Source organism: Opisthocomus hoazin, chromosome 2 (assembly GCF_030867145.1).
Source record: "Opisthocomus hoazin isolate bOpiHoa1 chromosome 2, bOpiHoa1.hap1, whole genome shotgun sequence".
NCBI classification, from domain to species: Eukaryota; Metazoa; Chordata; class Aves; order Opisthocomiformes; family Opisthocomidae; genus Opisthocomus; species Opisthocomus hoazin.
The window spans coordinates 52,788,461-53,042,225 of record NC_134415.1 but is presented as its reverse complement, the minus strand read 5'-3'; the positions used below and the strand labels follow the sequence as shown (position 1 = coordinate 53,042,225).

Below are 253,765 nucleotides of genomic sequence, written 5' to 3'. Positions count from 1 at the left end.
TTTTTTTGGTGTGTGTGTTTCATAAAGGCTACTGTATATCTCTCCATAAGCTTACGTACTCTGTAAGTATAAATTGCTCTGCTCCGACTCATCCGCAACATACTACTGCACTGTTTACATCTTTTTTTTCTTTTTTTCTTTTCTCATCTTTGTACTGCAATTAGTCAGTGGCTGCTGAGAAAACACCTGCCTCCACTACGTTACGTTATGTCTGGGCAAGAACTGAAACCACTTACAGACAATTTAAATAATTGGGCATTCGTTTGTGTTTCCTTCATCTCTGCTACGATGCCTTATGTATTTCCCTAGAGCACTGAACTTGGAGCGTGGCTGGTTCCATATTTGTTCTGGGCAAGCCAGGCACTTAATTTTTCGTAAAACAGGTGGAGTTACTCCAATAAAAGCAGCCAGAGGTTGAATGATTACTACTAGAAAATCAGCCAGAGCCAAGCCGTTGGACTCTGCTTATTCTGAAGTTTCAAATTTGGTCTTATTCCGTGGGACTTGTGGTGATCCTTGTCCCCTTTTCTTCCAAACCCTCAGGCAGGAGAGCCAGAGGATTTTAGGGAGGGCACAAATGGATAGAGGAAGAGAAGAGGGATTGTGAAGAAAGCAGAAGTAAAAAAGCTTACCATCCTTCTAACTGTTATTAAAAAGGATATGTTTGACGTGTATTAACCAAGGTTTTCAGTGCCTTAATATGTCCTGAAGGAAGGACCTGAGCATCAACCGTGTGGAGCCCACAACAAATCCCACCCCGCTTCCCTTTTTTTAAGCTGTTCAGAAGCTGATCAGATTTCCACACGGGAAGTCAGTGTTTTGTTTCAGGAGGTGAAGTCTTTAACCAGCAGGATGGACAAAGAGCTCACAGGAGCTGCTTTGGAGCCACAGCTTGGACACCGGCCACCTGAGCTATGCTGTTTGTGGGTTGCACAGCTGCCCGCGTTGGCGAGGGGAAGCGAGCGGCTGGGTTTTCTCTGCATGCGGGAGCTGCAGCGAGTGACCTGGGAGCGATGGTCCCCTGCATCCTGCTGCTGCCTCCGGGTCAGGACAGGGGCTGCAAAAAAAGCATGAGCCCCACACAACACCCGGGTGGGTGGAGCAGTGAGGGGAAGAGGAAATCAGATGTGTCCTGAGGGAAGGTCCTGCGCAGGGTGCACAGGGTTTGCATTTGAAATTTTGGAAAGGAGAGGTCGAGCACCTTGCAGTGCCTCTCTTGACAGCTGGAACCCACAGATAGTGGGATTTAGGTGTTTGGGGTTTTTTTAAACAAAAAACACAACTACTCCCACCTTCTTTGTAATGCAAATTAAATAAAACCATTAACAAGCACGGAAACCCCCACTGCTGCCAGTGGAAGCCATGAGGTCCTGAGACAGCGGTTTGGGCCGGGCTCGGGGGCGTGCGTGCCTCCTCCCTTGGTGCAGCTTGGGGAAGTTGTTTCTTCCTTCAAAGCTGGGGAAACGTGAAGCATTAAATACTCACTTCCCAAAACGAGTTAAACTGTCCTTTCCCCAGCTCTCCACCCCTGATTTTTCGAAGGAGGAATGTTTTTTAGCCTCCTAAAGCCTCTACCGCGAGCACAGAACGAATTGCCCGGGTTTAGGTAGCTCTGTTACTATTTTTGCCCTGTGTGTGCTGCAGGAGGACAAGAGCAACCAGCACGAATGCTGGATGTTGAGTGAAAAGCTGAGAAACCCCAACTGGAGCAGTGCTTATGCGTCTCGCGCTCCTGCTGGATAAAAGAAGTTGTGTCCTCCTTCAGAGGAGGTTCGGACAACAGTCCAGTGCACGAGGCCCGTGGTCCTGGCTCCAGCATGGGCCTGATGCTGCCTGGTGGCTTGGCAAGCTGGAAGGTGGAGATGCATTTGACCGCAAACAAAACGAAAAAGCAAGCAGGCTCTAAGCAAGCTCCTGCAAGGAGCTGCGAAGCGCAGCCTCCCTGGGGCTGGAGGAAGCACCTCCCCGTGCAGCTGAGGTTGGGGTGCTCCCGGGTCCAGCCCGATGCCGGAGGCACAGCGTGCCCAGGGCCCGGCTCAGCCACCTGGGCAGCGCCCTGCCCGCCGTTGCTTCAGCCTGAGGGGTAGGAAGGAGCGCGTGTGGGTGCGCGTGTGCGAGCCTCTCGAGCTGCGTGAAGTCAAGAGCCGAGAGGCTTCCTGTTTCCTTTTTAAGGTTTAACAGAATTTGAAAGCAGCCGCCACCGCGACCTGGACCAATGATCTGGGCAGAGCGGCGGGGGAGTTTCGGCTCGGGGTGCTTGGCGCCCGTTACGAATGCCAGCCTCGCTCTCCGGCCCCACGTGGAGCCCCCCGCATTCCCTCCGGCCCCGGGGGGCTGCCTCGGCCCCGGGCTCCCCCGGCCTGTCAGGGTAAGGTGCTATTTGCTGCTGCGGGTGACGCTTCGCGAGCGGTTTACAACACTGGTTACTTTAGCTGTTGGCTGTGAGTTGCGAAAAATATATACACGCAACAGATCTTGCAGTGCCTAACGGCTCCTCGCGCTGCTGTGCGGTGCTTCGGCCGCGCGCTCTGCCTGCGGCGCGGGGTGAAGGTTTTAAATCGCGCCTGTTTGAGCTGCGAGGGGTGTCTGCTGGTCGGGTTTCGGGCTTTGCCTCATCCCCCTGCGGGTCCCTGGGCACCTTGGAGCATGCGCTGCCCCCGGGCAGGGGGAACTCTGCCTGGGGAGCCCTGGCTGCTGTGTGGTGCTGGGAGGACTTTGGGGGTGCCGTGGGAGGTGCGGGGGGCAAGGCAGGGGCAGTCTCAGCACACGGGGACCTCCGCTCTGCTTGGCTAAGGGGGTTTCCCTGCACCCCCTCTGCCTCTCCCGGCACATCGAGGCCTCCCCCAGGTCCCTCACAGGCTCCTGCTTGCCCCTGCCACAGGCAGGTGAGCCCCCCGCTGCCAAGGGACCCCGTCCAGCCCCCTGGCAAGTCCCCAGCTGGGGGGTCCTTGGGGCTGCCCAGAGACCTGCTCCGGTGGCAGTGGGGACCCAAGCTGCTCGGCCCCTTGGGGATCTTTGCAGAGGGCGGCAGCTCCACTCAGGAATGGCACAGAGACGGGGGGGAGACAGGACATGGAGCGTCTCGGCCACCCACAAACAGCACCCCTGGGGGTCCTCCTCCCACACCGGGGTCCTGTGCCCGGGTATCTGCCGGCGGCAGCTCCCAGCGGGAGGCTGGCACAGCCGGGGCCAGAGGCTGGGCTTCTCTGGCGTCATGCCTCGGTACCCAGAGTGCTTAGTCACCTTTCTGGGGTTTTATTTTTATGCCACGCTCTCAAGCTGTTTGCATGCTCTCCCTCGGTCTTTGGGCAAGGAAAGGCAGCAGCGAGGTGTCCTCCTGCCACTCCCAGGGTCCCACCATGCAGGACTTGCCATGGGAAGCGAACGCATGCATCCAGCGCATCCCAAACCACAGGGTAGCTTTGCGGTCTGCTCAGGTTTCCCTATGGCTGTCCTTGGAACCAAGGGGCTCTGTCAGAGGTTTGGCAGCCCGAGGGATGCCCGCGGGAGCCCAGGGTCCCCCCTCCACCCCTTCCCTTCCTCAGCTTTCGGCCTCAGGGACATCCTGTGGCAGCGCGCTCCCCCTCCAGCCCCACGCAGAGACTGTTTCCTTTCCTTGTCATTATTTTTTTGCTTTTAATCTCAATTGGTGGGTGCCCTCGGAGGTCCCCACTGTGGCCATGGGGAGAGCACGGCTTCCCCATCCCATCCCACAGACCACGATGCCGGCTCAGCCTCCCCGTGCGTCACCCCGGGGCTTTGCCAGCAGCACTGGGCACAGAGGTCTGTGGTGCGGTGGCCTTATGGCCGCTGGAGCGTGGCGCCTGTTCAAAACCGGGCCTGCCCCATCGCTGCCGAGTTCCCTTTTTCAGCTGGGACGCGCAGTGTTTTGGCAACAGTGACCTCTGTCGGCACCGCCGCGGGGCCCAGTGCCACCAGCTTGGCCCCCCACCATCACCCAGCTGCAGCCCACCCGTCCATCACCCCCCTGTTGCCTGCCGCCTCGCTCCCTCTTCCCATCTTCAACACAAACAGGGAAATTATTCGGTTCGCGGGGGCAAATCCTGCCCTCCAAGCATCGCCTCCAGCCCCACCTGCTGCATAATCGCATGGCAAAGCCCTTGCAGCCGGTGTTTCGGTAAGCACGCATGCTGGGAGGCAGCTGCCAGCCCCGCTCAGAACCGGAGAAATGTTACCGAAAGGTCTCCTGAGGACAGCCCAAAAACCGAAAAGCAGCGGGGATTTAATTTGAGAGCCGCACGGCCAACCTCCGTGACTCATGTAAATAGAGATATTACAACCGGTGACTAATCCCGGTAGCACTTTCTGTGAATGTTTCATCTTCATTCACGTTTCAAACGAGCATTTTTCACAATTTAAAATAATAATAACAAAAAAAACACGAGCGATTTTACAGGAAAGAGGGGAAGGAAGTGTTTTGGCTGCGAAGCGGTGGAGCTGCCGGGTCAGTTTTGGCTCGGCAGAGGCTGCTGAGCTGGCGCGACCGGTCACTGCCGCTCTGCTCTGCCCTCTGCTCCTCCGCCTGTGAGTTGGCGGTTACTGCTCGTGCCCCTGCCTGCATGGGCAGGGGGTCTTTGCCTCTTGGATGATGCTGCCAGCACCCGTATGGCAGCCTGATGCGTGCCGTGCCGTGCCGTGCCACGCCGACAGGCCAAGCGTGGCTCAGCAGTTTGGGACTGGCTGCAGGTGGCGGCGAGTTTTGGAGGGCTGTGGGGCCGCGGTGGCGGCCGGGGGAGTGACTCAGAGGCGCTTTGGGGCTCTGTGGTTTTGCTTTCATGGTTTTGCTGTGACTTAGCAACTTGTTTTTTTGCTCCATGGGAAGGCAGGTGCCAGCATGCCCAGCAGATCGGCCGTCCCGCGGGATCCCGGCCATCCCATGGGATCCCGGCCGGCTGCTGGGATGGTTCGAGGTCGTTGCTTTTGCCCTTACTGATTTCTGCAGCTGAACCCCACAGGCGATGCAGGCGGTGGCATCTCACAGCACATGGTCCCTTGGGACCCACGTCTCTCCTGGTTCGGCAGCAGGAAGGACCGAGCGTCCCCTGGAGCACTGCCGGGCACTCGGTCCCACCGGAAAAATCCGACTGAAAAGGATTTCTCTGTGGGGCTTTGTGCTCCAAAAACACATGCCACCAGTGCCAAAAAAAAGCGATAAGCCAAACCTTCTTGCTGCTGCTTCCTCAAAGGTGCCTTCACCCCAGGCTCCCGCAGCACCCTGCTCCCTTGCAGTGGGGTCTGGCAGAAAAATGAAGCCAGGGTGGCATTTCTACGTTTGTCATCTTTTTTTTTTTTTTTTTGCAAATTTTCTTCTCTAGCTATTATTTTTCTGTGCTGACCCACGGTGCTGGGAGGGCTGAAGCTCTGCAAAGCCAGAGGTTTGCCTAAGCAGCTGGCGCTGCTGATGCTACTCCCCGCCACCCCCCCCCCCCGCCCTGAGCCCAGCTGGTACGGTTTCCATCCCTTCAGGGCTTTTTTGTTTTCAAGAAGGAAAACTGGATTTTTGACAATGACAAAAATTTACAAAAAAAAACCCCTTCCTGCAGAAAACTGCTTTCCATAACGCTCTCAGCCACGTGCTGGAGGGGTCTGAGGGTTTCTGGTAAACTGGATCTGGAAGCTAGGCCAGCAAACCGGCTTTTTCCAGGGGGATGTTGATGACTGCCAGCACATTTTCCGTTTTTGTTGCAATGTTTGGGGGGGAAGGAGGTGGGAGGGGAGCGGGACGAGTGTTTTCCAACCACATGCGCGTGTACCACCCCTCCTCCTCCTCCTCCTGTCTGTGGGAAGCTCATGGGGTGACTTCTTCCACTGTCCCTCCAGGTAGGACATTTGCCACCGGTTTGCGCTCTGCTGGGACAAGCTCCAGAGATGTCCCCTGGGACCGCTGGATAAAGAGGATCACCCAGGCCCTTGATTTTTGGGGCAACATCCAAGCGTTAGGGGCCATGGCGCAGCGAGCGGCTGATGCTGCTGCCAGGTAGCCAGTGTTGGGCTCCAACGCCTCCAGACCTCAGCAGCTCCTGGGTTCGTTTGGGGGCTTGTGATCCCTCGAGTCCCAGCCAAGTTGGCCATGAAACCACACGCCGCTTCCAGCGCCAGGCTCCGACAGCCGCAGACTGAAATAATTAGGGAGGCGGGATCGCGTGCTGGTCCCTCGCCCTGCTTTCCTCTCTGCTTGCGCAGTGCCTGCCGGCTGCCCCAGCCCTTCGGGGCAGGGGAAAGGCAAAAGCTCCCGGTGAGAGCGGGAGCCGGCGGCATCGGTGCTTTAGTGCGGATAAATGCACCTATAAACAGTGCGAGGCTCGGTGAAGGGATGTGAGACAGCCCAAGAGGTCTGCAGGGATAGCGCAATTCAAAACACTGTGGGGCAATCCATAGAAATATATAATTAACCCTTGGGTTCCCTCTGCGTATTACAATAAGCATCATCACCGCAGCCAGCCTCTCTTACGGGCTGTCGCTGCAAGGGACCAGCTGCCGACACCTCAGCGCGGGTGACTTTTGCTTCTCGTATGAGAAACCGGTGAAAGCCGCAGATGAGAACACGAAAGGGCTGGGTGTCGTGGTGTTTTTCCCTGGCCCGTGGGCACTCGCACTCATCAGATAAGCCGGAGCATCGGCTGGCAGCCATCCCCGCGGCAGCTCCCTCGGGCACGGCTGGCGGCGAGCAGGCGGCGGGTTCGCCCTGGTGCCCTGGTGCTGCGGCTGCACAGGTTGCCACCGAAGTGACCACGGCGAAGCTGAGGTTGGGAGCTGACGGTGACGGCACTGGAAGGGTTAAAGCCACCAGCGAGTGGTGGGGATGCTGGGGGGCGCCTGGATGTGCTGGCATCGAGGGACCGAAGTCGTGGATGGTCCCTAGGATGCTTGGACAGAGCCCCGGCGAGGCTGCTGTGGCGGTGGGGAGCCAACGCCACAGGGCACCCAGCGTTGCCAAATGCCACCGTGGGCTGAGCCGCTGCCGCAGCCACTCCTGTGTCGTAAACCCGTTTTTTTAAATAGCGTGAATTTGCGAAAGGCTGATTAAAGCAGCCTCCGCGTCAACCCCCTCGTGGGGCTGTTCGCCACCGCCTGACTCATCTCTGAACTCCAGCTGAATCAGGGAGTACAAACCTGCCGGTAAGCCATTTTCAGGTCGGTTCATTTTCTTGAAACACATAAGAACCGTACTCCTGGCCACGCCGAAATCATGCAAAACAGAAATTGAGTGTGAAAAAACACGTGGGGGGGACACAAGCAGGGTGACAGCCACCACCCCACAGCAGGAGAGAGGGAAAAGATCCCTTAGCTGGTGAGAGAAAGGGCTTGGAGCAGGAGAGGATCTTGGATAGGTGCTTGCTGGAGCTGTTCCCTAGGGAAACGGGGACGGCTTCCATCACCCACGTGGCAGCTGACAGCCTTTCCCACGAGGTTTGCAGAGAGGTCACAGCTTTTTTTAGCCCAGCTGATGGAAATAGGGGAAAAAATAGAGCGCTTCCCAGCAGATAGACTGGAAGAGAATCCAGGTGCCTGAGAGCTTGCGGATGCATCACCTGGCTAAAAGACCAGAGGGTCGGGGGCCACTCGGCAGAGCCACTCAGGACAGTGGATTTTCATGCCTCCATCTCATCCCCTCCCCAGTCCCCTGCTGCTGCCGTGGTCCTCGTGGGTTTGGCTGCAAGCCCTGGGAAATGAGACCTTTCCCAGCAAAGGCCCTTTCCAATGGGAAAAACCCCCGAGCCTTTCCCGATGGCTGTAGCCGGCCGCTTCAGGGGAAGTGGGAGTGGCTGCCAGCCATGGGAAAGTGTCCCTTCCCCATGTCTCGGCAGCGGGTAATGGGGCCCTATAACCCCCCGGCACGTCCCGGGCTGGGAGCTGCAGCCGGGTGGGATGCCCAGTGGATTTGTATGGTCCGCGGGGTGCGGGGGATCCGCGCACGTCTCGGTGCTGGCGTCGGAAACTGGTGTGTGTGGGATTTGGTACGGGAGGATACACTCGTGCCCGGGGAGCGGGGGGCTCTGCGCCGAGAGGGGAGCAGGGTGAAGTGGAGACTCCGTGCCTGAAGGGGCTACAGTTTGTCCTGGCTGATGGACTTTTTTCCTGCCCTGAGGACACGTGCTGTGTGTCCTTTACCTGGTGTGGACTGCTCTCGCAGCCCAGGGAACGGTGCCAAAGCCCAGCTTTCCTCTGTTCCCTCGGCATTCCCCCCATTATTTCCACTAACGCTTAATATTTAAGCATTAATACCAATCATGCAGATACTGTGCAAGTTTGGGCTGCAGCCTTTCCCCAGAGAAGCTGATATTAAATTTGGTCAGACCTCTTGGGTTCTTGTGAAAATTAACCCTATCCCAGCTGAACCCAGGACACCTTATCATTAAATGCTCATAAAGAGGGAGCACGGGAAGTGAAAAGCCCCCGTGGCTGAGCATCCTGCCCTGGGCACACACCGCTGGCACCCAAGGCAGCACAAAGCCCTGGCCGATTTTCACCCTGCGGCACGGAACCACGCTGGCATAAACCTGGAGGCAAGGGGGTGAAGCATCCACGCACGGGGTCCCACGTTGGGTGTTCCTGTTACCGCTAACGAAGCTCTCGTTCCTTTGCAGGTGTTCCCCTGGCCCTTCGCTGAAACAGAAGCAGCAGAAGAGGTCTTTCAACAAGAATAAATGAAAAAAAAAGGCTGTTTTCCCCTGGGGTGTCATTAAGCTGGGCTGGCCAGCACCGGCGCTGGAGGAGGCAGCAGCGGGTGAGTCAGCAGGAGCACGGCTGTCCCACTGGGAGCAGAGACCGAGGGAGAGTTTGGGGTGGGTTTTTTTTTCCCCTTCCAATTATTTTGGTCCTCATCAGTTAATGGTGGGAAATGAGTGACATCTGCGCCCGTGCAGCCAACACTTTTGGTTTTTTTTAACCCGTTCCCATGAAAACATATCCAGCTCTGATGTTTTCTCTCCCCATCGCAGGCACTGGCTCCGGAGGATGTGGGGAAGGAGCCTCGGTTGGGGTGAGTGTCTCTGTGGGACGGGTGGCACGGCTTTGGGATGGGTGGTTTGAGGTGCCTGGTACAGCCCGCAAGGCACCGAGCCGGGGGGACTGGTCGGAGGGGGAACCCACCCGCGCAGGAGCTCCTTACCTTCGAAGGCCTGGGTGCCTGGTCCGAGCCCTGGTGCTGGGGAGGGGGCTGTGGGTGCCGCCAGGACCCCGCAGCCCCAGGGCCCTCTGAGAGCACCGGCAGCTCGGCTCGTCTGCTGGAAACTTGTGTTTTTTTGAGGCTGGGCAGTTCCAGTAAACGAAAGCGGGGCTGCCGTATCGCAGGCCACGTGATGAGGGTTTTTGGTAATTTGGCGCCTGTTTGACGAAAAAGAAGAAAGGAAAAACCCCACGGAGTGGCGGGGTGGCGGGAGGTGCCGCACCTCGCGTGGGCTCGCTGGCCAAAAATGAGTCAGCAGCAAGCACGGCTGCTGCAGGAGGGGGGAGAGCAGCACCCTGGGATGCTCTTCCCCTGCTGCCATCATCCCTCCTCGTGCTGGTGCTGCTGGTGCTGCTGGTGCTGGTGGTGCTGGTGCTGCTGGTGCTGGTGGTGCTGGTGCTGCTGTGCGGGGCCGTGCAGGGATGCAACATCTCACCTGGGTACCAGCTTTCACCTCTGCCCTGCTCTCCTCTGGTTCTCCTGCTGAGAAGCAGCCCGGGGCTGGAGGCACGGTGGGGGTGCCCATCCCTGTGGCCTTTGGCTGGCCCCGGTTTTCTCTCTGTGGGAAGTGCCCGGGTGTTCCCATGCCTGAGAGGCAAGGGAAGAAAAATGATTTTTTGAACCCAGGTGCATGTTAATCACAGCATCCTTAAAGCAACCACGAAACCCACTTTTAAGCCTGAGCGCGCGGTTGCATTGTGCTGACAAAAGGGGTTAATGGTGTCTGCAGGACTAAAGCTCCGTGTCCGGCGTTCAGCTTCCCCATCCCTCGGCTCTGGGGTGGCAGGGGGTGAGAGCGGGCGTGCGGCTCCGGCCGGGGTCTCCATTGCCCAAGCCACGCTGCGGCCCCAGGGCTGGGCATGGGTCGGTGATGTCAGCTTTCCAAACCCAACATTTCCTGGGAATTTCAGTTCACAGGGAATGAAAAAAAAAAAGAAAAAGCTCTGAATTAGAGCAAAGCTGAGTATTTTTTGAATCCGTGGGTTTCCCGTGGCGCGGTAGGGGAGGCGCCTGGGGGAGCTGCGGGACAAGGGCTGTGCCCAAGGCTGGGCATGAAAAAGCATGGTCATGGCTGAGAGTGAGAAACAGGAACTGTTCCTTCGTGAGAACTTACAGGGAAATTGGTTTAAAGAACTGAGACGAACCAGAGGATTAAACCCAGGCAGGGTATCGAGTCTTGAGATGAAGACACGGGCAGCCCTGGCTGTGGCTGCCTCCCTGCCCGCTCCGAGCAGAGCCGAGGCCTCAGGGCCACATCCATCCCGCGTTTGGATACCCCCAGCAACATCCGTATGTTGTACGCCCGGATTCGGATTGCCATTCCCCCGCTGGGCGATGGCTCGCCCTGCTCCCCTCTCGGCTGGGGCTGTAAAGGCACCAGCACGGCTTTGCCTCACTGTGCTGGAGAGCGATGTCGGGAACCGTGCGGGGATGCGGGGAGCTGACTCCGGCTCCGAACCGCCTGCCCGTGCTGCCGTGCACCCCCGGCATGGTGGCTGCCCGCCTCTGCCCGGTGCCCGTCCCCTCCCCTGCTGCCCCGCAGCCCGGCGGCGGCGGCGGAGGAAAGAGTTTGTACCGCACCGTTTGCCGCGCCTCGAAACCGAAACCGATGCTCGCCGTAGGTGGGGGTTTCTCTCTGGGCGTCGAAGCGGCGCTCCAGCCTGGCCTCCGCCAACACGCTGCCCGCTCCCCTGCCCGCAAGCCAGACGGCAGGCGGGGGCGGCCGGCCGGGAAGGAGGGCGGCTGCTGCCCGGCCGCCCACCCAGCCGCTCTCCCCCCACCGGGCTGGCCTTCCTGGGGGGCTACGGCCGGAAAGGGGGGCAGTGTACGGCTTTCCAGCCATCTTCCAGATTTTAGCGGTTGGGTTTTTTTAAAAAAAATACTCACCCTTTGGGACCAAATCCTGGCGTGAAGGCACCCCTGCCCACACGCGCTGGGCAGCTCAGCTGCATTGAAACAAGGCAGATCCAGTCCCTAACTGTTGCACCGCTTTGAACGATGCCTAAATATTTTTTTTCTACCCATACAGAAAATTGACCATATTTTTGTAACGTTATTTCGTTCCATCTTTTCAAAACTCACATTTATCAACCACGTATGCAGCAGATCTGATGGTCTGGTATCTAGGGACATCAGAGATTTCATTCCTACCCAGAGTATTAGTTTTTAAAAGCAATAAAATTCACATTTGTAGCAACGACTGTCGGCAGCAGCAGGCAGCTGCCGTCTCCTCTTGTGCACATCAGAAATTTGCTTACTAGGAGAATCAGGACATCCAAGTCACACCGGCTTGTTTGAAAAGCGTGGGTCCAAGCAAAACTAAACTACTTTTGAAGCACATCGTCTTCAGCGACGGGAGAAGTCGCTGTTTGCAAGCAGGGCTGGGGATTTTCGAAGAGTCCTGGTAAAGCAAAGCACAAAAGACGCTGGTTTTCTTGCGCCGGGTGCTGCTCGCAGGTTTAGGCAGGGGAAGACGTGCGCTTTCCCACGCCAGCTGTGCTGCCCCGCTCCCCCTTCGCTCCCCCCACATAGAGAGGCATTCCCAAAGCATCCCAGCAAGTCAGCGGCAGAGCTTTGCAAAACCCCCAAAGCACTTTTCTTACTTTCGTTATCACTAGTGAGATAAAACCAGGCGCATGATGCACATGATTCAGCAAAGCCCGTCCAGCTCCGGCTGCTCGTCCTCCTGCCAACCCGAGACGGGTCCTGCCCCTCCGCGCTCCATAATCCCGAAACAGGGAACGGCGGAGGGACTCAGAGCATCAAATCGGGGCGGTTTGTACGGGCGATGTCTTGCTCTTGTACGGATTTACACCGGCTGTGAAACGTGGCTGAAATGGTGCACCCTGCCAAGTTGTTCCTTTCATTTTCTGATGGATATCTGGATTATTTTCTGACATATATATATATATATATGATCCAATAGAAACATTTTCTGATACATGTAATTTCTGATATATGTATTTTTTTATTATTATTTTTTTTAAATAGTGGGGGAGTGCAGTGAGTCTTCTTTGGCTGCATTTTCCTGGTTCACCTCACTTGTACGAGACTGTCAGGTTTTAATTTTCTTCTCCACCCCCCCCCATTAGTTTTGATTACGCACAGCTACTCTAACTATTTTCTCCTGATGCGAGCCTTGAAACCAGGGGCTTTGGGCAGCGTGGTGGTGTGCCTGCAAAAAATGTGCAGCAGCAGCTTAGACATGAGAAAGCTTCAGTCATTCCTCTTTAAAGCTGTGCTTTGTTAGTCCTGGCTGATGTATGGAACTTCTGCTCCAAACACTGACACTAATTAGAAAAATTAGGCTTGTTTCATGTACAAAGGTAGCATATGTCCTTATAAATAGGTGTATAAATTGCGGTTTTAATTTTTAAAAAAAACATTGTTTTGACAGAGGAAAAAAAATAAATGATTTTGACAGTGGGAAAAAAAAAAAAGGATTATTTTGGCAACGGAAAAAAAAGGAGGAAAAGCCGCTTTGGGTTAATTCGGTAGCGTTTGGGGTCTGGTTTTTGAAAAACTCCGTTTTCCAGCACTTTCTGCGCGGGGCAGTTCCCGCCGAGGGCTGCAGGGGGGGTTGCTAAGAAGGAAATGGCCCGGCCCGCAGCCGCGACGGGGAGATGCTCCGCGCCCCTCCGCGCCCCTCCGCGCCCCTCCGCGCCGCCCCCCGCCCGCGGGGACCGCGACCGACCCACTCCCTGCGCGGCAGCTGAGCCGTGCACCGGCGTCCCCCCCCCCAAACCCCTCCCCATCGTCTTCAGTATTTTCACCATTTTCGACATTTTCCTCATTCAAAATATTGTAAATATTTTCGATATTTTAAATATTTTCCATATTTTCAACATTTTCACAATTTAAAATATGTTTAATATTGCCAACATTTTAGACATTTTAAACCTTTCTAAATATTTACACCATTTTAGCGTAACTTGAAATATTTTAAGTATTCTTAAATTTTTTTGATATTTTCAATATTTTCAGCATTTTCATAATTTAAAATATTTCTAAATATTTTCAACATTTCCAACGTTTTCAACATTTCAAGCATTTCTAAATATTTTCACCATTTTCAGCATCATTTGAAATATTTTCAACATTTTAATTTCAACATCTTCATGATTCTCAACATTTTAAAAGTTTTCAGCATTTTCAGCCTTTAAAATTTTTTGCAACATTTTCGACATATCTTTAACGTTTTCAACACATCTCTAATATTTTCAACGTATCTTTAACATTTTCAGTACTCTCCATATTTTTGCTCTTTTCCACACTTTCCCGCTGCAGCGGCAGGAAGGTGCCGCCCGCTCCGCGACTTCAGGGGCAGAGCCCCCAAAACCTCGCCTGGGCCTGTCCCAGCGCCCTGCCTTGCGCCGGGCTGAGTCGAACCTCAGCTTCACCACCGTGGCTGTCGAAACCGGAGTAAAACTGGGAAACGGGAGGGCCAGCCGGCAGCGCCGCGTGTCTCCCCCGCCCCGACACCTTCCCGTGTCGCGGGTGCCCACCGAGCGCTCCTCTCGTTAGCAGCTTTCCCCGGTTCCTCTCTCACTCATTGGCAAGGGTGCTGCAAAGGCGTCGGCGCCAGCGGTTCTTCAGGGCTGGGTGGGTGCCGGGCGCAGGCAGCGCGGCGGGGAGGGTTGGCGCTCGGCGGTCCCGTTGCGTTGCTTTCAGGTGCTGATGTTGCTCCAGCCCCGACACCTTTTCAAAGCCCTGCGAGAGACGGAGGGGGGGTGGGGTGTTGCCCACTGGCTTGGCACCCTGGTGACGTGAAGTGGGTGCTTTCGAGGTAGTTGCCATCCACCCTCCGCGTGTAAAGATTTTCTCCACTCGAGCTTTCTTTGTTAGCAGTCAAGCTGACGGCTCACAACTCCTCGGGTCCAGATTCCCAGCTGGTATCCCAAAATACTTGCCCCTTTCTTGCCCCCGCATGCTTCCGGGGCTGTCTGTTGGTGTCTGTCCCCGTGCCCTGAATAAAAGCCCGCTATTAAGTGTGGGTGCCCAGAGGGTCACCAGCGCTGCTGGGTTTTGCAGGAGGTGGGAGCCCTGGAGATGGAAACCTGGGCTGCTTGCTCAGCCTGCGCGTTTCGTTTGCATGCCGAAGCGATGGTCCGCTGGGAAACGTGGTGCCAGCCCGGCTTGGGGGTGAAAGCAGGGGGCTGGGGGCTCAGCACCTGCTTGGGGTGGTTTGCTGGGGCGGGGGGGGGGGGGGGCTGTTCTCCAGCAAGGGTGTTATCCTGCGAGAATAATAAATAGCGGAGGAAAGAGGTTGGTGAGCCCCATTCCTCAGCTGCCAGCCATGATTTGTAGCTTCCAGCAGCTCTGCCGGGGCAGTAGAAGTGCTGAGCAAGCGCTTTTTGGCAGGGGCTGAAGCAAAAGGGGGGCTCCAGACCAGTGCTGGCACCGGGGGCTTTGGGCGGGACAACCTTGCCCCTCTCTCCTTGGGCTCAAGGCAGCCCCTGCGCCGGGTACCGGCTGCGGAAGGTGGGGGTGCAGGAGGGATGCTGAGGAGGCAGGAGGGACGCCGGGGGTGCAGGAGGGATGCTGGGGGTGTGGGAGGGATGCTGGGGTTGCAGAAGAAATACTGGGGGTGCAGGAGAGATGCCGCTGAGCACAAAGCTGCAGCTGCACCTCTCTCAGGTTTTGGTGCTTTGGGACCCCCGAGGAGCCGCTCGACGGGAGAGTGTCAAAGCTGACTTTGTGTTTCCTTGAGCTCGGAGCTGTTTGTGAGGGCTGGCTGGCAGTGCCACTGTTCAGCAGGCATTTGTGGGGACACGGGGGGACCCGAGCACCTTCTTGCCGGGGAGCGGGTGCTGGCAGACGGCAAGGCGCACCCGGTGCGTGCTGCTACATGGCCCGACTCTGCCAATTTGTGCTCTAGAAGCGTATTTTCACTGCCTGTGTGCTAGCGATGTCGAGTGATCTCAGAATGACTCAGAAAAGAGGGAATGGGCTTGCCGAAAGAAACCACCGGGCTGTGCGGCCAGGGAGGGAGCTCGCTGGCGGCTCCCCGCGATTCGAGGGCCAGCCGGCAGCAGGCACGGCACGGGCAGCGGCCCCGGCCATGGGGCTCCTCCGGTTGCCATCACCTTCTCACCCTCTTTTTTTTTTTTTTGGCAAGCAAAGAATTTGGTGCTGGCAAGCAAATACACGCATTGCAAATAAATACAAGTACTGCAAATCAACAGAATAACCAATTTGGTTATTTTGCAAACAAACACAAGCCTTGCAAATAAATGCGATTACGCTTGTATTTGGCACGTACCATCACGGTACCACTGCGGTGCCGAGCAAATGGACAAAGCGTCACGGCCGGCAGCAGGGGAGCAGCCAAAAGAGCAGCTTTGGGTTGGTTTTCTGGGGTTGTTTTTCCTTCAGCTGTGCCCGGCTTTTTGGGCTGCAATGTAAGGAAATGGCTGCAGCTCCCTTAATATTCTGCATGCCCAGGAGTGAATTCCTTGCTCCTCCTGATGATTTGCTGCGTGCGGGCTGAGGGATGCGACGGGGAGATAGTAAAAAGCCTCTCTAAATTGAAGCTGGGCCTGAGGAGGAGCTTTGGCGGCGGCTCCCATGTGGGGCTCGGCGTGGGTAACACGTGAGGCTGCCACGCTCGGTGAGCCTCGCTTAAATGTCAGGGACCTCACAAACACCGCGAGCGCCTTCTCTCACCATCCCCAAAGGTTTTTTTTAAAATACATATTTTTATGTAAATACAGTCTTGTCAAACCACAAGCTGTTTCTCAGTTTTGTTTTCAGTGAGCTTTGATGAAAAATTTGGCACCTCCTGGTTCGGGCGGCGGTGAGCGGCTAAGCCGGGCGATGAGCCGGGGATGCCGGCAGCGCCTGGGCGAGACCCAGCCCAAAAGGGAATCCGTGCTTCCCATCATCCTGCCGGAGCGGGGATGGGATTTCCCTCGGGAGCCCTCCTTGCTGGGAGACAGGGCACAGAAATTCCCATTTTCTGCTCTCCAGGCTTAGGTTTCACCCAGCACATCACAGTGACCAGCCCCAAAAATTCCTCCTGGGGCTTGTTTATTAATATTTTTTTCCAGTTTAATAGAGAGACAAATTGCCAAACCCACCTGAAAGTCCCTGTATGATTTTCCAGGTGGGTTTCATTTTCAAGCCAGATGTTACCATTTTACCGGCTTCAGGTAAAACCCATCTCTCGCCAAGGCAGGAGGCAACCCCCCGCCAAACAGATCGAGCATCATTCGAAAAATTATGATGGAGCAAAATCAGATCAACCACAAATTCATTCTTCCCCCCCCTTCTCTCGCCCAGCTGCCCGAAGGACGCTCAAACGGCAGCAAAACCTTGTGCGTTTGCAGAGGGGGAAGCCTGCAGCCCACAGCTGCCTAGAAATGCTGTAAATTCATGGCTGAAATCGTCCAATATTCTGGTTTCTTCACTTGTGGTAGATGGTGTAGTAAAAGCCTGGTGCGTAGCCCAATTTCAGGGCACTCTCTGTGTTTCACTCTTTCCACATGAGTCAAACTAAAATGATTTTTTCTCAGTCTTACAAGTAGGGTTAATGCTCCTCTTCACTGAGTGGCAAATATTACTGCGACCGATGGGGTGTTTAATCATGCCGCAGAGAAATGGATGAGTCAAAATATGACTTTATTGAACCCTACCTATTTTAGCTGCTTTTTGACTCCGGTTTTAAAATGATGACGTGGAGGAGGGGAGCATTTGACTTGAACAACAGCGGGACGAAAATAGTGAAGTGGAAATTCACCTTCAGCTTGACATCCAGCCCTCCACGGGCGAGATTTTGAATTAAATACCTTGAGAAGCGATTCTTTGCCTGGCTGATGCCATTTGAGCTCAGCAGCCCAGTTCCATCCTCTCCCCGGGGGGCAAAGGTGTGGGGAGGGGGCAGCGGCTGCAGGGGATGACTGGGCTGCAGGGTGGGTTTTTCTGGGGTGCTTTTGGTCATCATTTCTCGGCGCTAAATAGAGGAAGAATAAGTTTCAAACGGAGCGTGTTTTGTTTTGTCACAGGAAGTGGAGAGAGCATTGGGAGAGCCCTGAGAGATCGACTTTAAAAAAATATATATATATGTATATATTCTGGCCAAAAAATATGATGTATTTTTGTCTGGCGTAAATAGGGGGTGAATATGGATGGCGGGGGAGCAGGGTGGCAGGACCCCCTCACCCAGCGTCCCAGGGGCAGAGGCTCGGGGCTGCGGTGGTCCGGCAGAGGAAGGCAGCCCTTCCTGGGGGGGCAGCTGGCAGCCGTGCCCCGTGCCGGGGAGGCCAAAATTGTGGCTGGCTCCCGGCGAGGGGCAAGCGGCCCTTCGGTGCCTCTGCTTTGGGAAACCGTTTGAGCTTTTTTTCGGGCAGGGCTCAGGCTCTGGCGCTGACGGCAGCGGCAACCTCAGGAAAAGGAGCTGGGTTTCACAATGTCTCATTCCTCCCCCAGCCGGGCTGCCCCGCCGGGCGTGCTAATTCTTTGAAAAACCCCAAAATTGGTTATTTCAAAGCCGGGGGTTAGTCGGGGATGGAGCGCACCACTTCCCTCTCCGGCAGCCCGGGAGAGCATCGCTCTGCCCCAGCCTTAAACCCTGCCGAGCCGGGGTGGGGGACGGCTGTGAGCCTTTCCTTTCAGTTTAACCACCCCCCAAAAAATGCCAGATTTAAGCCCCCCTGGTCCACGAGGACCGGCAGTGGCCAAAATCAACTCCCACCATTGGGCTTTGCTCTCTGGCACTTAGATGACTTTCATTTTATTTTTTAAATTATGCCTTCATCCTGCGGTATTAATTTGCTTTTTTGGTTTCGCTATTAATATTGAATAGGTGCTAGATTGGCGGCATTTGTTTTCGGTGGTAAATAACAGCTCAACTGATTTAATCCACACTGTGCTTAGAAAAGGAGGGCTCGACCGGGACGGCTGGGGTGGCTTCATGCCGATCGCTGGGAAAATACAGCGGAAAACGCTGTTCAGGAGCGGGAAATATCCAGCGAGTTATGTAGGGATGGGTTTGGTTTCGCCTGGGATGGGGAAATGAAAAGAATCCAAATTAAAATGAGGATGCTCAGGCAGGGTAGGGGGTGTGGGCTGGGGCTGGCTCAGAGCTGCCCAGTGCTGCCCTGGGGCTCTTCACTACTGTTGGGACAAAAATTTGGCCAGGTGATCATTCTGGGGTTAAATCTGCCCTTTTTCTCGTTGCGTTGTGGCTTTTCTCTGCCAGTATTTGAGGCTGTACCGTCACTGAAAGGTTGCAAACAGTTTTGGGAACAAGATGTCTGCCTAAAGCATGACAGAATTGGCCACAAATTGCAGATGAGACTGATAACAAAAGCCAACAACATAAAATATGTAGAAAAACAACACGTTAAAGGCTACAAGACCACTGAAGGGCTTTTTTGTGTGTTTTTTAACCAGTTCTCTTGCGATGGAAGTGAGAACACATGAAAAGAGAAATGCCTTTTTCTGTCTCTCTCGAATCAGATCCTCCCTCACCAAACCATGGCTGAACCCAGTGGCCGGGCTGCTGCTGGGCAGGGCAGCGTTGCCGGCACCTCCTGGGTGCTGGCAGCCTCTGCCTCCACCTGCCCCGGGTGCCTGCACCGTCCCACCCCAGCCCGGTGACTTTTAAAACCTTTGTTTTTGCAGCCAACAAGGACAGTTGAATGGGTTTGGGTTTTTCTTAACTTGAAGTCTATTTCACATGCAGCATGTCAGTAACCCAGGTTTTTTTCTCAAAGCGAAGGGGAAAACAGCCTGCAGCTACCTGCTGGGGGGGGAAATTCTTTGTTTGAATAAATTAGGCTTAGCTCAGAAATTGGGATGAGGTTTTTGTTTTTGTTCTACTTATTTAATCTTTGTTTTTATAAATAAATACAAATAACTCAAACTGAAACTCGATGGCTTTGGTGATAATAAAAGAGCAGCCCTGGGGAAATTTTCTTCATTAACATGTTCTTTCACAGCCCACACTCGGGGTTTCGGTAGGAAAACTGCTTAACCTTTTCAGCAGCAGCAGCAAACGCTTTTTGAAGTCCAGGCATGCTAAAACACGGGGTTCACATCACGAAGCTCACTGCGCATCACAGGGCTTTGCCTTTATTTTAGGGGCCACGAGTGGAGGAGAAATTATCTCATCCCCCAGCAGCATGGGGTTCCCCTGCCCTTTCTATCCTCAGTTCTCCCCTGTTCCCCATGCCAGGCAAGAAAATATGAAAATAACTCCACTGCTTCTTTTTGTTGTTGTTGTTTTTTTGATTTTTGCGGGGCAGCTCTGTGCTCGACCAGTTCCCTTACAGCGTACGAGTTTTTAGTATTTGCAGCTCACTTCCTGTATGAGGTTAGTTTGTTTATCATAAAAAACCTATTTTTAAACCCATTTCTGCCAATAAGTAATTTGAATGTTAATGTCAGGCACTCGTGGCTGTTCCCCCGTGTCCCGGCTGACAGGAGGGCTCTGCCGCTGCTGCTCCCAGGAGGGGTGGCCACTGGGATGCTGAGCCACCAGAACAGGTAAGGGCTGGAGGCCCCAGCACCCTCATGGCCCCAGCCCCACGTCTCCTCCTCCAGTGCTCAGGTGATTTATTTGTGTGTTTCAGGGAAGAAAAAAAAAAGGATTTCAGAAAAATGCTATTTTTTTTTTTTTTAACATGGGGCCATGTGCATCCATCCCACGGTGTCAGTGACGGCGTGGGGATGTGCAGCAATGCAGTGAGGCAGAGATGCAGCTCTCATTGCACTTTGCCTTTGCTCTTGCTCCTATGCTCTTTGCATCCTTCCTCGCATGCCATCCTCCAGCCTGCGCCCTTACAGAGATGCCAGTTAGAGCCAATTAGTGCCAGAGCCACGTGTCAGTGTGGGCAGTGGAGGGGATGCTCGGGGAACCCATGGTCTGCTGCTGTGTACATCCTCCCCCTCGGGGAAGGGCTAGTGTGCTGTCTTCCAGCCTTATTTCCCCTAATTAATATCCAAGATAATGATGTCTGTCAAAAAACTTTTCGCTTGGCACACAATGTCCCTAATTGGGCTGAGATGAAGCATGTGTTAATTAGCAGCAGCCCACCATGCTGGAAAGCAAAGGCTCCCCGCGTGCCCTCCTGGGAAAATTAACATACGAGCCTGTCAAAAGGCCGGCGAGGAGAAATTCATCAAAATGGGGGAGAAACGGCCCCGTATCCCCGCGAGAGTCTCTGACCTCTCCCAGCCCCAATGAGCAATGCAGCACAAAGCAAGCCATTGCCGCAACATCTGAGGTCTTCTTGGCTCCGTAGGACCAACCTTTGTAGGTACGGTGGTATCACCAACAGAAATAACCCAGTAGTCTCGCTTTTATAGTGTAGCTTAAGCTTTGCAGGTCTGAATTTTTACAACTCCCGAGAAAAGATCCAGAATAGGTTTTGGATGCTGGGGAAGTGGCTTGCAGGCACCATGCAGAGCCCTTGCTGGTGGACAGTGGAAAGGTCCCCTTGGTCCTGCCATCCTTGGGCTTGTCTTACACCAAATAAATGCATGCCCAGCCCCGTTACAGTGTTTATAACGTTATTGCTTCTATGGACCTCCCCAGCCATGTGCCAGGGCAGCCTGAGCAACCCTGACTGCAGCTAGATGTCTCCCATCCCTGTCTATGCTGGGTTTGACCAGAGGAGAGGGCTACCATCCTAGAACCTGCCAGAAACACAAGAAAACCCGCTGGAAACAGTGAGCTTTGTTGCAATATGAAAATCAGATGCAAAGCTCTGTGGGTATTTTTAGCTGTTTAAGGCCGAACAGGTGTTTGAAAGGTCAGATGCGAGTCATTGGAAAAAAAAATTACATATATATATTGAGAGCCTGGCAGCATGGCGGCGTCACTCCCGTGGCACTGGATGGCTGTGGTGTGGCAGCCATCAGCCATTCGGCTCTGCCGAAGCCGCAGTGTTCAGCCCACGTCTGATGGGTGCTTTGTGTGTACCCTCAACCCCCACCCCCCTGGTAAGTGCAACACGCAACGTTAGCACCCAGCCGGGCACCTCACCGTTGGCTTCAGCTGCTCGCCATTCCTGAGGCAGGCAGGGGGTAAGGACACAGGAATGCCCTGGGCTGGTTTGGAGCTGGTCTGGACGGGCTGAGGTCGTGTCTGTCCTTAACAGTGTGCACACAAGGCGATCATGAGTGCTTGGGGAGGGGGCGAGTGTAGAAAGGCTTCCTTCTGATGGTGGCGGGGCTCCGTGGCAGTGAGGCTTTCGGGTGGCTTTTTCCACGAGCAATTTTTTTTCCTTTTCAAGGAATAAAGGAAGTTTGTCATCCTTCAAACAAAATTGCATGTGGCTTTAATTAGTTACTAAGGCAAAAATTTAAGACCACAGAAAGAAAGGGCCTGTCTCTTGGGGAGGACCCAGATGATGTGTTTTTCGTGGACCCAGGCCACGGCCAGCCTGGGCCATGACCACCTTTGATCTTGGCCATGGCTGCCAACCTGAGCCGTGACCACCTGTCATCCTGGCCACAGTCAACCTGCGCCGTGACCTTTGACTTGGCCCTGGCCAATCGAGACCTGGTGATGGGCAAGTGCGTGCCCAGAGGCAAGATCCCGCCACTGCTTCGTGTTGCCAGCAGGGCAGCGTTTCTCTTCCCTATTGTCTCACCAAGGTCACCAGGTTCAGGCAGGCAGTGAGCTCCTTCCAACATGAGTCACGGCAAAGACAAATGGAGAGCATGAGGGGTGACAATTTGCCAGCACAGGTTGGTGGGCTTCCAAACGCCAACAGGACCGAAGAGCCACAGGCAGAGTAGGTCCAGCAGCTGCCAGAGCCCTGGCTGGGCAATAGAGCCTTTTTTTTTTTTTTTTTTTTTTTTTTTTTGAGTTAAAGAAGCCCCCAAAATAGCACCTGAAACCAATAAACTTCCCTTTCAGGAACTTCTGTAATTTGAAACACACACAAGAACAAAAAAAAAAAAAAATCCAGAATTTTTTGAAGTTGTTTGTCAAGTAGGACTTTTGGGTTTGTTTTTAAATACATTGCAGCTGGTGAGCACTGGGGTGCAGGAGCACTCAGCACAGCACCAGTCAGCTTGACCTGCAGCTTCCCAGGGACTTCTCAGTCTGCTTTTCCTCCCAGTTTCTTCCTGCCTTTCAGCCTCTCCAGCTGACGCACGGTCCCACATTGCGTCACACAACCCAAAACCCAGCCGCCCAGCTGATATTTCGGAACAAAGCAGCTAAAAATATCCACGCCCCTGCACTCGGGATGGACCAGCAGCTCGTCACTTTTGAGCAAAATGAAAAAAAATCACACACCGAGCCCACGACCATGCTTACCAGCTTGACAGCTGTGCTTAATAACATCACTGCAGCCCCTAGAAACGGGAGTTGAAGGGGATGCCAGGCAACTGCGGGTCCCCTCTTTCCCCCCTGCCTCCTTTTCGGCATGCAGTGCTCTCCCTCCCTCCACAACCATCGTTATCAATCCTCTTATTTTACTTATTAGCCTTTAAAACAATTTATTAGGGTCTTCCAAAAGAAGTATAAAAAAGGGAAAAAAAACCCCAAAACCCCTCAAGGCAACATCTTATAAACCAGCTTCATTTAACAGGCACATTTCAGTGTCCCGGGAACTTCAAAGCGCCTTGGAGCAGAAGGAAACCTCGGATACGCACCCACATCCTGGATCTGGGCGAGAACTGGTGACAAACAGGGAGAACCAGTGCTAAAGCAGCAAATATCCCCTCCCCAGCCCTTCCTCAGGTGATCCTCAAGCCCCCAAAGAAAACAACACTCATGACTAATAGTTGAAAGTTTTTATTCATATAAAACTCATTAAGAACATAAAAGATTGCATCTTAAAAAAAATCTGCAATTATTTACAGCAGTATTGCACAAGTAAAGTGGCAATTACCCTGTCCAAAATTCATCAGTGCAAAACACAAGTAAGCCAGGGAAATCGCAGTAAAAATGCTACATACGCTGGGTCCTGTGAAACAAGTTAGTGATTCATCAGCACATCCGTGTGCACTGGGGTGGTTGTACCTGATGTTAAAGCTGGCCCAGGGAAAGTGGCCGAGGTGGAGGAAAATGTGGCTTTAAAAAGGGGGTGGCAAAAGTCACGGGGATGTAGAAGCCAAATTCCCACGGAATTTCACTAATGCTGAAGTCTGACGTGCCTAAATCACTACTGGAAAGTGGGACTTAGGCACTTCGAGAAAAAAAAAAAAAAAATAAATCTCATTATCCAAACCATGCTGGCTGTGGTGCCAGGAGAAGACAGTGCTTTGGAAGGTGATCCATCACTTACTGCAGGGGCAGGGAGGAGAGGAGGGGAAACAAAATCTTTACATGAACTTAAATAAGCAGAAAATAAATATACAACATTTCTACAAGTTACAGCATTATGGAACAGTAGAGTGCATTAATTACACAGGGGGGGAAAAAAAGAATCTACAGTATTTATCAAGTTCAACTAATAAAAAAGTTTAGAAAAAAACAGTAATTTTTTTTACTTATTATAAGCTGTACAAAACTTACAAGTGAGAAAGGAAAGGAAATACATTGCACAGATACTTGGCTCAGATGATGAAAATAATATGGTGCTCTACTCTAATAAATATTCAGGTATTTACAGTTATGGAAGAGAGGAGAAGCATTAACCCATTGTGTGAGATTGCCCGGGAGTAAATCTGGTTTCCTCACAACCAAGGAAAACTCTTCATCACATCCTTTTGGCAGAACAGAGACCACAGGTTACACTTAAAATGACCGAGTGCAGGTCAGCCAATGCGGCCAAAGCAAGCACAATCCCTATTTAAAAACATCATTCTTCCGTTTAGAGACATATTGGGTTTTTTTCCCCCCTAAACTTCACAACTCTACGGGGGTGAAACCTGTTTTTTGGGGGGCTATTTTGCCTACGTCTGCCTTCTGGCCAGGAACACTTCCTATGGAGAAGTCCCAGGCAGACGGTGCCAATACCTCAGGGCTTTTTTCCCCTCCTTTAAAATTAATGTAATTTTTATCTCCATCGTTGGCTGGGGCAGCCCTGCAGGAAGGACGGGGTAAAGTGCTTGGCGTTTCTTTGGTGTACTCCAAGGGACACATTCTGGGCGGCATGGTGCCGGGATGCTGTAAGGCTGCGAGACCCAAAAGCACCATTTCATCCACTGACAAGGGATGAAACACAACTGAGGGGAAAAAAGCTTGTTTGGTTTCCTCCTCTGCTGCCGAATTTTTTTTATTTTTTTTTTCCTCCTTTCATCAACAGCCATGCAAGTCCATGTAGGTTCCCAGGGGGAACCTGCGGCAGCAGCCTCCCTGCTGGGGTTTCCTACATAAACCCTACTGAAAAAAAGTGACGGCTCAAGCACGGCTAAGGCAGCACGGCTACGGTGAGCCAAAACCAAGGGGACAAGGAGCAGGAACCTGTCCTGGCCAAGCTCACCAGATATTTTAACCGCTCACTCTCTACCAGTGCAAACACGCCCCTCCCCATCTCTAAAATACCCTTCCCAAAACATCCCCTGCTCCTGCAGCTGAGGCCAACTCCTGCAACCAATGCTCATCTTGCAGGTCCAAACAAAGATAACTAAAAATTTAAAATAAAAATTAAAAATTGCTCTGTAATCCTCCAAAGGAGTGCAATCAGAGGCACACAGCCCTGCACTGACACCACAGCTCTCCACCTACCTGACAGGCACAGGCAGCCAGCGCATAGAGGTCAGATTGTACAGTTTGTCCATCATTAAAAACATTAATAATCATACATGGCACTCAACAGCTTCTCCCTGCATGCATATTGCAGGAAAAACCGCTATGGAGGGTTGGGTTTGGTTTTTTCCCTGTTTTTTTTTTTTTTTTTTTTCTTTTTTCCTATTGTGCTGGTGAAACCAGAAATAAAACCGCGGCATTTGGAAGTGGGTTTGAGGACCACCCGCACCAGCCAGAGGAAAGGGGCAGCTCCGGAGGCAGAGAGGGGTACCTTTGTGCATAGATACAAGGGTGGCTGGAGCAGCCGCCCCCCAAAAGCACCCACCCGTGAGATGAACCAGAGACCACGGGGGAGCCCGAGGCAACAGACCTGCTTCTTCCAACAAGCCCCTGGGGCGCTTCCAGCAAGGCTGCATGATCGCCACGTGGAAGGGGAGATGGCCTGCGACAGCATCAAGCACCCGGTCAGGTCTTCCCAGGGGAAGGAGGGCAGTTTGGGAGGAGACGTGGCAGTGGATGGGGAGCAGACCCCACGCAGCAAGTCCCCAGGTGGATCCATACCAGGTCGGCATCCCTCAGGCTCCTCTTCCAGCGGCATCCCTGCACACGAGCATCCGGGGCCTTCACACTGCTGGTCCTGTCCCACTCATTCCCTTGGCTCCAGGCTGTCCTGTCCAAACACAGGAGGATCCCAGGGGGGGGAAAAAGAAAAAAAAAAAAAATCCAACACCTGAAAAACCCTCCTGGGTCCAACAGCAAGGTACAAGCCACAACTTAAAGCAGTTCCTGAAGGTGTGCAGCAGGAGTTGTTGTCTCCGGGTGCAAAGCTGCGGTGTGCTGGGAACTGTTTTTACCTGCCTCCGAGAACGTTTTATTGCTGAATTACTCAGTCACCAACACCATATATTATATATAACATTATACAATACATAAGCGTTTTCACATGTTTTATAGAAAGAATTTCTAAAAAAGGCAACCTGGTGGATTGGTTTTTTGTTTGGTTGGTTGTGATATTTTGGACCCTGGAAGTCTGACAGCTAAGTCTTGAAATTCAGAGTGTAAAAGAAAAAAAACATATATATAAAAAAAAAAAAAATCAGTCAGCAGGAAATAGGCTATTTGCATGATGCAAATGGAGTTGAATTTGGGGTAGCATTAGGTATTTACAGGTAAAAGAAGTGCTGATTTAAATCCCTCTGCCCTTCTCCATCCCATCGCAGTCATCCTTTTTTGTGAGCAAATGCCCAGGAGGCAAAGGGAGAGGCGAGGGCTCCATGAGTCTCTGTGGTAAGGTCTGCAAGGCAAACTAAGGCGGCTCTGCCCACCAGCTGGCTCAGGCTTTCCTTTCCCCTGCTGCAGGGCTTATCCCAGGCAAGCCGACAGGTTTCCAGAAATGACGACAAAAAAGAATATCCCATTGCCATCGAACATTTTCTGAGACTCTTCTGGAAAAATTAAAAAAAAAAAAAAAAAAAAGAGTTGAGAGAAATGCAGTAAACACCACTCTCTGACAAAATCCTGCATCAGAGAGCCCCAGCAGGTTGGTGTGGGATGTCCACCCTCATCTGACGGTCCCTGCTGTGTGTCCTGGGGGAGAGGCAGGGTGGGAGCCCCGTGTCTGTCCGTCCTCCCCAGGCTTTCTCAACGAGTAAACAAGTCCTTGCACCTCGGGATGTGCCCAGTGCTCACTGCATCCTCCAGATGAGGCGGATGATGTAACGCAGGAGGCGCAAAATGACGATCTGGGGGTTTCCTGCTTGGTTATCCAAGAAACCCTAAAAAGAAAGAGGAGGAAAAAAAACCCCAAACAATAAGAGAAAACCAAACAAGACAGTGACTTCAATTTCCAGCACGAAGGCCCTGTGCTACAAACACCTTCTGTGGTGCCATGCAGATATTTCAGATGCGCGAAATCAAGCATTTTATGAAGAATGAAAATAAACCCTGCGACCTTTCATGTTTTCCTTCAATAAAAAGCTTTATAATACTCCAAGGGTCGAAGCTGCCCACTCCCAGCCGTGTTTGCCTTGAAAGCGGCTGCCCCGCTGCCGCTCCACAGCGATGTCACATGCAAGTCCCTGCACGTGGGCACAGCCAGCACACAATGCTGCCAGGAGGTCTGAAACATGGCAGACGAGCAGTAAGCCCCACTAGCAGAGTCAGGGGCTTTTAAAAGCCACAGTGTGGGAAGGCTGAGAGGAGAAAAATTAGAAAATAAAAAAAACTAGCCCCTCAGCAGGCAGAGCAGCATCAGTCTCTGCACAGTCAGGCCCCCGCCTGCGGTGACAGTGTGCGGATTTTAGTTCAGAGCGCTCCAGGCGTAACCACCACCTCATTCACAAAACACGGCGAGCCGGACATGGCAGCAAAACGCTCCTCCCTGGAGCGAGGGATCTTTTATCACAACAGCACGCAACGAAAAGAAAAAGGAGTAATCGCCAAACAAGCATTTATTTTTCAAACCCTTTTTTAGGGCAAAAGAACAACACAAACATCCCCCCCTCTCCCTCTCTAACACCCCAAAGCAATCCGATTCAGGCTATATTTAGTGCAGTAAAATCATGCCCATGCATGCCCCAGAGAGAAAAATTACACTGTTTACACCGATATGCAAACTGCCCTCCCCACTACGGGGGCGTAGCACAGGCGGTCCTGCAGCGGGGAGCTGTTGCCATGGAGAGACGATGCTCGAGCATCCCCTGGCTAGGTGGGCATCAGGTCCCTGCACGAGTGAGATTTACCCACCTGGGAGCTGTCCCCCCACTATCACCACGCTAAGCCCACCGCGCTGGCTGACTGTCAACTCAGCAGAGAGCAAGGAAAAAAAACCGAACCAAAACCCCCCAACAGACTTAAGAGAAGGATGCAAGAGAAACAACCAAAATTAGGTTTTCTTTAACAAAGAGGTATAAAAACCAAAGTTAGTGAGTTGAAACAAGACATTTTCCACCTCTGCAGGCAGCTCAGCTGTGGGCAGCAAATCTTGGGGCACACAATGGTGGCCAAGCAATGCACCCTCTGCCGGCAATAGCCTCAGCGCAGAGTTGGTCTCCACGGCCAGAGAGGCCCATGGCCATCTCCACTTGCTGGACCCATGAGCTTTGTCAGGGCAAAGAGGGGCTGGATGGCAAGTTGTCCAAATTCCTGTTGTCTTGCCCAAGAGACTGTCCCCAGGGGGGATGATGCGCAGAACACACCAATGGGAAACATGATGGGGAACATGTGGCCCCAACCAGTCCGACAGCTCCGACCTGCCCAGCAAGTGCCGTTTTGGCAGGGCTCTTAGTTCCCCATTTCTAACCTCATGCTTAAAGGGCAAACCCCAGTGAGCAGCAGAGCTAGGCATGCTGGTAAGGTGTCCTACCTGCCCTTCCCGACGAAGGGCTACAGCTCTGCAGAGACCACCTTTTCTCCAAAGCAGCCAGACCGCTTGTGGAAGGAAAAGACACCTTTCCATGAAGCAACAACCAAGTGCTTCAATAATTCTACAGCAATTGCTTAAATGCTCTGAAACCCCCTCCTTTCTGTGCGCAAGAAGTGAGAATTCGTCCGATGCTAAATAAGCCAGGTACAAAGTGTTTTTAGGGTCATGCATGACAGCCTCTGCTTGTGTCATCTAGCAAGCAGGACATGGTCCTCTGCATTTCACTTCTCTCCCTGGGGCAGCAGGTTGGAAGCTTGGCCACAGCACTGGGAACCACCTTGTGCAAACCTGTGCAATGCTCCATGGCCCAGCACCTGCACCCCATCCCACTGCCAGCTTCACTCCCACCCTCTCAGACCTGCGAGGAAAACCCTTTCCCACCCCTCCTTGGTCTCCAGTTAAATTCACGCCCTCTTATACACCAGGCAGCACAGACTGCGGTTCAGTATGGAGCAGCACGATATGCACAGCACAGGTTTCCAGTGCGCAAAGTCCCACACACAGCAGCAGTGAGGGAGCCGGTCCCCACAAGATAACGCAGGGAGGACATTCCTGCTCATCACAGGCCTCTTCCCAGAAGGCTCTCACAGGACCCGAGAAGGGATGGCATGGCTCTCTGCATTTCTGCCAGCCCTTCTGGGTCAGCTTGCCACTAACAAGGCACCTTCAGCTTTCTGAATGCCAGTAGGATTGGCTCCATACCTACCTTTCATAGAAAAGATGTCCTTTAAACAAACAAACAAAAAAAGCAGGTATTCTGCATCACGAGGGATCAGCCTGGATGGGGGAGGCTGGAAGACGTATGTTCTGGATTTGGGATAAAATGCAGCTTATTGCCAATTTCTTGCGGGTCAGGAAAGCCAAAGCATTTGGAAAGAAAATGGAGCCAGCGGGTAAGTCTCCAGCAAGGCGAGGCAGAGAGGCCATGCAGAAGGAGACAGACTGTGGCATCCTGGCACTCGTTTTGGGAGAGAGCCCCTGCCTACAGGCATCTGCCATCCAGACCCTGGGAGCGGTGAGGAAACACGCTGCAGGAGTGACTCACAAGACAGGAAGGATGGATAAAGATCCAGGCAGTCAGCATTTCGTCACCAACGTTGCTACCTAACGTGCTTCTGACTCCTCTTTCCACAGACGAGCACAAGGGCGAGTTGATGGACCAGAAACCACATGTATGAACATGCAGCCGTCAATAATAATCAGCAGGCAAGTTACTGGCTAACGTCGCTCTTCTGAAAACTACTGTTACTTCATCTCTCTGGGTTTGTTTGTTTTGGGATTGTTTGGTTTTTTTTTTTTTTACATTAGTGCCACCTATTTTTGTTGCAACACTCAAAGGTGAGAGAGTTTACAGTCTTATAAATACACATTTCAAAACAGCTCTGGCAGATTCTTTGTAAAAAAAATACATTATCAGACCAAGTCCATCCCTGTTTCATATTTGCAACTATGCTTTCCACACACACAATCCTCGGCAGCAGGAATTTGGGAGCCGGGCACAGAAACTTGCCACATTCGCTCCCTGCTTGTTTTCCTAAAAACACCAGAGTCGGCACCCGACTGCTCCCCAGCTCCCAGCTGGGCACCGCTTCCAGAGGGGCTCTTCCCAACACCACCCCAAAAATACCCCAACACACCCAAACTTTCTCAGTCTTTTAGAAGTTTCTTCCTCATTATCGTCAGGTCCCGTCCCAATCCAGCAACATGCTTTATTGGCCCTGGGTGCTATGAAATATACCGCGAACTTCGTACTCGAAAACCTCAAGTCCCAGTTTAAAGGTTATTTTTAATTGACTTAATGACGCTGCAGCAGCAGACAACTCGCTGGCGCAGGCAGCACACCCCTGCGTCCAGGCGAACACAACCACCCGCGCATCCTTTTCTACATTTGAGTGAACGAAACATTCACCGCAGAACTAGTTTCCAGAGATGATTAAGCTTTTCCCTTTTAGAGACCGTGCGTAAAGAAATGGAAAGTAAAAAGGTGAAAGTTACCCTTCTCGGACAATAGGAGGCATTGAATTCGTCTCCGATGCGCCGCAGCTCCTGTGCAATCCAGATTTCGGGCTGTACGTCTTCTGCTAGCGAGTGGGACTGCCACTGGGAAGCTGCAGGGAACAAAACCGGAGCGTTTGAAACCGATGAACAACAGAAGAATAAATACTCTATTCAACTTTGGCAAGAGTCGATGGACTACTACGATTTCTTTGTTATTATTGCTATTTTAAATTTTTTTTAAATACAGTTCCTAGGAGTTGTGCAGGTGCCAGGCTGCTAGGGCCTGCCAATTGCATGCAGTGCAAATGGCACTCATTGCATAAGACGTGCATCACAGGACAGGCTTTTATTCATTATTATTATTATTAGGCTATTATCCATTATTTTTTTAACTACAGGCTTCACTTAGGAGCATCTCCTCTGGCACATCCAAGCATCAGTCCCCTCTTAAATAGGCAGGAAAGCAGAGATGCCGCTCTCCAATTTCTTTCCCTAGCGAAACCTTCTCTTCCCCCTCTTTCTAAATCGTTTTCTTTTCTTGCAGGCACAGCAGCAACTTCTCCTCTAACCTTAAAAAACCTCTGTCTGGATAGTTTAATTGAATTCTCACATTTCCTCCCCAAACAGTTCTGAAGTGCTCAACAAGAAAAGGAAAATGATTGGTTTTGTCATACTGAGAAGAAAGCCACAATTGGATTTGTACACCAAGAAACCACGCTTCCAGCAAACTGAAGGACTTTCTATCTGCAGGAGGGAATCGGGACACTCGCCTCTCAAACTGCACCTTCCTGCACTTTAGTAGAAAATAAATTCGACACGAGAAAACAGTGCTGGCTTATAAAAGAAGAAAACAAAGAACTAATGCTTCAATCATACTGTACTATACATAGCTATTGTAGTCTCCATTTTAAGAAGTTATTAGACACGTGATAAAGCCACCGCACAATCCCCCAAATAGCTGGGGCAGAATGAAGCAGCCTGTGACCAAGGCAGGACCCTGTACAGTACCTGCGCTGCCTCTTCCCCCTCCCAGAAACACAAGCTCAGGATCCCAGCAAGAATCACAGCCTTAAAGAAAACAAACAAACAAAAAAACCCAACCCCGCACAATTCAGGAAAAAAAAAAAAAACAGCACCGTGCAAAACAAAACAGAATGTTTTGGCACAATGGCTCAGAAGGAATCACAAGGGAATAGAAAAAGCTTCCAATCTCAAAATATTCAAAGGATTAGTGGGCCAGTAAAAAAAAAAAATTAAATAAAAGCCTGGCTCCAACCTGACTGGAAAATGTACTCCCAAGCCAAACTAGCACTGCTTGGCTCGGGATCTGTTTTGTTTTCACGCTGTAGTAGCACAGGAGTAGTACCCGCCGCCTGCCCAGGGACGGCCCCAGCGTATTTATTTTCCTCGCTGGTGAATGAAACGCGGTGCAGCCCTCGCGATACTCCACCCCGGTGCTCCGGGAACGCAAACAGGATTTCGGCCGGGGCGGGGCAATCATCCGAAATCCCACCACCGTCACCAGAGCCAGCCCCGGGCTGCCTTTCCCAGCAAGAGCTAAGCTAGGAGAAAAAAAGGAGATGGGACAAAAAGATGCAAAGAGACCCAGGGATGGAGAGAAAACTGCATGGGGGAGAGAGGTACTGCTCCCTCTCTATGCTTTCTCCCTTCTCCATCCTTCCCCCCCGTCCCAGCATTGTACCCAAGAGCTCACCCGCTCGCGCGATCAAGGCTGGGGTTGGTGGCTGAGAGCGAAATCGGGCTGAGGTTTTCAGAAAGGACTTTCTGTGGTACTGCCAAACGGCGGCGTCAAAAGGGTCCAGTCATAACTGGTCCCAAAACCCGTCAGAGGTGCTTTCGGGGGGGCCCCCAGTCATATTGCGAGCCAGCGCCCGCTGCCAAAGGCAAGATGGCTGCCGCGGGGATGGGGCCAAACCAAGAGGCCACCAGCACCCCTGAGACGCCTGCATCTCGCTCCAGCCCACGGGATGCTCCAGCCAGGGACCGGTACAGCAATGCTGCAGTCCCTGCTCAGAAGGAAAAAAAAAACCCAAACCAACCCCAAATCGCACCTCCACCTCCCAGTCTTGGTTACCCAACCCCCCCTGGGGAAAACCTCGGAGAACGGCTTCAGATGAACCGTGCATGAAGTCCAGAGAGAAAACGGCAGCAGCTCTGAAGCGAGAGCAACGGGAACGACACTGCAACACAGCTCACGGTTTCCCCCTTAAATTCAGCTATTACACCCAGAGGATCTTCTTCACAGGCAAGAAGAGGTTCATGCTGCTTCTTTCCCCTCTTCCACAGTGCAGGAAAACACACCAGGATCCAAAGAGCACCGACAAACCCCATTTACAGAGCACTTGCATGTGCCTGCTCCAAACACATCCCAAAAACCCATGTGCAAACCCTGCACTCCCATGCCTTCAGACCAAGCTGCTCTTTGAACACAAAAAAAACAACAAAATGAAACTATCAGCTCCTGTTAAGAGCCAAAAACTTGAAATATTAGTGTAGAATTTGACACAGCCTTGAAATATTAGTGTAGAATTTGACACAGCCCCACTGAAAGGTGGGTTTCTCATCTCATGTGACTATGGCGAGCGCTCCCACAGACACACCATCCCCATGCACAATGAACTCATCCCTGCTCCTCTTACTCACCCCCAAAAGCATCTTCCCACATACGCTGAGCCAGCACTGCACCACTTCCCACCTCCCATCCAACAACACCCCTCGCTGCTTTCCTCTCATTTCCCCCCAAAAATGGCTTTGGAGGCAGTCAGCTGTACCCCCTCACACTGTCAGAGAAGCTAGGCAGCCCAACGCATCACTGCCCATCAACTCCCATGCCACAACACCTCTTCCTCCAGTAACCAGTGCTTGCTCACACATCCACATGCAACCGAAGGTGTCCTGTAATTCCCCAGGGCTGCCTCCACCTTTTTCGTCTGGCAGAGGCACTTTCAGCACTTAATTATTATTTGGGTCATCATCACTGAAAACGCTGGGGAAGCTTTTACGAGGTTTAGAAGAGGCAGCTTCAAGGCAGAGCACGCTCTTGCTTTGCTCGACCAGCCTTGGAAACCGTCCATGGGAGAGGCCGAGAGCACCTATCACACACAAACTGCTCTTGCTTACAGGAAACGCCTGTTTATTATTATTATTATTATTAAAGGCCACTTGCTGACGCTTCCTAGAGCAGCTCTCCATCCCTCAGTCCACAGTCAGTGCCTTACAACAGATAAAAATCAGCATGTAAAAACACAACAAAAAGTTATACTCTCTGCTTCCTTGCAGAGGGACTGACCCGTTTCCGCACGGAAAACTTAACGGCACACATCCGGCAGGACACCGAGGAAGAGGTGTGCAAGGAAAACTCACAGCCCTTTCTCAAGGCGAGCTGCGCAGTAAGTCACAGCCTGGGAGCTGCAGTCCCTGCCCGGGGATAAAACAGCTCCACAGATCCACACTCCCAGCTTAATCGTGTTTGAGAGTAGCCAAGGGTCCCATTTAAACAGCTCAAGTATTTTCCATTTGCTTATAGTTGTTTAGGATGATGCCCCTAGCAACAATAACAGAACAAAAGCTCCAGTAAAATCAGCATTTCAACAGCTTTCCTACAGCAATGAAAAAGCAGGAGCTCAGAAAAATCAGGGAAAACTTCAGTTTCATCCCGGAGCGCACACACCCCCTTCGCCCTCCCCAAAACAAAAAAAGTCCCTCGCTACTAAAACATTGGCTGCAGCTCTCCCTGCTGAGGAACTCCAGCATCCTTGCCTGGCTGTGCCACGTGTGTTTGTGCTACATGATATTGTGAAACTTGCATTAAGCTGTAATTACTGCAATAATGTCAGAAAATCTTTCCTAAGGGCATATTACAGTAAGCCCTCTGCAGCTGTAACCACAGCCATTAACCAGGGGGGGAGAAAAAAAAACCAAAACACAACAAAAAAAGAACATGTTTTGATCATGTAAAGCTTGGAGTTGGTGCTTGTTATCCCTGGAGAAGCGCTACCAACACAGTACCTGCCTTGCTTCCACCTTACCCCTGTTTCTCCCAGCGGAAGTTAAAAGGTTTCCTCTAATTAAGGGAATTAATTACGAGAGGGGAAAGGCATCGCTGGATGGGTCAAGCGGCTCCGGCAGGCATGTTTTCCCCACCACTAGAGGCTTCAACCCAGCCTTACCTGCTGAGCCACATGTAAACACATGCCCGCCCGCTACCACGCTGCTTTCAAGTACCAATTTCGGGTTTCACCAAAACAAGCAGGACTTTCATGACCCTAGCACCTATGACACATGTGGCTTCTCAAGAAAGAAACAGGAGCAGAAAAATGAGCGAGAAGTCACTTACCTCACAGCAGCGTGCAAACCCTGGCGAAGAGCAACACGTAAAGCCTTGCGAGAAGCAAGCCCGGACTAGGAAGCTGGATTTAAACAACTTTGTCCCCTCCTCCCCAGGCAGGGACTGACCCACTCCGGAAAAGAATAAAAATAATAATTAAAAAAAAAAAAGCGCCGAGCGAGCCGGTGTTCCCCAGCAGCACGTTTGCTCGGCGGGCCTGGCCAGCTTGCAAAAATCCCACACCTCTGGCTTGCCCGGGCAGGCATCCAGCCCACCGCCAGCCCCAAATCAGCCGGGCCGCCCGCTGCCAGCCCCCCATGCGCCCCACGGCTTGCCCCGGCACGGGGTCAAGGCCCCGGCGAGGCCTTTCGCAACTGCCCCGCAGGGGCACGGCGGGTGCCCGGGCAGGGTGCCGCAGGGCGTCGGGCGCAGCGAGATGGCGGGACATGGCGGGTGCTGCCGCAGGTGCCCAGCAGCACGGGGCATCGCTGCGAAAAGCTGCGCGTCGCACCTTTGAGCGGAGAAACCAACAGGGTGAGGAGCGGGAGGTGCTGCTGGCGGGCGGCGGGGAGTGCGAAGACGGCGAGGGGAGCCCGGTGGGCTGGTTTTGCGTGCTCCCACCGGCGCAGCCCCTGGTCCCGTCCCGTTCCCCCCCCCACCCCCCTAGACGCCTTACCCATGGCGCTGAGGCAGTGGCTGAGGGCCTGGCAGGGAGGGCTGGGGGTCTGCGTGGCCTTGTCGCAGCTGAGGGGCGCGGGGCTGCGCTCGGCGTCGAAGGAGAAGTACCCGCTGGAGGAGCGCGACAGCAGCGGCGACCTCCGCACGAAGATGAAGAGGGGCGAGCGGGTGGCGAAGGGCCCGGGGCTGGCGGGCGGGCCCCGCGGCGGAGGCCCCGCCGCGGCGGTGGCGGCGGAGCCGGGCAGGGCGGCGGGAGCGCCGGGGCGCAGCTGCGCGGCCGGGCCCGGCCCCTCCGCCGGCGGCAGCCGCCCGCCCTCGCCGTCGCGTTGCGCCTTCACCTCGGGGGGCTGCTTGGCCATCGGGGCTGCCTGCGGGCGGAGCGGGACGGCGTGAGCCGAGCGGCGGCGTGAGGCGGGCGGGAGCGCAGCCGCCGCCGCCGCTGGCCCCGTCCCGGCCCCTCCCGGCCCCCCCGCCCGGCCCCATTGTTCTGCCGAAAGTGCTGAGGCGGCAGCTCCGCGCCGCGCCGCCTCCCGCCGTCCCGCCGCCGCCACCGCCCCCCGCCTCGCCCGCCCCCCGCCTCGCCTCTCCCCCGTCCCCCGCTCACGGTGCTCCCCGCCGGCTGCGGCGGAGCGGGGCGCCGGGCCGCGGGCTGGCGGCGGTGTGCGCGGCGGCCCTGCCCCTGCGCCTGCCCCGGGCCCGGCACCGCCTCCCCCGCCGCGCCCCGCCCCGTGTTTACAGCACCGCCGCGCCCCGCCCCGCCCGCGGGCAGCGCCGCCGCTCTCCGGCGGCGCGGGACGGTGCGGAGCGGTGCGGCGCCTCCCGGCCCTGCGCCCACCTCTGCGCTCTGCGGGCGGCCCCGCTCCTGCTGGGTCTGACCGCTGGCGTCCGCCGGCACCGCCCCCCCCCGGCCCCCCGCGCTCCCGCCTTCACGCGCTGCCCTCACGCGCGGTGCGGGCCCGGCGCGTGCACCCCTCGTGGCACACCGCCTGCACGAGCCCTGCCCCGCTCCCCGCGGCGGCGCGAGGCGAGGGTGACGGCGATCCCCGGCGCCCGGTTTTACCGTGGAGGAAACACCACGGGAGCGAGCCGAGCTCCGACCCGCCAGGGCCGAGCCCGGCGCCCTGCCTGCCACAGGTTTTGCGTGAACGAGCACCGCACCGTTCTGCGGCAACTGGCTCAAACCTGCGCCCCGGCACCCGCCCACCGCAGCGTCCTCCGGCCCTGCCGCCCCCGCGCTGGCCCAGGGCTGCAGCCTCCTGCCCCCGCGGGGCCCGCGAGCTGTGGGGAGCAGCCGGGAGCCGGCTGTGGCCCCGCGGCCGGGGCTGGAGCACTGGGGGCACTGCTGGGGCCGGTTCCGCGGCCGGGATGGCGCAGGGAGGTGACCAGGGCTGCGCCACTCCGTCGCCTGCCTCTCGTCCCGTGGGTCCCTCGTGTTGGTGGGCGGGGCGGGGCGGGGGACGAGGCTCCCAATAAAGGCAGCGGCTGGAGAGGGGGACGGTGCGGTGGGAGCACCCCAGGGCAGCCCAGCATGGCGTGGGGACAGGAGCTGGCGCGTCCTTCGGCCACCATTGCCCACCACGGTGCAGAGAGGAAGGACCCGGCTCAGCCACCCCGGGGGGGGCTCAGCTCTGCTGACGGAGCAGATGCTGGGGTGGCACAGGGGCCCCCCCATCCCGCCCAGCATCCCCCCACCCCAGCTGCAGGGGGACTCCTCTCTCCGGCCAGCGCCTCACCTTGCAACACCTCGCCCCCAGCTGCCGCGCGAACGTTGACTCGCGCGCGGAGCCCGAGGCCGGCGCTGGCTCTGCTTCGACACCCAGCCCTTGCGCGAGTCAGTAACACCCTTGCGAAAACACAGGCGGCTGAACTTCTGCTGACGCCAGGGGAGGCTGGTGTCGCCCGCCTTCCTCCACCACGAGGGAGGGAATTTTATCGGGGAAATGAAAATCAGCCCCAGCAAAACCCTGAGGAGCTCCAGCGAAGCAGCCGGGCTTGGGGCGGGCGAGCTGCGCTGGCCGAGATCTTGGCGAGCAGCCCACGGCACCTGGGGACATCTTGTCCCCCAGCTGCCACCACGAGGGTGTGCCTTTATCAGCCGAGGCCGGGGCTCCCCTGCCCTGCCGCCGCCACCGAGGCCACCGGCACCAAGTCGGGCTGCAGGGATGGCCCCGCTGCAAACCTGCGGGGAACCGGTTCCAGGTCCCCTCCAGCCTCGGTGGGGCTCATTAGCCCGACGCCTCCTCGTCGCCGCTGATGGGGTCGCACGCCGCCAACACGCCCCGATGATGAATGCGCTGCAGGATCTGGAGGTGACCCTGCGCTCCGTGATGAATGCCGCCCCGGACGCACTGGCGCTGGCACCTCTGCCACCCGCGGGAGATGGGGACGGCGCCGAGGTTTCTCGAGACTGATCACAAAACCGGTTCGGAAAGAGGCGGGAAGGCGGTCCTGGCTCCCAAAAGCTTGCACTGGGGTTGTGAACCCTCCTGTGCAGGAGGTCCCAGGGCTGAAATCCCCTCGGCCAGCCCCAAAAGCAGCCCTGCGTGTGGCTGACGCGCAAGGGCCCGGGATGGTCCCACACGCTGATCTTGCCCGCTGCCGGAGCATCCCTGTCTGCCCCCCCAGCAGCCGCCCCAGCTCTGGCGGCTCTGTCCCCATCGCCTTCGTGCCGGTCCGACGCGATGGGAAGGAAAAGGGCCTGCGGCTGTTTGTGCGGGAAAAAGTGACTTGGGAAATTCACTAGGAAAACGCCTTAGGGAAAAATTTGGAGGCAGGGACCAGCAGCAGAAGGGAAAGGCCTCGAGGGTCCCGCCTGTCGGCTTGGGAGCACCATCACCTTCCCACACTGGGGTCCCGCCGGCGAGGCAGAAGCAGGGCTGAAAATCACGCTTGCGACTCCTTTCCCGGCCCCCCGGCAGCAGTACCCGCGGCACAGGGCCGGCGGGACTCCGAGACGGACCACCCGCTTCCAGCACTTCCCCCGGGCTCCGGGAGCCACCCGAGGCTTTGCCCCTCCATGGGTGACCACGGAGCATTCCGGGGGGCCCAGGCGCTGTGGAAGAGCAAGGGGGGGTCTCTTGCAGAGGCACGAGGGCTGCCGGGGGGCACGGGGCCGTCAGGCAGATGCTGCATCTATTTTCTCCTCCTCGTTCATTTTGGTTTCTGTGTGGGTGGCTCATGTGAACAGAAAGGTGATGGGGAAGGCACTGTGCGAGAACAGCCCGTCCTTTCAAACACCAAAATTTAAGCCGGCAATTTGGGTGCGTTTGCAGGGCTCCCGCGTACCCGTGATTTTTCAGAGAGCCGTGTCGGCCGCCGGCTTCACCCCCTATTTCTCTGAGCACATTTTTGCCCCGTGAATCACGGCACCAGCCTCCTGGAACAGATCTGTTTCGACTTTGTCCTCGTTCCCATTGTTGTGAACCATCTAAGAGGTATTTGCACCGAAGCCACCTCCCAAAGGTCATCCAATTTTTGGCAGTCTGGTGCGGCACTCGCTGGTGGACGTGGATGGAGAGAGGTGCAGTCTGCAAACCCTCCTCTCGGTCCCCGCAGCATCCGTCCCCCAGCCCCTCGGGCATGCCACATCTCAGCCCCCGTCCTGCGGCACCGACATGCACTAACGGCCGATTCAGTAAGGCTCCCCTCGGACACGCCAGCGGCCGCGTCGCAGAGATGCCACCAGTTGCAGAGGTGCCGCCAGCCACACGGCACTTTGTCCCCCAGGTGGAAGTCGGAAGGGAGGAACTGGAGGGGAGGCAGAGAGGGGTGAGTAACGAGGATGGTGGGGATCCCATGCCGCGGCAGCACCGTGGTCCCCCAGCGATGGCCAGCAGTGGCCAGCCGCGTCTCCCACCCGGCGCTGCCTCTGCGCTGCCCGGGCAGGCTGCCACAGGGGGGATGGAGGGAAGGAGACGGTGCCCGGCTGGGGAGGAAGGACCCCTGATGCTGCCAGCACCACCCCAGCGAGCTGAAAACCCCCAGAACCACAGAGAAAACCCGCTCCATAAACACCCCCTGGCAAGCAGCTGCTCCCCAAACCTGGTTTTAACTACACAACTACACCGGGGGAAAAAAACCAACTTCTCCTCCTCCTCCTCCTCCAGCCCATTGTGACAGATGTTATTTCACTCCGCGCGGGCAGATAAAATCAAATCTAAGCCACATGCCTTCAGCGCGAGGGTTTATCTGCACCAGGTGTCGCAGCCTGACCTTTGCCGCCACGCGGGGCCACGTGCCCTGCTGCCCAGCTGCGGTGGGAGCGGCCGCGGGATGCGCACTGGGCAGCCACCGGGCTCGGGCACCCGCGGGTGCTGCCGCCAGCACCAGAGAGCCCCAGAGCCTGCCCATCCCAGCCCCTCTCCCGCCCGAGGGGTGACTGCTGGAGCAACCGGGCATCCCCTTCCCTGCGCCTCAAGTCCGCGCCCCCTGTACCTGGCAGGGACCAAACCCGGCTCCTCCGCGTCCCAGCTGAGCGCTGGGCCACTGAATTCAAAAAAAGACCAAAACACAACAGAGCCGTTACTCCTCCACCAGCTCACTCCGTGTCTGTATCGGCTACTGTGAATATGCAAAGGTTAGATACACATAAATAGGTGGGTTTACATATATGTATGAAACCTCCAAACCATCTCCGTGCAGGATGTCATTATTCTTCACCCATCCACAGTGGTGATGGTGACGTGGTGATGGACCAAGGGACAGTCCCTCAGCAGCGGCAGCCTCTTTGGGAGGCAGTGGTGGCTGAGAACAGTCCCGTCACAACCTGAGTGATCCAGGGGCTGGGCTGGACATCCCCCGTAGCCATCGCTTTGATTCACCGCTGGCCTGAGTTAATCTGTTACCCGGTTAATGGGCATTTCAAGCTGGGTGAAGTTATTTGTTGTCCCTAATGGGGCTGAGTGACATTGCCTTGGGTGACATTAATGCCTCACCTGTACAGGAACCAGGACCACAGCTTCATTAGTGTGTGTCTAGCTAACTAGTGAGGAGCCTGCAACTTTTAACAACCTCGGACTTTTTTTTTTAATGCCTTAAAAAAATGCAATTAAGGAATTTGGCCTCTGCCGAGTGATGGTAAGGAGATGCTGCCAGCAGCAAAGGCTCGGCCAGGGTTACCTGGTGATGGGATGCCACCAGCAAGCAATGGAGGACCGGGGAGAGAGCAAGCCCCAGACCCTGGCTGGGGGCCCCAGCTCACCACCGAGGCACGGCACGGTGGCAAAGGGTAAAAAGTGAGTAAACTCGGGTTTTCTGCAGAGAAAAAGCAAGCCACCCACGCGCCAGGAAATCTCTCCTCTCTGTGTGGGTGGTGGAGGCCCCAAGATGAGTTATCTCTAAAGGGCGACTCTGGGGATACCTAGAGATCTTCATCAGCGTGGATTCGGCGCACGCCGAGGAGGAAATATCAGCATCGCCAGCTGGGGCTTTGGGTTTTGGTGGTGTTGTTTTTTTCAAAGCTCTTTTTTAGCAGCTCATTTTAAAATCGGTTAAAAAATAGGAACCTCCACCCTCCCAGGAGGTCTCTCCGTGGGCCCATTCCCACAGCTGTTGTGCCACCTGGCCCCTCCTGGGATGGCTTTACCCTTTATCCCTCCTGCTTCTCTATGGGACGCTCATGTGAGGGGATGGCAGGAGCAGGTGCCCGGCTTGGGGACTTCTCTTTAAGGCTGTTTCATTGAAGATGGGCACGGACAGACAGCATCCCATTAGCCATCCCCACCATTTTCCCCACCTCAGACCTCCGCTCCTCACCCGGGCTCAGTTATAATCATTCACAGCAAAATTGAGAGCCCAGGATGGTAAAATCAAGGCTATCGCAAGCAAAAATCCCACCCGGCACATCCCTGCAGGCGTCCTCGGAGCTCACACGCGTGCCCGACTTCCCTGGGACGCTCTTAGCCGTTGAGCAGGAGCAGTGCTCGCAGGCAGACAGGACGCTTGCCGAGCAAGGAGGGATGCACAGCGATTTATAGCTAACACCTATCTACCATATATAACGATGTGAAACTCCTACACCCACGCAAACTCCTTCTCAGCTCGCAGGGGGGCTGACATTTAAACTGTAGAGGCTCCCAACCGGCTGGCAGCACAGCTGGCAGGGACACACCTGTACTGCAGCCGAAAAAAAACCCCACTACCCCAAAAATTAGCATTAATTAGGGGCAAACATGCTGGTGAAAACTCTGTCGTGCTCATAATGCAGCATCATACACTGCTGCGAGAAGTGCAGAGTGGTGTATGATGCTGCATTACGAGATAAGGAATTAAACATATATATATATATATATATATATATATGTATTTACTGTACATGTAAAAACTTGAGCCTAGCAGATTTTTGCCTGGGCAGAGAACAGCTGGTTCCAGCTCAGTTCCTAAGAAAATTAAATGGAGGAGGAAGGGGAAAAGTAGCACAACCCCAGCACTGAGTGTTTATATTTCCACCAGCTACAAGGAGGTTTCTCCAGCTGATCTGCCTCACAGCACAACTTGCTACAGCTGACTTGTTAACCAGCTGCTTCATGTCAAACCTGAAGGCTTTTCCATATGCCGCAGAAAGTCTAACAAGAAGTAAAGCAGGCTGCATTACAAGGTAATCTGAGAGTTATTTGCCGTAAAGGCAGGCAGAGCAGCCCCAGCCACAGGGAGATGCTCCCTGCTGCTGGAAGGAAACGTCGTGTGTTGCTCCGTGACATGAAAAAGGTTTTCCCAAAGCAGGGAAGGAGCGGTGCTGCTGGGTCTCCCGGCACTGCAGGCAGCTGGACAGGCAGCTGCGGGGCCCCGAGCACGCAGCACCGCATCCTATGGGGAGGCATGGGTCCGGGGCAGGCTTGCTGCTGACAGCAGGGAGAAGAGCAAGAGCCCAGTGCGAGACCCAGGAGGAGCAGATAAACACACAGGGTAACAGTGAATTACCCAAAATGACACACTTGCTGGGGTCAGCGCCCCTCCTGCTGATACAGGGCTTTTCTACGGTACAACTGGATTTATAAAAATGACAGGACAAGCATTTCCAGGAGCCTATGGTTCCAGCTTGTGTCACGCCTGCCTTTCCCTTTGTGGTCCACCGGCCAGAACAGCAAACCCTATGAAAACCAACTCATCCATCCCCGTTTGTGGCGAGCCCAGCATCCCTGCCCTTCCTCAGCATCCAGGGCTGTATCAGCTGGCCTTAGCCCACCTACCCAGCTGCTGGATGGTTTTCAAGTCGAGCAATTTAAGTAGAGAAAAATGCCCCTTAAACACAGTGAGAGAGGCAGGGAGACTTACAAAAGTCTGCCGTCTGTCTCCCTCCTGTGGATAGACGCACAACTAAAATTAGTGCCCTCGCCTCGCCCTGGGGCTCTGCCGGTAAAACATCGGGTTTTTCATCCGTTTCACAGGATTATAAACCAGGGCACGGCATGAACGCAACTGTGAGCAGCATCAGGACAACCGCTCCCTGGAGCCCCTCTGACACGTGCTGCCACCAGAGCGGTCTCCAGCTTCTCAGCAGACTAAGCCCACACACCACGCATATGCAGTTTGAGCGAGGAGAACGTGCAGGCAGCAAAGCCAGGCTAACAAAGTCCAAAGGCCAGATTTTCACATGCTGCACACATGTCAAGCACGAATTTTCCCATGCAGTGCTGCTGGCGCTCCTCTCCCCCATCCGTTATCTTCACAGAATCACAGAAGGTTAGGGGTTGGAAGGGACCTCTGTGGGTCATCTAGTCCAACACCCCTGCTGAAGCAGGGTCACCTACAGCAGGCTGCACAGGACCTCGTCCAGGCGGGTCTTGAATATCTCCAGAGAAGGAGACTCCACAACCTCCCTGGGCAGCCTGTTCCAGTGCTCCGTCACCCTCAGAGGGAAGAAGTTCTTCCTCATGTTCAAATGGAACTTCCTATACTTCAGTTTGTGCCCGTTGCCCCTTGTCCTGTTGCTGGGCACCACTGAAAAGAGTCTGGCCCCATCCTCCTGACACCCACCCTTCAGATATTTATAGGCATTTATAAGGTCCCCTTCTCAGCCTTCTCTTCCTCAGGCTGAACAAGCCCAGCTCCCTCAGCCTTTCCTCACAGGAGAGATGCTCCAGTCCCCTCATCATCCTCATAGCCCTCTGCTGGACTCTCTCCAGCAGCTCCTCGTCTTTCTTGAACTGGGGAGCCCAGAACTGGATGCAGGACTCCAGATGGGGCCTCACCAGGGTTAGAGGAGAGGGGAAGGAGAACCTCCCTCAACCTGCTGGCCACACTCCTCTTGATGCACCCCAGGATGCCATTGGCCTTCTTGGCAGCCAGGGCACACTGCTGGCTCATGGTCAACCTGTCGTCCACCAGCACACCCAGGTCCCTCTCCACAGAGCTGCTCCCCAGCAGGTCCACCCTGAGCCTGTACTGCTGCATGGGGTTATTCGTCCCCAGGTGCAGGACCCTGCACTTGCCCTTGTTGAACTTCATCAGGTTCCTGTGCGCCCAGCTCTCCAGCCTGTCCAGGTCTCGCTGAATGGCAGCACAGCCTTCTGGTGTATCCACCACTCCTCCCAGTTTTGTGTCATCAGCAAACTTGCTGAGGGTACACTCCAACTCTTCATCCAGGTCATTGGTGAAGAAGTTGAACAAGACTGGGCCCAGTACTGACCCCTGGGGGACACCACTAGTTACAGGCTTCCAACCAGACTCAGCGCCGCTGATGACAACCCTCTGAGCTCTGCCATTCAGACATTTCTCAATCCACTTCACCAACCACTCATCCAGCCCACACTTCCTGAGCTTCCCTAGGAGGATGTTATGGGAGACTGTGTCGAAAGCCTTGCTGAAGTCGAGGTAGACAACACCCACTGCTCTCCCCTCATCTACCCAGCCAGTCATGCCATTGTAGAAAGCTATCAGATTGGTCAGGCATGATTTCCCCTTGCTGAATCCATGTTGACTACTCCTAATGACCTTCTTTTCCTCCACTTGCTTGATGATGACCTGTAGAATGAGCTCCTCCATCACCTTTCCCGGGATGGAGATGAGGCTGACCAAACAAACTTCCTGACAAATCACACCAGGTCCCCTAATGACTCCTGGTTACAGCTCCCCCTCTTATCCACAGATGGGAAGAAAGTCCTCAGCAAGAAGTATCTTGGTGCCGGAATTATCCCAAAAATCCTGAAAGCCAAGGCATCAATGCAGAGCACTGCCAGCCTGTGAGGAGCAAAGCCCCGTATGTTTTTGTTCCCTGAGATCGATCAGCGGACATAGACGCTCGAGTGAAGGCAGCAATAAGCCGCATGCAGCTTTCGCACGGGCAGCGCAGCTTGCCCGAAGATGGGGCAGCTGGGGAGTTGGCAGATATACTGCTCCAAAGAAGCAGTGTCTGTTGTCACCCAAGAGCACAGCCTCTACTCCCAAGGCAAGGACAACAGCCCAGCATGGATGCTGCTGTGGAGATGGTGTGTTTGAGGTGCCTGCCAGATTTATTTGGAGTTTGTGTAATTCAGGTAACTGAAGTTATTTTGACATTTAACATTTGATAAAATCGCTATAAAGTCCAGCCAGCCTCACCCAAACTCAAGTGAGCGACTTGTGTAGGCAGCAACGATTCAGTGCATTAGTGTACAGCCACTATAATGAAGAAACATAAAAAAATAGATAAAAAGGAATAGGGAGCACTTTTAAAGCAATGCTTTCCTGGCCTTTTCCCAGAGTATTTCCACAACATTCTGCCACAGTAAGGGAAAAAAGAAATCTCATAGCAAGTAGAAAATAACCCTTTCTATTCCAGTATGGAGAGGTATTTGTCTCTTGGTTCCCCCCTTCCCCATTCTCTAATTACTGTGTTGTGGCTGGTCAGATGTGAATTTAACAAAAGCTGCAAGAGTGATTTCAGTCCTGTCTAATCTAATCTGCAAACCTCAGTTTATTCCAACCTAGAAACTCCTGAGAGAAAGGGTAGAGCAGGAGGTCTGTGGATGTAGGAGCACCAAACATCAAAGAATTGCACTACCAGCACTCGGAGCGCTGTTGTTCATCTCGTCACCAACTCAAAACAGCATTTCTTCATATTCATTGATTATCTGCAGTGGCTCTTTTGAGAGAAGAGAGACCTACAGAAAACCTGTCCTCCTTACAGGTACCGACTGTGGATTTTCCCCCATTAGGTATAAAAAGCTACAGGAGTTCACACTCTCATAGCCCATGCTACACGCTACTTCACTTCCAGTTGCTGTCTTCACTTCTCTTAGAAGAGATGCTGGAGTCTTCCATGACAGTAGGGTCTCAGTCTGGAATTACATTCCCGATAACTCACTCTTCCCTAGAGGCCTCACTGTTCTTCATCACCTTGAAGACCTCACAGACACTTCACATTTCAGAGACCAGCCTGCCCTTCACCTGGCTGGACTGCATTTATCACCCGGGCACTTCCTCGCCTCCCTACGAGAGCGTAGTTGGTCTCAACTCAGCACTGACCTTGCTTTCAGGTCAGAGCAGCTGGCTACCCAAGGTCCCTTCAGCATGAAGCATTTGAGAGCCTTGGTTAAAAATCCCGGGGTGGATGCTGAAAGCAATTACTTCATCTGCACACTACCTTTTCACCAGCTTCCCCTGCCCCCCCCTTAGAAACACACAATGTTATGACAAGTGTCTACAGTTTCCAGCCTGCCCATGCCTCCTAAACTGGACAACTTTAACAAGATATTTTAGCATAATTTTTTTCCACAAAAGCACAGAAAGATGCGATTTACCATTCCTGAAATTAACCTCAAGAACATTTATTTTTAAAACAAGTTATCACATAAAGGTGTCACATCAAAAAAAATGCCAGCCCTCACTAACTGTGTAAACTAAATGCTTATTTTCTTGACCGTTTGTGTTCTATAAGCAACACAACAAGTCTGTTCCGAAGGAACTTTATTTCCTTTGCGTATGACTTGCAAAATAAGTCCTTCAGCCTTTTGCGCAAAACTCCTAGAGAAGGCAGGCTGTGGCAACTGGGGATGTTTAGCATGCTCTCAAAGAACTCTTTCCACAGTTCAGCATTGGCAAGCCTGCAAAGGAACAAAAATGCATCAAAAAAAATTTCTGAAGTCAAGTTGTTAAATATTAAATATAAATATAAAAAATATAAATATAAAAAATAAATATAAAATTATTAAATATTTCCCATATTTACCCCGCTCCCTCCCCAATTAGAGGCTGGAGCAACCTCAGACATCGCCGTAACACAACGCAGCTTCTGCTGTGGCATGCTGCTTAGCGAACCGGTGGGATTTTTCCTCGTTTGTTGTCCTTTCCTGCTTCCAGGCAGCAAGCGGCTGAGGATGCCGTGCAATTTGCCACGCGCACTGCTGAAACGCTTCCTGTGTGCATGGCAGCGAATTCTATGAAGCCGTTCCCAGGCAAAGAATCCAGTTTTGAGGGCATCAAAAAGCATGTACAAGCAAGACTGAAAGTTGTGACAGAAACTAACCTCAGACAAACCTGGTACTAATGACACATCTTTCTAGGCATGGGAAGGTTTTGAAAAGACTTTTGACACCAACCTTCTGAAGGCTCCCTCAGGCTTCCAGATACCGTTTTCATTCTTCACTTGCATGTAGGTACCAAAGAGCATGCAGTAGACTGTTGCTGCAATGCCAAAGTAGTCGGTCTAAACAAAGTATAAACAAGTTTTATATTAAACATGTATTGAGACCACTAAAAATTAGCTGAATAACACTGTGGAGCCAGCACGGTAAGCTCTGTAAGAGGAGGGCTCAGGACGGGGTTTTTAAAACAAAAAGTTGAAGCTACAACTCTAGTACCGAAGTCTAGTATTTCTATACTCCATTTATTCAGGCCAGATGCACGCACTAAGCTCCAAACATTCAGGTGTCTATGCAATCTCATACCTGGTAGTTCCATGGTTTCTGCGTCAGCATTTCAATACACTGAAACCCAGAAGTTTCGCACTTCCCAGTAAATGCTGTTCCTTCAGGAAAGAGTTTCATGTCTATACTCTGGCCCAAGTCAATGAGCGTCAAGCCGTGAGAGAGACCATCTATGTCACATGTATCATTGTCCAGAAACCTTCGATCATGACAACATGAAGTGATCATGTAAATATCAAGGCTATGATATCATTACATGCTGGCATCTCAGCTAGCAAAGGGAAATACTTGCCTTTCTCCAAGTATGAAATTGTCGGGCTTAATGTCACCATGAATGATTTTGCAGCTGTGGAGCTCTTCCACCATATAAAGAATTTTTACAGCAAAGTAGATTACAAGTGCTTGAGGCATCACCTTCTCAGGAAGCTTTTTGTAAATGTTTATGGCATTCTGTAAACAGACAGCAAAGAACCATCAGCTACACAGAAGCAACTTGTTATGGATTACAGGTCCATGTTGATAAACACAGAAAATGTTCAAAATGAAGGTCCATAAAGTGGACAGTAGAGGAGACATCTGAATATTGTAATATATCAGCACTCCAAAAAGGATACAGATGTTCCAGAGTGTAACCTGATTACACTTACTAGCAATGTTCCATAGTTGTAGAGCTCGCCAACCAAAATGCTTCCATTTTGAAAGAAGTGAGCAGAATAAAAGTGGATGTAGAGATGGTGTATACTTGGATCGAGCCTTTCTACCAGTTGCGTTGCTATATAGAACTCCCAAGGATTGGCAGGTTTCTGGATCTGTAACAAAAAAGTTGATGTTCTAGGAAAATCTATTAGCATTAAAAGCTAATATTTAAAATGTCAGTCTTTCTGCAACATTGACATGCCTGCTGGCAACAGACATTTTGTAAAAGAGCTTTTCAAGTCAAAACAGGAAAACCCTTCTGATTCCTTCCCCTACTATTTCCTCTGCTACAATGAATACCTGAGGCTCAAAAAAAAAAAAAAAAGCTTAAGTCACCTTTACGTACTAAAAAGCTCTCAGTGAAGGTGTTGCACTAGAAAGGTTTTTGCTGAAAGATTAAATGTTTCAGAAGAGATCCACAAAAGATTCCAAAGGTAGGAAAAAAGGATCTGGAGAGGCTAAAGGGGTGTGTGTGTGCCATTTTAAACACATACCCACGTTTCAGCCAGACTGTAGTAACTGTACACATGCCCTCAGCCAGCAGCAGACGCAGGGATGCGTGACCTGGTGCAACCCTCTTGGGCTACGCTGACCTCACCACTGCACAGACTTTCCTTTTGGCAGCAGTTCTGATGCAACCATATGCTTTCATTTGTTGCTCATTCCTGCACTGAAGCAGCCTGGAAGAAGCCAGGGCAGAGCAGAGAGGTAGCTACACCATCTACAATTGCCATCAAGATGAATATGTGTGTTAATAAAACTGCACCAGGGAGGTATCACCCAGCAAAGCCAGCTGCCACCAAACAGGCTGGATACACACAGTGCAAAAATGCTTGTGGAAAGCTAGGGGGCACGTATCTGGAACAAAAAGTGGCCCCAATTTTATCATCCATCCACACACATTTTCATTTTCTGTGGACTAAGCACTCGCACACACAGCTGCCTTTTTTCCGTTGAGAAAGATAGCCTGGCTGCAATTACTCCTTAGGGTACTTGTGACTACTTTATAAAGAAAAGATGCAGCGGCAAGGCAAGAGACTAAAGAACTTCCCATGTAGAATGAATCAGACATCACAGCACTCAAACTGAACAAGGCTTTGAGGACAGACAAATATGCTTTACTTCATACTCAAAGATAAGAAAACTCAGCAGAATCCACGCAGGGTAGGTGTCATTACTGTAAGACTCCAGAATTTTCCAGCAGAGCTATTCGGAATCAAGACTACTTACCTTGAATGTTACTTTCTGATTGTTTCTTGGGTTACTTGCGTCCAGAATGGAAGCCTGATAGACTTGAGCAAAAGCTCCCTCTCCAACCAAGCAGTCCACATGGAAAGAGCTGGAACCTTTAAGAGATTAACAACTTTAAGTCCCGCTTACAAACTTCACAAGAGACCTCGCTACTCAGAGAAGAAAAAAAAAAAAAAAAAGAAAAATAAAAAGCACCAGCCTTAATAACAAGTTATTGCTTTAACCCTAATGTTAGTCATTCTCTGCAGGTCTCTCCTTGCTAGCCAGCCTTTTCATAGAAGAGAGCCCGTACTCACGCTTTAAAACAAGAGTGCTGCAAAGTGCCACATACTAAAAAAATCACTGTTTCTATTTTAGTCTGACTCCCTGGAAGTAATCAAATTCCAAAGTGCATTCCTTAAAAAGTAAACACTAATGTTCAAGTCACACAAGTATGTTGCAATTACTGTCGTACAGATTTTGTTGACACAGGGCTGTTGCTCCATACAAAGTTTGAGAGTTGTATCACAGATTACTAGGAAAGGAAAACTAGGAAAATTCGCTCCTCAGAATGCCTAATCAAAAATGCTTATGCTACAGAAGACAAAGAAAAAAAAAGCAAAACAGGTCTAATTTAAAATCTCAGGTTTAGATAACCTGGAAGCTATCTGGACATACACGCAAGTAAACTGAATTAGAAAAATACTTCAGAGGTTCCCAGAAAAACTTCAAGAAATGCTTTGAAGTGAAATCTTTGAAGTAGGTCTTACCCAGTGGCAGTTCAGCCTTCAGTGTGATGGACGGAAGAGTAGATTTCCATTCAAAGTAGTTGGCATAGGTGTGGAGTGGTTTAGGAAGCTCTGATAAGAATTTACAAATCAATTCCTTATCCCAAGGGTTCTCAACAAGGACTTCATGGAAAGAAGAAAAATATTTAAGCTACAAGAAAAGTGTCATTTCAAAGAGGTAACACAAGCTCATACTTGATCACCAATTTAAAAACAAACAAACAAAAACCACAAAAAGCAAAGATGGATAAGTTAAGTATTCCTCAATTTTGCCAATCCAGCTCTAATATCTATGTCTTCCCTTTTAAAGTTGCCCAGAAAGACAGATGTTTCTAAAGTATTTGAGCGTCAAATAGTAAAGAACCCTTAGGTACTCCCAAGTACTCCTGCACTTCAGAATAGCTTTGGCATCACGTAACACAGGTACAACCTGCATTTATCCTTCCTTGCATCACTTGCACACAGACAGTGATGACCTTGCAGGAGCCACAAGACAGCTCAGTGCAGTGACCACTTTCACGTTGGAACAAAGCACTGCTGCAAGAATGTGACACTGCTCTGGCCTCGGACTTTACGGAAGAAAACTGTAGGCAATGCTCTGTACCTGCAGCTTTAACACTCTGAGCTGTCCTGTCCTGCCCAGTTCCAGACAGCCTTTCATGGGAAATTTTGTCCACCGCAATAGATGAGAAATATTCAGTTCTGCTCGTGGAAGTCTGCTCATGTAATCTTTGAGAATCAGCTGTAGCAATTCCTTGAATTCCATTTCCTTGTTTCAAGACACTTCCTTGAAGCTCTCCTTGTTCTGCAATATGTTCAAGAGCAGGGCTACATATTTAAAACACAGTATTATTAATTGACAGCACCACCATGGTATTTTTACATCTTCAGTAAGCAAAAATTTGTCAGATGTCCCCTCTTGCAACCTTGGCCATAACCAACATTAAGAGGAATAAAACGGACATTTCTCAAGAAAATAAGATCTGGACATATAATGCTACCCATAGTCTAGTAACTTTCTAGTTTGTCAGCCAACAACTTCAGCCAATATTGAAAAGAAAGCAGTAGTTCTACATACACAGCTATTAAAAATTTTTTGGACAGTTAACTTTAAATTTAAACGTGTCAGAAAACATAAATCATAGGAGCATTATCACCAGATCCAGGTTCATTTAACTCCACAAAATGCTGAGATGTATGCTAATCAGAGTCAGTCTGACACAAATATGCCAGCTCTAGATTACTTGGAAAACCTGAAACAAGATCAGCATAGCAGACTTTCCTGCTCTGGCCTAGATTTGCCTAGCACTCTCAAGTCTTGAAAAAATCTCAGCAAATCGTGACATACCTTAGCTTCTTAGGTTTTGTCTGCTTGTGCAGTTCTTCAGAAAACTCCAAATCCATTTGCAGCAAGTCATCCCCACAGGCTGAACACAGGGAACAGCAACAATAGAAAATGTTTTCCCAACAGGCAAGCACATTTAGAGTATTCTTACCAAGACAAGAAGGTTAAGTCACACTGCAGCTGTGAAAGCCGCTCAGGTATCACAAAAGCTGGAACTAACAAGCCTATTTTAAAATATATAAGGAAAGACAATAGCTTGATTGCTTTAGGGAGTGTATTCCAAGATGAAAGAGGGCCAGACAAGCATAAAGGTGCTGGGACTTCAGTCAATTTTTCAACTATTTACAGCCCCTTGGAACAGTTCAGAACAGCAGTTCAACAGCACAGTCAAAGCCGCTCTTGTCCCTCACCACCTTCTCTTATTCCCCCAATTAAAAATTCTTGGAAAGCTTATGTGCTGGGCTAGCCCACGCTTCCAGCTGCTGTTCTGTAAGGAACACACACTCGGAAGCGGCAACAGTGGGAGCCATACCTATGCGGTATGGCCTGCGAGGTAACCAGGGCACAGAAACAGAGTTACGCAGTATTGAAATAGACGCTCTCAACCTGAAGTAAGCATTATTTCACCTTTGTTCTCCAAAGCTTGTCGTGAATGTGCCGACAGGTAATTAAACGGTGTTGATACAAGCTGGGCAGCTCGTGCAAAGTCTCTTGTGTTGTTTGGACTGGGAGCTAACGTTTTATTACTACTGGGTACATTCCACACCGTATAATCATCCCTCAAAAACTCCAGTGTCCTTGTTTCTTCCTAAACAGGAAAAAAAAAATATATAAAGATTTAAAACTAAGCCATCAGAACTATCCTGCCAGAGCTGCACTGTAACCTACCAGCAGCCTCTACAGGCAGTTTCCATAATGTTGAGTCTGCATGTGTCAACTTACAATGTTAGAAAAATAAAGGAATGGCAATATAACCTAAACCACAGATTTATACAGTTTTGTATCAGACCTGAATGTTGGCAATAATCAATACTACAGCAAAATTCTAGACAACAAAAAAATTGCCATAAGAGTCAGAAAAAGTCCATCTCATTACTTAGAGATCACTTATATCCAAGCAGCCTGAAGATTTATGCATCTTTTTGGCTATGAAAACTGTTACGTGGTTATTAAAACATTAAGCATCTCTGGCTCCCTGTCCTTCCTCCCTCAAACAGATGCCAAATTCACACATCAACTGCAGTCAGATTTGTTCTAGGGATAGAGGCCTCCACTATCAAGCTCCTTCCTAGCAGTTTTGTGAAAACTAACAACTGATAAAGTTCATCCTATTGGCAGGAAATGGGAAAAGGTACCTAGACTTTAGCTAGGTATCATAAGAATATTGCAGAATTGGGACAGAACAAAAGTAAATACAGACACTCCCAATATCCCCTGTAACTACATAACCCATTTTCAAGGCTAATTCTTGCAATAAGACCAAACACTCACTTCTGTACCCGCTGTACAGTCAGTCAAGGGACGTTCTCCAATAGTTCTGGGCTCTTCTGGCTTGTTTTTGTGCTGTGGGATCCTGACAAAACAGGCAGTTTAGAATAGCTTTTCCTCCAGAACTTTCCCAGGAGGACTGATCATAACAAAGACTTTACAGAATCACAGAATGGCAGGGGTTGGAAGGGACCTCTGTGGGTCATCTAGTCCAACACCCCTGCCGAAGGAGGGTCACCTACAGCAGGCTGCACAGGACCTCGTCCAGGTGGGTCTTAAATATCTCCAGAGAAGGAGACTCCACAACCTCCCTGGGCAGCCTGTTCCAGTGCTCCGTCACCCTCAGAGGGAAGAAGTTCTTCCTCATGTTCAGATGGAACTTCCTATGCTTCAGTTTGTGCCCGTTGCCCCTTGTCCTGTCGCTGTAAAGAGTCTGGCCCCCTCCTCTTGACACCCACCCTTAAGATATTTATAGGCATTTATAAGGTACCCCCTCAGCCTTCTCTTCCTCAGGTGAAATAAGCCCAGCTCCCTCAGCTTTTCCTCATAGGAGAGATGCTCCAGTCCCCTCACCATCCTCGTAGCCCTCCTCCGGACTCTCTCCAGTAGCTCCTCATCTTTCTTGAACTGGGGAGCCCAGAACTGGACACAGTACTCCAGATGGGGCCTCACCAGGGCAGAGTAGAGGGGGAGGAGAACCTCCCTCGACCTATTGGCCACACTCTTCTTAATGTACCCCAGGACTTTTTTTGTTTGTATTTATTTTTTTTTAAGGAATCCCATTTGCAGATACTTTGAGAAGTTGCAGTAGCTCAAAGAAACAAGCTGTCCACAGTCATCCATAAAATTAAGCATCTCAAACACACTGTCCAAACAGGAAAGTTGCGTAATTCCAGAGAAGCAAGTACATCTTTCTCATGCCACTTCCACACAGCTGCTAGTGATTGTATTCAAGCCAATCCTGACACTGCAAATACAGTCACAGCAAAATTATACGGAATAGAATCAGTTCGATACGTAATTCTTAATAAACTGAACTCTGCTGTTACTTTTCTCCTTCTTACCCTCTGTTCTCTTTTTCATTCTCATCTTCAAAGATAGAAAATGCAGGCATGACAGGGGCAAAAACATTAGTTTTCTGACTTCCATCAGGCTCTTCAAAATAAAAGATAACCAATATTATTTTCATCCAGTGAAGATTATATAAACAGTCACATTTTCACCCCTAACCAGGCAACTCACAGTCATGGCTACATTCAGCTAGAGCAGGAGCATCCCCAGAATCGCCACTCAAATCATCTTTCCTATAAGCTCTTGGAGATGAGGAAGATTTTTCCATCTCAAAACCAACACTAGCCAGGAGTACAGGTGCCTTCTTGGCTCCATCTGACCAGCTGTGGAAAAAAATCTCTGTGCTCTCTGTTGTAAGCCACTGCTACTGCCTGGTTTTCACACAATTTTAACTGTTACGATAACATGACAATTCAGATATTAACACCCAACCTGCAAAATGTTTTACAAAACAAGCGTTAGTCATATGAAGTACCAGCTATGCCTTTTCCAAAGTTAGGTTTTAAATACCAGAGAAGTCTCTGCAGAGAAGCAACATGTTTAATACACACATTAATAGGCTTGCTAACAGTAAAGTGCTTCTGCTGTTCTCAGACCACGCATAAAAATTTAGAACCTGTCAGTAAATTAAATTCATTATTGGGGAAGAAGTGCCTTCTTCACTCAACATGTAATCAAACAACTACTTATCTCAAAATTATGAGGACTGGTGGGAGGGGTAAACAGGCAATAAGGGAGTGAAATACCAGGGACTGAAAAAATAAGTAGTACTTGCCACTTTTTCTGCAATAGACTTCAAATTGCTCCTCACTTTCTTCAAGAGGAGATGGTTCAGGTATGATGGGTGTTTGAAACATATCCATTAGAAATCCTAAAAAAATAAATAAAAACCATAAGAATATCACCCCCATTAAAGAAATTTTCAGAGGTTCTTCCACTGTATAGTAGTCAAATTAAATGCCAATTCTAATATTTTTATCATTTATCAAATGCCGATAACAAATTACTCCTTCATATCGTTTTAAACACTCGACAACTGAACAAACACAGAAAGGTACAACTTGACTAACACATACTTGTTGGCACCATAGCCTTTTTTCTTCTCCTCTCCAAGATGAGATTTCAAGTTCTCCTAAAGAAGCAAATTCTCCTTTATCTTCTTAGATATTTGGAAAACTAATGAATATCACAAGCTCCTTGGTTTTTTTTCTTTTTACAGATATATATTCATCTGCAGCAGTTTGCAACATGTTAGTGGCTAACAGGTTTACCATCAAAACGGAAGAACACAGCATAAGAGTACAAAAGGGATAAAGCAGCATCAGGATATTATTACTCCACATCCGACATCAGAAGTACAATTGCAATTTCGCTTTTAGCATTTTGAAAAAGCAATGGTTAGAATTTACAAAGTTCATTAAATAATCAAAGCCCTTTTGCACAAGTCACCCTTGTTGCAGCTTTGGGGGAAGCTCCTCGTCAACCAGAGCTGACTTACTAGCTTCCTAACAGTCTTCCACATTAGTCTGTTGCAGGTCTCCACTTCAGAAACAGGAGCCCCTGACAGTACTGACAAGGGCAGCTCAGAGAACACGCTGCCCAAAGCAGCCTGGCGCATGTATCACCAGTGACTTCTCCAGGAGTTCACAGGATGTGGCTGCTGGGATGTTATTGAAGCATCTGTTTCTGGTCAAAAGCTTTGCAACTGTCTGGATGACCCAAAAGAAGAGTACCAATTTAATTTCATCTTTGATTGAATGGTGCAGAGGCCCACTACATAGCCTCCTTGTATATTCGGCTTCACTAAAATTACCAGGCAAGATCCCGTTAACTCCAGTGAAACTCGCATGTTATCCCAGATGCTTACCCAATGCTTCCTTTGTATGAACTGTAGGTGAAGGCTGCACTTTGAACGGTGTTGCCTGCATTGCTCCTCCCAGTGAGGTGTTTGGGGTAGCTTGAGAAGCATTTCCAGAAGCAAAGGAAGAATTTCCAACTCTAGATGCTAGAAATAAGAACAGCGAGATCATTGCTGAAGAAGCCTGGGTTTGTTTATTGGCATTTCAGGAGCTAGCAAAATGTTAGGAAGAGGAGTAAACAACATGAGTAGCAGAATGACAACCCAGAATTTTGGGAGACAGTTTGGCTTGTTCAGTGATCTGCTTGGCAGATTCCCAAAGGAGGGTGCCCTGAAGGGCAAGAGGGACCTTGGGCAGCTGGGTGGCCTCTGAGGACCAGTCTTCAATTCACAGGAACAATCCATTCTGACACAGGAAGTCAAGCAGGCAGGAAACCAGCAAGGACAAACAGCGAACTCCCAACGGAGCTCAAAGAAAAAGGAATTGCACAGAAGGTGTAAACAGGGACTGGCTCCACGGAAGGGATATGGAGACGTTGCCCAAACATGAAGGGTTGGGGTTCGGAAAGTCAAAAAACTTAGCTAGAGTTGGAACTAGTAGCCACATGCTATTTATACCCAGCCAATAACAGTCATACCAATAGCATCAGTCTTTATCAAAACTGGGCTTATTACCTTCTTTCACATCCACAGAAGTAGCTAGTCCAGTGGATCTCTCGTTAGGGTGCCTTCAAAGGAAAGATTAAGAACACCAGCTTGAAATAAAAGCTATTATTTAGATTCCAGCTTCAGTTCAGCACTTAGCGGTGCTGCACTCTAAGCAGTAGGGCAGCCTTTCCCAGTCTAGAACAAAGGAAACATTCCAGACAGACAGCAACTAGTGATCCTATTTTTTTTCTCCTATGAATGACTTTTAGTCACACAAATGAAGCAAGTGAATATTATTAGACTGCCCCCAGAAAGTTTCTCGTACAGTTGCCAGTAGGTATAAGACCTGAAAGGCAGCAGAGTCCTTTAAAAAGGTTAAAATGCAGGCATTAAATACACTTCTTGGATACAGTCTGCCTCCAAGTAATTCCATAATATGAGTGAATGACAACTGGTTCCATTTCCTCCTGTTGGCCAAGCCTACTCAGCCATGCTTGCTTTGCCAGTCACACAAGCAAGAGTGCTGAAGATGAAAACAAGCACTTTTTTCCTTCTCTGGAGACCTTCATGGCCAAGATGTAATGTATGGGATCTGCATGAACTAAGCATATCCTGTTGTTTATTTCAGGTATGCCAGAGGCATGCTGAATAATTACTTCGGTTGCACACTGCATTTCCTCTTCGTTATTACAATTAAAACATAGGGCTAAAGAAATCAAAAACTGAAGTGAGGACTGTAAGTTATATAAATTTGATCTATGTCTAAATATTGGTTTCTGCAGGCTACTTCAGATTTTTTTTCAGAAGAGGAAGACTTTTTTTTTTTTTTAAATTAATTCTCAGCTGAAGTGTAGATACAGAAGACTGCACAATTTGGTGAATAAGAATTAGCCTGTTTATACGTACTGTTCTCCAGTGCTCCAATTATGGGATGAGGCAGGATGTGCCTGCTCTCGAGATGAAACATTATTGAATGGAGGGTGTAACAAACTGTTCTGGAGTTCTCCAAGCTCTAGATGAGTTTTGACTGCATCTTGCTTATATGTTGCTTCCCACAGGGAGGTTGATGTCAGCTGGTGACCAACGGGTTTCACTGCTTGCAGCGTAAGAGCAGTGGATGATAAAGTACTTGACTGAGGCTGGTCTGGCAGCAGACCTCGGGCATTTTGCAGATCTGAATTTTTATAAGATGTCATCCAGTTCTGCTGCAGAGCTGCACTGGGTGTAACATGTAGATTCACCTTTAGAGATGAAAAATGTTGTTTTACATTCAAAAAAAACCCCATAAGTATAGCCATTGCCATTTTCCTTTTTATTTCTGCATAACTAGAACAGTTTTTCATGCATAAGAGAACTTTCGTATGCAACCAAAACTCAATCATGGAGAAGCAAACCTGAACTTACGGGTTTAACAATTAAAACGTATTTCATAAAGTACTTAAAAAGTTATGCCAGGTATCTATACTAATCAGGTATTGCAGCCTTGACTTCCAGACTTGGTTAGCAAACTATTCTGGTTACCGTCTAAATCATGGTTAAATTTTACAAGGTAAGTTCATGAAGACTGCTTCTATTGATCATAGCACATACTTACCACTGGTTTATTTGGTTCAGCTGATGTTGTAGATGCTGGTTCCAGTCTAGTTTCCTCCAGGCTTTTGGTGAGCTGGGTAAGCTGTTCCAGCTTCTGCTGCAGGGCTTGCAGTTCAAGCACAGCTGACTCTTTTTTCCTTATGGTGTCTCTCTCTTCTTCTTCTAAGGATTAAACAATGGTATTAAGGGAAACAGCTAATCAGTATCCAAATGAGTTGCTCAACACAGATATTACAAGCTGCTTGAATTTAAAATTTAGACGTACAGTCTGTACAACAACAGGATGACACTTGGCTCTAGAGGCAGAAGTTTGGGAGAAGTAGATATTGCCCATGTGATGCACTGTGTCTAACGTCTCGGTCCCAGATCCCCCAGGGGAGGGCTGCACAACACTATCTTGGCACTGGCCTGGCAACCAGTGGCAGCCCTAATAATGCTTTTTAGCGGACTTCACAGGCGAGCCTACCTCTTGTCTGGTGCATGCTTGTGCTGCCAGGCTCCATGCTGCTGCGGGCATGCTAGCGGCACCCACCCTCAGCACAAAAGGAAACCAGCTCTGAAAGAGTCTACCAACATGACCCTTTGGTAAAATTTGGGTGGTGATGGAGCCTGCTGTCCCCAAGGGAAGAGCTATCCCTGCTGGGAATTATCATACATAACTACTGGATTAGAAAAAATAAAAATAATCCAGACTCAAACACTCTTTTCAAAAATGCGTTAACATCTTTCCTCCCACTGAATCTCTCCCTTTTCCACTGACTATAGTTTATCCATTTCTTCCTTTACCAAATGAGGTGACGACTTCTTTCATCCAGCAATATCCCCCAGCAACCTTTTTTTCCCCTTCCTATAAATGGTCAGATACACAACTAACTCATTCTGAGCAGCTGCTCTTTATTTGCCCCCAGTTTTGGTTTTGCTTCTCTAAGACCCGATTTGCCTATTTGAAAGCCCGCCTACTTTTCCTCCAAAATTTCATCGTTCAGCAAGCACAGGTTTTACCTCCAACTACAAACTTTGCCTTGAGACCACCCCAGCTACAAGCGTGCCATTGCTAACTATACAAGGGGGTCCCACAGCTACATTTGCCAAGAAGGCGAAGCAAAGACAGAGTGCTGCTCTCTTTTCTGCAGCGTGCCTTTGACTGGCTTGGGCCAAGGACAAAGCGTGGCATCATACAGAACCATATGACACTTTAAAGCATACTCTGGGGTCTCCCGATTACAGCCTACTGATAGGAACCCAAGACACTCTCGGTCTTGAATTGCAGGTGGCAGAAAGCCACAGCTAGAGCTCACATCAGGGTAACTAGCACTGCTAAGAGCTGCTCACGCTTTCCTCTTGTTTCCTCAGAAGAAACACCACTCTCTGTGAAAATCTAGGTTTAGAAAAGACAAATCCAAGGGATGAGCTTATACAGTAAACATGTATGTCAGTCGTTTGGCATGTTACGTGATGTTTCCAAGCTCACCCCACCCTGTTTCTGTACAGGGATACTAACTTGGGCTTTGAGAAAGATTTCAGGTTTCAGTAGAGAGGCTGAAATGAAATGAATGCAGCCAAGTACTAGTTTTCCAAGAATATGAGAACATTTCTGAAATAGCTAGATAGAAAGAGAAGAATACCCCATTCTTGCTGTCTTCTGAGGCACTCATATTTCTTGAGGTATCTCTTGGCTCTTAGCTCCTCAAATGAAAGCTCAGATCCTTCACATATGAGCAGGTTTTTATCATACATTGCAACCTGCTCACATTCGACAACAGCAGACGATGACTTAGGAAGAACTTCAGATTTGGAGATGTACGTAACATACTTTCTGTGAGGAAAAATAAGAAAAAACTCTGTTTAAGTTTATTGGATTTATTCTGGGAGCGTGTTAATTTTCCCACTTTAAAAAAACCCAAGCACTTACACTTCTTCTCTTCCACCAGAAGAGCAGGACTGAGCACCAGCAGAATCAGGACCCTAAAGCAGGGCAGGGGAAATAAAAAAATAGAATTCCAATATTATAGTTAACCATCCATTTTGACAAGACCAACAACCACAAAGCCCCTGACTTAATTCTGATTGAAGAGATGACAATTCAGATGATGAGCATGGCAAGAACAGATCAGAAAGAGAGCTCTACTAGTCATCAGAGCCTAAGGAAGTTCATCCTGAAGAATGAGCCACTTAACAGTTTGCTGTAGTCTCTAACAGCTTTTGGAAAACAAAAAAGACTCCAGAGACTGAAGAGAGATGCAGTTCTGGAAACTGCAGTACAGAAACACGTAGTTTCTATTCCAGAAAAACAGGAATGTAAGCTAGAGACCACCTGGGTTTGTTTAAAACAAACTGGGCAGCCTCATCCAATTTCTTTCATTGACAAACTAACCAACCTCAGAGCTAAGGAACAGGCAGCAGACATAAGTTTTGAGCTCTACCCCATCATCCAAGCTATCTTTCAGTATTTGCAGGCAATACCAAACTGAGAGAGTCATAAGCATTTTAGAAAACAGGACCAAGTTGAGAAATGTTACATCAGTTTCTTAGCCACAGTCTTTCAGTCTTTAATTTCACACCCCGTTCACCTTTTGTCTGACTGTGCCAGAAAAACAGTGAAAAATTGTAACTAGCTTTGACAGACCTAAGCACAAGAGTGCTGCATTCTGGTACTTAGCTAAAATGAGTTACAAGTAGTATAATTTCTTTTTTAAATGTTTTATGATGCGGAAGGGGGTGAAGGATACAGCCTCTTTAGGAAGGACAAGCAGGGGAGACGAGGAGGGGGCGTCGCCCTCTATGACCATGGCCAGCTGGAGTGCATGGAGCTCCACCTGGGGATGGATGAGGAGCCTATCCCAGAGTTTAAGGTCGGGATTAAAGGCAGGGCAGGGACAGGTGACATTATAGTGGGGGACTGCTACAGGCCACCTGACCAGGAAGACTGAGCAGATGCGGCCCTCTGTAGGCAGACAGGAGCAGTCTCATGTTCACAAGCCCTGGTCCTCATGGGAGACTTCAACCACCCCAATATCTGTTGGAGAGACAACACAGCAGGGCATAAGCAATCCAGGAGGTTCCTGGAATGCGTCGATCATAACTTCCTTCTCCGAGTGACAGAGGAGCCCACGAGGAGAGGTGCTATGCTGGACCTTGTTCTCACCAACAAGGAGGGGCTGGTGGGGAATGTGAAGCTCAAGGGCCTTGTCTGCAGTGACCATGAAATGGTGGAGTTCAAGATCCTCAGTGCAGCAAGGAGGGCACAGCAAGCTCACTGCCCTGGACTTCAGAGGAGCATACTTTGGCCTCCTTCAGGGATCTGTTCGGTAGAGTACCCTGGGATAAACCCCTGGAAGGAAGAGGGGCACAAGAAAGCTGGTTAATTTTCAAGGATCACCTCCTCCAAGACCAGGAGCAATGTATCCCAGCAAAGAGGAAGTCAGGCAAAAATTCCAGGAGGCCTGCATGGATGAACAGGGAGCTCCCGAACAAACTCAGGCACAAAAAGGAAGTCTACAGAGGGTGGAAGCAAGGACAGGTAGCCTGGGAGGAATACAGAGAAATTGTCTGAGCAGCCAAGGATCAGGTTAGGAAAGCTAAAGCCATGATAGAACTAAATCTGGCCAGGGATGTCAAGGGCAACAAGAAAAGCTTCTACAGGTACATTAGTGATAAAAGAAAGATGATGGAAAAGGTGGGCCCTCTCCAGAAGGAAACAGGAGATCTGGTTATCCGGGGCATGGAGAAGGCTGAGGTATTAAATGACTTTTTTGCCTCGGTCTTCACCAGCAAATACTCCAGCCACACAGCCCAAGTCATAGCAGGCCCAGGCAGGGACTGGGAGAATGAAGAACTGCCTGCTGAAGGAGATCAGGTTTGAGACCATCTAAGGAACCTGAAGGTGCACAAGTCCACGGGATCTGAGGAGGTGCATCTGTGGGTCCTGAGGGAACTGGCAGATGAGGTTGCTAAGCCACTAGCCATCATATTTGAGAAGTCGTGGCAGTCCAGTGGAGTTCCCAGTGACTGGAAAAGAGGAAACATAACTCCCATTTTTAAAAAGGGTAAAAAGGAAGACCCGGGGAACTACAGGCCAGTCAGTCTCACCTCTGTGCCTGGCAAGATCATGGAGCAGGTGCTCCTGGAAACTATGCCAAGGCACATGGAATATAAGGAGGTGACTGGTGACAGCCAACAGGGCTTCACTAAAGGCAAATCTTGCCTGACAAATTTGGTGGCCTTCTATGATGGGGTTACTGCATTGGTGGGCAAGAAAAAAAGCAACTGATGTCATCTACCTGGACTTGAGCAAAGCATCTGACACTGTCCTATGTGGAACTGGTAGGGTGGAATTGGCTGGATGGTCACACTCAAAGAGTTGCAGTCAATGGCTCAATGTCCCAAGTGGAAACCAGCGATGAGTGGCGTTCCTCAGGTGTCAGTATCGGGACTGGCACTGCTTAACATCTTTGTCAGCAACATAGACAGTGGGATTGAGTGCACCCTCAGCAAGTTTGCTGATGACACCAAGCTGTGTGGTGTGGTTGACACACTGGAGGGAAGGGATGCCATCCAGAGGGACCTTGACAGGCTTGAGAGGTGCGCCTGTGCGAACCTCATGAAGTTCAGCAAGGCCCAGAGCAAGGTCCTGCACACAGGTCAGGGCAATGCCAAGCACAAATACAAGCTGGGCGGAGAATGGATTGAGAGCAGACCTGAGGAGGATGTGGAGGTGCTGGCTGACGAGAAGCTCAACATAAGCCGGCAGTGTGCGCTCGCAGCCCAGAAGGCCAACCATATCCTGGGCTGCATCAAGAGAAGCATGGCAAGCAGGTCGAGGGAGGTGATTCTGCCCCTCTACTCTGCTCTGGTGAGACCCCACCTGGAGTCCTGCGTCCAGCTCTGTAGCCCTCAGCACAAGAAGGACATGGACCTGTTGGAGTGGGTCCGGAGGAGGGCCACGAAGATGATCAGAGGGCTGGAGCACCTCTCCTGAGAGGAAAGGCCGAGACAGTTGGGGCTGTCCACCCTGGAGAAGAGAAAGTTGCGGGGAGACCTTATAGCAGTCTTCTAGTACCTGAAGGCGGCCTACAAGAAAGCTGGAGGGGGACCTTTTACAAGGGCATGTGGTGCTAGGAGAAAGGGTAATGGCTTCAAACCGAAAGAGGGTAGATTTACAGAATCACAGAATGGTAGAGGTTGGAAGGGACCTCTGTGGGTCATCTAGTCCAACCCTCCTGCCGAAGCAGGGTCACCTACAGTAGGCTGTAGAGGACCTTGTCCAGGCGGGTCTTGAATATCTCCAGAGAAGGAGACTCCACAACCTCCCTGGGCAGCCTGTTCCAGTGCTCCGTCACCCTCAGAGGGAAGAAATTTAGGTTAGATAGAAGGCAGAAATTCTTTACTGTGAGGTTGGTGAGGCACTGGAACAGGCTGCCCAGAGAAGTTGCGGCTGCCCACTCCCTGGCAGTGTTCAAGGCCAGGTTGGATGGGCCTTTGAGAACCTGGTCTAGTGGAAGGTGTCCCTGCCCGTAGCGTGGTGGTTGGAACCAGACGATCCAGGTTCCTTCCAACCCAAATCATTCTATGATTCTATGAAAGAACACAACTACAGGACAACAGAACTTGGACTGTAAAGTTAACTCAAGATCTGTACAAGGTATGAACAGAACCTTAACTGGAATTTGTTAGAGACTGATCTGGCATGTTACAGAGGGGCTTGTGAACTGTGATAAAGTCATCTCCTAGTCTTTTCCTAGCTCAGCAGACTGACTTTTACCAGAAGCCACCATCCCACTGAGGACCAGCCCAGAAACATTATTATTTTATTTGTTCTTAAAAAAGAGTATTTAAAGAAGTAACTTGAATTTCATGAAAACTTAGTGTAGGCAATTTCCAAGAAGCATGACCAGCACAGACTCTTTTGATAATGTTATTCCTCCAAAGAACGCTAACCAGCTGCATCGATCACACTTTGTCTGTGATTCTAGAAATGTGTCAAGTGACTAAAAACTGTGTCCCAGTGCTTCCTGAGATATTTCTATGAAGATGTGATGTTTACAGCATAAAAACACCAGTAACATTTTTGAGAGATGCCAGATACTGTTAGGCATTGTTGTGTCTTTCTTATTAATTTAAGCTCATCAATCTAAACCTTATGTGAGGGCTCCACATTTTTTCCACAATGTCTAAGTTGCTCATTAATAGTCATTTACCTGATTTTTGCAAGCATACGCTGGGTCATTAAGATTTAAAACACCTTTTTGAGGAGCCATTTGATTTGCCACATGCGAAGTTTGAAGTGGTTTTATAACAGCAGTGCCTGGGACAGATAACACAGGTTTGCATTAATGAGTAGAAATAATTTTATCATTTATGAATTTCTATTAACTTTAAGCATTGGAAAACTAATACCTCATTTTGAAAAACTCCCCTCAAGTATTTTAAATACGGCCAGAAAAACAGGAAAAAAAAAATCAGTTTCTACAGGAAACATATTTTCTTCAGTGACAAGACTCACTGATTGAGGTAGAAGACTCATCTAGTAGAGCTACAGCTCACAGGCAGATATCTTTAGCCTCACCTTGCAAAGGAGGATTCCGAGGATCATAATTCTGCAGCCAACTAAATTGCAAGAAACATCAGTTATTATCATTAAGTCACCTGTCCCCCATTCCTCCACACCGCCCAGGAACCTTTGATTTCCTTATACAGTCATCACGCCATGAAATGTAATACCAAAAAACTCGGGTTAGTTACAGGATGCTTATTACTGCATATGGACATATGTTGTTAGCTTCCCATTTTCAGAAACAAAAAAGCCTGCAACAGACAGCAGTATATGGAAATTGAATTCTTGTTCCATCATCACCAGCGGGAGCACATACCAACTCTAGCACTTCCAACAGCTACATGCTAAACAGGCACCCCCTCTCCACCGAGTGCTGTACAATAAGCACAAGAAACTAGACAGATGTATTATTGTCAACATCTCCCCAAGGCGGACTTACAAATCCAGCTCAGATCAGGGATTTGGCATCTGATCTCACTGCAGTTCCAGCTACGGCCACCAACCAAAACCAGAGAGGGTCCAAGTCAAGCAGCAGCTGAAGCATGCATTCAACTGGTGGCAACAACAGAAGCACAGGCAGCTACAGGGGGAGTTCCAGCCAATTTATACACTCTGGAAAGCATTCCAATGCCCCTAACTTGAAAATCCAAGCATCATTACCATGGCCAACCTGCTTGAGCTTCCAAGTAATGAAGCTCACACACAGGATTTCCAAGGAAGGCTGCCTGAAGCAGGCCAAGCTATGCATCTTTATAGTCTTGATCAACAGAGAATAGACAGGAAATGAATCAATTAAGGGGTTTTCTTTGTGGGCCCTGCTTCACTGAAGACACGCTGGTACAGTTTTTCTCAAAACACCCAACAAATACTGAACAGTAAAGAAGTACTGTCAAGTACTGTACTGCCTTTAACAACAACAATCATTAGTCTACCCCGGTACAGCACAGGACACATGCAAACAAGAAAAATAAATTAGCCGTATGCTATCCGAATAGCTCAACAAGTAAAAGATGCTTCAGAATTACCAATACAGCTGCTGCAAGTTCTCTCGTGGCTGTGCCTGGTTGTGAAGTCCTTTCTGAAGGACAGCTCCTGCACACTGCACATTGCCTTCAGTTGCAAGCTGCTGAGCCCAAGCAACATAGAAGTTGGATGCCTTTGCACCAACTCCCTGGCCATACAGGTAGTCAAAGTACTGGCAAGGAGAAGTGATGAACTCCGCCTGCGTAACGTAAAGATACATAAGCACTTTCAAAATCATCCAAGGAATTTGCAGGCAAAAAAACAATAATAATTTCTTAGTTACCATCATAGGGAAAGCATTATTGTCTAAAGATAAAAAACAGCCGGTAGATAAGATACCTCTCACAAGCCGAACAGCTTAATAACGCAGCTTTAAAAAGCCGGACCCCTTCAGCAGGACTGAGAAGTTCTCAGCGCTCCTGCAGAGAGCGGCACATCTGAGCTCCACACGCCACAGCCCCGAGGGCGCCTTTTCCCCCGCAGCTGTTTGCAGCCACCGAGCTGCAGAACCGCGGGACAACTTTAACTTCTCAGGGTAGCTTAATTCCCCCCAAAAGCATGTACCTACCAGCTTAACGCAGTAGTTCACAAATCTCGGATCTTGGTGGTACCTCTTGTCGCTCAGGAACGCCTTCACAAGCCGCTCCAGGAGGCCGGGCAAGCGGGCTTGTCTTTCGCGGAGGGGAAGGCATTCTTCCACCCACTGCGCGTACCTGCAACGCGCCCAAGCGAGTTACGGCCCCGCCGCGCAGCAGCGGGGCCACGCGAACACGCGGGCCGCGGGCGCGCTGACCTGTCCCACGGCTCCAGCGGGTCGGTCCCTTGGTAGTTCCGGATCCCTGCCTCGTAGCTCCTGCAAGGCAAACGGCAGCTCGGGCCGGCCCAAGGGGAGAGGGCCGCGGCCCTGCCCGGGGCGGGGGGGAGAACGCCCGGGGCCCGTGCCGCCCAAGGCCTGCACCCCTCCGTCTCCCCACGCACCCCCGGCCCCCGCCCCGACAGACCCCAGCACGGGCCCGACCCCCAACGCAGGCAGCGGCCCCCGGAGCCGCCCGGCCCCCTCCTCTCACCGCACGGCCGCCTCCATGCCCCACCCGGCCCCAACCGCCGCCGGCCGATTCAAACCCGCCGCGCAGGCGCGCCACCGCCCTGCGCCGCCTCCCTCATTGGCCGCCCCGCTCCGCCAATCCAGCTCGTTTCTTTCGGGAGACCCCGCCTCCCTTGCCATCCCATTGGTTGAGCGCAGCCCTCGCCAAGGGGGCGGGAGGCGCCGCCGAGCCCGGGCCGGAGTGGAGGCGGCCGGGCGGAGGGGAACAGGGGCGTGCGCGAAACAACGCCCGCAGGCGGCGTAGGGCGGGCCCGGACAGCGCTGCCCACCTGGGGGTCGGGAACGGCCCCCAGCTGTGCTCGGGCCGCGCAGGAGCCCGCAGCCCTCGGCCCGGGTTCGGCTGGGACCGCACGCCTGTACTAGGCCGCGAGGGGAGGCTGTGACCCCCTCCCAGCGCTTCCTCCGCCGTAACTGGTGAGGCTGTGACCCCCTCCCAGCGCGAACTGTGGTAACCGGTTGTTTTTTTCAGACTGGCGCAGCGAGTGCAGTGAAGAGCTGTTTAATCCCACTCATGTTCCCCACGCAGGCAGACAAGAGTGCTGTAACACCCCGTTCCTGTTACAAGGAGGAGGTATTCCGTAACACGCTGCATGCAGCACCGTTACGTGACTGGCCCAGCCAGGTACACCAACTCACCCTCTGCTTTCCTGCGAGGAGAGTTCCAGTTTCAACATTTACACGAGACTTTACACAAGACAGAGCTCCTTTACATGGCAAAGCTGCTTCCCGCCTCAGCTGCCCCTTCCACTGCCTAATGTGGCACCCCAACGCGTGGCAGCCAGCCAGGGAACACACTGCAGGCCAGGGCAGCTGAGGGTTAGCTCCTTCTGTCAGCTGCCATGGGTCGCCCCCGTTATGCAGCACCCTCTGAGGTCACATGACTGGGTACAGCAGCAGTAGGGGACAAGTTTAAGATCTCCTCAAACGAAGGGCCTTCGTCCTCAAGGGGTATTTCTGCCTCAAACATACGCTGGAGCAGAGCATCAACTGTCCTGTACCCTGCAGGTGGACAAAAAAAGAAAAAAGGTCACTGTAAGCATCCATTCCTGCTCCTCAGCAGAAGTTAGGCAGTGGCTTCCTTAAGGCAGCTCCTGCTCAAAGGCTGCTCCCCATATTTTACATGAAATGGGCAAGAAAGCAAATGCCCCAGATTATGTTCCCTGGTATTCTACCCCATATACTTTTAAACACTGTGAGTGCTTGTAAAGGGTTTAAGCACTTCTATTCCCATGTGCCCTTCAACAGGTTTGTGACCCCCATTGGCTGCCATGCTGAGAAGCATGAGCTTGGGGAACGGCTAAGGTACAGCAAGAAAGCCAGAAGAAAATGTACGCATTAAGCCAGAGGAAAGGAGCATACAGTCACCCTGTGATCCAAGCCAGGAGGAAGGCAGAGTGCATACAGGAAAGAGAAAAGCAGACAGCAGGTATCTGGGCAACAGCAGGACCTCAGCCACCAAGGCAGTGTCTTCATAGACTGGCTACTGAAGACAAGCATGTCCAGGAGGGTCTAAGTAGGAAAGAGCTGCTATAAAAATAGAAAACCAGCAAACATTAGGATGTCCACAATTCTCTGAAAGTCTCCAGCTGGTTTTTAGCTGCTTTTATAGCCCAAAGGAAGCAGAAGTGCTTGGGAGCTTCCCCAGAGAGAGGGCTACAGGCAGGGACAGTTCAGAGCCTCGGCCTCTTAAACAAAAGACGGGCAGACTGTAGGGCTCCACTTACGTTTGGAGGCAATTTTAAACACCAGCCCTTTAGACTGTGGCTTTGTTCCTCCTTCCCCCTCGAGGTTGTGCTCAGCACTCTCCATGTTATCAAGGAGCTGCTCACCCTGTAGCTCATCCCTACACAAGAAGGACCAGAAGTTACCTCGGGGGGGAGGCATGTCCTACCCCAGGCACCCACACGTACCCAGCAGCAGTGGACTCTCTGGGGCAGGGCGAGCACCAGTCATGCTGTCAGTCTCCAGCATCACCCTGTCCTCTGGGCAACAGCCCCAGAGTGGAAGAGCTCAGCGAGGCAGACACAAGGCTGATGCGAGTAGCCTTCTGCTAACATCTAGACCAAGCCTACGTGGTCTTTGACAGACTAGCAAGAACTCCATGACGAGTCTCAGCTCACACCTCAGGACAGAGGGAGGCATTTTGCTGCAGCCCCACAGCCCTCACTGGATGTGCCAAGCCAGCCACATTCAGCACGACCCTTCTGAGGGGGCTTACTCTTGAACTCCCATTCCCAGCTCCTGGATTTTCTGTTCAATGGCTGTTTCTACTTCACTCTTCTCTAGCGAGTACTCCACAAAGAAAGCTTCCAAAATGAACGACACAAAGATACTGAAAGAAATGATGAGCAGAATTACACAGCAGCATTTCCTTACTAGCATCCCCCGTGCTTTTGGGCATCAACTAGTGTGTCAGTATCCCCAGGCTCATTCCGCAGCACTCCATCCCTTCTTCTGCTGGAGATGGGGAGCTCTAAGTTAGAGCATCACTCAGTGGAGATAAGCATAGATGCAGCAGATTTGTCTATAACATGTCCTGCCTGTCTCCAAGAGTTACACCATGTGTAACCCTGGGACGGACAGCGGCGCCCTGGCAAAGAGCAGAGGCCCTCTTCCCTCCAAAATGGATGAGAGCAACCCAAAACTTACTTGACAATGATTATCACCATCACAATGTGGAAGGCGATGAAATACAGCTTCGCAGGCTGAACTGTCACGTTGGCAAATCCATTAGCAAAGAGTACAATGGGAGTTAAGGGTGAAAGTGCTAAAGGAGAACATTGTCTTGCTGTGGAGCAGCACTAAGGGCGGAACCAGATAACACTGCCCAGCAGTGACCTTCAGCACAAAGCCCTCTGCAGGGACCATCTCCCAGCTGTCTGGCATCACGGGCAGGGGTGCGTGCAATACAAGGGGACGAGCAGAGTCGGCAAAGAGCATGGATCACCAAGATCTGGTTTGGACCTTCCACCACAAAGGATATCATGCCACTGATTGACTACAGTGAGCTCCATCAGGACGATGAAGGATGATGCAAAGTTGTTGAAGTTGTTCTTGCAGTATTTCCCACGGGCAAACAGAGAATCCTTGAGAGCTGGGTTTCCGCATTCCAGGGCATGAGGAGCATTCGAGTTTACAGGGAAGAACTGGATTTTCCCATGGAATAACTCCATGCCAATGATAGCAAATACACAGTAGACAACCTGGGAAGAGAAACCCCATCGCCTGCTTCTCCAGCAAGCAGCAAGTTCCATGGCAAGTTTAGAGTTCCAGCGGGTTTTCCAGTTTTTACAGACATGGCAAGCTGCTGAGGAGCAGCACAGGGTCCAAGAGACCCAAGCCACTCAAAAGCAACTACCAGGCAGGAATAATAAGCCAAGAACTACAGCCCAAATACATGGGAATGAAGTATTCTCAAATATTCATCAATAGCAGAAGCTATTTTTAAGAAATTATTTGAGAAACAGGTTTCTCATTCAGCTTCTTGCCCACATCACAGTTTTACTGCTTACAGTGTGAAGCCCATGCTGCACAGAACATCCCGACTGCCCCACAGAGCAAAGAAAACTGTCCTGACCTGGCAACCAGCAGGAACCCAACCCCTCTGCACACATTTACATGTGTAATGACGAAGAATCAAATGGACACTTACAGTTTAAGGCCCATCCAGAGATTTGCATTTATCCTCTTGGAAACAGCATGAGACTTAAGACACATTCCTGTAAAACTGGAATGCTTTGAGCTAAGATACCAGAATTTCTTACCAGAGTCAGCCCACCAAATGTCAACATTGTCGGTACGATGTTTATCAGTGTGTTCATGATGACCCGGAACCTACAGCAAATGATTCATGATAACACCTGCTGTGGGAAGGCTCTTATAAAGTCCATGCTTGCTTATTGTCACATCCCATCCAGCACATGCTCCCCACATGCCCTTATTTATAAGCCTCCAGACAGGCTGCAGCAACTGGGCTCATCCCAATTACGCTGGGACAAGGCCTTGGGATGCTTTGTTGAGCAGCCACAGTCAATCTAATACAGCAAGGCAGAACAACTCAAGGCACTGTCTCAGACAGCCTCTGACACAGCTTGCCCCAAAACACATATCCCTGTCCCACTCTCTTCATTACCTTTGAATGCTGTCAACAATCCTTATTAGCCTGAGGACCCTTAAGATGAAGACAATGTCCAGGATCTGTTGGCTGTTGTACTTTGTGGCTGAGAAAGCAAAGAAGTTATTTTTGTTACAAAAAACAGCAGGAAAGCATAGAGATAAAGCATGTTCTTACATTTGTTATGATAATGTTCTTGTTAAGCACTGTTTATAACAGGTATTTATTAAAAAAAAAAAAAAAAAAAAAGACTGGGTTAGTTCTTAGAAATACTATAGGAAATTCATCGTCCTGTCAAAAAGCCTCCCAAGCCCAAGGTAATGGCAAAAAAACGACTCAAGACTGCTGAGTTTCCCAGATGCATGCAGACTGCTTAAGCTGCACTTACTCGATTTCAGGGTGGTATTGAGTACCGTTGCAATCAAGGCAGCAAAGATGATGAGGGTATCAAACCTAGCACGAGGGAAGGCAGTGCTGTTAGATTTGTGGCAACAGAGAGTGGGCGCTTGAGCTGCCACACAACACATGAAAGTAATAATGCCTCTTCCTCACATCTGTGCCAGGAAGCCCTGCATCATATCAAACTATTTGCAGGGTGGGAAGACGGGAAAGCTTTCTTTAGCAAAACGCTTTCCCCTGCCCAGCCACTGTCTTCACATGCTGCAGAGTCACCTTTGACTGCGCTAGCAGAGCAGGGCAGAGAATAGTAGTCTCTGTCAGAGCCACATTAGAGGCAGGATAGATCACAATGTCCTCTGATGCATACAGTCATTTTAATTACTTCTTGGCACATGAGTTAGGCAGCCCCTCTCTCCAAGAGACTTTCAGTTGCTGAGGGGCTGAACACAAAGATCTCATAACACTTCACACCACCTTTAACACAAATGCTCATCACACTCACCAGTTCCAGAACTGATTTTTGCCAAAGAACGCCCTCGGTTCATAAGTGTACACCTTCAGGAGTATCTCTATTATATACAAAGCAAGGAAGACCCACTCTGCGTAAGAAATATAGGGGCTTTCCTCATCCAGAGCAATGAAGATAGCATTTATCAGAATGATCACATCGTAAGTCCAAATAAATCCCCTGCAAGAAGAAAAAGAGAAACCAGTTTGCCACTCCCAAGAAGGTAAAAGTTACACAGTTATTTCAGGAGTTCTTTGCCTCTTCTCTCAAACATTGGCATTTAAGTAACTACCTCCACCCACCAGTTCTCCCAAATACTAAGAGTTTAGGGAAATTACTACAGAGTTTAGTTTTGCCCTTGAAGCCGAACACAAGGCAGAGAGCACAAGCCTTCAAGGTACACCACTGCCAGTGCTCTGGGTGTTAAATCAACTCTTAGAGACTGACTGCAACTGTGTTTCCAACAAGTCAAGCAGCACTTCCCAAGCAGAAAGACTGGATGAGTAGAACAGAGGATTATACAGAATTGGGAGGGGTGGCCAGTACACCAGATGGGTGTGCTGGAGTCTGAGGGACCTGGACAGGTTGCGAAGTGGGCAGAGAGGAATCCCATCATGTTCAAAAGGAAATGCAAAGTCCTGCTCCTAGCGAGGAACAACCTCAGGCACCAGTGCAGGCTGGGGGTCAGCCATCTGAAAAGCTGTACTGCAAAGGATCTGGGAGGGGGCGGTTCTCGGTTGTCAAGTTGAACCTGGGCCAGAAATGCACCTTGGTGGCAAAGGCAGCCAACCACCAACATTAGGAAGAGTGTTCTGAACAGGTGGAAGGTAGTGGTTCCCTGACCCTCCCCCCTCCATCCAGTCAGTATTGGTGATGCCACATTTGGAGCTCTGTCCACAACTGGGCTCCCCCATACTAAAGGGACATGAACATCCTAGCGCAAGTGCAGCAAAGGGTCAGAAAAACAATTAAAGGATAGAATAGTTTGATACGTTCCACACAGAGAGCTGGGACCGTTCAGCCTGAAGGAGAGAAGGGTCAGTGGGATCTGAGTATGTATAAATACCTGATGGGAAGGTGTAGAGAAGATGGAGCCAGACTCTTCTCAGTTGTATCCCGTGAAAGCACAAGAGGCAAGGGGCACAAGTTGAAATGCAGGATTTTCCATTTAAGCAAAAAAGGCTTGCCTTTTTTTTTTTTTTTTTTTTTTTTTTTAAATCAAGGGTGGTCAAGCACTAGGAAAAGTTGCAGAGAGGTTATGGAGTCTCCACTCTTGGAGATACTCGAAACTCAACTGGACATAGTCCTGAGTAGCCTACTCTACTGCTTTGAGTGAGGGGGTTACACTAGACCATCTCTAGTTGTTCCTTCCAACCTCCATGATTCTGCAATTCTGGAAAGAGTCAGATGTGAAAAAGAGCACTAATAGCTCATAGTATCAACTTGGTAAGAGCTGACAAAACAGCACAATGCAGCTTCGCAGCAGAGACTGCTGACGTAAGGTCACCTTTAAGTGAAGCATTTAGTCTGGTCATTCAAGGCAGGTCATAAAGCACTTCTTTTCTTTCAGTAAAAGCTATTTACACTCAGCACCTACAGAAGATCTGAACAAGTGGGACTGGAAGAGATATGGACTCGCCAATACCCAAGTCTAGTTTCCCTGCACCACTGAAGGTAGGCTAAGAGCAGAGCTGGTCCACAAAACATTTAAAAACAGAACCCCCAATGTTTGCCTAAATGCAGTTTGCATTTTCCAGCATGACATCCAGACGAGCATTTGCTTGCAACACCACTGCTCCGCAGCCCTTTGAATGTTAAGAGCTGCTTGCTCCACCAGAAGAGGCTTACCTGTGCCTAACCATGCTGCGCAGGAACTGACTCACTGCTGATTTGTATATGCGAGGCACCCATTGCCCCAGTGGATGGCTGCGTATTTTCAGAGTAATCACCTGGATGTTGAGGAGATCTGCCAGTTGTAGAAATGACTTCTTGTCTGCGGTAGGAGAAAGCACTACACATCAGTCTGCTGTCATCAAGAAAAAAAAAAAAAAAAAAAGACAGCTTCTGGCAAACACAATCCTGTACGCACATGAGTTGCGGCAATCTGGGCTCAATGTCTGTTCACAGCAGCAGGCAATGCGTGTGCCTAAAGTGGTATCCACCACAGAACAGGCTGAACTCAGTACTTGAGCAGCTCCTCTGCCCCATTCCTGAGGCACTGGTTCAAGCCACAGGCCAACGAGTACAGACCTTTAATGATCAAGATGGGCACCATCTAGCATGAGGAGACTGACCCATCTCTCCTGATATCCTGTCTCCAGCAGGAGCAGAGCGAGAGGCTCCAGAGGAATGTGTGGGAAGCCACGTTGCTTGGAGGAATCTGATAAAAAGGGAGGCTTTCCTTGTCCTGTGCTGAGAACAGGAGGTGTCACTCTACATGGTGAGCTTGGCCTGATGTCAAATGGCGATGAAGAGCTGCCCACAGTGTACATGACATGGGCTACAGCACAGGCAGAAAGAACAGCCTTTCAGGACTCAAGCAGTCTGGAGGGAAGCAAGAAGGGCCTGGAGTCCCTCTGGGTCCATTACAGACCACAAATCCCAATGCCAAAACTCCTGAAGCATCAGGCTTCTGACCCTGGGCTCCTCCCCAATCCCTTGAGCATAATAGTGCCCCACTGCTCACCTATGAAACCCTTCTGCTCATCATCCGAGATGTGTAGCAGCAGCTCTCGGTGGGAGTTGCTGATATCAGGAGCCACCAGCTTGACAAGCTGCTTCCACCGGGCTTCTCTAACCACAAACTGTGCTCCTTCCTCTTCCTTCAGGAGGTTGAAGGCCTCTATCATCTTGCGGTGCTTCATGTAAGCCAGCTTACGGATCTCATTCTAGAGAGAGTGTTGCGATTCAGGCAACTTCAGTCACCCTTCCCCCTCCTTTTTTTAAGAAAAAAAAATCATCTTATTTTCATGACACAGAGATGCAAGAAGAGACTTGGAGGAACACACCTGGAGTGGTATTAGACAAAGCACAGTACAGTCAGTAGGGGTGATGAGAAATGCTATTTAACATGCCACCATGGGCTCTCTCCACAGCGCTCTGGAAGGATCAATAGATTGCTTGCTGCTGGGAGATGCACTGAAAAACCGGAAGAGGAGATAAAGCATAGTGTCTAACAGGAAGGAGATGACAAAGGTCACAGGATCTGCACGTCCACAGGTCACAGAAGCAAAGAGGACGTGCCCATGCATGCTTCCGATCCGTAAGTGAATACTGCTGAGATCAGGGGTGGAGATGCTCTTCTGCACACGATTACAAGCAGGCTAAAGAACCTTATATCCTTGGAAGACCAGCCTCTGGGAAGACCTAGCAGACCACTTACTGAGAAAGAGCCAACTCCCTCATGGGAGCACCCAGCTCTCACCCTATGATCACAAGTACCAAACTGCAGCTATTCAGTTTGGGTAGAAGAAGGAAGAGTTCCAATTTACTTAGACCTCCCTTTACATTTCATTTGCTTTAAGAGCACATATAGTGGCAGAAAAAGCGTGCTGTGTGCTTACAGCCAACTGAAAACAGTCTCCTGCATAGAGACATTGTCTTTGAGCTAGGACTAAGCCTCTAACAGCAATAATGCAGAGATATGCTTCCTATCTGTTGCAACTTCTTGGATCAACAGCACCATAGAATATTTCATCGTTACATGCTAAAAGCAGAACTCACAACAATCCTCATGATATGAAAGTGGACCTGTGCTTGTTATTTGCAGAGCAAAGGCAAGAAGCTATACCCTCTTCTCCATGCTTCCCAGAAGTGGAAGCTTTCCAAGGGAAAGCCAGATATTTCCTTACAAGGTTATATAAAACAGCAGGCAGTCACCGATCGCAATTCACCCCTCCAAACATTACCTTCAGGTGTTTTTTGTAGTTGTTGTACACAACAGCCAGGAAGAGAGACATGAAGATATAAGTGTTGACGATGACAAAGGCAATGAAAAACAGGGCATACCATGAGCTAAAGTCAAATGCCGGCATCCTAGAGAAGGGCAGAGAGATTGCTACTTGCAAGTAGCACAAACAGGGAAACATGAGAAATCACAATAAAATAGTCTTCCAGATGGATTTCTAAGTACAGCTTTGGATAGCCAAGATCAAACTTGCCAGATAATACCCAAGCTAAAAACTATGCCGTAGTTCAGTTAGAGAACAGTTTTCTTCCGCTAGGTTTTCATCCTAGTTTATAAGGCCCTGATTCAAGGGATGCAGAAGAGAAAGCACAGAGATTAAGCTTCTGTCAGCATGGCTAAGTTCAAGTGCAGTGCCTTGAGGTGATGTCTCATTCATAAGCTGGTTATTGGCTTCACAGACCCTCACTGCACTCAGACCTCCTCCTCTATTTACTCTAGGAGGACTAGTGGCACTTCTCAGTCTGAATGCCCAGGGTCCCTGTAACATCCCAGTTCTGTTCAGTACACAGGTGAGCATGCCATTCCTCCCTGCCCCTCTCTTTGATGGCACCTTCACAGTACAAACTGAAATGGGAACCCAGTTAGAACAAATGAGGATGGAAAGCCCAACCCTCGCATAAGTTTAACACAGCTGTGCAAATTAAAAAGTCTGCATAAAGCCCTGCAAATATCATGAGAGAAAGAGACATGCGATCGCTACAGCACACCCTTCCTTTTCAGGAAAGGGTTTTAATCAAAGAGGGTATGTGTTTGTCCCTCCAGTTTAAGCCTTCATCAGCTACTAAGTCATTTGGGATGCAGTATTTTTAATACAACTTTTCTAAAAGTCTTCCTAACCTCAGATTCTGGTTAAGAGCCCATTTATCAAACAAATGCCTGAGAATTCATGAAAACGCTGCAGAGTGGAAAAGTGAAAACCCTGCTGCCGCTCTGAAAAACCTTGTTGTGCCAAACACAGTATTGTTCTAACCGAAGATCCTGCCACTAGGAGCAGGACACCAGCATTCACAACACAAAGACTGCAAGCTCAGCATACATACATGACATCCGGGCTGTTTGCTGTTGTCACCAGCACATAGAGGTCAAACACAATTTCTAGGTAGTTTTTGAAATACGGCAAGCCTTCTGCTGTCTGGAGATTCCTAGGAGGAACAGGACAATCTGAAGCTAAGCACAGAAATCACATGTTCCACCAAAGGAACTGCGCGTATCAGCAGTGTTTGTATTCACTAGTAACCATCTGGAGTTGCCACATTCCCTCCCACCTAAAAGTATCACACACATTCTTCCCACACAGATATGAGCAAAATAACTATTCACACCTCTCGCCAAACAGTTTCAAGGCCATGAGGGAGAACATGAGAAGACTAAACATGAAGAGCAAGAAGACGTAGGTGATCTCAGGCAGCGTGTTGCGGATGCTGCGGAAGGCTCTCCGAATCTGCCAGGGAGAAGGGAAGCATTTAGAGGCAAGGTGGTACCTGGTTTTCCCCTCACCCCCCCATCTGGATCAAACACCTACACAGGGACAGGAAAGCAAGGTGGGACACAAGTACTCTTCTGTCATCCAGCAGGAGACATTCTCACCCAGATGTGCCAGCTCAGTTCTGCTAAAACCTGTGCAAGAGCACCAGGCCTTTCCACCTCATTCCCCAGAGGAGATGCTAGGAGGAGAGGTCCTATCTACATATTACCATGAACTCAGCTAGCCACGGGCAGAGGGCCCCGTGGCACTGCTGAGATGCTCTTGCTGCAGGGGACTGGTCACGGACAGAAGTCCAAGGCTCCAGGCCACAAAACACATGCTCTGGGCCCAAGAGTTCAACTGCTCCCCCTCCAGACCTCCACACCACAGTAGTTTATTCATTTGTAAGTCAGGACCAGAATGGTCTTGAGCAGCAGGGCAAAGATCTTCCCGTGACAAGAGGAATCAGAGTCCAAATCACCCATCTGGACTGCAAATTCAGTTTCTGAGAAGAGCATGATACTTGTGCTTGTTTGTCTAGGACACTTCCAGAAATAAGTAACCTGGCCCCTGACCCAGGGAGAAACAGTTTTCTTGTCTACGGTGCTGCTCTTGTTCACGCCCCCAGAGGACAGCATCTGACTCTGCTTGCAAGCAGAGGCTGCACTTCCATGCGGGCTGGACTAAGCACAGCCCATGGGCTGACCTTAAAAGAAACATTCTTCCTTCTCCACACAGTCTTACAGTTTCAGCCCCAAGTACACTCAGGGCTCTGGACAGCAACAACCCAGCCCACAGGTACAGGGAGAAGCCTTTTGCTGCCCTGCACAGCACCAAAGCAGCACCGGTGAGGACGCACCCCTCTCTCCATCTCAGATTATTGCTTCAGGCCACCTCCGAGAGAAACCTTCACTCACAGAAGCTTAAATTCTGCCATTTCTGCACAAAAAATGTTTCTACTAAATCCCCTGTATCTCAGAAAGCAGCAGGCTGTCCAAAAACAGAACCCTGCACCAGCAGTACATTCCACCAGACCTGTTCCTTACCTGGCGACTCTCTGCAAAGTTGATCAGGAAGATGGGCCGCACAATTCTTGACCACCGAATGCTCTTCACATTGTATATCCTGAGGACCCCATATATGGCCAAGTCTGTTAGGGATAACTGTAGAAGGAAGAAGGAAAATTCACAGAAGCAATGTTGGAAATGCATCTAGATGGTGAAGACAATAGGGTTAACTGATACAAGACAGATGCACACATGACAGGTTTGTGAGAACAGGCCCAATTCTTGGGTGATCTGGCCATGGCTCTTCTAAAGCCCTTGTGCATCAGACGTATGTTACCAGGAAAGCCACAGCAGGAAAAAAAAAAAGACACCTCCACACTGGCCTCTTCAAGCTTGGAGGTTCCCCTAGGTCTAACTCACCAAGATTGCAACCATGATGCAGATGTTCTTTGTATCCTTCCAAAATACGTTGCGAAGGGTGACTTTTGCAAAGTGTGCCAGTCGGCCAAAGAACACCAGAAGGCACACCACCTCGACCAGAGAAGTGGCCTGCGGAGAGAGAAGGGGGTCAAATCAGTGCAACCGAGACCAGAGTGAGCCCTCTTTGCACAGATGAGGATGCTCAGGCTGGGGTACAGGCAAAGGAAAAACTTGCAGAGTTTTTCCAGTGGGTTTTTGCTTCCAGCTGTTTTACAGACTCATGTATTTGGCACTAAGCAATAGTTTTAAGCTTCCCTTTGTGCAATTCCCTGCCATGGGCAGGTTAAAGCCAGTAAATTTGTATTTGCTCAGGATTCAAGGAGTACATCTCTCACAAACACACTAGTGCAGAACAAATAAAGGCTGCAGAAAAATCAATCCTAAGGGCAATGCTCCACTTCTGCTTTGAGACATGAGGGATGGACTTGGGTCACAAAAAAGGCCGGAATCGTTCTCCAATATGCTGAAAAGCAACACAACTTTGTCCACAGTCACATGAGCCATTGCTCACAGCCACAATGGCTCCCATAGTCCCTGTCTAGCTCCTATGCACCGTTTTTGTCCCCATTTCAGTAGACCAAAGATATCAACAGAAATATCAGCATCAATTATCTCTTGACACCTTTGACAACTAGTTTCAAGCAAGAAACCTGTGCTTGCTCTACCAAGCAATGTAATACTAGTTGCATTGCTGCTTCTACACTGAAAACTTACCAAGAAGGGGAGCGGATACACAGCAGGTTCTTCAAACACTGCAAGGGACAGGATGAGAAAGATGAAGAAGTAGGTAGTTGTTCGCATAATCCAGTGGTTATAGAGATAATAAAGCCTGCAGAAAGAAGGCAGTGGCACCATGAATAGAGGCTTCAGTGCACATTCCCATGGGCTTGCCAAATATGTCTTGGAAGAACAGCACATGCTGTCCCAAGCAGTCATGGAGGAAGAATGGCAAGAGTAACACAATTTTCATCAGCCAGGGATTTGGCAGTTTGTTTGCTGGCCCTTCCTCATAGTCTCATAGATGATAAACACTATGCTCCCTTTCACGGAGCAAAAAACCCAGGAAGGTGGAACACAGGCATTCTTCAGTTCAGTTTAAGACTGCAACATACAGATTCAGTAAAGTTGCTTCCTTTTTGTAATTACCTTGTTCCTTAATTTGAGCGCAAACTTCTGCTACGCTCAGGTATCCACATGACACACAAACGAAGTCTGATTAGTTACCTAACACCCTTTCTTTGCATGTTAAAAAGCAAAGAGATAAGAAAAGCCACCAGAGAGAAGTATGGAGTTGCACAGCAAACTGGTTTTTATACAGAGCTTATGCATTATTCTGTCCGCTATGGCAGCAAAACCTGTGGTGAGTGCTAGCGATAACCATGCACGCATCCAGCTCTAAGCCTCCCAAAGGAGGATTCACACAATGGCATGAAACAATGGCTCCTCTGGGGAGATATGGAGCAGATCTGCAGAGCATACCATTTCTCTGCCAATAAAAAAACTGCCAACATTGCCAGTCATCTCATCCTCCCAATAACCATAAAGGCTACAGAGCAGGTGATTGTACAGATGACATGACATCACGCCCTTAATAACACCATCAAGACACGACTGCAAAAACTGCTGATTTCTACTAAGCATACATGGGTAGGACAAAACTATATGCACAGAGTCTGTTTTCCAAAAGCAGAGAGATATTGCAGCTACACAACAGCACACGCCTGCTCAAAGCCTTTGTAACAAACATACTTGTGTCTCCAAGATGCCCAAGAAACTTCACTGGCTAAGACATGAGCACTAAATAAAAGGAAAGGGTTTTGTGGGGAGGGCTACAGGAGTCATTAATGCTCACACGCTGCTTTGCTGGCAGTCTGTTGTATTGCCTTTCCCTTCCATGCTAGCCACCTTCTCTCAAGCTTTACAGGTGGAAATAGTTAGCCTAAAGCAGTCCAAGCCCGAGGGAAAAGTCATCTCACTGAATGAAGCTGCTCGGCCTCTTACAAGCAGCTAAAAGGGAAGAGACTCACTGTTGCAAGCAAAACAGTCTTGACTTGGGGAATTTCTCTTAACTTATTGCCAATTAACATAAGCTTTTAATTACTTCTGCCCCTAGCAGCAACCACCCTTTCTGAAGTACACCTGGAAAGAGGTGCCATACGCTCCTTTGATTAGCTGAAGCGTTGGTGTGCAGTGGCTTGGTGTCACACACTGCCAAACCAACTGGTAACAGCTACGACCGCCTGGCACAGGGCTGCTCTCCCACACAGGCCAACCGTGCAGCCTCCTGCTATCAGCCTTCTGCTATCAAAACCCTGATGCTTACACCCAGTATGGTCACACTCCAGCACTCTTTTCCAGACAGGCGGGGGCTGACCAAGCTTCCCACACTTTTTATCCCCACAGAGTGCTGCAGCTTTGGCCTTGAAAGATTTTTTTTTTTTTTCTCCAGCACAAAGCAAGTCTTATTTCCTTTCCCATCCTCAATATACAGATGCAGCAAGTCCCATTCAACATACACATTTCAGCTTAAAACCAGTCCATTGCATTCCACCCAGCCAGCCTTCTTAGCATCCAGCTGGTGAACCTGAGGTCCCCAGACTTTGTCTACTGTTGCTCTTCGGACAACCACTGTGGCTGGCTCTCCCTACCCCAGCCCAAGCATCCCACAGCACCACATGCTGCCCTGTGAGACCCAGCTCTGGCGCGATGGTGTGGGTGCTCACAGGGATGCAGACCTCCTTACCTGACTGCCTCCGGCGAGGTCTTAAAAGGAATATTTCTGTTGTACTGCGCATCGGAGACAAACGCTGCTGCCAGCAGGAGATCCTGTGGAAAGGGGAAAAAAAACCAGGAGACCTGCTCAGTTGGTGCTGGAGCGCGAAATAAACCGAGGGCAGATACTCGAAGATACTCGCCCCTTCCACCCCAGGGCGCGGTACGGAGCTGAGGAGCGGTACGGGAAGCTTCGCGCATCCCCCCCCCCCGTTCTCCCGGTTGCGGGGAACCCCCCCGGGCCGCTCCGCTACCTGCGAGGCCGCCTCCGCCATGGCGCGGGCAGACACGGCACCTCCCCGCCCCCGCCGCCTTTAACGGGCGCCCGCCCCCGCCCCGGCGGAAGCGAGCGGGCGGGCGGCGCCGGGCCCGAGCGGGGCCGGGGATGGGGCCGGAGGCGCTGCGGCCGCGGGCCGTGCGCTGGGCGCTGCTGGCCGCCTTCGCGGCCGGGGTGCTGGTGGGCTGGCAGGCCGCCCGCGCCCGCCGCCGCTTCCTCCGCTGGCGCCAGCGCCGCCTCCAGCGCCGCCTCGACGCCGCCCGGGAGCAGCTGGAGGCGGCCTGAGGCCCCGGGGAGGCCCGGCCCGGCGGTTGTCTCCTCCGGCGGCCTCGCCTCGGTGGGCGCAGCCGGAGCAGAAGCGGGTTCGCCCCGCCGTCGGAACCGGCTGGAGAGATGACGGCGGGAACCGCGCTGAAGCCGCTGCTGGAGAAGGACGGCGTCCGCGGGACGGCAGGGCCTCGCTTCGGGCCTTCGGAGGGCGAGATCCCGAACCGCCCCGTGGTGGCCTAGCAAAGCGCTGCGGGTACGGGGACGCCAACGCCGACAACGCCGCCGCCGCCGAACGCGCTCCCGTGTCTCACGGCGTCGCCTGGGGTTGCCTTGCTTCCAGCCCGCGCCCAGGAGCCCCGCTGATGCATTAAACTAGCAAAACCCATGACGTGACGTTCCCCGGTGTGCTCTTGTCTCTCTGATAAGGGAAAACGTACCCCGCGGGCGCTTGCAACGAGTGGCGAATCTCACTGTGAAAGCACGCGTGGGAAAAAACCTGCGGGGACGAGAGGGTGGGGGGATGGCTGCGTGTGTCGTGTTAATGGGAAAATTAACGGGAGGATGCTCGTGCTCTGGACTCTGGGTTCCTCCTCGGGGTTTGGACAAGGAGCTGTGCAGGCAGCCGTAGCGTGTTCCTTCTTCCCCTCCCCTCGCCCGCGGATTTAATTCCTTCGGTCTGAGAGAAAGGGGTGCTCCTGCTGTGCGCCGGAGGGTTCACTGCACGCTGCACGGGCTGCTGGTTTTCAGCTGCATTACTGAACTGTAATTACTGAACTGTATTACTCAACTGTAAAAGTTTTAAAACTGTTCCGGGAAAAAAAGATAACTGGCCAGCGCCCCTTAAGACTATGAAATGCTCATTTGTAGCCCTATGAGTAGTCCCGTGGCTTTTTGGTAGAAACAAGGTTTCAGGCCGTTGGAAGTTCCTCGGACGCCAAGGCCGGGGTGCGCGGCACCGCGCGGGACCCAGCGCTCGTCTCTGGCAGAGCTGCCGTTCGCGGGAGCGCGTGGCTCAGACCGCATCTGCCCAGCCCGGGTTGCGCCTGCTTGACCGTCGTGCCTTTCCGCGGCGCGCCTTTTGGTGTGTGTAGCCTGGAGGCCGGCGGACTGCTGCAAAGGGGGGCTTCTGTGCCGCTGTCAGGTCGTGGCCTCGGCTGCGCCCGGCTGCCATTTTGTCAGGCGAGGGGAGCGATGACCAGCACGGGCTCGTGCGCGCCTGCCAGCACCAGCTGGGAGCCGGCATGCCGCAGCCCCTCGGGCCGCCCTCACCGGATTTACCGGCGGGACGGCTGTCCGTCCCCAGGCCAGGCCTGCCCGGGCCGGGTGAGGCCCTCCCGGCTCCGACCCGCAGCCCAAGGCGGGGTGCGGCGGGCCGGCCCGGCCCGGCCTCGGCTATCCCCGGCGGGCGGAGGCCGCGCGGCCCCCGCTTCCACCTCGGGCCCGCTGCGCCCACAGCTCCCGGCGTGCCGCGCGCCCCGGAAGTGACGGCATGGCGCCGCGCCGCCCGTTGCCTAGCGACCATGCCGGGACGGCGGGCGCGCGGCCCGCTGCAGCGGCTGCAGCGGCGGAGCCGGGAGCTGCAGTCCCAGGTAACCGGGGCGGGCGGCCCGGCCCGGGGCGCGGCTCGGCTCGGCTCGGCTCCGCCCCGCCCCGCCGGCGGCTGACGGCGCTTGTCCTGTGTTGCAGGTGGAGGCCCTGCGGGCGGAGAGCGCGGCTGCGGCCCCCGGGCAGCGGGAGGCCCTTTCGCAGAGGTGAGGCGCCGCCCGAGGGGTCCCCGGCCCCTGCCCACAGCCTGCCCCCCGCTTTTAGCCGTAGCGACGCTCCGAGACCCGGAGCTGCGTGGCGGGAAGAACCGTCTCGTGACTGCCCGGAGCGAAGCCCCGGGCAGACTGGTTCCGTTCCCCGTCGCCTTCGCGTCGGAGGAAGGAGCAGGCGATACCCTGCCCAACGTCCCGGTTTTCTCCCAACCGTACGGATCTCGTCCCTGCCCCTTCCCACTCGCCCGTTTCCCGGGCAGAAGCAACAGGGTAGCCGCTTCCCAGTCCACAAGGGCTGAGGCAGTTTTAAGCGGGAAGTTGCACATCGCAGGTAACGATCAGCTAAGCTGCAGTGTGGGCTTGTGGTGGTGTTTGCCGAGCTGTAGCACGCAGAGCGTCTGAGTTTGCGCGTTTCAGTAAGCGTGCAGTGATTTGGGTCACCCCCCCATCGGTCAGAATCTTAAGAAAATGCTGTCTGTCTTGCTTTCAATGCAGATGTATGCAGCTGAAGAAATTGGTGGATGAGAATACAAACGCTCTTCATGATTTGAAAAAAGTAAGCATGGGGACAAATTTGTTAATGGTTTTCTCCAAAATGCATCAGAGCGAGTGTTTCGAGAACACCAGCCTCCTTGGATTTTAGATGCCTCGGGAGCACTGCACAACCCCCGGATGGCACCTCTGAGATCCGGTCATATTATTTAAAAGCATGTTTTTAATGCTTTTTCGTGTACAAGTTCTGCACTTGAAATATTATCAACCCAACACTTTATATTGCAAGTGGAGAGTGCAGATTTCAAATTCAACAAGAAATTTCATCTTGGCAGGGTAAAAGGGCAAGAAAGATGTCACTGAACAGGGAGTGGCAGCAGCCTAGGAAGGTGAAAGCTCACAAGATATGTGGAAAATGAACTTTATAGGGAAACTTTAACTTTGTTTTGATTCTTTGAGCAATTTGTTGTGTTATTCTTTCTCAGGCTGATGAGCCTGCGCCTGTGGGGAATTATAATCAGAGGAAAGAAGAAGAAGAAAAGCTATTGCTAAAACTCTCTCAGCAGCTGCAGAAACTTGTTCTTGTCTTGGATAAGGATAACGCGACTACAAATTACGCAGTGTAAGTAGCTCAAACAAATAAATACAATCTGCACTTCCATGGAATTGTACATGCAGGGCTGGAAGGGACCCTGAAGAATTGGTAGCTCATCCCCTTTCTTATCTTAACACACAGTTAAAAAAGAAGTGCTGATGAGCCACCTCTTATGGGGCTTGTTTTCTTGATGCAGTCGAGAAGAGGACTCGCTGGAATTTTCTGAGAGTGTTCGTTAATGGCTGAAATATAATGTGGCTCTTGAGAGGATGCAGTGTGGTGTGTACGCTTAGGGAGGAAACACCACTGGGATTTTGATTTTTTTTCAGATCACAATAGAGAGTAAAACACAGGAGTAAAAATTCTGTGTCTGGATAATGACCCTGCAGAGAAGCCCATATTGCAAGGCTTTACAACAATTTCAAGAAGTTTTTTAACATAATAATAATTTAAAAGTTTTATTTATTTCGGGTAGAGATGAGGAACATCAGAAAGATCCTCAAACAGAAGATGAAAATGGAGAAGAGAGTGAGAGTGAAGATGAAGAAAGTAGCGAGGAAGAAGACAGTGAAGAAGCAGATGATGATGAGGAGGATAAATTGTTGGATGATCCAAATGTCAAAGAATGTATTGCAGTTGGAAACTTTAATGCACAGCAGGAAGGGGATCTCACATTTACGGTAAATATGTCTCTCTAAAAGTTTTTTGGGTGCAGATCATTCTGTATTAAGCAATAACTGTAAATCCTATGCTTCTGGGATTCAGCTGGTTGCTTGTGGGATTCAGGGATAAATGGCTTTTCCCACTGTACTTGGTGGAATCCAGTGTCCTTTTGACACCTTCTGTAGTGGCAGAGTCTGCCATGGTAGTCTGTGATCTCTGTTGTGGGAAAAATTAAGCTTTTGTGTTTTTTCAGTTGTGCCTGGAGCCATTTTGAAATATTTTGTTGTCTTTTGTCTCTGTCTCTCCTTCTAATGGCAAAGAAAGGTGAAGTCCTACTTATACACGATAAGAAGGCGGATGGCTGGTGGGTAGCGGAAAACTCAAAAGGGGAGAGAGGCCTCGTTCCTAGAACCTACCTTGTGGTTAGTGTGCTGCAACCTTCTTGTGTTCTAGTCTCACCTCTGTTATTTTATATACATTAATGATAATATAGCTGCATAAAATTGATCACAGTGCTTGCATGGGGACACACAGCAGTGTTTTTGCCAGTCATTTGGAAATAACACCATGTTTGTATACATGTGTATGGAGATAATTAGCGAAAGCAGTATTTTTGTGCCTTGTGAAGATGTGACATATACATGCAGAGAAGTTTCTTGAATATGAAAGTCATAATCTTCTCCCCTAAACTTCAGCTCTGAAGCTGCTGTAGACTAATTCAGGCTTTTCATAGTTGATGTGAAATGTGAGTCTGTGTAAATGTTGGGAGTATTTTCTAACTCAACATGGAAGAACCTTTTGAAAAATGGATTTTAAAGCTTTGTAACTCTTTTGGTTTTAATTTTTAGAGTTGCTTACACATGTTGATGTACTTATGCACATATATATCCCGTGTACAATTGGGGTGAACATTTAAACGTGGGTACACAGTTTGGATCGAGTGATTGGATCGAGCAGAGCTTTTCACAATGCAACTAACGAGCGTGTTGAGTAGCTAGCTTTTTACTTCATGATGCTGCTGTATTTCTCTTTAAAGAATCCGCTTTGTAAATGCATTCCTCTGCTTACTTGTAGGAATACTCCAGTCCCTTGCTGTAGCTGCAGAACTAAGGGCAGTGTTCTGCAGTTACAGTGCTCTGGAGTGATGCATCACAGACAAAAAATCTCCTCCCCTAAACTATTAATATGTGTTGTGGTTGGAGAAAGCATTTTTCAGAACAGAACGGTGAAGAAATCGAGCACTTTGCCATTTCATATCTGAATTACAGGTCCTTAATGAAGATGGCGAAAGCCAAGAGCAAAGCGAAGAACACATAGAAGTGGTGGATGAAACAGCAGATGGAACTGAAATTAAAAAAAGGTAAATGGAGTGATGTGAAAGCAAATAAGTATAAAATTATTATTCCTCCTCCTTAAATCTGACAGTACGTTTCTCACAGTGAGTGCACCTAACAAGGGTATTTGGTTCTTTGCATTTTTCTTTTCAGTACAGCAGTCACTTGCATTTTTTTTTTCCAGTTTGCACACTTTTACTTGAGTGGTTTGTTGGGGAGTTTTGCTTTGGTTTGCCACCTTTTTTTCTCCGCATCCCCCCTCCCTCATAAAGTCGAACAATGACTGGGTCATGTATCGAGTTATGTTCCAACTCATGAGACAGTCTAGCAATTAGTCTTAGTGGCTGTAAATATGTCATTATTAGTATCTCAGATAGATGTGGTTGTTAAGCTGTTGCTATTTGAAAACAAACCAATATTTGGTGTTTAAATATTTTGTCCACACGAGAATGATATAATATAAAAAATACATTGTTTTTCTTCCAGGACAGATTCTCACTGGAGGGCTGTAAGAAGAGCTGTCACAGAGGTAGGTGTATTTCTTACATAGCGACTTCATCGACCATAATGTTAATTATTTTGTACACGAGGTTTGCCTTTGTACAAACCGATGGTACAGACCATTGTTTTTAGTTAACATCTCTATTTTGTTCTTTGTAGTAAGAAATGCTACAAAAATGTTCTCTAATGCATTAGAAATAGGCTATAGCCCAGCCCATGTGTCTGAATAAAGACACAAATAAGATTTCTTTTGTTGTTTCGCCACAGTAGTACTATACCATTTCTTTTTCAAGGGTGTGATTTTGTTCTGTAACTGGCTGCTCTGCTGCTGCTTTGAAATGGAAGGGGGATTTAACAAAATGGGAGTCTGGCTGGGTTCATACATGAAGTGAAGTAAAAGTTCCTGAGGATGGGCCAAGCTAGCTTCAGATGAGAAGAGGCAACTCATGCCCCAGGTCTCTGATACTGGTTGTGTGGGACTTCTAAACTAGGATAGAAATAGCTGTTAAATAGCAGGAATGCTAATATCCTTTTTATCCTTTTTTTTTTTTTTGCAATAGAATGACACAGTAGAGGTACTAGCAACCATAGGAGTGGTTCCTGCGGGATTCCGCCTGTCCACACTGTTCCAGCTCTTAGAGGAAGGTAAGGTTTTCTCATAATAATTACAGTGCAGCATTCTCAAGTGTCTGTGGTGAGTTTCTTGTCCTGGTTACTAGCTTATTGGACTAAAGTCAATATTGCTTGATTATAATTAGGTAATCTGTAGAGGCTATTATTGACCCATCAAATAATGTATAAAAGGTTTTTTCTTCTTCTTCTATTAAGTTTTAATTTATCTGTGTGAAATCCTGTCTACATGGAGGCAATGACAAATTTCCTAATGATTTTAGAGATTTTTCTCTTCGGAAGACACCTATTGTTGACGCTGCAGAAAATGATGATTTTTTTTAATCCTGCCTTTTTCTCGGACATCTTTTGGAGTCTCTTCGCCAAGTATATTACACATTTCATATTTTCTTGGTCTTTTTGTTTAAAACTGTTTCAAGTCAATGGCTCTTTTTGTTCTGTGCTTCTGGGATGAAATACTGCAGAACAGTTACACATAGTAAAAGTACCCTTTTTAAAGGATGCTTGTAGAAGATACCTCCATAGTTTTGTTTGGACCTGTCAAAAATTTGAATGGACTTTAGCCATGTCTGAATTTTGGCTGTTGTTCCTTTTGTGCCAATAAAGATCATAAAACATAAATAAGAATTTAAAAAATTACTCTTGTTGTAGGCAATCAGTTTCGAGCAAGTTACTTTTTGAAGCCTGAACTTACTCCTTCACAGCTGGCTTTTAAAGACTTGGTGTGGAACTCTGAAAAAAATACTGTGAGTATTACTGGTAAGGAAGCTATGATGCTTTCGGTTTAAGAGAAGTGACAGGATCTGTAGATGTGAATTGCTAGCAGTATGTCATATCATTGGGTAAATATTGCTGTGAAACAGATGTTGGATTTTGATGTCAATCTAGACTCCTTAGGCAGTAGATGTTATCACATCCTACTCTCTAATATGCAAAAAATCAGTACAAGGTGTCATGTTGGTTGTCTTTGAAGAGTCATGTTTCATCTTAAGTTTGTGGGTTCCTTCCCTGCCTGGGTGAAGCAGATCTGTGTGGGTGACTAGTCTGAATTTTTAAACCATGAACTTCAGCTAGGCACTGTGAAATCGCCAGTTTCATTTGTCTTCTTTCATTTTGGCTGATGATTATGTCTTGATTTGCGCCATTTTTAGAGTATTTCTTTCTTCTCAAACTTTGATAGCACCTTCTATCTGTCATGCTGAAATATTTGTAGCAGTCTCCTTAGAAGAGAGCTAAAAGCTTATGAAGAAATTTTGCTGCTGCTGCTAATACTACACGAGCTTTGTGGTTAGAAGAATCCAATCTAGTGAACGCTACACTTGATCATCTCAGTAAATAAACACAAACTGGTACCACATGCAGGAGCCTGTAGATTTAATCCTTCTTCTGTTGTCTGTATTTCAGATCTATGCTAGACCAACTCGAGTATCCCTGGTTGTAACTTTATGTAGCTGTAAAATGATTCCTCTCCCGGGAGTCAGTATACAGGTTCTCAGTAGACATGTTCGACTCTGTCTATTTGATGGCAATCGGGTAAGTTTTTTTTGACTATCAAAAAAAGTCTTGATGAGGTGTGGATCTTTCAGGATCTTTTGCGCTCTGGTCCCTCTAGTAGCCAGATCCTCCAGTTCTCTCACTCAGAGAGAGAGAGAGACACACATATCTGCCTCCCATGCCGCTTAACTTACTCTCCGATTAGTCTGGCTTGATACTCGCCTGCGATCGCACGCTGACATACCCTTACTCTCTCACTTGCAGTCACCACAGACATGTAGGCCCCCAGTGACCTGTGTTCTGTCCGGTTGTTGGCACCTAGACATACACACATGTCTTCAGAATAGAGAGCCCATTCACCCAGAAAAATGGCTATAAATAGAGCTTAATGAGAAAACAGGACAGACAGCATTGATCAGGTCCTGGGCATGGCCAGACATGCGTACTTATCCCTCTGGTTTTCCACCCTTGTTACTCCAAAAAGCACCTTGATCCCTCCCTTTTTCTGCCTTTGGTTTCTTCCCTGAGCATCCCATAGTAAGTCACGTGCAGTCCCAAAACACTCCTCCCCTGCACACCAGTGTCTCGTACCCCAAAGCAGTAACCCCTTTCAGTCTGTAAGGCAATCCGGCCAGCCGCTCCTTTGACTCATTATGATGGGAGTCGCCCCTGGCCCCTGGGGCTGACAGCTTTCCTGGGCAGCCCTGGGAGGGGCTGGGGCAAGAGCTCCATTTCTCAGAGTCCATAATTTTGGTTCCCCCACCTGTCATTGTGCCTCTTTGCTCCTTTATGTTTGTGGAGATGAGCCTTTTCTGGGCTGATCTCTCTCCTGCGATGGGCCTGGGAATAGCTGGGTCAGGGTCTTACTGTATATATCGTCATATTTGTAGAGCAGCCTTTTATAACAGAATCTAACGCTGATGATCTGGCGGTTTTCTCCCTGCTGCACTGACCGCTCTTGGGGGCAAAGGGTCTATTACTGGTGTATACAAAACAAGGGTGGTTGTAAAGTGCTCTGTGGCTTCAGAGAAAACTTCTCTGTAGTCTTTAAACTGAAACCATCTGATAGAGTTGAAAAGCAAGTGTAATTTTATCTTTGTTGCGTGCAGAGTGTTGGGTTAATCTGGGATAATACTGCATTTTCTTAAAGCTGTATAGCTTTCCGGAAAAACTTGTCTTAGCTTTTTTCATCACTTATAATATTTTAGGTGCTGAGTAACATTCACACAGTGAGAGCTACGTGGCAACCTAAAAATCCTCAAACATGGACCTTTTCTCCAAGTGTAGGTATCTTGCTCAGGGAGTGACCAAGCCAGTAACTATCTGTTTACAGCATCTATTATTCTGGTATTTGTGTTGAAATAAAACGTACTGCAACAAAAATGAACAAGCAGAAGACAAAAGACTTGCTGAAGTGCATGAATTCAAACTTAACCAAGTGTTTTAGCAAAAACACTTTGGAGAAAAAAGTTGGGGGGAAGGAGAAGTAGCAGGGGCGACTGATGATCCACCAGTGGCACTGGTTACCTTGGAATCAGTATCAGGCACATGCTACATGGTGTTCACAGAGAAGGGAAGAGATGAGCTACTTTGCATGTGAGCTTTTGCTTTGATTTAATTAAAAAAAGAGCATATGCTTTGTCCCATGTTTCAAGTGCCATACAGGGCCACATTGGCAACAGTAGCGTTGTCATGTTTTACCCCAGCTGTTGCTGTGTTCTTGGAAGGAATTAAGTGCTTGTTGACATCTCAAGTTCTTTAGTAGCTTGTCCTCACACAAAAGATGTACTTGGGTAACACAGCTGTGTTTCATGTCAAGATAAAGAATAAGGGGAGCAAGGTTTCAACTGAAATTGGTTCTCCACTCATCATTTTCTTTTATATGCAGTGGGATTGGGTCTGAGCTCTTACATGAATGAGTGATATGTTCAATGGCCTTTAAATTTCAGATGTTTTTTTAATAGGTACATTTAATTTCACCCCCCCACACACCTCTCTCCGTATTAGGTAACGGGCATTTTACCCAGCTTGCTGGATGGTGACTGCTTCGTCAGGTCCAACTCTCTGTCTTCAGACATTGGTATATTATTTGAACTTGGCATCACGTATATTCGCAATGTAAGTGTGTAAAGTTGCAGTATAAATTGTTACCAGCACAGGTTGATAAAGTGAACTAGTTGTTCCATACTTGATGTTAAGCTGCAGTGCCCCAGCAGCTGTGAGATCCAAATGGAAATTAACTGAACTTTTTCTAGCTTATAGCTTATAAGATTGTCTTCCTTTTGGCTTCTGGGAGAGAGAAGAGAGATGTTGGCGTTTGGAACTTTTAGTTCTAGTCAATATTTAGAGAATAAAAGACTTTCTCACTAGTGGACATGAATGTACCTTTACTTACACTGCAATAATTTCTGTTAGTCTGCCAGAGATCCTATGTTATGTGACTGCAGAAGACCAATTCTCTCTTTGCTCCTGCATTGTTTTTCTATCTTTGTGATTTGTTTCAGACTACTGTGCTACATAGTTTGAAAACTAAAATTTTAACTGTTTAAATAGTATGGACACTGGTTTCTAGCTGTGATTGATACAGATATATGCTATCTATCTAGGATATGCTTCTGAAAAGTACAATGAGTAGTGACACAACAGATGGTAAAGCCTGAAAGAACTACAGTAATAGAAGGCGGATGCATGCAGGAGCATAACAAACACTAATATCTGGAGCATACCGTGGCTTTTCAGAACAGGTCGCCGTTCTGAAAGATCTCAGCCATTTTGTCTACAAGACTGACTTGAGTCTTGCTGCCTCTTTCTGAACACTTACATTATCATTATGGTTGCAGTCTTCCCCAGGTGAATCTTTGCAATCAAGTACAGCATGGCTGAAACATGGAAAGTGGGGTAATGACAACAGTTAGCAAGCAGGGTATTAAATGGTGGGCAACAGAATTTTGAAGACATGGATAGAAAAGTTACAAAGGAGACTGTTTTCTCTTACACTAACACCTGTATGAACTTCAGGTGCGAGAGCGCAGTGCCTGTGGAGATGTGGAGGAGAGTCAGGCTGATAGTGTGGTGGGGATGCAGAACTGTTGTGCAAGGAGAGAAGTAGAGTGTATGTCTGTAGGGAACTGGACTATGTGAGTCCTGGTAATGAACAGCACGTTCATAAGTGATGGTTCACAGAGACCTGGTGGAGCAGAACAGCCCTCCTCATGCTAACTGGAGAAGTCAAGATGATGCAAAGTTGTCTGCTGCTGCTTACAGAGTAAGTTTAAACGAAGGCTGGAGTGTTTACAAGCTCCTGCCTGTTATTAGTGCTTTTGGGGTCTCGAAACGAATGGCCTGGCACACAGGATCAGTTCCCTTTCCCAGGTACTGTCTCTGGTATTGTGAATAAAGCCTTCCCATGCACAGGGTCGCTGCCTTGGGAACTGTTGACTCTGGAATCAGATGGGTGAATCCTCTGGGTAGTTTTTTTTCCCTCCTCCTTTCTGTCCTGCATTCTTTAGAGCATCAGTGCAGCTTTGGGTTTTTTTTACCTTTATCTGTGAATTTCTTCTTTTTCAGGAGCTTGATATGCTTAGGTTTCCCTTAAATGTGTATGTCTTGGCTTAATAAATCCTCGTCTCTTAAATATGTTAATGGGCGATCATCTTCAGCGTAACTGTGTGTTCTGCTTGGTAAAACATCTTTAAACACCTGCAAATATGGCATAGTCAGTATTTGTGTAGCACAAACATGGGGCTTTTACCATTCTTATGTGATTATTTTAAATAATTGTAGTTCAGTTACTCATTCGGGTTTAGCTGCTGAAGTTATTTATGTTTCTCTTTTTTTCTAGTCAACAGGAGAAAGAGGGGAGCTAAGCTGTGGCTGGGCATTTTTGAAACTTTTTACTTCTAATGGAATGCCTGTTCCTTCCAAGTAAGCTTATTATGTTTTCCTTCTCTCTCCCTCTTTTTCTGTATTTATATATCTATGTATATACATGTGTTTTAGGCTAGCAGTAAAGTTTATATTTCATACTTACACACTGATAGGGGCAGGTGTAATCCAGACTAAAGTGCAGGTTGTACCGGGTCTTTCAGTGAGAATGCTGGTCCTGCTTCTGCACCCAGGGTATGGTCTACTGCGTTTGTGTGGGAAAAGTGCTTCCTGGACCCAGCGTTCAGGTTTGAAATGTTGCAAGTGAATATGTGTTTAAAAATATTCTTCAGTGGAGTTTTAAAACTATGGAAACGTCTGAGTTAATAGGGAGTTATTTAGAGTTCTGTTTGTACAAAATAGAATCACTACATAAACTGAAGGTGATAATGTACTTTTTAATTCCGGCCTCTTCTTTATGTGCACTTTGCTGTATATCCCGTTGCCATATGAAAATTAGGAGATTGGTTTCTAAGACTTGGAAGCAGGTAAGAGTTGATGTGAATGAATCTCTTGCCGTTCACTTGGAGAGTGTAAATAAGCTTGTATTTTGCAGCTGATTTATGATCAGTTGATGGGCCAAGCAATCCTAAAGAATAATAAAATGTACACAATTCTATTTTATTAAATGTAGGAAAGCTTTCTGTTGATTTACAGAAATGATTGGAGACTTGCAGTTGTTGATTTTTACCAAAATACATATAGATATACATGTGTATTCCGAATATATTCGGATTACAGTGGGGAAAAAAAAAACCCACAGGAGACTTCTACTGTTGTATAAGCCTCTGACTTTCTTCTAAATCTCATCTGTAACATTGTTTTTCTATTCTGTTAAGTTAAACATGGTACCCGGAGAGTGAAATTGCATGCTTGCTTCAACAGTGACTTACTCTTGACAGAACCGGGATTGTATTATTCTTCAACATTTTAAATCTTCCATATCTAAGAATCTTTGATACTTAAGCCATGACTCCTCAAAAATTAAAAAATTAAAACTCATTTTAATGACACAATTGCTAAATTTCATATAAGAAAAATATTGGAGTCGTGGAAAAGAATCAGTGTTGCTAATTACTTTTAAAATAACTAACTAGTTTTCTCATATAATACAAGTTTCAGATTTATCATTTGAGTTTTGGTTACTTAGTAGTTAGGTGTAGTCATTTCATATAAAATACGAGTCATAACCTCAAGCACCATGTCAGTTTTTCAGTTGAGACAGCAGGTTTGTTTCTTTTGCAGAGAGCGATTTTGCTGTTCTCGCATATCCTTACATCTTTTAACTATGCTGCTCTGCTTTCACAGGATGTATGAGCTGCTATTAAATGGTGGTACTCCCTGTGAGAGAGGCATTGAGGTTGACCCATCAATGTCAAGAAGAGGTGTGGTTTCTCATAAACATTATATAAATAACATGATACAACAAATGCTATACCTATTTCACAACATGCAGTGCTCAGCCGGGACGCTCATTAGAGTGCAGTCACCACAGCCTGGTTTTGGGTTGTGTGTTCTCATTTTGCATAAGAGAGGGTTGATTGTTAGGGCTGGTGGGATTCAGAACTATCTGGCAGTGCTAATGTTTCTGTGACTTCCAGTGTTCGCAGGTTGGGAATTATTTCTGATAAATGTATTCAATTATTTCTTTTAACTGCACTTAACACTTCTTGGCTATGGGGTAATGGTACAAGGCTCAGCAGTAACGCTGGTCTGAAGAGTTCCCAGGCCAGGCTGTTAATTCCTGTATCATTGATACCATGTCACTTATGTACAAGTTGCACATGTGCGTAAATATGCTACAGAACATCTGTACTGGTTCTTCCCTGTGGGGTTGAACAACGCCTCACTGAGAGTTGGTTCAGACAATGGACCACTTGTGTTTTAAATAAGGGCAGCCATGGTTTTCCTCTGGAAGCTGTAATAATATCCATTTGCCAGTGACACATGCTGCAAGCTATAGAAGGTCTTCACCTTTTGGCTTTGGATACATCCTCCACTCCACACACATTATGAATCCGCTGTCCTAGAGAGAGGTAATAGCTTATGTTAGACCAAATGTTGATGTAGCTGATATGTTGATATCTTTTCAGACATTCAGTTCTTCCTGGGTTTTAGACCATCCTTAAACCATTATAGTTTTAGCAAAACATCTCTTGCCAAATTTAAATGTCCATTATTTTAATATAATCCTTAATGTTCTTTCAAAATGATGGATTTCACATTGGGTGTTTACTTCTTATGCAGGCAGTGGTGTTTTTCATCAGTTTATAACACTCAAGAAGCAGCCTGTGCTTGTAGTGAAACTGAGGTCATTAAGTACACAGTCAAAAGACGTCCTGAAGTAAGTATTTGTGTGTGCTGCCGTAAAATGAAAAAGTATTTCAGATATCCTAGAAAGGTCCCAGAGATCTAAAGTGTACCCCTTCCCTGGAACACCAGCTATGCAAAAATCTGAGGGTCACGTCACCCGCATGTTTGGCACTTAGAGCTATTTTGTTGAAAACAAACAAAAAGTCTTTACATTTAGGTAAGATTGAAAACTGCAACAGCAGGAGTCTGGCTGTTACAGATGCAGCAATGTGCACCTTCAAAAGTTGTGACAGAGTCAGGGAGATGCCAATATGAGCTAATAATAATCTCCATGAAACTGACTGCTCTCATGTTTTGGTGAACAATACTTTGTAGGTGCAGTTTTTAATAAAAATCTCAACTGCATGTTCTTTCTTTTCCCAATAGTTTGCTACCAGAAACGTTAATTGGTAGTATGTGCTACATCCATCTCTTGATATTTTATCGACAAATACTTGGTGATGCACTCCTGAAAGACAGAATAAGCATGCAAAGCACAGGTAAGAATTGCTGTTGTGGAGAAGAGCTCAGTAATGGAGAGCGTGTTGGAGAAAGATCAGGTTCATAAAGAGAATTACTCTCTCCAAAGTCTCCCTTTGGCAAGAGAAAGCAGGGGTCTGCGGGAACAACTCTCACTGATACGGGGCACTCATAGAATTTTGTTCCCTGGTAGCGCTGGCATTGACTGACCATCGCACAAGGTTAGGAAGTCACGCTCCCTGTGTAGAGGGTTTCAGGGTTTGAACTTTCAGTTGGCAGAAGTGGTTGGGACAAACAGAAAGCTGTTGTCCCTGTTTATAAAAGAGAACAGCCTCTTGCTGTGAATACCACCGATCGGTGTGTTTGCATTTCAAACTAGTAATATTTCAGCTTGCTTCTAATGTGTTGCACTGTTTGACATTGGTTCGCATCGCAGTGCAAAAATCACAAGACTAGTTTTGTTTTCTGTGAAGTATGAATTAAGCGCTTTCAGTGAAATTCTCATTTAAGAAAAAAGCCTGTGTGGAGAGGCAAAGGGTTATTTATAAATAAATAAATAAACAAAAGCAAATAAAGGTAAAGGATTACTGGGAAGAGAAATGTTTCCTTTTCACCACCCATGCGATGAGAGATTACACATGCATACAGGTTTACTCACTCATTTCTAGTGTATGCATGTTCTTGTGAGTTATAGAAGAGATTAGACAGATGTTTTTATCATTGAGGCTAGGTCATCCTCTCTTTTTTTTTTTTTTTTAATTATTATTTACTTATTGGCCAATGCGGCAGGGAGAGACAGAAGTGGAAGAGTTCTGGTTTTAGAACTCAGTGTCTTGGTATGGTTGGAACTCTGTATCTTATTCCTTCCACATCTTTCCTTCAACAGAACTGTAATAGTTTATAGTCTCCATTTTAAAATCACATTTGAAATATGCAAAACTTACATTTCTTAACTGTAATACAGATGAATTTATATTGGTACTGGAAAGTGGAGTTTTTGTGCTTTCTCCTCTGTCTCTTCTCCAGACTGAATTATGTATCCTGTGTTCCTATGGCAAATAAATCTGCTTGTGCACTTGCTAACATTTTTGACTTACAATCTTTAGCCATACTCGGGCATCTGAATTACAGGTTCATCTTTCAAAGGTGCTCAGCACTTAACTCTCTTTCTGATTTTCTTGAACTTTAATTCTATTCTGAGCATACTGATTTCAGTATCTGAAAGTCAGACCCTTTAATAAATTAATGCTTTGTTAAATAAACTTATCAGAAGCTGAAATGCTTAGTTTTTAAAGGCCAGTTGAGTACTGCCACACTTACTTGATTTGATCTTTGTAATTTAGGACAATAGATCAGGCTGATGACCTTTCCTGGAGGTTAAACTGCAACCATTTGGATTCAGACTTCATTTGAAATTGTTTAAAGGCTTTACCCTGGCATTTCAGCAGTTGTTCTGGTAGCTATTTTCTTCTTTTTTTCTGATGTAGCAAAAGAAGATTTCTCTTATTTCAAAATCAACTATCACTTCAGAAATACGCAACTTAAAATGTGTGTTATATCACAAAAGTAATCAGTTCTGGCTTGCTTCCGTGGAATGTTTTGTTATTAGTAAGTGGTTAGTGTCTACTAAACTTTCCATTAACTTCAGCATGAAGAAACAACAGCGTACATTAAATATTTAAAATCACAAGAGAAAGAAAACAGTGCAGCCAAACTTCCTCTGTATGTCACTTGTTGCACTCCTGTAATCTTATCCACAATCTCATTAACTGAAATAATGACAGGACCCCTGCGCTCCTGGGGCTCAAGATTTGCTGTGCTTTGTAACAGAGACCTTTGATGCCTGCCAGTGACGGGGAGGCAGCTCTGCCCTGCCTGGTTTTGATACAGCTGGCCTGTTCAGAGATAACAGGAGACCCAGCTATTACCCAGTAGCTAACCTGAAAGGCACAGGGGAGACCGATGCAGTTTGATGATGTGCCCCACATGGTAATTTTACTGTGCCACTTGTTACCCGGTTACCTTAAAATCGCACACAACATAAACCATATTAAGGTAGAACAGAAGTGTGTTTATTCATAACATCCAAACCAGGCAGCACAATTTCAGATGTTTACAAAAAAGGCAGGTGCAGAAATGGGCAAAACCACCTGAATCTACGCCTAGGTTAAATCAGTGATGTTTTTTGCTTGCTGACTTCTCCTAATAAACCAGCAATTATGTTTTGTGTGTCTCTCAGGTTGTCTCAGTCATGCAGAGTTTGCTACAGTCAGAGAATGCAGTTGTTAGAGAGCTCTTCTACTTTCCCTGCTGCTCTGGAGTACTATTACATCTAATTTTCCCTTTCAAATATTCTGAAGGGAGGGAATACGTTGAATACCTTGATAACCGTCCTGTTTCTCCCTTAGCCTTGAATGTGTGTGTTTTTCTGTTTCAGAATTAATCTGTAATCCTATTTTAGCAACTTTCCCTCAAGTCATGGATCAACCAGATCTGATGGATGCACTTAGGGTATGTTATCTACATAGCGTTCGATTACATCTGATGTGTCAGGATTTCCAGATAGTTTGCAAAATTTGAGCTTTTTTAATCCTGTGAAAAGAGAAATGGAAAAGTCAAACAGAGAAGTTATAACAGTTTCAAGTACGTGCAGATCTCTTGTGTCTTAGTGCCTTCAAAACTGCAAGAGAACTCTTGAGTACATGCAGAAGGGATGCAAAGACATAAATGGTCTAGTCTGAGTGCTGCTAGCCATGTAGCCACAGCAAGAGTGCGCTCAGGTGGATTAGCTGCCTGGATGTTTGTCTGGCTTCTAGGACAGCGCTGCCTTCATGACAGGTGGGAGCTGACTTCGCTTGTGACTGGCAGGACAGTGCCTACCGTATTTACACTGCAGTCCCTCGCAGGTGTCCTAGTACCAGACAACAACAGTTGAGTTATTTCTGCCTGAAGGACACTACTGTTAGAAGCTGTCAGCCTTTGGGGTTGGGCTGTATTTCTCCACGCACAAGGGAGGAATGGGGAGTGTGAGAAAAGTGGGACTGCAACAGGAGCTTAAACTACTGCGGGATTGCTGCGAGATTTTTGTAGCTAAAAATGGAATTGCTTTAGATCTCCACGATTGCAGTCTGATTTTACATTTCATTTCGTTTTAGAGTGCTTGGGCAGATAGAGAAAGAACACTGAAGAGGTCTGAGAAGGTAATAAATTACAGGGTTTTTTCCGACATATATTCCATCTAATTCAAACTAGAAGCTTTCTGTCAGTGTTATTGATAGTTGACTTTTCCTCTGACCATACATTTATTTAGAAAATGTAGATACACTAAATGCAGTTCTTAACATTTCTTAGCTGTGTTTATAACAGTAGACTAGGAGAAGGAGTATGAAATTAACTTGTAACTTTTTATCTCAATGGTTGTAAATGGTTGTTAGTGGGAAAGCTGTTATAGGTTCATACCCAACGTGTGGCTCCCTTTCATGATGTGCTTGCAATATTTGACCAGTAAAAGCTTTCCACTGGTACAAAAGGGGCTGTGTACATCCACAAAATAATCTTTCCTCCTCCAGCCTCTGAGTTTTAGCCTTCCCACAGTCTGCCTGGAAAAATGCCCTTCTGCACATCTCCCTACCTCAGACAGTTGTAATCTCCCATTTTGGCATGTAGACAGCTGGAGAACTGAATTGGCCATGTCACCAGGCTTACCTGTGCTTTGTCCTACCTCCTGTCCTCTGGACAGAGAGAAGCTGTAGGTAACTGAATGAGAAAGGCACTGGCTCTTGATCCAAGACACTTCACTTGGGAGCAGTAGAAGGATATTTCATTCACGGTGCGTGCTACAGAAGGAGATCTCCCCGTTTACGCAAACAAAACAAAATGCTGTTGAGTCAGAACTGCTTTTTCAAGGCCTTTCATCCAAAATGAAAGCCGATCTGCTCGAAGAATTAGTAACTCCTTGGTGTCCCAGAACTATCCAGTTTTACCTGATTTGTCATGTGCCCCTCCCATGGTAGGATTGCTGCCTGGTGAATTCTTACTCCTTCTTGCATGGTTATACAATGCTTAGATGCTAAATCTCCTGCAGAGACGTGAGCTGTTCAATGCCAGTCATGGCACTCACGTTTCCGGAACATTTCTGGAAGAGTCTCAGTGATAGGAGTTTCCCAGGAGGCAGCGCCCTGCGTGTGTCCTTCCTGCAGGAAGGGGTTTTCTAGTGTGCGTGTGAAAAATGAGGCACACAAATCTCATCAAGTGGTCGGGATCTTTCAGTGTTTGATAATTGACCAGGCTGATTCTTAGTCTCTGGGTGTTGCAGACTGGTCTTTACAGGGGAGGGCATAATTCTTGCCACATGAAGAATGTCCTGTCAAAGTGTGAAATAACAGTACGTACGGTGTGGCCTTGCCTCCTGCTTGGAGCCACGTGCTGCGAGGAGCGTGGGATTGTTGCACCTCTCCACCTAGGGCAGTAGAGAAACGAGGGGAGTTTGGCCTTCTAACGCAGGGAGGATGTGGCTCTCCCCTGGCAGCCATGGCAGTCTCAGTCTGTACCTGCAGAGGCTGGGGGGAACGGTTGTCACACACCGGTGTTTTTAGGAAGAAATATAAATACCCCATGAGCAAAGGGCTCTCAGTGACTGTTGTGCAGATTGCTGTTGTGTGGTAACACTGGCAGGGTTTGGCTGTGTATGGCTGCTTTCTGTCGTTTGGAGTTTCTGCGGGTTGGAGAGCAGATTTGTTGATCTATAGTTCATACAGTGCATAGTTCTTGGTGGAGAGTTTGAGGCTTATCCGAGCTAACTGATGTTTGTTTAGGAAGGTGGAATCTCTTCCCGTTGTTAACCTGGCAACTGGGCATTAGCTGAATGTTTTCTTGTCTGTTTCTCTCCTGTGTACAATACTTCTGGAGAAGTGCTTGGCAACACCGTGTATTTGCATTGAAGTATTTTCAAATACTCTTCTCTGCAGAGAGATCAAGAATTTCTGAAGTCTCTGTTTGTCCTGGTGTACCACGACTCTGTCTTCCCTCTCCTCCAGTCCACTTTGCTCCCTGACTACAAGTGGGCTGAGGAAGAGTCTGAAGCATCTCGCTGGAAGGTGATTGCTGACTTTTTGAAAAAAAGCCGAGAGAATGATGGTGCACTTCAGTATCTGCTGTCATCAGAAAATACTCACAAAGCCTTTGATATCTCAGAGCTGGCTTACGATTTCTTAGGAGAAGTGAGGAAAAACAATCCTGGAGTATGAATGGATTGTAGAAGAACAACACGGGCTATGTAAGAACAGGGTATCAATATAAATAAATTTTTAAAGAAAGAAACTGTGTACTATCTGAATGGTAATGAGCATTTTAACATATTTAACATTTTGAGAGACTAAAATTATTTATCAGTTTAACTAATAGAAATATATGTTAAATTTTCCCCTTTGCAATGTTAGTCAAGACTATGATTGTCTGTACATGTACTTGTTGTAGCCATGTCGAGTGTCGTATTTTGCCTAAGCTGAGCAAATGCTGAGGCAGCAATTTTCTCCTCTCATGCAGCTTCCAATTAATTTCCAGTTTTGTTTTAATCAGGGTGAACAAAAGACTCTTTTTCCCAGTACACCCCCCCCCCCCCCCCCCCCCCCCCCCCCCCCCCCCCCCCCCGGTAGACTGGTAACAGACAAGGAAGAGAGCAATGATCTTTAAGAATGCTGCTGAGCAAGGTCAGCCAGGTTAGGAAAAAAAAACATCATCTCTTGTCCAATCAGTGGACAGCAGGTTGCTCTGAATTTAGACTGTTTTACTGTCTCTTCCACACAGGAAAAGGTTGGGTCATTCATAGGAATGTTCTTGACCCACCTAATACAAATAAAAGCTGATGAGAATTCAGGGAATGCTGCATTTCCCGTGCATGGCTGTGCTGAACGGTAGCTGCCCTCTGTGCTGATTTTCTAGGGCAGGCTAGTGAGCTGCGGGGTATTCCTTGGGTGGACCAGGGTGTTCTTTTCCCTGAGCCGTGTGTAACCACAGGCTGTACGTGCTGCCCACTCCCAGTGGGAAGTTTTTAATCCAGCTTCTCTTTCGTGCTGGAGTGTCTGGATGCTTTCTGCATGGTGATAGGTACGTTGCCACCGGGTCCAAAGAGGTAGGCGGGTACCGAGTCGCATGTGGATTTAAGTCCAGGCCAGGCACTGATGTTGTCTGGTGTGACGTGCTTTAAAACAAGGTCTTTCACAGACCACAGCACACTGCATGGAGCCCGAAGCCAGCTCCCACTGAAAGCATGCGTAAACTGGAGCCTTCAGAAATGCTGCAAAGCACTTCCCCCGACCCTCAGCCTAGGAGGCACTCGGACAATAAGAAGCATCATGGATTTGATCTTTGCTCCGTATTGCACAAGAGCTTGGCACAGAAGCCAGATTCCTAGGGCATCACTTGGCTCTTCAAATGGAGAGATATGATATCTTACTAAGATATCCTCCTCCTCCTGCTGCCAAGTGTTGTTTGAGTTAGTGGAGTTCTTCTGTCCTCTCTAGGCCACAAGGCAGAGATGCCACCTTCAGCCTTTCGTCCCACCAGTTATCGGTGAGTTATGGGGTGAGGCAGAGTCCTCTGGAAAAAACAGTGTGTGCTTGTTGAATCCATAGCACATCTGCCAGGAGGTAGAAATCAAAGCTCTCCTGGTAGCTGTCCTTCAGACCTTTCCAGGCACTTAGGAGCATGTGGGCAAACCCTCCCATCTTTTACCAGGGTGTTGCGTTGGCTGTAAACAATGTTTGGCTGCAAGTTTTCAAAGGCTGGATGTGCCCAGTAGGTGTGGGGAAGTCTGACGTGAACACAGAGCAGAAACCTGAACAGAACAGGGAGGAGACAAAAACAGTGGCAGCAAAAATATTTCAGGCTTGAAAGTGTGCCAAGGACAAAAATTGATTGCAGGAAACATTTCTGGCCCATTGTGGTGCAGAATTTTCTTTTTCTTTCCCCTCTGGTTAAACACCTTGAATTGATCGTGTGGCAGTGGCGGGGCTGGGGTCCCATTGCTCTCCTGTCCCAGTGTTGGTGGCAGGGTGTGTGAAGCCAGCTGCAATAACCGGAGGGCTGCTGAGGGCTCCTTCAGCCGGAGGAAGTGGCGCAGTGCCAGCCTGGGCTGGTTTCTTGTGATTACGTCCCTGCGGGTGTGTCCGTTAAAACCCTGCACGGGAGCGGCACAGGCAAATGCAAGTGGAGCGAAGCCAGAGCGGTTGCAGCGTCAGCTGAGGAGACATGGCCTTGTCGTGTCCCCCCGCGGCCGCCACGCAGCCTGCCTTGCCCTCCGGAGTCGCCGTCTTCAAAACTGTCCCCTACCTGTTCATCCTACCGGAGATAGTGAGTATGCTGAGCTTTGCTGCGTTACAGCACCCCGCTGGTGGCTTGAGCAAATCTAAAAATCAGGGAGCAGCCCCCAAAACGACACCGAAGACAGCATTAATGGGACTTGTCTTTTCTTTTAGCTTATACTGAATGCATAAAGGTGGTTTTTGGAAGAGCTTGAGGATGAGATACACTCCAGCTCCATCCCAGAGCCCGCACGGGGGTTGTCGGCTGCCGTAGGGCGGGGAGGGGCTGATGGACTGCCGGTGCCTTTGGGGCAGAAGCAGCTCCAGTTACTGCATAGAAATTGCTTGAAAATCACAGGAATTTTGTTCTCTGAAGTCTTTCCAAGAACTTGAAGGAAACTGGGTGCCTTCTAAAGTGTGACATTCCATGCATCTTTCCATTGCTTCTGGGTCCAGAGGGCATCTGGTGGGCCTGGCTGAGATAACTGCTGGTGTACTTTGACACATGCCACAGCACGGGCGACCCACACCACCTACGCGCTCCATGGGCACAGTCGCTGTGGCTGGGCTGTGCTGTGAGCTGCCCGTGCCGACGGGCTCAGCTCCCCACTGCAAATCTGGGGGGTTTTCATCCACCAGAGCTGGAACGGCACAGGGCGGCGTGAGCTTGTCCAGATAACCCCGTGTGCTATTTGTACATGGTAAATATTTTAGGGGGATCCAGAGCGAGCGACTCACTCTGGGCTGGTGTGTGGAGTCAGGAGACTTCCTTGTGCCCTGATTTCAAGCCCAGGAGGTTAATGAGCGGGCAGGGCTGGGCTGACACGGCTGTTCACCTTTCCCAGATAAAAGCACGTGTTCTGGCTTCTCTGCCAGAGCCCTCCGGGTGAGATGTTTCCTCGCGTCGCACACAGCAGCAAACCTTTCCTTTTTGTAGGGAACGTTTTGAGGTATTTCCCAAGAGCGTTCAGGGAAATTTGTGCCAGGCTGTGGTGCTGCTGTCGTGCCGGGATGCTCCAGGAGGCTGGTCCATGCTGCCCAAAAATGTGGGGCTTCCAGCAGCTGCTGGGGCTGGCCAGGGAGGCAAGGAGGGACTCAAGGAGCAGGAGGAGCTTCCCTATCCCACGCTTATCAGAGGCACCTGTGTTTGGCAGTTTTGCGGGACCTGGGTGTGGATCCTCATCGCTGCTACCTCTGTCTCCTTCCCGCTGCTGCAGGGATGGGTGATGTATGTGTCCCTCAGCTCCTCCCTCATCTCCCTGCTGCTCCTCTTAAGCTACCTCTTCGGCTTTCACAAAAACAGCGAGAACTGGAAAGTGCTGGTAAGGAGGGGCGGGGACACTGGCAGATGTTGGCAGCAGCAGTGTGGGCACTGTGGCTGGTGATGGATTAGCCGGCCAGCTGCGGGCCTTCTGCAAACAACCGGCCCTTTCCTCCTGTTGCCTTGACTGGAAAGGCCGAGGGAGGCTGTGCGATGCTATGGGTGCTGTGTGGGCACAGGGGAGGGTTCGGTATGGTACAGGGGTTTGGTCCCAGCCTCTGTCTGGGCTGGTGTGTCCCATTAAAGCACTTGCACATGCAGAGGATGGACCTTGTCCTCGGGGTGAATCAGACAAGGACGGTCTTGGGCAGGCTTTGATCCTTGCCGCTCCCTTGCTTTGCAGGACAGTTTGTACCATGGCGCCACATCCATTCTGTACATGAGCGCTGCTGTCTTGCAGGCCAATGCAACCATCAGATCTGAGTCTGGCCCCAACTCGCCACTTTACTACCAGCTCAACAGCGCTGCATCGGTGAGTTGGTCCAGAAAACCCCAGGCAGGCCAGAGCCCCTGCAATTCCGCTCGGGGAGACGCAGGAGCAAATATTAAAGACACAGCAGAGCCGTCCCAAGACCATCAGTGTCACACTGGTCAGAGCTTCAGTTCATCTCTGTTGCATTGTGCAGCCAGTGTGGGCTTCTCAGGGTCCAGCAGCTCATGGACAGCCTTGCGTGGCTGCCTCCTGGGAAATGTGGGGGCTTTGTCCCTTCTATGAGACTGGAGAGAGCTCTGGGCTGGGAGGGTTCCCCAGGTGAAGAACACGCAGAGGAGATGGGGTTAGGATCTCCCAGATGACCCCAGCTTTTGCTCTTCTTCCTCTTGTGCAGTTCTTCGCCTTCGTCACGACCTTCCTGTATATCCTCCACGCCTTTAGCATCTACTACCAGTGAGCCCAGCAGTGACGGCTTTGCTTCTGGAGGATGAGGGCTTTCCCAGTGTGAGGGATGCAGCTGTCTTCCACCAAAGTGTCCCTGCCCTGTCCCTATCACCAACCTCACGAGGATGGCAGTTGCTTTTTCACTTCATTGAAGGAGGGATTTTTGTACGGCGGTGTTGTGTCGGTGTGCTTGTGGGGACATGTCACGCCTTGCCCATGCGCTATGCAAGGGAGGGACTGAGTGCAGGCTCCCACTCCAACGTTCTGCCAAATACAGACAACCAAGCAAACAAACAAACAAAAAAATCACTGTTCCTTCAGCAAACAATTTCCTTTCATATATTATTTTCCTATCTCTGGTACAGCTAGATAACTCCCCGACATGTAAATTCATAACAATAATACAATACTGGGTTCCTTTACTTTCAGATAATTTCATTTGGTATATGCAGTACTCGGAATAAAGCGTCTACTAACAGTGTCTGACCAAATAGATTTTGACCACTATATAAGCTATGTTCATTGAACAAGCTAATTTTACTCCGTAAGAGTTAAAAATTTCCTTTCAAAAACCAGAAAGTGCTTATAAAGCTACAACAGACTTTTTAAACAAGTCACAGAGCTTCTAACAAACTGCTAGATATAGTATAAGACTACAGCATGAAAAGACTTATTACTACACTTATTTACAGTAGTTCTTCTCTGGTGTCTGCTAATTGCCATTACAAAATCTGCAGCCACGGAGTTCATTCACTGGCAGCGCCATCACCTAGCACCAGCATTGCAGATGTCCCTCCTCTCTGCGTCTTCAGCGCTGGAGTGACTGGCAGAGGGAGCTCCCTCCTCTCTCTGCCGCAGATAATCCTCCGCTTCTGGGATAGCGTTGGCTCGCAGTATATCTAAGTAGAGAAGGTAATCCTGGAGACAAGCTGGCAATGGCAATTCCCGGATAAATCGGTTCGATCGCAGGCGTTCACTCGTTAAAATGGACCGGATCTCAAGACGACAAAGATGAGACAGGGAAGGAATGAAGGCTGAAAAATTAAAAGCCAAGTCAAACAGTCAACAGGACACCATGCGATTACATCGTTTGTCTACAGCTACCTGGTTTAGCTGTATCCCATCCGAACCCCAGCCCCCAGTCTCTCTGGCAGACAATGATGAGGTAGAGTTCTCAGCGGTGAAGGGTTGTTGTCTGCTAGAGTTAGCATTTTTGGCATTCCCCTGTAGGGGCTCAAAAAGTTACCTCAAGCTTGTAGAAACAAAGTATCAAAGAATCATTTTATCCTTAATCAGAAAGTTTCACCTAACCAGCCTAGAACAGCTACCTGCTTGGAGGGAGAGAGGCTGATACCACCTTACAAGAAATGAAAAATTGTCTAGAAGTAAATCCAGCAACAAAATAACAGAAGGGAAAACACTTTTAGTATAAGTATGAAATGACAGCAAGACTCGGTTGCCATACAATGCCAAATGTTCTAACATGTTGCTAAATGACTTCGGACAACCACTGTGCCAAAAGATACACAAACATGTCTGTAAATGTGCACTTGCTCAAACACAAACTTTCACCTTATAGATCAACTTATCCTGATACGGAACTCTGGTGCCTCCAAACTCTCGAGTGGCTTCTCCATTTATTTTATTCACAAGGAATCTGCAATAGTAACTGCAATCGTTTCTGTATTTCAGTACAGAAGGGTAAGTACAGCAGGCTGCAAGCCTTCAGCTGGAGGTGTGGACACCCGTTCTTGAACTTTTCCACATGAACCCTTCATTTTTAGTTTCCCATGCTCACTCACATGACCAGCTTATGTCAGTTTGAGTGCCTGGTACCTCTCAAGCAGGGAAGCCTGCCTCTCAGCACAGCAGCTGGCCTGCTTGCCCTCACTCTCTTCACTGAAAGAGTGAAAAAGTGAAAACTTTTCAAACCTCGCCTCCTGCTTTTCCCTCTGCTTTCTCTCTTCAGCCTTAGTTACTGTAGTAAGTCCCACTTACAGCCTTACAACACAAATATATTTACTAACTGCAAAGGAAACAAAGAACTTCATCTAAATTTCCCCAAATAAAACCTTTTTTTTTTAAACTCCAAAAAGATATGATAATTAGCTTCAAATATTCTGAAGGAAGTATTATTTAATAAAACTATCACTTAGACATTTTAAAAATTATTACAGACCCTTTTAAAGAAGAATTTGCTTTTAAATGCATCATTAACAGAGACACCTGAGCGCAGTTTTTCAGTGACAGGTCATACAGCATGACCCATATATTAAAGCTGCTTTTCTGAACAGTGAACACAGTGAGCACACGTGTTTTCCTTGACAATCAATTTTGAATCTTTTTGGCTGACCGCATTTTGATTACAGGAGCAACAATGAACAGCTAGATTTGTAGGTATTTAATATTATATTTTATGTGGATTATATTTTAATTACTGTCAAATGCTTACAGAACTAGACAGACACTTCACTAGAAATACAAATCAAATTAAAAAAAAATAAGTGAGATATTGTCTAGAAAACACAACCAAGTAATATTGATCATCTTCCCTTAAATCTTCCAAGAAGCTGAACAAATAATTCCAGGAAGGTGCAATACTAATTTGCAGTCATTACCTCTATCTTATAGCACATGCATTAATTTGAAATGGACAAGACAGCCTAAACTGAGCATACCTACTGAAACAAGCCAACTCTGAACTGAACACTGTAATGGGTAAAATTCATTCAAATATTTTTTCTTGTTTGTTTGTATAGGGTAACCTGCTATTTCTGCTCCCAGTTTCTATACAAGCAATGTCTATTGACTATTGAACTTTCTTTGCCATTGTGCACTAGGACGCTGTTTCCCACTTACAGCCTGAAAGCTGGCATACAGAAACTTTTTTTTCCCAATTGTACTGCTTACCAAAATGGCTCTTGGGAGTCCAAGTGAACTTTTCTCTGTCTGAAAGGTCTTGCTCTACAGCTAGAGGAAGTCTCTTCCAGTTCGTGAACTCCAGGATGAAATTAAGGGCATTCTCACTCACAGAGAAAATCCTGCATAAAAAAAACTCCCATAAAATATCCTTTTACACAACAGCACAAATGTAATAATGGAAATGACACATAGAAAGCTTTATTATTTTCTAACAAATCCTGAACAACTTAAATCCTAAGCCCAGAAACAGAAAACCATTAAAGAGAAATCCAAATTCATTGTGACAGCACAAGCCTTTACTAATGTAATTTTATCTTCCTCCATTTCTTTTTAAAGGTAAGTTAGACAGTAAGAGAATAATATCTGCTCTGAAATTTAAATGCCTCAGTAACAGACAACATTCTCCTCTGCACTGATTTCTATTCCATTTCCCCCTAAATTTTAATAAGGGTTCAAGACACCAAAGCATTATAAGCATTACCATCACTTTTGGGGAAAAAATGCACATATATTCAGCTACTTTTTTATTAAAACAAAATAACACAACCTCAAAATTTGCAAGTGTTTCCAATTCTCATTCTACCAGAGACTGCATTTATATGTATGATTTACATTTCAGATTTTTAGTATGTGTGAAGAGCTTTAACAAGAGCTTAACTGAATAAAGTGTATACGGAGGTTTAAGTAACAGCAGGTAAACCAACTTCTTTAGTATTACACACAATGAAGAGCCGTGCAATTTCGCAGAACAGCCTCTCCGTTAGATGTATACAATCCTGAATTTTCATCTGAATAGCAATCTAAATGCTCTAAAGACACAAAAATACCACACTAAAAGGTTTTAATACACTTGATTTATACAAGAGATTCATGTCAAAATTATTTTATGTCCTTTCTAGTTTTTATTATTTAATTTTTCATATTTCACTGAACTTTCATACAATCACTGAAAACCATACAGGAGAGAGATCTGGTTGCCTAGTTTTCTTTAAGAGAATGGTGATTTTACTTTTCCCACTGGTAATTAAAATTGTTAGTGCTCTAGACTGAACAGTTTATGACTGATTATACAGTTGTTTTGCACAAGGAGCCAGAGACAGTTAATGAACCATATGCATAAATGTAATTTGCTGTCTACTGTCCTCCTGTTATCTTCCAGGACAGAACAGTTAATACTGAAGTCAAACTTACAAAAACATTAGTTTTGTAGATTATGATGTGATAAGTGTTATTTTTAAAAGTGGATATTTAAATAAAGGAAGTAACTGGTATAAAAGTATTTGTGGATTATGTAACAAAATATAAAAAAGCATCATATATGATATAAATGGTCAGAGAGATTTGTTTATTCACTGAATTGCAATATTGTAGCGTGTTTACTTTTGCAATCACTTAGTCTTCCATGAATAAATATGATCTACAGAAGCACAGATATACCATGCTTTATATATGCTCCTCTAATTACTGTTCAGAAAGCCATGGATGCTACTGATCAACAGAATCTCAAAGTCCTAAATGAATGTATTTAAGACTACCAATGATATGTTAACAGTATCTGAAATAGACAGCAGTATTTAAGTAATCCTTAAAATCCTACTCCTTTCATACAGTTCAGTAATGCATGTAACGAGTTTATACATCTCACATGTTGTTAACAGCCGAGACATACGGTACTGAAGTCTAAGCGTCATCTTCACAGACAAGAAAAAACAGTAGTAGCTACAGATACTTTATTTAAATATAATTAGTTATAATTTTAATTATAACTTTAATTCTGTATGCCTAATTAAATATGAAACATCATCAAGCAGCTATTTGTACGTGGAAGGATTAAAAAAAACAACAAAAAAATACTAGAATTTTTGCCACATAATTTTGTTTAACACAGTCTCTAACTGCATCCGTTTCCTCTCCTCCTAGCCTTGGCCCAGCTTCACCTTACATTCGTTTCCCATCCGTCCTGACCTCTTTCTCGGTATTTGAAATTCTTCTTACCATTACCATATTATACATACATACACAATTTGCAGCTAAATTTGGGGACTAACAAGAGACGTTTGATATAAAAATTGCAAAATGATACCTTTCTCCAGAGTAGTGATAAAGCAATCTCCATTCTGGCTTTCTTCCTGAAAGAAATTTGTTTTACTGTGTCCAGCTATTACCCGTGAATGATTTATTTCAGACTTTCTTTCCTTAAGCCTCACCATTCCGATCATGACAACTAATTAGCAAGTACTATCCTCTGAAAGCATACGTTTAATAGCATTGCCAACAGCTTTTCAGATTAGCATAAAATATTTAAGTAAACAAGATAACGCTATCTTCTTACCAGAATCTTTGCATTAAATTCACTGGATTAAAACCAGCCAAGAGCAGGTAAGGCAGCCATTCCTTGTACTCCTCATGCGCTTTAATTGTGTAACTTATGAATTCTGGTAACTGGTCCTCAGAAGGCAGTGAACAGCCCAGTTTCAAGAAGCGTTGAAATAATGTAAACTTTTCATGGAACAGGCAATATCCCAAATTAATCCCAAGTAAGGTGATCCCGTATTTCAGGAAAATATCAATGAAATAAAAAAACCTATGAACAGCACACAAGGAACAGGACATCCTGTTAGTTCTTCCCCAGAAAGCATCTACCATTTCACTTCTTACCTCCAAGAACGCAAATTTCTTCTACCAAAAATTCCCCCAAACCAGAGAATAACCCAGCATGCCATTCTGACTGCAGTTCTTTCCGGGAAGTGCCAGTTTAAAATGTAGAACTAGTTCAGCAGACTCCAGTCCTTACATTTAACACATTTGTTCTTTTTGTCCTGAAAAAACCTATGGTTGCAACCAGCTTCAAAGCAAGCCTTTTGATCCCAAACAGAAACTGCCCAAAGTCTTCAATTACTGGTATCTGTAACCCAGAGGTATCACCATGCTGCTGATCCGCCGCACGCTTGCTCTAAGCAGAAAGCACTGTGCCCACTTGATCAGGTTTCACCTTAAAAATATACCACATGCAATACATGGACAAGTGTGCGAAAATATCAGACGACTGCACCCTAGAACTCAGGCACCAGCCTCATGTTCAAACTTGTTAAGGATTTGATTTACATCCAGCTGTATTTGCAGGAAGCTCTGCAATCCACTGAACTACTGTAAACATTTTAGAATGTTTTTACTAAAGTAATTTTATCATTATCAATTATAATATGGTAATCTGATCATGAATGAGATTATGACTGGTAATTAGTATTGCTTTTTAGTTAGCAATTAGATTGCACATTACTTCACAGAAGTGGTTTTGAAGTGGTGAGATATGTTACCTGCCTCCTTTACAGTATGTTTTTGTAGTGACCTGGTCTGCGTCCCTTCCTAAATTATTTATTATATACCAAGAATAGGACAGAAGGGGAAAAATGATGTCCAAGGATTTTTAAAAACAACTTCCTAGGAGTCTGCAATGAAAATTAGTAATAACCCTATGCACTGCTTCACTGCACACCTTATACGTCATGTGTGGTGATACGGAAAAGCACATTCTGCGTCGTACCCTGATGCGTGATTTCACATGCGTTGTTTTGGATCTGGATGAGTTCCTGCCTCAAGCAAAATCACCTGCAGCCTGACCAGAGACACAAGAGGCTGTAACAGGCGGTCACTGGGATGTACTTTCACTATTAAAGTAATTCTGTCCTTGACTTCCCTCTTTGAAATAAGCCCTTTTAGTTCAAGTAGGATAAACTCAATCAGAATATTACTGTATTTTCACTTCAGAAACATTATGAATGACTGGCAAGTTATTTATTATTTAGAGCACTGTAGATTTTTAAAAAAATTTTCCTAAGCCAACTGTAAGAATGTGTGATCCTATTAATTAACAACATCCAACAAGCACACACTTTACAAACACCTACGTTTAAAAATACTAAGCGAAGAATATCCCAGCAAAGTTAGTTCTTTCAACAGCTTTATCGGGGGGAGGGACGGGGAGGGCGAGAAGTAGGTCACCTCAAGACCACCATTTTTAATTATAACAAGATTTCTGTTAAAAAAATAATTTCTCAAATAGCTTCTACACATCTGTGTACAAGCCTCAATTGTTTATAGGATTCAGGGCACCAAGGCACATACTCTAAATATTAGTATTTTGGCTAAAAATGTTTGCAGGTTACAAACTTCTGGAATCTAAGAACTGTTAAAAAATTGCATATTTAGATTTTTCTTTCTTAAATAAATAAAAGAAACCAGAGCAGGTCCCATGTGGAAGACAAGAGGCAAGAATGAGAAACCAAAATCATGATTCCTGAATGTAAGCCAGACCCAAAAGCTATGTTTTTGCATCTGCTGGATAAACCACTTTTTAATGAGGGTGAACTAAATTCACTACTACTAAAACTTCATTATTTAAATGGCAGCACATAAGCAATAAATTTTGATCCATGTACATGAAACATTCTGTTAGAATCTGAGTTTTAAGAAGATTTAAAAGCCTTCATTGAAGATATTTTCCTCAATGCAGCACACTAGCCACGTAACATTACTTTGCATTAATATTCCCAAGGAGGACTATCTACAAAGGGTGAACTAATTAAAATTCTGGCAAAATATGAAATGATGGACAGCAACTAGCCAAAGGAAAAAAAAGAAAGTTTTCAAAAGTATTCTCTGCCACATGAAATTTCTCCGTTGTTCTAAAGCATAAAGCAGTATCAGGTAACTGCTCTCAAGCCTCAATTAAAATGTAAAACACAATGACATTACAGCTCTACACAAAGCTTAGATCTGCCAAGAGGTGACTAAAATCTGATTCGCCATCTTGATTTGAGCTGTGCCAATATTCAATCCTTTGAATGTTATTTGATATATTGAATTAGTTTGGGAGGAGAACAGCGCGAGCTTGGGGACAGCAACATCTAGATCTTTTAAGTAAATGGCCCACTCCTCCATGAATTAATTTCCCACAGAAAAACAGAAGCTTCTGTACTAAAGGAAAAAAAAAAAAAAAAAAAAAATCAACAATAAGAACATGAAGAGCACCTCATTGACATACCATATATATACACCTAGGAATAAGGTTTTTATACCTTATTATTTTTCCTCCAAAACTACAGCCTTTGCATTACAAAGTAAGCACTGCTATATTTCCTTTTGAATGTCAGGGGCGTGCATCACTCACCAGGCATAAAAAGAAATGGGTCATGATCTAAAAGAATGTATTATTCAGTTTCCCAGTCCTCCTTACAGCCATAGTGTTGAGCTGATTAATTCTGCTTGTCTTATGCACGAGACTGGTATGCAGAAAAGGAAGCCACTATTTTCCAGTAACTCTTCCTTACTGAAAAGAATCTGGCTACTTAAGAGTCCTTTTGATCCAATTACAGCACCGGGTCATGTTCCCAGAAGACAGAGACATGTTGATAAGGCTTTCAGAAAGCATGAAAACAGTAATTATGTTCTACAAGGCTTTTCTTCAAAGAGCCGAGCTTCCCCTTAGAGAGTTCAGTGAGGTTCTTCAGCTCGTGCACACAATCCAAACCCATACACCGTTCAGATACTCACAGTTTAACTCCAGCAGCTCAAGAATTGAGTTTCAAAATGTAAGAGGTATACTTACTCTTTTTGGAATACCATACACATGGGTGATCTGCAGTCAAAGTTAAGGCACTCTTGAGCATCTGGACTGTAGCCTTCTCTAAGTAACATTTCCAGACATTCTTTATTACCACCATACACTGCAGAATACACAGGGCTCACTTTGCCTTTGCCTTTGTCACAAATCCGATCAGTAATTGGTATTAACAACTCTAATATCCTGCAAATATTTAAAAACATTATTTATTTTGTGATCTTACGCTATAATTAATTTTAAATGTAGGGTCATTTTTCATATGGTCATTAGAACTTAAGAAGAAAATCCTACCTGTTTTCTCACTACTGAGCTTCCTTAGAAGAACAACCTTTAGCATTTCATACACAGATCCATAAGAAACATTGCGCTTTGGCATAGACCTGTATTAGCATTAAGTATTTTAATCCAAACTAGGGACAGATACTGCCTATTATCCAACAAACCTTTTTACAGCAATAGAGTATCACTACATGTTAAATCCATTAAATCAAACTGAAAATATGAATTGCAAATAAAATGAATATTTACTTCTCTTCAGCAACGCTCACCGAGATACTGAAACAGAAAAATCATTCTGTTTCATAGCTCGCAACTCTGGTCCACATCCTTTCCAACTAACAATGATTAGTGTCAAACACCAATTTGATTTTAAAACACCAGCATTTGATTTTAAAGACATTTCTAGTACTGACAACTTTGCTAACCCATCTTCTGTTTCTGAGAAAGTGAACAAAACCCAGCTTCCTCAGTATCTACTACAGTGTGCCTTCCTCATCAGTATGAGAAGAGGCATCAACGTGATGCACAAACTTTAACGACAGCTCAGCTGATGATCTCCTTTAGCTAGTGGTTAAGATCAAGCATCTACTAACAGTTTTGCAGTTAGTACCCATCATTAATGTAGTTGATTTTAAATGCTGCCACATATGTGCAAATCATGGGGTTTCTGAGAGATACTTCTCCACAATGGCCTGCTACTCTGGGAACTCGCACTCCTGGCTTTCTGATGTGAAAGTGACTTGTATCATTGGGACTGGACAAAGCTACAAATGCAGCTCTGCAAGGATTAAAGGACCTGCTTTGTGGCTTTGTTTTTCTGGCTGGTTCAGTTAATTAATTATTTGCATATGACTACTTCTGCTACTTAACGGTTAGGAGTACAATTCGAATTAGCAGCTGTTCAAGTCATGTATAAAGCATATGTTATTGTTATTTATATTTTAAAATAATGTAAAAAGTAATATGGCTATTGAGTGAACTGATATCTGGTTCAGCACTGTGGAAAAACCTCATTAGGATATGGATCAGACCCAGTTTAGATGCTGAATTAAAAACGGCTGGTCACTTTACTGGGACTACTAACAGATATTTAAAATATGAAAATAACTAGTAATTCTAAACTACAAATTAGCTTGAGAACTCGATTTTCTTCCTTTTAGAGCTGCACTTCCTCTTTGCCAATTAGGTTTTTACTATCAGAATCCTCTGTCTGAATGTCTTTTTAATCACCTACTTTTTATGGCCCATTTCAGCTGCTGCGTGAATAGGTAGCTGCCAGTTATCCTCGTTGCAGTAGAGATTTGGATCTGCCCCTTTTGATAACAGCAGTTCCACACATTCTGTGTGGCCCTCCTGCGCAGCAATCAGCAGGGGAGTGGCTCTGTCCTTGGCCTGACAGTTTACATCTGCACCTGGCAAAAAAAGCCAACACTCTACATCACCACTATGCCATGCTAAACAAACAACAAACTCAAGTTAATCAGTAGTTGGTTTTCACAGAGTGACTTCACAACACTACAGGTTTTCCACAGTGGTAAGAAAACATTTACTAGCTTGCTGCTAACTTTTTAAACAGTCATTGCTTAACATTAACTCTGTCAAAGATCAGCCCCACACAAGATAAACATGCTAGAGAAAAGGCAATGGGCTAGGCAATCTTTCGATTGTAATTATTTCTTGAGATTCTACCCCTGGTATTGGTAGGTCAGTTAGTATGATTTCTCTGGTCGCGTTGTGGCACCCTCAGGCTTAATAGTTATGGACTTCATTTTGGGTGTAAGGACACATGCACTTAGACACATAAAGCTTGTTCTTATGTGAACGAAACCATTGCTATCACTTTATGATCAGAGAGAGACATCTTCACTTAGCCTGAACACAAACCTATTACAAGAGCAATGTCATCAAAATCAGACCACTGATACAGTACTGTCCAGGGCTCCTAAAAGACCCTGATGATCCTCAATCTTTTTGTAGTTTTGATTTATTATTTCCTACCATCACTTGCTGAAAACTACATTAAATTTCTGAAACAAGATTTAAGCAATTAAGATGGTTTTGCATACCCATTTGCAACTAAAATTACATTAAAAAATACTAAAATTTGAAGTTACAAAGTGCAAGAGTAGAATTAAAATTGAATCTAGCGACAGGTTGATACAAGTATAAAGCAATGAAGCTGAATGAACAATCACCATTACCATGAGATACAAGCAGTCTTAAACTCTCCAGCTTTCCATATTGAGCAGCAACAAACAAAGGTGTAATTCCAAAGTCATCCTTACATTCCTTGTTTGCCCCTTTCTCCAGGAGCATTTGCATTATCTCCGTGCATCCCTGCAATACATATTTTTATTCTTAAACAATTAAAAAGTGGGGAATTGACATGATCTATTTTTCCTGCACATTCCAAACAGAAATAAGAAAAAACACAATATATTCAATATTCCAAAGATGTACCGAAAAATTAATGGCAGAAAAAATACACAAGTTGAATTTAATTTTCCACATTTGCTCATTTACACGATACATACAAATGGAAATTAAATTAGTTTATAAGAACCATTAAGCTAACATATTTCTATTCTCGAAATAGGTCATAAGCTCTCTGATCACTAAGCAGAACTCTTTCTCAAAAAACCTTGTAAGAGATTCACTTCCCAAATACAATACGTGAGCTTGTGAGTACATGCAATACTTATAATACCTTAATAATTATTGCTTCCCAACATCAACATCTCATTTAGTTTCAGACATGCCTCACTGCATTGCAAGTCCTTCAGCATTTACACAACGTCTCATGACTGCTAGGGTCGGTTAGTAAAAAACTACCAATAAAAAGGCCAAGAAATAGGTAAATTATCACTCAGAATACAACAGTTACATGGAAATTATATGATACACTTACAGGTTACCTGAAAAGAAGCTTGGTGCAAAGAATTCCATCCAGACCAAGAATGAGGTCCTTGAACATTTGCTCCATGTTGGAGCAGAAACTTTACAATGTCTGCATGTCCATTTTCAACAGCTTCAAACAGAACAGTTTAAAAAAAAAAAAAAAAAAAAAAAAATATCTGATGAACTGGATTTAAAGAACTCATTGAAAAACTCAAATGGTCTCACCACTAGCTTCCCGACAGAATAATCTTAATTCTTTTAACTGTTTAAAACTTGCCTGATATATGTTTGCTTTCCTTTTACATTTACACCTCCAAAACAGTGTTGGAGAATGGAAATTTATCCACAAAGAAGCAAGTTTCTCTCCTCCCTCTTTGCCATGGAACACAGAGACAATTCTGCAGCAAGTACCTAACTGCATGACAGTTGCAATGGCCTCCTGAACCTGGGAAGCCCAGTGGCTGTCTTACAAAGTCTTCCAAACTTAAACTTTTTTTAAAAAGTTTAAAACTGCTTTAAACACTTACATAAAACGTGTATGTGCATTCACTGACAAAGCCTCCTTTAGCATCCTGATTCATCCTCAAGTTTTTGCCAACAACAATTCTACCAAGGCACATTTCCTGTGTAATCATAAAAGCTTCATAAGGTGATAAATGACCTGCAAATAGTTGCTACTGTTTGAATAATTTTTAGAGTATTAACCCATGAGTTGGCCAAAAGAGTGCCTCTGGCTTGCAGTACTTGAAGTCCAACACAGCGCTGTGCCATAACCCCATTACATAGCCTGGACTAACCTGACCATAAACTTTTTCTGTTTTAAAAATCTTTTGGATATGCAGCCCCAGGACTGTTCCTTGGTCCCGTCTAATCTATGTAAGCACTTATACATAGTGTTAATTACCATTATCCAGTGTGCTTTTAATGCTGATTTCCCCACAGGTGCTGCCTGTTACTATTTTAAGCAAATAAGATACTTAGTTGTTTAAAAATAACACGTGAATAGACTCGTAAAAAAAGGTAATGTGGCAGCTATGATGTTTGCCTGGGTATGGAGGTGAGTAAAACAATAAGCATATTTAATCAGATAATTTAGACTCTTAGGACTCATTATCACAGAATTTTCAAACATTTAATTATGTCACACAAAAATCGTAGAAAAAATACTAAGATAATGAACCTTAATTGCTGAACTAGCAAATTTCATTTTACGATTTTGTTTTAAAACACAATCTGAAGCAGATTTATCCGTAAACAAAAAGTAATCTCTAGACCCACTCCATCTCTGAGTCCAAATGCTACAAAAATATGAAACACAGCAGGCAGTGAATGAACTCTGGTGAACTCAGCGAATAAGCTTTTCCTCGCTTATCGCTTGTTCTGAGATTTCAAGAAAGCTTGTGTCACCTAGGAACAGTGCGGTGGTTGCTTCGGTGGTCACTTCATTGGGGTCAGTCCCAGCTTCCAAAAGAACATGAACACTTTCCAAAGACCCATGGCGTGCTGAAAGGTGCAGCGCACCCATGCCTTCAAACGTCTTTGAATTTATGTAGTCATCAGACGGAGCTACAAGTGAGAATAATAGAGAGAAAAAAGTATATTTAGCAATGAATTACAAGGCAGTTATTTTCTTAAAATAACTGGGTTATTTGAGATGCATGGCCTACATCGTATCCACAAACATGCAGTTATCAGCTCTTTCAAACAGCAGTGTCAGTTATTGTTGGCCCTACGCAGACACCCACCTTGGACAGAAAAGGTAACGTGAAATCAAATGTCATTCACAGACTACAACATGCCAATTTCTATTTATCATAGCTAGGCGGTACATATGAAACCACACAGAAATTTACAAAACAAGTAGGACTATGATAGGAGAAATTATTTAATTCATGTTTTATATGACAGGGTAATTTAGCAGAAAAATCACGCTGTTCCACATTGAATTTTACTTACCTGCATGAACCAAGAGCCTCAGACACTCACTCGAATTGTGAGCTGCCGCTTCGTGGATTGGCACCCAGCCCCTGTTATCTGGAACATCGATGCTATATCCCTGCTTAATTAGTTTCCTCAGCATTTTCACATTTCCTTCTCTGGCTGCAAGCCCCACAGCAGAACACCGATCGGAATAGGCCTCCGTGAAATCCATCCTTGTGTATGGCAAACTCTGCAGGAGGAAGAAAGGGAAGGAAAAGAGGGGACTGGAGAAAAAAAACAACAAACAAGCCTGTTAGCACAAAATATGCATACAAGGGTTTGGTTTGGTTTGTGTTTTTGGAGGGAGCGTGTCTGTTTGTTTGTGGGGTTGGCGGGGGGGGGCGGGTAATAGCTCCTTTGCTTTTGCCCAGTGTCTCCCTGCGGGGCACAGTTACAGACGGCAGGCGTAACTCCTCCCGGGCCCGCCGACCCGGCCGCGAAGGCGAACCTCTGCGCGCAGGAGGAGCTCACACCGACACCTCGCAGAGCCAGGGCCCCAAGACCGGTGCCACCTCAGGCACAGGACCCCCCGCCACCGCGTCTGCCGCGGAGGAAGCTCGCCGGCCTTCCCCCGGGGCCGCCCCGCCGCCACTGCGCAGGCCCGCGGCGGCCGGGCCGGGCCGCGCCGTGCCGGTGGGGCGGGCCGGGCGGCAGTTGGGCAGGCGGCCAGCCATGTGGGTGTTCGGCTACGGCTCCCTCATCTGGAAGGTGGATTTCCCCTACGAGGAGAAGATGGTGGGACGCATCCTGGGCTACAGCCGCCGCTTCTGGCAGGGCAGCACGGACCACCGCGGCGTGCCGGGCAAGGTGAGGCGGGGCGGCCGCGGGCCCGGCGGGGGAGCCGGGCGGGCAAGGCAGCGCAGCCCCTCGCCGCGGCGGCGGGGCGTGAGGGCGGGCCTCGGCCTCCCGGCCGGGGAACCTCCATCCCCGCTGCCCCGACGGCTGCCGGCGGGGAGCGGGCCGAGCCCCCGCCCCGCGGCCGAAGCGAACCGGCCTCCCTCCGGGGCGCCGAAGCCGCTCCCCCGTGCGGGGCCGGCGGACCGGGCCGGCGGTGCACACCCCCCCCCCCCCTCCTCCGACTGCCGGGGCCCTCGGCCGTGACCCCGCAGCCCCGGCGATCGCTGCTTCCTTGCTAGGCTGGAAAGCGCACCTTAACGGCAAGCCGCGCCAGGTCGTCGTCTTCTCCTGCCGAGTACCGGGTTAGCGAGTTCCACTTTGACTTCCAGTTTATATCACTGTGGCAAGAAGTATTTCCTAAAGTTCAAGAATTAATTTTCTTCTGTGCGGTCAACTGAGAAACAATAACATAATGAACTTCAAAGAGGAGAAGAACGGTAACAGAAATAACCATCAGTCCATTTTAATAGCTCAAAAATAACTGAGTTGTTGTAGACATTAAGTAACTAAGGGAAAGTGCCTCAGTGTGGGTGTCAGGCTTTGAAGAGAAAAGCTGGTTAGTAACTAAAGGCTAGAAGTGTTGGTCTGAGTAACTACCTCACTGTTTTTCAGCTTTTTTTACTTTCAGATGAAAACTCAGGGAGGAGGAAATATTTACTGTTTGGGGGAAAAAAAAAAAAGCCAGCAAGAGAAAGAAACAAAAATTCCAGAAGCAAGCATTCCCAATTTCATGCAAACTTACGTATTTTTAAGCCACAGGAATGAGAATAATAGAGTCTTGCTCTGCTTTGAAAGCCTGTTCCACCCTCCCCATAGAAGGGCTATCACCCCTATATAATTCTAAATAGCTCAACAAATGTTAAAGAAACAATAGGTTACAGAAGCACCCAGCAAGTTAGATGAATGACTTTGATGTGGCAGGACTGTTATTTACAGCTGCAGATGCTGCTCACGATTTAGTCATCAGAAATGCAAACTAATCATAAATATATAGAAACTGATACTTGCGTACAGCTCTCTAACAATTTACCTACTTTGAATACTGGTTTTGTATCATGAAAGTATGTTTCCCTGATGCTCCCTACAGCAGTCGTCTAACCTACACCCTGGTAATTCCCCTCTAAAACTGGAATACAGCTTTAAAAGAGCTCCTCCAGAAAAGGCTGGATGCTTTTTGAAAATACAACACAGCATACTACATGTGGCAGGGAAGAAATTTTCATCTAGTTCTAAACAGCACTAGTTAGAACATCGAACACCATAAAATGACTTGCATAGTACTTAAAGATAATACAAAACCCCCTTGCATTCAGTTTCCTGCAAGGCAAATCACCATGCTTCAGGTACTAGCAGAAGTTGGGCATCTAGTCTTTAAAAAAACCCCAAAACGTTTCCTGCAAAGAAACAAGTTACATGCAAGCGGACTGAGGCTCGGCACACGCGTTTCCCAGGCTGGAGCAGTGCTGTGCAAATGCAGCTGTCCCGGTTCTGAACTCCAGCCCCAAACGCGTTGCCACGTTGCTTTCAAGGTCAAGCCGAAAGCCTCGCTCTGTCACCCGGCTGACATGCTGCGTCATACACGCAATTCCTGCCTCCAAGCCTGCCCGGCTCCCAGCCGCCGCCTCACCTGGCTGGGGAGATGCAGCACGCCCTGTGGCTGGCTCGGTTCTGTCTGCTGACTGGACAGCTGTCATTCGCTTTCTCATCTACCAGTCATCCCTTTTCAAAGATTATATTTGTATGAGCATTGGGAAATTCTTATTCTTCTCTCGAATTTGGGTGAATTGAAAAGCATGTGCAACAGTTGTTAGGGTGGGGGATAAAAGAGCGTGACCCCATCACGCTGCCCTACTTAGGAAACCAGGCTTAAAAAAAAAAGGAATTTAAAAAAACCTAATCAGTCAACAAAGAAGGTATTACTCTTGGGGCTTCAGAAACGAATAAACCCCGCACAAGCCAGTTTTTCTTCCTTTTTGCAAGTATGCTTGGTAGCCTCACTGCATTATGCATTTCTGCTGGGCTAGCTGAAATTCAGGGGAATACTCGAGAGTAACTGTCTTTGTGCAGATACTGGAAATCTTGCAAAATGGCAACGCCAGGCTACCACCCACTAGCACGCACTTGGTTCCAAGAAGCTTAGATGTTTGTATTTCTGCCCCAGTCAAGATCATACCCAGAACCGTCATCTGCAGGCATACAGAGCCCTAAAACAACAAAAAAGCATCACACAAGCCCATGCTTTGTTCTGTTTCTATTTAGATGCTTGTTTGGACAGACTGAGAGCACAGGTCATTATGTAAACTGGTTAATGCATTTATTTTATATTATGTATAAACACTTAGCATTAACAAAATGCACTTTTTCTCAGCAACAACAAGCTAATGCCTTTTTGTATTCCTGCAGTCCATGAGTTGTTACTCCTACTTGCAAAGCAAAAAGCCTCCCTCAGCATACACTGAGAACACACACAGCTGGGACCTCCCATTTCACCAGGCCAAGCTGTCTCTGCTACAAAATCTTTACAATCCTTGACATCAGAGACAAAATACATCTCTTGTGGGCGAGCGACAAGTGAAACTGGTCCTTCAGTACTAAAACATTTTAAAGAACAGCAATAAAATAGTAGCCAATGAGTTAAAAAACCCTATCCTGAAAACACTCATTGCTCCAACATTGCTCCAACATTCCACGGTCAGCACAACAAAAACATACAGAGCACTTTCACATACAATGGCCGCAAGCTTTTAGTACAAAACTTGGTTGACCTTGCAACCGTACTTTGAACTGCTCAACTGATACTGTAATAAGACAGTTAACTAATTAAAAAGTGATGTTTAATCATGGGACCATATTTTATGGTTCACAGGATGTTAAATTGCAAAAAGTTTCATTAGAACGGATTAAGAATGTAAAAAAGGGAATAAACATTTATTGAAAAATATATGGCAAGTTATAAATTAGCTGTATTTAAAAACAACATTTTTCAGAGGATTATTCCAAATGGTACATTAAAGCAGCTGAATTTTACCAGGCAATAAGTGTTCCCTGAAAAAAGTGCTAGTGACTTAGAAAGACCTGAATCGGTAACCAAAATGTCTGCATAAATGGCAAATTCAAGTTTCTTAGTGCAAGCTTCAGAAAAAATGGCATCAGAAATGCAAACGTCAATGATTCCTGTAAACCTTCTCAAACATTAAAGTCTGGGGGTTTGGTTTTGCACACAACAGCACTGAAGTATAGATGCACTCAAGGGTTGAGGCCATTATTATCACAATATAGTTTGAACCAAAGTAATAGCTTGCTGCTGCCAAAATGGTGAAGTCTGGCTTCCTCTCCTCACAACCCTCTTCCCTCCCAGCTTCAGACCGCTTGCTTTAGCTGCTCTCCTTGATGCAGTGCTGGCACTCACTTGACTGCACAGCACACCGACAGGCCTGACATTTGAGGAATCTCCATTCTGGCTCTGCCAGAGACTGTCTTTGTTCCTAGCCTGCTGATGTGCTCAGAGGAAAACCTGGGGAAACTCGATGACGTGGTTAATCTAGCTCCAGCTGTCTGCTGGCACTGTCCAAATAGTGTCCAAATGGAAAACTCCGAGTTCTTGCATGCATAGAATTACTGGGTTAGCTTAAGGTTGAATTGTTTTAAGATAATGAAGGGCTTTTAGTTTGTTAAAGGTGAAATGGAGAAAAAAGGAGGTTGGGCTAGAGGATCTCCAGAGGTGCCTTCCCACCTCTGCAACTCCCCAGTTTACCCTGGCAGCTTCTTCCCATTGGATGGCTGCCAGCGAGCGGGGGAGAGGATGGATAGATAGGCTCCTGCTATGCCATAATGAGCCACAGGAAAAGGAAGTAGGAAAGGCTGCGCTTTGTTTAAATAAACTTGTGCTTTTAAGGAAACCATTAGAATTATCACATTCCTACTTATTAGCAAACTTAGACCTCCCTTTCTGAAAAAATTTAAGACGTAATCAAGCTAAAATTATTTCCAAGGTCATATTTCCTTTTATTCCATCTTACTTTCATACCCAGATGCAAAAATTGATTCCTCTATCAGTAAATTCATAGCTGAGCAGTTTGTGGCAGCACTGAAAACAATCTAAAAGAGGAAGACCTTATTTCAGTTTACTCCACTATTTCACAGCACGCATCAGCTAGACCTCAGGACTGTCCTGACGAACATTATGCAGATGGACAACGCCCCCATGCCAGGAAAATGTCATAGACTCTAGAGCAGACTCTGCACCATGCTATTTTCCAATTTTTACTGAACCCAGGTTGATAAAGCCTACAAGAATCTCCTGTCACAAGCAGTCCAAGATAGGTGTATGTTCGGGAGCTCTAGTGTACAGTATGATTGAGGGCCTGAAGTGAAATACAATGCTGAGAGCTGAAATAACGTATATTTGATTTTCTGCAATGAGTTCCCTTCTGTTCAGAGGAGTGACAGCCCTTAGCACTACAGATGCCTTAGAAAATTCCCGTGCGGCCGCAGACCACACTACTGCTGCAGCGTGACCCAATGCAAGGTTGCCTTTGTCAGCCTTCCTGGCGGCAGGCTGCCTAGAACTGACACAAATCCCTCAAAGGCATCTGATTTAGGAGATCAGTCGAGTTTGCCCTTGCCCGTACTTGGGCATGACAAAAATGGGTTTGGTTTATATCATATAGCCAGTCATTGATAGATGTGTTATTTTCTTCACTTAGCTAGCAGAGGTAATAACCATGGTTCCTTCATGGTGTTTGGTTTAGGTAGTTCCATGCAAGACAAGGACTCTGCAAACCAATACAATAAATGTCCTGTCCTTCCCTAGATCATTCTCTCATCACACAACCAATCTGAAATTTAAGTACTCTTCAGTACTTCACTTTCATTTAATATTTAGGCTTCAGATACAGATATTCCTGGTAATAAAGGGGAAGTTGTTTCCCACCACACAATGTCTCTCTAATCCATAATTTACAAAATCTTAGTGAGCAGTATTGAGTACACAAGTCAGGGAAGTATTAATGGCTGTGGAAAAAATTTCGCAAAATGAACACCTGAGTTATCTTGATTAATCATGGTAACAGACCTGTTTCCTCTAAGTACTCAAATAGTAATAATTTAGCGTTCATTTAGTTTCATTGCCTTATTTTATCAATTGGATCAGGAATAGATGGCTGATGTTGGGAGAGAACTCGCATGAAAATGAAAAAACGCAGTACCTCAGGGCTTATAAACAAACAGCCTTTATGGTTATAAAAGACCTGACACTGAATAAACCATATCTACGGTTGATGGTATTTATCACATGCTCTGCAAGAACTAGATTTTGTATTTGGCTTGTTACCAAAAGAATGCATTGCTTGCCATTGATTTGGTGTAGGAGAAAACCCTACACTGTTACTGTGCGAGAGACACAAACACAGGCACAGACTTACCAAACAGAAAAGCATGGACATGTCGACGAAACAGTGATGAGTCATAAACTGAAATGTCCAGGACTGAAATGACCAAGACTGAAAGTTAGCTAAGACTAAATGAAAGGCATGCATCCAAGTACATCAAGTTCAGATTATCACTGCAACTCCGAAGAGAATGAATTTCTATCCTACACTAAAACTGAATGAATGCTAGTACCTCTGCTTGCCCTTTCCTCTAATCAAAGACATTTGTACGCTAATTTAATGCCAAAATTAGCAATTTTAAACTACAGATGTAGTTCTCCATAGGGTTTTATGTTTTAAAATTTTATTCTCCAGGTTGTACAACAAGTTTCAACAGTTTTCAGTATTTACAAACTGTAAGGGAGAAAGAGCTGGGAGGGAGAAAAGAAGGAGAAAAATAGTCTTTTGCACAATAAACTTCTTTTTTCAACTTCAAATAACATGATGCTAACATGGTGCTTACTGAAAATTATAGCAGATTTCTTTGTTATATGTTTTCCAAAACATCTGATTAGCTAGGAGCTTTTAAACCTAAGAGTTGCCATGTGTCATAGTGTGTAATTAACATTTTCTAAAATCCAGTAAGTGCAAACCAAGCCAGAAGTGGTAATGTCTTGCTTAGTTCTATGCAAGCTAGATTTCTAGCTTATGTTATTTTCCATGCCTGTGTATTAACTGTTTGAATACAAGTGAGAAGGTTCACCTCATTGTCTCTCCGGAGATTAAAAAAAATCGCATAGTAGAAGCAATGTGACTGAGGAAGGTGTGCTCCTCATGGATAGTTTTACATTAATGAATTATTGTCACCATTTTAAACAGGAAGAGAATTGAGTCTGGACAGCACATACAAAACCTCCCTGTTTATGACTGCCCTTTATTTAACTTTTATGTTGCAGGTATTTTTTACTCAGAATTTAACATTTTGTTTATCACAGCTTTAATACAGATCAAAAGCCATTCTCAGAAAATACTTGCACTGGATCTCAAAGAAATAGACCTTACTGAGATTGTCCTGGATTAGTTCTCTGACGCTTTCATTACTTTTCATTGTTGGTTTGTTTTTTTTTTTTTCCTTGTTTTGCTTTTGCTCATGATTTAGGGTAAAAGCCTTCAAATGAACTATGATTTTTTTTAAATTTTAGCCTGGAAGAGTTGTGACTCTGGTTGAAGATCCTGAGGTATAGTACTCCTGTTCTGTCTCTGTAGTGTACAGAATGTCCTGTTGCATTCCCAGCCTGCGTAGTAAGTCTCTATTACTTTTTGCTTCTCTACAAGCAAATAATTATCTTTCGTGCAATGAAAAGTTCTTTCAGAATTTCTTGGAGTTACACCAGTGAGTCTTGATTATTTCAAATAAATCAATCAATCTAAACTAAGAAACTGGCAGTTGTTTGGATCTGCTATTACTGAAGGTATATTTTAAAGTATTTGCTGGAATAGTCACTTCAGCTATCCAGTTACAAGACGCAGAATTTTACTTTCAGCATGTGTATAGCGCTGACAGTATGCCAACAGTAGACCCGAGATATTGTGTCAGAACTGTAATCTTGCCCTCCCAAAATAAAAACTGAAACAAATTCAGATTACATTGCAACGATAAAAAAAGGAGATGCCGTTGCTGTATTTTTTGCTACACGGATAAAATGCTTAAGGAATTAAATGCCACAACGGTGCTCTTGTTTTTTATGTAATATTGTGAAATTAGCTCCTGTTTAGAGAAAACAGTCGTTGGCCCAAGTCTACCGTTCTTGCTTATCTTTTGACCTTTTCCGTCTCACTTAGTGCAATGGCAGTGTTTGCAAGGGGAGTGCCTGGTCTGGAGAGGGAGAGGACATGAAACAAGGCCTAGGTTTACAGTCATGTAAGCTGTAGGAAAATCAAGATTTAGAAGTACTTAGACTTACACTCTGCCTGTTTCTAATTCTGTTTGGTAGTAAAGAAGCTATTTTACAACTACCCACAATTTTTTTTAGTGACCTTAGCCACTAGAGAGCTCTTGGCTGGACTGCTCACTAGCTCAGACAAGAGCACTGAGCTAGGCTGGGGAAGCCCAGGGGCAGCTACTGCAGGACACACCTTGGGTGCGATTGCTTTCCCACTCCCCACGGATCCTCCAGGCACTCCCACCCAGCAGCTATGCTGGCACGTTGCTGGGGATGGCTGCGATGGTCATGTCCATCCAGCTTCACACTGCTCCAGGAGAGGGAATCCCTGCAGGTACCAGTGCCTCCAGAGGGCTGTGAGTGAAGGAAGGATGGCGTGGAAGCAGAGGGAGAGCAAGGCCACAGGACACCAGGCTGTAAGACATGGAGGATGGGTATTTTGGTAGTAGTTATTTTTTCTTTGCAGTTGCTTATCTATACAGTTACGATACTGCTGTCCTACCTATCTGTTTCCCTGAAATAGCCACAAAGAAACGTAAGTTTAGCAGTAAATCAAAAACTTCAACTGTTTTTTGCAGTTAGCAAAACCAGCAAAATGCAATGCACTGTCTCTCATTGTGATTTTCTGTACCTTTCTAGTAAGGGGTTTTTTTCACATTACTGTACTGCAGGGTACCATTATGTTACACAGACACCTATATAGACAAAGAATGCTTATGTTTGTTGTCACTCAGTTTGTATTGTTAAGCAAACTTATTTGTTACCATAGAAACTTTTTTCCCCTTAGCAAACCAGTTTTGTTTGGTTGATTTTGTTCCCTTTTCTCCAGAATCTGGTGCAGCCAGATAATCACCCTTTACACATAAACATCAAATGATATGACAAGTCACTTGCTTTAATTTCAGTTACTTTTTCTGCAGTTTAAAAAGGTAACCTTATTTTGAAGTTATCTTAGCAGACTACAGCCATTATTCACCTGCACGCAGACACCAAATACTGTGGTACAACAGCAGTGGTACTTTTATCGGCAGTGCCAGCTCTCAATTCTGTGCTAGCCGGTGTGTCTTTCTTCACTAGTGATACACATAAGGCAGCTTGGAAACAAGTTTAGAGAGTTATTTTAACTTGCCCCATCTGAATTTCTTTGCCAGTTAAGAGAAAACCACACAGAGAAAGAATATCACACTCCTGGTCAAATTTTCTGGATTATGATTTTCCATAATCTGAAATGGGAATCCTCTATACTGAAAACTAAATCAATGAACTAGCAGTAACATTTAAAGTGTCTGCTTGAAAACCCTATCTCTACCACACTCATACATATTTTCCTGTCAACACCAAAGTAGATCTGAATTGCAGATTTAACTCAAGAGAAACATGTGCAGAAGAGGCTGTTTTTAAAATTAACACATTTCCTGCGGACAGCTGGAGTGAAGCAGCATCCCAGAGGGCTGAGGGAAAGCAAGGAGCCCATTTTTGTACCCGTTAGTGCTGTTCCTGGCCACAGCACATCAAATGCCATAACCATCTACAAAGAATGCAATAGAAAATTACTCCTGGTGTTTTGGGTTTTTTTTTTAATAAAATGCCTTTGACCAGCATATAGTCTGACTGCAAAATTCAGCGCTCGTAAATTAACACCACCGCCCCAGCACTGTCTGATATTGTGACTAAATACTAAGATCCAGTTTCAGGGGAAAAACACCAAAATGTTCACTGTTTTGTCATCATTACTGTAGCACTGATATGCATACCTGCTTAGCTACAGGAAGAATCGACATTCGATGTTGCCAGCAGACAAAACAGACTACCACTTATTTTAAAACAGCACTCCCAAGAAACACTTTAGTGGGTAACAGACCATCACCATTTTTCTGTGCTACTTCAAAACAAAAAACCCATGCAAATCTATCCCTACACAGATCTCGCTGATTTGTTTACATAAAACTTGGTAGGAAAGTATAACTAATTCACATCACTGTTAAATACTTTCTCAGACATCGTATCCGTGAAGAGGATGAAGAGATATTCAGATTCTCAAAGATGGTAATGAAATTTAACCTAATTGTTTGCTGAGGTGCTGGATATGCCACATTTAATTGTGCAGAATGAAGGTTCATCTCTCAACTTTTTCTTCTCCGATTCAGTTTCAGTGCAGTAACTTTACCACACTCATCACTCCAAGTACGTGTAACAGATGTAGGTGACACTCGGGTCCTTAGAAATGAAACTCCAACTAAACAGAAAAAGGACCTGATCAAAGTTACTTTGAATTTGGCACTATTTACAATTTTAATTTTCACATGCAAATTTTATAAGGTCAGGAAGATACTCTGTATCCTTTTTTGCCAGCTCTGTAGTAGCCCATGCCAAGGCTACTTACTACTTCAAATTTGACTGTAACAAGAAATTGTTTTATAAGAAAGGCCTCAGCATTAGCAAGAAAGTGGATGATCAATCTGCATAACTACCATTTTGACTGAAAATTTCCTAAATAAAACAGCCCTTTTAATTTGGGACACCTTCTGCAAATAGCATAATAGCTACAAAAGACTGAAAATGGAAGAAATTATTTTTTCAAGAGAGTTTTACCTACATACAACAGAAATACATCAATTGTTGAGTATCCTTTTAAACAATGCTTGGATTTTCTTTTCTTATGTCCTTCAACAGGGGTGTGTATGGGGTGTTGCTTACAGATTGCCAGCTGGACAAGAATGTGAAGTAAAGGCATACCTGGACTTCAGAGAGAAAGGAGGCTACAGGACCACAACTGTCATTTTCTATCCAAAAGACTCGTCAGTAAAACCATTTGATGTATTGTTATACATTGGAACTTGTGACAACCCTAACTACCTTGGTCCAGCACCTCTAGAAGAAATTGCTGAACAGATTTTTAATGCAGTTGGTCCTAGTGGGAGAAACACAGAATACCTGTTTGAACTCGCTAATGCTATGAGAAATCTTGTACCAGAAGATGTAGACGAGCATCTCTTCTCTTTAGAGAAACTAGTAAAGGAACTCTTGGAAAAGCATCAAAACCTAAATTGTCTATAAAACAACTTACTTTTAATGATCTTGCTCCATCTTCAGAGGAATGGTTTCGTTGCACAGTGGGTATATGACTTGGAGGCATGTTTCTCTGTACTGTGCTATCTTATTTATTTTAATATTGCTTTCAAAGTAGTAGTTGGTCATTAAAACATACTGTCACAAAAATAATTCTTTCAGGAGTCTACAGAAAGGGGAGCAGGGAAAGTGTTTTAGTTTTGAATTTGATAGATTGGGTTTTTATCCAAAGACTACATCTTTACGAAAATCTCAAGAGAACCACTTAAGCTTCTCTTTGTTTGAAGATTTTTTTAATTGTTATTATTTTTGCTTTAAAATAAATCTTTAGAATATTCTTAAGATCAAAAATCTGCATTCAGATACAACTCCCACTAATTTAAGTGATAGTTCTTTCTGGTTCAAGACCGCAGGCCTGGAGCTCAGTGCAGCTAAAGAAATAAACATTAAGTAGCTGTAAATTACATAGTAAATGCACAGTAGAACATTTATATCATCAATGTTCAACTTCATTGAAATTAAGTTATTCCACTGAATTAGTCATCTTACCCTTTATATATTAGTTTGTCCTTAAACGCAGAGGATAAACCATTTCATTGTCACGGAAATAATTCTTTCCCTTGGCTCATTATGCCAAGCCCCTGAAAACCAAAGCACAGTGTACTTTGACACAAACAAGCCATAATGCATCAGTGCCTCATTTTCTTTTTTAGGATTAATGTAAAGAATAAAGCCAAAATGTTTTAATTAACTAAGAGTATGACTTGAAGTCACAATGCAGCAAGAATGTTCAGAAACTCTCATCTGTTATTTGCCTTTAGATGCTGTTGTAACCCCATCTCTTAAAAAAATCACCAATCTCTGAGGATAGATTTTAAGCCAGTAATTTTCAACCACTGTTTCAGGGATACATGGACAAAAGGTAATTAAGAAAGGAACCCTCTTTTCAGTAACCGCACATGTGTTGTATGGACATCGAAACAAAGAGGGTTGGAAAGTCACCAGTTTAGGCTAGTAGGCTTACTTTATGCAAAACATAAGCAAACAGAATTTCCGTCCCAACAAGGACTTGTCTTGCTTCTCAAAAACTTATGTTATTTTTATTAACTTTTAACAAAGTATATTTTTGTATGTTAATATAGGAAAGGTCCTATTCCAAACACCATGTAACATCACATTTTCTCATACAGAGAATGTGTAAGTGTTTAGTAGTAGCTTGGAAGCCTGTATTGTGCACCAGTAATTGCAAAAACCATATGCTTCTACTATACAGGCTGTCCCTTTCTCTTCTTTACATTTCCTGGTTTATATTTGTAATTGCTTGAAAATATCAAGGTTATAAAAATAACAAGCTGCTATTATTTCACTTGGCCACCTACAAAAGTCGACAAGAACATAAATGAAAGTTACTAGGAAACATTTGAGAAAGGCAGCTAGATGAGTAGAAAATAGGGTATTAAAATTCAAACCTAAATTTGAAATAATTAGACCACTTAAAATATTTGACCAGGAAAGGTGTATTTTTTACATACCAGATTATAATTTTAGTCTGCCTCTGGCATCTCTCAAGCATTGATTCATTGAGGAAAAAAAAAAAGTGTGTTAGCTTTCTACAAGCTACTGTTTACTATTAATCATTGAATGCCACTATTTTAAGAGTACATGATGGGGTGTCACTTGATGGACAACTCTAAATGGCAGGAGCAAGTCCTCTGATCATATTAGCAAAATAATCATACATATCGAGACCCCATTCTTCCACTGGTACATGAGTTGCTTGCAAACTGAAAAAATATCCTTCAAAGGTCTCAATTCTCCACTGCACTGTGCTGGTTTAAGATTGACCGGAAAAGCCACCCCAACTAATTCAGCTGTACAGCAGGAGAGAAGTCTGATCAGAACTTCCAGGTGTCTGTACGTAATCACAGTCATTAAGATGCCCAGAGCTGGAGCTGAGTGACTTCACACACCAAGGATGGATAGTGATAACCATCACCCAAATCAGCTTTAAGAACATGCTCCATTACGCATGCATTTATTCACCTTTACTTAAAGAGTAACTCGTGTTACTGCATGCTTAACCATTACTAAAAATGTTATGTATGATTTATTTCAACATTTAAGTGTTGAAAAGAATAGTACCCTCAAAAAAACCCGATCAACAACAGCACTTCCTTTCTTCTGCTTAATTCAGATTTAAGCAAGCTGTAGTACAGTTAAAATATATACAATGACACATCACTTATGGATTTTTTAAAATTCTTGCCTCAAAGACTTATCCTTGTTCCTTAAAACAGGGCAAGGGATGCTTACACTCACTAATGATCCAAAAACATCAGTGATGATTCCCTCTTTAAAACTCTTAATTATTTAAGCACTGTGCTGGGGCATCGTGATTATGTACGGCTCTACGTTTTGTATCTTTAATTATATTCACGACATTGTCAGTTCATTTACTTTCCAGATTCATAAGACTTGCAATAATATCTGTAACAATACGTTCCAGTTTGTGCATACAACTTCGGTACAATAAAAGTGCATCACATTTACTAGTGGTGTTGGAGAAAGAAGTTTCCAGATGGTATGTTTATTTGAAGTGTATCCATATTAGGATGGACATCAATATGTGTCGTAATCACATCTTGTTATAAAATGCTGTTATATCTAAAGATGAAAAGCAATATACAACAGCTAACTACTATTCCGCAGTCTTAAACTGTGCTGACAATAGGAATTAAAGCACTGGAAATGTACATTTGCTCTTGCTGTATGGGATTTGAGCCATGACTTCCTACAGCTTCAATCATCAACAGTCCAGTATGCTTTCAGACCTGTTGCATACACTTTTTATATGCCATATATGCGTAAATTTTTGAATTTTTTTTTTACTGGTTAGAACTAAATCTAAATTTGTGACAAATTATAGATGTTTCGGATATGGTTTCATTATACAACCACACACATGAAACTACCTCTAAACTTGTTTCCAAACAGTGTTTGAGGAAACGACAGTCATATCCACATGGTCAGATTTTACTCCCTGGGATCCACAGACTCAAATCACAGAGCATGGACCTCTTCCTTCCATGCATGAAGGAAGCAGTACGTAGTAGTGTGCAGTGATGGTCTTCCCTAGTGTGACTGCATAGTAAAATTGCTCAGGCCGTTTGTAGGAAAAGTAACTTGCCCAACAGTTTTTCAAGATACACCCTCCCTATGACGCTGAAAGGGATTACCATTGAGCAGCACACAAACTGATATATCTGTAAATTATTTTGGAATCTCCCAAATAAAGGCCCTATATTACTTTAAGTTACAGGAAAAAAAGAAAAGTAAGGTTTGCACAAAGACTGCAATAAGACAGTTTAATTTGATTGTGCTATAATGTGAATTAAAATTAAAAAGCAGATACTAAAAAGTAGCGTAGGTAATATCTGATATTCCCTAGTATGATCAATTAACCATTTGATAGCAACAGTCATTAAATATGTAATCATCTTCTGTGAGTATACAAATCCAGAACCTGAATATGCAACATTTTACTTATTTTTTTTGTCTAGCTATTGATAATAAGTGCACTTCATACTCATTTTGACTGCCATCTGACTTAATCATAAAACTTCTGTAAAAAGATTTACATTTCTTAATGCAAGAATAATCATGGACAAGGGAAATCAAAACATTCTGTAATTACCAGATTCTTCGTAGCATCCCCAATAATGATTTCTGTCTGTCTTTCTTCAACCATTTATCTGCTCTGTATTTCCCACAGATGAGCAAACAACACTGATCAGGTGGGACTGGCCTAACCTGTTCTAATTTGGAAACTGTGCTGGACCATTCAGGTATAGGTGTATATATCTAGATATACACACAGAGAGAGAACCCGTAAGAGGAGTTCTTTTATACACATAAACCTATATTTTCTTTTATTCATTGGTTATGTTTAACAGCTTAGTGCATAAACTAATCACCAAAGTTTGGAGGGTCACAGACTTATCAAAACAAAACAAAGCTAACTGTCATGCCTTCACCACACAAAAAGAGGAATTGTTAATGATTACTTTTGTATCGCTACATCTTTATTCCCTCTTTCATGCTCTCAAATTTCTTTTTTCACCAGGGTACATAAAGACCAGACTCTTTCTAGAAACTAAAATTTGATTTAAATCCTTCACAAAGATAACTAAAGTGCAGTTCAGTCACACACAAGAATGGAATGTTTGGTTATTTTAAAATCACTGTTATATATTCAGTAAAACAATTTCCACCACAAAATGCAGAATAACGTTGTATCATACAGCAGCGCCTTAACAACTGACAAAGAAAGGAAAACATACAGTCTTAACAGAAGCTCTACAAGTTTGAACATTTCAGGCAATCTTGCTAAGAAGCATAAGAAAAAAACCGTACTTGCTCGCTCAAAATACCACAGATAACTTACCGCTTACAAGCAGAAAAAAACCCCAGCATTTTGAACACCACTTGCCCTTCAAAGCTAGAGCAACACAGTTACAAAATTGATTGCAGCATCCCCCATCAGTATTATATCGCTATTTTGTATCATTATTTCCTGAAGTTTATCATGTTTAACACTGATTTGTACTTCCTCCCATCCCTTCTTTCTGGTATGCATATGGATACAGGCTTTACTCAAACTAAGGAGTTGAGGATGATGAAAAACCACAATACTACAGCTCCCCCATCAGATCTATTTCTGTATGTCTGTTCCGTGTAACAAAAGAAGTTCTTAGAAGGTGATTTTCCACTCTGTTCAGCCAAGCTACCGACTGGCAGAGGGGATGCAAACAGACACCAGGATAGTAAGCTCTGTTATCTTAACTTTCCACCATGCAAGTATATAACTGTCACAAGATTAGAGAGAGACTGTTTTTCAAATAATTATTCTTCTTTAACAGTCTTCTACAGAAGCTGGACATTCACTTTGTTTACCAACAGCCCCAATTGTTCCAACTTCATACTCCCTCAGCATTCTTACACTCAAGTGATTTCCTTGCTCCTCTGCCTTCTTATTCAAGCAGCTTCCCTTCAGTAGTTCCCCTCCTTTATCTCAAACAAACATCTTGCCTGCGTCTTTCTGGCCTTTTGCAACTTGGGTCTCTTCTCTGCAGGCATTCACCCGCCTGGCACTTTCCTCTCTTTGTGCAGGCACTTGAACTGGAAGAAGAATTCTTCTCCCAGCACAGCCATATCTGCTTCGGCATCGGTTTAACAAGAAAAAAAATTACACTTTTAACAAGAAAATTACGGTAGCAAAGCTTGAAAGTATTGACTAGAACTGAGGCAGCCGTTTAGTAAAGTTTTAAGCTATCTCGCCTGTATTATTACAAACCATTCACTCAAACAACTCAGCCCAGGCCAGTTTTGCCCCACGTAAACGCGCCAGCGCGCACACGCATCCCTGCTGCCAAAACGGCGAAGCGTGACCCGAAACACAGCGTCTGCAACCAAACCGCGCGGGCTCGCAACCCACAGCTCCCTTCACCCGCCACCGCCGGAACCTCTCCTGGCACCCTCCGCCTCCCGCACCGTCACGCACCTCTCTCGCTAAGCACTTCGGTGCCCGCCCCGCGGTACGGAACACCGGCGGCGGGCTTCGCCGCCTCAGAGCAAGGCCCCTTCTTCGGGATGAGTTCCACCAGCTCGGGTCCAGAGCAGCTGCGGCAGAGGCGCGAACTCCCCCAGAGCTCGTCCTCCTTCGCGCCCGACAGACGACGCTCGGAAAAGAGGGACTACAGAGGCCGGCAGCTGCCCGCAGAGCCTGCGCTACGGCGCTTTTAAACGAGTTACAGAAGTAGCGCGACTGCAGCCATCACCGCCCGGAGACTGCTCTTCCTCAGCCCGCCAAGCGCGAACGCACAACACCTCAGGGCGGCGGGGAGGGGTTCCCTCGAGGCGCCCCCCGACCCCACCGCCGCCAGGAACGGGCCCCGCACCGCCGCAGCCCCGCCCGCTTTGCGGGGTTTCCACCCAGAAACGGCGGCTCCCGCCGCCCCCGTACCCCCCCCCGCCTCACTCACCGACCGCCTCCCGCCCACGGCCCTGGCGGCTGCCCCGGATGTGGATGCGCGGCGGCCCGCCGGAAGCAGACGTGGCGGCGGCGCTGCCTGCCGCTGCCCGCCGCTGCCCGCCGGCCGGCATGAGGGGTTGCCGGCACCGGGCGCTGCTCTGCGGCCTCCTGGCGACGGTGGCGGCGGTGACGGCCGAGGGCGGCCGCGCCCTCCCTCAGCTCAGCGACGACATTCCCTTCAGGGTGAACTGGCCCGGCACCGAGTTCAGCCTGGTCGGTACCGTGGTGCCGGGGGGGTGTGAGGGGTCTCTCGCTCCTGCCAGGAGCCGGGCGGTTGGAGCTGTTCGCGGGCAGCTCGGGCCCAGCGGCCGGAGCCCCCTCACGCTCGGCGCACCGCGGCATGGAGCGGGTGTTTGGGAGCGGGGTGTGCCCAGCACGGCCTTGACTGGGCGGCGGTGGCGAGCAGCGAGCGCCCAGGCGCGGGCGCTTGGGCCGCGGCCCGGGTCCGGCAGCTGAGGGGTTCCCAGGGAAGCCTGCCCTGGAAGTCAGCCTGGGGTTGGCGGGTTGCGGGTTGTCGGGGCGGGGGGGCTTTCTCTAGTAAAGGTCTTTCACGAGAACTGGAAACGTGTCAGCAGGAGTTAAGATGAGCGCGGAGGAGAGCGGGAGTGCGGCTGGAGGGAGAAGGATCGAAGCAGAGGAGAAGACAAGCAAACACTAGCAAGCTTAAATGCCGGTCTCGTGATGCCATTAAGACCTAGGAAATACTCTGGACCACCGGCCCGATGAATTAGCTGTGCCGCTTATAAATTCAGGAACATTGCTGACAAGTAGCGTTAAAAAACCCCACGCGATTAATCCATAGGTTGGCTGGTTTTTTTAGCCTACAACTGGTGTCCTGTACAAAGAGGATAACTACATTATAATGACGACTGTGGATAAAGAAAAATATAAATGTATACTTCCACTCATAGCAAGTGGCAATGAGGTAAGTTCAGTCAAATCTTTTTTGTAATTATAAACTGTAGGCAAGCTTTTACAGTATCTTTTCAGTTACTTTTTTTTTTCGCCCCAAATGAAGACCTTCCCCCCTGTAAAAGAAAACTCATCTGTATAATGCTTCACAATTTCACAGTTTGTAGATGTCTTTACTTGTATTGCATACTAGCTCAATACTAAGCAGGGCCAGTCTGAACCTGAAGTCCTTATATGGCAACAAACAATTGGTTTAATGTTCTGTTTATTGGTAGGTCTGTCCTTGATTGGGAATTCTTGTATTTGAAGTAGTGTTGTCAAATTCTAGGCCAGTAAGCATCTATAAAGGTTGTTAACATTGCTATTGTAACTGCCATATCTGAAAATACTATCCCAGTAGTGCCTCTGCCACTGGTAGTATAAGCTTTTTTCTGTCATCTCTTCCTTAATTGGAAATCTGAATGTGCAATGTGGGGTTTAAATTAAAAAAAAAAGTATGTAAGTACATTGGTTTGTACAAGAGAAGGTAGATTGAGGAGGCCTTTTGTGAGGTTTATCATCTGTCATTTTTTCACTCCATGAGAGCTTGCACAGACAAGCTGTACTCCCGTGTTAGAGATCTCCATTTTGATACAGCACTCATCCCTGAAGTGATTGACAGTACGGAATACTTCACTGTAGGTGAGAAATCTTTACCACTGAAGAACTGCGCAGTGGAAATCTCTCCAATAGCATACACATTTATAGAGCAAAAAGTACACAGAAATAAACTTCCACAGTACTAAGTATGCTGTTTTGATCCATTTTTTTACATTACGTAAAATCTGGGTGATGTTCCAATTATACTGCATCAGTACAGCATCAGTATTGACTAACAAATGAATGTTCACACCCTAAGCTGCCACTCTGGACACGAGCAAGTTGAAAGCTCCTACTCTTTTGCCACGTGTATATTTTTTGAAACCACAAAACTTTTCTGGTTTGACTACTTTATTTGTGACTTTTATTTGTCCCTTCTTACTAAGCAAAATTATCTTTTTCTTCTAATGACCACACAGTTGCTTCAGGGTAGGAATTAATGAGGTTTTGTATCTTTTAGTTTTCAATAAGATTTTTTTTTTAAACTATTGCAGATTAATATTAACTAACCAAACTAGTTTTTACTTTTATGTAATGAAATATCCTTCTATTCTAGGAAGAAGAAAAGGACTATAAAGGTCCTACTCCAGGAGAATTGCTGGAACCTCTTTTTAAGCAAAGTAGCTGTTCATATAGAGTATGTTACTTCCGTGCTGATAATTTAAATGCTAATCAAAAGTTTACAGCCCTGTCCATTTCAAGGTTTAGTGTAGCAAACTGTTTAGATAAATAAGTCTCAGACTTCAGGTTCTAATTTAATCCAAAATAAGTTCTCTATGACTTTATGACTATTATCTTAATATTGTTGATAAAATTCTATATAATTGAACATCTCAGGATTCAAATAAATTGGGTTGTTATAGTAGCAATTAAAAAATGTGGATTTAAAATATTTACTTCCAGGAGTCAAGCCATAGTGTGTGAAAGTCTAATGAAAAGCATTTCTCAGAAAGTGTTAGAAGACCAAACGAACATACTTCCAGATATTCTGAAAATTTTCCAGCTTTTCAGCTGTCGGTTCAAAGACTCATGTCTTACATTACAAGAACAAGCCTCATACAAAACAAGCTGGTACTGAGAACCAGAGAGAGAGAAGGTGGCCAAGTATTATACCTACACAACTACACAACATCACACACGAGTCTTTGAGGAAGGAAGAGTGGGTCAAGCACCATTGGTAAACAGCCCTTATCTACGGCAGTTGCCAAAACCATTCTGTGCTGAGTCACTACAGCTTAGCCCCGGTGATTTAGGGGCAGGTTTAGTCTTTATATCTTATTTAGATTTTTTTCCTTTGTTTTATCTGTGTGAAATTTAAGGAAACTTTGCCTGTTGTGTTTATTTGGAATGTCATCAAAATGCTCGGGGTACACTGAGACCATTCACTGTACTATTGTTTCTGAGGGTGCCCAAGCTCACCTCCTTGGGCTGCATTTCATTGCTGCAAAAGCCAAAATTCTAGGCAAATTTTTGGGGGGGGAGGTGTAATGTATCTAAACAGATTTTTTTCCCCAATTTCTTTTTTTAAGATTGAATCTTACTGGACTTACGAGGTCTGCCATGGAAAACACATCCGTCAGTATCACGAGGAGAAGGAAACGGGACAGGTAGGCTTCGTACAATTCGGTAGTCTCAACCCCCTTTTCCACTGGCATGTTCAAGCACTTGAAAAAGTATGGAAAATGGTAACTGAAATTTGTTTTAACTTCTTTTGGTTGTAGAAAGTAAACATCCAAGAATACTATCTGGGGAATATGATGATAAAGAACCCATTATCAGAACCAGGTTTGTCTTAAGATTATTTTATTTTGCTGATGCTAATTAATTGTTTAGTTTTTAATTATTACTGTCTGAGAAATATGCTGTAGAAAGCTGATTCCCAGTGCAATAGAATAGAATTTTGTAGATCACTCTTTCTTTCTTTTTTGTTTAACCTATTGGTTTCAATTCCTTTTCAGAACCTTACATTGCATCCATCTTGTCAGTTCTGCCATGCTGTCTAGTTAATTAGATTAACTAATCTGCAATAATTAATTAGTGTCAGGGAAAGAAAATACATAGTATAAGAAACAGAACCAATATATGCCTGACCAGACTGATAATGTAGCCTGTTGCCACTCTCTTTTTGGATGGGAATAAGTGTCTTTCAGACTGTGAGCAGAGGGCAGAGTGTGTAGCACATCTTGTAGTAAAACATAGTATGCCAACCCAAACACTTAGAGCCTTTGCAGGTAGATTTGATCCTTGGAACTGTTTGAGTCTTTTTTTTTTTTTTTTAGGCACAGACCTTCAGAAATACTGAAGTGCCTAAAGTCGGACTTTGGAAATGAGGTAGCTGAGCCCCAAACTCAAACTGTAGTTCAGAATAACTAGTTTTCTGAGCCCTCATGTTTTTTGCCCATAAATTATGGTAGATGCTGGAAGTTCTGTGGTCACACCTGCCAATATCTGCTTCCCTGGGTGAGCACTTTGGCAGTGTATTAGTCCAAAGAACTCTAAAAGTCTACGAACTTAAGTGCTAATTCATCAGAGTTGATAGAAACAGTAGAAAAGCCATCACTTAGGTTTTTTTAATTCTAGACTAGTGTGCAAAAGGTGAGCACCACTATTTTTCTCTTCCTATAAGTGATTAACATGAACACCTCAGTGTTGGAGGGGGTTTAGCACTATTAATCCCATTAATTTGAATTCCTGCCTGCAACCTTCTGTTAGGTATCTTACTCCTGAAAAGAAACACGGCTTCAGAAACTGCATTGTTTGACATTTCTTTATTAGTGAAATACAGTGCTTGTTTGCTGTGCAGCGATGCCTAATTCTCCCTAGATGCTGCTGTACAGAAAACAAAACATTTAATTTTAGTTACCAATTCTTTTGTGGGGCTAGGTGCTGTTGTAAAGCATTGGAACAGGCTGCCAGGGAAGTGGTTGAGGCACCATCCCTGGAGGTATTTAAAAGACGTGTAGATGCGGAGCTTAGGGACATGGTTTAGTGGTAGAATTGGCAGTGTTAGGTTAACAGTTGGGCTCGATGACCTTGAAGGTCTCCTCCACCTAAACGATTCTATAATACTTCAAGCCATCATATCTGATTCTTTTTGGATGTTGACCCTCTGTCCTCTCTGCTTAGGTGGCAGACTGTATTCTTTCTATGCTTCCTATGCAGCAAATTCATGCTGCTTCTCTTAAAAAAATAACACAGTTTCTCAAACCACGATGATCTGAATCCACAAGTGTTATACAGTCAACTTCGGACAGCTGAATGGGTGACAGCAAAACAGAGTGGCCTTTTGCTCACCTAATTCTGAATGGAGTCCAGACTATCTCCTGTAGCAGTTCAGAAGCCTAAGGATAGCTCTCACCTGTGACAGCTTGCAAACCCTGCCCCGTAATGATGTTTACTCTGTGATCATTAGTGTGGCATGCAGTCTGGCCTCACTTCTTCCTACGAGTGAACCCTCTGAGGCTGGCTAGTGGGTGGGCTGAAGTCTTTGCCTGTTTACTGTCCCAGTCTGTAATTCACTCACTTTGAGAAGAGTAGTCAGCTACCACTGGAAGAACAGCAGTAGTGACATCTTCTTCTGCCCTGACTGGCCTTCCTGCGGTTCTAGGGCTGGATTTGACCCATCCTGAAAACACAAAATTGTTTTAAGACGATGCCAACTCATATTTTGTTATGTTTGCTCTGGACATAGGATCACTGTTTATTTCCTTTTTTTCCTCTTTTGCACCTGCAAGCTCATGAAATTGTCTCTTGGCAGTGCATACACAAAGTACTAGCAAACACAAAAAACATTCTCTGTATATAATTTCATTTTCTTTCAACTTCACAGACTTTATGCTTACCTCATTCTTAATTATTCCCTAGATCAAGAAGAGAAGGAAAATCCAAAAGAGAGTGCAAAAGAGGCAAGTGAAAAACATCTGTTTTAACTTTTGCCGTCAATAGTGGAGGCAATTTATATATTATGAGACTATGTAATTAATTCCCTGCCAAAATGAGCATCAAGAAATGAAACTGTTCCTGAGCTGCACTCACTTTTGATTATCAGTACCAGCTCAGAAAGCTAATTTAGGGTAGCTAGTCAAATTTCTTGCCCTTCTACTTACATTAAAGTTACACTAATCTTAAATGAGATGAATTGCATACTCTTCTTCTATGAAGACAATACACATAACCACAAAGTCACAATATGGTCTAGCGACAGGTATTTTTCCAGCTCCATCAGAGATCCCAGCTCCCTTAATGACACTGTCATGCATTTTGGGTAGGGAAAAATGCTTAACAAAATCCTACAATACAGAATCCCTGAAAGATTTCTTATCTGACTTGATGACCCATCCCATAAAACTCTTGTGCTTCCCTTTTCTATTAGAGAACTTTAGTATTTGTTTAGGCCCCAAAACTCAATTCTGAGTTACCAACTTTATAGCAAAACAGTGGAAGTACCTGAAGCACGTTGGGAGTTTGGAATTAGCAATGGGAAATCTGGCCTGTGGACGGACATGCGCCTACCTTATTTCCAGTTACCCTTAATTTAGTTCTGAAATGAAGTATTTGTCTAGATGTTCTTTGTAATGCCGATTTACATAGAACAGGGTGGTTCTTCTGCAGTGGATCTCAGAAACTATACATGCCTGGTAAGCATTTTGGAGGTAGCTGGGGGAGCAGACCAAAGTCGGAATGTGGCCCCTTCTATTGGCAGTGGCAGTTATGCCTCTTTGGAATTACAGAAAACAAGGTTTTTTGTAGTGTAAATTTTTTTTTCCTTTTTTTTTAACGAGGAAGTTAAGTCTTTTACTGACTTTGTGTGTCAGTATTTATGATGTACATACACTGCCTTGGTTTCAGTCCATAAAGAATTTAGACTTGCAATTTGTGTGGAATCTCTAGTCATGAAAGGGAAAGAATGCATAACACAGCTGGGTGGTGCTTAAAGTAACCAAAAACTGCTGTGGCTAGAGATTTATCTGACGTCCTACTGGGGCGCCTTTCAGTTGTGTGCAAACAACAGCTATCTCCATTTAGATTTGTTGAATAGTTAACTTCAATGAAATGCGTAGGCTTAATTTTTCAATTTTTAAGGAAAAATCAGTTGTTTCATTCAGAAAGACAGGAAGGGAAGGCACTGGTACCCTTTTTGTCAGCTCTTTTGTCCACAACCAGACTATAACTTCATTTCCCACCTTTGACTGAGTATCGACATATAGAGTAGGTAAGTGACTGGAAGCTAAGGAGAGCCAGAGCAATTAAGCTGCTGGCATGTTCATTCTTTAACTTCATGAATGTTCCATCACTTCATTCCTGATGGAGCAGTTTTCAGAAGAGGGTCAGTGGCCTGTGATAGGGCAACACGGTTTGACAGCCAAAGTAGGTGAGATGTAGAAGGGTCTCAGGTCACTGGGTTAGTGTTCTGACCACAGAAGGCACTTTTAGCACAGAGTCTTATCTGTTGTGCACCAAAAACCTTTAGTAGCTTAAGCAACACAGGTAGAAAAAGGTCTAATTTGTGGGTTCCAGCATGGTTTTTGCATAAACAGAACTTCTGGTACCCAGGAACTTTAGCTGCTTCCAAGATAGGAACCAGGAGAGGGACTTCTACCAGTCTGGGGAATTAATTTCTTAAAGTGGAAGCTGGATGTAACATATGAAGGAACAAGTCTGGAGAGAGCTTACTTAATGTCTGTACAAAAACGGGATTTACTTCGTAAATGTCATGAACTTTGTTAGCCACAGTAAGAGGTGGTGTGGGATGCTCTGGATAAGGAGCAACCTGGGCTGGGTATGCTGAGAGGTGTAGTGCAGGTGTCGGGATGACTTCACTGGGGTGTCTTTAGATTCCTCATGGCCTGGCACTGAAGTGAAGGGAATGTGTCTGGCCCGACCTGAGCTGAGTAGGCAGAGCTACTCACATCTCCCTGTCTCCTAGACTACAGGGTGAACACAGCTGGTTTGGTGCTCTTCCCAAACATCGCACCCAGCTGGCAAGCTTTCTCAGAACAGCAGGCAGCCTGTGCAGAGAAGACAGCTGCTCTTGCAGTCAGAGCTCGTGTGGCTCGCTTCATTTGTGCAGTGCTGTGCTGCAGGTAATAAAGCAGAACATGTTTGGATGTTGCAGAAACACCACGTAACTACACAGGGGCTGGTTTCAATCCAGCAATGCTGGCTCTGCACAATGTAATAGTGTTTTTCGTTTCAGAAGAGTCAAAGGAGCATTACTGTGATTCTTAAGTTTTACTTTCTTTCACCTAGATACCTACAAAAAATATAGAAGGGCAGATGACTCCATACTATCCTGTAGAAATGGGAAACGGCACACCTTGTAGCTTGAGGCAAAACCTGCCCAGATCGAGTACAGTGATGTACATCTGTCATCCAGAAGCTAAACATGAGATTCTGTCAGTAGCAGAAGTTACAACCTGTGAATATGAAGTGGTTATATTGACGCCTCTGTTATGCAACCATCCTAAATATAGGTACGGTACTCAAATTTTGGCTAACTTGTCACTTCAGATTTCCATCAGTTTCCATGCATGTGTGTGTTTATATAAGGCATATATCCAGCTGTGGTTTCTGGTACAGAGCTGTGACATTTGTATGTACTTCCTTTGGCAAGCGCAGTTTTGCCAAGGCTAAAGTTTTCATGTTAAATTGCACAGTATTTGTGTTTTGTAAGTCTCTACTCATTGATCCCATACGAGAAGCAGATGGGAAGTACCATTTTATTTTCAACAGGTAGGTTTCTAGCTCTGTCATTCTGGAGAAACACAAACTAGGGCATTAAGGCTGCAGACAGATTAAGAACACCCTGTCTCATCTTAGTTTATGATTTCAGGGTCTTGGGGGATCATCTTCATGGTATTCAAAGACTGCAGATTGCATATGTGCATTATATGTGTGCATAGACTTCAACTAATTGAATTTCAGAAAACAAAAAGTATGGTCTTCAGCCATAACCTTACTATTTATTTTAGCAGTACTCCCAACTTAAGGTGCTCCCATCTGTCTTTGTCCTGCTTTATTGCTTTAACTTCAGCTGTATAAGTCATTTTCATACGAAGAATTCACAATTGCGGTGTTACCTTCCAAAAAAGAAGTTTAGGATTCTTTCCCCCCGCCACCGCCCCCCTCCCTAATTACCTTGTATCTAAGGGATACCCTTAGTCTCAATAGCACAGATTTTTGACCTGTCAAGGGGTGTAAACAGAATTGCAAAGTGCATGACATGCAAATTAATGGGGAAATAATGGACAGGAATTCTGAATTTCCAGTAAATGTACATCAGAACAAGTGAGTAAACACTTGCTGGTTGGAGTAAAGAAGTTATGCTATTGTTAAATATTTAGTATCAATCATAAATTTTCTCATGTGGATGGGTTTGGTAATACTATGTTATCTGTTGCACTGATCTGCTGCACTATTACCTGTTTACTATATGAGTCTTTTAAGCGTCTGTATCAGCAGAAGAGTAGAAAGTGCACAGGCAAATTGTTCTACCATTTGATAAGAATAAAAACAAGGAGCTGCTACCTCTTTCCAGAGGGAAGGCATGGAAGGATTCCTGGCCACTAGTAGGAAATACTCAAAATAAACATACAAGATCTTTATTCTCCCACTTACATCATCTTAGTAAATAAAGATAGGTGGAGATAGTAGGCTGGAAACGCAGCTCAGTGTCAGCAGAGGTAACGACAAACCAACCTTATTTTAAGTGCAGTTTTCCTCTCATGTGTTCCCTGAAACAGCACTGAGCAGTACTTTAGCCACCAGCTCTTTTCCTCTACACTCATTATCTTAGCCAATAATGCACTTGCATTAGCTTAGCAAAAGTATATCCATTAGTTCTGATAGTTGTTCCTGTTGGGTACAATTTGACTTTTTTTTAAATGGTGGGAATTGGGGACAGGGAGGAAGGCAGTGCAAAGTAATATTTGTCTACTGCAACTATTAATCTTAACTTTGTTTAAGTAAAATTCAGATAAAACTAGGCTTCTTTGGTACAGGGCTTATTTAATCTAGAGTGCCATTACTATTTAAGAAGTCTTTTCAGATTCTTTTAACTACAGTGGTGATTATTATACAACTGTGATGTGTACTGCAGAGTACATCACAAAAAGCCACCTTGCCTCTGAAGCAGTATCTGCATATTTGTCTTGTAAATAAGCTTTCTCTAAAGAGGAACTTTTCAGTGAGATGAGCAATGAAAACTGAACAAATGCTTCATTTGTCAGTGTGGTTTTTCACTTTGATTCGCTTTCCTTTACTATTTTCTGTTAAGGCTTATTTGGTGTTTTAATGAGGCCTTTGTTCAAGTAAACTAAGGAGAAAGCTGTGTGTTGTGGTTTAACCCCAGTTGGCCGCTCAGCACCACAGCCGCTTGCTCACTCCCCGCCGGTGGGATGGGCGAGGAATCGGAAGGGTAAACGTGAGAAAACTCGTGGGTTGGGATAAAGACAGTCTCATAGATACAGCAAGAGCTGCGCACAGAAGCGAAACAAACCAAGGAATTCATTCCCTGCTTCCCATCGGCTGGCAGGTGTTCAGCCATCTCCAGGAAAGCCAGGCTCCATCACGTGTAATGGTGACTTGGGAAGACAAACGCCGTCACTCTGAATGTCCCCTTTCCTCCTCCTTCCTCCAGCTTTATATGCTGCGCATGACGTCATACGGCATGGAATAGCCCTTTGGCCAGCTGGAGTCAACTGTCCCAGCTGTGTCCCCTCCCAGCTTCCCGTGCACCTGGCAGCCCAGCGTGAGAAGCTGAAAAGTTCTTGATTACTTAGCAACAACTAAACCATCGGTGTACTGTCAACATTCTTCTCCTACTAAATGCAAGTCACAGCACTATACCAGCTACTAGGAAGAAAATTAACCCCGTCCCAGCCAAAACCAGCACACTGTGTTACTCTGCTTTTTCTTTCCTGAAATAAGGTGCTTTTTGCAGACATGGCTCATGAAGAGAGTGATAAAGGAATGACTTGTATATATGCAGTATGAAAAGCCATACATGTCAGATAATATAAAAATGTATTACTTTAATTCTGTAGGAACTGCATCTATCAAGTCTTACCTTTGCCATTTCCTAGATTCTGAGAGGGTTTTGTGGAGCCTTGACACGACGTTTGTGGTACACGTACAGTGCAGTTTGCCTTTTAATACGCAACTTTCTCCTTTTGAGGAAGAGGGGTTAGATTGTGTTGCCAGTTGTCTGGCAGCATTTGGAGTGAGACTACGCTGGGCAAAACGTGTTATTTACATCAATTGGAAGAAGAGTGTAACTTTGGCTGAGATGGGGCAGGTACAAGAAGAAAAATACACACGTCAGGCCAGCTCAGTCAGAAATGTACAGCAATAACAAAGTGTGTCATTGAGGCGTAATAAGTGATGTGTTGCTAACTTGTTTGGACAGGTTCAGGGCTTCCCCTGTGAATGACATCTTTTGCCAGTCTCTACCAGGATCCCCACTTAAACCCCATAATCTGGAACAGCTGGAGAAACAGCAAGAAATGATGAAGATGCCTTTTAGAAGGGTTAAGGAGGTAGGACTTGCTTAATTTTAAATAGAAAAATATTTATTTTCTGTGCTGTAATACATACAGCTTGCAGTTCCATGGACTAAGTTGTCTTACCCAGCTTTGCAAGACCATGTCAGTCTTTCAGGCGGTCTTTAAGCTTGTTGAAGTCATCTGTAACTGACCTCATTTGGAAGGAAAACAAAGCAAGTATGTTTGGGCTACTAATTTAAAATTTTTGTAGCCTTTGCAGCCTACAGTTTACAAACGTGTGAAGTTTTTGACTTTTGGTTGGTTTTGTTCTGTTTTTTTTCCCCAGCTAGGCTGAAGACAGTGAAAACAATGATGAAATGCTTTCATACTTTTTTTTTCCTCAGAGCCTACTTCACTTAGTATTAAATAACTTCATATAATTTATAAGACTTTGGAAGGAACATGTAAAATCTAAATGGGTGTATTTGTGTATACTTTAACTTCAGGAAGAAATGCATTCAACAAAAGAAGAGAAATTTTCTTCTATTCATAAGCCTGTTGCTGTTGGAAGCCATCAACTGTTAACGGTGGGAACAACCCACATCTCCAAATTGACCGATGACCAACTTATAAAGGAATTTCTTAGTGGTTCCTACTGCTTCCATGGGGTGAGAAATAAAGCTATGCATCATAAAATAGCTACTCTGTAATTTCACACACTGGTTTATGTATTTGTTTAGCTTTTCCATGAACTCTGATAGTTGCATTCGTATACACATAATAATTGCCTTTCCCTGCACTGACGTGGGGAAGGCTTATCCACCAAAGTCTATGCTGGAAACATATCTTCAACCTTTCTGTTGAAATTCAATTTATTTGAGCAGTGAAATGAAAGTAGATCATGAGCATTGTTCAGTGCTAATTTTGTCAATAAGAACAAAAAAACCCCAAACATACTGAGAGAACAGCCAGCAGAGAAAAGGCATCTGAAGCTTTCCCTGTCTTTGAAAGAGGAAAGTATTTCTTTAAAAGATGAGTAGGGGTTATACGAATAGTTGAAGGAGTTTGGTCCTGTGTGGCTCTTCCAAGAGTCTTTGCTTAAACTCATTTATTCCAGTCCTTGCCTATGTCAATTTGTCTAATAAGAGATTCTCTCTCAGTGCAAACCTCGAAGCAACATGTCTAATTAATAGGTATGGAGTTTTACAGCTAAACTAGCCAGCGGTTTAGGGCCTGGAGGGAAATGGATGGGGTTGTTTGGGGGCATTTTGTTTTGTTTGGGGGTTTTGTTTTGTTTTAACACTAAGATGACACCTCTCCCTAGGGTGTTGGCTGGTGGAAGTACGAATTCTGCTATGGCAAATATGTTCACCAGTATCATGAGGTACGTTTAGTCTTACGTTCTGCCACTAGATGGCTGTGGAGGGAAAAAGGGTTAGAGAATTCTGTCTCTGATTTGGGAAGAAAAAAAAAGCAGCATCCTTTTCTTGGCTGATGAACATCTTGGGATTAAGAAGTTGGATTTCAGAAAAGAAATCCTCCATGTGTTGCCCAGGTTTATGCAGGGGGATGTAGGTACCGTGTCAGGTAGAGCACAGTGATAACCAAAGCTGAAAAATGTGGGGTTTTTAGTGGGAATGCTCTTCTGGTCATTGAAATGCTTTTCTCAGCTCCCAGAGCCTGGGTGACTGTTCTGAAGAGACCATCAACTTGACTCTAATACACGATCGATCACAGTTTGTCCCAGATGCAAGAACATGTTATGCTGACAGTAGCAGACTTGCTCTAGAAATGACATTCTACTCATCATTAAAATATCCTCACTGCTAATCGTATAATACAAGGTGTAATTATCCGCTTTTCCTTTTTTAGGATAAGGAAAGCGGCAAGACTTCTGTGGTTGTGGGTACCTGGAGCAAGGAGGAACACATTGAATGGTCCAGGAAGAATGCTGCTAGAACCTACTATCTTAGAGACGACGGCACGCAGACCATTAGGTACGGTTATCGTCACCACGATTACTGCTCTGGCTCTCTGTTCCTGAAGTGGTCTCATACCTGAGATGCAGAAGAATCAATGCCAGGGCTCACTTCTGCAGTGTGTGAATGTTCCGCTTACGAATAGATACACTAAACTGTCCCGAGCAGGGTGTATAGATTCTCCCCCCATCGACGTGCAACATCAGAAAAGGTAATTCAACACCTTGGATATGATGCAGAGAAAAATCTTCCAATAGCGAACAACTATTTGCTTCTGCAGTAACTGAAATACAGCCTGTTGCTTCTTTGTTTTGTATATTGGAGTTAAATATTTGAAGAGTGATGAGATACTGCATCACACAAGTCAGCTGTGTCCTTAAGAATTGCATTTAATATTTCCAAACGTTTTCATTCCAATCTTTTGTGGCAGGATGGTGTCTCATTTCTATGGAAATGGAGATGTTTGTGACTTAACAGACAAGCCAAGGCAGGTGACTGTGAAATTGAAGTAAGTTAACTTTTTTTAGTAAACTAGTGGTTTGTGTGTCTGCTTCCTGTGTCAGAGGGGAAAGCCTCTGTTGTCTCCATACAGCTCAGAAAGCAATGACTGTTAGCTTAGTAAAAATGCTGCAGATACTAGGGAAATACATGTTCTAGTTTTGTGCTTTCTACGTGCTGAACACTACAAAATTTCTCTTCTGTTTTCAGATGTAAAGAATCCGATTCCCCTCATGCTGTGACCATATACATGTTAGAGCCTCATTCTTGCCAATACATCCTCGGGGTATGTAAAGACGTGCTTGAATTCCCTCAGAGCAAGGGCCGCCTAGGAGAGGGTGTCTCCAGGTGCACCTTCAAAACAGCCCCTTCCTTCCAGTGACTCTTCACAAAGGATTCCTGCGGTGTCCTTTAGCCCAAATACGCAGCTGCCAACCCGCTGCCGCTTTTTGTTCAGTTGTGTTTGCTGGGAGAAAGGAGGGTCGTTATGAATTACACTGGTTACGTTGTTCCTGTGCTGTAGCGGTCATAACTGAAAGTAAAAAGCACTTACTGCGTTTTACAAAGTGATGTTCCGGTACTGTGCCTCTTGCGATCTGTTGTCATTAGTCTCACTGTCTCTGCTGCCATCTCTTGTAAGAGTTTATCAGTGATTTCGTAGCCTTTAATGTTTGGTTCTCTTGTGTTCAAGGTGGAGTCTCCAGTCATCTGTAAAATTCTGGACACGGCAGATGAGTATGGGCTCCTTTCGGTGCCCAGCTGAAGCCCGTGAAGCAAGCCATACCTGCCAGCAGCCCCGCGGCCTTGTCCACGTTAACGTCCCCTCTGTGAGATGACAGGCAGAGAGGGGTTTTCAGCCAATGAACCTCACCAGCAGAATTCTATAAGTTGAGGGACTCATGAACCACTTTGTGTATAACTATGTGTATATAAGAGGTTATAGATAAACTTTTAATGATTAAAATCTTGTCTTGCACTTCCTGTCCGACTTGTGTATGACACATTCTACAGCCATCGTCATCATAAGGTATAAATGATCAACTTTAAAAAGGCAAGATAAACAAGGTCCAGCTTCAAGTGAGGAGTTCAGCTGCCAACAGAATGAAAAAGTGAAACCAGCACTTCTTGCTCGGGAGCCTTCAGCAGCCACTATAACACCAATAATTGTCTACTGCCATAATTTACGTTGTCCCCACACAAATGTGTTTGACAGCTTGGAACTGTACTAATAGCACAGTCCTCATCTCACCTCCCCCCTCTTTAGCTGGTATTTCTTCCCCCAGCGCAGGCTGCTTCCCATGGCTTTTTTTTTTTAATATTGACACTGTAGGGTTCATCTTCCTGCATTTATTTTGCTGAACATTCTTGCTGACATCAGTCAGATTTGCTGTTTTGCTTCTAAGGTATGATACTAGCGATCTACAATCATTTTCTGTGGCGGAGTTGTCAATATTAGCTACACCTCCAGTATTGTATTGCTTGCCTGTATTCAGCCGTGCGTGTTGGACGTGTGCCCCAGTTGTGTCCTTTGCAGCGACAGAGGCTTGGTACATCCCCCTGCCTGGACAATACCAGGGTGGGGGGGCCATTTTCTGGTAGCATGCCTTACCTTGCAGATACGAGTTTTGGTGCAGGCAACGTGAAGTTTTAATCTGCTGACAGTATACATTCCTAGAAGATAATTGAAATATTACTTAACAGCAATATCTGAAATAGATTTCCATTATAATTCTAAAATCGTAGTTTTTGAATAGGCAAGAAAAAAAAGTTTGCAAATCGCTGGTTTGCAGCCAACAGCCACCCTACCCTCACCGATTTCCTTCCCTCAGAACCTTGAGTAGGTTCAGCATGCTCATCGTGTATGTAAGCCCACTACATTTCCTCTTTTCTGAGGCTATTGTGCAAGGTAGAGGAATTTCGTAACTCATGTCAGACGGAAATCCACCACCCATTTGGCATATGACTAGTTGAATGCTACCCAAAATACCAAGTTAAACTGCTAGACTGTTGCAATAGAACCAATTTTGTTGTCTCATATAGTAGAAAATGAAAACAGCAGCAGCATGATGATCGAGCATTTAAATTCATTGTTCCTGATCATATCCTTATTTCTGATGGCTTGTCAATGTGACAGGGGAAATGGGAAAAGGGAAAAGAGCCTTCTACACAGAATTTTTTTTTTTTGCCTGGAAGAGTCTTCTGCCCAGATTCCTCCCCCTCCCCTCCGTTACTTAAGTTTTAATCATATATTTAGCCAGTAGCTTTTAGAAAAGAGAAGCATTAAAAGCAGCATTCTCTGAACTTCAGCTCTCTAACTTAGTTTCCCTGAAGTTCTTCTACTCACCTGAACAGTCAGCCGGACCGATCTTCCCATGAAGCATCTCGCAACAGATGGCATGAATCTGGGCCCCGTTCTGACCAGCGTTTGTCCACACAGGAGCAACTTGCAGCGTGCTCTGCAAAGCCTTCAGGAGGGCTCCCCACCTCGCTGCCTACCCAGCCTCAGACGAGCATTTCAGCAGCAGCTCCTCCAGCTGCACCGCCACCCCTTCGCTGCCCTCATCCCAGCTCAGGACTGCCACCAGTGTCCCTCGCTCAGGTCCACAGCAGGGAAGATGCAGCCCCAGTCGGCACGCAGTGAGAAAAAATAGACACGTTTAGCCTTAGCTTCTCTAAGCTGTCTTTGCAACGGGCGGGATGAATCCTCTTCATTAAGGCTCTGGCCATAGGTCGAAGTTAATTAGATTTGTGCAGTCGCTTGCGATGATAGTTTTATTTTAGTTTTACGTTGCCCCATGTCTACTTGGCTGCTCTTAGGAAAGGCAGCATAGACACAGTCTGAGTGCTGTGCTGAGCGCTCAGGCCCCAGGTTTGATGCGAACGTCTGTGCCACGGTGCCTCACTGCAGAACGCAGACATGTGGCAGGGGCTGGGACGGTGTCGGACTTCCTCCGCATCCATTGGGCTGGGTCATGTGAAAGGGAAGAGAGACCACAAGGCGCTAAACCCCTCAGTTGTCATAATTAGATCAGAGGAAAAGATTAGGAATAGTTATTTTTCAGAATGTAAATGATTCCACTTCCCCGCACAGGAGGGAAGTCCCCAGCGCGTGGGGAAGTGCAACTCCTTTGACTAAGCAGCCACAGCACCTCAGTGCACCGCTAATGCCAACTTTTGCTGGTTTAAGAGCAAATAACGCTCTTGCCAAACTCATGAAGTCTGTGCCCGGTTCTCCGTATTCCTCAGCCTCTACTTCCCTTTGGACAGGAAGCAACACGCTCACAGATGTTCCTACCCTGTGTCCCAACTACCCGCAGGCACACAAGACCAGAAGGACAAAGAACATGCTTTTCTCTGCCACTCTCTCCCCAGCCAACAGCTGATCTGGGGGAGAACCACTGAGGCGGGGGTGAGGCCAGCAGGGAAGATGCACATAAAAACCCCACAGGGCGTGACAGACCGTGAGTGGATACTGCTAGCAATAATTAATTCCACCATAAGTTTATGTTCTAATACACTTGAATCTAAAAGAAATGTACAACTTGCATATTTGCACCTTGTGCAGCTTGCTGCTTCGACCCTCTCCCAGACAAGCCCTGAGGTGCAGGAATCTGTCAGTACCAAAACCCGGGAAAACCAAGCCTCTTCTGCACAAAGCAGAACTGGAGGGCCACAGGTTTCTGTGCTCGTCTGCTTAGATTTCTGCCTGCAATACCAAGCAGGTTTGCTTCTCAGCCTGACACCTATAGTTGTTTCCATGCTCATGAAAGAATCAGCAACGTGGAAAATAATTTGAATGTCAGACAGCAAATTTGCAGCAATGGTACTGATATGATCTGCCATTAGTCAAAGGGAGTTACATCAAAGGAAAGTAGATAAGATACTTACTTCTAGGAGCAGAGTTCAAAGAATGAGCTGGATTAGGTCCCAAAGCACAAGATTTATCTGCACAGAAAGAACAAACACCTGTAACAAGCACTGAACAACCCCTCCAACTTACCCGCACAGGAACGCTTACAACTCACTTCTGGGAGCCTCCTACACAACCCAGACCAGCGTAAGAATGGCAGTGCTCACTTCTTGCCAAGACCTGCCGACTGAGTATCAGAAAATGAAAGAGGAATCTTCTATAGGAGATAGAGTCATGTCATTATTGCTATGTCTTTATTTGCATTTCCACTCAAAGATACTGCTCAAATGCTGCAGCCGTTAGACATCTGACAATAGGGATTAATTCTAGAGCTCATTTTCAATTGTCATTTAAACTCACAAATTCTTAATTACCTACAAGACCAGATCAAAAAACAGAGAGAATAATTCTGTAAGACACTGCACAGCTGATAGACACGGCTGAGAGGAGTCGGTGGCTCAATGTGCAAGGCGAGACAGTCCCTGGGAAGTTTCACTTAGCTGAAGTGAATAAAACCATCAGTCTCAGAAAGATTTTCTCAAGGGGTAAAGAAATGCAGGGTATTATGCCCTCTCCCTTAACAGACAGGTGCATTTCCTGGTCATAATTATCTTCTTTGTATAGCTATACAGATGTGACTTACAGTTTTCTTCCAGCACCCAAATCTCAGTCCACCTCAGTAAAAAAAGCTCCTTTGCGGTCCGGTCTCCGGAAGGCTGGTGCTCACGCTCTCTGGATTTAAGCAGGTCTTGCACAGGTTTACCTCTCCTCCCTTAAATTACATTTCCAGCGCAAAAAAATATCCCCTGCAGAGAGACAGTGAACAAGCGGAAGACAACCTGTTTCAGGAATGAAATCTCTTTACTGAGTCCTTCTGAGGAACCACAACCCTGTCTCGATTCTGCTCGCAGCCGCGTTGTGTGTACTTTCCCTGCTCACTCGCACAGACCTTTCTCACGTGCTGCTCTTCCTCCACAGTCCCCAAAATAAGAGGCTGCCTTCAAAAAAAAAAAGAGAATAAGTGAATACACAGAATGCATGCTGGATGAAATAAATGTTAGAATAATGCCAGCACAGCATGTCGATAGAATAACCATGCTTCTACCGAAAAATATTATTTTTAACTTTGCTACTTCCAACCGTGATTTACTCTCACGGCCAGCCGAAGAGACGTGGTTTGATGGGCCCTGTGCTGGAATACAGCTGCTCCATCTTCCCAAACACTCCTAGGGGACAAATGGCTCTCTACAGCGGGGCCTCTCAAGTTGAAAGCAGGAGCAAGAATCTTTCCTGGCATGTCCAAAACGCTCTTAATTTCCTGTCTCTTCCACTAAAGCAAGTTAGGATCTGTCTGAAGAATGGCTGACTTCAGGGCAATTCTCAGAACCTGCTGAGGCAGGAAAGTGCCCAGTCAGACTAGAACAAACAACTTCGGGGTTTTCCAGCCCCCCAGGCCTGGACAGGGGAGCCTCTGGGCTGTGGCGAGAGTTTCCAGTCACCGGCAGTTGCAAAAGAGTGGAAAAAAAAGTCAATAGCAGAAAAAGTGGAGCAGATGACAGAGCTCTACCCCTTGTGCAATCCGTTGCCTCCCCTTCTGTTGGCACCCCAAATCGAACCAGCTGCAAACAAAGAGTGCATCTTTCAAGGCAGCACTACAAAGACTGAGAAAATCTCCTGTTATTTTTTTCCCCTAGTTCAAGTGCACAAAAGGTGCAATTGCTCACTTCGCAGGAGAACTTCTGGCATGCAAGACCTCGCATTCACACATAAGCGAGCCCAATACAAAAACCTCCCCATCTTAGCAAACACACCCCACAGCGTGTCACATTACAGGAGTAAATCAGTTTTACAACCCTGTGGTCACGCTTGGTGCTTCCAGACCTTCCCTGCGACGCTCAGGTAGCAGCGAAGCCAGCAGGCGCCTTGGGACGACACCGTCCACAGCACCTAAGAGTTAGAACAAGCAGCTTCCACCTTCAGTTCTCCCCTCAGCAACGGGCTGAGCAGCTGGCTGGCAGCAGCACGATGAGGAAAACTTCGCAGATCTCACCGCGGGGAAGCACCTCCGGCGCCAGCCCCCTCGCCCAGCCTCGCAAAGGGCAGCGGGGCCGCAGAAGCCGCTGGGGCTGGGCAGTCCCGGGGGCGTCCCTGCCCGCCCCGCTCCGCTCCCGGCCCTACAAAAGGCAAAGGCGGCAGCGACAGCAGGTACTGGCGAGGGAGCAGCGCCGAGGAGAGCGGGTAAAAGCGGGGTCAGAGGGCTGGGGAGGGTTGCTGGAAGCAAGAGGGAGCTGTCGGCTGTCTTCCAGCCTTAAATCTGCAATGCTTTTCAAGCCCCGGGGGCTTAGCTTACCCCTGCGGTGCATCGGCTCCCGGCTGCAGGTTGCTCCTGCTCGTGAGCGAGGGATGCGGGGTGCTCTGGTGGGGTCCTGCCGGCAGTGGAGGGTCCAGGCGACAGCTGGGGAGTCTTTGGGGTCCTTTCTCGTCAGTTAAACTTGATGGTCCAAGTCTGGTGAGTGGCAAAGGGCACTGCGGTAACCCCAGGCTGCTCACCTGAAGGTCTGCACCTGGGTTTTTGGGTAATAAATACAAGACATGGGCCTGAGGTGTTGGAAAACTAGTGACAGAGAGAGCCGGGCAGGAGAGGAGCTGGACAGTGACACTACCAGGCAATGGGAAGTCTCCAAAGATGAACGCCGCACGGGCAGTGACCTCTCCTGGTGCAGGCTGCCTCAGACAAACCTCTGACACCCTCTTCAAAGCAAACTTACCCTTTTCCTTACTCTGACAGGTAAGGCTAAATAAGCTGTCACTGGTAAATTCGTGGCAGAGAGGAAATCACCGAGGGAATGGAATCAGAAGACGACAGGTGATCACACAGTTACATGGAGCTCCCTGCCAGGTTACTCCTGAATACGCAGCTTCAGTGGTCAAACAGGTTTCAAGACAGGTCAGACTTACTGGGCTGTTGTGCAGCAGGATGAGAGATGTAAAACCCGAGTCGCAAGCAGCGGTTACGAAAGTGCATTTCAGATCACACAATGGGAAGATGCTATTGCAAAGGCTGCTCACTACCTGTCTGGGGTGGGGGGGAAGGGGGGGAAAAAATAAATCACTCAGACTTTATCTGCAATGATCTGAAACGAATAGCACTCTCCTTCAAATTGCTCTCCGACACCATCTTTTAGCATTGCTTCTTGAAAATAATAATGAAGCAAGATGTTTTTTTATGTAGATAGAAAGGGATTCATAGATACAACTATTGAAACAATTTCTGGCCTTGCAAGTAAACTAGGATTTTTTTTTTTTAAGGACACTCATTAACACAGAACATATTATAATGATGGATTTTACATTTCTTTTTTCCAGGATGAGGATCCTTATTGGAAGCCTTCATTTCTACTTCATTTCTTTCTTCTTCAGTAGAGCAAATGGATTCCTAACTCTGAGAACACCTGCAGCCTATGCCTTCCCATTTTATAACTACTCCTATTTAAACCTCTCTTCTGTATCAGAAGCACAAGCTCCAAAAACGGCAAGAGCTCTCAATTTCTCACATAACATAATTGAAAAAATAAGCAAGAGAGACTTGGAAGGTTTTGATGCGCTGGAAGTTTTAGACCTTTCCCACAATCGGATTAAGAACATCGAACCCGGTGCGTTTGAGAGTCTGCTCAGCCTTGTTTCTGTGAATTTATCATTCAACCATAAGGAACTTCTTGCATCGGGTCTTCCACCCTACCTGAAGCTCTTACCCACCAGCAAAGCCTCAGGGTCTTTGCAGCTTTATAAGTATTTTGACAAATCCTCAGAGGGTGCTCTGGAGCCTCCTGCATCCGCCGAGGAGCTGCCGCATTCGGGAGGTCCATCCGTCCTGCAAAATGTTAATCCGAGGCTCAGGCGAAGTACAGAGCATCTTCTTCGAAGAGCAGAGAAAAATGTAACGGTCTCTCCAGAAGCCACATCAAGGTCTAATTTCTGCGGAGCACCAATAAACGGGACACTCGATCTGTCAAACAGCAAACTCTCCGAGGAAGAGCTGACGTTAAAACTGGATCCAGATCTCTGCCAAGCTCAGCTGGAGGGTATTCTGGAGCTTGACATTAGTCACAGTGACCTGGAAATGGATCTTCTGTCGCTGTTTGTCCTGGTTCTGCCAATGAAAAATGTGCAGTCCATTGATGCCAGTTACAACAAATTAACAATTAACATTCTAGATGTTGAGGCAATCTGTAACTTCCCATTCAGCAAGCTTTTGTTTTTAAATATCAGCAACAATCCGATAAACAGCTTGGATACACTGTGTCTCCCTTCAACCATCAAGGTAATTGATTTGTCCTTCACCAACTTAAGTCAAATACCCCAAAATTTTGCTAAAAAAATGATTAACTTAGAAAACATGTACGTTCAAGGAAATCACTTCATATATACTGTACGTCCAGAAATCGGTAATGGAGTTTCAAAATTTCCCCCTGGAACTGTGCATATTAATGCCATCTCCTTTGTCAGAAACGAGGCTGGTACACCCATCCAAAGCCTTCCGCAGAAAGTAAGACACCTGAAAATGTCCAACTGCTCCATCGTGGAACTGCCAGAGTGGTTTGCTGGCACAATGGAAGAATTATTGTTTTTGGATCTCAGCAGCAACCGGATTTCTGTGCTTCCTGACTTACCCACCTCCCTGCAGCATCTCGACATAAGCAACAGTGATATTAAAATAATACCCCCTAGTTTTAAATCCGTCTCCAACTTAACAGTATTTAATATTCAAAATAATAAAATTATGGATATGCATCCTGAGTATTTTCCGTTGACTTTAACAAAATGTGATATTAGTAAAAATAAGTTGAACATGTTGTCATTAACTGATGCCCTGGAGAAACTCGAATATCTTAATGTTTCGGGAAACCTCATCACCAGACTGGAACCCGCCAGCCACCTTTCTGCGCTTGCTAATCTGGACAGTAGCCACAACCTAATTTCAGAACTCCCTGATCACTTTGGGAAATCCCTTCCAATGCTGAAGTATTTTAATTTATCAGGGAATAAGATCTCCTTTCTACAGCGTGGCGCTCTCCCAGCTTCTTTGATTGAGTTAGACATTAGCGACAACGCCATTACTACCATAGTGGAGGACACTTTCGGCCAGTTAACGAGCTTGAGTGTTTTGACCGTTCAAGGTAAACATTTTTTTTGTAACTGTGACTTGTACTGGTTCGTGAATGTGTACATCCGCAACCCACATCTGCAGATAAATGGCAAAGGAAATCTCAGGTGCAGCTTTCCACCAGACAGAAGGGGCTCGCTGGTGGAGAGCAGCAACCTCACGCTTCTGCACTGCTCCCTGGGCATCCAGATGGCTATCACAGCTTGCGTGGCCATCCTGGTTGTTTTGGTGTTAACAGGCTTATGCTGGCGGTTTGATGGGCTGTGGTATATGAGAATGGGTTGGTACTGGTGCATGGCGAAGAGGAAGCAGTATGAGAAGAGGCCAGAAAACAAGCCCTTTGATGCCTTCATTTCATACAGTGAACAAGATGCAAAATGGACGAAAGAGAATCTGCTGGAAAAACTGGAAACTGATGGATTCAAGATAAGTTACCACGAGAGGGATTTCAAACCGGGACATCCTGTACTTGGTAACATTTTTTACTGCATAGAGAACAGTCATAAGGTCCTTTTTGTTCTCTCTCCCAGTTTCGTAAACAGCTGCTGGTGTCAGTATGAACTGTATTTTGCCGAACACCGAGTCCTGAACGAAAATCAGGATTCCCTCATCATGATCGTGCTGGAAGACCTCCCGCCCAACAGTGTGCCGCAGAAGTTCAGCAAACTCAGGAAACTGCTGAAAAGAAAAACCTACTTAAAGTGGAGCCCTGAGGAACACAAACAGAAAATGTTCTGGCATCAGCTAGCCGCTGTCTTAAAAACAACTAATGAACCACTTGTGAGAGCAGAAAATGGATCGGCTCAGGATATGTATGAGATGGAATGAAATACCAGAATGCGTAAACGTTGTGCCTGAAAACTCTGTGGTCAAATAAAAGCGTTTCTGTGTTTACCTCCTGCAAAGGCTGCCGTGTTGCAAGGGGGGTTTGTCTCAGACCAGTCCCCAGGAGAGGCTACTGATGGGTTTGTAGCACGCGTGTTATTCTGTCTGATAAGAGAAACCCTTATCCAAAGGGCTGAGACCTGAGCACTGATAAACAGCCTTTTCCTCTGGGTGCTTGATTTTCTTCAGCTATTTCCAGCATTTCTTAAAATGCTGAGGATGTCACCTGAAAGGAAGAGCAGCTTGAGTCACGCTGCATGTCCCAACTGTCTTTTTGAGATTATTGCAGTGGAAAGCGACGTCATTCAAAGGTAAGGCTGCAGTTCAGATTCTCAGTTCTAGTACAGCTTAAGAGGGGAACACACACTGCGTACACATAGGAAAAACGCAGACCATGACAGTACACAGGTAGCAGTTTCTTTCTGTGGTTTAGCGAGAAAAGATTAAAGATTTACTTAATGCAGCCACCTGAGATGCAACTGCAAGTCCAAACTGCTACATCATTTTGTTTAAGTAACTGGTGGAAGAGATCAGACTTTAAAGTCTTTTATAATTCCAGACTAACATATACAAGCAGACAATAAAAAACGAGCCAGCTGAGCATGTCAGTCTCTACTGTTAAATAATTGGTGTACCATTTATTAAAATATTGTTATTATAAACCTCTGAAAAACAAGCAAGAAAATTCTCCATAACATTATTTAGATTTAGGGAAGTTACATTTGACACAATCAGCCTTACCCATTTCAAATGAATCCAGTACTACCTCTGCATAGCCCCTGTAATCACCTAGTGCCACTTAAGAATTTTATTTATTGTATTTGAAACAAAAAGATCAGCTGATCTAACTTCCACATTCAAGGAAAATCAGACTGTGACGGAAAATAAATACTAGGTGAGAACAAATCATTTAGCATAGCACAATCTGGACTTGCTCATAAAATGAGCAAATCCAAACGACTCGCCAGCAGAAGACCAGGATATATCAATCTATTGATATATCAATCAGGAAATATCAATCTATTTGATGGCAAAAGGGGAAACGTGAAATAAACATGAAGAGCAAGTACAACTCTTCTGCAATGTATTTTGAAAAGGAAATGATCCAGCCAGAGCAGTACATGGTTTTCACCCTTCCTGTGCTGCTTTCTCGTAAACAAGAAAAAACCCCCACACTGCAGCATGTCACATGTTTGACTCTCGGAACCAAGGTTCAGGGACAGCTTTTGTAATGAATGAAAGTATTTTTGTAATACTAAACATAAACCCCTTTGAAATAGGAATTGACAACGACATAATAAACGACATTTTAAAGTCAATTTGCCAGTACTGATTAAACTTAAGGATACTGTACTTGGTATATCCATGAAGAACAGTGTTTGAAGTTGACAATAACCAAAGAGCTATTCAAATCAAAGAAACCCGCATTAATTGCACCAGAGGACAGAACCAGTGCTCGCAAACCCCAGGAGCGCTTTGAAATTGCCTCTTCCCACTTTGTCCCCTGGTGCTGACCCTCCAGTTTTCCACCAGTGCAAATGAGGAGAAGCAGCGTAGGACTTACCCTCCTCTACCATCTCCATTCACAGAGAGATCTCTCTGCAACCTCTGCAAACCCACTGCTCCTCAGCAAGCATGAGGAGTCATGTACACTGACTGTTGTGAAAACAGAATTATTTTCCTGGTCTTTAAATCACTGGCAGCCTGGCAGCCAGATGACTTGTGAAATCGAGTGCCGGGACCTTCTTTACTGCTGTGTGCAGCATGAGCAGAATTGCTTACCAGTGCTCAGTGGCAGGACCAATGTAATCCTCCATTCACCCGTGGCATCAGTGCAAATACACTCCTCTTAAATACTTAAAAAAAAAATCAAAAACCCCATTCAAAGCGGACAGAAGACAAACCTAGAAAACACCCATAGGACTCCACCTTAACCCCTGCAAGACTATTCTACTATTTTAAGATATTACACCACCTGCCTTCTCTCAGTTTTCATCGTGAACATGTCACGTTGCTCTCTGCAGCCCTGCTTCGCTACCTCGTGGAAGGTGAAGAGATAATGGTGCAGGTAAGCACAGCCCTGCGGTTCAGAAGTCCCTTTACTTTTTATTCCCTGTGCTGCAGGTGGAGGGGTACGGAAGACTATATGGGGGATAATTTTCACAGCTTTCCTAACAAGTGACAAATTATATACCTAAACCATACATACCATAAAATACCACAAAGTTATTAGGCACTGAACCTTTTTAACTACTGCCTGTCCAATTTTTGCATCTTGCCCTCCTCAGCTTGCTGCAGCCTTACCGCTCAGGGAGACCGGCTCTGCGACTTTAGAAAAAAAAAAATGTATGCCGCCTTACAGAAAGCTCTCTAATCTGTAGTCTAAAAAGATCTAACTGCTGAACAATATTTAGCAACTTTTTGAGGTTGTGTAGATATTGTTCAAAGTTATTTGGCATTACCAGCTTTTAGGTTTACAGATAAAGGACAAAAAATACATTACTGCAGGCTAACAGCTGAAAAAGTCAACTCGTATCACCATAAAGCAAGATGTATGACTTAAAAAGACTGCGAATTATAAAATCTTTCAAATATTTTTGTTCATGTAAACAACTAGAAGTCACTTGTTAGTGAGATCAGCCCCAAACAATTAATCAGCTGTTTTTCTAATAAGCTGCTTTATGCTTTCTTTGAGGCCGCTCCGCATAAATAGTCCTCAGGCCAAATACCGTGACAGCGGCCAACACCAGCAATTTCAAAAGAAGCTGAAAAGCACGCTGAAAACATACGTTAGGTAACATGTTCCACCAAGATGGGTTCATCCTAACCCCACAAATCAAAGATTGCTTTAATTTCTGGAGTATAAAATTTTACGTATATTCCAAAATGTGTTGACACTAACTGTCAGGCCCCTGATATTCATCCTACTCACGTGAAGCACCTGTTAAACCTCCTGTTTTTTTCTAAACAGTTCTGCAGCGATGAGGTCCACAGCGTACATACAGGCAGTAAGGAAAGTACAGCAGTTTCTGAGTCTTGTATTTGCCACCTTTCATATTCATGAGATGCTTTCTTGTTCTTGTTTTACAGACTGCACTAACTACAGACCTGCTTTTTCTAACTGTTCAGTATTCACATCCTTCTATTGCTTACTGTCTCACCCATCTCCTCTCTTCACATGCATTTTCCATCTCCTTCATCCAGCACCCTGTTGCTTCCCCTCTGCATTAGACTGCTGCTTTTTTAACCTCGCAGTCACACTTTATTGGTTCTGTGCTCAGCAGAAGAGGGTTCTGATACAACAGGTAGGCTAAAGGAAAAGAGAAAAGTTATACTCCAGAAGAGTCCAACACATTCATTTTATCATATGACAATTGAGTACTTCAGTTTATGATTCACTTCAAGGAAATTGTACTTACACATTTTCAAAATCCAGGCTCTATTTTCTACACTCACAAACCTCCCCCAAAACACAGTTATTTAATACAACTGACCACTTAAATCAGATTTTGTTCCTACTGCAGATTAAAAGGTGTTGCACTTTCCTATCTGTCACTATACGCATATTAACACAGTGGTTGTATTACGAATACAACTGGCACCAGGAGTTAACAGAAGAGCAGTATTACAAAGTGCTGTAAAGGCACTTCAGTCCTTTTGTCTTAATAACACGTCACGTAAAGGCAATAAAACCTCCTTCTATCTTAAAGCTGTACCCTTCTTCCTTTACTCCCACATGAATACTCACTGCAAATTACTTTAATTAATAAGGTGCGAGGGATTTAATCTTCTGCCATGTGATGAAGTTCATGTGATCCAAAACAAAAGCACAGCAGGAGTCATGCACACATGCAGCAAACCCCAAAACTGCTTGGTGTTAAAACCAGCCCTAATGGGTATCTTCAAGTCCCTTAAAGTACCTACAGGAATCCATCTGGCAGCCAGTTTTGGGTTCCTGCCCTACACTCCTTACAATCCGAAACTGTAATTGCTGCTAAGAACATAGATTGAGACAAAATTACAGGATCCCACATATTTTTTTCCTCCAAATTAGTATGCTTTGTACTGAAGAGAAATGCAAAGACAGAAAAAACAAACAAGACAGATATTTTAGTCATCTTTCATAATTACTTTAGAAAGAACCATATTATTCATTTATAGACAAAAATATCTCGGCAGAGAGAAAAGACTTACAGAAATAATTTCAATTTTACATTTGTATTAGAAAGTTTTTCACATCCATTTTATTGCAAGAAAGCTGTCTTGAATTATTCAAAATTAATTAAAATTCAGAGTGTAAACAAAGAACAGTGTTCATAATGTAATAGTCTTCCAGGAAAATATTGAAAATAGTTTAGTTAACAAACAGCCGAAACCAACAACTCACACACGGCAACGATGTGAATGTTTTTTGTTTCTAAAATAACAAATCGACTTTCCACCACTGTAATTTTGCTAAAGATGTGACATTTTCCTACAATGAGGCACCAAAAGTCTGTGGCATGATTGTTTCAGAGATACTAAGGCTCTGCTGAAGTCCACAGAAGTTGAAAGGTGATTGCTTGTTTCAAAAAGATCTGGCCAAAGTCGTAATTGTCAGGAATTTAAATGCCTCCAGATCATCGTTTCATAAGGAATTCCCAGAACATGTGACACAACGCGAACAGTCAGATTCATAAAAACATATATAACTTCTGTTATTTGCTCACTGTGTAGACCAACGGATAAAGTTTGTAAGTAGATAGATTATTGACTTTTAAATCAAACGGGCGTTAGACTTCTTAGGAAAACCTCAAAAGCTTGTAGTCATCTTGTTATGTGGTCATTCTGTTTTTAAAAAATGTTAATAGCTGTCAGTTCTACCTCTGAGGAATATCACAGCTGAATCCCCCCCATTCCTGCTATTATACAAAGTCATAGACAAAAACAGCAAGCAGCAACACTACTCTTTGCATAACAGTATACAAATTAGAAAACTCCAGAGGTAACTGCACTACTAATAGTGTATCAATACCATAATATTGCAATATTCATCTCCATCCTCAAGTAAAATCTGTAATTAGGTATTGCACAGTTATTTCCTTCCATCAGACGTAAAATACCTCTCCAAATATGTCATTTTGGGATACATAATGCCACCAATCCTTAAAATCAATGTTCAGTGGAAATTAATACATATATACTTCAGAGGTTTATTGCAGTGCCACAACACTTCTCAAAAGACCTTCCCCAGCGGCAATACGACGCTGGTTGCAAAATGCCCTGTCCTGCTTTAGGCAGCCGAAACTGAAATCCTGAACTTCAGCTGAAGTTCATGGAAATTTTGCCATTTACCTCAATGGAACCAGGATTTCACCTCACAAATAGAAAGAACTTTTGTTATTACTGACGCTTGTTACAACAAAATACCACCGACTCTTTCAACCTGCTGCAATGGGAAGAGTTTAAACCTAAGCATCACAACACCAAACATCCTCCCAATTCTTCCTTCTTGAAAATATGGCAAGTACGCAATTTAACAAGTAATACTTCTGGCGCAGCCTCAGATCGTTCTTTGAGATATTCTGCCTCGTGACGTAACGAATCACGCGGTTATAGCACTTACTTTTTTTGACTTGTCCAGCAGTAAAATTTAGTAACAAAACCTCCTTCATGTAACAATTCCAAATACAGACTGAAAATACCCACCCCCTTTTTGACTTGCTGCAGAAATTCAAGAAAGCGTCACAGAAGTAATATCCTAGTATTCACTTCAAATGCAAATAGCTGGATATTAACATTAGTGGCATTTTTCTTAATTGACAGCAGTACTGTACTGAGTTCAGAATAACGATTAACAGAAGCAAAGAAGGGGACGCACTGGATCAGCCAGATCAGAACCCTTTCCTAAGGTTACACCGAGGGCACTGGTATCTGCTTAGTCGAAGCACTGTCGTGGTCTCGCACCAAGTCGTTAGTGGTGTGATAATGCATGGCAATGTAGGATTTGGCAAACCCGAAAGTCGAGTTCACTGGCTGCAAGCTATTCGGGGTGCTTGCTTCCTGGGAAGGGCTGCTGTTGTAGATACTGTAATAGGGCTCGATTCGGGTGTTCATGGGGGTTGAGCTGCTCTGTGCATAGTGCTGATGCCCGACAGAAGCCTTGGGACTCAGCACGCTTTCCTTGGAGTGACTAGGGCCACAGGCTTGGTCCACAAACTTTTTCTGAGGTTTTGGAGACAACATGTACGCTGAATTGGTCTCGTGATGGGATGACTTGTTCCTGTTGACTTCCAGGCTGCCTTTGCCCATGGCCTGAAGCCTCGTCTTCTGCTTGCAGCAGAAAAAGACAAGGGCTACGTACTGCAGGCACCAGAGGACTCGTCTCCGAAGTCCTGCACTGTTGCGGGAATATATAAAAGGATTTAATCCAGATTTGAAAAAAATGAGGGTAAACCCACACAATTCAAACTGGTAGAGAACAAAGCCACCGCTGCTGGACAGCATGTCCTGCACCAAAGAGATGCCCAGGGGCAGGCAGCAAACCAAGACGGAGAGCACGATGACAACGCACGTCACCACTGCCCTGGAGTCCTTGGCCGTGGACAGGTTGACCGCCGACACCAGCTGGAGCCGGCTGGCAGTGGTGGCCGGCGGCTGGCCAAGGTGCGTGGCGTAGCCGTGCGTCTGGACGTGCTGCGGCTTGCTGTAGCTCTGGTTCCTGTACAAGGCGGGCACGGCGCTCTGCACGCCCTCCCTGGCCCCGGTGGCCGGGGGCCCCGCGAAGGGCTGCGGTCTGGAGGTGTCCACGGCCACCATGGGCGGGCATTTCCTCACCTGGGCGTTCCTCCGCAGGGCCTGGGCGATCATGACGTAGGAGACGGACACCACAGCCACGCAGCAAATGAAGTCGGTGACGTAAAGGTAGAGGATGATCTTCCCCTCGCCGCTGGCGAAGCTGGACATGGGCAGGCAGAGGCGAGAGCCGCGGGTTTTCAGGGTGGCCAGGGTGGCCAGGGTGAAGCTGGTGGCCCACAGCAGCAGGGTGAGGAGGAGGGTGCAGGGGAAGGAGGCGGCGCGGTGCGGCTGCTTCCCCAGCACCATGCGCAGCCGGTGCAGGGCGATGACCGCCACCGTCTTGAGCGACATGATGATGAAGCCCGAGCTGGTGAGGTGGAAGGCGAAGCAGAAGGCGCCGGGGACACCTCGGGCCGAGTCAAAGAAGAGGACGAAGGCAAACATGGGGGCGGCCACCCCGCAGATGAACAGGTCGCAGAAGGAGAGGTTGAGGATCATGAAGTCGAAGTTGGTCCTGAATTTCCTGAGGGCCGGGTCGAAGAAGGACAGGAGGACGATGAGGTTGCCGTAGGAGCCCAGGCAGAAGACCAGGGCCAGCAGGGAGGCACAGGCCGCCAGGGTGGCGGCGTGGGTCCCCTCCCGCAGCTCCCCGGCGCCGCCGCCCGCGCTGCCGTTCCCGCCCAGCGGCAGCAGCGGCGCCAGCGAGGCCCCGGGGGACTCCTCCTCGCCCCCCGCCGGCAGCCGCCCCGACGCGTTCATCTCTGCCCGCCGCCTCACCGCGGCCGCGGCCGAGGCGGGCCCGCGGCGGGGGCGGCCCGACCGCCCGCCCGCCGCCCCGCAGCACGCACGCCGCCGCCGCCGCTCCCTCAGGGCTGCCCCCGATATGGCGCCGCTCGCCCCGCCATGGCGCCCGCCCGCCAACCCCGGGTCCGGCCGCGGCCCCTTCCCCGCTCGGCGCGGGCGCCGGAGCCCCGCAGGCGCCTCCCGCCCCGCTACCTCAGCCGTGGCGCTGGCGGTCGGCGGCTGAAGTCACGGCCGAGGCGCGGCTGCGGGGACAGGGCCCGGCGCGCACGCAGCCCGGCCCTGCCAGCCCGGCAGCCGCACTCCTGCCCGTCTGCTCCCGCGGCCCGGCGGCCCCGGGGAAGGGCCGGCGCAGCCCCCAGGCAGCAGCAGCCGCGGGAGCAGGCGGGGGCAGAGCGGACCGGCTCCTGCACTCCCTCGCTCGGCTCCGGAGCCGCGCCTGCCTCTCCAGCTCGCCAAGAAGCAGCGGCGCAGACCCCGACTTGCCCTCTGCTTTGGTGCAAGGCGCTGTAGCCACATCCACCTTGGTTTGGATCCGTTCCTTCCGAGAGACCAAGTCTCTCCCCGTTACTTTCCATCAGCTGTCAAAGGGACGTGGGTCATGTCCCGGCGACATGGGCCAGGCAGGGCAAGGCTGGCTGCGTGGCCAGGGACACGCCTGAAGCTTTCATGAGGCAGAGAAGAGGCAGCGGGTGGTGTTGCTGCAAGTCCTGCAACAGCCCTGCCCTTACCCTGATACCAGGTCAACGGCTGGGTAGCCAAGCCTTTGAGATCCCTCCACGTTAGCACCAAACACCTGCCCCAACCCAAAACCTGCTGGTCACCAAAATTTCAGGCAGTGTTCTGCACACTGCATCCGCCCTTGCCGGCAATTCTGCACTGCTTTCCCGAGCAAACTTCAGCAGGGTAGTGATGCCCTGGTTGTCTGCATGTCTGAGCTCCAAAGCACGGGATCTAGGGCAAAAGATCTCTGTAGTGCTAGGGGTAGGACATCAGTATTATCTGTTTACTGCCAACTACTATCTCAGATGCAGTAGTTGTCATTTTCTCCATGATGGAGAGTATTGGATGTCTGAGCACTTCAAGGGATCATTTTGAAATAACTTACATGGGCTTGATGATTGGGAAACGCTCAGCACATGTTCTCCGAGCCAGCATAGGCTATCACAGGCAGACAAAACCAAGTGACCTCAATGTCAGGCACTGCAAATGCAGTTGGAAGAGATGAAAGTCGAGCCAGACAAGGCAAAAAAGTACCATGAAAATACAGCAGACCCAGTATTTCTGACTTACACGTGGACACTTGTCTTACACTGTACATTTCTACATGTTATATATATACACACACATTAATCTGTACAGCATCTTAATAATCTACCCCCAGCAACCATGTGGAAGCATAGTGGTGCTTTGTAGAAGCATCAAGACAGGGACAAGAGTGCTAGGTTGACATCTGAAAGCTTGTCAGCGCTACTTGCTTGTTTATTTTTCAATGCATTTCTTTCTGAAACTAAGAGCAATTTTTTTAGTAAACCCATGACTCACCACAGCAGCCCAGGCTATGAGCTTTGCATGCTAAGCACCCTTCCAGCTGGCAATCAGTCCAGATTTGGCATCAGGGTCTGTGGCAAGGAAATGCCAGCCGCCATCAGAGCAGGCTGCAACAGTGCCTTGCAACCTGGGCACGTAGGTCAGGTGTGTTTGCCCTTTTTTCTGTTCTTAAACTAGTTGCACACAGGAAGGAGAAGGTCAAAAAAACAAAATATGTCGTCCATGGCTTCCCTGTGGCTTGAAGTTATGTTCTCTCTCAGCTTGGCTATCACTTACTTTTACTTCCACTCTTGCTTACATTTTTGTTCTCCAAGTCACCGTTAATTTGAATTCCGTGGGTGAATCCCGGCCCCATTAACTATGTGTTATTATTTCATTGACAAGGTGGGATCTCCCTCCTTCAATTTTCTTATTTATAAACATCAGAGCATGCTGGACTGCGTGATGAAACAAGACTGACAAAATACCAGACTAATGCAAAAAGTGAATTACTTCAAAGGGATTAACACTCAGGAAACAGTGATGATTGTTCTCTTCACATGAAACTAATGAGCAGACAACATCCATGCTCTTTCAGAGCAGGTAACGCACTACACTTCACTGCATAAAAACTTTAGTTGTACGCTATGTCTAATCCCTGAGTCCACATTAGGCTATGACAATTTTTGTGGTGTTACTTGCCAAACACAGGAGTAGTAACACATTTTGCAAAACAGGAGTCCTTTAGAGAGCTGGGAGGTGTATGTGAAGGTCTATGTAATTCCAGGTGTTATTTGGCCAAATGTTCAGCCTTGGATGACCACAGTTAAGACTTCTTAATTTCCCAGTTACTTGATTAGCAGGTGGAAGCACACATACAGAAATAAGGCTGCACAGGCCTAATGGGATTGTTTTTAGCAAGCCTCTGGGATTTAAAGGAGTTAGTAAGACTGAGACTCTGATTTCTTATATGCTTTTGAAAACCTTACCCGAGATGCTGAGAAATGGATTTAGGAGTCAAAATGGTAAGACTTGGACCTTACAGAAAGGTAGCTATTTTAGAACTAGTTCTGTGCAAAATAGCAAAAGTCTGCATTTTTCTATTAGTAATAGGTCTAGATTGTCACTTATTTCATTAACGCAGTGTTTAGCAGGCCCATAAGAGGCAAAGGTGGTTATTAACTGTAGTTTGAAATGAAGGAAAATGTGTTCCTCGTTACAGCCTGTGAGCCTCAAACACTTCAGCAGAAAAGCGCAAGCTGGATAGCATTTTGGTGCTGCACACTGAGAAACGCTGCGGATGGCCGTGGGCATTCAGCAGAGAGCCCGTCAACGCGGCAGGAGGCAGCGAGCTCCAGCGCAGGTCATTGAACACAGGGCTTGTACTTGGGGAGTGAGGGGACAAGCCAAGGCAAAAAGGATCTCCATGGGAACACGAAACACTGCACAGTCCCTCTGGCACAGCAAAGCATCTCACCGGCCTGTCCCTTTTTAAAAGAACTGCCAAAATCTGGGGCAGTGAAGAAGAGCAGTGGAAGAAATCAGTCTGTTTTGCAAGGCAGGAAGTACAAGAGCAACAAACTTGTGCAGCACCTTGCACAAGATACTAGGATATTAACTCTTTCTTTCTTTACAGCACTCTTACACCTTTCCTTAAACTAATAAAAAACCCCAGCGCTTTCTAGTACTATCAAGCTCCTCAAATATTTTTCAGCCTTGGAGTTCCTACAGCATAAGGAGAAATTGTGTTCCTGAGACATTTTTTTACAGCAGTGTCAAGTTTTGCAGATATTTACCACAAGAAACTGGAAATTACTTTTAATTGTGGAAACCTGCCCCCCTCTCAGCCTAAGAGCAGTACCTTACAATTTTCACAACACAGTTGTAGGGGAAAGATGCTGGAATAATAAAAGGCAGAAATTAATCCAGAAAAATAGAAATAAAAGCCACAAGAGAAGAGTATCAGTTAAAAGCTTTAATTTCTTCACAGAATCCTGAGTGAAGTCATCTAGGCTTCTACCTAGATTTATTGCTAATCTCGCTAGATTTATTGCTAACACACATTTACCAGGTTTACTGCTGTTTTTCCAAAGTACGCTAATCAGAAATGATAATGTACGCAAAATACCTGCAGCAGTGAGGGTACTATGAGCCCAAGCAGGGAAAGTAGGCTGAACTTCCACAAGTGTTTTGAGGAAAAAGACAACCTAGAATTGGAAAAGGATCACAGCCAGCAAGGCTCCCTCTCCTTTTCACTCTTTGAGTAAGCCTGCCTTGTTAGTATGCAGCTAATTCCTCTAAGCACTGCACTCTCATCCATCAGAAATCAAAGATAAAAGCTTCCACTATTGCCTACAAAGTTTATTAGCAAAATTATCTGTGCTGAGAGAACTCTTGATTCCAGACTGCTTTACTAAGAGTCACCCTCCTTCCCAGGGAGGGAATACTAACCTTTTTTTCCTCTCAGCTCATGGAATTTCCCTTCTAAATCTCTCTTAATAGCTCTGAGAAGCACCTGTTGACCAAGAGAGAAAAAACCCTCAGTGCAAGCCAACTACAACATGCTTGTGATTTGTGTGCATTGGCTTAAACAGCTTAACAACATTCTACATCTTCCACACCGTTTAGTTTTCTTCTGTAATCAAGCCTCCAATTCCTTGCAGTAGACTGTGAAATTACTGCTGCGCTAGAGCCCTGGGTACATCGTTGGATTAGCCATCACAAACCTCTTGCCTGGAGCATGATTAGCTCTAGCCTGCAGACAACCAGGAAGTCTAGATCAGGTTCAGGTGAAATTTCCAAACCCCCCCCTTACTGGAAATCCCGTCCTCCAGAGCCTGTGCAGCAACGTGACTGTACAGCGAATACTTTGTAATTGGAAAATCCACAGAAGTTGCCTTCCAGCTACTGCACAACGCCAGTGAGAATGCAAAACAAATTAGCTGGTAATTCACAGCAGGGTTAAAGTCTTGCAAGGACAATGGCCAGCAAAACTTTTTATTGGTAAATTGGCTTTTTTTTTTTTTTTTTTCCCCCTTTTACATTTTTCCAGATTATTGTGTTTTCCACAGCACAGGGGAATAGGAAGCTGGAGCCTCTCCTGCAGGATTCTAGGAAGTCTGAACCTGTGGAAGAAAGTGCAAGACTGAATGGAGTGTGGGATGCTGGGGATGCCCAACTGTGAAAAACTGACAGGAGACATCATCCATGTGTACCAAGCACAGGACTCCCAGCAGCCTGGTAAAAAAAAAAGCAAAAAGGATGAGAGCATAGATACACAGACATAAAAGGAACACAGTCATAATATACCTCATCAGAAATAATGACCTTCATACCTTTTCCTGTTGGTTTTTTTTTTTTTTTAAAAAAAAATCCATGTACAGATTAGCTGAACTCATTAATAACACAATCCACGAATGTTGAGTCTGTGGTGTCACCCAAAAGCACAAATTAAAGTCTTATTCGCCTACTTGATAATTTTCTTATGCATTTTTATCAAAATACGCATCATGTCTCTGCTGTGATTTCAGCAGGTTTTGACATGCACACATATACCTACTCGGTTACAGAAATATGAGAGATGAGTCCACTTAATAATCAAGCAAGACAGTCACTAAACACTAAATCACTACAACCCAAGGGGAAAAAAAACCCCAAAACAACACAACAAAAACCCAGCAAATTAATTCCACCTTATATCATTGCTATTCTTTGGTGCTTCAAACAGTGGTGGTCACCGAGATTGTTTATGCAGACTGACACACGGTCACTACAGTTATCAAGGCTACCAGACCATCTCTGAGATATTTTTCCATCTCCCTTACTGTTCAAGGGGAAAAATTCTCTCTTCTCATGCTAGCAATGTCTCCTTCTCCAAACTGAGATATTAGAGTAGTTTCATCTCTAAGGCTTTAGGGAAGAGACAGTGTAAGACATAAAAGTGATTGAAAGCTCAGAACTCCAGACATGTATATTGCTTGGGGAAAGTCAGGCAATAAAAGTGGCATGGAGTCGTGTTACTTGAACTCAAAATTGTTTCTACATTCTCAAAGTAGGAGACTAACAATTTTTCACCCTCAAAAAGTCAATTAGTACAAGTTTGTTCACACTACAATAGGGTTATTTTATCCTATAGAACTGTACCTTGAATAGTTCTGGGTGATATGTTTGGATCAAGTAATTTATTGATGATTTATAAACAGCTATTGTGAATTAATACCACCTACTTATTTGCCATCATAGCTCTGACGACAGAATGATTCTTTACAGAGTGCTGGATCCTCAACATTGCAACCAATTCCAGCTACTCTTTGACCATAGATACGTAAGAAAAGAAACTCCCAACTGCAGTAAAAAGCAGCAGAGCTGGTCCAGATAAAAAAAAAAAAAAAAAAGCAGCAGAGCCTATAGTTGGCTGCTCTTGGTGTAGACAAAACAGCACATATCACAATCTGTTCCATCAGTTAATCAGCCAACACATACTCTAAAGACGATCCTCTGCAGCAAATACTTCAAAGTTTTTTTTTCAATTCTATCAGCAAAACCCCCTCCACTTCAAACTAGTTGCTCAAATTTTAAGTGTGCTTCTCAGAAGTTAGTAAGTTCTTTGGCAAGCCTCACCAGGCGCAAGATATTTTTACATAAATACAAAAGTTAGTTTCCCAACTGTCAGAGAACTAGATTTCTAATTAATCCTTAATGCTGCCTTAACTCACTGCCAAATTCCACAATAAACACATGCCTCATACAAAAAGCTCAAGAGCACAGTAAACAACATTAAGTTATATTCTCAAAATCAGAGATTTCAGCTTTAGGAATAGAAAAAAAAATGCAGATGTTACAAACAATCCATTTATTGGGTCTTAAACTACACACACAATTGAAATAATAATTTTGGCACTACACTATACAGTGGTTACATCTGTGTGCTGACACTCACTAAATACTGCACCGGGAACACTGCTGTGCTTTGAAGTTTGGAATGAGTCACACACTCAGCAGGTAGATCACTCAAAACGTATCAGTGCTCCTGTAGGGTTGCATGAAAGTTGAAACACACACCAGTTTGTGAATTATTTCAATGTACCTCACATTCCATGAACTTATCACACCAGAATATGTGATGTCAGCATTTAGAGATGGCCACAAGTATTGTATTAAAATCTGAATGAGACATAGTAATAATGAGATACAAGAAACCCAAAACAAAACCTCTGCCTTTCAGACACAAAAGAGATATTCTGTTAAAGAAAATAATTTAAAAAACTAATAATGGCATTTGATTTGATACAAAAGCCAGAACTACTACCGTATTAACATCTAAGTATGAATCTTTACAAAATAATCTCACAATGGTGTTATGTAAAAGGTTGCAAACTGTACAATGTTTTGTCAATGCAATGCCTCTACAATTTATACAGTCTTTTACAACTATGTAACACATATTAAACATGTTGTTAAATAGCCAATAGATACCAGTCTCTGAACAAAGCTGCAGGCAAAAAATACAGAGCTTCCACAATCTTCTAACAAGATATACTTGCTCAAACAGTGACAATCTTTATGAGAACACGCTGTTAAAAATAGTCAGCCATTCAGTGCCTTTTCAGACTGTGCATACATTTAATTCTGTGAATTCAACCATCACTTGATAGTCCATAAATTCTTATCTGTGGGCTCTAATTATATGGAAATACCCAGTCTTTCGCCCTTAAAAATACGCTGATAATCACAGATTTTTATTCCACACGTGGTCAAGCTACGTATGAAGACCTGGCCAGGCAGTAAGAGCTTTCACTCCCCACACTTTGTCCTGCCATCATCTATACTGCACAGAGAAGATCAGCTATTTACATTTCGACAAGGAAGATACAAAAAGGCAATCCTGCCCTGAGGTGGACTGAATGATACCGAGGCTGTCACCTGATGGGCACTCAAATCCAAGTAGTGAAAAATAAACTCTGAGAAAGATAGGTTCCTGGCATTGTATGCTGACTAGGTAAGAAGTTGCATCAACAGAACTGGAGAATTTCACTGAGAATATTCTGGTTTGCAGCACTCTCTGGTTCTGCATTGTCTTTGATGTCAGAAAAGCTGGGAAGAGGGGTCAGAAAAAAAAGATAAGAAATGTGCAGTGTAAGTCACTGTGTGCAAGAAATCAGAAACAAGACTGATGTGTAATGCAGGCCAATGACAAGGGTCTTGCAATAAGCTCATGATCAGGCCCTGCAAGTGCAGTTACAAGGAGACTGTGGGGCTCCTTGGGGAGGTGAAATTCTTTTTGAATAGAACCAGGTCTTTATGTCTGTATTTAAAAGTGGCTTTGATTAGGCATCAGGATTTCCAACACAAAGTTTTCTATGTGATAAATTTCTTTGAGTTTCCTTTATTTCACAGAAAGGTTCCTACATCCTCGTTTTTCCAGGAGAAACCTGAAAAGAAAGAAGAAAGAGTTCAAAACAAGATTATTGCCTCATGCTATTACCACAGAAAAACATGAAAATATACATTAAAATTTCTCTTGGAATACTGTCACAAACATCACAACACAAGAGAGATCAGAATTTTGTAGCATAACAAAGAGAAACTCCAGGAATGGATTCACTCTTTGGAGACATGCCTGTTTTAAGAAACCTGGTAGCAAAGCCATAATGTGGAAGAGGAAACAGTTTGGTAGCAGTCATTCCTCAGCACGAGATGTAGATGATATACTGGACTGGGTGGTAGGCTAAAGTCCTCAGAGGCATCAGAAGTACAAAGCAGCAAATACCTTGCCTTTAGTGAAACTGCCAGGCATTTAAAAGGCAGCCAACTGGCAGAAAATGGAGAACAGGAACATCAATATTCAAGAAAAAAAGTGCAAGTGTCTTAGCAAAACACTAATGTAATACAGGGACACACAAAAAAATGTGCAATATTTAACCAAGTAAATCTATCCTGAACAGACCACTGGAGGTACAAGGGACTTCATTCTCCCTGTGGTTTAGGGATTCCTCTCTATTCCATGCTAGACTAGAGAGCTAGAGTAGATTTCATAAGACTGATGTTTCTGTCAATTTGCGTCTAAATAATCTTACCTATCTATGCATAATAGCATGGTGAAACCAAGAGGTCAGTAAGCACTAGTAGCTGGTCATCCGTGAACTGCTGTTTATGCTCCTGCCAGTTGTCATGATGGGTCCTCCGGAAATTTGACAGCGTTTTCTTCACAGTCATCTGCACAGCAAACAATCAGTATTGATCTGTATCAGTTATGGATTTAAGCTCCATGACAAAACAAATGTTGAATACAACAAAAAAACCCCTGCTGAGTAGAGCATAGTGTTCGAGCAGCTACAAAGGTTAGAAGGGCTCTTGGAGAATTCAGCCCAGTTCCCCAGTATTTTAAATTCTTACAGTTTTAGTTAAAGTCTTTTGACTGGTGTCATGACTCCAATGTTCTTGTAAAAAGGATTCTTTGAGATATAATTTTGAGTTTGAAAAAAATAATAGATATTTATAAAGTATAAGTATTTCCCCCTCTTCCTTTTCCTTGGGTATTTCAAACCAAGAGTTTGGGTCTCAAACAATGAGAAATAGTGGATGAATCACATAACGTGCACAGAACAAACAAATCAGAGGAAAACTATCTTCTCTTATTAAAATAATTAAGATTATTCTTAAATTAACAAAAGTCCAATCAGTTCAGTTCCTTGATTCAGTAAAGCACACCATAGCAAAGTTTGTTAGATCTAAGGAATTCTTCAGCCATAAGCTCACTACCCTGGTTAACACTGCAAAGGTCAACAAAACTGAATAGACAAAGAGAGGAAAAAAACCCCCAAACAATTAAAGGTAACTATTTTCATTAAAAACAGTTTTAGGGCTGCGTATAAAACCTTGTTTTAAAAATTTGAGTGATTTTTTTTGTTGGGGTTGGCATTTTCTGGAATAGCATCCACAAAAGTGACATTTTTAATTAAAAAAAGACTATTTCTCATTATAGATATAGTTCTTGTAGCTTTCAGTTTATGCTTTAAATTTGAAAGCAAGAACAAAATTACCACAAAAAAATGCTTAAAAGCAGCCCATGACTTAAAAAGTATTTGGAACCATGTAATAAAAAGCAGCAGAAACTAAGTTTCTTAAGAGCCTCACATTTATTTATTAGGGGAACTTAGAATGAGTCAAGCATATTTTAGATGTTTTATATTAAATAGAAAAGCGATATAAGTATTTTTACCTCAATAGGCTGAGGATCATTAAGATGGGCACTGAGATCCATCAAGAGCTGTGGCATCCAGGTGGGTACATCATAAGGGCTTGATAAAATACACGCACTAAGTCCTAGCACACCAGCATGGCGCTTAACCAAATCTGCAATTGCAGGATATTAACTTACATTTGGCAATCTTGTCTAAGACATTCCTCAATGACACAGGACACAGCCAAACTTAAAACTGGTTATCAGTGAAAATAAGGCTATTTTTAACTGATGGCAATGACTGAAGAGAACCTATATATTAAACAGAGGTGACCTAATTAGAATAACATACAGACACTAATATCTCTTCTCAGTAAATAGTTCATAAACTATATCTTCACTGTTTCCTCTTTCTGCATTCAGAATGTTTTCTCAAATATCAGAACTATTTGACAATATGGAAACCCAGTCCCTCTGGGTCAAATGAACGTGACTCAGATGCACTATATGTCTGGACAGATGCCAAAGCTCCTAAGGTTAATTAAGGTTTTTTTTTCCCTTCTGTTCTTTTGTGTGTCTGCGTGTGTGTGGGTCTTTTTAGAATCAAAAACCACACCGCTAACAAACAGAAGGTAAGGTGGGTAAGGAGTGAAATTGTTGTGGCAATTAAGGAAGTTTATTTACTGAGGAAACAGCTATCCCTCATCATCTGCATTCTCAACTATGTGAACTGTGTACACTGTAAATAGAGAAATCTCTTTAGTCTTAATTCTGGAAAAGTAATAAATTAGTTCAACGTCGGAATACATAACAAAAAATTATTTGCTTTCTTTCGTAGTAGTGTATTCTTATTCACCATTTACACAGTAAATCAAACTCCCAAAGCACTTAGCAAGGATTAGGATCTGCACCACATACACACAAATAGACAGTAAGATAGATAAGGACAAGTAATTTGCCATCATAGTTTATGGATGCTTAAGAAGGAAAAAAAAATTTGCACGGGCAACAGGCCCTATGTTTTCTGGGTATACGCTAATTTTCTAAATTCTGCTTAACCACAGGACAAATCCTATTCCATCTGGAGTGCTTGTGGAATAAACATTTAAGTGTAGCACAAAATGTTTATTTCCTCCTAACCTCCTATTGACATGCATGGTTTTAGTGTCTGAAGCAATTTTCTTACCACCAGAAGGAATCGTATCCACCACTGAACCCAGGTCTCGCTTTCGTTTTTTTGGTAACCTCATCTTGCACAGCTGTTCAAAATGCGTCTGCATGGGCCCATCCATAGTGAGAAAACTGCACTGTAGCAGACCACTTAGCGTGGTAGCAGCCATTTCTCTCACCTATGACCAGAGATAGTACATACCACAATTACTAAACACACATGCACAGCAAAAAGCAGGTATTTATGCTATTACTATCCTTTTAAGTACATCCAGCTAGGCCAAGTTACCAAACTCTGCCCAAGAAAAGTCTTTAAAATATTATCCTGTTATGTCACAGATCATAAACTACTAACTTACTGTATGGCTCTTTACAAATTAATAAACTCAGTGTTATTGTAATATAGAACTACCTTCACATAATTTGTCATAGTTACCTACTACTAGAACTAATAATGTAATTAAACTCCATTGTCAAGACATATGTACCATAGACTAATTAGCTTTAGAAAGTTTAAAAATAGACTTTGAATGAGAACAGGATGCCCCACCCCAAATAATCAGTCTGCTTCACAAAATTTGTAATAGTTTCTGTATCAACATTAGTTTTACCAAGAAAAAATGGAGTATATTTTATTCAAAAGCATTTAGTTTTCCCCCTCAAATGTACATGAAGGCCTTAGAATTGACAAAAGCAGAAGAGCTTTTCAAAGAGAATGCAGAAGGTATGTTCATAAGACAAAGCTGATTATATTCTACCTACAGCACAAGAATTCTTTGAGAGGTACAACAGATGCTTTAGTGGTTTATGGTTTACAATTCAGTTCTATAACACTCCAGCATTACTTACATTGCTGTCCTGATTACCAGTTCTCTTCACTACATGCATAAAAACAGAATTCCAGGTTGGAAAAATATTGTTCTACTTGGTAACGCAGAAACCCCAAAGAATAGGACTAAACTAAGTTTCCATCTCATTGCAAAACCATTCAAAACACAGACCTCCTTTTCCATTCTTCTTAAAACAGCCACAACACATGGTTAGTGGATTACAAGCAGAGACAACTGAATCACTTGCTTTTAAAAGTAAGTATAACCCAGCAGTATTACTAGTCTCATCTACTCAAATCTCCTCAAACCATAACGTTATAGAACTATAAGACCATATTTAAACCGGAGTCCCTCCAAGACTCACTTCCAATAATTGCAGGCTGACAAAAATCTTCCAGCACTTACAAACTTGAAAACCAAATCAACTTGTTGAAACACTGACAGCAGCTGACAGATGTTTTGGTAAGTACATATTGTTACACTGTAAGCAGAACATTTGTCTAGCTGGAGTACAAACACCTACCAACCCTCTGAATCCAATGCAGCAGATTATAATAAATTACATCCTTGAACATAATGTTCTGAACCTCCACAAAGCAGTAAGTATAGCTGCAAGTGCTGCAATAATTAAACACAGTAAGTTAACAATAAGCTCTTGAGACTTCACTTCATTTAAATTTCTGCAACATATTATTCAAACGTGATCTACTTTGTTAACAGTATAAAGAAGTACGAAGTGAAAGTCTGCCAGTATTGTTTATCAGCAATTTGTGAGTCTCTTAAGAACTAAGCTATTAAATGAAACACGATGTGCTAATGCAAGACCCAGAATAGAAAGAAGCTTGGCTGTGAAGTGAGCAAGCTCCCAAGCGAACTGTACTCATTTACATCACTATTCACTGTATTAAAACCACTTTCACATCTAAATTAATAATCTAACTAAAAGAAACATTTTGCTGCAATGAGCATCTAGAAGCAAAGCCTTTAAAATCATACACTACCAAGTTTATCGTTCATCACAACATCTGACACTAAATGATTTACAGATTATCACACTCACATGGTGACTTACAGAATACAAAAATTACATAGGAACAGCAGAGGAATACTCTCTCAATCAAGTTAGTGGGGTTTTTTTGTCAGAATTGACTGACCAAGGTCTTAAAAACTGCAACAATATTAGAACAAAAACACTCAACAACACAAGCAAAACCTAAGCGCATTCCTTGTAAGGGGCTGCTTATACAAAGAGAAAATATTCCCAGTACCATAATACTGAAGTGTAATATCAAAAATGCTTATTCAAGACATGAGTGCTATGTATTCAGCACACTGATTTAATACAAATACATGAAGCACCTACCCACATAGATTCCTAGATCAAATTAAGGCTGAGAAAACTGTGAGAAAGATGCTTTCAGATTAACTAGGCTATCACTTTAACCATAACTCCAAGTTGAATACAGTAATTGTCACTTCTCCTCTACTTCTGAGTAAATAGAATTATTTAGTGCAAAACGTGCTTTCCCAAACTCAAACCATTCCCGCAGCTCCAACTGCCTAAACGACATGAAATTAGATGTGGTAACTCAATGGTGGTTATACTGCTGTACACAAAGATGCCGTTTTTCAGGACTGTGTACTTTTTCCCTTTACCAGCTGCAGGGTCACATCAGCTTTCACATTCATAGTTCTCCAGTTCCATGACTCCTCTGACTTTCAGAAGCAGAATTTCCCACAATACCATTTAAGTACAGCTTTCTTCAATTGTCGAGACCTGCGCTGGAAAGTTGGATGCATGAAATCTGCGTTCGATACAAGCCAGACTGTCCTACGACCCAGGTTCAGTTTGTATTGCAGTCACATTGCTATTTGACATTCAGTGTGGGCATTTGGCATCGTCATTTGCCAAGGTTTGTTGCAATGACTTTATGAAAAAATATAAAATCACCAAGAAGTTGGAGAATGGTTATTCTAGCATCATCAGAAGTACAAACTATATATTAAAGCAAAGAACACGGTGGCTGGATCATTAGGTGTGGCACTTCTGTACCAAAATAAGCAAAAATGTATCTTAAAATTCAAGAACCAAAAGCTCAGTTCTACAGGGTAAAGACACCAAATACTAATTAAAGTCAGGGACTCCCATTTGAAAAACCCAGCATTAAACAAATACATAGGAATTACACTGCAAGATATTGCATCTTGCCAATTATTATCAAGAAAGAACAAGATTATTTTTCAAAGAAAAGTGAAAGCTTCCATGGTAACAACATGATTGTAAGTGGTTATAAACCATAGATAAGCTTTTTTGATTTGCATCTCTGTAGTGCAGAAGAATAATTTTGTACATTTAAAACAACTAGATAAATTGTATTAAAGTGAATAAAAGGTATTTTTCAAAATGACATGAGATTATGAGGTAAGTGTTCTGACTGGTGTGGGAAAACTTCTCTAGGATTGGAAGCTGTTGCTTTCCAGTTAACTGTAACAAATAGTGACAGGAAAGGTAGGACAGAGCTCATCTGAAGAATAAAATTGGCATGGTTGGGCAAGCAGTCTTAGTGCTGTTGTTTAAATATTACATGCACTTACAGAGTGCATGTAATATCAAACCTTTTAAGCCAGAAATTTTAATTTGTATATTCAAATTATTTCCAATTCACTGTTCACAAAAGCAAGCTTCACATCTCAGGTATAACTACTGTTTTAAATGTAGCTCCATGAAGACCCAAACCAAGCTCTTTGTTTTAGCAGAAGGGTATCACACTTCAGAATCTTCTCCTTCTTTCGGAAAGGAAAAAAGCACCCAAAAGGAGGACTTCATTGGTATTTGTCAACAGCACAAAAAACAGCAAAAATGATGGTGCAGGGTAAATGGGACAGACTGGAGATTAACATTATCAATTCTTCACTGTGCTTGAACATGATCAAACATATCTAAATTCACGTTATTTAATACAAGCCTTCAGTTCTGTAAATTAATGACACAGAATAAAATACTTACATGATTTTCCCCCAGTTTTTGGAAGCCTGATAAACAAGACTCAACAATTCACATCAGGCACCTTTCCCCGCCCTGAGAACAAGCTTATGATCCTGATAGCACTTCTAAGAGCATACTTGGATCTTCAAAAATATGCATGTACTACAGCCAAGATTTTGGATTTTGTCTCCTTCCATTTGTATATACTGAAGTTTCACTAGCTCAAGAGACGTACAAAAACTTGTCAGACTGACAAGTAAGCTTACAAACTATTATCTTTTTGAATGATGCACCAACATCAGTAACAGCATCTGCTAGGCAAATTCTGTCCTATTATGCATGCATCTACCAACAGCCATGCTAGTATTTATAGTAAAACGATAATATCCCTATTTCAGCTGTGCTTAAGCTAAGAATGAAACAAAGCAACATTCCACTCTGTTGAAAAAGTAGGAACAATAGAACTTTTAAAAATCACTGATGAAGTCTTTTCTAAACAGCTGTTTTCCTGGAACAGAACATTAAAAGAAAGAATGGTATATGAAACAAATAAATCCTATAAAGCTAATTATATTTTCAAAATAGGAAGAATGCTAAGCTAGAAATACTTGCTGTATTAATTTACAACCAGTAGATTTTTCATGAAACTTGACACGGGCAAGAAACGAGTTATGTGAAACAAAGCATTTCAGAAAAGGTATCACTTGCCTCAAGCTGTTCATCTTCCAGGAGTCTTATAACCAGCCATCTAATGTCACTGACTGCTTCTTCATTGTTGAGAAAGATAAAGAGATTGTAGAACACCATGGTCTGGAGGTAGGTTAATATGGTATACCTAGCATGCCAAGAATTGCTTCTTGCTGTCTACAAGTTGGGGGGGGGGGGGGGGGGGGGAAGAGAGAGAGAGAGAAATGAAGAACGTAAGGGAAAGCAGCTCAATTCAAGAGTGCATTTTAATTTGTGTTGTTTTTCAGAAAGCTGCAGTGTTGATAAATATACTGTAAAACTATAAAAAGGCAGAGATTCAAGGACACTTCTTTATGATGACTCACTTTGAAACTGGATTGTGAACTGTTATGCTCCCGAGGAGACACGTTTGGCTTAAACTGATCTACTACTGAACCAACTTTAATTTATTGAAATACTGTTTATTTTCTGACCAAGACACAAGTTGTTTAAATGTCTGGAAGTAGGAAAAAAAGAAAACCAAACATTTACTGTTTCTAAGAATGTTTTAAAACATTTATAATAAACAATTTCACCTCTAAGAAAATCAGTATTTGATTCTCTTCAAATCACAATTACTGTATAATCTTTTAAAAAAAAACCCACAGAATGCATCAGATAACAAGACACTAATCTACTTAGACCCATACTCACTTGTTTTAGCACCTGAAGTACCAAAGGCACTTGCTGAGGATACAGCAAACCCTGAGACATTAATGACAAACACATCTTAGCATCTCTTTTGAGCTCATCATAGCTATTGTCATTTTCTACTGGTGCAATCTATAGAATGAGATCGGGGTGGGGGAAGAGAAAAAAAACAGGCTAGTGTTAGTAAATAAGCATTGCTAAGAGCAAAATTCTGAAACTTTCTAGTTTAATCTCATGAAAGGAAAGTTATCTAGGAAAAATACAATCAATACAATGCTGAAAGATTAAGTAGAAAAAACCATCAACATAATGTTAAAATATTCTCAGCAATAAGCTGTGGAAAAAAGTGACTAGAATCATAAGATCCTTGTTCTGTGCACCATACATTACTTATCTAAACTGTATGTCTAATCTGACGCTCTTAAGGAAGATTAAATGGGTGCTGTTAAGACTTCGGTTCTCCATTGCAATTCTTTTGGTATCAAATCCAATCAATTTAGTATTTTAGATGTAGGTCCAAAACCGAGACAAAGCTTTACCAGTATTTCAAGCTCACTTTCACATAAGTGAACCTTTATTCTGTGGTCACATACATTATTGTTGGATAACTGACTGATGTTTACATGAAGACAGACATATGCTTTGGAGTATGCAAATAGATATTATTTCAGATATGTAGCACTAAATGACAAAAGCATACAAGGATTAGAGATGCCAGGAAAAACAAGAGAAGTACCACCATTTAGAAAGAATTGTATAATGATGGAACAAAAGAAAACAACTACAGATGAGTATCAGAACAGAAACAACATACACTCATGGAATGAAGGGGAACTGTAACAGATTAACAAAGGAGAGAGGGATGAGAATGAGAAGAGAGGGCAAGGCAAGGTGCTAAAGTAGAAGCAAAGGATTAGGTGAGCAAGTATCGCAGTGCAAAGGGAAAGTACAGGGAAGACAAAGAAAGCATTGTGTCAGGTTAGAACAACCTTCATCATGCACTCTGTTCATTCACACCCACACATCCTTCATTTTCTTCTTCCTCATCCACACACATTTCCAGACATTTTCTATCTCCACTCTTTAGCCCAGCCACTACTCCAAAGCCCTTCCTGCTTGCTTCAGCCTCAGCTTCACCTTTGATCCATGCACGCCTTCATCCCTCCCCTCATAAGCTCACCAATGTGCAAGATCAAAGGCCAGCATACGGGACACAGCAGGGCAGTGGAAACAAGTGTTATATAAACACGTGATATACTAAAAGAGGGTAGATTTAGGTTAGATATTATGAAGAAATTCTTCATCATGAGGGTGATGAAACACTGGAACAGGTTGCCCAGAGAAGCTGTGGATGCCCCCTCCCTGGCACTGTTCAAGGCCAGGTTGAATGGAGCTCTGAGCAACCTGGTCTAGTGGAATATGTCCCCACTCATGGCAGGGGGGTTGGAACCAGATGATCTTTAAGGTCCCTTCCAACCCAAACCATTCTATGATTCTATGAATGAAACTTTTCACCCCCCAAATTACGCATCTACAGGGCATTCACCTACAAGTCATTACTGTCAGGAAACCATTTAACAGGCTAGATCACCAGCTGTAAACACACATAAGCTTAAAAAAATCCCATTTGGGCCTCCTCGGGATGCATGTTTATCATCACCACTATTGGTTTTCTTTTTTAAATAAAAGTCCCTTATAACTTTGCTTTACATACAGAAGTCCTTTATAATCAAACACAACTAAAAAAGCATAATTAAAGCACATACCTTGAAAAATAATGGTAAAAGCTGGAGTTGTTCTGTGACAGCTGTAGAGAAGGATCGCCCTGCACTTGCCATCAACCACTTCAGAACTGTTTTTATGAAAGAAATGATCACTGATTAAGAAGATAAAAAATAGTAATGATCCCAAAACAAATTATAGACCAAATTTATTGCAAGACTCGCCTGGGAGATTTTCACACCTTAGAGTGGACCTATACTGGTAGTTTCAGCCTGTAAAGCTGGCGTTATAAACCTCAACCCTGAAATAACATATACCTTGTTGCAGCATAAATCTGAGAGGTGTAATTTTGTACTGCAACTTTTGGATTTGCAGACCTCAGTCATCACGCCCTAAAATACTCCCCTATTTCTTAACCTCATTAAGTAACTCACTAGTTTTCAAGAGTTTAATGCCCTGAGTTCGCTCATCTTGTTCACCAACTCCATTCTCTTCCATAACATGATTCTGAATTTCTTCATCTGCTTCCATGAGTGGTTTAAGATTTTCAAGTATCCGGGTAGTAAATTCATGGACACGAGGAGATTTAGTTGCAGCAGTATTTGGCAAGGAGACATCTATCATGAATATGTAGGTCAAAACACTAAAAAAAAAAACAAAGAAAGCAAGAACAAACAGTTAGTATGACAACTGAACATAGCTAAAAGTGATCCGAGATCAATTTGTTGAGCTTTGAAGTTTAATACTTATAGAAAATTTCCTCTTCACTTCAAAGTTATTTAAAACCAAATGTTTTTCAATACTCTCTTTGCAGACATTTGAATCAAGTAGGCGTAGTCACTAAGCTACAAACCACCCCCCTCCTCCAAACAGATCTGCAACTAGTTTTTAAGTCAGTAAGATGCTATCTAAAGGATTCCCTGTACATTTATGGCTAATTAGGGCTTTCACACAGTAAATTTGAGTTGTGGGGTGTTTTTTTGGTGGATTTTTTTGCAGGGGTGTATGTGTGTGTGTGTTGTTTGTTTGTTGGCGTTTAAGAGCTTTAGAGATATCACACATAAACATAACAGGCCATATACAATAAAAGCCAAAATTTAGAGAAGTCATCTGAAGTTTCTGAAGCAAGTCAGTTAACAATAATTTACCTGATTTCTATTACCAGTACTAAGACAGACATAAGCAGACACCACTTCAGTGTAATTATTTAGACATTCAATTACCCAAATAAAATCAAGAGAAAAAAACCCAAGAGCTGTACAAGAAAACACTGACCTTCCTATTCTCTCTCGGACGTTTTTGTAAACCTGCGTGAGTTTAGGTTCTAAGTACTTCAGCAGTCTATGCAACAGCTCCGGTACTCTCCACTCTTGCTGTGCAAGGCCACCTTGCAGTACATACAGTCGGCTAGGAATCACAACAGCTTATCTTTAGTCATGCAAAATTGTTCTTCCCTTCCCCAGTCCCCTCCAAGCCTTGTTCTGGAATGTTATGTGTGTGTCAAAGCATAAAAGTGTCTCTGTGTGAATTGCATGCAAAGATGGGTAAAAATTACAGAAAGAAACAACAGTATTGCTGCTCTGCCAGTTCTAAACTTTCACAATCTGTTAACTAGATTTAATTACATTAAAAAACTAATGAAGAAACTGCCATTGCGTTGGGAAAGCCAACTGGAACAGAGCACTTCTGTTCCCTGCTTCTACAAGCTAGCTGGCACAACATGCTCTAAATACATTTTATCCATCCATGCTTTATTTATTGTAGCTCAATAAAGAAGGAAAACAGTTAAAATTAATTTTACCATGCATCTACAAATGATCCCCCTTCACCACTCAATGGAGATTCCAACAGCAATTCAAATAACCAGTGCAGTTTCCTAGGATCTCTGCTCTCCTGAAAATAAACGGGTATCAGAGATATAAGCAAATTAGGGATTTTTAAAATGCAAATACTGTATAAACAAGGAAAGTTTCAACAGGGATTTTCTTTGCATCCCTTGGGTTTATTTTATGAAGCAAGTGCAAAGCTAAATATCTTTACACAACAAATCTCGATAGGAGGAAAACCCAATGAAACCACACACAGTTTTAATTATTTGGTAAATACAATCACAAGAATAGAAGGAATTTTAGCTTCATTTTTGACGTATAAGAATAATCATGTCTGAATTTTGCTAATTAATTGCCAGGATTCTGGCTGACAAACTACATTGAATTTTGCTGAGTGATTTCAAAGAATTACTGATCCAAGATATTTGTGGCTTATCATTTACCCTGCCTCTTAGACACCACAACTCCCAGTCCACCACAGTGTATAGAAATCTTACTGTACGTTAGAAGACAACTTAAGACTTAGTTTTCACAGCATAATGCTAAGCTGCACACTTCTAAAGCAAGAATAAATGTGTAATTTCAGTTCAAGAACTCCCACAAAAACTGAACACATAGCAAGCATACACATTAACACCACCCACTAACCTTATACAGCTCTTGCAAAATACTTAAAAAGAAAACTAAGGCTTTATTTTCTTTCTAAAGTGTTGCATTTGTCTGCAAAGGGCAGAAGAGAACAAAATTTCCAAAAAAGCTATGAGATTTTAAAATGGGTATTATTTTTATACTGTATTCACAGTTCTCAGTTTTAGCTGATAACATATACCCAAATATCTCTGTTCATAAAGCTCTTACTTGCATATTATCTGTAAAACTTGACCATCTGGGTATAGCTTTACAAGACTAAAAGTAAGTACCCCTTTACTTACACAGGAGGTTGCTATGCATGTGCCCCAATCATTATATGTTTCCACTGTAATGTTGGACAAAGCTGTTCGAAGCAATGGACAGAGAAGCTTCCAAAGTTTTTCCACCTGCTCATCAAAAAGGCAAAAGACAAGATTTGTCTATTTAAGGACAAAATGGCTGTCTAACCTCTGTAAACCCAAATCCTTCCATCTTTTCAAATAATGGAAAAACAATACCGATTCTGAAAGCAGCTACAGTGTGATATTTACAAAAGGAAATCAATACTATCAGAGACAAGATTTCAAGAATCATTTAAATTTTATCTACAGGGTCTTTAGAAATACTGTGGACTATGTATGCACCATTTTCATGGTGATTTAAGTACAATTGTACTGCATACACTTTGCTTTTGGTAGGACAGCAGTGTTGCACACTCCAAGGACTTCCCCCCAGTTTTAAAATTACTTTTAAATTTTTTTATTAAGGAACTGATTCTCCCAGAATTATTTTTCCGTATAGAAATTCATTTAAAGATAATCTAGACAGCTATGTCTAAACTACATAGAGACATAATAGTCCGAGGTGGACATATGCACTTATGCCAAGTGGAAATTACAAACCTTCTCAACTTTGCTAACTCCCTAACAAAAACCTGTTCTTAGCTTTAATCTTGAAGCATTTTACTAACTCCTAGTATTATATAGGCACCAAATCAAGCTATGAATTGTGCTCAAAGTTGCGCAATGAAGCACTAAGTGTTGCAACGCTTTCCAGTCCTTTCTTGGACATTGGTGATATATTAAAAGCCCTCAATTTCATACGTTTAATTTGATTAATAATTCAAACTTATTCCTTAACTTCCATGAATCACTCAAAAATACTACATCAGCACCTTCTCAAATGTCCAGTGTTTAGAACCTCTTATTAAGCCGGCTATAATTTCAGCTACGCATCTCTGGGTGCTTTCATGGGAGTCTGCCACAAGTTGTTCTAAATGGGGCTGAAGAACTGGCAAGAAGGCATCATCAAAGTTTCTGAAAAGGCCCTGTAAAACAAGATGTGAAAGTGTCTTCAGTAATTATCCATCTAAACCACTGTCTTTGTAAGAAGAACATAAGATCAGAAAGCACTTGAGATCTCAATATGCAGAAAGTGAAATTACTTTGCTTTTGCAACAGAATTATACACAAGTGTCTTACATACTTTTATATTACTCTGCTTCCCTAAGCAGTTAATCAGAAGAGAGGATTAACAGGATTAATCACAGCAGTATACCTTTAAAAATCAACATTTTGCAACAGTGGGGTATAAGTCAAGTAGTCTGTGGCTTTCCCATGCTTTGATAATTATCTACAAAATGGAAGCAATTTAGTTCTTGAACTCTAGTTACCTTGAAGAGGCAAAATCTACGAGGATTAAATTTGTCTTTTCCTTTTCTGTCTTCTAAAGACAAAAATTTAATTAACTGCTCAACAAACTTGGGATCAGAAAAGTGATCATATATAATTTGTTCTGCCTGTAACAGAAAAAAGAAAAAAGAGATTAGCTTTGAGGTGCTTGATTCTGATATCCCACTCTTTCCAAGTCCCATTTTTCATTTTAATTCTATTTTTGGCAAAAATCATGCCTGGGTTATCCTACTCCTCCCTCACTTTATAGGGAATATTGGGTAATGTTTTCAAGACTCCTGATTTTATTTTCATTAATGACTTTGGACTGTCTTTCCTTTCACTAGTATAAACCCTACAAAGCAGTCATTCCCACTGTCACTAATTACCTTGTTCTAAATGTTGATAAAGATTTGAAAGGGAAGAAGAAAGTGGTCATTAATACAATTATTCCACGATTGCTGACAGGGAAGCTGCAATACATTAAAATATTAATTTCTTCTTGTATAATAACACAGTAAGTATGAAGATCCAGTAGAAAAATATAATTAAAAATGTCTTGTGGGGATCTAGATTTCAGAATAGTTATCACTTTTTGCTTGTTAAAAACATGATTATATCCACACAGCCATGAAACCGCGTAGAGTTCAAAATCCACCTTGGTTTGCGATCAAGCAAAACAAATCTGCTTCCACACATTTTGTGTAAGTACTCTCTAAATGGTAAGCAATACTTAGGCTAAAAGAGAGAAGAGAATTTGATCTTCACATTATCTCCACAATAATCTGTGGATAATATTAAAAACAGAAAGGAAGAGAAGTAGTATTAAAAAACCCCACAAAACTGAAACACACTGAAAGCCTTACTTCTGTCAGCTCATGTCTCCTTCGCCCAAGCTTTGGTTGATGCTCAGCTGGAGCATAAACTGTCATAGTTCTGAAAATTAAAAAAATATAAAAATATAGTAACATTTTTCAAAGTAAAATAAAGCATATTATTTTATGTATTCCCTATATTAAATAGGATTTATCATCAACTCCAAAAGAGCAAAACTTACACGAAAATTTTTTAAAAAAATTAAGCCTGTTATTCTAAAGGTTTTGCTACAGCAAGCAATCCAGAATTATTAGTGATAGAATACTCTGCAGATTTCACAACTATATAGTTTTCGAACATGCACACTTCATTTTAAAACCAGCAGTTAAATAGCCATATGAAATACGTGCCTATAGTATCCACAAAATCCAAAGAGAATCACAGAATCATAGGTTAGAAAAGGCCTCTAAGGTCATCAGGTCCAACCATCCAACCAACACCACCACGCCTACAAAACCATATCCCAAAGTGCCACATCTATATGTTTTTTGAACACCTCCAGGGATGGGGACTCAGCCACCTCCCTGGGCAGCCTGTTCCAATGCCTGACCACTCTCCCAGTAAAGAAATTTTTCCTACTATCTAATCTAAACCTCCCCTGACACAACTTGAGGCCATTGCCTCTCATCCTATCACTACTTACTTAGAAGAGACTGACACTCACCTCACTACAACCTCCTTTCAGGTAGTTGTAGAGAGCAATAAGGTCCCCCCTCAGCCTCCTCTTCTCCAGACTAAACAGCCCCAGTTCCCTCAGCTGCTCCCCATAAGACTTGTTCTCTAGACCCCTCACCAGCCTCACTGCCCTTCTCTGGACACAATCCAGCAACTCAACGTCTTTCTTGCGGTGAGGGGCCCAAAACAAAAAATAAAAAATAATTAAGAAAACAACCACACACACCCACAACCACCCAGAAGTGGTAAAACAAACAAGGAGCACAAAGCACAAAATAAATTGTATTTTTTTGTTTCAATTTAAAAAACTAAACCTAACAAACTTTATTTAATTTCCCACAGGGTTTTTTCTGCTGACTCTCACAAGTCTATCTTAACACTTAATGATACTCACTGAGGCCAGGTATAGTATCCCCAGTGTGTTTTCTCCACAAAACAACATGACTCCCAAGCTTCCTTAGTCTTTGGTAAACTCTGACTGTCATAGTGCAGCCACTGGTTATCCGGTCTGTCACCAGCCTGAATGCTGGAAGGCTTAGGGTTTCCACCTGGTTAAAGAGGAATTTATGCTCTATCAAACTTGTTCATTAACAGTCCCAGCAAATGTTGTGACTTACTTCTAATAAAAGATTCTAAAAAGCTTTTGTGTCTCCCTCACCCCAATCAAATCTGTACAGATACTTGCCCTAGGAGACTAAAAGTAACACAAACAGTAACAGAAGAGACTCCTTTAGTAGTTTATATAAATGTCCCATTTGAAATTATTAAAAAAGAATAAAAAGGAGATATACAAATTATTCACAAATTATAAGGCTTTCTGGAAGAAGAATGACCATACCTCTGAAGTCTTAACTCACTTAAGTAAGTGAATAGCTTAATATACACTTGCACGTATAACACTGCTTTAAAAGAGAAAAAACATAAAATTGAAAAATGAACTATTTTATTACCTATTTTGTTTGCTTAGGACATTAACAACCAGAGAGAAATGAAAAGGTTGCAATTCTATGTTTAATTTAACCAGGAAAAGATGCTTTTAAAAAATTTTACAATAAATGTAAGACATTTCTTATATTAAATAAAACCCACTTATTTCATAAGGGCAGATGGGCACTTTCTTGTGTGTTCTCTTAAGCTGCTTAAGAATACCAGCCACAGCCGAGATGGCCACCTAAAAGAAAGAAAGAAATGGGCATTAATGTATCCATTCCATACACCTGCTTCCAGAAGGATGTGTCTAATCATCTCATTACAGACACATTTTAAGCCAGCTACTCAGGACTCTAAAAAGCCAGTGAAAATTACAGTGAACTTTGTCAGCGCTGATACTGCCCATAAAGTAATAAATCTCACTCATTTCAGGGGATACAAGACATGGCTTAAGAGTGACCTTTATAGCCCACAAAAACCTGCCCACTAATCACTTTCAGGAAAAAAAGGCTGTTGGTTTCAAGCCTCACTGAGGCAACAAGCAGAATTAAAGGTACAAATATAACACACAGATGGCTCCCTTCAATAAGCTGCAGATAGAAAAAAGACATCTGCAAAAGAAACTCTGCAAAATTCTGAAGTAAATAAAAATGAATAGGTACGTTCCACATTTTCACAGTTTTCAAACTTTACATCATATGTCACAGCTACAGCACTGCCAGAACTTGGACTAGGAACTTTCGTACACATGCATGGCTGGAAGAGTGAGGAGGGACGTACACCTCAATTTTTGTGCTTTATCACAGCAAGACACCACAAACATCCGATCTAAAATCTAATGAGTTGCAGAACAAATAGATATAATTATGTTATTTTACCTTACGAACTACAATTGCATCATGGTTGAGACACTGCACAAAAAATTTTATGGCACGGACAGGCAGTATCCTATCATCCCTCAGAAGCAGAGACAGAAAACCAATGCTTATGTGCTCGAACTTCCAGGGACTAGAAAAATAAAATAAATATTCAAAACAGACAGTAAGTAGCAGAGTTGCACATACTGTTTTTGCACAGAAATGTTTATACGGATTAAGATTATGTAAATATGTTTCAACTAACTTAAATAATATTCTATGCCACTGCTATAGCCAAGGAGCTTAACTGTCATTTAGCTAAAATTCCAGTGTTGTGGGAAGACACAAGTGCAATCAAATATACTCAGTTAATAGTGCCTTTTGATCTCGGCATTTCAATGTCAAATACAGAACTATAGGGATATTCTTGTTAAGTTTTTAAATACAAATATCTTGCTACCAATTAAAATCTATTCAGATGTCAGTATTATGCAGACAGAACCAGAGCTTTCTTCCCCACAACAAACAAATACTAAAAAAATAACAGGTCAAACTAATTAAAAGCAAAGCTAAACTCCAAGATGTGATGATACCTTATATTAACAAATCAAGGTCCCAATGAAAATCTCCAGACTCATTCATGTCTTTACCTAGGAGACACTAATGCCAAGATTCCCCTATACTGGCCTTTATCTTCCTGTTTGGGTAAGCAGAATCAATATGCAAATGCATGAGGATCTCCAGAAATTAAATTCTTGCAGACACCGTTACAAAAACTCTCCAAGAAGCTAGCCCAAATCCATTAAATGCAAGACCGCTACTGACAAACTGCTTTTGCACGTCTAATTCAAGGGTGAAAAAATATTCCTCAATTCTGGTCACGCTAACTGCACTTCTTGATGCAATTGACATTTATTCATGTAGCCACCTCCAATTCACTGTCTAACCAATTCTCATGCACAGAAAGGGAGACTTACAGATTTCTCTGTTCCACACAGTCCAGCAGCATGTTGACCAAATTGTCATAGTTTCTAAAGGAAAAAGACAGAATTATCAACCAGATGCTACTGAGAACCATTTAAAACAGTAAGAGTTCCTCAATGAAAAGGTGGGTGAAGGCAAGGCAGTAAACACAGCACTAACTGGGAGGACAGAGAAGAGGAGGATGAAGGAAGGAAATACGAGTGCAGAGGAAAGAGGCTGCCAAGTCAGGAGAGAAGGCACACCAGAACAATTCTCGGACATTCTGAATTTGTCGAGCTTAAGATTTAGTTAGCAATTTCAGATTAATGTACAGTAAATATCAGGCAGCACAAGCTAGTGTTAAGGGAAGTTTAACTTACTGCAGAGCCTCAGCATTCTTTTCTTTCTGTCGCTGAATTCCTAACTGAATTTCTTCTGAACAAAGGCCTGTGAAGTTTGAACTTTGTCCTGATTTTTGCAACATAACAGCTACCTCAACACATTTCTCTGGAACCTATTGACAGAGAACACAAAGATTTAGGACTGAGAAGAAACAAGTTTTTATGTTTGTGTCTGTTTCTAAATAAGAAGAGTTCAGAATCATATGAAGAGTGCAGAATCTCCTGTCCACATAGAAAAGTGCATGAAGAAGCAGGGAGGACAGCTTTTGTGTTCACACAGCAGAATTATTTCTCCAAGTAAATGTTTTATTCTATTTTAAGATAAAGACAAACTTCAATAGTTCATTAAAGCATAAAAACTGTCTATAAAAGATTTTTATTAACTGGCATTCATGCTTTAAAGTAAGTACCATGCCTTTTATCCCTCTAATTAGGCAAAAGGCAGTTGTATAATGAGTGCTGTGTGTTAGCACAGTGGGACAACACTACAAATACTGACAATGTTAATTTGATGACTACCAACACACATCTTCATGCCTCATCAGCATGACCCATACTAATGAAAACTGAAAGGCAACTTAAAAACTTCCTTTCTGTAACAGGCTTTCTTAGAGGTTAGCAAAAAGTTACAAATTCCAGTAGTACTGCAAGAAGCTCTATTACTTCAGTCTCAAAAATAGACGTCTACATTCCTCTGTAACAGACATCAGAATGTGATCAACATCAGAACACTAAGTCAAATAATATACATGAGTCTCAAGCATTTATGTGACCAAATGCTCTCAGAATCCAAGACATTAAGACCAAGCAATCTGTCACTTACTGCAAAGTCCAATCCAATTGTTTCATACTGCCTATGGATTTTTTCTGCTAGGTCATCAAAGAGTCTAACTATGGATGGTTTTTCCAAGGACATAGCTTTGCTAAGCCCAGAAGAAACAATCGCTGGCCACGTCTGTGCAATACAATCCCAATCGTGAAGATTTGCCAAACATACTCCACTGTGATTTCCAAGAAGACAATATAAGGCACCCTGCAAATTTCAAAAATAACTTTTTAAAGTGTTGTTATATATATGTGATATCTACCTACACACACATGCACCCACATAGAATAAAAAAAAAAAAAAAAAAAAAAAAATCAATCTTCACGTTACCAAGTCATCAAAATGTGCCGTAAACATTCAGCTATGTGGCCTCATTGTCAAAATACTGAAGACTCTTCACAGAATCCTTTTCATGCTAAAGAACCATTTAATGAAACTGGAAGCCCTACCAATTCATTTATCCACAGAATGGCTGATTTCTGAATTACATTACACAGGAGATTATTAAATGCTTAAGTACCACACCTGGCCTTTCTGTGAACTTATTCATGTTCGGGCTGCAGGGAGATCATAATGCTGTTAGCTAGGCACCTGAAATGATGCTGACCGAACAGGATGTGGATAACTACTGGACACAGCACAAGAAACTGGAGAACGTGACAGGTGACTGTGTGAGAAGCTTGTCTGACAAGAGTTATACACAGCGAAGCAAAGGGAGGCTGCATTTCACAGGTGATTAAGTGGGAGTTATGTGAGAACTGGCCAAATTTCACAGGCAAATAGAAGGAAGTCTTGGGGACCTTTTGGAGAGCAGAGTCTTAACCAGAACACTACCTAGGTAACCACATCCATAATATCATATAGGCTAAGACTGCCTGGTAGCAGTATCAGAAATACCAAATTCAGGTATGGTAGCAAAGGCTGTAACTGTAGCAAAACTGGGTCCAATTTGGGGAAAAAGTAACTAAGCGTGGGTTGCTGATCTGGGAGGAGACAGAGATGGAGAAAGGGAGGTACAAGGATGGCAGAAAATAATAGTAATCAACAAACAAGAGAAGGGCTAGTAAGATACGCAAACAATGTAATCACATGCTGTATGATAGTACCTATCAGGCAGCTGGAGCAGGACAATAAGCCATAGCTGTTGTTCTGACCATACAGCAAGAGCCCAAGTTGCCTCTGTGGCCAGGAGGACTGAGGGGGGTGCAAAGGAAGGAGGGCAGCATGATGCTTTCAAACACCTGGATGGATAGCTTGCATGCTGGCATCACTGCGTCAGCACCATTTCCAGGCCTGACAGCATCAGCAATTACCCATCAGTTCGTAACAAAACCCACCTGATTTAATATAACTTTTTTGGGTGATTAACTTTTCGTCTGGTTCATGCTATTTTCTTATACTGCTACAGCTAACAGAACTGCTTCATGAGTTTTACCACCTTGGTAAACTCTCAACTTCCATTTCATAATTTAAAAATAGGTGCTAACATACATTTTTATAATACCTGAACACACAATGAAACAAGGAACATAAACACAAAATTTCTCTTGAAAACTGATCTAACCCGAATAATTCCTTGCACTAGTCACACATAAGCTATATGCCATGAAAATACCAAGTGTCACGCTGATAAACAAGCAAATCCCACTTTCACCATCAAAAATTCTTCTATAAAGACATTTTCAAAAGACAGACAGGAAACAAAGTTAATGAGACAGTACTTTAAATTGGTTTTGAGTGACATCTTGCCGGTCTGGACGCAAGAACTCCAAAACCAAGGGAATGATATCTCTGCAACAAAAATTGTGCGTTCCCAGAGCTGTGAAGAATGCTTGCTGAGCTTTACTTCTGACCTGTGGGAAGAGAAACATTACTAAAAAGTCTTCTGAACCAAAAATATACTATACAAAAATAACATACTTATCCTTTTCAGTTACTTGTGCACAGAGCTTACATATTTGTGCACAGAAACAAAATTATTTGTGTATGGTCTAATTAGCATGCTTCTCCTCACCCTTGCTCACAGTTGTTTATACTTCTTGTTTCTAGCATTTACTTGAGAACAGCTACAAAGTTAAAGAAAATTCTTTATGTTGCCAAAAATTGTCAATGTGTTTTCAAGATCATTTGAAAAGCAAACAGCTAGAACAACAGATGCAGTTGGCAGAACTCTGAAGAGCCTGTAAATAGTGGATGGATCTGAATTTATATACAGACACGGAGTTCCCACTGGGCAGAGTTCAGAATCCAACTGTCGACACACTTGTCTATTTTTAAGAACTAGGATGCCATCATAGCTACTTCCTAAAAGTAGACTTATCATTCCAAATAGCGTAATGAGTCATATCACATCTAAAAACCTCAACCTGGAATATTTTTATTAATTTTTTATTGAATTATTGCTTTTAGAAGCCTAGAATTTGGTCCCTCAAAAAATTTAAAATTTCTGACCTACGTTGGCAGCCTCCCCACCCAGTTAAGTTCTTTATTTGACAAAGACAGAGCTTAAAGCAAAAACTATGCCAAAATTGGCAACTAATGCAAATGAAATATATAAATATTTCACATTGCCATGGAAACAAATTGAAAAGCAAAGATCCCGAAAACCTAAATTGAAGATATCAACAAAAAAGTACATATATTTCAGTTTAAAAGGGGTTGTTCCTTACCTGACCATATGAACTCGTGGACAAACACAAAAGATCTCTGATCATCTCCTGGTGGGAGGTTTTATATTCACAGCCTTCCATTGTTAGTGTTCTCAGCTAAATTGCACAGAAAACACAAATAAAGGACGGATCGTTTTTACATTTCACACACGTAAGACAAAGACCAGTGCAGGATTACTGCATTTTTTGCTAAATGATAACATAACAAATCAGCTTTTCAAGTGAAGCAATCAGTGAAGATTTAAGTGAAGGTATTACCTCATGCTGCAACATAACTCTGTCTATCAGCAGGGCTCTGATATGTTGTTTCTTTCCTTGAAGCTGTAAACAAATACAGAACTGGGTTTAGATTTCAAAACTGGGTTTAAATTTCAGTATGAATATTAGCAATTTGTACTGACTGAAATCCCCATTTACGCTTTCTCTTCTACAAACAGGCAAATTTGATGTAGAAATTCTTCCTGGCAGACAATCTTGATTTTTTGCCCTGGTAAAGTTTTTTTTATTTGTATATTAGTCCGTAAGCAAAGGAAGTTGTGGTCACAGAAATTTCTCAGTTCACAAGCACCAGAATGGAGCATCACGCTAAGTCTCAGGCTCCGGTCCAAAGATATACACAAGTTGAGGGTTACTACAATTCAGAAATGCTAAGCTATTTACTCATAAGATTTCCAAATAATGGTACAAAACAACTGCAAAACAGTATTCTTATCAAGGAATTAGATTTCCAAATTATGAAAACTGATTATTACAGTATGAAAAATATGAAGGAAGTCTTTCTGAACACTAGCAACTATTTCCATCCCTCACCTAAGTTTTAGAAAGCAAAATCACTGACCCTGTTCTCCATTGATTTTTTCACCAGGTTAAAGCTTTTCCATCGTGAATCAAACTCGTGCTTGTGAGACCCTTGGAACTGTAAAACGTCACTAATAATCTGTAGAAAGAAAAAGGTGACAAAGTGATTATTTTGGAAAACAAGTAATCTTAAGTATTACAAATTATAAATATACCTTTATTATTAGAAATAAAGACTTGGTGTCATCTTCTGAATTATCAAGTATATAGCCTGCAATTGGAATAAAATTATTATCAGGAAAAGAGCTTAAAAAATGATCAGTAATTTTATTTCTACAAAGTTTAAATTTAATAATTACAGACAAAGTAAACAAAAAAGTTTCTAATCTATAAAATTATACTTAAAAGCACAACATAATACTTTTTAAATAGAGGAGTGGTTAAACTTACGCAGCAACTTCCTTGTAACCCTTGCAATTGTTTCACGATAATTATCTCTTGATAAATCTACAAAAAAATTAAAAATTTTCTACTATACAATAGCATAAAAATCAATTTATAGATAAATAAACCAGTGTAAAGTCAGAGCAGAATATTCAGAAATGGTAGTATGGACTATTGTAGACATAGACATCTCATTGTATCTAAGGACACTTTCTTCTGTTTATCAAGTCAAGAGTACGTTTCTTATAGGTACATACCCTGCTTTATCTGCCTTCACAGCTGGCTTCATTTCTCACCACAGACCGAGGCAGATTGTTTAGCATATGAAAACTGAGTAACACATTAAGTAGGGTAAAAAAGAATGTCAACAGAATACAGATTTTACGCATCAGGTGATCAAACCAGTAGAACACTAGGGACTTTATAGCCCTTCAATACATGGAGGGGAACAGATGTTCCCAATGTAAACAACACAAAAGGCAGAAAAAAGAAGGATCAATAATACAAGCAACCTCCTCGTAAAGTTTTAAACCAGAATAATCTTAACTGCTGCAAAAGACCACTAAATGAAAGCCCATTCTCCATTACATGTTACATGGCTACAAACTCACCACCTGCAAACTAAAGGACAAGATTACAGAAGTAGTATTAATGCACCTAAAACCATTTAATAGTCTGATAAGCTGTTACTGTATGCCTCAGTTCCTTATTTAAATTGCCCATCTTCACTTGGAAGATGGTGAAGAATACAAACAATAAAGCTTGAAAAATGCAGTCTTCCTCTAATGGAGCTGTCACAGCCTTCAGCAGGTTACGCCTTGATTCCTTCTGTCTCTCAAGTGCAGTCCTGGGGTGATGGGTGTTGCTTCCTGCACCTTGGAAGCACAGGGGCCCAAGCATTCTGACCTTGGGGTTGGACCTGAGCTCCCATTCCCAGCCATATTATTGCAGCAGATTTATATCTTGTATACCATCGCTGAAGATGAAACAGTGTCTACACAAGAATTTGTGTTGGCCAAAAAAGTGCATTTAATATAAAGAGAAGAATCAAACTTCTTGTCTCAAAAAGAACATACTGTTTTTACAGCAGGAAAAAAAGAATGAAAACAACACTTACAACCTGTCTGAACAGAACGAGGATCTACTTACCATATTCAACACCAGTGTACAGTTTTGTCTCTTCCAAAGACACCATACTTGGGACCCTGCACGAAAAAAAACCCCTAGTATTAGTACACATTGTGGAAATCATTGACTACATGAATTTCATTGACATTTAATTCATTTTAACAAGTCAAATTTCATGCCAGTAGTGCCAAAGATGTTTGGATTTACTAATAGTATGCTTCAGTTCTAACAGTTATAAAACAAGCATACCTATGGGTTGGACTGTTTCTCACAGATGAGTACACCATAAGGACACCACCTTGAACCCAGAATCTTGATTTCTCATTGAACAGAACCTCATTAGTTCTGTTAAAACAGCCAGAGATTTGGTCTCGTTGTCAAATCTATGAACACTCATCAAAACAAGCGTAGCTCCTAGTCGTCCTAGTCTAAGAGGAACAAGCGAATTTGAATGCTAAGGCAGAATCCTTTCCTGACAAGTTAAGATGATGAAGCTTTTCCGACTTTGGTCCTTTCTTTATAAAGTCACATACCTATTATCTACAGAAGTCCAACTTCTTGTTATACGAAGTTCACTGTTAATGAAAGTACCAAAAAATAAAGCCATGCTTCTTCCAGGATTTGGGTCAAAATTATATTCTCAAAATATTTTTTTAAAAGTGAATTCTTAAGTCTTTGTGGATTTGCTTTTATGCAACCATGCACAAAAACATAGACTCAGCTATCACACACCAATGAATTTAAAAGACATAAGAAGATACACTTGGGGTTTTTCCTGTGGTTTTGTTTTGGTTATATCACAGAATCACAGAATGTTCGGGGTTGGAAGGGACCTCTGTGGGTCATCTAGTACAACCCTCCTGCCGAAGCAGGGTCACCTACAGCAGGCTGCACAGGACCTTGTCCAGGCAGGTCTTGAATGTCTCCAGAAAAGGAGAATCCACAACCTCCCTGGGCAGCCTGTTCCAGGGCTCCGTCACCCTCAGAGGGAAGAAGGTCTTCCTCATGTTCACACAGAACTTCCTATGCTTCAGTTTGTGCCCGTTGCCCCTTGTCCTGTTGCTGGGCACCACTGAAAAGAGTCTGGCCCCATCCTCCTGACACCCACCCTTCAGATATTTATAAGCATTTATTAGGTCCCCTCTCAGCCTTCTCTTCTTCAGGCTGAACAAGCCCAGCTCCCTCATCTCACAGTAGAGATGCTCCAGTCCCCTCATCATCCTCGTAGCCCTCCGCTGGACTCTCTCCAGTAGCTCCTCATCTTTCTTGAACTGGGGAGCCCAGAACTGAACACAGTACTCCAGATGAGGCCTCACTAGGGCAGAGGAGAGGGGAAGGACAACCTCCCTCGACCTGCTGGCCACACTCTTCCTAATGCACCCCAGGATGCCATTGGCCTTCTTGGCAGCCAGGGCACACTGCTGGCTCATGGTTAACCTGTCGTCCACCAGCACTCCCAGGTCCCTCTCCGCAGAGCTGCTCCCCAGCAGGTCCACCCTGAGCCTGTACTGCTGCATGGGGTTCTTCCTACCCAGGTGCAGGACCCTTAAACCTATAATCTCAACACCTAAAACATTAAGGTAGACAAATTCAAGCTTTCAAGGACAAAATACACCAGAGTATGATATTAAACAAATAGTATCAGCAAGTAATCCGTATAATCCTCACACAAAATTGCATTGACAGTATAATCAGAATAAACAAAGCTAAGTGAAGAAATGTGAATCTACTCTGATTACAAATACAAAATAACACATCAGAAAACAGTACAGATTCTGTATCTGAGTACGTGCTATGAGATACTAAAATAAATTTTCATATTTCAGGCAAACTTCTGTCTGTCAGAACCATATATAAGGGTCATGTTTCTCCTGTAAAAGTGAACACTTTAAAACATGAGTGGTAAATTATTGTGCTGATTAGATGAAGGAAAAAAAAATTGCAACCAAAAGTTAGGTAAACTGACTTCATAGCCCTTGTGACAGTCACATCTGCACCAACAAAAGTCAAACTTAAAACATCTTTTTCTTAATTGACTTAGACATCAAGAAGTGAGGTCTTAATTTCATTTTCCTTGTTGCATTTCCGGTAGTGCTAGGTTAACTTCAAAATAAGTCATTCCAAAAGTCTTCCCACTTCCTCCCCCCCTCAACTCAGCAGTGGCATAGGTGCTTAAGGTACAACTTGGCATAGGTGCTTAAGGTACAACTAATACAATTCCCAAAATACCCAACATCGATCCAGTACCTTGGTCCTGAATATATAAACAAATACAATTTTTTTATGGTTTCTCATGCTTGCCCTTTTAGAATCATCTACATGATTGACTTTGAAAGTTTGCCATGTATTTCTCCAAGATCAGATCTTTCCAGCTGGGAAGGTACAGAGAGGGATTATTTTTGCAATTAACAGGGGGTGGGGGAGTGGGAAGAGTGAACCTTCCCACCCCAAATAGTATTATTTCTTTAAAAAAGAAGGTAACAGATAAATCCAACAAATCTCAGACAGCCACACATTAAACAATTACTTTTTTTTTTTTGGTACAGTATGCTGGATAGGTTGATAGGTAAATTTACTCTTAGCAGTAATTTTTTCTACAGTATTTTAATGTATTTTACCCTTAAACAGTTTCCTCTGATATAAATACACAAATTAAGTTCACCTAAGGCTTTCCTATGTATGAGGCAAGGAAAACTGAAGTGCAATTTCCAAGTTTTCCCTCAGGTAGACTACAGAAAGATTACAAGTCTTCATGCTTCTTTCCCACTCGCAGCAAAACGTGTTCAACTGTTCTCTGCCAGCTAGCCAAGTTCCAAACCAAATCTCTAATATTTAAAACCAAGGAAAAACAACACTCCAAGCCCTCTCTTGAATTCAGGTTCCTGAGCAAACCTGGAGTAACAACTCAACACAGAGCATCCAGTAATCAAGAAGTAGCCTGGTGTAGTCCTTACACTCACCGTAAGATCACTCCACAAACAAGAACCATTTATTTCAACATGGTTACTAACAGGATGAAGATACTATGTTCAAAATGCAACAGTTTTATAGCTGGCCCACAAACTAAGATCCATGCTAGTTCAGCATTATAGGTGTCAGCCGCTGAGCCAGAGAAAACTAAATGTTTTAGTTCAGACACACAAAAGGAAGAGGCACAAAATGTTTTTCTCAACTTCAGTCAATACCGATAGCAAGACTCTCACGACAATGCTTCATGCAATGTATAAAAAATACTGTGCTTCATTCTGTAACAACACTTTTCAATGCAAATTGCCAAGAAAATTTACGAACAAAGAGCATCCAAAATTGTAGCCGGAATACAAACCCAATTAAACAGAACTTTGAAGAATTCATTCCCTTATTTGTCACAGTACAAAAACTAAAGCATCTATTTGAGAAAACTGATGCACTATGTTTTTCAACTTCCAGACACTCTACAGAACACTTTATTCAAGTCTCTGTGTACATACTGCTCAGTATCTAAGTACAGTTTGGCAATCAGACAGAGCTGTTCAGAATCAAATAGCTTTTATCATCACTCCACTGAACCAATTGCAGAGGAACTTTTTCTAATTGTGAAAACACCCTGTCCCATGTTAAAGACTAGATCAAGGGCTGCATCAACCTACTTTGACATAAGAGATTAAGAGACAATAGTCAGAATGTGAACAAGGAGAAAACAGGGTTACTCACCGTGGAGGAGTAACTGTTTCCTTTTCTGTGTGCAGCTCCCCCAGCAGAGCTGGGAAGTTTCCTGGAGATGCCAAGAGAGGTTAGCTAGCCCTGCCCCTCAGCACACGATATCACATCCTTACACATTTAAAAAAAGTGGTCTTATCCTTGACCTGTAGTCTGAACACCCTCAGTGAAAGGACATTAAGAAAGCTCCTACCAACATCTGTTGCAAGATTAGAGCAATACTGCATTCCAGCTATTCAAGCTGTATTTAAGAGGAAGACAACAAATTAATGTTCTGTAAGTAACACTGTTTTTGCTTCCCTAAATCAGCTGCTTAGTGTTACCTTGTTAATAAGTAGGCTGCAAGGAAGGGAAGCAAAGTGAAGGGGAACTCAATTGAACATCATTGAAAGATTTCTCAACCTCAGAGTGCTTTATACTGTCTGCATTTGAAATAATCTATTTGCACACCATTACAGTCATCACAACAAAAGGAGATCAATATTACTTGCAATTACAGTGGCCCCTTAAGAAAAAGGGGTAGACTGCGTGCGCGGAAGCACTATCTATACCTGCACACACCTCGTGTAGCAGAGCAACCATTATGTTGCATTTCTGCAGGCGCAGAAAAAACCTGTGTATTCATTTTTACCCAACTACAATGGGATAACTAGCCACAGCTCTGACTACGGCTTTGAACACCTTAACTCAGCCACAAAAAACTACCCCTGTCATAAAGGATTGCTCCTCACCACATCTGGCAGCCGCCTCAACTCCTTTTTTCCATTCTCCTTCTAACTGTCCATTCTGCATTAAAAAAAAAGTAATTCACAGAACACACCTGAAATCAATGGCATCTCTACTAAAGATTAAGAACACCAGGTGGAATAATAATATAAATACACACTATTGAGTCATTAAATAGTTTTCTATTCATTTGTTATGCATGGCACTTCGGAAGAGAATTCATTCATCCTCCAAAAAGAGATGAAGTTTAAATTCCTTGCTACTTACAGGACAAAAACATAAATTCAACACCAAGTGACATTTATTTAAGTTCTATTTTCTACTGAAATTTAACTATTCTTTTCAATTCTGACAAGTTTCAATTATGCAGTTTATTTGCGCATGGATTGTGCACAATTTTCTACTGAATTGCCTACCATCTCCCTAAACACCTGCTCATGTATGAAACATTCTCAGTAACACTAAGCACTTAAAATAGCATGAGCTATTTTTTAATTAATCTATGTTGGGATTTTCAGGAAGATATAAATTATTCAGGTCATTCATGTAAAATAGATGTAGGAATTTTGCTCCCAAAATTCGGAAGAAAAAAAAAATTTAAAAATCGCAAACTACGTACAAGAACTGCTTAGGCTCTGAAAAAGCTGGAACATTATGAAACCTAAACCTTTTGTGCTCAGGTTCACTAAACAATGAAATCACTCTTCAAGCACTTCACAACAGCTATGCTGATGTGTATACCGAGTGTGTGCATGTACACACGCACAAGAATGTATACTTCTGGGTATACTGAGCATACCCAAGTCAAGTGTCAGTCAATTTAACAATGTTTTTTCTGTACTAAATATATCACTCGTCAGTTCGGAGACAACCAGTCATCAAAAGATGAAAAAAACTAATGAGAGAAACTAATGAAACAACATAAAAACATTAACCTAGATTGACAGGAGAGTCAAGAAAGCTTGTGTTAATGTACACACTTGTAGATAAACAGGAGTTTTGAAACCTTTCCTCTAACTAGTATTTATTAAGCCATGAAAATAAGGGCACAATTTGATTCTGTCTAACAAGCAAAACACACAAGACCAATGCTGGGGAATTCCATTCAGTTTCAGCTTTGTCAAACAATAAATAAAAATAAATTAAAAAAAAAGAAACCAACATAAAAACTTTGTATATTAAATATTCAAGAAGCAAATCTATTTTCAATAGCTACTAAATAAAATAAACTGCTGAGACACAAAACAGACTATTCTTAACAAGGAGAAATGAAGACAGACATTTTTTAATTTTTGGGTATTCTCGGGTGTTTTGACACTGAGGAACAATAAACCTGTAGAAGTCCATAGAAATGGACCAAGTGACTTCCCACAAAACTTTTCAAGATGAAAAGTTTCTGTCACTGAACAGTGCAACAGACTTTTCAACATTATTTCCATAAAACGCTGTTGATGAATTGTAATACACTATCTATAATCAAACAAAACAGAATCCTAGAAGTACTACTACAGTAAAACATAGTAGTCTTCATGCTAGTGGAGACGCCTTATATTTGCAACAGCTCTGTTCTCCTACTGTAGAAGTAACTTCAAAAGAATTATAGCAACAAAACGTCAAGCAGCAAATAGTTACCGTGTTAGTGGAAAAGCAGTCTCATACATTCATCTCTGCAATTTATTTTAAAGCAGAAAGTTTTAGAACTTCAATCCAGACCCCTTCATTTTCTTCTCCCAAAACAGCGTTCCCAACTTTTGTTATATTCTCATCTCTCTAGAACACTATACAATTTACATAATACTATGATTTAAAATTTATCCATCCAAAAACCCCTAAACTTCTCATCTAATGCATGGGAATTTTATGCAACACCACAGGTCAATTATGACAACCAATAATGAAATAAGCATTTGGCCAGCTTGTGACATCTGTGACATACAGTCAATATATAATTCCCATAATTAGTTCTCCCTGTTACTTAAACAAAAAACTCCTTCTCCCTCAGTCCAGTCATCTTGCTTCGTACTAGCCACTGTTATGACCAAGTCACTTAATGATCAAATCAGGTACAGTGGTCTCACGCTGTTGCAGCCTGCTCCTAATGAAGAAAGCAGCCTTTCTCCTTTATTCCCACCACTGCCGTCCCATGCCTGTCACCCAAGCAAGATTGCAAACAGACCCTAAAAACAAGGTCTGCAAATATTTGGGCAGCTTTCAGTTGTCACACAGAACAATAAACCCCACACGTTTGGAGAAAAAAAAGCATCTTGGTGGCAGGGGCAGCCTGCAGGCAGAGTTCACAGTCCTAACTGAACCACCATATCTAGTTCATCATCCTGCTGCACACAAAGTTTCAAAGTTCATTCTATCCACACACTACTTCCGCTGAGGTTCAAATTCCATAGCTCCAAGCTCTCCCCCACCTATGTGACTTTCATTCAGTGAGCAGGCTAGAGGATTATAAAGGAACAAACACTCATTATCTGTCTGTCTTAGCAAGAATCTTCAGGTATCTTTAACCACCCAGATGAAGGAAAATCTAGCAGTTACACCCACTCAGCTCTACTTCACAGCCAGCACAAATAACAAAGCTGTACTACATGATGTGTGATCAGCTATGGTTCATTAGAGTTAAGTGGCATAGGAGGCATGTGACGAGAAATCTCATGTGCTAGTTTGTTTTAGAAGTATACATGTAGAGTTTTTTTAACTTAAATATATCAAGCCATTTACCATTACCCACACCCAAAAATATTCTAATACTGTCACTTCAGGACAGTGAATATCATCACCACTAGCGGTAAGTACTAACTGTGAATACACAGTACTTAAAATAAAGATATTCTGGGTATGACTTAACTACTTTCAATAAAAGCTTTTCAGTTTCAAAACTGAATGCTTCATACGCATTTCCACTATGTATAATGAGAAAAGGTTTGACAATGTAAACTGCTATCTTACAAAAAAATAACCCAGGAACTCACAATACAGTAACAACTAAAATCAAATTCTTCTTTTGTTTTAATAGCAAGTTCATAAAAAACCAGCTTCTACATTCAAACTGGATATGATTTTTATGGGCATATGGGACAGAGAACAGTATTCACATGAAGCTGTTTCATACTGCTTTTTAAATCAAAAGGTATCTTCCTCATTACAAATATTCCAGTTATTTCTTGGGGAAGGAAGAGGAGGAAGTAAGGCAATGGAGAGGACATCTTCCTTCTTGGTACAATTCCTTTCTGCAACCCTTGCTTACATACAGTAAACCATTAAAACAGAATATACATTTTGTAAGAATGAACACACCTCACTAGAATGAACACCATCTGTCTCACATGGATGAACTCAGCCTCATCTCTCAAGACGCTAAATTGATATTCAGCTTTATAAAATTGTTCTTGCTAAGTACATTGAATAAACTGACACGGATCCAATATTTACTTGATATGAAGTGCAAAAGGATCTCCTTAAAGTATTTAGTCCACCCTACTAAGCCGAAGTACAACCCACTGTGCACATACACACCCTACTTCCCTCAGATTGACTCCTTCATTAAAAATCCATGTTCTGTTTGTGATAATTTAAATCATACAAAGAGTAAGAACTAGAGCTTAGTTAAACAACATTCATTTAACTTCGGCAGGCAAATTCCAGACTCCTGTGCAAAGTAAAGATAAATTGCCTTAAGTACGTTTTTCAAAAGCCTTAATGTAAACCCTGTTGACACGGAGCAGAAGATGTTTCATCAACATGCATAAAGTCCGTCCAGAATCAGATAATGGTGGATTGTGCAGCTCTGCAGACATTTAGTAGAACAAACTATTGAGTTCCAAAATTCAGATTATGTGAGAAAAGTCTGATTTTGATTCTTTAGTAACAAATTGATTTCAGCATGTTCTCATGTAAACTGTCTATATGTAATAAGGCAGCACAGATAACCAACAGAATGAAGCAAACCTTCCATAAAGTATACAAGCAATTTAGAAATTGATTATAGACTGATGTCCTAATCCGTACATTAAGAATTTACAGACTTTGCCCAAAACACCCACACCCGAACAACAGCAGAAACAGTCTACATGAACACATTCTAACAACAGCTGCAATTCACTCTTCACAGGCAGTGAGGTTTTCTCTTGTACCAAATGAAGCTTCAGTTATTGACAATCAGATAGCCTACAGGGGTATAAAACTGCTTGCTCTTAGACAGGTGTTATTTCTTTGATTAATAGATTACTATAGCTACAACAGATATTTTTTTTTTTTGGTGGTGGTGTTAAAGACTTTTTGGGCCCAGACAGCCTTGTATTTTGAAGTTCAAGGCATCCAAGAACAAAACATCCTTCTCCTTTGAAGGACCAACAGCAGAAGCTCTGTCCTTGAACCCATGACCCATGAGAATTGCAAACATCCAGTGCTTGCTGCCTAGCAGATGCCAGGGCACGACTGAGACTGAATCAAGAAGCAATACCAACATTCTCCCGCATTTTCCCAATATGGGCCAGCAGCACATTGCTCGTACAGGAACAGTCAATGCCTCCTGAAAGGTGCTGTGTCCTTATTTTCTAAGATAGACATGATTAGCCTGAATGCCCTGCACTGCCTCTTGAATTAAAAGATTACTTCCCTGAATGTCTTACAATAGTTGATGGTAAAACACAGCCTCTACAAAGCCCTCCAGCTTAACAACTATTCTAACATACACTCAAGAGGAGCCTCTCCCACAGTACAAGAAGCTCACAGAAGCTAGGCACCTAAATTAATGCATTTGAGACTGTGTCAATGCTCCTTGGCACGTCTAGTAGCTGGCACTTGGGCATAAAAAATCTCAGGAACAACTTTATAGTCACCAAATACAGACTGTGGCCATAACCTTAATCGAAAACCTTGGTATTTTAAACATGACGTATAACAACAGGAATACTGACATAAAACTCGTAATTGCCTCTAACAATATTTCAACATACTTTCTCAAAGAAGTCTGAGCTAAAGCAGCAATCTCATCTATTAAAACATAGTCTGTTACAAAGCCTGAACTACTGTAATATAATAGAAAGTTCCTATTACTTCCAAAATGAAGGTTTACTCAAGCAATTTTGGTAGAGTTCTACTGTATGCTGGCACCAGTAGCCAGGTTCTGCTGTGACATTATTCACAGGGGTTAGAGCATTTTGATGGGACTTATTTTCTATTTTAATATGAGAAGATAGCCGGCAAGAAGTTAAGTTCAGAAAGTTTATGACTTTACTTGTTCAGAGTGACAGGAACATTAGTAAGATGGCAGTGCACTATGGTTTGAAGGCTTCTTTTAGAGAAGGAGAAACATATGAATAAATGCCTATCTTCCATTTCCTTTATATAAAGTAGCATCAGTAATGCAGTGCCGTCACCTACCTTTTTTAAACATTTTCAGTCTTGCATGAAAAATAGCACTTAACATTCTTTCATGTTTTAAGTACTCTAGTGTTTCTGTAAGTCACTATTTCAAATTTCTGTATCTTTATACTAGAACGAGATCCTTAAAGACAGCCACTAGAATCAGTTGTGTGGTAACAGCAACAGGAAAGCACTAAAACCCAGTATGAGCTAATGTAATTAGTAACAAAGTTAGTGATATAAAAATAATTTTTACTTACAGATGAGCCACTCTTTCTCCTTTCAGAGGAGGCAGAATGTTCCCAGAACCGATCAAGCAGTTATGCACTATAGCAAGACATTGCTGCACATCATCCCTTAAACAAAGAAGAAAACCCGATTACTTATCAGTTAAATGCTTGAAAATACACAAATGATAAACCCTATCTTTTCTGTGAAATTTTGTAAAAGCTTTTTTCTTTAGCTGTATCAGTTCTAAACACAAGATGGAGCGCTACAGAAATCAAGCTGTGCTTTTTTGAGCCAACCTAATTCTATCACAGAATTCCAACATTCAACTTTCTGAAAAGCTTGTTTTGGAGATTTTGTATTCTGAAGCTATGAAGACAACTTCAGTATAAGAGGATAAACTATTCTCAAAACAGACAGCTTTACCCCAAAAAGTTGTTTTGCAGAATTTGACTTAAATCTCAGCTAAAATCCCTGAAATAACTCCTCACCCCAAGGCCAAGAAAAGTCCTTCGCACCATGAGTATCATGAGGGAATACTTTCTTTATGAGTGACTATTTTACAGGCTCAAGATCAATTATAATGCAACAATGTGAACAAACTTTTAATGTGTTAAAGAATTAAGCTTTTAAAATAATTCCTATCTCATCTAACTTAGTAGCCTTTAGTTACAAATTTTGCCCTTTGTTCTTGTCTTTGTGGTAAGCAGCTCTGATTTGTAAAATAACTCCTTTCAACCCCCTTAAGATGCTCTTTACTGAAGAGCTCTTCATACTCATGCATGACTTATCAATTCTCTAAATACATGCGTTGAACAAAGGCTACTAGAATTTTTCATTTTATCTTTTGTAATAGAAAATCTTACTCTGAAGCTCCTAAATATATAAAAAATGTTTGATTTCTAATTATTGCTTAGTGGAATACTGGAAAAAAAGAAATTTGACATGAATTCAAGCTCCAGGAATATTGCAATTCAAAATAATAGCGGGCTCATCTAATACCCCATTTATTCACACCTGTTACTCCCTCTGCATCTAATGGTATTCTCTACTCTGGCAGCTGTGCTATCTTGCCTTCCAACTTAATTTGCAATTCCTGCACTTGGCTATATTCTCCCAAATCACCACCATTTATTTCTGTTAAGTAATACAGTAAAGCCTTGACCAAATCAAAGTCCAATCCTGTTACAAATTAACAGCTTTACATACAAGGTATCAAAGAAAAATACGCAAGAAATAAACACACAAATCAACCAAATGCTTAAATAGTAAGTACATCCTTTCTTCTTTTAGTCTAAATATACTTTCTGATTGCAGTTTGGTGGCATTGATTTGTCAAGCATATATTGTCTTTCTCAGAAAAACAGTGGGAGCTTGGGTCAGACAGGAAAAAAAATAGGCATGTGATACACCATGCCCTGTTTCAAGTAGGGCTGCACTTTATAGCACGAGGTATAACATCACATGCTATGAACATCAACTGAAGTATATATAGCTTCAAGGACACGAAGGTTTAACATGAGAAACAAAGAATGTTCAAGATTTAATGCTTGTCAACAGCTTTAGCTATTTGATACTTGTAAATGCTTTAGCACATACTAAACTCATTATTATCTTGTGCTTCGGAAACTAAACTTATGAAGCCACGGTTTCACACTAACAGAGTTTAACAAGACTAGGCAACGGTACTCTTGCCTCCATTCCTATTTGTTATGGCACCGACTCTGCATTACCTCTTCAAGTTTCAACACTGCCACTTTTTGCAGGGACACACTATGTACTGAATCCATTTACTCATAGGAAGGAAATGGAGAGAGGCAGATTTCCAAGCCAAATCAATTCTGTGTTCCACTTCATAGCTTAGGAACACAAATGGCTGTGCCAAAACATGATAAGAGTCTAGAGGAAGAGCTTTTTTATTGCCAGCTACAGTTAAATGGAAACATAATTTGTGGTATGTATTTTAAAAAAATCTGGAACAGAAAAGTCTTTATAACAACACAAAGTGTCTTAAGATTTTATTTTTTTAAAGAGCTGTTCTGCTCAAAATAATGTTACCTATTTTATGAACTGCACTTCCAAGCTACAGGTACTCTTGAGAGTTAAAAATCTTGGAAGTCTTGAAATAATATTGAAGACAGTGTAACACTATATTATGTTACTCCTTAATTTTTGTAGTGACAGTATGTTTGGCAATAGCTAATTAATACAGACATGAGTGGATAAATGCACCTTCTCTGTACTACGTATCACCACCAACCTGGACATTTCTAGGTTTCCAACTGCATAGTGCTCTAGTCTGGTGAGCTCAGGCTGCAGAAATGTGTCCAGCAAATAAAAAGCGAAATTTATTTCCTCAGATGAAGGAACATGCCACTGGATGTCCAAGTTCCACAGGTCACCCGGTTTACCCCAGTCCTAAAGTAAAGACATTGCTTATTAATCAAACTATGGAGCAAATGGTCTTTTGAAAAAATTAACATTTAGTATTACTTAAAAAAACCCAAAAAACCTCCAAACACATGAACTAGCTACTGCTGTAAAGCAGTTATCCTGACAATTTCAGGGAAAAAAAACACCCCACAAGAACCCAATAAAACCAAACAGAAGTCTCAAACCTACTATAATGTCTACATGTACCTGGAAAATAACACATACCTGAAAGGTCTAAAAGGAAAAGGACTATACAGGTCTAACTGAAATATATCTTTATTATTCCTTTGTCTGGATACAAATTCACAAATATCGCCAAGTATAACTCAGAATTTTGGTACTCCTATGGAGAATGTAAAGAAGCTAGCCCATTTATCATACTTCTTTTCAGTTTGGAACCACAGTCAGGAAACTTCATACTTTCATTTTAAAAATAAAAAAAGAAAGCTAAATTTTAAGTTGGACTTTCCATACTATGCTAGGTCATCCCATAACAAAGACAACTTTTTAAATTTTGGCTTACAAAGAGCTCAGACTTGCTATAGGATTAACAGCACGAGTATTTGGAAGAGAAAAGTCAGTATTTATTACTAATTAATAGACAGGCCTTTGCAGTCTTCACTTCCCATTTTCCTGTCTTTGTCCAATTTTACATGGCAATTTCATATTTCAAAACTTCACCATCTGTTCTTAAAACACCTGATTGATCTGACTGGACAAACAGTACAAAGAACTACAGTAATACACTTAGTGCAGCCTGCTATTACATTTCTTCCTTGGAAGAGCAGGCTAGTCCTCCATGAATATTACTTGAGAAAGTGACAGAACTGCAGTTTTACACTGAGGCAGGGAATCAAGCATTTAAGGGACAAACTCAAGCTGCTAATGGGAATTAAGAGTTGATACAGTATATACTTTCTAAAGTAGCCAATGATGCATGGAACAGTGAAGTAATTGTGATTTTCTTCAATTTCAGAGACGAACTTAAAAAAATATATATCTATTTTTGTGTTGGAGCAATGAAGATTTTTTTTGCTTGGTGTTAAAGGAGTATCTGGCCCAACTGGATGTTCCCATCAGTTTATAAAACTGTACTATCTTTCAGTAACAAGCATTAGATTGTCTGCAGCTGTGAAGTTACGTGAACAAACACTTTTAAGTAAAATGCAATTCTATATTCAAATAGGCAAGCTGAAAACTGCTGCACTGTTCATCTGTAATACTGACAAATTGACCTCAAAGTCTTAACAGCAGACTAGCATATTAATCAGTTTCAGTAATTTTTAATATTGCCTTTTCTACTTTCATTTTATCTCAGCTCAGTGCAGAATCATTGTTCATTTGTTATCCTGCCTACCTGTAAAATACCATATCTTCTGTCTTGCAATTGTTTTGCACTGATGTACTCATTTTTCCATGCACTCACCATTACTTGTTATATCTGATAACCACATTTCTATGAAGAGGAACAAGGAAAGGCTGCAGCTCTCAGCCACAAAAGCAGATGAAAGACTAATTTTGTCGCAGTGCAACAATTGCTTCCTCTGATTGGGTATTTAAGTGAACAGAAAAATTCTCCTGCTAAACTCCAAGCTTAACTATTTATACCACTGTACTTCATGATAGCTGGGTGTCAATTAAATGCATCATATATTACAAGACTAAGAAACATGAGCAGGCACTCTTGTTTTGCATTATCTTATTGTAGCTATGCAATCATTGTAAAACACACATTGTAAAACACTGATATGATATGCTATAAAACTACTCAAAACAACAGCCAGTATTCATTTTTTGCTATCAATATAATTAACTTCTAACTTGCTACACATTTCAAAGCCCAAATCATCTTTCAATTACACTTCCCACTGCTGCTACATATGTTCAGAAATCTCCAAATAAAAACAAATAAAGTGTATGATTGTTTTTTTTAAAAAAGCAAGTCAAGTCCTCTAATCCTAAATAAATGAAAATCCTTGCCTTGATAGGAAAGTATTCAGAAAGAGGCTTGTCAAAGCCACCTGGCACACTGCAGTACTCTGTGGGGTAGATAAGTGTAGCAGAACGAAGAAGATGGTGCAGTAGGTTACAAGACAGAATGTAACCCTGCTTACAGGTTAAATGTAGAGTTCGCTGCAGTATCTTCCCAAGCTGCTCCCTGTATGGTAGCAACTTCTTTCCATCCACTCGAGTGATCTGATAGGAAAGACAAACGTTTCAAAGATAAACATAATCAATTTTCTTCTAGAGGACGAAAGAGAGGATCACACTGCTCAACCGATCTTGTATCAAGTTCCATTCTGTATGTCACATTGAATTAAAATTAAATGCTGAACCTACACATGAACTTCCACTGTTGTAGGAAAAGTTTAAGTAAAGAACTCTGATACACATTGCTTCTCGACTCCATTCAAAATTTTCCAGCAATACTCGTACACATTCTGAAATCCATCTAAAACAAATTTATCTTTACCAAAAGCATCTTGTTTTTCTCTGCATTGATTCCCCTTCTTTCTCTATACTTCAATAACTGTACTAAATGCTTTAATTTTTTTCCACATACATACTGCATGTTTATTTTGTTCAAACAGCAGCCGCTTTTGTCCCATTTAAAGTTAGAAAAGAAGTTATGCAGTGTCACTCATACAACTTTTACTGTGTCTTAATAGCAGAAGTTTATTTTCTTCCTGTTTCAGTGGCATTAAACAGGATTCAACAATTTACATGCATAGGAAGAACATTCTTTGCAATACCTCTGACAAAAGCTGAAGATTCCAAAGCAGCTCCTTATCTAGCTCTTCATCACGTAATACATCATCATCTAGAGGAACAAGTGATAAGCACTGCTGTAACGATACTGCAGGCAAGTTTTCCAAACAAGCTAAATCATAAACCAGATGCTTGCATCCCAAAAGTTTACTCTCAACCCCTCTATTGCAACCTTATAATGCATACTGCACCCACGTCCAACTGGAAGTTACTTTAGCCAGTTAAATATCTTGAATGCTTTCCAAGAAATTGAGGAATGTCTGGAGACATTTTAAACTATCACTTTTTTAAAGAAGCATGCTCCTGTAGCTTGATAGATTTCCATCTGGAAATTACACGTAAATAGTTGTTGGTTTCGTTTTTTACACGAAATAATGGACAGAATTAAATTTCCATCACTGAAACGAAGTTGTGGAAAACACACAGAAGCTTGAAATATTATTTTTATGTTTAACAAAAGTCCATCCTAAACAAAGCAAACAACGCTAGAAGTCTTATAAACTTACTGACTGTGAGGTGAGTTATAACATTGCAGCAATGTGGTACAAACAGCTTCAAGGATTCCTCAGGACGGCACTGGAAACAGCATCATAAATAGCCCATTTAAAAAAAAAGATGCCTTATGGAACTCAGTGCACACATTGATAAAAATCTCTAACAACATTATTGAAAAAGAGAAGACTAGACAGTATCTGAACTCCCAACTCAATCTAGAGCCAGCCTGACTTCACCATTTTTAAACACTCAATAAAACCTAAATTTAACATAAATGCAAGAAAAAATTTGTGAATTAACCTCTTGACATATTGCTATATGCAATCATCCAATTTTAGAAGACATAATATTAAGAATCATCTGTATTTACATGAAAAATTAAAGATTTTACGTAAGAAAAAGTAGTAGTATTGGCTTTTTTCTTTTTTAAACTAAAAAGCAAAAGAAGTCAGAGCATTTTCTCTCACTTTTACTGCAGCGCGGCACATATCGGCAACCATTCGACCAGCAACTCTTGTCTCAAATATATTTGAAACAGCAAAGTTGAAAACTTTCTCCAAGGCAACCTAAAAATTAGTATAAAAAGATGGAGGTTACTTGTTTAAAAAAAGAAAATTAGGTATCACAAAATGTTTGATGTCACACAGAAGGCAGCACCTGCACATAATATTGTATTATTTTAAAACATAAGACTGCAACCATGATCACACTAAAAAAAAAAATCAGAATAGAGAGACAGAGAAACAGTTCTGTAGAATGCCTAAAGCTGAGTAAAGTGTAACTACCACCGCAATTAAAGCTGATAATACTATAGAATAGAAAGATTAAAAACTTATGCCAATAGTAACTGCTCAGGAAAAAAATCCTAAATGTTATCAGTAGACATCACTTGCACTCTATGCAACAGCTATGTCTAATTGTACAACTACAGCCTTGAACAGAAGAATAAAGGCTGCTACAGGAGCAGAAACAACAAAAGGCTTGTCAACATAGTTTCAGTTTGCAGGTTTTCACTTTTTTTTCTTATTTATTGCAACATTCAGTTACAGTAACACACTGTAACTGGAAAACACACAAGAGCAAGCACTATCATTAGAATAATTCAATTACAGGAAGGTCTGTATTTCCTCACCCCCAAGAGTTTATAAACAAAACACATTGAGTGCTTTAACTGGTGACATAATGGGACACTGCCTTCAGCTGGAAATTGGAGACACATGTAGAATATTTGCTTGGAGGAGAAAATATGTCAGATACATCTTGTTGACTAATGTAAGCTTGGAGTGCTTCTGAGAAACTACACAGAAAAAAGTTTTCCTTGAGTTAGTTGCAGTCCTCAAAGAAAAACTACGCTTTTTCACATGTGAAGTTGATGTAAAGTCAGAACATCCCTTAAATAACAAATAAATATGGAATTAACTATCAACTACGCAAGTGGACAGCATATTTTAAAGAAGCTTATTACCATCCAATACCTTCCAAGGCAAGCTGAACAATATATAGTGTAGATTGCATGTGATTAATAGTGAACAACCGGGCAAAATACAAATTAAATACTTACTGACAACCGAGAATGAATTTAGGACTCAAATTAACCAAAATCATACCCAAGTGCCGAGTGCAATGGTTCAAAATGTACAAAACCTAGCATCTCCAAATATACGTATAACATAATATAAACAGATTAAAATGTGTCAACCCAACCTGCAAGGAAAGAATCTGACTGTGTAACAACCTGGACTCTCCACCCCCCCTCCCTCGGGAGTTATTTTAACCCAGATAATTTTTCTGATCCCATTAGCCACATGGCTCCTTGAACAGCTTCTTTTGTCCAGCTGAGGAAGTGGTAGGGAGAGAAAAAAAAAACACAGAGGATTGGGTAGGTTAGCATTACCATCAAGAGACAAAAATCACAGCCTAAAATGATAAAGTGATAAAATAAGCTGTTAGAATGATTGCTCCTAATGTTTATCATCAATGGGGAAGGGAGTATCAAGAGCTCTGTACTGATGTATATAAAATCATAAAACAAATGAAGTGCTAAACTTCCTCCTCCCCGTACCCCCAGCCCTTTCTTTGGTTAAACATGGGAGTTCACAATGGGACAATGAAGGAGCGAAGAATCTGAATGCACCAGTCATTCACAACAGAAAATTAAGCCTCTTAAAATTAGATGGAAAGCCCATGTTCTACATACCTTAAAGATCTCCTTTGAACACTGGGTAAGGATTGTGCTGAAAGTAGAAGAGAGACCTAATTCCACTAGACTCTCTAGATGAGTCATTTTCTCAGTTTCGGTCTCCTCTCTAGTTTGTTCTAGTGTGCTGCTTTCTATAAGTCCAAAACATCTACACAAATACAGTAAGTACAATGTTAGTAAGCGGAACTTGAAAGTTTTATTAAGTTCTCCACGCCAAGCTTCCACCTACCCCTTAGCTTACTTACCTGTCCATAAACTGCAGTACAAAATCCTCAAATTCAGCACTTGCAGAGCACAATTCTCTTTCCACCTACAGTTTTCCAATGCAAAAGAAGCACAATAGGTTGGCTTTTCTTAAGGAAACATAATATCAAGTTTATTTCCTGTATTTACTCCTTCAAAAACACTTCCAATTCTTAAGTTATATATACTACAGTGCATTTCTCAAAGTTTGTATAGTCTCAAGTACACTACATGAAACAATTATTACATTTCCTTTACACTGTCCTATCAAGTTTCCTGGCCTCGCTGTTTAGCCAAGTAACCTCTCAGGGTTGAAATCGGGTTTGCCTCCATGGATACAACCTTTGGCCTTACTAGTGATCCTCCTTTCCAGCAAGAGGTCAGCAAGTGCCAGCTATGGTAGCAGACTTGGCTCTGCTGACATATTGATATTAAATATTCAGCATACAAACTCCTCTGTTAGTTGTCGAGTGCTGCAGCTCTGGGGCAATGAAGTTAACCTTCTTCCAGCAGCTGAGCATTCAGAGTCTGTGCAATCTGTAGCTACTAGCTGTTCTCAGAGCTATAGGAAGAGATTTCTAGCACCAGATGAGACATTTTACACGTCAGTTGCAACTAACACAGCAGACACTGCTGCCTCATCTGTAATACACCAGATAGAGCTTCACTAGCCGTGCTTAAACTGCTGTATCAAACGCAGGAATCAAAAGTCTAGTGATAAGCAGAGAAATTTACTTCCCATTCTCTCCTGTATTTTTTGCTATGTGGAAAAGGACAAGGTATTAGAACAACGCTGGCAAAATGGAGTGCAAGGAGCTCTAAAACTAGAGATGAATGCGAACAGCACTCCAAAGCAGCAAATAGGTGGGGTGACCATGTCTAGTAAGAACGGGGCAGCAGAAGATAAGACACCGAAGAGGGAGATGAAGCACACTGTCTGATGATGTTACTGTCTCTTGATTGGAACAGATTAACAAGCATCTGAAGAGAAAGCAATAGAGTCTTAATCAGAAAAGAAAAGCATGACTGCAGGAAAACTTTTAAGAGGTGCAAGTGTTTTGAAGCTTTTTCCCATAGGAGGAAAACAGCCCTGAAAAGTTAAAAAGTGTGCTAGATTTTTGAAAAATAACTGCTAACAGTTGAAGGCTTTTTGGGTTTGTTTTTTTTTTAAACACATATGAAGTTTTCAACAGGAGACTAAATTCCTTCCAGAGTCTCCCAGACAATCAATTAGTTATTTTACCTCATTCTAAGCTAGACTAGTTTTGCACTAAAAACAATGTGTATATATCTTGCAGCAACACTGTAGTCATCCACTTTTTTGTTGTTTTCCTTTATTGTTACCTTAGATGTTTTATGGTGACAGGAAATTTTAAAATTCTAATGGTAACAATGCTGCCATTTTATTAGACTCAGAAAAATTTAGATGGCAAAGGACCTCTGAAGAGCATGTAGTCCAACCTCCTATTCAAAGCAGGGCAAGCTCAGAAGCAAATTACACTACATAGGGCCTTGTGCAGCTCAGTTTTGACATAAAAATATTAAAGTGTGTGAATTTAACATTATCTCTACAACAACCTATCACTAAGCAGCAATACAAAGAATATATGGCCAATTTACATGTTGGTGTCAGCTCCACCACACTGACCAGAAGCAAACCTGATCCACATCTTTGTTTTACTGTTGCATTTTTGCTTAACACAGTTTTATGTATACAAAGAGAGTAGCAAGCCTGTTATAGTTCTGAAGAGATTACTGCATTGCTAGAAATTAAATTGAAAACTAGGTTATAGCTTTGTTTTTATAACTGCACAGCACTCTTACCTCTGAAAGATCATCTCTTTCTTGCAATACAGATGAACAATCTACTAAAGGCACCAAAGTAGAAAATGTTGCAATGAACTGGAATGTAATCTGTTGAGAGTTGCAAACAGCTCTTTAATAAGTGTTACTGTATTCTACACATTAAAAAGCTTTTGCAATTAAGGTATGGAAGGTAAAGCAAATTATACAAAAAATAAAATTCCAGACCCTAACTCTTCCACCCCTAAACTTCAACAGTTATTTCTGATTTCATATATAAAACTTACCAGTCAGCACTGTGCAAACCCCCCTCAAATTTCTGAGTAAAGTAACACTTGTTTTGTGCTGAACTTTAAAGTTACAAAAAACCTATAATGTTTACATTATTTGAATAGTCAATTAATAAGAATTCATGAAGATGCTGGCCTTTAGGACCTAATTTAATGAAAACATTGTGATAAAGGTCTTCCTATTGATCTTGAAAGACTAGCAGTATTTGCTAGTGGCTTTACATCTATTTTATCTTGTTTTTCAGAGCTGCCCAAAAAATCAGTACAATGTTTATCACAATCTGCTGTTAAAGATTCACTTGGCATTGTCCAACAAGCCAAAAGCATTAAAAGTTGAAAGGCTTTGTTGAAAAGTTGAAGGCTTGTAATATTAACTTTTTACTGTACAGGGACAAAATCAGATTAAGAATTTCTGGAAACATGAGTTACTTGCTTTCATAGGAATAATAATAAAAAGCTTCAGAGTGAACTAGCTGGCCAGTTATCTTCTAAAAAAGGGTAAGCTTTATACACTCACCATACATTTGCTGAAGTCATTTGGATCCACGCCAGGCAGCGCTCTCATCAGTAGGGGTAGCATGTGTGTTGGACCTTCAGGAAACCACTTCCCTCCAGACACCAGACTACGAGCTACTCCAATTACACAGCTTAAAGTAGCTGTGAGCTGATGAGGTTCTGTCAATGTCTCAAGTGCAGGATATGTTCTATGAAGTTTAAGAGCAGTCATATTAGGAACAATAATGTTACTAAAGTCTTCAAAGAAAATAAAAGTGGATTGCACATATGTTCTACAGAAAAGGTACAAAATTTCTGCAAGAAAAATTCAAGCTAATGCATGGTTCCAAATTTTTTTTCTAATCTTTTTCCAATGGACTTGACATTGCTCTGTTAGAGAACTTTCCTTTCATTTGATCAGTCCTATTCACAACAAATTCAGGATTAAATCATTTGTTTGCAGTTGCAGCACAGGAATTAATAACTGCATTGGCTCCTAGATTCAAAGCTATGATGATTTTTGTGTTTGAACTTTAAGCTAACGCAAGCTGTGTACTTTAAAGTGTAAGATTCTTATGGCAAGCATGAAAACGTGCCTTGACTACCTCTAAATAGATAAGGGATATATTACTTAATGTTACATTAAAGTCCATATCTTTCACAAAAACCTATTAAGTTACTGTGATTTTTAAACCTTCTTTTACACTGAGTACCTTCTAGCAAACTGCAAAACACTTCCCACTGTCACCAACAACCTACAGTTCAAACAGGAGTCACAGTGCTACCCCTGCCCTACGGCATCCAGAGCACAAAGGACCTACATCTATTCAACAAAATGAATTCAGAACTGCAGTCAAGGCAAACATACCAGTGATAGTTTGAACTAGTGAGCAGACATTCAGTCTGCTCTCAAAACAGAAAAAGTCTTCATAGCCAATATGGGTATCCATTGCTGTCCTCCTTAGAACTGTTAGGCTTGAAATGTTTTCATATAAGATCAGATTTATCAAGTTTTTATGAACATTTGAGTCAGTGTGGTATGGAACTCGGAAAGTGCTCTTCAAGACAAACTCATTTCTCCACAGTTTTTACAACACAAGTTGTTGAAGCACAGAAGACTGCATAGGCAGGGGAACATGGATAGGAACTAGGAAGAATGCTTTTCATTGGGGCAGGAGGGAGTTCCATTTTTCTTCTGGAATTTCAGGCACCAAGGCATTAGTAATAGTACAAACCATGTATTTTACATGGGCAAGTGCTTTAGTGATTTGCTTATGAAGTCAGAAGCAATCACAGTAATTTTAAACAATCTGTAACTAACATACTCTGACACAAAACAGAAATATAAAACTTATGCTCATTACTATACAAACACACAATATCATTTATATTTCGCCCAACTGAAAGCTAGTGAGTACAAGGTGGCTCATGAATAAAGGGTACAAAGTTGCTTTTTCAACTGATCCACCACTACCTGACACAAAAGGCTAACAGAAATGCAAACCACTTGAAGACTACCTTCTATTGCACAAGCTATGAACAGCTCCCAGAACTATTCATTTTGCCAAGTGTTTAAAAAAAAAAAACAAAAAAAAACACCAACAACAAAACAAACAAACAAAAAAAAAACAACAAAAAAAAACCCCCAAAAAAACCAAAAATCCAAAGTCCTCCTTCACTCCCTGTCCTGACTCCGGTGATTGCTCATGGGCATGTATTAGCAGCTCCTCACACTGCAAGCATTCATTCGCAGCAAGGAAACTGCTTATCATTTAATATGACTGCTTTGCATATTTATTTGTTGGGAAGGGAACAGGGAAGTTGTAATGTTTCTGCAGAACTTACTTCTCAAGTACAGGTGGAATTACTAATTCAGGACGCATCAGTGCAAGGTTCTGCAGGGCTTGGGCAGCCTCCAGGCTTCCAGTTTTACTAAACATAGCCAGAAGAACAGGTTGAATAATGCATTCTACAAAGTCTGTAACATCCTGATCAGTAAGTTTATGACTATCAGGCACAGGAGTTAACCAAGTCATTTTCTTGTAGCGCTCACGATGCAGCCTTCTGACAACACCACTGGGTAACCTTTGAAGTAGTTTCATCAATTTGTTCTGTTAAATAAACAAGAAATGCTATTCAGTTACTTGGCAGAAGCAGAATCTGAGCTGCTAAGAGTACAACAGACAATTAAGTCAATATCTTGAAACTACACAACTGCAATAAAACTCAGAAGAGCTCTAAAACACAATGTTCACAACTTGTCATTAAACTTCAGTTCCCAAAATACCAGTAATTATGCTGCCAGCACTATGCCTTATGATTTAAAAAACCATGAAAAACACATACAAGGGATACAGTCAACAATCAATTACTTACTAGTAATCTGGACATATTCAAGAGCATTCTGTGAACATTCACGTGTAAGCAAATATCCTATTATAGAACAAGTCAGCTCTTCTGGCACTGCTTTGACCAGCCTTGCTATTTCAATCTGTACTTTCTACCAGCCATCACATTCTCCAGAAGACGACTTCACTAGCTACACCATCAAAAAGTTATGCTTCATCAAACTAGATATGCATTAAAAATCTTTTTTTGCTTTGGTTAACCAAAGCTAGATTTTGCTACATTAGAGACAGTAAGTCAGTAATACAAAAGCTGTCACATAAATAATACTGATGCTGTAGATCACTCTCCTTTAAAGCGCTGACTTCCTTTTCCTAGCTATATATGAATTAGATGTTTAGTTTTGAACTTCTAAACTGCACTTGGGCTAGATGTTTGAAGAATACTCCTATTAGCTATGCTCCTGACATCAGAATAAAAGTATGCTTTGAATGACAGTACAATCACGTATCTTGAAAATTAAAGCCTCAAAATATTATACAACCATCAGACAATCTGGCTGCTGGAACACAGAGTACATCTATCAACACGTTTGATTTGACAGGTTTGACTGCCAAAATTACAGCCAAAGTTATTGTCTTGACATGCAAAAAACTCACCAGCCAGCGCCCATTATTAGAAGGATGGTAAAAAGAGGCAATGCTATTGAACAATCCAGACAAATGCTTCTGCACTAGTTTACTTGGTCCACCCTGTAAAAAAATAAAACACAGAATTCTATTACATGGAGTAAGTTAAAATGAACAGGTAGCACACTAGTACGAGGTACAAGTGAGCAGTCTCACCACAGCAACACCTCAAACCATCAAATCACATCTGCACATTCCCTCCCATCCCCACTCTCAGCACCAAATTGCAAGTTCTGTCCATCTGATGATGTTCACCCTAAAAGAGTGATTCCATTGTTTAGTAGGTCCCAAGTGTGTATCAACAGTGGCAGCTGTAGCTGGGTGTTCATTCCAGAGTGCCACAGACAGTGGCTGTGAAATAAACCTTTCCATCCACACTCCAAATTGGCAGTGAAACAATGCACTTTAAAACAAACCTTGGGCAAAAGATAGCTTGAAAACACGCTTCTGCAGTGAGCCAAACAGAACAAACGTTAATTTAAAATATATACCTGCTTAAAGCTTTGCATTAGTTTTTGTCTCACTTTATGAAAAAGTTACTAACCATCATGGCTGTGATCCACATTACCGCATGTCCTACATCATAAGCATTTGTTAAGAATCTTGGAACAACAACTTGATTGCTTCCCACAGGAAGATTTAAACTCCTCAAAATTCTGGTAAAAATCTGAAAAAAAAAAAAATTAAAAAATAATTGGGATAAATTAATAAATTACTAAAACTGGCACAAATTAATTTTCTAATCAAAAGGTGTTTTGGGTTTTCAGTCTTTTTAAACAACATAACTGCTATTAACATCTTTTAAAAAAATCAAGATCCAAGTTCATACTATTTATCAAAAGAATATCATTCAAGGGCATTTCCACAAGAACATGGGATTAGTTATACAATCAGACAGCACTTCTATAGTAATGTACATTGTTGCTTTGGTTTGGTTTTTAGTCAGGTGATAGCAGTAACAACTTCCAATGCTATCTGTTACAAAATGATGGCTCAAATTTTTACAGTTAAGCTTAGGTCTTCAAATGAATGCACCTGATTTGAAAAACTGGGCCACTGCAGTATAAGACCCATAAAGGGAACATGAATTATTCTTACCATAGTAATACTGAAGACTTCTCTCAAAGTAAAAAAAAAAAAAAAAAAAAAAAAAATTATAAAATGAGAAATATTACCTTCGGTACATAGGGATCCCAGTCTATATACCCAATGTTGTCAGTAGCCAAGCGAGCAAAAAGATTTACTAGATGCTAAAAACAACCATAAAAGAAGGAAATACTCATCAGAATACACTTACAATAAAAAATGCACAAACCCCTCAATCTACCTTACAGATGCAAGATAAGAGCTACCCATGGCACCAAAGCACTTGTAAAGGGAGATTTCACTCTCTCAGAAGCCATCAATACCATATTTCATAATGCATCTGAATACCTACCTTCAGGAGTCCAACTCATTACTCATCTGAACATTTACAAAGCAGGTAATTGTGATTTAAGTTCTGGGAGAGGCAGCCTGTCAGAATACACCCCCCTATTTCTTCCTTTAATAAAAAATATATATATAAAGATGTACTAATAGTAGTTTCAGAAGGTCTAGTCATGCTCTTCCTTTCGCCATGCTCTGTGAATTAACATGGTAGTGAATGCATTCTGCTTTTCATTTCAATTCTCAACCATTTATTGTCTGAACAAGTCTGAAGCACAGTAGATGAATAACAGACAAACTTGAGCTATATGTTGTCAAAGACTTTAGCTTTTGCTAAGATATATCTTTTCCCCTTTTGTGCAGCCTTGAGCTTTTCCCCTTTTGAACAGCTTCCAGAGACCAGAAAACACCTGTACTAAGCTTCAGACTCCTTCAAACACTACCACCATTTTATCAACTGAGTGTAGCAGACTGTTCATCTCTGCAGCAAAGGTTTGGAACAAACTCTAGGTGACAGTTAGAAGCAAGATTTCCCAGCAAACCCACAACACAGCTTAAGCAAAGCAAAAAACTCATAACAGGCTCTAGGCTGGCAATTTCATTGACTTCTCTAGCAGAAACCTGCTACCTACTTTCACAGCCTTTGCACAAAGGACTATTTGGATTGGTTACTGGAAAATGTCCTAAGGAACATTCTGAAGAATGAGGTCCTACCAACAAACACATCAGGAATCCTCTTACACGCAAGAATGAGAGAGACAGGCTCTGTAGAAGATAGGAGGTTTGGGAAGAGAATGAACATGTATCCAAAATCAAACCACCTTCTGGCAAGGGAAAGGGCCCTGAGCTATCCACTTTGGCTGCCAATGCATCATCCTGTTCTTGATAACTTTGATCAGAAGTGATACGCCATGCACACATTCCACAGTAAGTCTGAGCTGGAGCAGCTTAACAAGTGCTTACGATTGTCAATTCATCTTACAGTGCTTCCTCACCAGTACAGCACTCTCATTCAGCTGAATGTGGATACTGGACTAAACCAGCATCTATATATAGACATGGAAGCAAATTCAACCAACACACCTTGAAGGACTATTTAGCTTTTGCAGGATCCATCCTACTTAAAGTGCACTTCCCTGTGCTGATGGCTGTCACATTTGTAAGCTTTGGTTTATACACATCTGTGGCTTGTAAAGGTCACAGGCATTAGCCGTCAGATGGGATGGCAGTATGTGACTAGGAAGAATTACGTATTCCATTGCCAAAAGACAGTCTCATGAATCCGGAAGGGAACCTAAAGACGTCCTCAGGAAAGAGAGTATCAGGACTAAACAAAAAAGGAGATGAAGTCTTACTCTCATACCCTGATCGTTAGAAAGCACATAATCCACCAACACTCCTTTTATGAGCTTGCCCAAATAGGAAAATGCCCATCAGGTCTCCAAGAGCCTTAATGCTTTTATCAGTATCTTGAAGCTATAGCGAAGCCAAAAGGAAACACCTTATATAATCTTGCCTAATTCAGAGACAGATATTCAAGAAAGTACAGTTCACCTCCCTGTCTGAAGGACATGATAGCTTTGGAAAACTCAAAAATTCAATTCAGGACAGTCACATCTGACACAGCCTGAAGACAAGTGTTACATTTTCTTAAATTATTTACTTTTTTTGTTTGCTACTAGGAAATGCCCATTGAAAAAAACCCTTCCCACGCACAAAGCCAATTGATTCTATAGCTCACCTTCAAACAGCAAGTCTGAATCCTGACAAAGCAAGCTGAGGAAAAGCTTGAAGTGTACAGAGGCTTAAATTGGACTGCATAGTCAGAACCCATATGTCTAATTATCTGCATCCAAGCTTGATGACATGAATATGACTGCCCTTATGAAGAGGACAAAACAGCAAAGGAAACAAGAAGAGAAAGCTTTGGGGGGAAAAAAAAATGTTCGTGCCTTCCAAGCAAACTGTCATAATATAGTGGAAGAGGGCAAAAAATATCATAGATAACTTATGAGTGTTAATGATTTTTTGTTAGACCATTTGACAGAAACAAACCAAATCATGATAATAAAGTGCAAGCTGTCATCTTTCTGTCAGAAAGTAGACAGAATCATGATTTTTTGGATAGCCATCAGAAAGATGTGGAAGTGTCTACAGACAATCTCAAATAAAGCTTTGGCAATCACCTCTGTTCAAATCTGGACAATTGCCAACTGCTGGAACAAAGACTGTCTTCCTTTATTTCTGATGAAACGTAACTCAAACCAGAAAGAAGCACACACAAGCCTTTTCACAAACAAAGTGCCAGAAATGGCATCTGCTACAAAGGTAGCATTCAACAGTGTTCTGAAAATCACCTTTCTCCAAAGACACTGAGAAGTCCTCCTTGTGTATATAGGCAGGAGATTAGTAAAAGAAGCCAGATGGTCAATGAGCTTATGTTCATACCGAGTATGGAAAAAATCTGGTAATACGCCAAGTTTCACTGCAGTAAAGTTAAGGCACAGGTCAGCTGACAACAATAGCACCTAAGCTGCTGATGGTGTTGTCGCAAGAATAAGATTTTATTTCCCAAGTTTGTATCTAGTCATATGAGACACACAAAAAAGGCACGCAGGTACATGGTAGACTATTTCCCTTGAAAGATATAGCCCAATGGTATTCTTGGCCAAGGGGAGTACAGGTTCTTTACTGTACCTAAAATAAAGATGACAACAACTCATTGCATTTAAGGCAAAGCATTACTACTCAGAATTGGGGATCATGAAAGATGTATTAAGATATAAAAGATGGGACTTTATGGAAATATAGTTTATAGAAATCACAATAGCTCTTTGCATCACTGTAAGCATTGTAAGCAGTCTGGAAAATGCCAGCATGCCCAAGGCTAGAAAGAAAAGCGGCCTGAGCTAGCCATTAAACAATGTTCATCAAGCATAAGTGCAGTCTCAGTTATTCAGCCAGTAATTGCCTGCTAACAATCATGAAATTACAGTCTCTGCTTTCTCATACCAGTTAAAGCAGAAGGAAGAAAAAAAAAATTCCATTATTTCACTGTTTGACTTCAATGCCTTGCAAGCATGTTGTAGGAATATTTAAATGGATTTCTTCTAGTGTAGGTGAAAAGTAAATACTTACCCCTTCCCATTGGGGAAGATTTTGAACTGACACCCAAAGGCCTATAAATTCATCAAACCAAAGCCTGCAAGAGTAGAGAATGAAAATAATTTTAATGTTGTGAAAGCAGCTCCCTGACTGGATATTTATCCCCCACTTTGCCAGGTGGTCACAGGAACTCACCCGCCCCTCAACTCATCAACAAGAACAGGGACCAACATGGACATGCTTGTATCATTTTGCTTCCCACAGCCTCCCCCTTATCCCTAAATCTGATACTCAGCTTCGGTCCTTGCTTCTTTTTACATCTCCTCCTCTTATTGTTTTCTGATCACCCCCTTTCACACAAGCGTTTCACCAGGAGTTTCCTTACCTGCTTCAGCTTCGCCATTTTATTACATATTGCCACCCCAACACATGTAAACCAGATGAAAATAAATCACACTTCATTTCCCTCTACCTTAAAATCTAAAATTTGTTCCTACTGACCAATGGTTACAAATGTCATTAGCACTTATTTTGAATTCACCTGAAGCCAAGGATGCAAATCCTCCACACCAGTCCCTTACCTTAAATTCACCGTTATAAACTATACCCACTCCCTTCCTTGAAGTTTTCACTAACCCTATAGCACAAATATACTTTTAATCTAACCAGCCTAAGTAATCTCTACATGCACTAAACATTGCTGGCTTATATTTTGAAGTTAATAGCTAGTTAATAGAAGTCAAAGATGATTCAAATACTGTCCTGTCCTACAAATGTTTCTCCTTTAATATTCAAACTCATTTCCTACAGCAGTCTTCCAACAATCTCACATTTATGCATCTTGACAGTGAAGACCTCTGTCTCACAATCCGACACCTGTAGTAACAGCTGTACTTTAACCTACCTGAAGGACTCATCAGAAGCTACATCAAATTAAAGAGAAGGCAGGACTAGAACACTATTCTATGGTTAATGATTTTTACCTGTGAGACTACTCCTTCAGAAGTGCATTTAATTCAATTTAGTTTGCTTTGTTCTATACCGCATGCTTTACTCCAGAGAAGGCAGAACTCACTAGGGAATAGGTACTAAGATTCCCCCAAGGTTACTTTTACAAAAGAAGAATGCTGACAGAATATCTGTCTTGAATACCTTCCAACAATGCTGTTAAAAGCCACCATTTGTTTTGCTGGTTGACTTCAAGTCACCCTGTAAAAGATAATCTCCTGCATATGCAACAGAATACTATACCAACAGACATTCAATTATACTTACTTGAAACCTTTCTGGTGAAGTTCCGGAGGCAGGGTAGTAGGTAGAAATAGTTCAAAGTAGGTAATAGCCTTTTGCATAGTAACATCAAAAGGACACATTAAAGGCCTCCATTCATCTAGCATCTCCGCAGTGGCATCTTCTGGAAAATATCTGAAAACAAGGAAACCGTCAAACATATACAAGCTTGGCTTCAAAGTTTGGGTCTTTTTTTTAAACATATTTAAATCTATCTGTTAATTTGTCATAAAATCTTAGTTTTACAGTAAGACCATGTACCCAGGGGTGATAGACAGGCAGTCCTCAACTCCACTTAACCTTCACAAAAGACAAAGAACATTACAGGAATTTCTTTTAAAAGAAACTAAATGTCCACGCAACGCAGTATTTAAAATACATACCAGATACAACTGTTTATACAACACAATCTTTGGAGTTGATAAGGTGCCAACTGGAAATAGCGTTACCAGCACCCCAACCAGAATTTTCAAGAGACAAACATTGTATTTCGATTTTAAAATGCTCTGCTTCAGTGACTTTTATATTCATAATGTAACCAGAGTGATAGAGTCTGCTAACCATAGCATAACCAGAGTGATAGAGTCTGCTAACCATAGCAATGAACAACAACAAAAAAAAAAAGGGGAGGGAGGGAAGGGATGGGACTGATGCCAATTAGTGTATTTTTTAATCTGTATTCTAGTCTCTAGGTAACCATTAACAGTAACAAAATAGTAGACAATGTGATTCTGTCAAAAGAAAATGATGAAACGTGTTTTCGTGTAGCAAACTGAGAAAACTAGCTAAGACTGCCAAGATTGCAAGCCGAAATAGGTAAAAGGTAATTCTGACAGGGGGAGATCGCGACCACCAACCCATTGACCACCTACCCAAGTAATACCACCTACTCAGAAGAGAACAATGGAAGAGGATGACAGAGTCTGCGCAATAACTGACATGTGAAGTGAGCACATATGTACCAATCACCAAAGAGAATAATAATGAATATATATGGATAAAATAAATATGTATATTTTTGATCTATATAACCACATGGGAAAAGTATGAAGTATGCATGTTTGGTGGAATTATCCCCCGTGCATCCAGCGCTGCAATAAAGAATGCCTGCCTTTTAACACTACATTGGTGTTACAAGGTTTTATTCCTGTCTTTTCAGTGACAGTAAGAGACCAGAAAAATCAACACCGAAAACTGAGGGTTTTTATTTAGCTACAAAACCACATATATGTGGGAAAAGTGTAAGGTTGCTTACTTATGCTCATAAGTATGCTTATGCTAACATTACATGTTTAGAACAGAATCTCCTATATGAACAAACGCTCAATGCAGTAACATCAGTACATGAAACAACTGCTCCCAAGAAAGCAGATGCTAACTACAAATAGCCATATGAATGGTAAATCAAAGAGAACGAGTCTCTTCTCTGCATCTTTACAGTATCTTAAGCTGCTAACAAAGTCAGTCAGTGCAGACAGCAAGACTGGTTCAGGCACACACATGCCCAGTGAACATAACAGCACAAAAGATCAAAAGCAAATGGTGGCCTCAGCCAGTGATATCCTAGTTTAACTAACTACAAATAGATATTCAAACAAGGCTGTTAAAAAGGAAAAAAAAACAAACCTACAACTTACACTTCGTTTAAATACTGTACCATGGAACACACCTGTCATTTTGTTTTCATTTTAAGCAATGTATGAGCCTGACGTCTTGATCATTCATAACACAGTAAAACAGAAAAGTCTCTACCCTCCATCCCAAGCTGCTTAGACAAGTTGGGACAACATCAGCCAAGAATGACTAGTAGGGTGGGTTTGGGGTTTTGTAGGTTATTTTTGTTTGGTTGGTTGGTTAGCTTGGTTTTTTTAAACACTTTTCTACCCCCTCTTAAAGTAATATTAAAGATACAGGCTTAAAGAAAACAAAACACAAAACAAAGACTTACGGTCTGCAGCTCTTCACAAGTGTTTTCAGAACACTCTCTACAGAACTGAAACAAGAAAGGAAACATTAGGGGGATAGTGCATTACCAAATTTCAATGACAGCACAAAATAAACAACCATTTGCTGATTTTTCCCTCAAGAGCTTAAGACAATGTTGATGCAATTAGACGTCTTCTGTGAACATGCAGTAGCTAATCCCTTCTACACTGACCTAATAACTAAAATTGCTCTACCAGACTCCTGGTTCTACTGTTCATATACCACTCTAGTGTTTACTGCATTTAAGTGAAGAAGTATTATCATTTCTTATAAGTAATATCCTGCATTTTATCCATGAATAACCAGCAGAACAAGGTAACTTCTCAGGGGAATTTGAAAACACCAACATAAAAAAAATTTATTTATGGACTTCACAAATACTCGTAAGATAAATAAAGGCAATAGACTTCAGAAAGTTGTTATTATTGGACTCCCAATACCATATCTGTCCTTTTCAGTCTGGTTTTGATTTTTGACCAGTGGTTCTAAGAAAAAGAAGTGAACTATTTGCAAATCTATGGTTATTTCACTAGCTTCCCTCATAATTCACCGCTGATTTAAAAAGCGCTTTCATCCACAGCAAGAAAATTTACTTGAGAAATCATTTTAAAATGAATTGTCACAAGATGCCATCACACCACTTAAAAAAGACCAAACCTCAGAATGAACTCAAGAGAACAAAAGGGAGGGTGAGGGAGAGAGAGATGGATCAATGGAACCATAAAGGTAGTAAACTCATGTTCCTCAAAGCTTCTCTTTATTAGAGGATGAGCTCAAAATAAATCGCACTTTTACCAAAAAACATTCCCCGAATGAGAAAAAAAGTTCTGGTGGGAGAACTTCCTACATCTTTTAGAGGTACTTTCTGCACTCAATAGAAAAATTGCATCCTTCAGTTCATCATCAAAAACTAACATACAGAAATGCTATTTTGATCAGAAAAAGATGATGCAAATGTATCATCTTTAGAGTTATACCAAAGATCAGTTTAGGTCAACTAATTTTGAGACACACAAATACTCAGCATGCACACACTCTCTCTCTAGTCCTACACAAAAATACCTGATCCCATACAAGCCAGGAGGAATGTAAAATGGATAAACCACTATTTCACTTCAACAACTCAACATTCAATGCAAGCCAGCAAAAGCCCACCCAGCCCTCACATCACAACATCAGTTCAAGCAGCACTCTGGAAGATGTAAAATTCTGTACATTTTATGCAACAATGAAAAAGTAAACCCATGACCTCTCCCAGAATGAAAATTTTGAGCTGAGTGACAGCTTCCAAAATTTGAAGAGGAATGGCCAACCATTCATTAAACAAAAATAAGATCCAACTCTGCAAGAAGCTCATAAAGATTCTGGGTTAAAGTGAATACTGCTCTTTGAAGAGTTCAGAAATAGGTAACAGTTGTTCCAAGAATAGATAAATACAGCACAAACCAGCAACATTACTTAAGAGCATTAAAGATTAACATGAAAAATATTTGTGTGAAGTAAACTATTACTAAGGAGAACCTGAAGGACAGAGGAATTTTAAGAAACACTAATGCCAGAGATCAAGAACTCTTTCGAATTCGCGACTTTTCAGTCAGATCTCAGCATCTGTTAGTGGAAGAGAGCAAAGGAAAAAGATTGGAAGGGATGTCCCCTCCTGTCTTCTGATCACAAATTTAGAATGGAAGCTAGAAAGAAATAAACACCAGCAGACAATTTTGTACACAGGGAAACTTCCATCTAAGACACGGAAGACGACATCTTGTAAGATTCCCGGTTGATAAGTACTAGTTAGAAAAAAGACAGGACAACACACCTGGGGAGAACAAGAAACTGCTGGTTACCGTTTTCATTATCACTTTGAACAAACTCTCCCCAACTTTTTACCAGTGCCTTCTGTTCCACTTTTGGTTAGACTTTCTGCACACCTACTACTGCCAAATTGCTCAGAAATATCTACAGTTACTGCACTCGCAAATTTCTGTATGCTACTCTACCACTAAACCTAGCCATGGATTAACAGAGCACAACAGTAAACAACTATACACATAAATCACACTGGATTGGATCAGCCGACTATACTTTGTACTCTTATCCTTGCTCGGGTATTTAATGCTGACCATTTGAGTAAGGTATTAAAACCTTTGCAACTGAGAGACAATGAAGCTTACCCTTCTTACACTGGAAGGTATCTCCTATCAATTACTGAAACAACAGCTTATTTAATGATATAAAGGACAATTTATCATTCCATTCAGTTTTCTTTGCTTTTAGTTCCTCCTTATTACTTGAAGTACTATTAGCTTGTTATTATCATGTCTTGCCACATGGATATATTAAAAAACATCCAACAATACTATTAACCCCTACCACGAGTCATCATTTTGGCACTACACGATTGTTTTCTTCCTTTAGGAAGGACTTGACCATATCAATTTGAAAACCTGTTTTTTTTTTTACCCTGCACTTTCAGAGAGAAACACATTTCTGTTGAAACAATTAATATATAAACTGACACTGCTGATTCTTAGACTATTAAAAAGCAGTAAAAGCACAATTTTCAGTTTTTCAGGACAGATTCAGACTTTTAAGTGAAATTCTAGTGCTGCAATGGACAATCCATTAGAAGACGTTAAATTAAGAGAATGAAAAGAGCAACCAGCTATAGTTTCACAAATTTAGTGAACTTCTAACTGGAGAGTCAAAGATCAATCTCTCATTAGATTAGTACAACTAAAAATTTCTTCCTAAAAAACCCCAAACAAAGCAAAGAACACTGCGATTCCACCTCCACTTATACCAGTTTTTTGAATTTATATATACACCAAAACTCCTGATACAGTTTTCACTACAAAATTTCATAGTAAACTCTTCCAGTACAGAAACTTTGTTTCACACTTCACAGCTACAAGGTTGTTGCTGGGTGTATTTTCCAGAACCTATTACCTCACTGCTAAAGCACTTTCCATGATTTCATCGTTTTTAATAGTAAGGTACACTTAGTAACATGCACTCCTACACCAATATCGATTTTGTCCATATTCAGACACAGCAATTATTCAAATGTAAAATTTACCTTGTATTTAGCCCTTAAAACATCTATGCTGGTTAAATTAGTTAGCATATAGCCACTTTATCAGCCACTTCACACACGCTATCTTGTTCCCCAATTAGAAAGGTTTACATACAGTGCGACATTCTCATAAACAGTGGTGTAATGTTAACATTGGTTGTCCAATACAATTATTTACGCAGAAAATTACACCTGTGTGACAAGTGTTACAATCTAACAGGACATGCAGAAGATTACACATCGGCCAGAGCTGAACAAAACAAAAAGTCATTCTTACCACCTATGTAATACATTAAGCACAAATGTTTTAGGTGAAGACAAGCCTGGTCGATATGAACTGAATGTAAAAAAAAAAAAACAATTAAAACAGTAGTTAAATTAACAGCTATAAACTGAATCAACTCAGCTTCTAAAAATATCTCGACTTTCACCAAAAAGATACCCCTCAAAATTGATGTTAGAAGAAAAAACACCGTATGAGAACAAATCGCACTGCATATTAAGATGGAGTGTCTGGTATCTAATACAGTTCATAAAAGCTAAAAGTTTCAGACACACCATCACAACCGATATCCCTCCTCCCACCTTAACCTTCTTTTCCCTCTTGGAAAAGTCCCCTCTCCACTATGCTAGTTTCTCACACAGTAAATGAGAAGTGATTAGTCAACATCCCCACAGAGCAAAGTGTGCAGTTTCCGCAGGTGCTAGCATATGCGTAAAACAAACCAACTAAAAAAGGCCCTGCTCTTTTGGATATGCACTGGCAAGTAACGCCTACAATCAGCAAAATAATGCCATTTAGCAAAATAGTACTATTAGCAAAATTATTTTTCCTGCTATGTAGCCATGAGAGAAATTCAGCACGAAATGCTCCGTAACAAGTTACAAGGCTACCTATACTTTCTGTTCATGTCACTTATCAGCAATACGATCTTCAACTCAGTAGAAGAAAGCAGTGGTAGTACTTCAGCATCCCCAGACAGAAAACTTTTTTAAAGCCGATTAAGAATTATCACCTGCATATCTTTACATGACATTTCAATTTAAAAAAAGACATGAGTTATCTATGCAATATATTTTGTAAGCTGTAATTTATAGAGCAGGACCTTCTCTAACTAGAATTACTAGAAAAACTGTAATTTTGGAAATTTGACAGATGGGAGGGATCGGCAGCGTAAAGAAAGCAAAGAAAAGTTTTCATTTTTAAAATCAGTAGAACCTTTCAGAAATTCTTCACTGGGAAAAAAATTATTTGCCTATGTCATCTCTCTGAAAATATCTATACACACATATATTTATTTCCTACAGAAGGCACATCACTTTTCTTCATACGCACACTGATCTACCCCTAGATTACAAATATTGGGAATGCTTACAGTACATATACTTTTTGAACAGTATCATTTTTATTCTCCCAAACCCTTACTGTGTTATATAACCGAACAGCAGACATTTAACTTGAACATCATTAAAAATTCAACATTAAATCTGTTAAACTGTGGGTTATCATCCTAAAACAAGCCGGTAAGACCCCCATTCCAACACATTTTAGAAATGAACTCAATAACATTCATAAAGACAGGAACATCATAACATAAACACAATTCATTCACAGAAGGATATACCTGATCTTGTACAATCTTGAATGCAATTACCAAAAAATACTTCATGAAAATATAAGCAAAATATTTACTGTGTATCAAACTCCAGACATTAAAAGCAAATCTCAAAGTACTTTCAAGCATTAGAGGTACTTAGAGCCTACCAAATGTTTTAAAACGCAAACCTACTTGGGAAACCAATTTAATCCAAGATGTTCTGTTTTGGAGTATAATATCCTTTCCAACATTTCATAAAGTGGTTTCCATGGTAACTCTAAGTCATCCCTGGAAAGCAGTTCTTTTTTCCTAATAGAAAAAAAAAAACAATGAGCACTTTAGGATTAAACATTTACATTGACACAGTGCACATCGGAATACCCCAGATCACTGCTCTGAATTTTGTTTATCTTCAGCATTTGGCACAAGCTGCAGGAAGGTCAGGCAAGAAAAAAGCTAGCCAGTTGCAGCATTTCTGCACAAACAGTACGAAGTTGTGAGACAGTCTTCATCTTCTCCCTATCTGAGATTGAACCTTAACACTTGGCTCTCTGAGATGTTTTCCTTTCCTAATAGGAGAAAAACCCCTGACTTACTTTCACCTTCAATACCAACCCTAAAGCTCTCACGGGGCAAGCTGTCAGCATAATGAGAACTCTTTTGAACCAACATCATCTGTACAGCGGAGATTAAGTGAAGTAATCCATAACACAATTTACTACTACATTAAAGTACATAACAACATCATGCAAGTGAAGTGATCAACTACTTAAGAGACAAAAGTTTCAGTAGCCAGCAGAAATCTGTACTTACTTTAAGAGGTTTATCAACAGGCGTGCAAATCCTTGCACCATGCTGATCTCCAGCTTCGGAATTGTTACCAACTCATACAACAATTTGATAAAAAGCACATGATCTTCTCTGCTAAATTTTCTCCCATATAATCGTATGTATCTACAAACAAAACACAAGATGAGTCAGCAATATTTTTAAACATTTCCATTTTCTTTAAGACCTGAGCCAGACTTATTCTGACTTGCTGTTTAATGAAACAAAACTAAAATCTGGTTCACAAGTCCAACAAATAAAAACCTGAATATATACAGGATATAAACGAAGATTGACAACAGAAACTAACTACAAAAAGAAAAAGAATGACCAAATAAAGTTCAGTCTTCTAAGATTCTACAAACTGCATAACTTCACGCTCAAACCAGATACTACAAAACCGAAGATCATATTCTTTTGCCTCAGCTCAAAATGTACTGGCCATTAAATTTAGTATTTCCATATCCCCAAGTATTTGACTCTCCTTAAAAACACAAAAAAATGCAACTGTCATAAGCAGCCTCCTTATACCCTAGCCTTTTCAGCTGGGGCTCTTTAAGTAGGATACAGGACATAACCCAGAAGCTAATTAAAAAAAAAAAAAAAAATCCCCAAACAACTTTGAAGTAAAGTCCAAATCTGACAGCTTCCAGTAAGGCTGAACAACTGATTTAGCCACTGAGCTTTGCTGTTGGTATGTCCCACTGCTATCCCTTATTATTTACTATTTTAAGCAAGCATAGAGCCATTAAGACTACCTCTGAAATAAGTGCTTGCTATTTTCAAGTTTAGATTGAATAAATGAGTACTTTTAAAGTCTCAAAAGATAATCTCCACCAGCAAAACCTACATAACGTTCTGGTGCAGCATTTTACGTGTCACACAACTATAAGTTACTGGTCACCCAAGAAGCACACTTTCTTTTTTATCATTGCTCCAACAATTCTTAAAGATTCACAAGAAACCTCACTAATATGCTGTCTCCAAGTAGCTGTTAGACAAAGCATGCAAGGTATGAACCCCTATAAAACAATTTTTTTTCTGTAAACTTTTACTCCTCACAGAATTGACAGTGGGAGAACTGACCATTTGAGAACAAATTCCGATCCTTTAATAAAACAAACATACATGAAGCACACTTCACACAGTGACACAAGAGCACACAGGAATTGGACTCAATTGCTTGAGCGCTTTTTTTCCTACTTTCCCACATCCCCGTTCCTCAATTTAAAACAAAATTGTCTCAGAACTTTCAGGATCACCCACAGCTAGTAATCTTACCAAAGCAGTTAGTTTCCTTAAATACACACATACCAAGACCCTTTACTCTTTCCTCTAAAGATTTTTTTCCAACCTTCTTCCTCCCGTTTCCCTTGAAGACACAGTGGAACAGTTATAGGACAACCAAACCAAGAACCACCAGTTTTCAAGAAAGAAAGAAAAAAACAACCAATTCTACAGCACTTCTTTCCACTTCCCTTTTCCTTTTCCCATTGACTTCAAGGGGGGATTTTTACATTTCATGGGCAGTATTTTCACTAATGCTCATTTCAACATGTTCTACTTACTTCAAACACAGACGGAAATGAACAAATTACAGGATAACCCACTCGACCACAGGAACCTAAATTATCTGGATTGTCCAGTAACACTATCTACCTACAGAATTACACCATCAACAGCTGAACACCTACACTTTTCACATGCATAAAACGGACATGCAAAAAGAATGCTTAGGAAAAAAAGAAAAGGTGACTTGATTTTGTGAGAGCTAACAGAACTATATAACCTACTTGCAACATCTTACCTTCTAAAAGCATACATTGCTCTACACTGTACGGGAAGAACCCAATGTGAAAGCCTGGAAGCTTTTTCAAGATAAATGGGGTAACAATTAGGACAACACAAAAATTTCATAAGCAGACTTAAGAGCTATTCCCATACTCTCAAAGAAAAAGCACATCCCTTGAAAACGTCTGCTAGACTTAGCAGGCAAATCAGAGGCATTTCACATGTCCATGAGACAGATTAGCAGCCACACAGTCCTACCCTCCTACTTCAGTCATTTCCCTCAGTCTTCACTTACTATTTAGTAAAAGGATAAGACAGTGTTTGATGCAATGACCAAACTTTACAGGAGTTTGCGTACAAGGGTGTTTGTGCTTTTCACAACAGTACACATCTGGAAAGGAAAACAGCAACACCAAAGGCTCATTTCATTGTGGAACAGACAGTTCTGAAACAAAGTTTAACCTTTAATAACTTCCACTTCACTATCCTTCAGTCATACGCACTCGCATGTACTTGTCCACTCTCATAATACTAGGCATAAAGTAACATAGAATACTGGTTTCATTTCTTCATGTATGATTAAAAAAAAGAAACTGTGGAAGCCTGAAAAGTAAGTTTTAACTACAAAGAAACAGTACACAAGAGATCCAATTAATCTGTCAACATTGCTATATATTGTCTGGTTACCTTTCTTGACATTTGCTAACAGCAGTTCTATTACACAAAATGCTGTTTAATTAGGAAACAGAAGAAGGAGTAAAGTACACAGAAATGTACCGAACACAAAGATGTCACTATGCCCAGGAAGCAGAACTAGATGCCAAATAGGTCCCATCTTTACATTTTTTTTACATAAGGGGGGAGGCAGATTTTAAAACCATCAATTATTTGCCATAATCCAGCTGTGCATCAAGACAGCGACAGAAAATAATTACTTATAGAAAGGAGATAACCACCTTTCCTCAAGATTAAATGAGCACAATGTAACAGAAGGGTACTGCAATGTTTCCAGAATATCCCCTCACAAAGGATGAAATATTGCCATTACTAAATGAAAGAGTATATGCAGAACTTCATGAATCCTGAAGGATGCCTAGGGGCTAATCACACAGATGCTTGTTCACCATATAAGTGGTGTTATTTCAGGATTAAAAAAAAAAATACTACTTGGGTTATTGGGGAAAAAATAATTCCAGAACTAAATTGCTCCAAAACAACAACAAAGACTTCTATGAAGGCAGTTAATACTACATTGCAACGATTCTTCAAATCTCAATTCCACTTCTCTTTTGATTCCTTCTTTAAGAAAACCATCAAAGTTTCATGAGCTCTCAAACTCTACCAGTCAGCTCCAAAAAGGATAAATAAATTGTTCTTCATTGTACAGGCCCACTGGGTTCCGATTTGGAGTTCAGCTACATGGAGAGAAAAAAAAAAAAAAAAACAACCACAACAAAACCCACCCGCCCACCCTGCCTAAAAAACGTGATCAGGAAGTGAAAACTCTGTCTGCAGCTCCATCCATTCTGTACAGAGTACAGGGTGTCTCTGGAGATGTGAAGAAAAGAAAAAAAAAAAAGAAATTCAGAACCAAGAAGCCAATTCTCTATTCTAAAAGTATTAGGTATCCAATCTCTCACTCCACAATTACAATAGACCTATTTTTAGCAGATGTACTGTTGTATCAAGTGGACATCCTAAATTGCCCTAGAAAGTTGGCTGCTCTGCCACAGTGAAAAAATTGCCTTCACTTATGAAGCCGAACAGAGCACACTCCTAAATTCCTAGCTATCTATTTTCATGTTCTAACACACAGGACAGGATTGTGATTGGTCTAAAAACTCAGTTTTTGACAAATTATATGAAAAACAATGAATCACCCTCAACAAGACTATTGACTTAGACTAACCACATGTACATGTATACAATATACATACAAATCCCTGCATCCAAAAGAAAGCTTGTATTTTTCTTGATAGAGAGGGAAACAGATGTAAAGCAAGATTTACACGGAATAGCGATTAAAATAATTCAGCAAAGTCCCACTGAGATGTTTTTATCCTCAATGTAACTTTGTCTCCTGCCATTCCAATTCAAAGCATTTGAGACGCATTTTTTCCACACCTTACAGCAAGACAGTTAAATGTCATTTTGTAATAAGCCTATACCTGACAGGCATTTAAAGTAAGCACCAGGAACAAAGCTCCAAAAACTCTACCTTTGCCTACTGAAATAGAAAGCACAAGGCAGACATTTGTGTGTTTTCCAGAATGCAGAGTCAACTACATGTACAGTAACTATTAAATGTTCATACTATACTAATATGCTCATTTACAGGCTATGTTCCAAAAAAAAAAGTTAAAAAAAAAAAATGCCCAACGTTTCTACGTAAAAAATGAAAAAAGGAAAAATTGAAACAGCAGCCTACTTTTGACCGACAGACAATAAAAGCCTATTTAAGCAAATGATTTTGATGCAACCTGCTTTTTCCCTACACACTGTAGCAAGTTATAAAACTGAGATTCAGTCTGCTGCTTTCAGTACTGGATTAGTGTTTTATAAGATACAGCTTTTACTAGCCAAAGTTGGGGGAAACTTGGGGCAATAATTACAGATTTAAATGCAAATCTTTAAGGCAAGCAGTTTAACTTGCATAAGAAGTCCCACCAAGTCGTAAGTTACTTATATCACTGCACTATTCCTGTCTTCACAGGAAAGTTCTCCCGTCACACTTCACGTATGCATCCCAACCAAAGATCCAGTCTGATCACGGAAAATTATCCATAAAAGAGTTATGCAAATCAGCTTATGGACATTGTGTCCGATAAACTCCAATTTCGCTCTTTTTTCCTCCTACTCAGTTGGTGACATCAGACAGCTGAAACAGCTGCTCTTAAGATAACTATGTGCAAGTCATGTTTTCAGCTGTTGCGAGTAGAAGAAATACAAGATCTCAGGTTCAGCTGTCATCATGAAATGGTAACTGATACTCAAATTTTTAATTGAAAAAAAGATTTGAGTTTCACTTTCATTCTTCATACTCTACAAGGTTTATTGAGGTTGTATAAAGTTGTGAGAACCTGAGGAGGTGTAACTATACAAGTACATAACCTCGATGCAATTTTTTTTCTTTACTCGTTTATATGTACATACATATTACAATGTCTGTGTTAATATCTGTATCTGTACAAGAAACAGATTAAAGACGTGTCAGGCATGGTTCTGCATAATAAATTATTTCACAGAATATTGTGAGAATACTGGCTTCTATAATTCAGACATCTGCAACTAAGCTAAGCAGAGACTGCACCGTTAGCAAGATATAGGGCATTTTTTTCATCCAACAAATGTGCTGTTTATTATAGCTGCCCAGCAGGGAAAAAGGTAGTAAGCCGATTCGGAGCTGAATTACCCACTATCAACAGACAGCAAAGCTTTGATTTTATTGTCATTATCTTATAATTTGACTTACGTGCAACATCAGAACACCATATGGTTTGGAAGTGTTTCATCTAGGCCTAAACTTCTACTAATGTATTTCATCCCACGGAAGTACTTTGACAAGTTAAACTTAGCAGCAAAACATCTCCCATATTAAGCACACCATCTTATTTTTAAACCAAGCCCAGTGTTTCCTTCCCTGCCTACCTTCAAATATATTCAGAGTCTTACTGCATATAATATGCCACAAAGAAATCCTGGGACTAACAGGCATCAGACAAGTTACAAACACACACAATAAATTTAAACTTCAAAGAGTAGGTGGAAAACCACAAATTATAGCCTCCTGACCTTTCTGTGACTCATAAACTAGCGTAGCAGCAGTTCTCAATAGGCTAAATTCACTGCCCTGAAGCCTAAACTAGTAACAGTAATTGTAATTTACAGAGTGAGTAATAGTGTGATTGTAATACAACCCTGCACATTTTCAAAGGACTCATGTGCCACATTTAGCCTATTTAGCTAAAGCGGATCTTTCTCCTAGTGAGAACTGCTACAGTTTATCTCAAGTTGATTTGTATCTGAAGTTCTACCACAGGTACAAAGGCAACAGGTACCACTGAAACCAGTATGAGCTAGCAGATGGCTGGGGGGAGGAAAGGGAAACAGTATTGAACTGGTTCCAAACAGGTTCAAACTGTCACATAATGCAAACACATGAGTCATTTTGCAACCATCAATGTAACTCTATCTAAGAATGCCTCTTGGCAAATATAAAGACACTTACATTTCAACAGATACGTATCAAACGAATCTGACTGCCAAATATATATTAATTCCCAATTAACACAAAAAACAGATCACTTGTGTAAGGAGAAAAATTGTAAGTGAAGATCTCGAAATTGTACAAAACGCACCTATTTTGTCATTTCTAGCACATAGGAAACACCATTTACGAAGGAAGCAAATAAGCATGATAAACATGCACAGAAATAGAGTTTACTGACTGGAGCTACAGAAGTCATTGTCATACGATGCCATTTTCAGCGTCAGAGCGTCCAAAATAGCGGCTGCTCAGAAAAAAGGGATAAGCACACTTTGTAAAATTCACTAAGAGAAACCTATGTTCTACTCGGTGCTATCTATGAAACCACTGCGTCTTTATCTGTACTAGAAACACCTCGCCAGCACGCAGGGCAGAGCCAACATCAGCATAAATTACACCATGCCACAGTACCGGCAAGATATCAAGGGCCCCAACGATGTTTACACAGCAGTAAGCCGGAATTTAACCCTGCTAACACCAAACTACCGAACAGCCTGTCTTGAGAAAGGCTTCACGTTCCTACAGCAGAAGTCACACGCAGGTGGTACCTTGCACAACTTAAAAAGGCAAGAGGTGAAACAGGTGGTCAAGTACGCACCGGGAAAAACCCCAACCACCAAGCCAACCCACAGAAGCTTGCTTCGCGGGATTCGGGAAGTTTCAGAGACGGCAGGCGGCCTCTCGGAAACGAAGCCACCTTTGTCCCCGTTTCCTACGCCGAAGCGCTCGCGCGCCTTGCGTAAGGCACGGGCTGACGCGCGGCTGCCGGCGGGGCGGCGCCGGCCCCTCTGGCGCCCGGGCAGCGCCGCCCGATCCCCAGCCGAGCGGCCGGGCAGGCGCAGGGCAGCCGGCTCCCGCTCGCCTCTGACTAAGCGCCGCACGGAGGAACCGTTATGAAGGAAGCCCGCCTTCCGCCGCGCTCCCCAACAGCCCCACCGGCCGCGGGGCGGCCCCGTCGGCGAGGGACGAGCCCGGCACCCCGGCTTGGCAGCCTCTCAGCCCGCAGGCCTCGGCTCCGAGGCGCCGCAGCCCCGGGGAGACACCGCCGCCCCGTCCCGCCCCGCCGGGAACGGAGCCCCAGCAGCCCCGGGGAACGGGCAAGGACCGTTGCGGGCACTCACGTCGAGAGCTTCCTGGTCCAGAAGAGTCCCCCGGGCCACAGCTCCTGGAGCTGCACGGCCCGGGCCAGGTTGTCTTTGATCTGCGCCAGGAAGCTGGCGGCCTCGGCCTCCAGGCGCTCCCCGTAGGGCAGCAGCTTGTTGTAGACGATCTCCTTCTGCGGCGGCGCCATGGCCGGCGCTGCGCTGCCGCTCGCCCAGCAGCGCGCCGTAACGACACACCGAGGAACGGCCGGGGAGCGAGCCGGCGAGCGACCGCCCCGCCGCGCCCACTTCCGGCGCGGCGGCGGAAGGCGGGGGCCAAGGGTAGCGCGCAGGGGCGGCTCCCGCCCCGTGCCCCGCTGTGGCGGGTACCGCCCCCCCCTTCACCCGCCAGCCGCCGCGGTTGGCCAGAGGCGGGGCGTGCTCCCCCGGGGAAACCCCGCGGGGCCGGGCTGAGGCGGCGCGGGCGCGGGGGCTCGCTGCCTCCCTGTGCCCCCTCGTCGCGCGGCCGGGGCAGGCACGGGGAGCTGGGGGGAAACGGGGGGCGCGGCCAGGAGGGAAGGCCGTGACTCCTGCTCGAGTTCAGAGTTCACTTTCGGTGGCTTTGCGGTTTGCTAAAAAGCCCTTTTTCGTAAAGCTGCCGCCGTCCAAACGCGTAATTTGGAATAAAAACATTCGCCTTCTAGCTGTTCTGAAGAGCAGAACTTTAGAAAGGAATCGGACGTTGGTCTTCACCCAAAAAAAGTGCTGCAGTGCGAAGTGGGGACGGAGCGTGATGGAGGTAATTAGTGACGGAGTTTGACAGCAGATTGTGTGGCTGTCTAAGCGGCTTATTTGAAATAATAAGGCCAGTCAGTACAGCGGAGCTCAGTGGTGCCTGGCCCTGCCGACGGCCCGTGGGTGTAGCGTAAAGCTTGTGATGGAGATGCGGTAGCAGCGCCAGTAGTAACTGATAGCTGCTATCTCCAGCTGTCACCTAAATCTGATTGTTAATTGAATTTCCCCTCAAGAATTACATCGTGGCCATAAAACAGCTGCAAGCTGATTAGATTTAAAGCTACTGACAAGGGCAAATCCTGTTTTATGATCTTTATGCTCAAACTAGCTCTGCTTAAAATTAAAAAAAAAAAAAATACGGCTAAGTGCTGAAATGCATCACAAAGAGCAGAAATGCCACAGAAAACCCAAGTATGGTACGCAAAGGCCATAATGCTCAGATATTCTCATGGCATTTTCCTGAAGAAGGCATTTATACCATCTTGTTACATGCCTTTTGTATCAGGTTTTACTGTTATTTCCAGTCCACTACAGCAGGAAATGATCCTGTGTGTTAATATTCAGCCACATGAGCAGAGTCACACTACTTTGATGTACAGTCACCAAAAACATCATCAGCACAAGCGCCATCGGTTTCTTCTGACAAAGTGTTCTAACAAATCAGCATTATTTAAATAAGGTTTTCTAAGGTGCCCAAAGGAGGCTCGATGCTACTTCATCGCTCTCCCATCAAATACTTTTCTTGTAATCTCTTGGGAAAGTGAAAGTCTACAATCGCTTCAAGTGCACCAAATAACTCATTTTCCAAAATTTTCAGTGAAAGTAATTGTTCTGGGTTATGGGATGAGAGCAAGATAAAATACTTTGCTAATTTCCCTTGATTTAAGTGCTACAAAAGGTCAAGCCTTTTCAAACAAGTATTGAAGAAACATAGTTCTAGTTTTTCTCACCTTCCTAGACCTATCCTTTTAATAAAGGAAGCACGATGATTTTGTTTTGTGTTCAGCACTTTTGAAATGCCTTTCCATTCCTAGAAGATTTTGTATCACACAATATTCTGGATTATGTATATCAACATTTACATTATTACAAAAACAGTTGGACTTCGCTATAATTTTTGTTGTGATTTGGAGGGTATTTGTTGACATCTTTCACAGTGGCTTTACAACTATCACCTCACGTCTACGTTGTGCAGAACAACTTATACATGAATTTCTCTCTTTCTGGCCTGAATTAAAAATTAAACTTGATTACGGTCAAATTTCTGTGGGAATAAAATACCTCTTGTTTTAGTGTTTTGTTGGTGAAAACAGGAATAAGCAAAAGGTGTAGCTAAACACTATGAAATGAATAATTTTATTATCATTTCAGATAAGGATAAACTGGATAACTGGCCCAGAAGCTGCAATAAAAAAATGCCCATGTTTAAGGATAAAGTGAAAATATATGTGCCTTGAAACTGAAAAGTCTAAAATTACTTATTTTCTATCATTTATGGGCAATTTTTTTGCTACTTAATTGCAATATTGGTTTGTCCAAACAGCTGTTTCCAGCGTGGAAAAGTGTTTGTTAAATTTGAAGCACACAGAGTTTGTTTGGACTTGGAGGAAAAAAATATCAAAATTATAGTCCAATTTTCTGAAATTGAAGTTGGCAGATACATAAGGAACTGCAAAGCTGCATTCTGTTGGTTCATAGCTATATTACAATGAAAAAATACCCCTGCGGTTTCTGCCCTTTCTAACATGAGTTAAAACTGAAGCTTGATTTCTCACACATTTCTAATTATTTTGCAATGTGAGTAAACACCTCTGACTTCAGGGAGCCTGTTATATCTGAACCAGCAAGCCTCCTCATCTGTGACCACTGTACCTCAGACAGGTGAGTGCCTTCCACCAGAATGAAACACTTACCTTTTCGGGGAAGTATGTGCAAAGTATGCCATCAGCACCTCAGATAGTAACTTGACCTCCTCGTTCTCAGAAATATGATTCCTGTTTTCAGAATCTGAAACAAAGAAAAAGGAGATTCTGAGTCCATTCACAATTACGATGGTAAGCGTACCTATAATATTTGCATTTTCAAAGTATTTTCTGTATATTGATTAATTTACTAATTACATCTACTAATTAGTAAAAAACTAATCATTTCCCCCTAGTGTGCTGGCATTCTGCTATTTCAAAGAAAAAAAAAAATACATTTTGCCAAATGAGTCAAAAATAACTTTGTTCTTCAAGCTTGCAATATGTTTTGGCTGCAGTGTGTAAAAGCACATTTGGTTCCCGAGTCATATGATTCATAACAAGGAACCCGTCTGTGCTACTTGCATCAACAGCTTTCTCCTCTCTTATTAAGTAGGAGGAATATGAACTGAGAGCAACCCAAATATGGTTGCCACCTGTTTTTTTTGGCATTAAATCTTGAGAATTGATGAATCCAAGTGCTGTAGCTGTGAAAAAAAATACGATCTTTCCATTCATGAGAAATTTTGACTGTTAGCAGTGGCTTAAGTCACATTTCGCATTGTTCACACATTCCCTTGTTGGACAGCTCGCTGCCTTAGGTCAGCTAATACCATCACCATCCTCGGTATTTAGGAAACTTGTCACTCAACCTTAACTGTGGTTTCTACTATCTCAGCTCTCAAGAAACCATTTTTCCTATATAGACATTTTGCTTAGTGACCCATCTGTCCTTTCTGATGTAAGTTAAAAGTCGAGTTTTTTGAGTGACAGACTACTATATATTTTACAATTTGGAAAAGAACACCCGATCCAACAGGAGCTTCATATTACCTGTATCATAGCTGTCCTGGTCTGCGACCCTCCCTGTGTCTCAGAGCCCCAGTACAAAAATAAAGAGGAATAGCTTGCTTTTTGATGTTGTCAGTGATGAGGATCCTCAGACTTTCTGTCATCCCTGTGTTTCTAAATTGGTCAGCCATCCAAAGCAAGCACTGAAAGGCACCAAAGACCGTCAAGAAGCTGCTGCCATCCTGCTCACCAACTTTCAGACAAGCTGGCAGTAACTTACTTTCTCCAAGAAGAAGCATCTGTGATTACTAGCTGCAAGTCTTTAGACTAACAAGGGAATTTTCATTGCAAGGAGCTGCTTTGTCCCTTCAGGATGGGGACATGAGAAGAACCTGTAATTACACCCTGCTATGAAAGCGTTTACTCCCCTGCCCTTGGGAAACTGGGTTGCTCTAAAGATTTTGGGTAGTAGCAGTTCTTGTCTGGTATAAACACCGAAGAGCAGTAATTACAGCTGCTCATCTCCCTTCCTGCCCTTAGGAACTCAACTGTGGTTATTACTTTTTTGAGAAACAATGAGCAAGATGGCAGTAAGATTAGTCATTCTAATGAATCTTCTGAAGCGTGTGAATGCAATTTAAATCACTCGTTTTAAGTCAAAGAAGCATAAACAGTGATTTTAAAAACAAGATAGCTATGCTGGTTTATGGCTAGAAAATCTCATCGGGAGACATGTGACCTCCTTTGCCTTATTTAAGAAAAAAACAAACGCGAGAAACACTGCTCTACCTAAATATATAGAAAATTTTCATGAGACTACAACTTAGAAACATACCTATTGCATAAACTTCTATTTTACAGAGAATTCATCTATTTGGAGGATGGGGGCAAGAGTGATTACAGCATCTGAATGAGATGCCAAGGAACTTAAGCTTCCTGTATAGTATGGGACAAAAATAGGTTCTCCTAAAATGTGATTCACAGTAACTAATTTTAGGTCCCTAAAGTAAGGCTGTCTAAATACTCTATTACATGTTTCAAGTTGGATGGGGAGGTGGGTTCAGCATCATCTAAAGCACATACACTGAATACTGATACTGTTCTGTTTCTATAACGTCTGTTTAGATGATACACGTGTTCTAAGTGGAACGTTTCTCAGCTTGACCTACATTGAAGAGAAATAAAAGGCACTTGTGAAGGAGTTAAAGTGTTAACTTTATATAATTGTATAATTTCTAAAACTTTACATAGACAAGGCTGACTAATATGTGCAACATTGCTATCCTTCACTTCACATTCTTGATGGTTCTGTTTATGAGAGTTCAGGCAGTTAAATCCATCCTCAATTATATCAATTCACAAGATATTATTTGGCCTCGTCTCCTTCCCAGCTAAAGTTAGTGAGTTAATATTCTTACAAGGATGGACAGTTACTGTTTGTACAAAACCAGGACGAAAATCCTCCTTGGTGAAGTAAATTTAATTTATAGCAAAATTGGTTTTCCCTGTCTTCTCCATGGATTTGTTCTCTTTAGGTGTTTTATTGCCCAAGATTTGGAAAACAAAACTGTCTCAAATCCACACGAGAGAATCTGGCTTTGACAATCTGTTTCCTTTACATATCTGGAACTCCTGAAGCTATCCCTGGAAACTATAACTATTGTGCCTGCGGGGAGAAAAAGTAATAGACTTGAGCCTCATTGTAGGAGCTTACCGCTGATTTCTTTCAAAACTACTCATAGCTATTTGAAATAAATAATAATTCATTGGATATGAAATAAATGCAGCCAACTTTGGGGAAAGAGACATTCTTTTTTTTTTTTTTTTCCCCTCTTGAGACACAGAGATGGATTTTTCTGTCTCACTGTCTTGCCAGACTGAAAGCAGCTGCAGAGGAGCATGTGATGACAGTGAACTCGCAAAGGTCAGTTCTAGGGATTCTGCTGTTCTAGGAAATCAAGGAAACACAGTCCCTTGGCAGCCTGCAGTCACTTGCATAGAAACTCCTCATTATGGACTTTGCAGTTTCATACAGCTACTCTGTGTTTGCCAAAGCAGAATTGTGGCAGACCTTACCCCAAGTGCTTGAGTAGCTGATGGTATTTTTTTTCAGTGGTAAGTGCATCTGTTGCATCTTCATCTGCAGTTCTCAGTTCCCTGGTTTGTCTATTCGATTGTCTCATTTCAGTCTCCCTCCAATTCTTAGGTTAGCAGAATGGCAGCTGTATATAACTTTTCTGGGCAGGATTTATCTTTCAAAATAGGAACAAATTGTGAAATATCAACTTGTTTGATAGTATACTACTTTACGAATAGTCCCATTGACTTCAGTGGGTTATCACACACAGCAGTGTGCTTCGTCACACTAGAAGATTATAAATATTTCCTTTTAGAAAAGTCTCCATATCCCAGTTGGATATCACTGATGGATGGAACCATCCTAAAACACCTGCAGTCTCTCCTCTTTTGAACTAGGCATTAGCTGAAATGTAAGGTCTTCCATGTTGTTCCCGTCAAGAGAAGAAATTAGCAATGTCTGTTTGAAAAAAAGCATAAGTTTTGTTTTCCCAACCCAGGACAAATCAAATAACAGCCAAAAATCTTTGCTCAGGTTTTCAACCTTGTTTCAAGCAGCATTCAGCACAAATAATTGCTGTGTTTATCATGGCCACAGCTGAAGTGGTTGTTCAGGCTTTAACTCTTTGGGTGGATTGTGTGTTCACTGTTTCGACATGCGGATCAGAAATATTTAAATATTTATGAATTCTGGGAGAGGCAAGCTCACTTAAATATTCCCTTAAGCAACCAATCCTTTCTCTCCTGCTAAAGAATTATTTATACTTTGCTTCTGGCTGCATGATTTTATGTATTGAATCTGCATGGTAGAGTTTTTGGCACATTTCTAAAGCAGCAGCTTCTCTCATGGGGTATTATGAAGACATCCAGCAGATTAACAAACCTTTGAGAGGATCATGTGAAACAAGCTCAGAGCTATCTAGCATTCATGTGGTTGAATGTGGCAAGTTGTTTATGCTTATATCCTTGTAACATGTGGATGATAAGTATAATTGTGTCAGGGGCATGATTATGGCAATGCAGGTCCTGCTGACTAGAACTGGGATTCAAGGAACTGTAAATTGGTGGGGTTTATTATTGTGTCACATGTCCTGTTAAGAAGAGTTCAAGGTGAATCAATGACTGTAAATTAACACTTCATAACAACCTTGGAAATGTAACTGTCAAGAATGCCATTTAGGATGGAAGGAATGTTCTAATTAAGGAACACAATAGGACTGTAAATTCAGAGAAACCCCAGGCAGAGGAAAAAGCCACTTTTACCACATTTGTAGATTGTATACTTGAAGGCTAAGCCCAATGGAAAACTGAGCCAAATTTAGTATAAAGCTAGAAGCTGCCCTTCTCCTGGGCAAAGCACCAAGAATTGGGAGAAAGAACTGAGGCTTAAAAAACTCAAGTGAGAAAGAGAATCTATCTTGAACAAAAAGAGCAAAAAAGAGAGCTTGTAATCTCAAAAGAGAACCCTGCAGGACAATACAGTAGGCGTTAACTGTTATTTCCTTAGACAGATAGTGATACCACTATCTACAACCCCCATGTGTTTTCTTTTTCAGTATCTTTGCAATGGGTGAATACAGAATCTGATTCATGCTTTCTTGGCTTTGCCAAATGCATGGTCAAATCCTATAACCATGCTATGAAATAATCTGCTCACCCAAAGGTCTGATGAGACATGGCTGGAAAAATTGTCCTTGGAGATTCCAGCCCTCTTTGCCTGGGAAAGACAGAGTAAAGGATTGGTCATCAGCATCTGGAACAGTATCAGCAGGAGGCCGGACAAGCTCCAAAATCAGAAACGACCATGTCAGAGTCACTCTGGTTGTCCCCAGTAAATGAACACCTTTGAAAAGCAGGGCATTTTGAAGTGGGAAGTTGGGAGGAAAGGGAATTTGGGGTGGTGTCAGGGGTAGTGGAGGTGTTACCAAGTAGGGATCACTTTCAGATCCCAAAAGAGCATACGACGGCTTGATGTGCTTTAGTTGCTGAGCACACCACCTCTGCATCTCATCAGCTGCAACACTTGGACCGTAGGCCACAAGACCAACCATACCAGCTAAGACCATCAGCCCTGTGTACCTAATACTATCATGCCTCTGCACAAAACGTGGGATAGCATCCACCAGCTCCCCAGGGGCTTTTCAGGGAGTGGTTGGTACCATCAGGGTTGCTTTGTTCAGTCTCTCCTTCTGTTTCCCTCATTTTGATTTTTTTAAACTTAGATACTCAGCTCTTTTCTCATTAGATTCCCAGCTCTGTGCCTTTTTCTCTCTCCAGCCCATGCAAACATTTATTTTTTCCAGGAAAGCTCTCCGTTTCTTTAAGACTCAGTCAGTCTTTGCTGCGGAAATGTGCAAGAACAATTTCCTGTCACAAGACTAAAACTAAGAACTAAACCCTAAGAACTGGGGATGCATACAATTCTACTTCCCCTCTGTACACTCTCCATTTTCTTCGGTTCAGACAGAAATCCTGAGTCACAGGTTATTTTGGTGTGTTTAACAGTGCTAAATTATTTTTTCATCCCCTCATTCATTTGCTTTTCAAGCTCATTACGTTTTGGCATCAATGTTCTGCAGCCTCAATTTGCGATTCATGCACAGTGTGAAGGTTTTCCCTTTTGTTTGTCATAAGCTTGTTACCCGGTAATTTTGTTTGATGCCCACGAGTTCTCATACGTGAGAAATAATGAGGCCTATTCACCATTTATGGTTATACAGACCTGTGTGGTATCCCCTGCTGGACAGACTAATATTCTTTTGTCTCAAGAAGACACAGGAAAGTGTTAGTCTATTTAGTCTTTCTTCATATGAAGCTGTTACAGGCTTCAGATCATCCTTACTGATTCTGTCTGCTGCCTTTTCTGTTCTGTTTTTTTGTGTGCTTTTGGTTGTGGTTGTTTGGGGTTTTTTTTGAGGTGCTCATAAACCTGTTCACAGTAATGCCAGAATCTTTCTTGAATGATGAATGGCTCATCCAGAAACCACCGCTGTGTTTGCATAGTTTGGTGAGTTTCTGCTCTGCACATTACTTTATGTTTAATAACACTGAATTTAGTCTGACTTTTTAATGCCCAGTCATTTAGTGTAATGAGATACTTCTGTAATTCTTTGCAGCGGCACTTGCTTTTACTGCGCAGAGTAATCCAATACAGGATTTGTCAAAAGCTGTTTTTAAAAAACCACTTTATCAACCAATCACCCTTTTCAACATAATCACTGATTTCTCAAAAGCATGCTGATTCCTCCCATTTTTTCAGAACTACTGCTGTTTTTGCTAGGTTGGATGGGGAAGATGGCATCAAGGTAGTACAAGAACAGATGGAAGTTTGAGTCCAGCAGCAGCAACCTTTTTATCTATGCATAAACCCTGTCTAGTTAGGACAAATGAAAGGGCACACAAGACCCCACTGTAGGGTCTGTTGCATTGTCTTTGGTATGCACTAAATAATGTGATATGTGTTTCTAGAGCTTCAGCTCACCTTTCAAAGGCAAGAGAGCATCTTCCTTCATCCAGATACTGATTTTCACCAAATTTGTCACAAGTTAATGTCTTTGAAACAGGAGCCTCATTTGACTGGAGTTGGACAGCAGATTCAAACTTGGAGAAAGATATGGGAGGCTGACAGGCAGATGGACATGAGTGCATAAATATTGCTTCTTTGGGGAAGAATTGTTGTTATCAGCTTACTCTTACCAGTACAAGGTCCTGTACCAGGGAACTATGCATAGAGAACAGAAGGACTGTCTGAGTGTTTTCACGTATTACAATATGGGCAG

General features: G+C 43.8%; 9 protein-coding genes and 1 long non-coding RNA gene across 28 annotated transcripts; 5 read left to right on the top strand and 5 right to left on the bottom strand.

Annotated features, from left to right (window-relative positions):
- Nucleotides 1–22,966: 22,966 nt before the first annotated feature.
- BCL2L11 (BCL2 like 11) lies at nt 22,967–35,714 on the bottom strand. 4 transcript variants are annotated; one of them, XM_075413659.1, is made up of 4 exons: nt 35,515–35,714; nt 35,289–35,376; nt 30,262–30,374; nt 22,967–26,617 (listed from the first exon to the last, which is right to left on the bottom strand). In XM_075413659.1, exons 1-4 carry the CDS (start codon nt 35,647–35,649, stop codon nt 26,528–26,530), a joined length of 426 nt encoding a protein of 141 aa, XP_075269774.1. In that variant the 5' UTR covers nt 35,650–35,714; the 3' UTR covers nt 22,967–26,527. The 4 variants fall into 4 exon arrangements, with proteins under 4 accessions (XP_075269774.1, XP_075269771.1, XP_075269773.1 ...); XM_075413656.1 differs by having other exon boundaries at nt 35,289–35,714; XM_075413658.1 differs by having other exon boundaries at nt 22,967–25,512; nt 35,289–35,714.
- A 10,300-nt stretch (nt 35,715–46,014) lies between these two features.
- BUB1 (BUB1 mitotic checkpoint serine/threonine kinase) lies at nt 46,015–81,610 on the bottom strand. Its single transcript, XM_075413655.1, has 41 exons — nt 81,498–81,610; nt 81,215–81,297; nt 79,186–79,300; nt 78,412–78,540; nt 78,031–78,147; nt 76,842–76,960; nt 76,560–76,661; nt 75,461–75,587; nt 74,239–74,440; nt 73,401–73,545; nt 71,547–71,732; nt 71,034–71,098; nt 70,664–70,751; nt 70,296–70,365; nt 69,515–69,734; nt 69,181–69,271; nt 68,750–68,863; nt 66,220–66,279; nt 65,995–66,139; nt 65,429–65,625; nt 64,416–64,456; nt 64,048–64,154; nt 59,763–59,815; nt 59,476–59,666; nt 57,852–58,012; nt 57,164–57,498; nt 56,285–56,337; nt 55,619–55,756; nt 54,530–54,622; nt 53,745–53,835; nt 52,684–52,765; nt 51,820–52,000; nt 51,196–51,274; nt 50,452–50,675; nt 49,830–49,970; nt 49,060–49,175; nt 47,781–47,942; nt 47,426–47,583; nt 47,155–47,332; nt 46,807–46,913; nt 46,015–46,311 (listed from the first exon to the last, which is right to left on the bottom strand). Exons 1-41 carry the CDS (start codon nt 81,516–81,518, stop codon nt 46,116–46,118), a joined length of 5,283 nt encoding a protein of 1,760 aa, XP_075269770.1. The 5' UTR covers nt 81,519–81,610; the 3' UTR covers nt 46,015–46,115.
- A 1,686-nt stretch (nt 81,611–83,296) lies between these two features.
- Nucleotides 83,297–105,551, top strand: NPHP1 (nephrocystin 1). 3 transcript variants are annotated; one of them, XM_075413647.1, is made up of 21 exons: nt 83,297–83,379; nt 83,477–83,541; nt 84,043–84,103; nt 84,525–84,661; nt 85,110–85,314; nt 85,618–85,719; nt 86,566–86,657; nt 87,118–87,160; nt 87,693–87,777; nt 88,414–88,508; nt 89,167–89,295; nt 90,465–90,539; nt 91,264–91,374; nt 93,098–93,180; nt 94,489–94,565; nt 95,428–95,524; nt 95,920–96,032; nt 98,450–98,523; nt 99,168–99,212; nt 104,978–105,106; nt 105,462–105,551. In XM_075413647.1, exons 1-21 carry the CDS (start codon nt 83,311–83,313, stop codon nt 105,522–105,524), a joined length of 1,950 nt encoding a protein of 649 aa, XP_075269762.1. In that variant the 5' UTR covers nt 83,297–83,310; the 3' UTR covers nt 105,525–105,551. The 3 variants fall into 3 exon arrangements, with proteins under 3 accessions (XP_075269762.1, XP_075269761.1, XP_009929597.1); XM_075413646.1 differs by lacking the exons at nt 104,978–105,106; nt 105,462–105,551 and adding an exon at nt 100,980–101,258; XM_009931295.2 differs by lacking the exons at nt 83,297–83,379; nt 83,477–83,541; nt 84,043–84,103; ... (14 more) ...; nt 98,450–98,523; nt 99,168–99,212 and adding exons at nt 103,012–103,362; nt 104,468–104,635.
- A 204-nt stretch (nt 105,552–105,755) lies between these two features.
- On the bottom strand, nt 105,756–136,564 carry ASB3 (ankyrin repeat and SOCS box containing 3). Of its 5 annotated transcripts, none has more exons than XM_075413650.1 (11): nt 136,533–136,564; nt 120,364–120,504; nt 119,190–119,437; nt 118,641–118,799; nt 117,251–117,363; nt 116,537–116,672; nt 115,570–115,747; nt 114,042–114,239; nt 110,766–111,017; nt 108,422–108,552; nt 105,756–106,545 (listed from the first exon to the last, which is right to left on the bottom strand). In XM_075413650.1, the coding sequence occupies exons 3-11, from the start codon at nt 119,383–119,385 to the stop codon at nt 106,277–106,279; spliced, it is 1,632 nt and encodes a 543-aa protein (XP_075269765.1). In that variant the 5' UTR covers nt 119,386–119,437; nt 120,364–120,504; nt 136,533–136,564; the 3' UTR covers nt 105,756–106,276. The 5 variants fall into 5 exon arrangements, with proteins under 5 accessions (XP_075269765.1, XP_075269767.1, XP_075269763.1 ...); XM_075413652.1 differs by lacking the exon at nt 136,533–136,564 and adding an exon at nt 136,052–136,477 and having other exon boundaries at nt 119,190–119,403; XM_075413648.1 differs by lacking the exon at nt 136,533–136,564 and adding an exon at nt 136,052–136,476.
- Nucleotides 119,824–133,061, top strand: CHAC2 (ChaC glutathione specific gamma-glutamylcyclotransferase 2). Its single transcript, XM_075413654.1, has 3 exons — nt 119,824–120,020; nt 126,682–126,717; nt 130,096–133,061. Exons 1-3 carry the CDS (start codon nt 119,886–119,888, stop codon nt 130,477–130,479), a joined length of 555 nt encoding a protein of 184 aa, XP_075269769.1. The 5' UTR covers nt 119,824–119,885; the 3' UTR covers nt 130,480–133,061.
- A 48-nt stretch (nt 136,565–136,612) lies between the features above and the next one.
- Nucleotides 136,613–151,073, top strand: ERLEC1 (endoplasmic reticulum lectin 1). 2 transcript variants are annotated; one of them, XM_075413644.1, is made up of 14 exons: nt 136,613–136,795; nt 137,403–137,507; nt 138,690–138,770; nt 139,663–139,740; nt 139,855–139,918; nt 141,998–142,038; nt 144,383–144,606; nt 147,540–147,669; nt 148,122–148,283; nt 148,940–148,999; nt 149,488–149,612; nt 150,025–150,102; nt 150,303–150,378; nt 150,784–151,073. In XM_075413644.1, the coding sequence occupies exons 1-14, from the start codon at nt 136,652–136,654 to the stop codon at nt 150,853–150,855; spliced, it is 1,440 nt and encodes a 479-aa protein (XP_075269759.1). In that variant the 5' UTR covers nt 136,613–136,651; the 3' UTR covers nt 150,856–151,073. The 2 variants fall into 2 exon arrangements, with proteins under 2 accessions (XP_075269759.1, XP_075269760.1); XM_075413645.1 differs by having other exon boundaries at nt 136,709–136,795; nt 137,158–137,507.
- Nucleotides 151,030–167,591, bottom strand: GPR75 (G protein-coupled receptor 75). Of its 7 annotated transcripts, XM_075413638.1 has the most exons (7): nt 162,984–167,591; nt 156,353–156,566; nt 154,952–155,000; nt 154,114–154,808; nt 153,981–154,037; nt 152,437–153,057; nt 151,030–151,763 (listed from the first exon to the last, which is right to left on the bottom strand). In XM_075413638.1, exon 1 carries the CDS (start codon nt 167,585–167,587, stop codon nt 165,944–165,946), a length of 1,644 nt encoding a protein of 547 aa, XP_075269753.1. In that variant the 5' UTR covers nt 167,588–167,591; the 3' UTR covers nt 151,030–151,763; nt 152,437–153,057; nt 153,981–154,037; nt 154,114–154,808; nt 154,952–155,000; nt 156,353–156,566; nt 162,984–165,943. The 7 variants fall into 7 exon arrangements, with proteins under 7 accessions (XP_075269753.1, XP_075269751.1, XP_075269752.1 ...); XM_075413636.1 differs by having other exon boundaries at nt 154,114–155,000; XM_075413637.1 differs by lacking the exon at nt 154,952–155,000.
- LOC104326514 (toll-like receptor 2 type-1) lies at nt 155,981–160,028 on the top strand. 3 transcript variants are annotated; one of them, XM_075413632.1, is made up of 3 exons: nt 155,981–156,240; nt 156,791–156,868; nt 157,369–160,028. In XM_075413632.1, exons 2-3 carry the CDS (start codon nt 156,849–156,851, stop codon nt 159,992–159,994), a joined length of 2,646 nt encoding a protein of 881 aa, XP_075269747.1. In that variant the 5' UTR covers nt 155,981–156,240; nt 156,791–156,848; the 3' UTR covers nt 159,995–160,028. The 3 variants fall into 3 exon arrangements, with proteins under 3 accessions (XP_075269747.1, XP_075269749.1, XP_075269748.1); XM_075413633.1 differs by having other exon boundaries at nt 156,186–156,207; XM_075413634.1 differs by lacking the exon at nt 156,791–156,868.
- A 6,405-nt stretch (nt 167,592–173,996) lies between the features above and the next one.
- Nucleotides 173,997–244,645, bottom strand: PSME4 (proteasome activator subunit 4). Its single transcript, XM_075413631.1, has 47 exons — nt 244,402–244,645; nt 237,208–237,348; nt 236,587–236,703; nt 231,686–231,730; nt 229,723–229,872; nt 228,481–228,544; nt 225,090–225,164; nt 224,459–224,581; nt 223,885–223,977; nt 222,725–222,990; nt 220,902–221,088; nt 220,116–220,205; nt 218,294–218,358; nt 218,046–218,196; nt 216,316–216,414; nt 215,860–215,929; nt 215,338–215,405; nt 214,565–214,780; nt 212,412–212,569; nt 210,184–210,279; nt 200,144–200,199; nt 199,001–199,057; nt 198,766–198,821; nt 198,591–198,689; nt 198,011–198,073; nt 197,753–197,848; nt 196,805–196,936; nt 195,081–195,290; nt 194,237–194,370; nt 193,871–193,924; nt 192,915–193,044; nt 192,196–192,277; nt 191,501–191,654; nt 190,422–190,491; nt 189,558–189,683; nt 189,060–189,212; nt 188,188–188,292; nt 187,228–187,319; nt 186,702–186,833; nt 185,861–186,069; nt 185,471–185,556; nt 183,708–183,836; nt 183,036–183,191; nt 178,528–178,690; nt 177,381–177,514; nt 176,236–176,374; nt 173,997–175,590 (listed from the first exon to the last, which is right to left on the bottom strand). Exons 1-46 carry the CDS (start codon nt 244,569–244,571, stop codon nt 176,240–176,242), a joined length of 5,457 nt encoding a protein of 1,818 aa, XP_075269746.1. The 5' UTR covers nt 244,572–244,645; the 3' UTR covers nt 173,997–175,590; nt 176,236–176,239.
- A 292-nt stretch (nt 244,646–244,937) lies between these two features.
- Nucleotides 244,938–247,215, top strand: LOC142360536 (uncharacterized). The gene is made up of 3 exons (XR_012763140.1): nt 244,938–245,161; nt 246,960–247,038; nt 247,141–247,215. It is a non-coding gene; the product is annotated as an uncharacterized LOC142360536 (long non-coding RNA).
- The last annotated feature ends 6,550 nt before the right edge of the window (nt 247,216–253,765 follow it).

Bases quoted from the DNA above. Each gene is read 5' to 3' on its own strand.
- BCL2L11 (XM_075413656.1), bottom strand. From the start codon at position 35,649: ATGGCCAAGCAGCCCCCCGAGGTGAAGGCGCAACGCGACGGCGAGGGC. The intron at 30,375-35,288 runs GTAAGGCGTCTA...TGTTCCCTGCAG, and splicing joins CCACTGCCTCAGCGCCATGG to CTTCCCAGTGGCAGTCCCAC. The intron at 26,618-30,261 runs GTAACTTTCACC...CTTTCTTTTTAG, and splicing joins CCTCCTATTGTCCGAGAAGG to GGTTTCTTGGATAACCAAGC.
- BUB1 (XM_075413655.1), bottom strand. From the start codon at position 81,518: ATGGCGGAGGCGGCCTCGCAG. The intron at 66,280-68,749 runs GTAAGCCCCCTC...TTTGCCTTGCAG, and splicing joins CTGGGAATGGGAGTTCAAGA to GAGCTACGAGGCAGGGATCC. The intron at 59,667-59,762 runs GTAAGTGCTTGG...TTTTCCTCACAG, and splicing joins TCTGGTGGAAGAGAAGAAGT to AAAGTATGTTACGTACATCT.
- NPHP1 (XM_075413646.1), top strand. From the start codon at position 83,311: ATGCCGGGACGGCGGGCGCGCGGCCCGCTGCAGCGGCTGCAGCGGCGG. The intron at 89,296-90,464 runs GTAAGTTTTTTT...ATAATATTTTAG, and splicing joins GTCTATTTGATGGCAATCGG to GTGCTGAGTAACATTCACAC. The intron at 95,525-95,919 runs GTAAGTATTTGT...TTTTCCCAATAG, and splicing joins CAGTCAAAAGACGTCCTGAA to TTTGCTACCAGAAACGTTAA.
- ASB3 (XM_075413650.1), bottom strand. From the start codon at position 119,385: ATGGATTTCACGGAGGCCTATTCCGATCGGTGTTCTGCTGTGGGGCTT. The intron at 116,673-117,250 runs GTAACCTGTAAG...TATGTATTGCAG, and splicing joins TGCACCAAGCTTCTTTTCAG to GGATGCACGGAGATAATGCA. The intron at 108,553-110,765 runs GTAAGAAGATAG...TTTTTTATGCAG, and splicing joins AATTTAATGCAAAGATTCTG to GATTTTCTCTGTGAGTGAGA.
- CHAC2 (XM_075413654.1), top strand. From the start codon at position 119,886: ATGTGGGTGTTCGGCTACGGCTCCCTCATCTGGAAGGTGGATTTCCCC. The intron at 120,021-126,681 runs GTGAGGCGGGGC...TTTAAATTTTAG, and splicing joins ACCGCGGCGTGCCGGGCAAG to CCTGGAAGAGTTGTGACTCT. The intron at 126,718-130,095 runs GTATAGTACTCC...GTCCTTCAACAG, and splicing joins CTCTGGTTGAAGATCCTGAG to GGGTGTGTATGGGGTGTTGC.
- ERLEC1 (XM_075413644.1), top strand. From the start codon at position 136,652: ATGAGGGGTTGCCGGCACCGGGCGCTGCTCTGCGGCCTCCTGGCGACG. The intron at 136,796-137,402 runs GTCGGTACCGTG...TGGTTTTTTTAG, and splicing joins CCGGCACCGAGTTCAGCCTG to CCTACAACTGGTGTCCTGTA. The intron at 137,508-138,689 runs GTAAGTTCAGTC...CTTCTATTCTAG, and splicing joins TCATAGCAAGTGGCAATGAG to GAAGAAGAAAAGGACTATAA.
- LOC104326514 (XM_075413632.1), top strand. From the start codon at position 156,849: ATGGAATCAGAAGACGACAG. The intron at 156,869-157,368 runs GTGATCACACAG...TCTTTTTTCCAG, and splicing joins ATGGAATCAGAAGACGACAG to GATGAGGATCCTTATTGGAA.
- GPR75 (XM_075413636.1), bottom strand. From the start codon at position 167,587: ATGAACGCGTCGGGGCGGCTGCCGGCGGGGGGCGAGGAGGAGTCCCCC.
- PSME4 (XM_075413631.1), bottom strand. From the start codon at position 244,571: ATGGCGCCGCCGCAGAAGGAGATCGTCTACAACAAGCTGCTGCCCTAC. The intron at 237,349-244,401 runs GTGAGTGCCCGC...TTTTGTTTGTAG, and splicing joins TGGACCAGGAAGCTCTCGAC to ATACATACGATTATATGGGA. The intron at 200,200-210,183 runs GTAAGTAAAAAT...TTTTTCGTGCAG, and splicing joins GGAGAAAGAGTGGCTCATCT to GGTCCCAAGTATGGTGTCTT.